General features: G+C 32.0%; 3 protein-coding genes and 1 long non-coding RNA gene across 4 annotated transcripts; 3 read left to right on the forward strand and 1 right to left on the reverse strand.

Annotated features, from left to right (window-relative positions):
• The first annotated feature begins 42356 nt into the window (after nt 1-42356).
• On the forward strand, nt 42357-223381 carry LOC134706114 (uncharacterized). The gene is made up of 84 exons (XM_063564822.1): nt 42357-49824; nt 50443-50564; nt 53320-53625; nt 54876-55083; nt 56634-56884; nt 57722-57935; nt 58730-58981; nt 59103-59234; nt 62077-62280; nt 62583-62840; nt 66274-66484; nt 66708-66877; nt 78056-78220; nt 79013-79135; nt 79532-79654; nt 80005-80136; nt 80761-80877; nt 81485-81751; nt 82044-82175; nt 83077-83202; nt 83596-83721; nt 84451-84582; nt 85053-85316; nt 87833-87946; nt 89761-89886; nt 90458-90592; nt 91442-91564; nt 91875-92129; nt 92588-92854; nt 93405-93668; nt 96802-96927; nt 109846-109881; nt 110359-110468; nt 111229-111299; nt 113033-113205; nt 113798-113897; nt 114417-114433; nt 118229-118350; nt 129840-130145; nt 134332-134539; nt 134827-135077; nt 135789-136002; nt 136779-137030; nt 137400-137531; nt 138073-138276; nt 138553-138810; nt 141116-141326; nt 141551-141720; nt 142295-142459; nt 143190-143312; nt 143764-143886; nt 144233-144364; nt 145254-145370; nt 145972-146238; nt 146531-146662; nt 147189-147314; nt 147635-147760; nt 148213-148344; nt 148565-148828; nt 149230-149343; nt 150039-150164; nt 150697-150834; nt 151768-151890; nt 152192-152446; nt 153045-153311; nt 153849-154112; nt 155301-155429; nt 199379-199414; nt 200031-200140; nt 204087-204157; nt 204766-204956; nt 205749-205854; nt 206354-206370; nt 210130-210165; nt 210613-210722; nt 211751-211821; nt 214003-214175; nt 214763-214868; nt 215387-215403; nt 219245-219380; nt 219965-220131; nt 221433-221512; nt 222398-222448; nt 223008-223381. Exons 1-84 carry the CDS (start codon nt 42357-42359, stop codon nt 223038-223040), a joined length of 20382 nt encoding a protein of 6793 aa, XP_063420892.1. The 3' UTR covers nt 223041-223381.
• Nucleotides 223382-244665: 21284 nt separating this feature from the next.
• On the forward strand, nt 244666-250232 carry LOC134708417 (hemicentin-1-like). Its single transcript, XM_063568922.1, has 7 exons — nt 244666-244779; nt 245303-245345; nt 246046-246216; nt 248042-248196; nt 248556-248778; nt 249182-249442; nt 249918-250232. Exons 2-7 carry the CDS (start codon nt 245315-245317, stop codon nt 249929-249931), a joined length of 855 nt encoding a protein of 284 aa, XP_063424992.1. The 5' UTR covers nt 244666-244779; nt 245303-245314; the 3' UTR covers nt 249932-250232.
• Nucleotides 250233-258100: 7868 nt separating this feature from the next.
• On the forward strand, nt 258101-259694 carry LOC134708419 (uncharacterized). Its single transcript, XR_010105837.1, has 3 exons — nt 258101-258192; nt 258946-259046; nt 259510-259694. It is a non-coding gene; the product is annotated as an uncharacterized LOC134708419 (long non-coding RNA).
• A 7789-nt stretch (nt 259695-267483) lies between these two features.
• Nucleotides 267484-270738, reverse strand: LOC134706115 (early activation antigen CD69-like). Its single transcript, XM_063564823.1, has 3 exons — nt 270554-270738; nt 268165-268265; nt 267484-267573 (listed from the first exon to the last, which is right to left on the reverse strand). The coding sequence occupies exons 1-3, from the start codon at nt 270717-270719 to the stop codon at nt 267484-267486; spliced, it is 357 nt and encodes a 118-aa protein (XP_063420893.1). The 5' UTR covers nt 270720-270738.
• Nucleotides 270739-281834: the final 11096 nt, after the last annotated feature.

Below are 281834 nucleotides of genomic sequence, written 5' to 3' on the forward strand. Positions count from 1 at the left end.
TTGCGACTGTCATTTTAGTATAAAAAGCTATTATTCGACTAGGCAATAATTAACTAAGTCATGTTACCCCTGTTTTTGACAATTTTACCTCTAATGTCTGTTTTGAATCGTTATTTATATAATTGAAATCGATGCAACTGTCATAGAAGTAAGAGGTTTAGCGCTATCAAACCAGGTTCAATCACCATTTTCTACTTTTCTACGATTGCAAATGCCTATACCAAGTCAGCAATATGCAGTTGTTGTTGTTTGTAGTGTTATGCCATCTTATTTTTGCCATTTGATTAGGGACTTTCTGTTTTGAATTTTCTTCGGAGTTCAGTATGTTTGTGATTTCACTTTTTACATAATCATGTAACTGCTACGGTGAATTCAGTGTTATGGTTTCGGTTGGATAATGTGTTATGTCTTATTGTTTGTAGTCAAAATAGTTATAAAACGGCTTTTCGATACCATCATTGTCATTTATATTTCTTTGACTGTTAATGTGATAAAAATTGTATAAATATATATAAAGTTCGAAATCGCATGTTCGTTACGTTAAACCGTCCTTGGGCGTTGTGGCTGACGATGATTGAAGATGCTCTTTGGTGTTATGCGGTTAGCATGTTTTTCCTAATATTATATTATTTGTTTGTGCGTTTCTGTGTGATTAGTGTTTGTGCTGTATTCATGTCACATATTGTTGTAATTTCAGCGACATGTTTTAACTTTGTCATATAGGCAAGATGTTTTGGTATCATTGAATTAAGGTTCGACCCATATTTTTTTGGAAATGTCCTGTACAAAGTCAGGAATATGGCAGTTATTATCTTAAGGTTCGTTTTATGTATATTGACGTTTGTTATTGTTGCACTTTCGTGTTCCTATTGTCATTATTTAATATGAATATCAACAATGTTTATTATTGAACTATGAAATGAATGTAAGGATCTTATGTCAGCTTTCTGTCGTGTTATCCATTACATACAGTATGCAAGTAATAAGTCGGGGACACCCATTCCAAATATAAACAATTGACAATAATTGGGTCATTTACGAAGGACTGATATCAACTCACGGTCCTAGACGACTTTACGGCCTTCTTGCAAGCTTGATTAATAACATTGAAGGCAGTTAGTAGAAACCTCTGAAATGAAAAACACAATTCATTCGTGGAAACATTACTATATTATATCCTTCTTTTAGAATTGTTTCGAATGCGGCTTGGATCGGAGTTAAACTTGAGTTTGTTGCATCCACCACCAGCCAGTGTTTAGGTAACTATTTGAACTCAAGAATGTTACACATAAGTAAAGATACCTATGTTTTGATAATTAAATGGTGTTGGTTTATAATAATTTGTAATCTTCAGTTTTTTTTTTATTAAAAAGAAATTATTTACTATGAATTGTATTGAGCGTGCTTTCTCAAAATTATTCAACATTGTAGCCTTGAATTAATAACCATAAAATTGAAAATGTAACCAAATCTGTTTGTCAGATCAGTAGTTTAGATATGAGCATAAAATAATTGAATCAAAATAATTGTTTTCAATATTTTCAAATGAACTCATCAGATATACGAATAAAGTAAAAAAAAAGAACTTGATAACAAACTTTTTCTGTTATATAAAAGACTATAATAGCTAGTTAAAAGTTCATTTTGTAATTCGATATAAAATGCTAACAGCACAGCGAATGCAAAACATACTGTGATCAAGTGGAGTCGTTGGCAGCAACCAGTGCGAAGATGTGGGTTAATCTAGTTTTACTTTTGTCAGTAGTAACTGTGTACGCAGGTAAGATTTATTTCGTACATAGTTCTACAAAGTTGTATAAGGAAAGTTACTTATTGATGAACGATTATTTTACAGATAATTTAGCTTGTGTCCAACATAGGTCTAAGACTTTGTTTATGAAATTCATTAGGATAACCAAAATTTCATAATTGTAAAGTTGTGTTTACATTCATTAAAAAACAAGGTCTATTTAAATTTCTTACTATTTGATGACTAATGGCACTAACGTTTTCACATATATATAATGATGTTTCAAAGACAGCACAAAGACATGTATTTATCCTACAGTACTGCAGCAGTTTTTAATTATCTTAGTATACTTGGGGCATGCGAGTCTACTCATCTAAATACTTCTAGGTAGACGTGGTATGAGTGCCAATGAGACAACACTCCATCAAAATAACAATTTATAAAAGTAAACCATTTTATGTCAAGGTATGTCTAGATGAACAATGTTTCGAAATAAAGAAGATTTATCTGTATTGAAATATTTCTAAAACTTTACAATCAATAGGAGAAACTCTTTGAACCAAAAAACGTTTTCGGGCGTATTTTTTTATGACTTTTTCGAGAGTAGAAAATTTAATAGATACAAATCGACGTGTATGGAAAATCTTCTTTCTTTCAACATTTAACTACATTAAGGAAATATGAAAATCGCAATATTATTGACAAAAGTCTTGCCTGGATTGTGACACGAAATGACAGGATGAGATTTTGATGTTTTGTAGATTTTTTTTATATTTACAGACCTTTAAGATACTAAACTATAATTTACGAAAATCTTAAAAGAAAGTTAAAAGAAATATTTGCGAGAAAAAAAAGTTGTCAGGACCATTTATATATGATTTTATAGTATTTCTCAATGAAATAAAGAAATCTATGAGTTTAATAAATATATTATACGAATATATAATTTTAAAGTAAAAAGTTATATTTGAATTTGAACATGAGTACAATGTATTTGATCAACATCGTGAAAGTTATATGTTTTGTGAATTATTGGAAATAAATGATATAAGAAGTCGCTTAATTACAATTACCAACAAGAAATATCAAATTCTAAGCCGAAGAATGCCATTTTCTTATTATTTTTTTCTCGTAACAAAACCTGATCATGTATACGTTAATCTTGAAAAACACAGACAAGGTAAACCACTGCAGTTTCAATGAACTACAATGAAATTGTGCAAAACACGTATAGTATTCAGAATAAGGTGAACAATATGACTGAAACTATTTTACTTGCGAAATAACATAAAATTGTTCTGATCGAATGTAAGATAACTCGATGAAAACCTTTGTATTCAATCGAAAGAAATGGACACACTATTTTTGACACTTTTACTTATTGAGTCTGTTTGTTTTGTTCACGCATCGTTGACAATGTAATGGAATTTGATGCAACTGTCATACAGGTGAAAGGATTAGCTAGCTATAAAACCAGGTTCAATTCACCATTTTCTACATAAGAAAATGCCTGTACCAAGTCAGGGATTTGACAGTTGTTATCTATTCGTTTCATGTGTTTGGACTTTTGATTTTGCCATTTGATTTTTGACTTTCCTTTTTTAATTTTCCTCGAGTTTAGCATTTTTGTGTTTTAACTTTCTACATATTATGGTTATGCTGAACAGTAGCCTTTGTTGTTTTAATAATGATAAGCTTCATACAAACAGACTTTGATAACATTAACCTGCCTTTTTTTTTTGTAATGGTATGTTGATAGACATGTAGAAAGCAAATATATAATATAAAAGGAAGTAAGTATTTTCTTTTAATGCCTGATGTTTTCCAAACATATTAACATTTGTAAGGTGATAAAATGTTTGTAATAAGTTAGACTATTAGTTTTCTCGTTTAAATTGTTTCACATCTTTCATAATTGGCCATTTGTAGCCGACTGTACGGTATTGGAATTTTGGCATTGTCGAAAACCGTACTATTGCCTTTAATTGCACAATTTCACTTCATTTGAAATCTAGAATTTAAAAGTCGAATTCGCAACCATACCATATCGCCTTATTATTATAAAACACTATAACAGTTAATTTTTTGTTTTAAACTTGAGATTTCTTAAATGTTTTGTTTGTAGAAGCAGAGCCTAAATTTGATATGAATTACGAATTTGTTGATGAAAGGTGCTTTGTAGCATGTGGCGCATCACTAAATATGCCATCAAATGCTGAGGTAAATGGTTTTAATAAAATAATAGTTTAATGCTCTCTAACGTCTATAAATCCTATGCGATTTTGCCTTTCGTTACGTTTAATTAAAACGCAACTAATAATGAGTCTTAGGTAGCCAAAATACGCGTCTTCCGTTCCACATTAATAGCCTGGTATCTCTGTTGTTTTCTATAACTATTGTAATTCAGCCCCAACGCAATCATATCAACCAGGATATTACATCATGTACTACTTTAATTACATCCCCTGAAATTTGACTTGAAAAAAGCGGCAGCAACATCAAAACATACTACTAATTATGCTAAAATACATCACACGTATATAGTTTTTTTCAATGTTAATATGTTTGGAAACATTGGGCTTTAAAAGAAAATACTTACTTCCTTGTATATTATATTATGTATTTGCTTGCTACATGTCTATTGAACAGAACAGCTTAAATAAACTTATCACAGATACCAGGACTAAAATAAGTTTATACGTCAAACGCGCGTTTTGTCTACACAAGACTCATCAGTGACGCTCGAATAAAAAAAAAGTAAAAAAAGCAAAATAAAGTACGTAGTTGAAGAGCATTGAGGACCAAAATTCCTAAACGTTTTGTCAAATTTAGCTAAGGTCATCTATGCCTGAAGTAGAAAAGCCTTAATATTTCAAAAATTCAATATTTTGTAAACAGTTAATTTATAAATGTAACTATATTAATGATTATTCATGTCAGCACAAAAAGTGCTGACAACTTGGCTGGTGATACCCCCGGGGAAATAAATTTTACCAGCAGTGGCATCGACTCAGTGTTGTAAATAAACTCATCATAGATACCAGGTCCTTACAATGTTTTTTTCACAAATATTCATTGCTTTTAATTGTTTTTATCCTGATTAAGCTTTCTTTATTTTAAAGAAACAGTTTCTTTTTGTCTGCTAGTTTCATGTTTACATCATGTTTGTACAGGGCCAAGTTTTTCAAAACAATTTTCATTTTCTTATTAATCTTTTATGTGCTTTCTTGGAACAGTAATCAAAATGATAGTGCTCAGTGTGTTTTAACGTAAAAACATATTAATAATGCTTGGAAGTTTAACAGTCTGTTTTGATCTATAAATATAACAGAGATTTTGTGCATTTCTCTTGTTTCTGTAAATCTGCAAACATCAACTATAATGTGAAATTTGATAAATATGTATAGCTAATAAGATTGAGAATGGAAATGGGGAATGTGTCAAAGAGACAACAACTCTACCAAAGAGCGGAAAACAGCCCAAGGCCAGTTGTGGATCTTCAATGCAGTGAGGAAATATCACATCCCAAGACAGGCTGCTGCTTGCCCTACACTATATTGTGTACTACTTAAATCAGTGAAGATGGACTTCACACTTAACTCTTAAACATATAAATTCATATAATAAGTATTTTTTTTATTTTTTCAGAAAAAAACATACAAGACTAACAGAGGCCACAGGCTCCTAAAACATTTTAATAGTACACTAATAAAAGCTATACACTGACTGAAACCTAGAACAACTATATGTTTATCAATGATTATTTAAGTGTTTAATCTCTTTAATTAAGCTAAATGATTTACTTCTTTGCTGTATTAAGGATAGTAATATAGTAATTTATATTTAAAAGTAATGGTAAACACTTTTGTTTAAATTTCTATTTCAAAACATATAGAAACTCAGTAGTTTGTGGAAACAGCATTTGAAAACACAATGTTGATGTCAAAGGTATAAATTGCACTAACTACAGTAATTCATACGTAATGGTTTACGTTTTACATATTGTGACGTGGATGGAGAGTTGTCTCATTAGCACTCATACCACGTTTTCTTATATCTATAACTGAAATTCTACTAACTTCCAGAATATTTGAATGTAAACCGATTAGGAATTAGTTGCCAAAAGGGGCCCAAAACAAGCATTTTTCTAGTTTCAGGATAATAACTTGTGTAAAAGTATTTCAATTGCTCTGAAATCATACAGCAATGTTTAAAATCTCAAGTAGAAGGTTTGGATTTATTTAAGGGGTTAAGAGGCCAAAGTTTAAGAACTAAGGGCCAAAAAGGGGTCAAAACAAGCATTTTTCTAGTTTCAAGACAATAACTTATGTGTTATTGTATGGATCTCTCTGAAATTGTACCACAATGTACCATATAACAAAGGGAAGGCTGGGATTAAGTTTTGGGGTAATTGTCCAAAATATGTAGGAATAATTAGGGGCCTAAAAAGGGCCAATAAGAAGCATGTTTCTAGTTTCCAAACAATTATGACAATAACTTGTGTTTAAGTGTAAGGATCTCTCTGAAATTGTACTGCAAGGTTCAATACTGCATGGAATTGAGTTCAAGGGTTTTTTCTCAAAGGGGGTTTCAAAAATTTGGGGGGGATTTTTTGTTTACCATTTTTTGAAGGGGTTCTTTTTTTTCTAAATTTACCCAAATTTCGACTTTTGAAAAGTTTTAAGGAGAAATATTCAATGCGAAGTATTGTGCAATATATTTGTAAGTTCTTTGACCACATTAATATTGTGACAAAAAACTATATTATGTCATAAATTTGATCACAATCCAAATTCAGACAGAATCAAGCTTGAATATTGTGACAAAATTTGCCCAACTGTTCAGGGTTCAACCACTGGGGTCGTATAAAGCTACGCCCTGCGGAGCACCTGGTTCTGATGTAAAATACTGAAAATGTGCGCCAGTCCTTTGCAAATTGTGGTGGTGAAAACCTTAGGACCACCACTTTTCGAGAACTTTGAGCTCAAAGTTAAACATGTACAGTCAAACTTAACTTGTTTTGATAGACATAATTATGGATAATATGTTAATTTCTGAAATGGCAGAGAATTCTATGGTTAGTATAATATCTTTTGTTCCAATTTTTAGATGATACAGAGACAAAATCATCATCGCTAGGTTTGTTGCTATTTATAGCATGTTAATTTGTTAATTTGTATTAGCTGTTGTCTTGTTTATAAGAAAGAAAAAGGACATGTTCGTCTTAATATGTAATGTATGCATGCTATAAAAGAGTTTATTGTATAAATTTATATCAGTTATTTAAAGGTTGTGGATAATTATTCAGTTAATATGTTTATACACTTTAATAGCTGAAATTTGATAAATCTGTGAATCCTTTAAAATGATATACTGTACATAACATGAATGCATATAGAGTGGATAAAGATTGTAGCTCAAAAGCAAATAAAAGAATTGTTTGTGTATCACATCTTTTTTCCGTCGTTCCTGTGTAATAACCAGTGATTTGATCACTACAAACCAGTAACAGTCTAAAATGGCCTATATCTGTACTCGACTGTACTGATTTTTAATCGACCATTATGAGCTAGTCTGAATTTTACTAGACATTACTCGACCCAAGTCTTCACCGTACTAGACTGTACTGATTTGTACTTGACACTTATCTTTGACATTGAAAATAGTCTGAACTATTTCTTGACCAGTCTGAAAAAGTCTTAATCCGTTCTCGACCTGTACTCGACATTTTTTCTTCAGTCTGAACCATACTTGACCAAATAACCTCTATTTTTTTTTAATTTTAGCTGTTAAAATAGATTTCTTTTTAACTGACATGACAACAGCCACAATGAAATAAAGATATTATATAAAACACAGATATTTACATTCTTACATGATTCTCAGATTTATCAAATAGAGATGGTTAAATCAAATTATCTTATATAATAATTGAATTTTATCAATTTTAAAGTTTGAGAGTTTTGTTATAAAAAGATTTTCGTTTACCTCAAAGCCCCACCTATATTGAGGGTAATAAAACCTTATTAAGGCGCTTCTTGTGTGGCATGTTTGTTTTTAAATCTTAATCTTCCTAAATTCCTAAATAAAAACTACATAGGTTTCATGCATGGTTACATACGATAGTAATATAATTATCTTTTAAAGAGGCATCAACAGCCAACAAACTCACTCAAGTTATTTAACCTTATATTAGAAATATATCTTTTTATTATAATTTGGGATATATTATCTATAATATCTGTACATCTTAAATCGCAAGTCCTTTTGAATTCACTAGATAAGTAATACACGAGTTTAAGAAAAATAGGGCTTTCTTTTTACCTGTAGAACACACATGTACTGAGGTAATTAAACTTTATTAAAGTGCTTCTTGTATACCATGTCTTTAATTTTGACAAAAAATATTTTAATTTAATTGAAATATTTATTTTTTTAACTGCATATTTGGAAGAAATTTCCTTTTTTAAAAAGTCATCAAGGATTGCTATGGAAGTTCTATTATAATGATTATATAAATTCATGGTTTTACAATAACTTGTCGTTCAAAGTAAAGTATGATGTTTTACATAACCACAGAGTCACTTCAAAAGAATGTATGCTACAATGAATACACTTTAATTTCTAATTGTTGTTCAAGTTTCTAGCCAGGGGAAAAATCTGTTGTTATAAATTGATAAAACACAACTGATAGATACAAAAAAAGGTCTAGGCTGGTTAAGACTTGGTCGAGTATGGTTCAGACTAGGTCAAGCATGGTTCAGACTATTAAGTATGGTTCAGACTATTAAGTATGGTTCAGACTACAGTCAAGTATTATCAAGTAAATTTCAGACCAATTCAGACTGGTCGAGTAAAAATCAGTACGTCGAGTACAGATATAGGCCATTAAATACTTTTACTGGTTTGTAGTGGATAAGACAGCAATGGTTCTATTGCCATGGAAACTTTAAATAACATTATGTAATTATAATGAATAAGCTGGCAATCACGGCAATTTGAAATCACTTGCCACCTCTTGACATATTTTTGCTAGTGAGGTTGACAGAATCTAGAATTCAAATCTGTTTTTGCTATGAGCAGTTATAGAGGCATTATATGTTCATGTTCAATCTAAATTATAGCAAAATTTTATTTATGGTTTTAGATGTAACGCAAAACTCGATGAAGATGGATTATTTTAATTTAGTTATCTACATAATGTAGCACTATTATTTCTTTTTGGAAAATGTAAGATCTACATGCCTCATGTAAAGCTGTTAGAATGGATGCATGGGTTGCTGAATACCATGTTACTAATGGTTCAGCTTCTAAGATATTGTGTACATATTGTAGATAGTTGTTTTAGATTTTAATAAGGGGCTTTTCATGTCATTATTTTGTAATAGATCCATCTTATGTAATAATGCTGTATTTTGATTGGATGCAAGAAATGTTTTTTTTCACAAATTTTCTATAAATTGAGATATTTTTGTAAAGTTTTTGTCTCACTTGGCAGAGTCCAAAAGCGAGACATAGGTATGCTGTTTCAAGTGTTGACGGCGGTGGCAGGCATTAACAATGTAGTAGTTTGTGATTAGGTCTAGTTTATGGTGAACCACTAGTGGTAAGTCAAAGATATTTGCTATGCCATGGTATAAGTATTGGCACATCTCATTACCATGGAGATTATTTGGCCATGCCCCATCAGTTATGGTTTATTGATTTTGAAACTTTTGCTTAGTGTTCATGTATTAGTTTGTGATTATGTCAGTTTATGGGGAATCACTAGTGGTAGGTCAATGCAGTTGTATTAGCATTGGCATATCTCATTACCATGGAGATTATTTGATGCGACTCCCTCAGTTATGGTTTATTGACTTCTTCTTTTTGCTAAGTTTACATGTATTAGTTTGTGTTTAGGTTTGTTTAAAGGGAACTACTCATGATAAGTCAAGGGTATTTGGTATGCAGTTGTATTAGCATTGGCACTTATCAAAATTATAAAAAGCGAGACATATCTCTGTGATTACAGTTTATTTTTATCGTATACTTTAGATTCTTTTAATTTTGTAGATATCAATTTTTGTGGTTGTAATGATTTGTTTGTGGATTTAGGAAATGTTCCGGTTTTTGCGCCACTTTATATATGATAGCACTACAAAAAAGCAACATTATCTCAATTCATAACAGATGATACCTACAAAGTTAGCTCTAACATTATATCTGTCAAAATTGAAAATTGCACTAAAGTAAGTGGCCCCTTTTGTGGATAATTAGTTTTAATTGTTCAATAATTTCTCCATATAAACTTTAAAAAATAGTACTTCGTAGCATAATTCATTAAACAATAACCTACAAACGAAAAAAAAAGCACTCCTTGAAAACATATCAATCCACTGGATCTGTTTTGTAATACACACAGCATTGAAAGGGTTTACATGCTTTTTCATTGAATTTAATTAAAGAGGATAAACATTTTTTAAATGAAGCGGTTGAAGGTGCATGTAATTGAGGATTAGGAACATTAAGTACTAGGTCATAATTTTAGCCTTTGTAGAATAACATCTTTAATAATAATTTTTTGTTTAATTTCAGATGAGGAAGAATTACCTGTGAATGATACTAGTGACCAAGGAAGAAAGCCGTCAACAGGGACATCATGGGGAAGTAGTAGACTTCCTCCATCAGTGACTTGACCTCCATCACAGAAAAGACCAAATAAATCACCTGCATCATCAAAATCTAATACACCTGACACATCACCAATTAAGGTAGGCCTTTTGTCTTCAGAATGTGGCAAAATTTAACAAAAAATACAATGGCCGAAAAGTCTTGAAAAATTGGTTTATTGATACAATTATATAAAAAAAATATATCTTAATTTAATTTGTATTTTAGTGTTTTCAATTTAGTAGAAGAAAGGGAGAGCTGGATGACTTTAGCACAATTCCTTTTCTAATTGTAGAAACAATTTACATGCATAGATCTCCTTTGTCACCTTGGTTAATTCTTATTCTACAATCATCTTCTAAGCTACTATTTTGAAAGAAACAAACTTTCAGTGCCTTGAATGTTTAACCTACTGTTTATCTGGCTATGCTGTCTGTACCTTGTGACATGTTTACAAATAGAATCAACACAATTGAGAAATATTATAAAGGGTATCTTTTTTTTCTCTTTTTTTTTAATTAAAGTTTTTGTAACAATTTAAATTAAATGGACCACATGCTTTACAATTTGTTAAAACATATATATGACATATATATGATCTATGTTTTAATTTGTTATGAATAGGGAATAAATTCCATGTGTATTGATTTTCACTTGAATAATTTGAGGTTACAGCATTATGTGTTAAAGCTTAATTTCCCCAAAAAACGTTGCCATCTTTATGTTGTTGGTCATATGTTTAGTAACACATATTATTTATTTTTATTCAGGATACATAACTCATGAGGAGACGGGCATTAGAAAGAAGACTTGAATCAGATGAGGCAAAGAAGCATGAGAAAACAAAGAAGAAAAAGAAAATGGCTTTTTAAGAACTTTTTATCATTTTCTTGTCATCTCATTTAAGCCTTCATGATTTTTTCATCACTTGACGTCTTGTGTAATTCAGTTCCTGATATGTCATGCATCTTTATATTTAATGACTGGATCAGGGACATGATAAGATACCTTGTTGTTGGACCTAAATTTCAATATTCATGACATTTATCTGAAAAAGTAAACATTATAGAAAACAACATTTCTTTTATCTGTATTTTTTCAAAGAAGTCAAAATTTACAGGTCAACTACTTCACACAGATTAATAGTTTTAAAGATATTTTCATGATAACTATTAGTTCCTGGATCATCAATTTAGTTGTTCAATATTATTGTGTTGGATAAATTTAATATGAACATGAGCCTATATTTGAAATGTGATACTCAATTATTTGTATATTTTAATGTTTTTGATATTGTAGATGTATTTTTAAAGAAATAAAAAGGCAGCTCAATTGTTTTGTGTTCAATGATATTAAAGATGACACAGTTTTCTATGAACAAAACGAAAAACAGCAGAAGGAAGATCCCTTCCATCACCTAAATTCAATGATACATTAATAGTTACTGGATTGAGGTCTTCAAGACATTAACACAAAAATAGTAATACTGCATGGCTAAAAATACTTTTTGACACCAATGGTCTGGGCGGGAGGAAATCTTTGGTTTTACAAAATAGCATACAGTTAGACCAATCAAAACGTGTGAAATTAGACATATTACAAAAATGCCAATGTCAGTTGTTTGTAAATTTTGCTTCCAAAATGTTGTATGAAAACTTGAAAATCATTGTAGAATGGCTTTGGGAAAAAATAATTGTACATTTCTTTATTTCTGTGAAAATAGTTTAAGTTCTTGGATAATCCAGAAATGTCAAAGCTTTTATTTCACTGCTATTTACAAAAATGTTCAGGTTCACATACGAAATTTTGGAAGCATGCATTTTGCAAAAATTTTCAAAGCCTGTTTGTGAGATATTTTTTATTAAAACATTTGTAATTTACAACATTTTAGAAGCCCAGCGACGATATGCATGTTAATATTTGCAATAAAACTATATTCATCCAGCAAACAACTATATATAGACTAAGCTAGCAGTTATCATACATCATATAATATAATACATACAAATCTTGAATATTTCACATTTATGTCAGTTTTATAGTAGATTTGTAAAGGGAACTAGTTCCTACATTAATCAAGTTTTTTTTTTACTTCAGATTTGTAAAGGGTATTAGTTTCTACATTAATTGAGTTCATAACTACCAATTCAGATTTTGATAAAACATTTTCAGATGGAATTTTCAATACTGTTTTGTTATAGAATTGTAGCAAATGTTTTTATAAGATATTGTGTGTAGTGTAAATATGTAAGGAAGAAGGAACAACATGTTTTAAAATGATTCACTAGTTATACTAGGATGATGTAACCTTAGCAAAAAGAATTACATACATTATAGATAAATTTAATTCAAGATATATCTGTATTATGTTTCTGAGTGGGGCAGATTGTTTGAAAGTTGAAGTATTCCATTCTAATATTTTAGGGACATTGTCGTTTTTCGGTTGACAGTTATATGGCGTATCCATATGTTTCACAGATGAGCAAATTGCCAGAGCCAAAACTCTGTCCTCCTGCTAAATAATGATATACATGAATCTTATAATCTCATAGTTTTATTCGAGCCATTGTCTTTTGTTGAAAAAGCGAGACAAAGTGTTCCTACATTCCGTCATCATCAGCGATGTCCACAAATATTTACTCTGTGGTTAAAGTTTTTGAAATTTTTATAACTTTCTTAAACTATCTTGTATTTCTACCGAATTTAGACTGAAGCTTGTTTATGATCATAAGATAGTATCAAGAAATAAATTTTGTAAAAAGAAAATCCTGTTTATTCGTATTTGATTATAAATAGACTTAGTTTTTCTGCCAGTTAACATTACATTCACTCTGTGGTTAAAGTTTTTTTTAAATTTTAATTACTTTCTTAAACTTTCCTGGATTTCTACCAAACTTGGACATAGAATTGTTTATGATCATAAGATAGTATCCAGAAGTAAATTTGGTAAAAAAAAAATCAGGTTTATCCGTATTTTTCTTATAAATTGACTTAGTTTTTTTGCCAGTTAACATTACATTTACTCTAAGTTTAAGTTTTTAAAATTTTTATAACTTTCTTAAACTATCCTGAATTTCTACCAAACCTAGATAGAAGCTTGTTTATGATCAAAAGGTAGTATGCAGAAGGAAATTTTATAAAAATATATTTCCAGTTTTTATACGACCTCAAAAATTGAAAAATTTTAGTCGTATATTGGTATCACGTTGGCGTCGTCGTCGTCCGTAGTCGTCGTCTGAAGACAGTTGTTTTTCGCACTCTAACTTTAGTAAAAGTAAATAGAAATCTATGAAATTTAAACACAATGTTTATGACCATGGCTCAAACCGTTCAGGAATAAGGTGCAAAAAAGGGAGGGAAAGGGTTTCCAGGTTAATGGACAATAACTTAAGTACAAAACATAATTTAAAAGTAGTGTAAGGTTAGTAATTGAAACTCATTTAAATAGCTCACCTAAACTGCTCTTAAATTATGTATATTGGACATTTGCCAAAAACTTTGTTATTAATAAATTCCATTGGAAATTTGCCAAAACTTTAGTTTAATGAACTTCATTGGAAATTTGCCAATATAAAATGTTGCATTGGAGTTATCTTTCTTTGTCCAGAATAGTAGTCAAATCAACTTAAATCATGACTGTATGACATTTTATATTTTATGATGTATGTAAATCATGACTGACATTTTATATTTTATGATGTATTTAAATGAGTAATTATTGTTGAAAATCCATTAGACATTTGAATTGAGATCTTTTTTTGGAATAATGGAAAGGGGGAGGTGAAAAGAATTGATGGGGTTCAATTTTTCTTATTTCAGATTTCAGAAATGAAAAAGAAAATCTCTTCAAATATCAAAGGATTAATATTCAACAGCATAGTGAATTGCTCAAAAGTAAAACAAAACATTTTAAGTTTATTAGACCAAATTCATTCTATGTCAGAAACCTATGCTGTGTCAACTTTTTAATCACAATCCAAATTCAGAGCTGTATCCAGTTTGAATGTTGTGTCCATACTAGCCCCAACCGTTCAGGGTTCGACCTCTGCTGTCGTATAAAGCTGCGCCCTGCGGAGCATCTGGTTCCATATGTTACTTATATATGGACTTAGTTTTCCTCCAGTAAACATCACATATCTGCAGTTAAAGTTCTTAAAAAATTAATAACATTCATAAAAGTTATCAAAGGTACCAGGATTATAATTTAGTACGCCAGGCGCGCGCTTCGTCTACACAAGACTCGTCAGTGACGCTCATATCAAAATATTTATAAAGCCAAACAAGTAAAAAGTTGAAGAGGATTGAGAATCCAAAATTCCAAAACGTTGTGCCAAATACGACTAAGGTAATCTATGCCTGGGATAAGAAAAGTTTTGTAAACAGGAAATTTAGAAAAATAACCACATTCAATTTATTGATATTCATGTCAATACCGGAGTGTTGACTACTGGGCTGGTGATACCCTGGGGGACAAAACGTCCACCAGCAGTGGCATCGACCCAGTGGTGTAAAAGTTATCAAAGGTACCAGGATTATAATTTAGTACGCCAGACGCGCGTTTCGTCTACACAAGACTCGTCAGTGACGCTCATATCAAAATATTTATAAAGCCTGGAGAGGCACTGTGTTCTGCGGAACCCTTACAATGTTTTTTGTCTTGTAAGCTACGAAGGTCACAGAATCCAAGATAAAGATATTAAAATCCTGCTGCAACCGAAACGTAAGCTTTATATTTCTGAAGTTGGAATACCTTGACTTGATGCTTCATACCTTGTATGATGTTATCTTATGTTACTCAGTTTCTGTCTGTCATATGTTCATTGTCCTTGGCCTAATTTTCATGGTGGGTGGAGGGGGGCTTGGTGGCCGAGTGGTCTAAGTAGTTAATTCTGTAATTACAGCCAGTCAACACTCGTGCGGGTGTACTCTACTTCAATTTGAATTGATTAGAATTGACAGTTTTCCTAGCGAGGGTCTGTGGTTTCATCCACTAATAGAAACTGGCCACCACGAAAAAGCCCCAAAGTGGTGCTTTAACGTCGCCCTAAATCACATAAAAATCAAAAATCAAAATGCTTTTTATGGTTAACTTGCTTTTTACTACATACTTTGTACAAAGATGTCCTATGATCAGAAATTTCAGTCTGTCATATGTTCATTGTCCTTAACCTCTTTTTCATTATGACAGCAGAACAGATAACAGATTTTTTTGTAATGATAATTTCTGTCTTATATGTAATAGGATAACTACAAAATGTATACTTGGCATGTGGGTACCTTGCAAGGTCAGTCAGAAGTTTTTACTGGACAAGGTTTAGTTTTAGTGGCCAAGATCATTTTTCATGTACTATTATAAGCAATAGGTCTTTTATATTTAGTGTATGAAAGGATTGTAAGGTGTAATGTCCAACTAGCAGGTGTCAAGTGACCTTAACCTAATTTTAATGGTTCACTGGTAAAAGTCTATGTTTGTGTTTTGGCCTGTTTTTCTAATACTTCTTTTATTAACAATAGGTCAACTATACTTGTTGTTTGGAATGATTGTAGGTATATATGCCTGCCTGGCAGGGTTCATCTGTCCTTAACATCATTTTCATAGTTCAATATAAATTTGGCATAGTTTGGTCTGTTTCTTGTATACTTTTAAAAAAAAAAGTCAACTATATTCTTTGTATAGGTTGATTTTAAGGTGTACATGCATTTCCGGCTGGTTTTATCTGACCTTGATCTCATTTTCTTTGATCTTGCTTTATATGTTAATGGTTATACTTCATAACTAGGATTATCCAAATAAAATAAATGGTCAGTAAAGTTAAAGCAGGTGGGACAATTCAGTGTGTGCACTCTTGTTTTGTCATTTGAAATACTCAAATATTATAAGAACATCTAAAAGGATAACTAATTTTGGGTAAAGATTTCATGAAATTCAATCAAACCTTATGTTACTGGCTTGATATCTAACTCTTCCAAGGGTTATCGATACTTTTTTGATACACAAAATATAGTGCATTGATCAAAGCCTTCTATACATTTTATCCATGACCATTTATAGAATTTTTTCAATGTAATCTATGCTCAGATATTCAAGTTACAAAACGATGTTACACCCTTCAAGAAAATTACATAACTTTTGCACGGTGCAGAAGTATAATATCTGTTCTTAAAATACAAATGATGTCATTGTTAAAGTCATCTTAAAAAATTGGAGTTATCTCCCATTGTTCAGAATTGCAGTTGAATCAACTTCAACCAATGGTTTATTGACAATTTTTGCAATATTTAATTTCACTTTCGACTGATAAATTAAATTTACCCTTCTGTGCTTACAAGCAAATTGATTTGTATAGAATTTCATTAATTGATCCATTCTGGTCTTTTCCGTATCTCACATACTAAAACCGATTGGTCAACTATATTTGATGTATGAAATTATCGTAAGGTGTACATGTCAGACTTTGAAGATCATTCATGGTTCGTTTGTCAATGTTTAGTTATTGTGGTTTGATCTTTTTCAATTAAGATACTTGACGCAATAGGGCCACTATGTTTGATGTATGGAATGTTCGGAGGGTGTAAATGTCTGTCTGATATGTTTTATTTGACCGTCGCTGGTGGATCTAGCCCCTGCCCCCCCTAAATCCGCCTCTGACCGTGCTCTCATTTTCATTTTACATTGTTAAATTTGAAAACTAGTATAGAAAGTCCCTGATTTCAAAACTAGTATAGAAAGTCCGTGATGAAATCAAACAAATTAAAATTTTGGGCCTTTTGGAACTTAACGTGGATAAATTTAAAACGGGGCTCAAAATCCAAAATTAAAATACACGGCTAGATTCATAAACCCTGAAAATCATCAAAACTTTGAATTAATCGACATTGAAAATGGTCAAGAATTTTACAATTTATACAAATTATTAGAAAAGTATTGTGCTCCCTAAACAGTTCGGGCCATAACCCTAATAATTTCAAATACCTCCATAGACTTTTACTCAGGTAAATGTCAGAACTGAACCAGAAAATCCTTGCATTTGGCTCCCATTTCATGAACGATTTGGCCCTTAACCCCCTTAAATCAATCCCAACCTTCCTTTTGAGTATACAACCTTGTCCGTTACAATTTCATTGAGATCTATGATACACAGTTTAAAGTCCTGAAACAATAAAAAAATGTGTTTGTTGCTCCATCTTTGTATCTCTTATTTCTAAGCAATTAGGACAATTATCCCAAAAAATATCCCAACCTTTTTTTTGTGATATGGAACCTTAGCGTGTGGTACAATTTCATAAAGATTCATACACTTATTCTCAAGATATTGTCTTGAAACCAATTGCTTCAGACCGTCGATGAAGACGCCAACGCCGACAACGTCCTGTAATGTTTATTTGTTGTTATTGTTACCAATAAGACGAATCTGATCGTGGCAATGCATGATACAGTGGCGGATTCAGAAATGTTCATTAGGGGAAGGGGGGACTGACTGCCTAAGAGGAGGCCCGCTACAGTCATGCTTCAGCAATTCCCCATAATCTACCACTTTGTTCTGTCCCCTAAATCCGCCTCTGCTTTGGTAATCTCGGTATAGACATTGAACGATGTTAATTAGGCATGTATAAAACATACAAACATAAGCCTTGAGCTTTCACATGTTTCATGACTGACTGAATATAAACTGAAACGCATATACAAAACAAAATAAATGGCAAAAAGCAACTTGCACATATAAAAACTTACCTACAACCGAATATAACCTAGCTCAACCAAAATTTAAGATTTCTAGCAATCTTATGTGTACTCAAAAATATATTATGAACTTCGCATTATACATTAATTTATAAAACAACAGTACTATCTCAATTTTCCCTCTTTTGACACTTTGGCGTTTAAAATAAGTATGGAAATCAGGAAAATGATAAACAAATAAAAAAAGTACCAACATTTATTTTCGAATTAAGTCTGTGATGTATCCCAATCAGTGGCTTTTAAATATGAGAGGTTTTTTTTATATGACTCAACTTGATTTTTTTTTTAAATCACATAACACTAGAATGATGTTTCCATTGTCTAAGATTGATATTTCCCCCCTGAGACTACTTTAACACTTGTTTTTCTAGAAGTCTCAGGTTTCACATGCTCAGTTGCAACGGCTTGACAGCCGAACTAAAACTATGCGTATTATAACCGTAGTTATACGAACTTGGTTTCAAATTTATATTATTTTTCACCGGAAGTTAAAATGTCAAAATTTTCGATCTTCTTATTTATCTGTTAATGCTGAGACTACTATAACACAGAGATTGGTCACTAGGTTAAAATGAAGTAATTATTTGAATTGCCGACAATGTTAACATTTCCCCCTCTCACTCACTTATCCTAGCATTAAGGAGGAATTTGTCTTTTGAATCACAGAGTATCATACCTTTGGGTGTTGTTCAGTACCAAAAAAACACATGGTGCCGCAGCTTTTTTTACTTTAAATTTTGGTTCTTAACAACTACCGTCTGGCCTTAAACTAATTTTTGTGTCAAAAATTGGGACGTTCACCTCTACAACAGATAGGTTAAGAAAATTATTGCTGATTCAATAAAATTATTTAAATGCAAACATAATGTTGCATCAATACATACCTTTCTTCCACCAGAGTCATTTCTTTAAATATCATACATATTCATAAACAAAAATTATATTTACTTCTTGGCTTTATGTTGGATGTAAAAACCAGGTGACGCACAGAACTGTATTTACTTCCTTGTAACCTATACCGATTCCAATTCTGTTCGAATAATATAAGTCGTGTATTTTTTTAGTACGGATACATGAATGTAACAAAATAAAGACAATCTGAATTTAGTGTTTGTCTTATTTCCTGAGAATTTACATGAAAAGGGGAGTAACCCCAATTTGACAGAACATGCAAAATTTACTGAGATTTTTCCACTCATCAACTTTAAGAACTATTCTGACAACTTCACTCTGACTTTCAACCCATACTTCAATATATCTTAAGATACATACATGTCAGTGCTTATATAAAATACATATAAAGAAATAATTGCATAAAGCACACAGCAAAAATTAAAAAAAGTTATGCTTCATACTGAAAATAGCATTGTTTCAGCTATTTTTGACAGTTTTCATGTCATAAAAGGTGTATTAAAGTTAAAAAAGACAACTTCATTAAAAATAAAATGTGTACTGAGATAACCTGCATTATATGACAGTGTTTGTTTACATCAGTCCTGACTTTACATTACACATACTGTACTTAAAGGTGATGCTGGTTCTGGATGAAAGTTTAGGCTAATAATATATTGGGTGCCTATATCTCTGAGTCAGCCTCCCAGTGATGACATAATTCATATTTAGATATTTTTTGATGTTTCACAATAAAATCACTATTTCAATTTTCTTAGAAAGTCAAGTTAAATTATTTTGCAAGTGTATATTTTTTTGCTATGCCTGTAACAAAATTCAAAAAAGGAAATAAACATTCCTTCAATATAGGACACAATCCATATAATAAAGACCAGAAAAGTTCTGAGGAAACATTGACTGGAAAAGTTTTAAGAAATGGAACCAATACTTACTATAAAAATGCAAACTCAAAGAAATCTGGAGCTGGCCGCCTGAAAACTGTTGGCAAAGATGATAGGTCTTCCTCGGACTATTCTCTCCGCAAAAGGTAACAAAAAAAAAAATCAGGAAAAATCTGTCCAGACTCCTTTTAAAACAACAAAATAAGAATAAATTATTATTTAAAATGTTTCTTGAAATTATAAATTAACAAGTTATAAATAAATGTCAATTAAATATACTTTCTTTATGTAAGTTAAGAGATATAAACTTCTGACTGTCTATTAAAACATTAATTTCTGTTTGAATACAAGATATCAATTGAAAGAAAATATATATCAGGTGACAAATACATTAAAAATATAAAATCATCATTAGATTTACACAAAAGTAGGCAAAAATCGTTTTTCAAGATAGTAAAATAATACAAGAGCACAATTAAAAATATGATATAAGGAAGGTAATTCACATTTATATGGAAACTATTCTCACAATACATTTTGGCAATGCTGATAAGTACAACGGCGACCTATTCTCACTTTCAGGGAACAAGAGAAAAAAGAACAAGTGCCAGCTGGGAAAGAGAAAGCAGATCAAACCGGTATGTCCATATAAACCAAAATGCAGTAATCTGGAATACAGCTTTCAAGGAACAAGCCAGTATATCCCCAGTGTGTAATGGATTTCTCCACTGGGATATGAAAAAATAAAAAAATAAGAGGATTAGGCTGTAGAGAACAAATAAAATGTTCTTTCAAAGGTTTAAGAAATAACAACTGGTGAGGAAAGAGAGCTTTACTGGGGAAAAAATTTCGAAATCAAGCTATATAAAAATCATCAGAGATTCTGCGTGAATGTGTTAACACAGAATGTGCCCAGCAATGATGGAAAAAACTAAACTAAATTCCAACACGCAGAAAGTTGAAGCCTTCAATCGCGCTTTACGAACATTTATACATAAAAATGTCACCTTTTCAAGGAACACCTCTGGATGGGCACATTCTGCAGCACACTCTGTCAATGTAGGGACGGCTAACTCAATATTTACCCTATGTGACAAACTTGGCTGTTCCATAACTGCAAACAGTAAAGTTCAACAAGCTGTAAAACAAGTTCAGAAAACAACAAATATGTTAAAAAATTATAAGAAAACAATCGATGCCTGTGTTTCACGTTCTGAAAGGCGGGCAATATTATTCGACCTATATGAAAGACACCAGGAGGAAATAGCGTACCAAAAAATATGCTTTTGCCGCCCCCAAAAGAGAAGGCCAAATATTAGGATCACCCCTTATAGCAAGTCAGCAAAAAAAAAAGAATTTCAAATAAAACTATAATAAACTTTATACAGTGCAAAAGGGTTGATGTGACTTACAACAAATTCCCTGATTCTGACAGTGTATGCGCTCTTGATTAACATCATGTTTTTCAAATACGAGATGATGTACATTAATACAACATTTATTGCCGCATAAATGACTGCATTCCAACTCCTCAGGACCTTTAAATTTTGGAATTTCATCTCTTGATTTCTGAAATTGAACCATGTATGCAAATCTATGGATTCTCTCTCTACTTTCCTCACTAGATGGCCATTTAACATTAGTATAACCATAGCCAGATGCATAAGTTGCACCAGTCCATCCTATACAACCCTTTTTCATTGTGTGATTTATCAGATTTATAAAACAATTTCAATTTCTGCTTTTGCCAAAATTCGCCCATTATGTTTCTCTTTCAGATTCATCAACAAAAAGGTTAATTTAGAAATGATTTTTAGAAAAAAGGAACTTAACTTAAAAATTTGGAAATCCACCTTTAGGTTAAAATGAAGTAATTAATTGCATTGCCGACAATGTTAACATTCCCTCTCTCACTCACTTACCCTAGCATTAAGGAGGAATTTGTCTTTTGAATCACAGAGTATCATACCTTTGGGTGTTGTTCAGTACCAAAAAGCATATGGTTCCGCAGCTTTTTTTACTTTAAATTTTGGTTCTTAACAACTACCGTCTGGCTTGAACCTAATTTTTGTGTCAAAAATTGGGACCACTACCGATTTATCGTGTAATGTGAGTCTCCACATATTTAGTTACGTTATTGAAACGTAGTTTTATATTGAACCGTAGTTTCGTATTTAACAGTAGCAGACAACATATATAACCACCAAATCACTGAGACTACTATAACAGTATCGGTTATAATTAAAAATGAATCAAAAACAAAATTGAATAAGTAGAAAAAGGAAAATAAATTGTTTATATTTTTGTTATCACTATTTATATCTAGATTTTATTTTCAATCAGTTTATAGTTTGTTAATAAATTGTATGCGGCGACTCTTGAAAATGCAATGTGACTTATCTTATCCCTCTTACAGTTTTTGCAGTACATTGTTTTGCTACGAGTCCGTTAATTGTATCTAATATACAAATATATCAATTGAAAGAAAATATATATCAGGTGACAAATACATTAAAAATATAAAATCATCATTAGATTTACACAAAAGTAGGCAAAAATCGTTTTTCAAGATAGTAAAATAATACAAGAGCACAATTAAAAATATGATATAAGGAAGGTAATTCACATTTATATGGAAACTATTCTCACAATACATTTTGGCAATGCTGATAAGTACAACGGCGACCTATTCTCACTTTCAGGGAACAAGAGAAAAAAGAACAAGTGCCAGCTGGGAAAGAGAAAGCAGATCAAACCGGTATGTCCATATAAACCAAAATGCAGTAATCTGGAATACAGCTTTCAAGGAACAAGCCAGTATATCCCCAGTGTGTAATGGATTTCTCCACTGGGATATGAAAAAATAAAAAAATAAGAGGATTAGGCTGTAGAGAACAAATAAAATGTTCTTTCAAAGGTTTAAGAAATAACAACTGGTGAGGAAAGAGAGCTTTACTGGGGAAAAAATTTCGAAATCAAGCTATATAAAAATCATCAGAGATTCTGCGTGAATGTGTTAACACAGAATGTGCCCAGCAATGATGGAAAAAACTAAACTAAATTCCAACACGCAGAAAGTTGAAGCCTTCAATCGCGCTTTACGAACATTTATACATAAAAATGTCACCTTTTCAAGGAACACCTCTGGATGGGCACATTCTGCAGCACACTCTGTCAATGTAGGGACGGCTAACTCAATATTTACCCTATGTGACAAACTTGGCTGTTCCATAACTGCAAACAGTAAAGTTCAACAAGCTGTAAAACAAGTTCAGAAAACAACAAATATGTTAAAAAATTATAAGAAAACAATCGATGCCTGTGTTTCACGTTCTGAAAGGCGGGCAATATTATTCGACCTATATGAAAGACACCAGGAGGAAATAGCGTACCAAAAAATATGCTTTTGCCGCCCCCAAAAGAGAAGGCCAAATATTAGGATCACCCCTTATAGCAAGTCAGCAAAAAAAAAAGAATTTCAAATAAAACTATAATAAACTTTATACAGTGCAAAAGGGTTGATGTGACTTACAACAAATTCCCTGATTCTGACAGTGTATGCGCTCTTGATTAACATCATGTTTTTCAAATACGAGATGATGTACATTAATACAACATTTATTGCCGCATAAATGACTGCATTCCAACTCCTCAGGACCTTTAAATTTTGGAATTTCATCTCTTGATTTCTGAAATTGAACCATGTATGCAAATCTATGGATTCTCTCTCTACTTTCCTCACTAGATGGCCATTTAACATTAGTATAACCATAGCCAGATGCATAAGTTGCACCAGTCCATCTTATACAACCCTTTTCATTGTGTGATTTATCAGATTTATAAAACAATTTCAATTTCTGCTTTTGCCAAAATTCGCCCATTATGTTTCTCTTTCAGATTCATCAACAAAAAGGTTAATTTAGAAATGATTTTTAGAAAAAAGGAACTTAACTTAAAAATTTGGAAATCCACCTTTAGGTTAAAATGAAGTAATTAATTGAATTGCCGACAATGTTAACATTCCCTCTCTCACTCACTTACCCTAGCATTAAGGAGGAATTTGTCTTTTGAATCACAGAGTATCATACCTTTGGGTGTTGTTCAGTACCAAAAAGCATATGGTTCCGCAGCTTTTTTTACTTTAAATTTTGGTTCTTAACAACTACCGTCTGGCTTGAACCTAATTTTTGTGTCAAAAATTGGGACCACTACCGATTTATCGTGTAATGTGAGTCTCCACATATTTAGTTACGTTATTGAAACGTAGTTTCATATTGAACCGTAGTTTCGTATTTAACAGTAGCAGACAACATATATAACCACCAAATCACTGAGACTACTATAACAGTATCGGATATAATTAAAAATGAATCAAAAACAAAATTGAATAAGTAGAAAAAGGAAAATAAATTGTTTATATTTTTGTTATCACTATTTATATCTAGATTTTATTTTCAATCAGTTTATAGTTTGTTAATAAATTGTATGCGGCGACTCTTGAAAATGCAATGTGACTTATCTTATCCATCTTACAGTTTTTGCAGTACATTGTTTTGCTACGAGTCCGTTAATTGTATCTAATATACAAATATTTTAACTGTAAAGACAGGTAGTCTCAATAGCATGGGAGAAGGATTTGTTTCACAGCTGGGTGCCGACAAGATACACGAGGCTCCATTTATTGCAATAAACTTGTATACTTGTAAGGTATTTTTACTGAGTACCCAAGTTACATGTTTGTTGCAGTAAACCTTGTCAATTACCGTCGTTGCACTTGAAGTAGGATTCAGGAGGGTATATAAATTAGGTTTTACAAGGGCAATAAAATGTAGAGATTGGAAAAAAATGAACCGACAAATAAAGAATAGAGAATAGAAACTAATACGGTGTTAAAATTTAAATAATAGAGAATAATAACACAGAAATAATCAAATAAAATATTTTATTATAGTAAATAAAGATTCCCCACCTAGAACCTCATGCAGATTATCAAGCGTAAATTTTATTTTTGAACCCATATTTTTTTCGGTTTCAATAATAAGGTGTGCGGTTTATTCCTGATCACATAGTCATTGCTTTCTAAAGATTCAGCTAATAAGGATGCCTTTCATAGTCAGTAATAAATGATAATTAAAAGATTTCCTTTTTCAATCAATTTAGTTCAAGATTTTGCAAACAATGTAATTAGCGGCAATTACAGTAGAGACTCAAAATTTCATTATAAAAGTCAAATGAATAATTACCTTAGGTAATAGATCAGAAAAGAGGTTATAACTTTACATAAGCTAAACTAGACCCCTGCTTTTGTTTCAATTTTCAATCATATCGACGTATCAATCAGCTAGTTGACACATAAGCCATACAAATTGAAATTATGAATAAATGTTCCCCAAAAATCGCCGTCATTTTTAAATTCACAATGTTTTGTTTTTTTTAATTTGGGATGATAGTGATCTCAATTCTTGATCTTTAACTGGGTGATTATACTGCATCAGATATTTAATCCGACGATGACTACGTTTCTGCTGCAAAGACTGCAAAAAAACTACAAAAGAAGCAGCAACCACTAGTGCTTGTCAATCGAAACGGCAAGCTATGTATCAGTGCCCCGAGTGTGACAATACATATTCATCCGTCACTAGTTTCCTTGGCCATTTAGGAAAAAAGCACAGTCTTATCAAGATAAAAGGTAGGTAATAAGTCTCTCCTCAGAGACCAAACAACACAGAAGTAAAATTAAGGAATTCCGAAATCGAACTGCCTAGAACAATGACCAAAACCCATACCATAGTGAGCTATATAAATAAGATGAAGATAGTATATTGTTGTTTCCAAATCTAGTGTTTAATGGCAACATTTCCAACGAAATGCGTTATATAAACAGGAATTGTCTAGAACAAAAACAACAATTTTACATTAATCAAAGTGATGGAAATCACTCATGGAAAGATTAGAAGAGTAGTTTGAATAATTTCATATTAAGGTATGGTGGGGGGAAATGAACATTAATAAAGCATTTTAAAAATTATTTTTCTAACAAGTAAAGACTGCTTTTATTTTATCAACAGAACCAAATATAAGTCTGAATTTCTCAACAGATGGTGGGATTTATGAAAGCTATTTAATTAAATTTATTTTTTAATATGGTTATAGTATAATGCATTCCAAAGTATTCTTAATACGTATCATATACTGAGTATTCACACCACTAACTTGTAAATTTTACTATGTCTTATTTGCATAATGTCAATAGTATAAAAATCCATACATGTCATGTCATTCACTTATGTCTTGTAAAAATGTATGTATGCACTGTAGTTTAAACACCAAAAAGATCAATAAAAAAAAGTCTGAATTTCTTAAACTAACAAATTATATAAATGAACCTATCATTCGAAATCAGACCTCATGTTGTTTATTCACCTTGTCACTCGAGCTTGTCACGTGTGATTCTCAATTATGCATCGGAACTGTCACGATACAGACATTTTATAATTAATTCTACTTAGGTAAGTTTATTTTCAAGTTTTAATTACACATGGACCGTCTATGCATCTGTCAAAAAAAATTTGAAAAGCCAGTCTGATATCCTCAAAATTGAAATCTTAGAATTAAAATTTAAAAAAAAATTACATAAATATATGATAAATATTTGAAATGAAAATTACTGCACTTGTTTAAGCCGATATTTGGAAACTAAATAGCGAATTATTACAAACGCTTTGTTATTTATTTTTTAATTTTAACTTGAAAAGGCGCTTGTATGATTTAAAAACTTAATTTTAAAATAAAGATGACTATCTGAGAATTGTATTAATTTCTACAATTTTCTAATGATTTCGCACAATGAATGACACGTTTTTGAAAGCAGGATGGTAAGTGACCGCATAAGTACCCTGATCGCTTCTTGATTTTTACCTCTCTACTCCAGCAGTTCTTTGTGGTTAATTCTGTTTGCTTTTTATGGATAACTGTTTCTATACTATATTGTCATTGTATCCTCAAGCAACAAAGTCTTTTGATTACCCGGCCGGTATTTGAACCTATGACCCCCGCACCCGAGACAAACACGCTACAACGAAACCACAGTGAGAGGCGGTCTACAGAGAGCAATTGTTGTATGTCTTCTTCGTATGGGATCTGTTATAATGGTTCCGTTTCGGATGTTACTCGAAGCATCAAGGAAGTTAATTTTTTCCACTGATGTTTCGTGTGTAAATGGTGTGTGCCCTATATACATCAAAGAACCCCTGCACAAAGATTAAGACTGAATTTTTTTTTTAACAATTATTATTTTACATTTTGCTGGTTGGTTGTTTTCTAATTAAGTAAATATACTGATGAATAAAAGTAATAATATACAGACAAGATGAAATAATAAATAATATCGATTAATAATTCAGTAATTTATGAAAATAAATCCCCCCCCCCCCCAATAATACAACTGTAAAATAGATAAAACATTCTTAAGAAAGCAACCCTCTTTCAAACCTAATAGGTATCAGGTCGTCTGAGGCGATATTATACAGACAGGAAAACTTTACAAACCTAAAGATTTATGCAACCGTACTGAGAAAAGATATATATAAATACGAAACAATATGACATAATATCGGATGATCATTTATAAGGGAATACAAAAGATACTTCATATGTATCATTTCCTCTTGAGCAAAGATCGACCATGACGAAGGCTGTGTATTGTGCCGAAATATTTGTAAACGTCTTTGATTACGATATTATTAGTACTGACTGTATATAATTATCAGTACAATAGCACAAGGTTTATTGTTTAATGCAGCATACCAAGGACACTTAAGCAAGGTCATTTTCAATTTCAAAAAGTTTACAAAAGTAAATAAAAATGTTTTAAAGATAGTGTTTAGCCTTGTATATTTTTTGCCAGAGTTCTTTTACGTACATAGAACACGACAGTCTCCCACATGGAGCATTGAATTCATCATACCATGTTAAATTATCAAACTTCCACTGAAAAGTATATGTGTATATGGAAATGGAACACTTTAAATCACTCCTAGTCAAGGAAACTTCAAGTAACATTAGACACAGGATTGTATTAAAATGAAATCGTATTTAAAGTTCACATTGAAAATTGTAACCGTTTAAACAATCATTATGTAACTAAATCCCTTATCAATCTTTCGAATCTTTTAAAAATTTTAGCAACATTTAGAACATATGTAAAATGATTTGTTTTATTTTAAATTCATCCCTATATATATACGTATTAATAACACAGTATTCCGCGAAAGGATCGTATTATTACAAAATTTTGCAGAGAAACGTCACAATCATAATTAGTTATTTCATTATTATCTAATCTGCAATTGGATACTTTAAAATGTCAAAGGAGATAATAACATTCAAATACTCAAATGATTTTGAGATTAAATATGAAATAACTCCTTTTTTGTTGATTATACGGAAACAAATAACATATTTGTAAAGACTCGATAATCTTATGCAAAACCAAGTCATATATATGCACCGTTTTATTTGATTTAAAAAAAGTATTCCACATAAAATCGGAAGTCACATATTTAAGTGGATTAAATCACCTTCAAACACAGATGAAAAGAGCTTGAATCAACACTTTCAATTGGATTAAAGAACTTAAATCGACAAAAGATATACAACAAATCTAAGCGACCGTAAAGTCCACTTTGAAGAAGCCAACCTACGGAAAGCTGTTTCTAGGTGTTTTTTTGTATTCTTAGCTTCAAATCTTAATTTTCAAGTTTCTATGGTTGCATTTGTCACCTGTAGGGACGACATCGAAATTAAGTAGACGGTAAATGACTTTAAAGTAAAAAAAAAAAGGCCGATTCCCTAGACTTGAGCCAATACACTTTGATTTAGCTATAGCTTCTCTTATAGGAGCGCAATGAAGTCATCAACGCATAGCTTATTGCATGCATATATACAAAGGGAAAGTTGAAGTCAAGAATAAGAATGGAATTAATGAAAAAATAAACGAGATAATTAAAATGTGTTTTAAATACTTTTAACAAATCCTTCAATTTTCATATAAAACTATATAAGTTATAATGGCAAGACACAGTAAGTATGTATACAATCGGATGAAGGATAAAGATAAAGATATTTTAGTTCCTAATCATAGGGCTCAATACAAACATGTAATCTCATAAAGTAAAAATAAAAAGCCTCTCTCTCCCACTCGCATACACTTACACATACAACTTTAGTTCGGATATACTTTAATGAGAAAGAAACCAACGACAAACAAAAAAACCAAATGCTATTTAGACAACAGAGACAGATTTAGGTTTGGGGCTATTATTATTATTCGTCGAGAAGTCAATAAAAATAACTTCTTGACTTTTGCATATCCGAAGCGCTATCTGGATTTAATATCTCCATGAATTTCATAGCCACAATTTTGAAAGTCTAGGATGTATAAATACTTGAGGCGCTGGCTTTATAACCAATAGGGACAAAAGCATGTACCCAAATATACCTTTGTATTGCCAGAGGGAGACTGTTCCCTAAAGATGGAAAGAGTATACACAATTTAAGTGTTTTATCAAAATTTTGTCTTGAAAATTAAAACTGCACCATTGAGCTATAATGATTCATTTTTAAAATTTGTGACTTGGATGGAGAGTTGTCTCATTTGCAGTCATCCATACCTCATCTTCTTATATCTATTTATAATAACAAATGTATTTGCCCATAATTTTAATACACAATATGCCTTGATTTATTAGACTATCATTATATATTTTTGAATCCGGTGAGGTTATTGAAAATAACAGAAAATGATTTAATTAAATTTCTCCAGATGAATGGGAGGAATAATAACTAATCAAACAAAATTCCTATATTTCCTCAATACAAATATTTGTGTCGAAGGATTTCCATATCTTTGTTAAATATCTTATTCCAAAAAACGGTAAGTTTATACTAAATGAAAACATCTCTGTAGAAATTGTAAGAATGGAATGACCTAGACATTTAAATCATGAATGCACAATTATCAATAGTCACTTGAATGCCAAGTTCTAACCTGTAAAATTTTATCAAAATTAGTTTAATTACATGCGTTGGTATGTACTTGAGCGCCTTGATCTGATATAGAAAAAAGTATTCAAAATTTTAATTGCCGATTTTTCAATAAGAAATACGTAAGGACATGATAACTATTATTTATAAACGTAGGTTTTAAATAGAATGGACACGTTGAAAAATATTAAATTGATTTACAAGAAAAACTTTAGCTATTAGATCATTTTCAAATACCTGACAATTTATTACACATACAATCTATATATATATTTATATATATATACAACTCGTCTAAACATCAACCAATTATATATATATATAATGACTGAATAAATAGTCAACGATTAATCTTACAGGGCGATGGATCATGTAATATGATTCTGTACACTACAAATTATAATATATAACAAGTCAAAAAGGGTACAACATCACCATTAAATAACTATAAAATGAACAAATACTAGATATTTCGGATAACAGATATCCTTCTTCAATAATAGCACGATGTCAAATGAATCATGTCAATATATTCAAACTGAAAAACTTTTTCCAAATCTTATAATTTATACAATTTAAGCGAACACCACAGAAGCTAGTACAATTTTAAAATTTCCGAAAACGGCACAAAGATAACAAAGATATGCCAAATGAAAGTAGTTACTTGCGATGTGAACTGACGCAACTCTAAATTTTCAAAGGTTGTGACAGTTAAGATGTTATAACTGCATGGAGGGCAGTCCTCATACAAAAAAATCAAAAATGTCCTTACCGATTCAAGTTGGTGTAATATTTCAAATTTGACAACGGTAGGTCAAATGCAACAGAGACTACATATTTAAGCCTCCCAAACGAATAGCAGTTTAAAAAAATGATTAGAAAAATAAGTTTTATCTGATGAGGTAAAATAATTGAACGTGGCTACGTACTTATACATCCATCCGGAATGAATGAAGCCCTGTAATTTAAACTGGTATTTTAAAAATAAATTCAAACTGTAAAGCCAGTACTGAAGCCGTAGTTACTGGAAACAAGTGATGACATTCTATGTTTTTTTCATTTATGCCCTCTGGGGAAACTGTCCGTAACTTTCTTATCCAAAATCTTTCCCAAGCTACTCTATCGACCTTCGACCAACCCTCGTTGTGGTCTATGATTGTGATGGTAAGGTTTTAGAGATCAGCATGTGTGTGCCCAGGTGATCTCAAATAACGACTTACGGGTAGGTCGGGCTTGCAAGTGTAGTCACTTTGATGACCATTCATGCGTTTGTTGAATGGTTGCTCTGTCTCGCCAACATACTGCATGCCACATCGACACTGAAGGAGGTATACAACATTCTGGGTTTTGCAAGTTACATTGCAAAATATAGTGTACACAGACCCAGTCGAGTGGCAAGTAATTGTTTGAGTTTTGAGTATTTGTTGACAAGTCAGACATTGTCTGTTACCACATGACTTGCACCATCCTGCAATTGAACAGATTTTATTTGAGGAGACGTAAGCTCTAACAAATAAGTCTTTTAGACTTGCTGGTCTCCGAAAAGCCAAGACAGGAGGATTGGGAAAGATCTTGGATAATTTAGGGTGTTTGGCAATAGTTTGCCAATTGGCACGGATCAAACGTGAAAGGTTAATAAAGGCTGGATTGTATGTTAGAACAAACGGGACTATTTTGCTGCGCCTCTTCTGTTTGTACTGTAAGAGGTCATTGCGGCTGTTATTGTTAGCGCGCGCAAACCCCTTATCTATGTCCAATTTTTATAACCTCGTTTTGTCAAAAATATGTGAAGTTCTTGTAACCGTTTCGTGACAGCCTCCTCAGAGGATTAAATCCGCTTTACTCTGAGAGCTTGACTGTACGGGATACTTTTTGTACAGTGTTTGGGTGACAGCTTTGGGGAGAAAGGTACTGATGTTTATCTGTGGGTTAACAATAGAGGTCTGTTGATATGACACCGTCCTTTATAGATGTGGTTGTATAAATCACAAGATTTGGAAAAAGTTTTTCAGTTTGAATATATTGACATGATTCATTTGACATCGTGCTATTTTGTACCCTTTTTGACTTGTTATGTATATTCATATATATATATATACAACTCGTCTAAACATCAACCCAACAATGTTAGATCTGTAAATTTGCTTTCGCAAATTTTGGTTCTTACTTCGCCGGGATTCGAACCGATGCTACTGTGATATCGTGACACCAAATCTCCTGCACTGCAGCCGTCCCGCTAGACCACACGACCACCTGGGCTCTCAAAAAAAGAGCTTTCGCTGGCCATGTGTTACCTTTCCACGTCAGTTTTAATCTAGCGGTGTACTACAATACATGATATATGAGGCATGAAGATGTTATTGTTACAGATCAGCTAAATTATCTATAGTAAAGGATCCTACAAATTAATGTAATATACAGTCACAGAAAAAAGTTATATTCATAAGTACGTCTGATTCAGTGACAACTCTACAACAGATGTATCCATCGGATCGCCATCAATGATGGTGATACATGGCTAAGTACATAATGTATATACAACTCGTCTAAACATCAACCCAACAATATTAGATCTGTAAATTTGCTTTCGCAAATTTTTGGTTCTTCCCTCGCCGGGATTCGAACCCATGCTACTGTGATATCGTGACACTATATATATATATATACTAAAAAATGAATTCTGTGTCCACACTAGTCTAAATATAAATAAAATGAAATTTCGAAATGCTCTTAAAGTCCTTGAATTCTCTACATTTTTCTCCAACCGGTTTCACATCTTTGTGATAATCATGGATGAATTTAACTAACGGTAACGTAGCGTCAGGATAATAAGTCTGTAACAATGCATTAAAGGGACGTAATCCTTACAAAAGTAACGTATTATATGTTTAAGCTTGGTTTGTACTTTTGTATAAACATATTTTCTTTGTTGATTCTCATTTCTTCGGTGAATTGGTCGTCACATTGGTAAAATGGGAAACAAAGTATTTGGGTGATTTGTTGCTAGCGCATAAATCCAGGTGTTCACTTACGTTAATCATCCTAATTTCTTGATGTCGGATTTTTTGTCGATGAACAGTAAATCTTTTCCGTAAAGTGTTTCCTGTTTATCCAATATATTTTTTTTTACACCCATTACATTTGATGACATAAATTAAATTGCTTGATGCACACGTGAAAGAGCTTTTGATAGTGAAAATCTCTCCTGATTTAAAATCATATGATTGTCCTTCCATAATATTTTGACAAATACCGCAATTTAAACGTCCGCATTTTTTACAGTAGGATTTCTATCATCTTTGCTTAATTTCGCGCTGGTGAGTAATTTCTTCAAGGATTTTGACTGTCTTTTACTCTTAATAATTTTCTGTGTAGCAAGGGCTCTTTTCATTCTTTGATTTTTCATCAAAATTGGTACATTTTGATAGATTACGGTATACGCCTCTGTATTTCTAGGGTTATATGATGAGACGTATGGTTATATTTGATTCGTATCAAGTACTGTGTTTTTCGGTCTTCTTAGTTCTTGAATATTTATAGCCTTTGCACGTTTTATTCCATTATTAATCAAAGTGTTTGGATATTTTCTCTCTAATAGTATTTCGTTAAGTTCTTCGAGTCTTTTATTTATCAATTCAATACTGGAGACAATAATACAAATTCTTCTCGCCAAATTGAACGGTATGTTTGTTCTTGTGTGTTTTGGGTGACAAGAATTGAAAAGTTAGTATTGTTTAGAATCTGTCGGTTTAAAGTGAATATCGGTTTCAATTTCTGTATCTTTTTTAATTATCAAGATATCTAGAAATGGTAATGGTTTATCGCTAAATTCCATAGTGAACTGAATACTTTTGTTGATATCATTGATTAAATTTTTAAATTCATTTAATTTTAAACTTGAAGTCCACAATATAAAACAGTCATCTAAGTAACGTTTCCAATTATCTAAAATATATTTGTGGAAATGGGAACCGAACTGTAATTTGGATCGTTCGTACATTTGAGTTTCCAAATACGCCATTACTAAATTGGCATATGTTGGGGCAACTCTTGTTCCCATGGCTGTACCAGATATCTGTCTGTAAGATTCTCCATTGAAATTGAAGTAGTTATTTTGAAGAATAAATTTAATTCCTTCAATAATGAATTTCTTCTCTATCCGATCAGGTACTTCGGATGGAACTTTTTCAAGCCAAAATTCAATAGCTGTTAATCCATAGTCATGTGGTATGGTGGTATACAGGTTAACTACATCAAAAGTAACCATAATGCTGTCTTTGCAAACTGTTCTGGGAAGATGGTTCAACATATCTAAGTCATCTCGAACAAAGCTTGGTATATGTTTAAGTATTGGTTTCAAAAGAATATCTAGAACATTACTTAGTCTATGTGTTTCACAAGAAGGACCTGCTACAATTGGTCTCAATTTCAGATCGTAATGATGTGGTATATTCACACATTCTGACTTTGAATGTTTACAAGATTCCCTAATAACATTACTTTTGTGAATTTTGGGAAGTCCGTAAAAATTACTGCTTTTACATTTAAAATTTGTTAGGTAAGTAATCGCATTCTTTGTCGGTTAATCCTTTTCTAAGTAAGTGAATAAAGGCTATTAATATGTTTTTTTACTTTTTACTGATTGTAGTTCTTTACTTTTTCATAATAAGTATTGTCCTGTAATACGCTTTTGGCAATATTTATATAGTAGTTAAGATCCAGTACTACAACGGCACTTCCTTTGTCTGCTTCTTTAATTATTATATCTTTGTTGTTTTTTAATTTGTATATTGTTTCCCATTCCTGACGACTTGTATTTGGTCGGCATTTCGGACTTTGTATTTAGTTAAACGGAAAATTTGTTATATGCTCACAAAATGTATCTAAAACTTTGTTTTTACCCTTTGACGATCTATAAGTACTTTTATTCCGGACAATAGATTCGTCTGGGTTCTCTTTATCAAATAATTCTTCTGTTAAACGTAATTTTCGACAGAAATTTGAAATGTCATCTTTAACCTCATTATAATTTGATGTTTGTGGAGTCGGGGTAAATTTTAGTCCCTTTGAAAGTATTTGAATCTCTGGTGTTGATAATGTTAAGTTAGAGAGATTAATTATTCTTGGTATCTCACATTTTGACGGTTTCACCGGGTGTCTCGGTTTCTCCCGCCTGGTTCTACAAAACGTTCTCTTGAATTTTGGTTTCTTTGATATGGATTCCTGTTATTATTTTGACTCTCTGTACTTTCGTCATTTCTTTTATAATTATTATTACTTTGTTCATATCTTTGTGAACGTTGTTGGTGGTTCTTTCTAAGATTGTTAGTTGGGCTCTGGTTTCTATTTACCATTTCTAGATATCTTGATAATAAAAAAGATACAGAAATTGAAACCGATATTAACTTTAGACCGACAGACTCTAAACAATACTTACTTTTCAATTCTTGTCACCCAAAACACAAGAACAAACACACCGTTCAATTTTGCGAGAAGAATTTGTACTATTGTCCCCAGTATTGAATTGAGAAATAAAAGACTCGAAGAACCTAACGAAATACTATTAGAGAGAAAATATCCAAAAACTTTGATTAATAATGGAATAAAACGTGCAAAGGCTATAAATATTCAAGAACTAAGAAGACCGAAAAACACAGTACTTGATACGAATCAAATTTTACCATACGTCTCATCATATAACCCTAGAAATACAGAGGCGTATACCGTAATATATCAAAATGTACCAACTTTGATGAAAGATCAAAGAATGAAAAAAGCCCTTGCTACACAGAAAATTATTAAGAGTAAAAGACAGTCAAAATCCTTGAAGAAATTACTCACCAGCGCGAAATTAAGCAAAGATGATACAATTCCTACTGTAAAAAATGCGCATTTTCGAATTGCGGTATTTGACAAAATATTATGGAAGGACAATCATATGATTTTAAATAAGGAGAGATTTTCACTATCAAAAACTCTGTCACGTGTGCATCAAGCAATTTAATTTATGTCATCAAATGTAATGGGTGTAAAAAAGATTATATTGGACAAACAGGACACACTTTACGGAAAAGATTTACTGTTCATCGACAACAAGTCCGACATAAAGAAATTAGGATCATTAACGTAAGTGAACACCTGGATTTATGCGCTAGCAACAAATCACCCAAATACTATGTTTTCCCATTTTACCAATGTGACGACCAATTCATCGAAGAAATGAAAATCAACAAAGAAAATATGTTTATACAAAAGTACAAACCAAGCTTAAACAGATAAGACATTACTTTTGTAAGGGTTACGTCCCTTTAATGCATTGTTACAGACTTATTATCGTGACGCTACGCTACCGTTAGTTACATTCATCCCTGATTATCACAAAGATGTGAAAACCGGTTGGAGAAAAATGTGGAGAATTAAAGGACTTTAAGAGCATTTCGAAATTTCATTTTATTTATATATATATATATATATATATATTGTTGTGCCGTGCAAACAGGGAAGTTAAATCTATGATTTTACTGTAACTTTCTCGGGTTGTTTTGATCGCTATTTTTGACATGCAGATTACTTATTTCATGATGTGAATCGATAAATCAACTGTGGTGCTATTACCTGTAGTCTATTTAACTTGTGTATGTTTGTTTAACAGTTGTAATTCATTTCTAATAGGTGCATTTCCCCATATTATTCTCCTGACATCGTATTATTTCTTTACTTGCCGCAATATTCCTCGTGCTAAATATAGGGGGCGTTGTAGTCGTTGCTATATAAACAAAATCTGGTGCAGAATCCGGGCTTTTTACGCCATAACATTGTAGTGGAGCCTACGTCTCCTAAGATTGTTCAGAGCACCAAATGACACAGAGACAAGTGATGAACCAGACAGAGATGGTACGGAACTTGTAATTTAGTTAGGAATATATTTCACCCAAAATTCGGGGGTTATACATTTAATTTAAGATAAATCTCCGTTTGCAAGTGCAAGCGGTCTGTCGCCAGATTTCTCCAAATCTCGGAAGTAGCACCAAAAATAGATGGTGCCATAATTTATCGGTAGTTGTAAGTTAAGTGGAGTCCTTTTTAAATCGTATTTTATGAAGTAATGGAATTTTAATATTGGAATTACATCTGCTTTGGAAGCTTTTAAAGGGACCAAATACTTGCATATTTGGGAGAATTCACCAAATTCTCCAAATCACCAAATCTCCAAATTACCAAATTAGGATATGCACCAAAATAATATTTATGTTTATTGTTATATTTATAATGTGATATTCATTTCATTGGAATAATTTATTCTATTGTTGATATTTATTGCCTGACTATATTTATTAAAGTTATCTATTTGAGAATCATCTCCATTGTGTTTTAGCCTTAACCCACATTCTAAATTGTATCGAGCGCCCTACCAGGTTCGTTACAATATATATATATACAACTCGTCTAAACATCAACCCAACAATGTTAGATCTGTAAATTTGCTTTCGCAAATTTTGGCATGTGTTACCTTTCCACGTCAGTTTTAATCTGGCGGCGTACTACAGTACATGATATATAAGACATGAAGATGTTATTGTTACAAATCAGCTAAATTATCTATAGTAAAGGATCCTACAAATTAATGTAAGATACAGTCACAGAAAATAATTATATTATATATATATATATAAATCGTCTAAACATCAACCCAACAATATATCACGGGTGTCATTCGGTTTATCGAGAGAAATGAGCGTGAAAGAATATCTAACGGCGGTCAAGTATTGAGCGACGATCGTGAAAGCTCTGGTAACGGATCGTGAAAGACATTTAATGATAATTCTAGGTCGGAATCTTTGAAATAATCTCTTAATTTTCAAAACGCGGAACAAATCCGAACAAAAAAATATGTCTGTCAAAATGGTTTAACTTCCTCAACATAACTGTGAAATAAGAAAGACAAAATATGCAGTACTTTATGAAAAAACACAAAAGGCGCAATGCATGTCTATGAAATTAATTACAAATAACACGCTTTTTGTTACTATAATGGTCATGTTTCAGTTCATCGTGACATATTTGATATTTAATCTTTGGTGTATCTGATAGTACAATAAAATAAAGGTATGTTCTTCTCTTGAAAGCATTAGTTTGTATATGAAAACCTTGAATTTGTTGAATATCCATCAAACTTGATCGTGAGAGATCAGACAACGCATTATTTTGATCGTGAAAGATAATGCGTGACCAGACATTACTAGTAATCAGAAATCAGTATATCTTTTACCATTTGATAAACCTGCAACTGGTCGAAGCCTGTACTTATTTTGATAAGGATGAACATGAAAGCTTTTTTTTTATTCAACACTTTGCCTCGAAAGTTAAAAAAACAACAACTAAAACATCTCTAAATAAGTTTGAATGATTCAGCTCTGAGAATCGGTCAAGTGCAATTCAGGCAGACTGACAGTATTTAGCCAACAATATGTATATGCAACGTTTAAACCAAAATAATATCCATCAAACAGAAAATTACAGCAAAACAGCATCTTTCATGAGTAATTTGAGATTGAACGATAACCAACATTTTGTGCAACAGTACTTTCTTAAGTTGTGTATATACAACGCATATGTGGATTGATTTAACTATATACTACAGACTATAGAATACCAGATCACAAATGCTGAAATGTCTCATCCGCTTTACTTAAGATAGTTAATTTTATGGAACGTCTATAGTATTAAGGGTTTTACTAGAAGTGTCAAATGCGGTGAATGCGCTTAATCTATTTTTGTCCATCTGATGAATTTATCCTTTTCAATTGATTTTTATAGTTCGTTCTTATGTTGTACAGTTATACCACTGTCTCAGATTAGGAGGAGGGTTGGGATCCCGCTAACATGTCTAACCCCGCCACATTATTAATGTATGTGCCTGTCCAAAGTCAGGAGCCTGTAATTCAGTGGTTGGTGTTTGTTTATTTGTTACATAATTGGTTTTCGTTCATTTTTATGCCCCACCTACGATAGTAGAGGGACATTTTGTTTTCTGGTCTGTGGGTCTGTGGCTCTGTTCGTTCGTCTGTGCGTCCGTCCGTTCGTTCAGGTTAAAGTTTTTAGTCAAGGTAGTTTTTGATGAAGCTGAAGTCCAATCAACTTTTATAGCTGACTATGCGGTATCGGCTTTGCTCGTTGTTGAAGGCCGTACGGTGACCTATAGTTGTTAATGTCTGTGTTACTTTGGTCTTTTATGGATAGTTGTCTCTTTGGCAATCATACCACATCCTTTTTTTAAATTATGATTGTCAATGGTTCATAAAAAGAGTGCAAGGTCAGATGAACCATGACATACAGATCTCTACAAATATCCCGTAGACCAAATAAATGTGTTCCGATCCTTACAGTGCCTTAGAAACTGACAAATATTAAAGTTATGCTTGGCCAATTAATTCGAAACATAAGGTCAAAAGTATATGAACCCTGACCGACAGCCAAACATAGACATCTTACTATCATTCAATATATCAAATACAATTGACGTCATCATGGTCATATATGAAACATGCAACCAGACATGTACACCATACACGAAATACCATGGCGCTATAGCATACAGGTATATAGCCAAAAGGCTAGACAACATAAAACGAACATTGCCGAATTATGAATGATAATGGGTTCAATGTTAGTTGAAACCTTGCAGAAGTCGAAAATGTACACCTCACAATCATAACAACAAACAGTAATCCTAAAGCTTAACGAATCCGCGATACGGACTTGACCACAAAAATGAATCTTCACCCATGAAATAAGGCAAATTCGGGGTCAGGTGAATCCTGTCTGACGGACATGTAGTTAATCGGATCCAATATACAAAATGTGGGTATCCTATAACTCGTTATAAGTCAGTACTTCACATGACAATAAAAAGCTTCATCCTACAATCATCCAACTATTTTACATTTCATTTTCTGAAAATATTAATACTTTGAAAAGCTTAAACCTATTGAGGATGTTGACCTATAATATATAGCTTTTCTCAATACCAATAACAAATATTAACTATGATATAATTGAAGAATAATTTGAACGTCTTCGTAGCATCAGATCTTTCACGATTCTTTTCACGATCTTCAAAAATACGGTACGTGATCTTTCACGATCCAAAAAATCCTTTTTTATGTAAATAGTGTTTTATTTACCAAGTTTCAGATTAGGTTTATACAAAATAACTATAAGAACCATTTGATTAATTTAAAAAGAATGCCCTTATTCGTATTAAATTAGGTTTTCTAGTCGAATTTGTGAAAAAAAATCATGTTTGTTTACATTTTGTATGTCATTGAAATGTCGAGAAGCAATCTGCCTTTTGTTGTTTTGTAATAACTATGTTCTTTTGAAACTGGATATTCTCACATACTGATCATTATGTTGAACCATTTTGACAGACAGTTTTATTTTGTCGTAAATTTGTCTGTGTAATTAATGAAATTAGAATATGTATTGACCTTTCATATGTCTTCTCGATTGAATGTCTTTCACGATCCGTTACCAGAACTTTCACGATCGTCGCTCAATACTTGACCGCCGTTAGATATTCTTTCACGCTCATTTCTCTCGATAAACCGAATGACACCCGTGTATATATATATATATATATATACTTAAAGCTGATTACAATAATCGGAGATCATATGTACCGTGTAATCGCCTTTCTTCTTTTTTTTTGTCATTGCAATTCTTTTTTTATTTAATGCACCAATTACCCGTTTTCATTCAATATGTTAATATGGGACCACACACGTTATTCTACTAGTATCTATCGTGGTCTGGCACGTTTCTGTCATACACCTTTTCCTCTAGAGGTATCGATGGCCGATTGGTCTACGTAGTTCATTTACAACAATCCTAACCTGCCATTATAAAAGCATTTCAGTTGTGAGTCGAGCCCTGCATGCTCGCGTCAGAAGAGTTCGACTCCAATCTTGAATGACTTGGATTGCTAGTTTTTCTGCCAAAGGTACGAGGTTCTTTGTGGGTACTCAGACTTTCTCTAAAAATAAAACTACCCGCAATGATATACCCATATTTCATCCATTCTTTTCCCCTACGTTTATCTTTTAAAATAATCTAATGTCAATTCATATGGATGAGATATAGAATGTCACTCAGCGAAATTATATACATGCTTAGTATACGTTAGATCTTTTAAAAGGACCTTGAATATTGGTATTCAATTACTCTATGTAGTCTTTGACACTCGTAGTTTTCTTTTTCCCCATGTCATACTAACACTAGTTGTTTTTTGAAAATTTTGACACACAAAAAAAACGGATTTTAGACCGAAAGATATCGTCTCTGTGGTAAACAATTGGAGGCTTCATCGATATCTTTTCGTTCGTCGTTCTGTTTTTTTAAAGTTTTCAAATCATCTTTCTATTTGAATTGCTTAAATATTTGTTTTCACATTGGGATAAATATAATTTATAGTCTGGTTCATTGATCATTTTTTGTTTTATTACACATAGTTAACAATATGAACGTTTGAAGTGTTGTTGATTATCGTGTCTTTTGAAGGTTTCTTCGCTAATTCGATCGTATGATTTAAAATAAAACACCTTTATTTGATAATTGAAAATTAAAAAAAAATACAACATATGGTCTTCGTTATCAACTATAACGATAGTTTAAACATATTTTATTGTTCAAAATAACAAATGGATTAGATACAAGTTTTACAACTTAGTAACGTCTTCTCCAAGCTATAACGATGGAATCAAAAAGCTTCATGTTCTAACTAAGAAACCAATACACTGCTACCTGCAGTGGGGGATCCAGAATTATCTTAAGCAGGGACCCATTGGCAGCCTACGAAGTGCCCGCTCCGTTCATGCATCAGAGATTCCCTATATAATGAACCAAATTTTTCCCAGAAAATAAGGGGCCCGGGCCCCCTGCCCCCTAAATTCCGCCTCTGACCAGCATTTGGACAAGATTTATAAAATAAAAAATAATGCATGAGATTATCAATTAGACAACTATCCACCAAAGGATAATGATGTGAACACCTTCATGTCATACTATAGCCTTCAACAATGAGAAAAATACATATTTAAATCTTGTAATGGCTCTGCTGACCAAGTTTTTATATTTCAAAACTTTAAAACCTGACAAAAGTAAATGCTGTTTTAATTTTACATAGGCATTTTGCTCCTTTGTGATAAAAAACAAACATCGATGGGAACATTAACCGAATATATGACAAAAAAAATGGCGAACACGATACATTACTACTTAGATAAACACAACAGATTAAAACCCATCATATTAAATATTTCTTCTTATTTTTTTCAGTGCCAAAATGTTAATAATAGGACGACGGATAAAAACTTCAATGGCAGTTAGAATTTTAATTGCACTGCTTTTCTTGGGATCTATTGCTTTGTCGACAGCATCGATAACAACAGACTCTACTGCTACATCGACTTTAAATCAAGCAGAAACTACAACGGAAGTCACGGCAGAAACAGTTGGCACAACAGAAACGTCAACTAATGCAACGAGCGAAACAACTGTAGATACTGCAGATACGACATTTGATGGTACAGCAGAAACAGCTACAAATACTGCTGACACAACAACTGATGTTACATCAGAAACAGCTACAAATACTGCAGATACGACAACTGATGTTACAACAGAAACAGCTACCAATACTGCAGATTCTACAACTGATGTTAAAACAGAAACAGCTACCAATACTGCAGATTCTACAACTGATGTTAAAACAGAAACAGCTACCAAAACTGCAGATACGACAGCTGATGTTACAAAAGAAACAGCTTCAATTACTGCAGAATCTACAACTGATGTTACAACAGAAACAGCTACACATATTGCAGATTCTACAACTGATGTTCCAACAGAAACAGCTACAAATACTGCAGATTCTACAACTGGTGTTACAACAGAAACAGCTACAAATACTGCAGATACGACAACTGATGTAACAACAGAAACATCTACAAATACTGCAGATACGACAACTGATGTTACAACAGAAACAGCTACAAATACTGCTGACACAACAACTGATGTTACAACAGAAACAACAATTACCACAGATGCAACATCTATAGAGACAACAACTGATGCATCAAGTTTAGAAACAACCACAGACGCAACTACATTAGACACTGCAACTGAGGCAACTACTTTAGAAAGTACAACTGAAGTAACAACCTTAGTAGATACAACTGAAGAAACTACCATAGAAACAACAACTGAAGGAACTACTTTAGAAACTACAACTAAAGAAACAACTTTAGTAGATACAACTGTAGAAACAACAATAGAAACAACAACTGAAGTAACTACCTTAGTAGATACAACTGAAGAAACTACTTTAGAAACAACAACTGAAGGAACTACATTAGAAACTACTACTGAAGGAACTACATTAGAAACTACAACTGAAGGAACTACCTTAGAAACTACAACTGAAGGAACTACATTAGAAACTACAAATGAGGGAACTACGTCAGAAACTACAACTGAAGGAACTACCTTAGATTCTACAAATGAGGGAACTACCCTAGAAACTACAACTGAAGGAACTACCTTAGAAACTGCAACTGAAGGAACTACATTAGAAACTACAACTGAAGGAACCACCTTAGAAACTACAACTGAGGGAACTACCTTAATAGATACAACTGATGGAACTACCTTAGAAACAACAACTGAGGGAACTTACTTAGAAACTACAACTGAAAGAAGTACCTTAGAAACTTCAACTGAAGGAACTACCTTATATACTTCAACTGAGAGACCTACCTTAGAAACTACAACTGAGGGAACTACTTTAGAAACTACAACTGAAGGAACTACCTTAGAAACTACAACTGAAAGAACTACCTTAGAAACTTCAACTGAAGGAACTACATTAGAAATAACAACTGAGAGAACTACTTCAGAAACTACAACTGAAGGAACTACCTTAGAAACTACAACTGATGGAACTACCTCATATACTACAACTGAAGTAACTACCTTAGAAACAACAACTGAAGGAACTACCTTAGAAACTACAACTGAAGGAACTACCTTAGAAACTACAACTGAGGGAACTACCTTAGAAACTACAACTGAAGGAACTACCTTAGAAACTACAACTGAAGGAACTACCTTGGAAACTTCAACTGAAAGAACTACCTTAGAAACTTCAACTGAAGGTACTACATTAGAAATAACAACTGAGGGAACTACTTCAGAAACAACAACTGAAGGAACTACCTTAGAAACTACAACTGAAGGAACTACCTTAGAAACTACAACTGAGGGAACTATCTTATATACTACAACTGAGGTAACTACTTTAGTAGATACAACTGAAGGAACTACCTTAGAAACTACAACTGAAGGAACTTCCTTAGAAACTACAACTGAGGGAACTACTACAGAAACTACAACTGAAGGAACTACCTTAGAAACTACAACTGAAGGAACTACCTTAGAAACTACAACTGAAGGAACTACCATAGTAACTACAGCTGAAGGAACTACCTTAGAAACTACAACTGAAGGAACTACATTAGAAACTACAACTGAAGGAAATACCTTAGATACTACAACTGAAGGAACTACCTTAGATACTACAACTGAAGGAACTACCTTAGTAGATACAACTGAAGGAACTACCTTAGAAACAACAACTGAAGGAACTACCTTAGATACTACAACTGAAGGAACTACCTTAGATACTACAACTGAAGGAACTACCTTAGTAGATACAACTGAAGGAACTACCTTAGAAACAACAACTGAAGGAACTACCTTAGATACTACAACTGAAGGAACTACCTTAGATACTACAACTGAAGGAACTACCTTAGTAGATACAACTGAAGGAACTACCTTAGAAACTACAACTGAAGGAACTACCTTAGATACTACAAATGAGGGAACTACTCTAGAAACTACAACTTTAGGAACTACCTTAGAAACTGCAACTGAAGGAACTACCTTAGAAACTACAACTGAAGCAACTACCTTAGAAACTACAACTGAAGGAACTACCTTAGAAACAACAACTGAAGGAACTACCATAGAAACTACAACTGAAAAAACTACCTTAGAAACTTCAACTGAAGGTACTACATTAGAAACTACAACTTTAGGAACTACCTTAGAAACTGCAACTGAAGGAACTACCTTAGAAACTACAACTGAGGGAACTACCTTAGTAGATACAACTGAAGGAACTACCTTAGAAACTACAACTGAGGGAACTACCTTAGAAACTACAACTTTAAGAACTACCTTAGAAACTGCAACTGAAGGAACTACCTTACAAACTACAACTGAAGGAACTACATTAGAAACTACAACTGAAGGAACTTCCTTAGAAACTACAACTGAAGGAACTACATTAGAAGCTACAACTGAGGGAACCACCTTAGAAACTACAACTGAGGGAACTACCTTAGTAGATACAACTGAAGGAACTACCTTAAAAACAACAACTGAAGGAACTACATTAGAAACTACAACTGAAGGAAATACCTTAGATACTACAACTGAAGGAACTACCTTAGATACTACAACTGAAGGAACTACCTTAGTAGATACAACTGAAGGAACTACCTTAGAAACAACAACTGAAGGAACTACCTTAGATACTACAACTGAAGGAACTACCTTAGATACTACAACTGAAGGAACTACCTTAGTAGATACAACTGAAGGAACAACCTTAGAAACAACAACTGAAGGAACTACCTTAGATACTACAACTGAAGGAACTACCTTAGATACTCCAACTGAAGGAACTACCTTAGTAGATACAACTGAAGGAACTACCTTAGATACTACAAATGAGGGAACTACCTTAGAAACTACAACTGAAGGAACTACCTTAGATACTACAATTGAAGTAACTACCTTAGAAACAACAACTGAAGGAACTACCTTAGAAACTACAACTAAAGGAACTACCTTAGAAACTACAACTGAGGGAACTACCTTAGAAACTACAACTGAAGGAACTTCCTTAGAAACTACAACTGAGGGAACTACTTCAGAAACTACAACTGAAGGAACTACCTTAGAAACTACAACTGAAGGAACTACCTTAGATACTACAACTGAAGGAACTACCTTAGAAACGACAACTGAAGGAACTACCTTAGAAACTACAACTGAAGGAACTACCTTAGAAACGACAACTGAAGGAACTACCTTAGAAACTACAACTGAAGGAACTACCTTAGAAACTACAACTGAAAGAACTACCTTAGAAACTTCAACTGAAGGAACTACGTTAGAAATAACAACTGAGGGAACTACCTCAGAAACTACAACTGAAGGAACTACCATAGAAACTACAGCTGAAGGAACTACCTTAGAAACTACAACTGAAGGAACTACATTAGAAACTACAACTGAAGGAACTACCTTAGATACTACAACTGAAGGAACTACCTTAGAAACGACAACTGAAGGAACTACCTTAGAAACTACAACTGAAGGAACTACCTTAGATACTACAAATGAGGGAACTACCTTAGAAACTACAACTGAAGGAACTACCTCAGAAACTACAACTGAAGGAACTACCTTAGAAACTACAACTGAAGGAACTACCTTAGAAACTACAACTGAAAGAACTACCTTAGAAACTTCAACTGAAGGTACTACATTAGAAACTACAACTTTAGGAACTACCTTAGAAACTGCAACTGAAGGAACTACCTTAGAAACTACAACTGAAGGAACTACCTTAGAAACTACAACTGAAGGAACTACCTTAGAAACTACAACTGAAGGAACTACCTTAGAAACTACAACTGAAAGAACTACCTTAGAAACTTCAACTGAAGGTACTACATTAGAAACTACAACTTTAGGAACTACCTTAGAAACTGCAACTGAAGGAACTACCTTAGAAACTACAACTGAGGGAACTACCTTAGTAGATACAACTGAGGGAACTACTCCAGAAACTACAACTTTAGGAACTACCTTAGAAACTGCAACTGAAGGAACTACCTTAGAAACTACAACTGAAGGAACTACATTAGAAACTACAACTGAAGGAACTACCTTAGAAACTACAACTGAAGGAACTACATTAGAAACTACAACTGAAGGAACCACCTTAGAAACTACAACTGAGGGAACTACCTTAGTAGATACAACTGAAGGAACTACCTTAGAAACAACAACTGAGGGAACTTCCTTAGAAACTACAACTGAAGGAACAACATTATATACTACAACTGAAGGAACAACCTTATATACTACAACTGAGGGAACTGCCTTAGAAACTACAACTGAGGGAACTACCTTAGAAACTACAACTGAAGGAACTACCTTAGAAACTACAACTGAAAGAACTACCTTAGAAACTTCAACTGAAGGAACTACATTAGAAATAACAACTGAGGGAACTACTTCAGAAACTACAAATGAAGTAACTACCTTAGACACAACAACTGAAGGAACTTCCTTAGAAACTACAACTAAAGGAACTACCTTAGAAACTACAACTGAGGGAACTACCTTAGAAACTTCAACTGAAGGAACTACCTTAGAAACTACAACTGAAGGAACTACTTTAGAAACTACAACTGAAAGAATTAACTTAGAAACTTCAACTGAAGATACTACATTAGAAATAACAACTGAGGGAACTACGTCAGAAACTACAACTGAAGGAACTACCTTAGAAACTACAACTGAAGGAACTACCTTAGAAACTACAACTGAAAGAACTACCTTAGAAACTTCAACTGAAGGTACTACATTAGAAACTACAACTTTAGGAACTACCTTAGAAACTGCAACTGAAGGAACTACCTTAGAAACTACAACTGAGGGAACTACCTCAGTAGATACAACTGAGGGAACTACTCCAGAAACTACAACTTTAGGAACTACCTTAGAAACTGCAACTGAAGGAACTACCTTAGAAACTACAACTGAAGGAACTACATTAGAAACTACAACTGAAGGAACTACCTTAGAAACTACAACTGAAGGAACTACATTAGAAACTACAACTGAAGGAACTACCTTAGAAACTACAACTGACAGAACTACCTTAGAAACTTCAACTGAAGGAACTACATTAGAAATAACAACTAAGGGAACTACTTCAGAAACTACAACTGAAGGAACTACCTTAGAAACTACAACTGAAGGAACTACATTAGAAACTACAACTGAAGGAACCACCTTAGAAACTACAACTGAGGGAACTACCTTAGATACTACAATTGAAGTAACTACCTTAGAAACAACAACTGAAGGAACTACCTTAGAAACTACAACTAAAGGAACTACCTTAGAAACTACAACTGAGGGAACTACCTTAGAAACTACAACTGAAGGAACTTCCTTAGAAACTACAACTGAGGGAACTACTTCAGAAACTACAACTGAAGGAACTACCTTAGAAACTACAACTGAAGGAACTACCTTAGATACTACAACTGAAGGAACTACATTAGAAACTACAACTGAAGGAACTACCTTAGAAACTACAACTGAAGGAACTACATTAGAAACTACAACTGAAGGAACTACCTTAGAAACTACAACTGAAGGAACTACATTAGAAACTACAACTGAAGGAACTACCTTAGAAACGACAACTGAAGGAACTACCTTAGAAACTACAACTGAAGGAACTACCTTAGAAACTACAACTGAAAGAACTACCTTAGAAACTTCAACTGAAGGAACTACGTTAGAAATAACAACTGAGGGAACTACCTCAGAAACTACAACTGAAGGAACTACCATAGAAACTACAGCTGAAGGAACTACCTTAGAAACTACAACTGAAGGAACTACATTAGAAACTACAACTGAAGGAACTACCTTAGATACTACAACTGAAGGAACTACCATAGAAACTACAACTGAAGGAACTACCTTAGAAACTACAACTGAAGGAACTACATTAGAAACTACAACTGAAGGAACTACCTTAGATACTACAACTGAAGGAACTACCTTAGAAACGACAACTGAAGGAACTACCTTAGAAACTACAACTGAAGGAACTACCTTAGATACTACAAATGAGGGAACTACCTTAGAAACTACAACTGAAGGAACTACCTCAGAAACTACAACTGAAGGAACTACCTTAGAAACTACAACTGAAGGAACTACCTTAGAAACTACAACTGAAAGAACTACCTTAGAAACTTCAACTGAAGGTACTACATTAGAAACTACAACTTTAGGAACTACCTTAGAAACTGCAACTGAAGGAACTACCTTAGAAACTACAACTGAAGGAACTACCTTAGAAACTACAACTGAAGGAACTACCTTAGAAACTACAACTGAAGGAACTACCTTAGAAACAACAACTGAGGGAAGTACCTTAGAAACTACAACTGAAGGAACTACTTTAGAAACTACAACTGAAGGAACTACTTTAGAAACTATAACTGAAGTACCTACCTTAGAAACTACAACTGAAGGAACTACCTTAGAAATTACAACTGAAGGAACTACCTTAGAAACTACAACTGAAGGAACTACTTTAGAAACTACAACTGCAGGAAGTACCTTAGAAACTACAACTGCAGGAACTACCTTAGAAACTACCTCTGAGGCTTCAATGTTAGAATCTACAACTGAAGTTTCAACGTTAGAATCTACAACTGAGGCGACTACTACACAGACAACAACATTTGAATATACAACAGCTGCAACGACATTGGAAACCACAAAACCGCCAGATATCCCAACCCAGCCAGGAACAACAACAACAATGTCAACAACAACTTCTACACAAACAACAACCACAGTACAGACAACTTCAGCTGCAGCACGTGCTTCAGGTATGATATTTTCCCCCCTTAAATTTTACCGTAGAAACATATGCCAATTTGTTAGGAAAAACGTAGATAAACCGCGACAGGTTTGCATTTCTTTGGTTTTATCGACATACGAAACTCTCGTATAAATAAACATATCTGTTGAAAGATTTAAAAAAAACTTTTCAACATAAATAAATCTTAACTACGCATTGACTTATTGAGGGGGAGGGGGTAACTTTTAATTCAAAGTTTCATATGTTCAAAACATTGTGATTGGTCATTAATAACATACACAATAGATTTCGGCCAATTTTCATATTTAGTACACGACAAAAAAATAATTAAAGATATTTGAGGCTTATAATTTCACCACGGGTTAATTTTGCCAAAGTCATCAATTAATAAATCTTAAAAGTCATAAATTGCAATCATTTTGCATCTATCATTATGGTTATATATGTGAATCAAACAATTTACATAAGAAACAACAATTATAGACGACAAAACAACAACAAGTAGGCAAAACAAAAAGGCTTCAAAAAGGTTAATACTTATCGCCAGACAGGCATCCGAATTACTCTTATATTGTCAATTATGAATCTGTGATATTAATAAAAAATGTATATATATATTTTCCAGAATTTATGGCATTCGGAGAAACAACTGCTGATTCACGACTATACGGAGATGATGTGTCAACATATAACTTAGGATGTTTCACATCAATTCCTTTCTTGGGTGACAGTTACAGCTACTTGACAGTAAGTTTATACTCTCTACACCTTTTATGTCATTTGCAATTCAGCAAACTCAAATTTGTTTTTCGTTCGTGTATTTGTAAACCGTGTGTGTTTCTTTTTATTCCCTAGTTGTTTGAATGTTTGCTTATTTTAGCTATGCGATACTGTTGATTATTCAACCCAGGGGAGGATAGAAGGATGTCATCTGAAATTCCCAGAAAATTAAACGCAGAATTTAGAATTCATGAAAAAACAAAGCCATCTTTCGAAAAATTAATCACAAATTCCTAAATTCTAAGCAAAACACAATAAAAGTGTAAATCCTAAATACCCGCAAAATTAAAGACCTAATCCGTACGTCACGAAAAAGGTCCTTCCACACCTCGTCTTTTGTAGTTTTGATCAGTTTCCATAATGGCAACAAAAAAATGAGTTGCATTTGATACATATAAAAACTAAAAAAAAAACAATCATGTATTCAAGCAGTTACAAAATGTATTTGCCACAAGCCAACTGTAACTTATGAAGTGAACGCTTCTTTATGGAACTTCATTGGGGTGTAAAAGCGTTGACCGAAGTACATTTTGTATGAAGCGCTTAAAAATAACAACATAATTTAATTATCTGTTCATATTTACAAGGATTTTATATAGTAAGAAGGATTGGAATAGTGTGGACTTTTACATAGACTGTCACTATATTATACAAATTATCCTTGATATTTATAAACATTGTACAATTTAAGGATGTTCGCTTGTCATGTTTTGGAATTTCTTTCACATTTTCGGAATCCTCTGGTTTTATCTAAAAAAATGCCTTAACAAATTTTGCTCATTAATCCCCTTTTTTTCTTTTCATAAATATTTTACATATATAATTATAAGCCACCTGTAAAAGTCTTATAAAATCTTTGTTATTTTTGAATAGTTTTTGAAGACTTAAACTTGTCAATGATAAAGCTATGAGAAATCAAGAGAGAACATTTTCCCGCCAAAATTTAATGGCTAATATCTCGAAAACAAACACACGGACATATATATTTGTTTTTGCTCTCAGTCTGGTGGTTCCTTTATTATCCACTATCAATAGATGATAATTTTATAAAAAGTTTGTTACTGAGTAGCGAACTTCCTGAAAAAGAAAATAATGTAACAATAATATAAACCAATCTCTTCTGAGGAGGTGGTTCATCTGTACTTTTAAACACAAAGTTATTTATTAATGAATAACCATGATAAGTAAATCATTCATTCTACAATTGTACACGTCAATTTCGAATTTAACAGTTATTTTAATTATATCAGTCTCACCGTCACTTACGAATTTAACAGTTATTCTAAATTATATCAGTCACACAGGGACTTTCTATGCTAACGTTAGTATAGAAAGTCCCTGAGTCACACCACACGTATAAAATATTTAAATCTTGTTTCAATAGTCATATTTAAAAAAAGAGGGAACTCTTTCATTAATTTTATGAAATACTGGCTTTCTATTTAACTTTGTGCAGTTTAAAGTGAAATGTAATTCATCTTCCACTTCTTAATTAAATACAATAATGGGGCAAATTCTCTCTTCTAAAGGAGATTTACTGTATGTCGACCTTATTCAATTTTAAGAACACTATTATCAAATACTTTCCTATACTTTCGTTAGATAAAAAGTCCCCGCTATTACCAGAGACCTGTTTCATGTCTCTGCTATTAACACATACGAATTTTGTCCTATATATATTTTTTGTCAATGCTTAAGAATCAAGAACAAGAACAAAGGAAATTTTTATTCGTTTCTCTTTACAAAACAATCTACAAACTGTCTTTGCATTATTTTTATGTGCATAAGTCAAACGTGTACTTTTCCAATAATAATTTAATCAAGTTTAAAAGGGAAAAACGGTAATAATCAGTATTGGACGAGTAATCTTGGGACGAATTTTTATATCACAATTATGTGTTGATTTCTCTCCCCAGACAACAAAATGCCCATGTCGTTCGCTATTAGAATTCATTGTTTTGACAGTCTGTCACTATCTAAGTACTAAGTCTATCTTAGTGCTAATGTAGATGATCTATTAGCATAAGCTTGTACTTGGATTGATGTTCAGATCATATCTTCTTTACAATGTACATTTGAAAAGAAAAAAAAGTACAAACTCTATAAACAGAAGATGTGGTATGATCGCCAATGAGACAGCCTTCATAGTCTGCATTTTATCATACAACAAATTTGCACTTTGAACATTTAAATTGGTGGTTAACATTGTACCCACAAAATCCACGAAAATTGGTATCCAACAAATTATAATGAATCTACCGTAAATAGGATAGTCTGCAACATATATGACATGGGCTGCTTACAGTGCTGTTTGTAGTTGTGTAGTTGTCATCCATAAATGTCACTAAGTTAACAAATACAGTACAGGGTATTCAGAGGACAGAAAAATACTGTGGCAACCTGTACAGGTTGCTTTGATATTACATGTTTAATCATGAATTTGCTTATGTGTATATCTTTTAAAAATACTATGGGGAAATAAGAAATGAATTAGTTTAGCTATGATATAGTTAATACAACGATTGTCTTCATGCTTACCAACATGTCCTACTCTTTCTATAAGCCAACAGAATCTAACTAAAATTTTCCAAAAAATAAGCTTCAGGCTTGTGGACTCGAAAGTTTATTGTGAATGCTGAATCACTGTGAATACCTACATGTATTGCTCTCATGTCGTAACACAATCTGTATATTCATTTAAACTTTTACTTTTCATTCACAGTTTTCTTCAAATGGTCTAGCATGCATGGGTTGCAGATATACTTCTTATGTTCCAAGAGAATTGAATGTGTTTTCAGAAAGAGATATCATAGCTGCATTATGGACAGATTTGGTTGTATCTAGATCAACGGAGAAGATGTTTTATCATCTCTATAGTGATGATGATGAAAATGGAGATAGAACACTGATTGATTCAGTGTTGAATAAAGTTTCTTCTAATGTCAATTATTACGCTCGAACAAGTGATTTTTCAGCATCTTGTGTGTATATAGCTACATGGGAAAATGCAAGGCTATATGGTGATTATGTAAGTTCATGTAGTAAGATTTGGCCAAATAAAAAATGATATATGTTTCCTATAATCCTTTTTTTCAAGCTGAAAAATAGCCTACTCTAAAGTTTCATTTTTTAATAAGCACTGTTAAAGTCAGAGTGTTCCTCCCACAGACTCAATGTTGAAAAAAAAGGTAAAATAAGAATAATAAATCCCTACCTACCTACCCTATTTTTTCAAAGATTTAATCATGGTAATAGGATATTTACACACATATATTTTTTCGGGCCTTTTATATAGAATTGACTTTTAAGGAGATTGATAAAATGATTTATGAACCAAAAAGACGTGATATTCATTGAGGCCAAAAACCAAGGATGAATATCTTATACATCTCTTTGGTTGATATATCATTATACATTATAAATTGCTAATGCTGATATTAAAAGTATTATATTTTGTTTACCCATCTTCAATTTTCTAGTATGTATTCAAGATATTTAATTGCTCCTTGCTTTTCAAAATCCAATGCAATCTTTATCTGCTTTTGCAGTTCCTAATTTTGATACCAGTAAGTTCATTAAAATTCCCTAAACTATTAGCACTGAAAAAAAAAGAAATAGAAAAAAGTTAATTTGCATGAAGTCAGAAACCTACCTTATATACATGATAGACTTTGCCTGAAAAAACTATTTAGGTTCATGTAAGACTTAGCTGTTCCAAGGGGCTAGCATTGGGTCTTAGCGTGACGCGGGAATGCCGATTTTTTGTAAGCGTGACACGTGAAAGTTAAATTATTTTGCTGTGAAAACGGGAAATGAAGTCTAGCGGGACACGGTAAATAACAAAAAAATGAGAAATGCTTACGTACATAGTGTAAGCGGGATACAGGAATCTGACAAAACAGTAAGCGGAATACGGGAATCTGACAAAACAGTAAGCGGGATCTGGGATCAAGACCCCCCAATGAGACCCCTTTCAAATCTTTTATTACCATGATAACCCTCTCATGATTTTTCTCATGGTGTCAATATGATGTTTCATAAAGCAATATGCTTTAAACCATTTAAGAAGAAAATAGATTTTTTAGTCATATTATTACATTAAGTACTAGGTCCTGTTGAAAATTATGGAAAATGTCTTATACCAAGTTAAAGTGATAATTGATACTTTTGTGCATAGACACCCTCAGAATGCTTCTAACAACTATTGTTAGTCAGGGGAAATACTTGTTTAAGTGAAGTTTCACATACATTAATTTATTCTCTCTTTCTCTTTTTTAGAAAACTGTAACATTTCAATTTATTTTGGCAACAAATGGTGAAAAGACCTATGCTTACTCCTTGTTTAAGGATGTCACTATCCTGTCTCCACCTGGTGGCAGACAGTGTGCTATAGGATATTCTGGATTAGGTGGACACAAATCAAGTATATACTCCTTCACAGAAAGTGCCTTTGACGTTAGTAGATTTAGAGGGAACACATTTGATGGTGGGTATATAGTGACATTTTTAAATATTAATTTAATGGATACTTAAACATTCCAAAGATCTTTTAGAGTACATACAATCTAACTCTCTTTCATCTTGTAACAGTATTAAAACATTTGACTTTTCTACTCTTTACACAAGTATTCCACATTCCAAACTAAAAGACAAATTTAAAGAGTTGGTATTACTTTGCTTCATAAAAAAGAATTGCCAACGTAGATACAAGTATCTTGTCTTAGGGAGGGATAAATCCTACTTTGTAAAGAATCATTCTGATTCAAACAAAAAATTCTCTGAAACCGATGTTATCAAGATGCTTGATTTTTTGATTGACAACATATTTGTTACGTTCGGAGGACGTGTTTTTCAACAGACTGTCGGCATCCCAAAGTGAAGAAACTGTGCCCCTCTACTTGCTGACTTGTTTCTTTATTATTATGAGGCTGACTTCATGCAGGAACTTCTTAGGAAAAAAGATAAGAAGTTAGCAATATCCTTTAACTCTACTTTCCGCTGTATAGATGACGTTCTTTCACTAAACAATTCAAAATTTGGTGACTATGTGGATCGCATGTATCCCGTCGAATTGGAGATAAAGGATACTACAGATACGGTTAAGTCGGCTTCATATCTTGACTTACATCTAGAAATTGACAATGAGGGTCGGTTGAAGACAAAACTTTACGACAAAAATGATGATTTCAGCTTTCCGATTGTGAACTTTCCATTTGAAGTAGTAACATTCCAGCAGCACCTGAATACGGGGTATATATCTCCCAATTGATACGATATTCCCGTGCTTGCATTTCCTATCATGATTTTCTTGATAGAGGATTACTGCTCACAAGGAAGCTATTAAACCAAGAGTTCCAAATTGTGAAGTTGAAATCATCCCTTCGTAAATTTTACGGTCGCCATCACGAGTTGGTTGACCGTTATGGAATAACCGTTTCACAAATGACATCGGATATGTTCCTTACGTCGTAACTACAATCCCTTTCCCTTTCATGAATTTGACCTACCGAATTAGACTATTTACCGGATTTGTAATCACATAAGCAACACGACGGGTGCCGCATGTGGAGCAGGATCTGCGTACCCTTCCGGAGCACCTGAGATCACCCCTAGTTTTTGGTGGGGTTCGTGTTGTTTATTCTTTAGTTTTCTATGTTGTGTCATGTGTACTATTGTTTTTCTGTTTGTCTTTCATTTTTAGCCGTGGCGTTGTCAGTTTGTTTTAGATTTACGAGTTTGACTGTCCCTTTGGTATCTTTCGTCCCTCTTTTAATGCCATTTCAACAGGAAAACTGTCACATTCAACACTTGTATTTAAAAACACACAAATAATTTATATTGAATAATTATGCATACCTTTATTAAAGATAATTCTGGATTATCTGAACAAATTCATCTGTTCCAAAGAGTAAATATTTTTTAAATTGTGTTGCGTACATTAATTAGCTACAATGTATGGGGCAATTAACTTTTTTTCAACTGTAAAATGATTCATTGATTGTTTACTTGAATCATGCATTTAAATTTCTATTGTAGGTGCAAATGGTGTATATTTTATGTCACTTAACTTAAACGGTCCAGTACCACAGAATCCAGCTTCTCAGTGTGTGAGATGGTATCGTAAGAATGTTAATTCAGTTCAATGGAGCTTGAGAAATAGGAGATGGTGGTTAGCTAATATTTGTCCTTGCAATCAGAGAATGATGGTTTTTGATGGAAGATTTTATTTCTTTTCATATCAAAATAATGCGGTGTGCTTTGCCAACTACAGATTTGGTATCAGTCGTGTAAGTACACATTTATATCTGCTTTAATGTGCATTAGACCGTTGGTTTTCCCGTTTGAATGGTTTTACACTAGTAATGTTTGGTCCCTTTATAGCTTGTTGTTCGGTGTGAACCAAGGCTCCGTGTTGAAGGCCGTACTTTAACCTATAATGGTTTAATTTTTAAATTGTTATTTGGATGGAGAGTTGTCTCATTGGCACTCACACCACATCTTCCTATATCTATATAAGTGGATCCATATAGATGAAGACATCATGTTTGCCTGTGATGTTTGGAATAGGAGAGCATGCACCTGATGTTTATATGCAGTAAATGTCTCTTTTTCATTATCTATCATCTTTTATCCATGCTAAACACATTAACATAGTATAGTCTTTATTGACCCTCACAACATTTCTATGACTAAAAATGGACCTTGGAAGTGATTTGACTAAGAAGTAAATTATAAATTAAAGAATAAAATGGCATGTTTAAAGAAAACCCTGACATGTGTTACACCTCCCAGAAATCATGATTAAATCATTCATTTAGATAAATAAATTCAGGATTGATAACATTTGAAAAAATATATATTAACAAAATGGTGTAACATATTTTTTATGACTATTTGTACTTGCTACCTTTCTTCTTTGTGTACCTTTTGATACATGCATTACCCTCACAGTATAAATTGGTGATTTCAAATGTATAAACATAAAACACCAACAATCTACATGAGAGCTAGGCCTTGTTCATATTTCGTATAAGAAAAAAACATTTGTATAACATTTATAAGCACTCAGACATGCCAAACAAAAGTGATAATTCATAGATAACAAACTTTATTTAACTTTTTAGATTTGTTGTTATCACCAGTTCTATGGGTTCCTGCTTAGGAATAGTCCAGATGCTGGTACTATGGTTACAGGGAATCCTTTTACTGATATTGTTACATACCAACAAGATAATGTCATACCTAAAGAAAATTGTTGTGAAAAATCAAATAATTGTCATCTGTACTACAGAGTAAGACCAGTGGGGTTTTGTTACAGGCGGTCACCATTTGGTATATGTAAGTACATGTATTCTGATGATTTATAGGTCTGTATGAGTGTACCATATTATAAACCAACTTATTTTCTTGACCTTCCTTAGAAGAAAAACAATGCCAATATAAATCGTCATGAACATGTTAGCGTTGATCTGTCGTTATTCAACTATATTAAGAAAATTTTAAATCATCAACTTTAAACACCACAAAGTGAGCTTGCATTTAGGGGAGATTTTCTTGCGCCATTTTGATTGCCTCTTTGTGACTTTGAGATGAAGAACAGCAATAAAAGCACTGTTCATTTACTTTGTGTGTGTTTATTGCTGTACATGTACTGATTTTGTGGCATGGACGGATATCCCATATCCTTTTGTTTTTTTTCTTAGATTGAACAAAACGCAAATTAAATTATCCGCAAAAATATGTTGGTTTACAGTTACAAATGTATACTCTGTTTTTCTGTAAAGAAATGCTTCTTTAAATGTTTGCTTTTTCATATTGATTTCTCATATACAATTTTATAAGTAACACTATTTAAAACTTGAAAAAAATATGAGCGATGGTTTATCAAGCTCAATGATAAAATACTTTGTCCTGAGAATAAGTAGCTGAAGTTGTCGATCAGCAATCACTGTATGAAATGAGATATAATTATTATACATTATGGAGTCTAAAATAATGTAAAATAATTTGCATAGAGAACTTAGTTTTGAAAATATGCATGCATGTATTGGTTCTATAATTTCCTTCACGTTATGATTAAAAATAACTCGTTTCATATGATTTCAATTGGTAAATTTTGTATATATTTTCAGTCTTTACCTTTGGAGATCCTCATGTTGACACATTGGATGGATTTCAATACACATTTAACGGCTGGGGGGAATACACAATGATGAAGATTACAAATGAAAATGTAACCTTCGAAGTTCAAGCTAGAACAGACTTAGCTACTTCAAAGAATGGAACTGACCTAAAGAAAATAAACGCGACTATATTTAGTGGTTTTGCTGCAAAAGAAGATGGAAATGCAACAATGCAAGTAGAACTAGCCAGTGATTTGGAAAGTAAGTTATAAACCCTGGTGATGTTTAAAATCAACGAAATGAAATTATTGGTTTTGTTTTGTTTTAGTAACCTGAACTATGGCCTGTCTTTTATAGTATTTGAAAACTTTCTTTATTACAGCATTGGTAGTTTATGGTAACGGAAATGACTACACAACACGGTTTAATACTGAAGATAACTTTGCTGTTTTTCTACCTGGGATTGTGTTGAGACGTCAAAACCATACACTTGCTGTTGCTTTCTCCGAGTCAGGTGATTATAACAACATTTTAATATATATACAAACATATATGTTACAGTGAATTTGTATAATCAGGGATTATGTAGAATTCCTGATTTTTCAGGGAAAATGTAGAATTACTAATATCATTAGGGATTATATATAATCCCTGAAAATGATCAGTGATTTTACATAATCACTGATCATTTTAATAATTATTTTTTAAATACCCTAAATCTGATTTCAGGGATTATCAATAATTTAAAGATTCTTTGTTTGATAAAAAAAAATAATGTAGACAAATTATTATTTTTTTTTCTTTCATATTCCTTGCCAGATGGAATAATTTGTTTTTTTAAAAACACAGAGGATGATCTTAAGGTACCGCAATATTTGTTCAATCCCAATCAGTCAACTTTAAACTGATGTAATTCATTTCATCCTTCTTTATATTTTATAAATGAGTTACCAAAATAAAGAAGAAAGATTAATCTTGGAAATTGTGATAATTTCTTTATGACATAATTATTATGTAATTAGTTGCTATATTGTGATGTCCACACTTGAATGAATTTAGCGTCTTTGTTCTTCATAGCATCCCAACATATTTATAGATTCATGTACAACACAGCTTGACCTCCAAAACTGTGTCTAAGATTTCCAAAACACATCAATAGAACAAATTTTATACCCAATTGAATTTAGTGGTCTCTTATGAATTGATGTTGCAAACTTCATTGAAGATTTATGAGAGAATGAAATACAATAGGAACAATCTGAGACAAGGTTTTGAAGGTCAAACTGTGTTCTGCAAGAATCTATAAAATATTATGGGATGCTATGAAAAACAAAGAAGCTAAATTCATTCAAGTATAGACATCACAATATGGCAACTAATTACATAATGAAATTATCACAATTTGAAAGATTACTCCTTCTTTCTTTTGGTACCTCATTTATAAGATTTAAAGAAAGAAGAGTGGAATTACATCAGTTTAAAGATGTCTGATTGGGGATGAAAAATCTTTTTATTGTGCTACCTTAAAGATAATTATAACAAACACAGGGTTCTGAGATAAGGTTTGATACCTCAAAATTGATAATATCAACATTCTGTTTATAGCGATAATTTACATGTATTGTTATTTAAAAAGAGATGTGGTATGATTGCCAATGAGACCACTATCCACAAGAGACCAACATGACACATAAAATATCAAATATAGGTCAACGTATGGCCTTCAACAATGAGCAAAGCCCATACCGCATAGTCAGCTATAAAAGGCCCCGAAATGACAATGTAAAATAATTCAAACGAGAAAACTAACGGCCTTATTTATGTACAACAAATGAATGAAAAACAAATATGTAACACTTAAACAAACGCCATCACTAAATTACAGGCTCCTTGTTTATTAAAAGCCAGCATCAAATGCACATTCATGTTTTAATTGAAAATCCAAAGATCATGTTACTTGTGGTATATGTAAAACAGATGCTGAAGAAGATTATGGAACACCTATTTTGTGATTTTTTTGCGTTCAAATAAACAAGATATTCAAACTGAGACAACTAACGCATCTATAGCTAAATGTATAGAAACACAGGCAGACCTATGTTTTGACAAACTGAACAAACTTTTAGAGGAAGCTGGCATTTGATGTAATATTCTCATAGCAATTCCACAGGGTAAAAAAGGAAAAGGAAACCCCAAAAACATAATGGCAATTGTTCACAAAAAGTTAAAAAAGAATATCGCCTGGCCACAAAACATGGTATCTTACTCAAATCTTTTACAAGAACAAGATCGAGGTTGTCTATTCCCTTTTTTGGGGGTACCTTCAGATGTTTGTACTGAACACTGTATTTCTCATAGGCGTTTTGTAAAATTTGATTCCATATGTGAAGGAAAAGGTTTTTGAAAATGTTGATGTTGTGGTTAAAACATATGTGAAGCAAATAAGAAACGCAGGGCAAATATAGAATGGTAGATGCCATCAAAATTTAATTTGTAAAAATAAATGATTGATTTTGAAACATTGTGTTAAACATTTAAATGTATTGTGTCTAATATTTTAATAAATTGTGTTCAACACTTTGTTTTTTATATATTGTGCCTTACATTTTATTAAATTGGGGTTATTATTTTGGTATATTATTCTTAACATTTTACAATTCATGTTTATAATGACATTGTTATATGATTTTATAGAATAAATTATTTGAATTTTATTTATTTTATTTGTAAATAAAACTAATTCGTCATTTTAGTTATTATGTATAATCCCTGACGTTTTTTCTAGTGATTATACATAATCCCTGATAATTTTAGTTATTATATATAATCCCTACACTGGCCAGTGATTCTACATAATCCTTGAAAATTTCAGGGATTGTACATAATCACTGATTATATAAATTCACTGTAACACTGTAATATATATACATATCTTGTTAATCTTAATTTCATAGCAAGGCACGTTTACAGGTATCATACCAATATTGCATTTGGAAAAAAGGTCCCTCAGATTAAGTTGACTTTACTGTTTTTAGTTTACCCAAGATATTTGGTTTTTACAGCTCAGATCTTTGTCGAATAATTATCATCCTTGTTAAAGAAGAGTACTTGTACAATGCATGAATGATAATGTAAGACAGTGTTACATATGTTTACTTTGGATATCTGTAATTTTACATATATATCTTGAAAAGAATAATTTAATGAATTTAAGAAGTAAATATCTTTGACACATGGTTGATAAACCTAGGTTGAATCTACCAAATTGTCTACCAAAAAAATAAAATGGGAGAAAAAACATTAAATATTGATTTATATTTCTTTATTTATATATATATAATCCTTTACATTTGCAGGGATTCAGTTAAACTTTCAGGTAAAAACTCGGCAGTTGACTTTATCAGCATCAGTTCCTGAGGATTTTAAAGCCCAAGTTCAAGGTCTTATGGGAAACTTTGATGGCGACAAAACCAATGAATTTATATTACCAAATGGAAATGTACTTCAACCTAGTGATATTGATTCTGAAAGAAAAATCTATAACAATTTTGGTCAGCTGTGTAAGTAATAAAATCTCAGGTTAAGTGATGTTTGTTTAAAAAAAATATTATGACATACAAAAAAATCTTTAATTAAAAATGTAAGTAATTTTTTTTTTATCTTATGAAGACTTTTTTAAAATCTTTTCTTTTGAGACTTTATTAAAATCTTTTCTTTTGAAATTTCTTTACTTTTAACATGATAAAAGGATTTTTTTGCATTATACTTTACAATTCAATGGCCAAACTACATAATTTTTAGCACCCTTTAATAAATACTAGGGATCTGTTTTAATTATAATATTACAATTTTTGTATTATAGGGGAGACAACTGCATCCAATTCAATATTTGATTATGCTGATGGGAAATCCTGGGTTGATTTCAGTCACCAAGATTTTGTTCCATTGTTTATTGATGAGTTTGATAATAGTACCCTCCAGTCAGCTTATAGCGTCTGTGGTGGCAGAACTGACCAATATAAAGCTTGTATCTTTGATTACTTAGCAACTGGTGATCAGTCATTTGCTGATGATACCCAATCAACAAATGTGGAAGCTGAGTCTGAAACTGCACAATTGCGTAATTTTTGTTTTTATTTCTACACTTTAAAGACAGTATTACAAATTTTGGAGGTGTAAGCTTTCAATGTAAAATTGTTGAATGACTTAATATTTTTTGGAGTTGAAGGACAGCAATAAGAACCCTATTCATGAGAAATGAGTTCAGTGATTTTGTTTAATATTCAAAAACATTAAATCCCTTCTTTCTACAATTATTGACAGTGACCGAATCTGGTTATTCAGATACTTTTGAATAAATCAAATTAGCACAGTTTAAGTCTTCTAATATTAGAATATGATATCCTTTAGTGGAAAGATATTTTCAGAGTTTTGATCAATTTGGTTCTTTCAAGTTACATTTAACCTTTTCTTGCTGTTTTTTTCTGTAACTGTTCCTAAACATCCTTGAATATCAAATACTCAACTTTTTGAGTTCCTGTTGATGATGCATGTCTACAATTTGGTCACATGGTGATGAAATTTACATAACAGATTCAGCTAACTAGTACTGTATCTCGGAACTGCCGTTTTATGATTGATTGATTATTGGTTGCTTAAGGTGTCCAGTGTCATATCATATATTATGAGTTTTAGAAACGATGATGAGTTTTGTTTTAACAACCTAGACTACTCACAAGGGTCTTGTCCCATATGTAATTCAATAACCAGCTCCTTTGAAAACATTTGGGTTAGTATTCCTCAATCTTTAATTTCTGTATAGGTATAAATTTGAGAATGGAAATTGGGAATGTGTCAAAGAGACAACAACCCGACCAAATAAAAAACAACAACAGAAGGTCACCAACAGGTCTTCAATGTAGCGAGAAATTCCCGCACCCGGAGGCGTCCTTCAGCTGGCCCCTAAACAAATATATACAAGTTCAGTGATAATGAACGCCATACTAATTTCCAAATTGTACACAAGAAACTAATATAAAAATAATACAAGACTAACAAAGGCCAGAGGCTCCTGACTTGGGACAGGCGCAAAAATGCGGCGGGGTTAAACATGTTTGTGAGATCTCAACCCTCCCCCTATACCTCTAACCAATGTAGAAAAATAAACGCATAACAATACGCACATTAAAATTCAGTTCAAGAGAAGTCTGAGTCTGATGTCAGAAGATGTAACTAAAGAAAATAAACAAAATGACAATAATACATAAATAACAACAGACTACTAGCAGTTAACTGACATGCCAGCTCCAGACTTTAATTAAACTGACTGAAAGATTATGATTTCATCATATGAACCTCAGGCGCAATCCTTCCCGTTAGGGGTTTATTATCATACCATCATAACATATATGATAAGAACATAACCCGTGTCATGCCAACAACTGTTTTTAGAATAAATGTCTTTAGTTCCGACGCAAAGGCCTTATCAGTGACTCAATATTAACGCCAAAATATGCAATCTTTAATGACTTGACAACAGTATCGTAATTATATCCCTTCTTAATCAGTCTATTTAAAGGTTTTGTAAGTTTCTGAGGTGAATACTGACACCTTTGTGCTTTATAAAGAATATTTCCATAAAAAATTGGATGTGAAATACCTGAACGTATAAAAAGTCTGCATGTTGAGCTATATTTACGAATGATGTCTTTATATCGATGATAAAATTTAGTAAAAGTTTTGACTAGTTTGTGATATCGAAAACCCTGGTGTAATAATTTTTCAGTAATACATAAATTTCTCTCGTTAAAATCTAAAACATTGTTACAAACACGAGCGAATCGTACAAGTTGAGATATATAAACACCGTAAGATGGTGACAAGGGAACGTCACCATCTAAAAACGGATAATTAACGATAGGAAATGAAAAATCATCCCTTTTATCATAAATTTTAGTATTCAGCTTTCCGTTAGTGATATAGATATCAAGATCGAGGAAAGGGCAGTGGTCATTATTAGTATTAGCTTTATTTAAAGTAAGTTCAGCAGGATAAATTTCATTAATATACATACTGAAGTCGTCATTATTGAGAGCCAAAATATCATCCAAATATCTAAAAGTATTTTTAAATTTGTTTATCAGATGTTGTTTTGATGGGTCTTTGCTTATTTTTGTCATAAATTGTAACTCATAACAATACAAAAAGAGGTCCGCAATAAGTGGTGCACAGTTAGTCCACATTGGAATTCCGATAATCTGACGATATACGGAATCCCCAAAGCGAGCAAAAATGTTATCTAGTAAAAATTCAAGGGCATATATAGTATCAAAGCATGTCCAATTAACATAGTTTTTTTGTTTATTGCTACTAAAAAATGACCTAAAAGAGTTTGAACATATATATTCACATTCTGATTTTTTGAATGCCCATTTAATTAGGTGTGTGAATTTTTTCTTAATGAGAATGTGAGGCAATGTGGTATACAGGGTAGAAAAATCAAAACTTTGAACAGATTCAAAATCACCAATATGAGCATGCAGTTTATCAAGTACTTCCAACGAGTTCTTGACACTCCAAAAGTAATTTATTCCACTATTTTCGAAGGCCTTATTTGAACAATTTATTATAAGGTTTTTAATTGTACCAAGTGTGCTGGTAAGAAGAATAGACAATTTAGTAGTTGAACAATGGCTTGAAGACGAAATAAATCTATATTTGTAAGGGGTTTTGTGTAGCTTTGGAAGCCAATACATAGTTGGGACTTTCATTGTATTTGGCTCTGCTTGTAAAGCGGTGGCTAAAAGTTTATGTTTGTTACAGATTTCGTTTTCTGAAACTGGAGTCAGTTGGAATGTTGGTGAATTGGTGATTTCCTTTTTCAGAACCTCAATGTAAAATTTACATCAAACAATATTAATATAATAAGCAGCTTTATCGGCCGGGACAAAAACAAATTCCTTGGCTAGTTCTTTTAGTTTATGTTTGATACGAGAAATAGGTTTATTGTGGTTATTGTTAAAAGTAAAATGTTCTTTAAAATGTTGAATACGTATATCAACTATCTTCATTACTGAATTAAAAAAAGAGTCCAAAGATTTTTTGTCAGCTTTTTCCCGTTTTATCCATTTCATACAGTAAGTATGGAGTGAGTCGTGGATGATATTTCGACACTCATTCCAATTAATAATTGACGGGGGACGATATTTAGGTCCTTTACTGAGGAATGATTTTAACTCTCGGTCTTGAACGATGTTAAGATCTCCTGTTATAACATGGGAAATGGGTCCATAAATATATGCGGAATTACTGCAATTACATGAAGTAGGTGTATTTTCACTGTCCTTTACTGAGGAATGATTTTAACTCTCGGTCTTGAACGATGTTAAGATCTCCTGTTATAACATGGGAAATGGGTCCATAAATATATGCGGAATTACTGCAATTACATGAAGTAGGTGTATTTTCACTGATATACTGTTTGTCTTGATTTAAGTGATCTTTTTTCTTCTGATGAAACTGTTATATAATTCAATAAATTCATTATCTTTCAGAAAATGAGGCACCAGAAATAGAGGGAGAAGAATCTATCAAAGTTGTAGTAAATCAACCTATAAGTTTCAACTTCCAAGGTCAGGATGATAAACCAGGTTTTAGATACAGTATAATAGATCAGCCAAATGGAGGCACTTTTGCAGCTAATGATTCTACAGGGAATTTGATATTAACATGGACACCTGCAAATCTAGATACAGAAAAAATCAGGTAACTTTTGCATAGGTATTTTGTTTTAAAAAAATCTAGGGTTGAGGAGTGAAACAATGAGAATGTTCTGCGTTTGATATAGCATGTAGTTATTTGGTATTCATTATATATTTTCGATTTTATTTTGTAATGATATTATGTAAATTGAGGAATATTAATTTTCTTTCACACTTTGATTAAATTGTGTATATAAATGTGTAATTATTTTACATTATCTCCACAGGGTAACTACTGTGGACAGTGATGGTGTAACAGCAGACGCTATAGAGGTGATCATTATGGCGTGTAGTGGATGTACAGGTGACCACGGAACATGTGACTATGACAATCTGAGAAATGAATCCAATCCAAACTACGTCATTGCCTCATGTAACTGTACAACTGGTTGGTCTGGTAAGGACATATTTTTTTAATTAAAAATATAGTTGTGATTTGATTTAAGATTGCATCTGCCAGATAACCAAATCTGGAATTCAGCTATTGGAAGTATACACTGTTCTTTTATATAGAATTTAAAAGTATTGGTATCTAAATCAAAGCAGGTACCAGAAATGACATTTTGCAATTATATGTTTATTTTCCTACAATCTTGCAGTTACATCAGGTGTTGTATCAACTGAGGCCGTGTTCACATTGACCTAAATTCGGTTTTGTGTTAGTGTAACTCACACGTAAACTAAACACATTTGCGTTCCCATTGATAAAACTCAATGTTTACATGTAGTTTAAATCATGTTTTATCTACACACAGTCGATAGTCAATGTAGGCCTTGTGTAGGTTAAGTGTACACAAAACTGGGCATTTAAGACATTAGTTTTACCTTGTATATATTTAAGTAGCAGTCCATGTAAAACCAGACAAAAGGTGATATACCAAGGTAGTGGGAATTTTATAAATTTTTCAGAGAATGTTCCTTATATAACCGAAAAGAAAAAAAAATCAAACAAAAAAGCTGGAAAGCAACGGTTGCTAGGGAATTCCGCTTATTGATATTTGCCTAACAACAGTAACATATTGCTCAAAATTTCTTCTGAAAATGCTCCAATTTAAAGAAAAGAATTATAAATCTTGCAGAAGATGCAATTATTAGATATATATTTTTTTACAGACGGTATACTTCCCTTAATTAAATTTGAACATCAAATTTGGATTTGTGTAAACATAATCATATATAACTAGGTCGTTTGAGGTAACACTTTAAAGGAATTTTGATAAAAGATAACAATACCTAAATTTTTCATTTTTTAGATTAAAATTTGAAAAAAAGCCAGATCTGTACATCTGAAACACCTATATATCACAAATAATCAACCTTATCACAGAAATTTTTCATTAATTTTTTTGGGGGATTTTTTAAAGGTCAAAGGTCAAAGGTTAAAATAAAAAATGTCCAAAAAACATAAAAATCACACTGAAAGCAGGTTTTTTTTTTCCTAAAATTGTTTCAATTTATGGTAGATAAATGCATACATGGTTGCATAATATCAGGACCCTAATGTCCTTACTTTTCTTAATATTATGACCTTGACCTTTTACCTGAAGGTCAATTTTTTTTTACTTTTTAGAGTTTTGAAAGCCTTTTTGACAGATTTGTTTACAACTTTTCAACTATTCTCAATATCATGTGTGTTATAATAAATTATTTTTGTGAACATGGCTTGCAGCTATATATCACCTTCACCTTTGACTTAAAGGTCAAATTATTTTGTTTTTTTAATATGACACTCTTCCAGCAGAAATATCTTGACTTTGTGCAGGTTTTTGATATTTGCAATCTAAGGACTTTCTTATAACTTGTTTTGCACCTCTGCCAACATGACCTTACACAAAAGACTGCACACAAAAGAACATAAATGGAGATTATAACGTTATAAACTGGCATAACTGATGACCAATTAAGCTGGCACAACCAAAAGTCAAACATGATCTGTGATTTATGGTAATATTATAAAGCAATGTGTATAAGTTTCATAACAATTGGTTGAGGAAAACTAAGAAGATAACAGTTACCAACTTTTTGATGTACAGACTTATGTTAATATAGATCAACATGGTTAAATTTAATGCCTTGTCACTTAGCGGTACCTACATGGTTGATTTATATGTCTGTGGGAGTTTGTCCCAGCCATCAAATAATATATTCTAAAAGTATTTTTTTCTGTCACCTTTGAGAAACCTTGTTTCTACTGTTAAATCTACACAACACACAGCAGATTAATTCCAATATAACCTTTATTTGGAACACCTTATATTCAGCAAAACAGGTATTGATGACTGTGAATTTTAATTAAAAAGTAAAACATAATAGCAGTCATTCAGTTTCAAAACATTTATTTGTGATAAAATAACTACAAATAGATTTTCCACACAGGGCCTATGTACGACTCATTTGGATTAGTTACATATATAAACACAATTTATATACTGCTTATTTAACCCTAATAATTTACCTTTGTTTTATTAAAACAGAATGCAATTTACATCGTGTGTAAGACGACCATTTTCCCTTCCTGAAACCAGCTTTTTTTTATTCTAGTCACTTGATATATGCCTATTGGCATACATTTTAGGTTTTTTAATTCAAATTTAAAACTTACTTGCTTTAAATAACACAGATAATAAGAAAAAATACACACTATACTTGGATTTGGATTGTGGTTTGACACAGATGAATGTGTAACTTCTATTAATAATAAAAGGAATACACATACATTAAATTTTACATATTGCTATATTAAATTGAAAGTACAGTTAAAATAAAAAATGATTAGAGTTATCTCCCCTTGCATATTTTAAGGAAGTATATGGAAACAAAATAAAGTAACTACATCTATATCAAGTAAGTTAATTATCTCCCTTTAAATATTTCAGATCACGAATATCTTCCTTTATGCACATTCTATGGTCATGTACTTCAACTGTGTAAAGTTTCATTAATATTGCTACAGTCATTTAGGAGGAGTTGTGCTTACAAGACCTAATGCCACATATTGTGATTTTTAAACTTAATAATTTCAATTATCTCCCTTGAAAAAAACATCTGATAAGAAATATCCTCCTTCCTCATCTGTGTAAAGCTTCATCAACATTGATTAATCCATTTAGAAGAAGGTGTGCTTACAAGACTTGTTGCCATTTATTGCTATATTTAACAAAGTCAATTCAATTATCTCCCTTGAAATAATTTTGACGAGAAATATTTTCCTTCATGAACATCCTCAGGTTGTGTACTACAATCGTATCAAGTTTTATCAATATTGGTCCATCCATTAGGAAGATGTTGTGCATGTATACGAGACTTATCAGATGTATACACCCCCCCTAAAAAAAAAACGAATTCTGAACAAGAGTGGACACACTGAAATGTCTCGCCTGTTCTAGTGTTCATAATATAATTTATGTTGAAAGTATATAAAAAGCATTGTATACCACAAGCATTAATTAACTGTACTTGAGATGAAGGCGACACAAAAATCACATCATGAGGAAGATGTGTACTAAGTTTCAAATTGATGTGCCTCTAACTTCATCAAAAACCACCTTGACCAAACACTTAAACTTGATGTGGGATGGAAAATCAAACAAATACACTATTGTAGATAAAAAAATGTTTCATTATAGACTTGTTTTACTTAAAAGCAGGTGTATTTTTTTAAATAAACAAGTTCCTTTTTTTAAAAGGCAGAGTGCCCATATTCATTGTATTTGGCTTGTCTTTTATTCATGAATTTCTTCTGTGAATTAGGTTAGAGTTTTTTTAAATATAAAAAAAGAAGATAAATAGTTTTGCTCCATGGATCAGTATTTCAGAAAAAAAACATTAAACTTTGATTTATCATAGCATGTTATCTAACCAAAAGTGATTAACAGCAAAAATATGGCACAAGCAAATTAGGGGCCTAAACTACATGATTAAAAAAGTTTTTCACAATAATTGTTCAACAGCATCAGCCTTGTTTAAAGCAAGAATAACAGCATCAAGATCTTGGTCAATATCTGCAATTGGTGTTTTACATCTCTGCATAACAGCCAATCTGGAGAAAAAGGATGCAATCTGTCCAAGTTCTAAATATTCTTTAGGGGTGAACCTTTTGTTTCCATTTTCATCCCTTGCCACTCTCATGTTCCTGACAACAGTCAAAGGATTAGCTTTAATTCCACTTCTTTCACCTTCTTCAAAAATGTTGCTCAAGTAAGATTTTACATTGTCTGAAAATCTTACAACCTTTCTTTCCTTCTTTAAGGCCCATCCCATTATTTGTTCATTGGAGCCTTGCTTTAACCCAGTCTCACATCTGAATTTGATTGTGTCTTCAGTTAGGTTAAAGCACGACTCCTTCCATCTCAATTTAATATCATTAAAGGTGCTTCCTTTATGATCTTGGTGTTCATGGTTGCCTAGCAGACAATGGTTGTTCATGTCACTGTACGATTCAAAATACAGTATACAGCCAATTTCTGGACAACTGATGTTAAATGACTCTGAATCTGTCTGTTTTGGCATAGTTGTTTTTTTTATAATACCATCAGGTTGTGTAGGAATTGTAAAGTTTGCATGGACATCAACATTCAATTCTACATCATTTAAAGTACTATTTATAGAAATCTTCTTCCCATTTCCAATTTCAAATGCCTTCCAGGCTGTTATTGTGTCATCGTTGTTGAATCTGACATTTGAAATCTTTGTTATTGCCTTAATAGGACAGGTGATCTTCTTAACGAGAGAATTAGGATCTACAGCTACATATGCTGCTTGGCAGGTTGTTACTCCACCATGTTTGTCAATGGCCATTTTTATATCTGAGGCAGTTAAAACATCACTACCAGATGCAGCTGATCTTCTGATTTTCCCTCTCATATGGGCAATCTTTGCGTCACAATATGATTTACCATTTTGTGGCTCACTATAGTCATACCGTGCAATTGTTATGCCTAAAAAAATAAAAATATACATGTACATTAATTCAACTTAATGACACCAGAGTTGAATTGTGTTGACAAGCCTTCAACATAACAGAGAACTTCCACACAAATTTTCAAAGCATAAATATCTCCATATTATGTGTTTATAGTATAGTATGCAGTAGATGATAGTTCAAATTTTGAGACACTTGTATGTAAACAAATAACACTTTTAAAGTCATCAATGAACTAGCTATATATATATTACGGTTATTTCTGGCAATTTGTATATTTCCCTTTGATCCAACTGGCTTATATTTACAAATATTAATGTACTGACTGTATCACTAAAAATATAGGCAATGCATTGTGTGACATAATAATTTGTGTTACCTGCGATTTCTGTCCCAAAAAGCAAGACTTATGGATATAGTGATCTGGCAGCATATTAGTAATAGGTTAACTTTATTTTGTATGTGCATACCTTGCAAGGTTCTCATACATGCACAGATAGACAATGGTTATTCTTATAGTGTATAATAGATTACCAATGACATTATAAATGGTATTTATACCCTGGGATTTTAAAGTAAATTATATACTTTAAAACCCAGCTTTTTAAAGTAGATGATTATAGTGTTGTGGAGTTTGTCTATCTGAATTTAAGTGCAAAATGACATTATTTCTCTTACCAGTTGTTTCAGTGATCTTAGGTATAGCCAACCAAACTTTGTGACTGTGAGTCTAGGAACTGAAAGTTAATAAAAGAATAATCAAGTTTTAATCTATACACATTTAGAAAGTATTAATCAATTCATATATTGTCATCACCATCTGTTCATTTTAAGGAGTAGCAGAACTTTTGCCACTAGTGGAGCAGTAACTGCTTACTCTTCATGAGCATTCTAGCCCACTACAGTTTTTGGGTGGGTTTGTTTTGCTCATTTTCAGCTTTTATTGTTTGTTCCTGTTTTAAATTATTTTAAAGTATTTTTCCATTCTATATTAAAATTCTTAACATAACTAAACAGAAGATTTGATCCCACTAGCATGTTTAACCCTGCCACATTATATATGTATGTGCCTGTCCCAAGTCAGGAGCCTGTAATTCAGTGGTTGTTGTTTGTTGCTGTGTTATATATTTATTTTTTGTTCATTTATTATAGGATTAAACGCCTTTTTAAAGGAATTTTTTGGTGGAGAATGGGGACCAATTCACTTACTAATAAAGTCCGAAGGACTTTATGATATGTTTGTGAGTGACTTGGTCCAGTTTATACACCAATAAATTCCTTTTTAAAGCCATTTAATCCTTCAAATTCTTTAACAACACGGATAAGTGAAAATAAGTATTTTTTTAACGTCGAGCCTGACAGTGTTATTTTAGCCGCCATTGGTTACAAAAAAAGTTGTTCTGTCAATGTCGTCTATCGAAAAAATAAACAACTTCAAGAGTGACGACCGGAAGTCTTCTCGACCAATCATATGAACTTATTCCCTAATATGCAAATAATATCAGAATTATTTGTACATTAATTTGGCCGTTAGTTTTCTCGTTTGAATTGTTTTACATTTGTCATTTTGAACTAGCTACCAGTAAGTGTGAGTACTCTCACATCTGTACTAATGGTCTTTTTGTTGTTGGGATGTATAAGTGCCAAGCTATGTTCACTCTGTTTTTTGTTAGATGTATATATCTGATGAGTTAAGCCTTTTCAACTGATTTTTATAGTTCAATCCTATGTTGTTCTGTTACACCACTGTCCAAGTTTAGGGGAGGATGGGATCCCGCTAGCATATTTACCCCCCCCCCCCCCCCCCTACCCCAAATTATGTATGTATGTGCCTGTCCCAAGTCAGGAGCCTGTAATTCAGTGGTTGTTGTTTGTTGCTGTGTTACATATTTGTTTTTTGTTCATTTATTTGTACATAATTAGGCTGTTAGTTTTCTTGTTTGAATTGTTAACATTTGTCATTTAGGGGCCTTTTATAGCTGACGTATGTCGTATGGGCTTTGCTGATTGGTGACCTATAGTTGTTATTTCCTGTATCATTTGGTCTTTTCCGAAGAGTTATCTCATTGGCAATTACACCACATCTTCTTTTTTATTTCAGCTAAACATACCGATTCATCATCAGATAGGGATTCGGCTGTCTTGCATGTGTGCGTTTCAATACTCGTGTCTTCCAGTTTTATTCTCTTTCTGTTTTGAATAGTCTAAAACATATAAAAATATCAATCTGATATTATGAGTTAAAATAATGTAACCAATATTACAGCAATAATAACTAAAAAGCTGTTGCACATGTTTTTTGTGTTCAATACCCAATGTGTTGGTGTTGTTAATTTTTTAAATGCAAAAATAAAAACTCTTCTCAATTTTGTCTACCATGTCCACAGTTAAATTTTTCATTTCCTACTTATATAATTGCTAACTTCAGATAATGCCAGTATGTGCATGAAAGAAAACATTTATTTCAGGTATCATTATAACTCACAAACATGTACATGTCACATAATAATTTTTACAAACAAACTTCTGTTGATTCTAACAACTAAAGGAAACAAGTTGGCAGGAAACTTCTCAAATCAAACCAAATATTTACAGAACAGCTGGATCCATTATTCTTAATATGAAAAACTGTTTCCTAATGTTGCAAAACATTTATGGACGTCATACAATATGTTTCAACAATCTATTTGTTTCTAAATATAACTTAGGAAGATAAGCAAACTAAATAAGAGTCAGATCAATTTCGGAAAAAAAATGTCTTAATTTCGGAAAAGATTACGGTACATAAATTATAAATAGTTAGTTATACTACTTACATTTACAGTTTTACTTTGTTCATGGTCAAACTCTTCTTTAGCAGATGATGCACTAGTTGAAACCTGTTCAAAGCCTCCAAATGGTTGTTCTTTGTGCTATAAGATTAAAACATAAAACAGTGTTTATGCAAATACTGTTTGTAAATAGGTACAACAAACAAATTTCTGATAGATAAATATATCACTGTAAATTCAGAAGTTATTGTTTTGGATTTATTATTGTGATTTCATTATTTTACACCAAAATGAGAGAAAAGAAATCATGATCTATTATTCATATATAAAAATCCAATATGTGAGTTTAAATTATTCTGATTACAACTGTATCATATTTCTCGCACTAATAAACATTGCAAGTATTTCCACACTTACAGAAGTTACAGTACTTTGTTCATTCAATAAATTAAACTCTGAACACTAAAAAAAGCAATGCATAGGTGTGCTGGGTGAGACCATTTTTTACCACTTAATTTTTGTACAAATAATTGAAATTTCATAACATATATATATATATTGAAGACCTGTTGGTGACCTTCAGCTGTTGTTTTTTTTATTTGGTCGGGTTGTTGTCTCTTTGACACATTCCCCATTTCCATTCTCAATTTTATATGCTAAATATATACATATATGATTATGCGTACATAAAATTTTCATAAAAGATTAAAGTTCTCATCTTATGCATATATAAAAGTTATTTCTAGTTTTTGGAGACCTTCCAGAAAAACTTACATGTACATCATTATCTTCAAACGACATTGAGTCGAGGTTTGGAATACCTCCTCTACATGTCCGACATATTCCTAAATGAAAAAAAAAATCAAATACAATTGTAAATTTTAGATTAATATTAATGTGTGTAGGTCTTTTCAATATATGTTAAAATCCCAGAGGTAGGGGGCATTTGTGGAAAAATTTGGTTGATTATATTGGGAAGCATTGAAACATGACTGGATCCGGGCCCCCCTCTTTTGTAGTCATTTGGACCCCCTTATAAAAATAATGGTTCAACCACTTATTACCCCTATCAACATCAAGAGGTAATCGTAGCTTTAGGCTGACATTAATGATGATACATGTAACTGACCCACCCACCATTGAAAAGGCATATTGAATATACATGTAGTATAATCTTTCGAAATGGCAATATTTTTGTTATAAATAGGGGGTGCAAATTTCTGAAAAATTTCAATAATAACAAACATAATTCTACATTGAACATCTTTAAACCTGAGAAACACCATCTGAATATCTTTTTATTATCGAAATCCCCAGTATGAATTTTTACATGAATTTTCCCAGAAGTGAAAAAAAGCAAATTCTACTTTTTCTTTTATTTTTTCTTGATTGATTATAAAAATGTGAACAAATTGATTATATAATAATTATAGAAAAAGTTTGAACAGGTACAACAGGGGGTTATATTGTATATAAAGTTCTTACCTGAACCAACTGGCACAAGTTGTCCTGTTGAGATCAACAGATGTCGGCTGACAATTGGGGTGACACCTCTGTCTGGCTTGGTTTTCCCTTTATGGTTGGGATGACTGCATGCAACACTCCTTCTCCATCTTATTCCAAGTGTGGCCCGATGGTGTGGACATATTGTATAATCACAAAACAAAGTGAAAATACCAAGACGGAAAAAAATTAAATGGCCTTCTGATGGAATGCAGGTTTTTGAGAGTTGTAGTGATTGTAAATGGCTGTTAATATTAATGTTGCAGCTGCTTATTGTAATAAGATTATGTTCTGATGGAAAATAGTTGGAAAAACCACATCTACTGTTAGAAAAAATTGAAATGCTGCAGTTTCTTTCTGTCCATGGAGCGTCTGCCATTGTTTACATTTCCCTCCAATGTAGTATACCTATTTTCTTTTGCTGAAGATTTCCGTCAGGGGAGATAATAACATGGCAATTTTAAATTTTTTTTCAAACGGTTTTTTATTATCAATTCAAAAAATCCCAAGATTTTTTTTGTTTTATTTGATTGATATAACAATTGTCTTTCTATCTATATATAACTTATCATATATTTTTTCTAGCCTTAAGAAAAAATTAATGAAAAATATGTGTAATTTTACATAGGACTAATAGGCAAAAATCCTGAAAATGAAACCTCTAGTAAAAAGCAGCAGTTTGAATGATGAATATAAAAATTGTGAATGATGCATTATTTTGACCTTTTTGAAGTATTTATTGCAGTTTTGGGTCATTTGATAAGATAAGGTATATCACATTTTAGTTAATTTGTCAGGTTCTTACATGGACTGCTACTTAAGGAGGAAACTATTTTTGAGTAAAATTGATATTTTTGATAATTATTAGTATAGTTATTTACAGAAATTGTTGTCTAAATTTTAACATTTTTTTTTTGTTAAAAATTTTTTACGTACTTTATTAACTCCTGATCAAGACTCAAAGCAGCATCATTGCCGAACCCATAAGGCAGCAACCAATTGATTTTCGGGGGGGCTATTATAGTTGAGTATAAAACATGGATTTTGTTTTGGAAACAAAAAAAGTTTTTGGCCAAAATTTTTCCTGAAAAAAATCAATAGCCCACGTCCCCTACCTCCGCTCCCTCTCCCCCTCCACAAAAAATGAAGCAAATAGTTGCTGCCTAATTCATTTGAAAAGGTCTTCCCGAATCAACTTGACGTACACAGAAATATTCGCCACTGGTCTTTACTCAAACAACGATTCACGCATAAATTCATGACTAAAAAAGTGCGAGGTAAATGATATGTTTGTCTAGTATCTCTGATTCGTTAAATAACACTTAAAGTAAATAAAAAAACGTAACCCTATTCCTTTACCAAATACTCCTTGAAGAAGAAATACCATTTGAAAAGAACCGAAAAGATAAAAATGCAGTGATCCCTAATATCTCAATCCTTTTTTTCGGCCGTAAGCACGCTGCCGCAGCTAACGTTTTCTAATGCGTAATCGAGACATTTCTAGTATATTCAAACTACTGCAAATTATAAAAATGGCTTTCATAAAGTAGCAACCACTTAACTTAAAAATGGGGAGCGTTATTTTTTTTTATCGGAGTCAGATTTCTTTTTCGCGCGTACGTTTTTTTTATTTTTTTTAGATGCTAGTGAGCAAATACTTTTTTTTCAATATTTAACACTATAATGTATGGGGAAACTCTTGATTCAGAATAATTTTTTTTATCATCTGTATGACCATTTTTTTTATCAAATTGGGGATCGGAATATTTCCGTTCCCGTCCCCAACCCTCCTTTTGAAGTCAAATGGTTGTTCCCTTGCCGCTAGAAAAAATTTCCAAAAATTTTGAATTCAGTTCTACGTAATGAACATTTAAATGACATATAGTTTACAAGTGGGAACAAATCTTATGTACAGGTAGCTAAACAAGGTGTATAGATGTGAACAAATGTAATGTGAAACCAGTGTACACTACACTAAGCTAATTGTAAACATGTTTACTCTACACGGCGTTTGGTGTGAACACGGCCTGAGTCAAATGTGTGATGTTTAAAATTGTTAAATTTAACACTTGTGAAATTATCAGCCTAAAATCACAAAGAAAAGACACCACTTTCTTCCTCAAAAAAATATTTTCTTGTTTTATTTGTCCAATATTGCATCATTTTTTTCCTGAAAATTTTTCAAATATAAAACTGTTAGAAAACCAGCATGAAAAGCAGCTGAGTGACTGTCCACTGTGTAAGTGTGAACCTGAGGTTGAGAGAGAAAAACATTTGTAATTTTTTGCTTTGTATGAAATACCAGTAATTGACACGTCATATGTAGATGGAGGACATATACAATAAATAAATACAAACCTTGATTTCTTCCCTTTTTCAGGTGATGACTGTGAAATTAACACAGATGGTTGTGCTGATAACCCATGTGCTTTGGGACGTACCTGTTTAGATCTATTACCAGCTGATGAAATATCACTTGGTCGTGGTTACAACTGTTCTAATTGTCCACTAGGCTATAGTATTACAGCCGATGAAAAATGTGAAGGTAAACAAAGAGATCAATTAAGAATTAAGAATTATTCTAATTGCAATGAGGGCATAAAAAAAGAACCCTTTTCGTTATAATTCTAAACAGTAAAGGTTAAGCCTGAATATTTTAATATTTAAGAATTGAATGTTTCTTTTTGTAAATTGATTGGCAAGTAAAAGCGTTGACCAAAGTACATTCTTAAAATGAGCACACGGTCAACGCTTTTGACAACCCTATGAAATTACTAAAAGAAGCATTCTTATACAAAATTATACTTTTTCGCTATGATCATGAACACATTATTACTATCAAGTTTTTTTCTTTTATTTACTTGTGCACTTTATTGTAGAAGCACGTGTCAACATTAATTTTAAAATTCATTTTGAAATGAAGTTGATTAAGGAATAACGCGAGATTGCATTTAGCCAATCAGAATAACGTATTATAATGAAACATACATCTAATGTAGTTATTAACCCTTGACAGACACACACACACACACACACACACACACACAAACTCTTATTGAAGGAATTTAGTTCATTTATGTTTCAAATGAATTTTCCAAAAATGATAAATCGATCATTTTTTTTATAATTTATGAACACATGATTTCTTTTTTTTATATTACATCATCGATCCACAATGTTGTTTTCTTCCTGTAATGATTTTCATTACTCTTAGGTATTTTCCTACTTTTTTCTCATAACTCTTATAATATTTTGTGTCAATTGAAGAAAAAAAAATGTCAACTTTGAAAGTGATGGAGTTTGATCATTGCCATTTAAATGATTCTTTTCTTTTCAGATATAAATGAATGTTTAGATGGAACAGATAACTGTCCAGCAAACAGTAATTGTACAAACACCGATGGAAGCTTTACATGCAACTGTCTTGCAGGGTTCCGAAAAGTGGGTTCTGAATGTCAAGGTTTGTACTAACATAAGTTTATTTTAGGCTCAATCAAAATAAATGATGTTTAAAACATTTTTTTGTTAAAGATTAAAATTAACCTCTGTGACTTTCCAAGCAGATGTTTCAGTCTGTAGTTCATGCAAAATGATGCATTAAGCTCCATCTACAAAAACTTGACTTTGGCAATTTTTCTTTTTAAAAAATGTATAGTAAAAAATAACAAACTTTATATAGTCCTATTCCAATAAACTACGTAAAAAAAATTGATAAAATTTCAATGAAATATATGATATTCTATTTGTATGTTTAGCAACACAGAAATTAGAACTGTTAATAATAAACATTAAAAAATCAACTTGCACAATCAAGTTTAACCTGTAATAAATTCAGATCATTTTAATTATTTTTTAGACATTGACGAATGCACCGAAAGGACAAGTGGCTGTGATCAAAATTGTGCTAATAGCGATGGAAGCTTTACATGTAGTTGTGTGTATGGATTTGAGCTGATAGCTGATGGTAAATGTAATCAAAGTAAGTGTAATTTAGAACCTAAGTCACAATGTTAACCATATATAGTAGGAAAGTGTATTGAATGTAGGTAAATGTTTTAGTCTAGTTTTCCATTTTGTTTATTATAATTTGAAAATGAAAAATGTATGTAACTTTCAGCAGATGATTATCAAAAGTTGATTAATCGAAATTTTTGTGAAGGTAGCTATATACTATACGATTTGCGTACATTGTAAGGTAATATATTAACTCTATTGCATCCAATATTTTTTTAATCAAAGATGTTAATATATATATTCTTCATTAAGTCATTATCCTGCTCTTCCAAGTCTTGTAATTAATGATTGTTTCATTTTCTATCTTTTTTACAGCAATATTTAACTTCTGTGCACTGCAGAATTTAATCTGTGAATATGGTTGTGATAATACTACAAATCTAGGAACGTGGGAGTGCATATGTCAAGAAGGGTTTCTACTTGATAGAGCCAGTGGCAATTGTTCTAGTAAGTGTCAATTACATAAAATGTAAGATGTGGTACGATTGCCAATGAGAAAACTATCCACCAGAGACCTAATGACTTAGATATGAGCCACTAGAGGCTACTATACAGTCTTCTGTAATTAACAAGATTCATAATGTTTAGTAAAAATAAATTAATAACAAAATATACAGCATGACAAAGGGAAAAAATCAAGTGCCTTATTTATGCAAAAATAATGAACAAAAAACAATTATCACAGATTATCAACTAATAACAACCACTGAATTACAGATTCCTGACTTGTTTAGTACACTAAAAAAAATCGATTTGCTAAAGCCACAATTAGAATAGCAGGATAAAATTTCAGCTTTTTGATTGTAAAACAACAATATTTATAACCAGATTGGATATTGATATGTTTTACATACCTTATTCGGAAAGAACAACATACGCTGGCATATATACATATATATGTAAATATATTGTTAAATATCATTGCTCCTAGAGTAATATACTTTTACATGATATTAAAATTCCTGTCATAAGACAATACTCTAAAATGAAATTTTCACACAGTAATATGCAGCTTATGTGAATAAATACATGTGGCAATCTTTCTGCAACAATATTTTTTTTACATTTCAGATATAAATGAATGTGATGCTAATGTATGTACACAGAACTGTCAGGATACTGTTGGTAGCTACACCTGTTCCTGTTATACAGGATTCGAATTAAATGCTGATAAAACATCTTGTTCAGGTAAAAATTATTAAAGAGTTGAATGCATGTAATTTAATTGTCATAGTGCACATATTTTATGACTATATCTCTCTTTTGAATAAATATCATTTTGATAATGATATACCATCCTTCATAATGCCTTCAAAGAACTTCAAAGACAAGAAAAGTGAAGAAAAATATCAATATAGATCACTTTCAAGATCTGTCAACAATTTTTATTCTAAATAAGTTGTCCATCACATAATTAAATAAATTAGTTAGTTTAAAAGAAACATTTTTTTTTAACTTAAACTGTTAAAAAAAAATCATTGTATAGAGATATAGACTTGGTAATGTTTATGAAAATTTTTATGTTTTTTCTTGTACAAAAAGATGGGTAATGATTGATATTTTATATCAGAGTTTGGTTTTGGGGAACTTGGTTAAGTACTGAAAATTTACAATTTATTAGCAATTTAAATCAAAAACAAAAATAAAAAACAAACTGATACGTTTGGCTGTCTCTCAAAATGTATTTTTTTTTTATTATGTGTATTAACAAGCATGCTCTATCTCGTAACATCATGTGTGAATCCATTTTATGGTGTTTTATGTGTATTAACAAGCATACTCTATCTTGTGACAGCCTGTGTGAATCCATTTTATGGTGACAACTGTGCAAGTCAATGCAGCTGTGGACCAGGGGCTGACAGGTGTGATCCTAGTCGTGGATGTGTTTGTAACAGCGCCTGGACTGGAGATAATTGTGACGTTGATGTCAATGAATGTGTAGATAATCCAGGCATATGTATAAATGGCGACAAGACTTGTGTAAACGAAGATGGCGGCTATCAATGTAATTGTGGATCTGGTTATGAAAAAGTGTCTGCAGACGACAGCGTTCCTTGTGCAGGTAAATATAAGTTGAAATAGGTAAAGAATAGTTTTTTATAATGTATTTCATTAATACACATTGTAGAATGAGTCCAGTTTTTATTTTCAATAGTTCAAAATCAATTGTCTTGTCAGACTAGGAAACAACTGACTCTTTAAGCAATTTCTAGATTAAATTAAGGAGAAAAAAAGGTTAAAAACTTTATAATTAATGAAATTTAAGGTCCAATACTTTTATTGTTGTTCTATTTCATATAAATAAAGTTCGCTACCGCAATGTTTCAAATTTATATCTTTATGCTAAATTTTAGATGTAAATGAATGTAGTAGTGCAACGACAAACAATTGTTCAGCAACAGTTTCAACGTGTCAAAATACAGATGGCGGATATACGTGTAGATGTAACACTGGCTACCAAACAATAAATCCCTACGAATGTGAAGGTATAATCAATTTAATTCAATTCAGTTCAATATTTTATTTTTGTCTCACCTTAAGTATAAAATTACACAATACATTTAATTGTTACAATTTGTATACATAAGCATAATCTGTACAGATTTATGAGAGACAATAACCAACTAAAACAATATGTATACATTTGTATGTACATAATAAATATTAAACCTGAATGGTAAAATTATACAACAAAGTTAAATTATTATTTACAATATCAAACTTCTCTGCGTCTTTGAAGAATAAAATTATAGGTTTTGGCACATAATCTTATAATATCTTGATTCAAAAATAAAAATTCCATTTTCTTACAATCTGTAAAAACTATCGAAATGTTCATAAATTTTAAGAGACTCAGTAAATTATCAGATTTGTAAAAATATAAAACATTAGAGAAAAATCCAATATATCTATATAATTCTCAGTAAAGATACCTTGAGATCTAGGATTTTTGAAAGATTTCATTTTCGAATGTTACACCATGCAAAAAAATTAGTTTATTGTTCAAATCAATAGGGGCTTTTTTGTAAGTTACACACCTAGTGCCTACCCCCAAAATAATTTTTGTGGCGTTAAAAACAAAACTACTTTTTCATTGCTCTGCTTGTTAAACATACACCAATTAAAACACAACCCAATGACAAAAATAACCCAAAAGACTTCTAGAGAGAAACATAGTTTTCAACAATAGACGGGTGTTTATATTTATACAGTATCTCAGACTCAAATCATCCAAAAATTGTGAATAAAATCAAAAACAATGAAAGATTTCCATTTACACTAAATTTTCTGAATGACCAACATATGACAACCATTAGCAATGTGTTTGCTTTTTAACCTAATTGGTATTAATAGATCTTAATAACATAAAACTTCGATATACAACAGATGTAAATGAGTGTACAACAGAGTCTGATGATTGTGAACAAGACTGTGTCAATAATGTGGGAAGTTATAACTGTCGATGTTTCTTTGGTTATGAACTCAACACGGACAGAAAAACTTGTAAACAAGGTAGGTTGATTAGTTTCTGTATATATAACAAGTTTCTGTATATATAACAAGTTTCTGTATATATAACAAGTTTCTGTATATGAAATAAGTTTCTTTATATTGAAAATGTTTCTTGAATCAAATATGTTTCTGTATATTGAATTAGATTATGTATATAAAATAAGTTTCTGTATATTCAATAGCTTTCTTTAGATTGAATTATAGTGAACATTTAAAAAGAAATACTATAGATTTTAAGAACTCTTCTATCGCAATATCTCTGCTGCTTTTTTACTGATAATAACTTTTAACCTTTGATTTTTTAGTTACATTTCTCTTATTAAAACTATATACTCTTAATGAATTTTGACAGATTACAAATTTGAACATGAGGTATATGATTTCTATTTTTAGTGTCTGATCCATGTGGTACCCTGAGTAACCTGACCTGTAGTTATGCATGCAGACTAAAAGACAACACTGTATTTTGTTATTGTCAATCTGGATATAAACTACTGGCTGATAACCAGACTTGTACAGGTAAATTACTGTTAACTGGCTTTATAGCTATTTTTTTTTAATTTTCCTTGGATCCTACTGACTGATAATTATCTTTCTAAGCGAAGAAGTGTGATATGAAAAATTCTCGATAGAAACTAAGGGCGCATGTGTCGTTGTCAATGAAATTAACAACGTTGTCATTCGTAAAATAGTGTTAAACAGATTATCATTGGTCATCTCATCTCAATTGCATTTCTCACTCACAACAATAATCTACAACTACTGTATATGATCAGTGTCATTCATAACATTGATGATCACAGATATTAAACTATGTGTTCATATAATAAAGGACTTTCTTGTGAGCTAAACAAAATTGTGTTAAAGGATTAAAGAATTGAAAGAAGGAATGTGTCAAAGAGACAACAACCAAACAAAAAGCCAAAAGCCTAAGGCCACCAATAAGTCTTCAACGCAGTAAGAAATTCCTGCAACCAGAGTTTGATTGCAGCTGGCATAAAACAATAATGTATACTAGCTATAGTTCAGGGAAATGGATTCAAAAAAACTTACCTCCAAAAAATACAAATGAACCAAAATTTGATAAAAAAAAATTAAGACTATAAACAAAGGCTAGAGGTTCCTAAATGTATGAAATTATGATAATATTTCATAATGATATGGAACAAAAAAATGAATTAAATGTTCTATTTTTTAAATTTTACCACATCTAAACTTTAAAGTTTATTTTGCGTATTTTGTTGGTAGATATAAATGAATGTGATGATGATAGTAAAAATCTGTGTACAGATAAGTCGACTTGCTCCAATATAGCAGGAAGTTTCAAATGTAGTTGTCCAATTGGTCAGTTTTTGGAGAATGACCAAAGAACTTGTTCAAGTAAGTACAAATTATTAAGTAAAGTGAAATCGTAATTTTTTTTTTTTTTTTTTATTTTTTTTTTTATTTGAATTAGATATGAATAACTGCTGTTGTTACATTATAAATACAATTGATCAATTGGCAGCATATTGAATTAAGTCATCGTAGTTGAACTAAAAATTAACAAATTGAATTAACGAATACATTTCCTGACTTATTGGTTGAATAATGTTGATGTACATTTAAGATTGTGATCAGTTTTTATTCTTTTATGTTTATACTATTTTTATTAATATTATTTTTAACATGTTTTTAATTTTTCTTTATTAAAATGAGACATGACAAACTGCTATTGTTATTATATAACTACAATTGATCCATTGACAGAAAAATAAAATAAGTCATCAAAATTGAACTAAGAATGGACAAATTGAATTTGAGAATATAGTTCATGACATTGGTGACATCAAACTTTATGTACATTTCAGATTGTGATCAGTATCACTGGGGTGATAACTGTAATAATACATGTAACTGTGGTGCTGGGGCAGAGAGGTGTGACAAAATTACTGGGTGTGTGTGTAAATCAGGATGGCAGGGGACTCTGTGTGATGCTGATATCAATGAGTGTAGTGGTGGAGTCAACCCGTGTGATACCTCCCCCAACCAAAGATGTGTCAACACACCTGGCTCATTTGTCTGCCAGTGTGTGGCTGGTTATCAGAATGACACAGTCACAGGAACTTGTACTGGTAAATGAAATAAAAACACCATTTTGATTTCAATATTATTATTAAAATGTTTTTTCCTATACTGTTAGATTTTAACCCCACAAAAATGTTTTTTACCATGATAATAAAGTTAATTAATCTTGAATAGAACCAAATCATATCAAACCATAAAACATCAAGTAATACAATCTGTGTCTATCAAGTCTTTACTTGCAAGCTATACTTTATAGTAGTTTTAACATGGGAAGGCATTATATTCGTGATTATTTTTGCCCGATATTGAGGGCTAAAATAACACGAATATAATGCCTACCCATGTTAAAACTACAATGAAGTATAGCTTGCATCAATTATTTCGATTCTGAATAGGACAATTAAGGTAATTTCTATGTCCGAAAAGTATAAATGTAAAAGCGCTTGTGTAGGCTCTTCCATGAACCTCCTTTTTGTTTGTTTGTAAAGAAGCAAAAGGCTGGCACTGTGATTTTTCAGACGGAGGAGTTTGAACAGCCAGCATGAACGGTTGTCGTATCTAGGTCAAATATGTCTTTTTCGGAATGCAACACAATACAGTCATAATAAATGAATAAGGAACATCATGTGCACCATTTAAAGGGGCACTAGCTACGAGATATATTAAAAATTAAATATACTATTAGTCCTGCTCAATCATGAATGAAATGCAAATAGTGAAATAATAATTCGCTTTTAGCAGCCAGTATGGTTAAATTTTGACAAAATATGCTAAATTGATTATGAATTATTCACTTGCAAGTTAATAATTCAACCTTATTGAATCCATATTCATGTGAACTTCAATTTAATCCCCTTAGCTTGAGATAAATATCACGTGAATTGTATGTGTAAAGTTATTTAAAGGAACAGCATGTCAACATTAAAAGTGAAACAAAGGTAAATCGTTTGATTGACTGATTTGATCCACAAAATATCATTCTTATACAAGTAAAAACGATGATAAACATTTAGTTTTGGTGGAAGAAGACTTCAAGTCTTCTGAAGGCCAAAAGTGCCGACTTTAAATTCATTGAGCCTCCGTATGCCGCATTCGTTTCTGTGTATTACAATTTCATAACAACTTCTGATTCCTGACACCGATTTTTACACATGATTAAGCATCTGAATCATTTAATTTGTAAATTAGAATTGAAAAACAATCACTATCGTAAATATGTACCCTTCTTATGTAAATTATTAGATTTCATCTCGACTACATGACCGTTATTTGTTTACTTGTAACCGGATGTTTTTACTGTAGATATTTATGGTACGCATGCGTGAATTTGGTATCGGGACAATTCGCCCTGTTTACATGTTCGCCCTTGGTCTGTTCGTCCTGAGTTCTTTCGCCCGTTTAGTACGTTCGCCCTGTGTTCATTCTCTTTACTCTATAATAAGTTTGGGAACTTTGAAAAGTTGGCGGGTATGTAACAAGTCTTACTATTTTTATGCCCCATTTATGGGGATTATGTTTTCTGGTCTGTCTGTCCGTCCTGCTTCAGGTTGAAGTTTATGGTCGAGGTAGTTTTTGATGAAGTTGAAATCCAATCAACTTGAAACTTTGTACACATGTGTTCCTTATGATATGATCTTTCTAAATTTACTGCCAAATTAAGATTTTACCTAATTTTCACAGTCCACTGAACATAGAAAATGATTGTACAGATGGGAAATCCATGTACTTATGACACATTCTTGTTTGAAGAAAAAAAACCCGTCATAACGATATTGGAAGAAAGCAGACTGGGTTAGTGGGGCTGCTTTTATGGTAATTCAAGTTACCTTTTATTCACCTTCTTCCACCTAAGAGCTATCAGCTCTTTGATTCATCTATAATATGAAATTAAATAGACCTAGAATAATCCAATAGCACGAGTTTGCTCAATCTATTTATATCTTTATTTATGTTTACATCGCTTATATGGTCATCGGATGATTTTGGAGGTCAACTCCAATAAAAATGTAATTAGATGGCTTCTTGACTAAATTACACACGAAACGAAGCTACGTCTTTTCATTCCCGTACCCTGTTAATTGTTTATATTAGACTTTTGATACTTTGGATAAATGTTAAACATTGTTATGAATAAAATATGAGAATTTGATTAAAATCGGTGAACATGAATTTGACAGCTAGTGCCCCTTTAAAAGTTTGAAAGTGTTATAAAGTTAAGGAAATATATTAAGTGCATGATAATTTGATAAAATTCATTATTCTAAAGAAGTCAATATACGCATGTGCAAACAAATTTTATTGGATTTAGAGCATGGGTTTGTTCACAAAGCAAAAGAAGCACGTCATTTTAGAATAAATTATAAAATACATTAGATGAAAGGTTACTTTAAAAATTTATTTCTGACATGTCATCATGTTCATTTATTTTTTTTTGCACAGAGACTTGGATTTTTTAAACATGCAAAAGTAGAAGAAATTGAATCTAGTTTAAAATTCCAGAATAATTTCTTTTCTTTTTAATGGCTGGAGGGCTTTTAAGTAAAACCTGATTATTTTTTTCCAGATATAAATGAGTGTGATAACAATCCATGTGATCAGTTATGTACTAATACAGATGGAAGCTATACATGTAGTTGTAGAACTGGCTTTACAAAAGATGCTAATGACAAATGTCAAGGTAATATTGATTATTTAGTATTTTGTTGAAAAATTCTAAATAAGTTCCAAGGGGTATCACAATCTTATGCATTCTGTGTAATAATTCTACAAGGATATATTCAGCAAAATGTTGTATGATTTGCTAATATTAAAAAAGAAGATGTGGTATGATTTCTATAGAGTCTCCACAAGAGTCCTAATGACACAGAAATTAACAGCTATAAGTCACCTTATGACCTTCAACAATGAGCATAGTCTGCTGTTGTAGGCCCAAAATTTACAAATGAAAAACAATTCAAATGAGAAAACTAACGGCCTAATAAATCTAAAAAAATGAATGAAAAACAAATATATATATCACAGCAACAAACGACAACCACTGAATTACAGGCTCCTCATACAAAATGTGGCGGGGTTTAGCGTGTTAATGGGATCCCAACTCTCCCCTAACCTGTGACAGTGGTATAACAGTACAACATTAGAACAAACTATAAAAAACATGTTTTGAACCCCAAAAAAATAGTGTTGTCAAATCATACACTTTTACCTTACAGGTTACTCGGATAATCGTTCGACCGATTAAACGGTTAACCGATAGTTTAAGTTGATGTTTGAAGGCCTTATCTATAGTACCATACATATAGATATAAGAAGATGTGGTATGAGTGTCAATATGAAAACCTTCCATCAAAGTCATATATTTACGTTTTTATAATACGATGAATCGAAGTTTGTCCTTTGGTATTATAGGCTTGTATGTGAAGATTCCTGACGAAGTTTGACTTTTGATAATCAAACACATCGTATCAACTGTGGCGTTTTTACTCACTTCAGATTGAAAAAAGTCTTAATATCGTAAAATTCAATATGTCTGAAACCGACGATTCTTTCATTTTCTCTTGTTGTCTTCGAAAATAATGTGGAGTGTTTTAATTTGAAATGATTTAGTCAAAGCTTGTTACTCGTACTATCAAATATGCTTTGATTACATTCACATTGTTTTGCATTGCACACTTTTTGAGTTAGCATTTCGTTGAAAGTATGACAAAGCCTTGCACAACGGAGATTGCACATTCAGATAAAGGTCTTTACAATATAAGAACAAAAATGAAATTATGAAGTAAATCGTAAAATGTAATTGTATTACTGATTTAAAATTACTGTTAAAAAAATATGTTTACTAATTATATTTCCTTAAGATCTTGCCCCGAGCTGAGAGACAAGTTCTTATTAATTCTATGTTTTTGGATTAACAATAGTAATCAATATACTGGACAATTGATCTGTCAAATTAATCACCAAGACGACAATTTTTAAAGAAAACATAATAATTTAATGATTTCAATTTATATTCATATCAAAGCTATCAAAATTGAAAAAAAGTCTGGTTAACCGGTTAGCGTTTTTGGTATTCAGTATTCGGTCTTTCAACTGGTTAATCGGTTAACCGTTGATAACACTACAAAAAAATCAATCAATGACTTGACATTATTTTTACTAAGGGGGAAAACAATTTAATAGCTCATAGTCTTGATATTGTAAATTAAAAAGTTGTATAAATATTTTAGTAACCCTCACCTCTTATTTTTTGAATGAAAAGACAACTTGATATAGAAAAAGTTCAAAATCCAAACGCAGAAATTTTTGAAATTGGTTTTATTGGCTGCTTAAATAGATAAACACAAAACAGTAATTGAGTTAAAGACAGAAATATTATGAGTTGTGACTAAATTTGAAATGGCTGCCAAAATATATTAAAAAGATTTTTTTATATTCAGTCTTGTTTTAATGATCAAATTGTTTAGATTAATAATTAGAAATCTTATTTTGTAGATATCAATGAATGTGACACAACCTTGAACAAGTGTGACCAGAACTGTCTTAATACTCCAGGAAGTTATAAATGTTCTTGTAATAATGGATACATACTCAGCCCAACAGACCAGAGGACATGCAACAGTAAGTTTTTTGCCAGAAATCCTGAATTCCTGCTCAACCTAGTTAACTACAAAGTTGGAAATAAGAATTCACTCCCATTTCATACAATCCTAGTTGGAAATAAGAATTAACTCCCATTTTATATAATCCTTGTTGGAAATTAGAATTATCTCCCATTTCATATAATCCTAGTTAGAAATAAGAATTATCTCCCATTTCATATAATCCTAGTTGGAAATAAGAATTATCTCCCATTTCATATAATCCTAGTTGGAAATTAGAATTAACTCCCATTTCATGTAATTCTTTTTTATTAAGACATTTTCATGTCGGTTGTTAAAAGATAAAACATTGATTTAATTATCAGACTTATGTGTTTGGATATATTTAACTGTTTTCAAATTGTTTACCCTTTTTCTGGATACCAGTAAATGATTATAAGATTTGTTATAATGCAATTTATCAAAAGATAAAAAAGGGCTTTTAAATTTTATCAAGCACCAATCATGTATGAAGAAATCTAGTAAAAGATTACAATAAATTTGTGAATGCATTGCAATATTTATATATGTATTTATTATTTAATTTACAGTAAAGACCGAATGTACCAGTTTCAATTGTACCGCGCCAGGAACGTGTGCAGTCAAATCTGATGGAGCAGAATACTGTACATGTCCTACAGGATACAATCTAACCATGACTGATAATATTACTGGAATCTGTGAAAGTAGGTTTTTATGCCCCATATACGAAAGTATTATGTTTTCTCGTCTGTGCGTCCGTCTGTCCCGCTTCAGGTTAAAATATTTGCTCAATATAGTTTTTGATGAAGTTGAAGTCCAATCGACTTGAAACTTAGTACACATGTTTACTATGATATGATCTTTCTAATTTTAGTGCCAAATTAGAGTTTGACCCCAATTCACGGTCCAATGAACATAGAACAGAGATTTGAGACAGTTAAGATTTGCAAAGTGTGCTCTATGGATATTACTGATAATATTTACATTATTGTTAAAACTTAATCCATCATTATGTTTATAAATTAGAATTACAATTGTTATGGTAAATGAGAATAATCCTTATGAATAAAAGAAATGGGATATATCTTAATAAGACATCAACAAAAATAACCAATATATATCTAAAGGGCATTACACAGTCTTCAACAATAGATTAACCTTATAACATTTCTATATTTTCATTTTTTTTAAATGCTACAGTCATGAAGTTTGCAAGACATGCAGGATCTCTGATAATATTAATGTCAATGAGTCTTTGATTTCAATAAAACACCAAAATGCATAAATCACAATAAATGGTTCTTGTAAATCTAAATAAATCCCTTCACCAATTGAATTTTAATGACTACAGACAAAGATCAAAAGAAAAAGAAAAACTAATAATGATTATTAAAATCTGAAAAAGTGTATTTCACCAAAAATTTCTTTAACAGTATCTTTAATTTATAGATGACATAACTATTAAATATTTTAGACATTTTAGAAGAAATGTATATAATTCTATCTTTATTACTGACATAAATAAAGAAGGGTATATTTATTAAATATTTCAGACATAGACGAGTGTGAGCCAAGCAATCCATGTGCTGATATGTGTACTGATAAAACACCAGGATACAAATGCTCCTGTACCAAAAATGGTACAAAACTGGACAGCGATGAACAAAGTTGTAAAGGTTGGTATTTTATTTGTGTGGATAGAAAATTAATGTTTCGTTTTTTTTGTTAAGACAATTCTAAATTAATACTCTCAATGTAGGAAAAGTGTTAAGAAATGGACAAATAAAAAGTAGTTAAACATTAATATCGTATTAAGTGTACATTAAAATATTTTTTTTTTACATTATAGTAATACATGCAGTTTAAAAAAAACTTAAATATTCATAAACATGATAAATGTGTAGGTCTGTGGGAAATAAAGATATACAAAAAATTTCATGGTGTTGATATACACACTAAACTGAATTCAATATTTTATTTCAAAAGCTTGTGCTGAAGGAGAATGGGGACAGAACTGTGTTGAAAACTGTACATGTGTGACAGAAAACACCAATTCTTGTAACAAAACAGATGGAAATTGTAATTGTAAAACTGGCTGGAAGGGAGATAACTGTGATACAGATATCAATGAATGTGACAACGCAACAATATGCCAGGCTAACTCATTGTGTGAAAACACCAATGGATCCTATGTTTGTATCTGTAATGAGGGTTATTATAACTCTGCAGATGTTTGTCAAGGTTAGTTTTCAGAAATTGTCTTTTTATCTATGAGGTTCCTCATGGGGGTGTCCAAGTAATCACATAATTATTAATTGTTTTTTTTAAACTAGATAATCAAATAATCAAAAATGCAGTTCAAAATTTTTAAATATTGAAATATTTGGTCTGGTAATCCAAAAATTACTGTAAAAACCCCATGAGGAGGCTCATCTATAACTGTTTTGTGTTTCTCAACTTGACTTCAATTGTTTGGTTATATATTTATTTATTTCTGATATTGACTGGAAGACAGTAAATAATCTGCCAGATATAATATTTATAGAATAGAGAGTAACGGTAAAAAAGGGAATAGAGAAAATTGGCCTAAAAATTGAAAAAATACTGAAATGAAAACCTCCCAAACCATACCATCAGATAAGAGGGTAATACCATAGTATTTTTTTTTTATTCCTGACCTTAAATCATTTCCTTTCCAGTATGTGGTTCTAACACATTTGGTAAAGACTGTGCACAGACCTGTAGCTGTGTTGTTACCAATACAGATTCCTGTAATAATGTTGATGGTAGTTGTATATGTAAAACTGGTTGGAAAGGAACCACCTGTTCTGTGGATGTTGATGAGTGTACAGTTACTCCCTATATATGTAACACTACATCTAATTCTGAATGTAACAATTTAAATGGTACCCATAAATGCAATTGTGTTACTGGATACCAGAAAATAGCTGATGGAAGTTGCCAAGGTATGCTGATATTTTTAAGTACTGTAAATTCAACAATTATTGCGGGCATTTATTATTGTGAATTTGTCATTTTAAACTAAAATGCGATTTTAATTTTTAAGATATTGAGTAATAATATTTTATTCATATAAAAAAATGCGAGTTTAACTTATTGAGATTATAACCCTGTATCATTTTTCACAATAATTTCTGAACTTACAGCAGTATTATTGATGACCCTGTTCTTGAACTTCTGAGAAAAACTAATGTATAGTTACAAAATCAAATATCACAATTGGAAGCTTTACAATATTCAGTTCAACTGCACATAAATCTTAATAATGTCCGATAAAATGGTTATTTTCTTCCAAGATGATTGTAATTTTTATTTCATATGTTTTCGTGCTTAAGCTTAATATCAACCGTGTTTCATGCAAATTGCAATTGATTGAAAAGCAGCATATATATTTTTTAATTTTTCGATCATAGCTAACAAGGCATTTTATTTCCTTTCCTGTTTGTTTGTTTACATATCCCAACTTTTCAAGCATCATTTTAATGTCATTTTCAGAATGTGGCAGTTCAAACTATGGAGATAGCTGTTCTCAGGCCTGTACTTGTATTGTTGCCAATACAAGGGACTGTAACAATGTTAATGGTAGTTGTACTTGTAAAAATGAATGGAAGGGAGCCAACTGTGACATGGACATAAACGAATGTGATGATGCAACAACTTGTGACGGCATTCCCTATTCAACTTGTCAAAATTCAGTTGGTTCTTACGACTGTGTCTGTAATGCTGGATATCAGAAAAATTCTTCTAATCTCTGTGATAGTAAGTTTATCAAATTGATGTAAACTGTTATAAGTTAAATTTTTGCCACCTTTATCTGAAAAAAGGAAAGAAATGGATTTAATTTTTTCATCTCAACATCTCACGGATGAAGGTATTCTGAAAATTTAAGAAATAAATTATGGATAGTTATGCATTTTTTATTCCAATTCTATTTAAAACAAATGTATTTTTTATTCAAATTGTATTAGAACAAAATTATCATGTATCAGTGTATAAAACATTTGTTACAACGTCTGCACAGCAAGAGACATCTAATATCATTACTTGTACAGAGTAGTTTTTAGATTTATTTTGTACACAATTTTATTGTACATCAGTTTTTAGGCAGTTAAGCTGCCTTATGCGAGAACCCTAGATTTGTGTTCTACCCAATAAATGCTGAAATACGTGCCATTGTCATTATCTAGCTGGATATAATGTTATTTATAACTAATTGGAAAGTTTTTTCATACTTTTAATTCTGGATTACAAAAAATATGACCAGAAAAACCTTAAATGATCGTCGAATCACCCAAAAGTTTTGAAGTTGCACATAGGAAGTATAACACATTAGGAATCCTTATGTAGTTTATTATCCCCTGAGCTTTTGGCTAAGATGTCAAAGAACAAATGTATGAAATATTTAATCGACGAAAATCTCTAAAGACAAGTAGTTTAGATTTCCCAAATGGCAAAAGTCGTAGGAATATCGTTTGTCGTCAATATGTAGTTTACTACGTCAGTAGTCTATTAAAATAAGTTCAACTGTTCATGCTGTTGGCGGCAATTTTAAATTAGAAGTCAAGATTTTCGTATCTTTTTAATTTGGATAACTTTGCAAACCTTTTTACCAAAGTCTCAAAACGATCTCAAAACTTATTTTCATCATAATTATTCACGACAGCGATATTCATTTTGTCCAACCGCTAGCTTAATACAGAAAATCGCCGACAAATAATGTGCAAATTCGAGTAATGACAAAAACATCATTGAAAACAAAATGGATGCCATAAGAAGGGAAATTACAATATGGGATCAGATTCCGGAAGCGGATAAGAGTAATTCCGTGTTTTGGCGACCAACTAAATTTTTTTTCAGACAGATGACAAAATACATCTATGTATGGTATAAACATTAGAATTGGAAACCAAAAGATATATGTAAAAGAAAGAAAAGCAGAAACTATTTTGTAAAGAAACTCAAAATTACTTTTTAACAAATTTTAATGTCTAATTCCAATACAAGGTGACAGCTGGGAACAGTATCTGATTATCTAAAAAATATATATGTTCCTGGTGACAGTATAAATTTTCTTTATCAGTGATAAATGTTGGTAATGCATGTTAGATGCTTTTAAAGTGTAAAAATATTACTGCAATTTTAATGGGTATTTTTTCTCAGTTTTGATGGGTCAGTTAAAATAGCTTGAAGTTTTTACTTTATTTTCACAAAAAGTGCAACTAGATTATATGATACCTGAATGTAAGCAAATCATATGATATATAGGTGGAGTCTTTTGGTACACTCTACTCCCTCCTGATGAATAACTTTGAAGAGGATGAGATCCCCTCCCCTAAACCATATTTATTCATGTATGGGACAACATAACTAATCAAATGAAATACAGGGGGAGTCCCTGGGGTCACCCCACCCCTACTGTTTATGAAATTTGAAACAGCCGGTCAAGATCCTCACCCCTAAAGCATATATATGCATGTATGGAACAATATGATAAATCAAATGACATACAGGGGGAGTCCCTGGGGGTCATCCAACCCTCCTGTTTGAGAACTTGGAAACGGTCGAGATCCCAACCCCTAAACCATATATACTCATGTTTGGGACTATATAACAAATCAAATGAAATATAGGGGGAGTCCCGTGGGGTCACCCCACCCCTCCTGTTTGAGAACTTGGAAACGGTCGAGATCCCCACCCCTAAACCATATATACTCATGTATGGGACTACATGTATATAAAGAATCAAATGAAATATAGGGGGAGTCCCTGGGGGTCACCTCGCCCTCCTGTATGAGAACCTGGAAACGGTCGAGATTCCCAATCCTAAACAATATATATTCATGTATGGGACAATATAACAAATCATATGAAATATAGGTGGAGTTTTTGGGGCCACTATACCCCTTCCTGTTTGAGAATTTGAAAACAGTCGAGATCCCCACCCTTAAACCATATATATATTCATGTATGGGACAATATAATAAATCAAATGAATTATAGTGGGAGTCCCTTGGGTCACTGTACATCCTCCTGTTTGAGAACTTGACAACAGTTGAGATCCTCACCCCTTAACCATATATACTCATGTATGGGAATATATGACAAATCAAATGAAATATAGAGGGAGTCCTTGCGGTCACCCCATCCCTCTTGTTTTGAGAATTGGAAACAGGCGAGAAAAAATTGAAGCAATATTGCCAGTTTTCATAATTATGGTTGCCTTAATTTTTGGTTAACTGCCTACAGCGCTTACAGTGCTTTGATTATTTATTTTTTCACTAATATTTATAGAAAATTTTGAATAAATTGTCCAAGTGGTTCATTTTTTTAAATTGGCTATGCAGGCCTTGTCTCCAGTTTGTACTGTTTTTAAAATATTTTTGTGTTGTTTTATTGCATGGCATTGATGCAACCATGTGCAATTCTGCTATTTGTTTTTCTATTTTTTTTTATTCTGCTGATAATTAAACTTTCAAACCTTATTAGTTATTAGTAATCTCGTTTGTAAAATGAATAATATTTGTACAAATACTATCAATATGTGTATGGGATGTCATGCTTTGTTGGACTACATTTAAATATGTGATTGTAGAAAGTTTCATCTTAATCATCTATTTGGAATATTATGAATGTAAAAACTCTAGCCTCTTTCTACTTCATCAATGGACAGAATGTAGGATCTCAAATAAACAGGAGTACTAATTGAAGCAAGTTGTTATATAGAATAAACTATGTAAATATTTATAATAAGAATAAAAAGATAATTATAAGAATAATTATTTTCACAGGCAATGAAGAAAACGTACAGAATGTGTCATTTTTTTTTTAACTTATTCGTTTACACATTATGACTTGCTAATAGTTCATGGCATCATTTAACTTTTTCTTGTAGACATTAATGAATGTGGTAGTAGTTTGAACAACTGTACAGAAAATGCTTCCTGTTTTGATACGGATGGCAGTTTTGATTGTGTCTGTGACTCAGGGTATACTGGTCAAGGAGATGTAAATTGCACAGGTTAGTTTATTTTATGATATTTATTTCATTTGCTACCATTATAATTTTCTTGTCAAGCTTGTCGATCTTAAGATATCCCTAGTTTCCTTTAATCTTTTCTAAAATTCGTTTTGATTTTCACTTCCTTAAAGAATTTGATTAGTTTATTATGTAGATTGCAGCAGAGTGCACAGTTAGTTTTGCTTCGCCCAAAAAATACATGAATTTCATATATATTGCACATCATATTTCTATAATTCGCTTTTGTAAATTTCCGTTTCAAAGGAAGTTGTAAATAGTGGGACTATACATGTATGTATAGTCATTTCAAATTAGTCAGTGTTGTTCATTATTTGTGTTATTATGTCATCTATAATAAACATAATTTTTACTGCTTTTATAACATTGTTGTAAGTGAGGTATTTTAAACATTTTATAAGAAAAGTTACATTATCATTTGAATGAAATAGTTGTAAACACACAAATTGTAACAGTTGACAATATTTAGATTAAGCATAACATTGTATTATACATGTATACTCAGTCAAGTTTTTTTAAACATAGTTAGTATAGTTATTTATGTTTACCAGTTATTATATTAATAAATGAGAACATATTTAACTATTATAACTGAAGCTGTTACAACAGTTGAGCCTGATACTACACAAACAACAGAAACTATTGATTCAACAGCAACAGAAAAAGATGTGTGGTTTTGTGGTTAATACTTCTTTTATAACATTTTGAGAGGAAATCGAAATCTAAAGCAGCGAAAATATGATAATTATTAGTTGTTGGTGAAAACAAGACAATTCGAATGATTGAAAAAAAAAAGAAAGAATATGTACATCAGGAAATAAAAGTTTGTCTAATAAATTATCATTAATTTATAGGATATTTTGATAATAAAAAATACAAATAATAAAAGCACGGCAGTCATTATTGTGCTGGATGGATTTGTATCAAAATATGATTTGATTTTCATTTCCTCAATAATGTTGGGGACTGGTTTAGTGTGTAAATTGCAGGTCTTTCCACAATAATTTTTCGATTAAAAAATGACATATATTTTACATCATATTTCTTTACTTTGATTTGTAAATTGAACACTTTCAATGAAATACATTAGAAGATAGTAAAAGATTATTTATAGACATATTGCTAATTAATGTTTAGTCAGCTACAATAAGTAGGATTTTTACAAACAGTAAACTACAATTAATGTAACTAATGTATTCTAACTATTTTTATAAGAAATTAGCATTTGCATTTAAATTAAATAATTGTAAAAAAGTCGAGAATATTGAGATTTATACATATAATTGTAATCTACTGAAACCAATCTTCATATGTAGTAGATGTAATTTTTACTTGTAATTATATTGATATTTAACAACCTTTCATTACTTTTATAAATGAAGCTGTCACAACAGTTGAGACAACATCTGAAACTTCACAAACAACAGAAACTTCGGAGTCAACAACAGCTGAAAAGGGTACTGGATCTACCACAGAGAGATTTACAAAACAGACAACTGAAACCTCTTTACAAAGAATGACAGCACAAACTACTGCAGCTTCAACTGACATTTTTTCTACCAACAATTATTCCAGAACCACAGCAGAAAGTGCATCCCCAAAAAGCACTGCAACTCAAACCTCTGGAACCACGACAGAAGGCACTGCAACTCAAACCGCTGGAACACCATAGAAGACACTGCAACTGAAACCTCTTGAACCACCACAGAAAGCATGCTAGCCACTAGTCAAAGTGAAACTTCAACAGTCATTGGTACTACCATACAAAACCCTGCAACACAAAGGTGTCACAACCATACAAACCACTGAAATCTCAACAAACAATGGTTTATCTACACATAGTATAGAGATCACATCAGACAGTGTCACTGCAACTCAGAGATCTGAAGCCACTACAGACAGTGTCACAGTCATTACTAATACTGATGCCACGACAGACAGTGCCACAAGTTCTATAAACACTGTACCTCAAGGTACCGGAACCGGTTCAGAAAGTAGTGTGACCACACAAGACACTCAAACCACAATATCTATGCCATCTGGTACACAGACAACTGAGGATTCTGAAGTGACAACACAAGAAATATCCACAGTTGATTTCTCCAGTAGTGAAGGTACTTGAGCATTCTATCCATGCTCTCCTCTTTTTATTGATTATTGGTGATTTGCTGATTTCAAATTTCTAATGTTAATTTCTCTATAAATTCTACTTTAGAGGCGTTTTGAATTTGGGTTTTACTGGTACTTCTTCTTTTTCAAAGTTTTTATGTTTAAATTCTTCTCAAGAGCTCAATGGCTATCACATATCAAAATACTATTTAAGTTTCTTTCATGGACTACTTTAAAAGGATACTTTTCCACATTTATTCAACTTTTACTTTAAGGGAAGAAATGTTCTCATCAACTGTCAACACCAGCTGTTTCTAATTCCATTCAACATTGTTACAGATATCATTTTATGGGAGATTCTGTTATGTTTTCGGTTTCTTTTTTCTTTTTTCTTTATTCTTAATTTGTACTGAATTAAAAATGGTTTGTTTATAATGGTTTATAAAACTTTTTTATGTCAATTTGCATTATTTATGTTGATTATGATATCACTTAAAGTTAATTTTGCATTGTATGCTTTAAGTTCCTTTAAAAAAATTCGAAATTATGTAACTGGTATTAGATGTATTTATAATGTACCTTTTGTTCAGAAAGATTTTGTCATAACTTGTGTATAAATGTTAATTGTAGCAACATCATTCAAAGTTTATTCTACAGGTAAAACAACTTCCCTCCTCAACCTACCCTTTATCTGAGTTTGCACAACATCTTATCTTAATACTTTTAAAACAATCATACCTAGTGTAGCTGACTCTACATCTACTACTTTTATTTTTATTTTTCATATTTTGCATAAAAAATCATCAATACAAACAGGTGTAGTTGATTTGAATCATAACTAAACATAAGATGGTGCCTGCTGAACTTTTATTTCATACTGAAACCATCATTTCAACGTTTCCTTTCACCTATCGTCATTGTCTTGGAATGGTTTAAACTGGTGTGTGTGTGTGTATATACAGTACTATTACTGTACAATTTCCAAACTTTTAATTGTTTGTTTTCCCCTCCTTCTGAATTCAAATTTGTGTTTTGATTGCTTGTATTTTATTGTGTTAATATAATATTGTTTGTTATAGTCAGTCAGATGTTATATGACTTTCAGTAATTTGAGTTTAAGTCCTTCTGGAAAATGATGTTGACAATGGGAATAGTTTAAACAAACACAATCATTTAAGCTTTCTCATTATGTACCATTAGTAATTGTGAGACAATTTTTATATTAATCATTTTTATTCATTTGGATGTACTTACATTTCAAAATCATGTTTTATAATTGCATTTATATATTGTATGTAATAAGCTTAATTAAATGGTCTTTGATATTTATGATATGATTTTTGTATTACTTATAGCCACTACTGCAGTCCAAACTACAGGTAAAAGTCCCTATTATGCACTCCCCACATCCTCTTATTAGCAATGTATTCTGTATCTTTGTATAACTGCATTTGCACTTAATTATATGGATTTACTTGGTACACACTTTTGTTCTGAATTTCTTTCTATCTTTGTGTCCTATTTACATACTATTTACATATTTCTTTAGGAAGTTCTTCTTGAATTGTAAAAACAAATATGTTAGTCCTAATAATATCCACGTTATGGTTCTTATAGAATTCATACTGTGACAAAATCGAACAACCTGTTCAATTTTATCATTTATGAAAATAAAAATTTAGAATTCTCAAATCATGCAAATGGTGGAAGACTTTTTATATGTTGTTAAGTACTTTTATGTCTTTTTCAGTTATTATTTTAGAAAAAAATCTTTTATAGCTCATTTTTTTCAGACATTCTTGTGAGTTTTTTGTATATTTGATTCTACAAGATATAAATGAAACCCTAAATTTTTTGTTGCATTTAAGAAATAATTTAATTTTGATTTTTTTTAACCAAAACATTTAGATTCAGGAATATTATAATTAAATGTGATTGAAAAATAGTATTGAAGTAAAATATTTATGAAAGAGTGTTTATACAGTATGAATAATTTGCATTGCATGTACTCCTATATCTTGAAAGTTGATTAATAGAAAAGTTCAATAAGTTAAATTAAATGTATATATCTCAATTTCTCATTTACATATAATATCAATTGAATGACTCAAACTGGCTAGAATTATTGTAATTCAACTTGACCATTCTTAATTCCAATATTCAATTTTTGATATAGCTTTAATAAGTATCAAACAGATTTACAGCAACCAAAGACTTGGTTAAAATAAAAATGTTCAATATTGTTAATAGCTGTAAAAAGTAAAATCATAAAAATACTGAACTCAGAAGAAAATTCAAAACAGAAAGTCCTTAATCAAACGGCAAAATCAAAAGCTCAAACACATCAGACAGGAATTATATTTTATGATATAACAAATTGCTATATTCAGGGAAGAGGATTTTCACGGTGGATATGGTTGTCCTGCGAGAGAACGTACTGTGCTGGTGATTTGGTCCTGACGGGTGCTGGTGGGTCCTGATTCTGTGCTGGTGGGTTTGTTTACATTGTATCAGAACGGCAATAAAACGACTGTTTTGTTGCTTAATTTTTCTCTGTTGTGTCATAAGTACCATGCAAAGTATATTACAACAATATTATATTGTAAAAGTCGTGCAAGTTCGTTAAAGACAAATCCTTCTATTCAGATCTACCAATAATATCTTCTTTATATTTTATATTGACTTTCGGTTAGGTAAAAGCTTCTTAAAAAGCAAATAAAAAAATGGGGTCACCGACCTCGTTTTCGATTTAAAACGCTGTCTTTTTCATGGAATTTGGAAATCGGGACTTCTAGTCAATAGCAGTGTAATATTTTTTTTTTTAAGTTGGTTTCCCATAAAACTTGTTTGTTCTGTTAACCAAGTTGTTAATACAAACTATTTTAATAATTTTACCAATTTCTGAGTTGAAAATAAAAGCGATAAGTTGCGAAAATAATTTCCCGCCTTTTTTTATTGTGAAATAATTACAAAAGAATGATATTTAATAAAAATTGACCAATAATTTCTCGATGAGTATTCAACAGAATATGCCTTGTGTATATCTAAATAAAATCATGAAATAAAAAGTTGGGGTCACCGGAATGGAAAAAGAGATGTTTCTACTAAATGGGTTAACAATTTGAAATGGCGGGAATACATTGCGCCAATTCTAAAACAACGTCGAAAGCCGTTCTGCCGGTTTTGAGCGATATTCCTATACAAATTACGGACAACACCGTTCTCATTATTTGCTGTTATGTTGTTTTTGTTTGTTTTCAACAACAATAAATGAATATTAATTTACACGTGATAGTACTTAGTTTTCAGTCAGTTTCATAGTCACGATATACAAATGCGGTGGTTGGAAAACAATGCGTTGAATAAATGTACACGCGAATGGATTATGCTTCTATGAACAAAATTTCTATTCAGGTTATTTATAGTGCTTATGTGTTGAACAGAATTTCTTATTAAAATAGTAAAATTGAGAGTGGAAATGGGGAATGTGTCAAAGAGACAACAACCCGACCATAGAAAAAAAACAACAGCAGAAGGTCACCAACAGGTCTTCAATGTAGCGAAAAATTCCCGCACCCGGAGGCGTCCTTGTGAATACATTTGTTATCATCATTTCAAAGTTCAGACAAAGTATATCTGAAAGACAAGACAGACTTGGACCTTTGCTTTCGATATCATGAATTCTAATTTCGGTTTTGATTGTTGTTCCTTTTTTTTTTTATGATAATAACTTAAAATCAGTAGAAGTCTAAGACCCCTAACAATAAAGATCGCCGATCTTTAGTATTGCAAATATGAAAAAGATCGATCTTCATCGGACTTAAAAATACCACTTCCAAATGTAGATCGATTTTTTATGGTTCTGTTCAATATCGTAGCGGCTACGTAGTGCTAAATAGATTTTGATCTTATGAACGAGTAGCTAGGCTAGCTGCAATCAATATCTATGTAGCAGCTAGGCTAGCTACATGTTCAATAGTCATAAATCTATGCAGCCGCTACGATATTAAACGCAGCCCTGATCTTTGTTTGAATATAAACGCTTAGAGAAATCGCGATCGACTTTTTATGCAATCGATCGACCGATCTTCAATTTAAAGTGTTTTATGTAGATCACCGTAGGCCTTCAACAATGAGCAAATCTCATAATGCATATAGAGGTATAAAAGGTGCAGAAATGACAAATGGAAAACAATTCAAACGAGAAATTAACCTCTTAATTTATGAACAAAAAATAAATAAATGAAAAACAAATATGTAATACTTTAACAAACGGCAACTACTTTTATTTGCACGCTCCTGACCTTGGACAGGACCCGTTTCAGTGCTCAATTGATACCGTTACTTATTCGTTCCGTATCTGCTTAATATACATGTGTTAATCGGTGCACATTTTAAAAACTATCTTTTCAATTGTATTTATTCATTATTATTTTTTTTTTTATTATTTTCTGTAAATTCCTAGTCTTCAAACAAAATGACCGTTAAAAGTAAAATTATTCTGACATTTCTTTGTTTTTAAAAGAACTTATGACATATTAATCAAAAAGATAATTAATAAATGGAGATGCACATTTAATGAACCAAATATTTTCTTATTGTATTTACTTCGAGTTTTTTTTTTTAACGAAATGACCGATTTTTTTAGAATTGCAATGTATACTTAATGTAAACGCTCAAGTTCTAAAAAGATCGTAAACGCGAGATGCTCTTAAAAGATCGACTCAATTTCGTGTAAGTGGTTAATAACGGGTCTATTTAACATACTACTGTTTTGATCATTCATTCTTAGGCATCTGTAATTATTGAAATATTCCATCATGTTGCTAGAAACTCAGTCTACGCATACAGTTGTCATACCGCGTGATTATGCCTTACACATTCAAAATACGTATGTGCAATTTGCCGAATCCATACAGGTACGTAAGGTTTTCTATTTATATAGATACATTGAATGTTGATGACATCATTGATGGTTTTCGTACTTTCTTAATGATTTGTGGAAATATAAATACAATTTAAAACCTACCTACCTGATCCCGAAATCACTTTAAAAAAACTTAAGACTTAAAAAAACGAAATACCGAGAGCTTAAAAACACCCGAGCCCGGAGTCCCGATAAAGGTCCTATCCCCCTCCATCTTGTTGTCGAGTATCCAGATTTTGTTTCTTGATAGTTGTTAGATTGATGCATAGTTGAATCTCTTTTTATTCATATATTTTATCATTTGCTGTTTTGTTGTTTGTTTCAGATACACTTAATTCACATAATTGATGCATATATCCAATTCTGGAACATGTCTATTATATAAAAACAATTTTCATTTTCCTCTCAGCAAATCTACCTATCAAAACGTTTTACACTCTCTCCATCGGCTCAAAGAGGAATAACTCTCATTAACGTTTCGAGTTCGCGGAAACCACGACGTCATAAATCGCTGACGGCATAGTACTGTTGCGCTTGTATATGCGCATGAACAATAGAGGGATTTGTCTTTAAACGGAATTGTCCTGACGCTGTGCTGGTGATAAGAAAAACGGTCCTGGTTCTGTGCTCCTATGTCCTGGTGCTGTGCTTTTATATTTTAGTTAAAAGTGGCATATATTCAAGATCATTGATGCTGTACTATTATTGACTAATTAGCTGTTGTCTGCTTTCTTGAAATTAAAATTGTTGTGAATCTGTTTACTGTTATTATGAGAGAAAAATACCCCTATTTTTTTTATTTTTTTTTTATTAATTAACTGTAATCTTATTTATTGGCCTGTTAATGGAACCCTTATTGCCCCCTTTTAAGATAAGAAAATATGTTTACGATTTTCGGGATTATGATCATTTTGCAAGATCACCAAAATACGTTGTAGTTTATACAATACTTATTTAAAGTAGATGATGTGGTATGTTTGTTGTCAATGGACAAATTTCCATAAGAAACAAAAGGAAGTATGTGTTAACAACCATACATCATCGTACGACCTTCAACAATAACCCATAAAATAAAAATGTAAAAGGTTTTGTATAAAAATGGAGAGCAAAAATATAGAACAAAGGACTTTTTGAGCGTTTGAATCATGTCTTTAGCAGCTTAAAACACATTTGTTTGTGAACAATTGAGTGCTGACTATAAGAATGACAATAGAATTGCAGGTTTGTTTGTTTGGTGTTTTTTTGGGGGGTGGGGTGGGGTGGGGGGATGGGGATAAGTTAGAGCGAGGTTACAGTGAAAGCTTGGAATAGTTTCCCGTAAGATTTAAAAGTTGTATTGTAAAAGAAAAGTGTATCTTATAGCTGTTAAGAATCACTTGCTGTTAGATTTTTCCAACATATTTTTTTTTGTCTTAACGGTTATCAGGTATTTTTTTTAATAAAAAATACTATTTTCTGAAAGGGCTGGCTTGAATATGTCAGAGAATGAAGACGAGATAACCTAGAGAACACTAACAAAATTAAGATTTCTTAGCTTTTTCATTTCAAAATAAATATTTTTGATAAAGAATTACAGGGGAGGAAGTGAACAATGTGTCCTTCTTTTCTATATTTAAATATTTTTCATGAATAAAAATAAAATGTGCCTTGATTATAATTGAAAATGAGTAAATGGAAAAACTACCCAACTAAAATACACTTTTATTTTAATATTGGAAATATCACTAAGCTTTTAAGTTTTGTGTGTCAAACACACCATCTCTGTAGTAATGACTCCTTACCAAGATATTTCACTTCGTTCATTTTTTTTTCCTGCTTTTTTTTGTTTCCATCCATCTGTTTTCAGGACTTTAACAATCAACAATAACACGCCTGGAAAATGCGTACTCGGCTGTCTGTAATCGACCATTTTTAGACACAACAGGCTCCTAAAAAAACAAGCCGGGGTGGGGGTTCAAAGATGCAAATTAAGTACTTATATCAATATTTTATCTTTTCGTGTACGGTTTATGACCCCTCCTGTGGCCTGTCAATTCCGAAATGTGCAAACTGCAATAGTATCAAAACAGCACAGACAATGAATAATAGAGATTTAATTTTGTACATATATCGAGGGGAAACTTCTTGCAAAGCATTATTATTTATGGTTCATTATTGTATTTAGTAGAAAAAGAGACCTAGTGAAAATAAAATCACTATTTTTGTAGAGAATTCACAGACCTTTGTACAGAGATTTTTGTTATGTTTAGCATGGGATCAACACATACTAATTACCGAGTGAAAAAAATCAAAATGTCTATCTACCTTGCACATTTTAGAAAATTCAGATCAGATAACGAAACTGGTTCCAGCAACATGTATAAGCAATTTAAGATTGTGACCCTCACAGTTTCCATTCACCACAAATATTCTCGTTACAACGAATCATTTTAAATACAAAAATACGTGTTGCAGCCTTATGTTTATCTATTAATATATGTATACGGATAACGTTATGAAAGGCAGCAGGGTCATCAGGGTGAGGAGTCCATGTCATCTGAAATAAATGCTAAGCATAGATCTAGAAAGCGACAGATTATCATGACATTAAAAAAAAGTCTCTTCTTTTCGACTGTTTTCGAACAAATCGACACATAAAATGAATTATATAGTATTGTGGAATTTTTAACTTATTTTAGATACTATATATTGTTATCTGATATTGGACGAAAGATGCTGCCCTTTTATGTTATTATGTAATACAAGTTCAGATCATTTGAAAACACATATTAAACAGCCAAATGGATGCACAAGACTTACAATAGGAGTTATAGATCCTGTTAGCAACAATTATCTGGCTAACTTTATTGATTTTGTAACATTTGTTTCAAATGTGACCAACTTCTTATCCAAAATCACCAGCACCGTATCAGGACCCACCAGCACAATGACAGGACCCACCAACACAGTATCAGGACATGAATAAATTGAGAAAATGCTAAATTTTAATAAATTGCAATGTTTTTTCACAAAATTGTTTTGTCGTGTGAATTGCGGTATAACAAGCTGACTCAATGAGCATTTTTGTTTTATTTTTTCAGTTCGAGATTTTCTGAAAATGAGCATTTTTGTTTTATTTTTTCAGTTCGAGATTTTCTGAAAATGAGCATTTTTGTGTTACGCTTACTGAAACAGTTTAGAGGGTCAATTTTTTAATGGTTTATATATGAACCCATAATAAACGAAATTGAAAAATCTAAACTGTTTTCTTTCATTTTTTATGAGTGAAAACGTCAAAAATCATCATTTTCGTCTTTGTTTACATTTTTTCATTGATCACCAGCACCCGTCAGGACCGAATCACCAGCACAGTACGTTCTCTCGCAGGACAACCATACCCACCGTGATTTTGTCAAAATCACTTTTATTAAAATGTTGTTTATATGTAAATGTAGCTTATGTTATATATATTACATTATTACATTCTGCTCTTATATTGTGTGCACAATACCTACCTATGTAATTCACCACCAATCATTTTTCTACCATTATATATACTGATCTTTATTTCATACTCTGTGCACAATACACATGTATGTAATTCACCACCAATCATTTCCTTCCATTATAATGTATACTATTCTTTATTTCATACTCTATGCACAATACACGTGTTTGTAATTCACCACAAATCATTTTTCTTCCATTATGATATAAACTGATCTTTATTTCATATTCTGTGCACAATGCAGGTGTTTCACCACCAATTATTTTACTACTATAATAATGTATACTGATCATTATTTTATACTCTCTGCACAATTATACATACATTTATAATTTACCATCAATCATTTACTACATCAATAAAGAAAAACAATCAGAAATAATAATGAAAAATGAAACAAATTGGCTTTTCTTCATTTTCAGTTTTTAATCTTTTATTCTGTACACTTCTTTTATCATACCAACTATTTATAAGATCATTCCATACCAAAATGATATTTGCAGCTTTTCTACTGCATTCATAAGGATTATAGCAACACTGCTTTAAATGGTAAGCATTATGATACATGGTCAAGCTAGATAATATATCAGATTTGAGCTTTACTATGAAGCTATTTACCTGTTGAAATCCTCATGTAAGTCACTGCACAGGCTTGTTACTCTGATAGTGCTTGAGATGCATATAAAGATAACTGAAAAAAATCGTTGATCATAATTGCATTGCTACTATGTTTTGCTTGCAGGAATTTTATAACTGCCTATGATATCTGATTCTTGTCTCATTTTGAATAATGAAACAGAACATGAGACAAAGATGGCTAACTTCGTTCACCTAAAAGAAAACTGACTATAATACAGTAGTCAAAGAATTTGATAATTTTTCCTTAATTGCAGATGCATAATATTATTATGTTCTCATTTGACATTTGTCTGTTGTCCTTGACCTCATTTTTATGGTTCATGGACCGCTTAAAAAACTAGTTTTCTAATTAAGTGATTTAAAGCAGTTGTGAGTAGAAGGACACATGAATTTGGTATATGGAATCATTGCAAGTTATAGATGTATGCCAGGAGGGGGTAATCTGACATCATTTTCAAAATTTATTGGTCAGCATTAAGTTTTTATAATTAAGTATCACTGTAAAGACACAGCTAGCAAGAGGTCAGCCTGGTCAGATATATTTGAACATTGAACATTCCGTCAGTCACATGTCCAATGTCCTTGACCTAAATTTTATGGTTCAGTGACTTGAGAAAAAAAGTTTTTTTGATTTTTTGTAATGTTAAATTATCTCTTGTCAGACAGTTTTCACTTGACCTCGACCTTATTTCATGGATCAGTGAACAAGGTTAAGTTATGGTGGTCAAGTCCATATATCAGATACTATAAGCAATAGGTCTAGTATATTTGGTGTATGGAATGATTGTTAGGTGTACATGCCCAGCTGACAGGTGTCATCTGACCTTGGCCTCATTTTCATGGTTCAGTGGTCAAAGTTACGTTTTTTAGTTTTGGTCTATTTTTCGAATACTATATATGTTTGGTGTTTGGAAATATTTTATGATCTATATGTCAGTCACGCAGGTTTTATTTGACCTTGACATCATTTTCACGGTTCAATGCTAAGTGTTAAGTATTTGTGTTTTAGTATTATTTTTTGAAAAATTTATAACAATAGGTCGACTATATTTGTTGTATGGAAGAATTGTCAGCTGTACATGTCTGCCTGGCATGATTCATCTGACCGTGACCTCATTTTCATGGTTTATTGATCAATGTTTAGTGTTCTTGGTTAATGTTGAGTTTATGTGACAGTTGTAATAAAACTTTATATTTAGGACTATCAACATTATATCAATGATTAGGAAAGAAGGCGAATCATTTTAGCGTGTGCACTCTTGTGGTAATTAGGTGTGTATACTATTCATAACAGCTAATCTGTATTTGGTGTATATAATGACAGTAACAGTGGCAGATCCAGAAATTTTCATAAGGGGGATGGGGTGGGTTGGGGCAGCTCCAGTCATGCTTCAATGATTCTGTTATATATTCAACTAAATGTTTGCCACAAAAGGGGGAGGCCAGGCTCCCAGGTCCCCCTGATCCTCCTTTGAGTCAACTCTACATTACTTTTGTCTTTCTTACATAGTTTATTCACCCATGACCTCAGTTACATGGGTCATTGTTTATATTGAGTTTTTGTTTTACTATAAAAATACCTGTATAAAAATATAAAATTCGTTCATAGTTAAGACATTACACAGCCAAGACATTCCAGTGTGTAACCTTATGTTAAAATTATGCTTAAGAATCATCAAAATGAGACGATTGTCATTAATGTTTAAAAATATAACAAATTTTATAAATTCTATTTCAGTGAGTGTTCCAACAACAACATATACACCTGTATCTGGTAAGGTTTTTTTCTTTTCTTTATAAACATCTTAACAAAGGATTTATGTTTAACTCAAATCCTGATGGCTCCTTTGTTATATTGAAATTTAATTTGCAGAACACAAGTCGATATCAAGTAATAATCCAGTTCTCACCTGTTATGAACTTATAAGTAGTAGCACTAATCTCATTAAATAATTTTTAGTTTTTAAAAAATATTTGAAATTGTAAGATGGAACATGAGTTTTGTTTGATGTAAGTAATCACTTGTTCTCATCTAAAAAAAAGCTTGATTGATCTGGGGAATAGCATTCCTTATGTGATGTTAATTTATATCCTTTGTCAAAGTAAGACGTAAGCTTTCTTATTGTTTTCTAATGCCTGTACATCTTTGTCTCGCGCAGTCTTTTGAATTAAAAGTATTTCTATAATATCATATTATGTCAGAACAAACCAGATACTAATATTTTGATATTTATAAATCTTTTTTTTATAGGTGAATTAAAAGTAGAAGTAATCCTGACTATAAATGTAACACCCAATGATGAAATAAACAATGAAAATTCTGTGTACTATCAAGAATTATTCAATGAGACTTTTATAGTGGTAAGATCATAAACAAGTGCCCATGAATGTTGCACTTGGTCCAACAGAACCTGATATCAAAATTATGCGCATATTACTTATTATGATTTATTGTAGTATCCATGGCTTTTTGCTTTAGAAACTGACTTGGAAAAGGCATTTTTGTTTAAATGGGAAAATGGGATTGTTTACATCGGTATAATCTTAAGTTATGTCTAAACAGACCAATCCACAACGGTAAAGGGAAATTAGAAAAATCAGAACTCAAAGACGACTACACCAATTAAGCGTAAAATGAATGATGGAACAATCAGAATTCAACAAACAAGATCTGTGTATTTACATTCAACAACAAGAATCACACTTCCAATAATCAGTGGTTTGAAAAGACATAGCAACATTAAATGCATAAATCTGATTTTCAGTTTAATTTTTAACATATGCAGTTTCTACATTTCCCTTTTAAAATAAACATGTTTCAAATAAATACTCCATTATTATGTGAAAATAATTTGAAATCATCTTCACACCATTCAGAATCAAACTCACAAACAATTTTAATGTAAAAATAACATTACCCACATAAACATAAATTATGGTGAACATTTTGACGACCTTGGAATTACTGTCTAGACACATATGATACCAAATCATCTTGAAATAGAAATAACAAGGATCTCAACAATTTCTATGAATTAAAATTGTAATATTGTAATTAATAAGCATAATTGAACTTTTTTTTCAGTGTGTAAAAACATTTTTATTTTTGTTTATTTTTCAGTTGACAAATTACTACTCTAATTCAGCTGCAACAAAAGACAATTTCATTAAAATTGTCGTGTATAGAATAAGGTAGGAAAACTACACATATACATATGAACTTTATATTCCCTTTCCCATTAATTTGCAATTATGAGAAAGATACCATAAACAAATGTCTTTATCAATCACAATATATGAAAAAAATAAATGACAATAGGAATCCTCAAGGAATCACGTTCGTGAAAGGTCCCAGGGTCTTCTTTCATTGCATAGCATTAGTTCAGAAATGAAACGGACCCTCTATGAAGACATACTTCCTGTCTTTGTATATTTTGAATTTTGTTTTTATCTTGTTTGATTAAAGTCTGTTCAGATGGGTGAATAAACAATGTAAATACATCTTTACCAAGAATTCAACAAATTTGTTGTTTCAATTCAAAGGTGTTTGCTAAATTTATATATAAAAAAAATATGTTCTTGTTCTTGGGATCGGTGTGGTTCTTAGATGGTAGTTATTTCATCAACCATGTCATTCCCCTTAGCAGATGCTAAATAAATTATAAATTGTATATAGTTTTGTAAATTGACATGGTGAGAATATACCCACACCACTACAGCAGAGACTAAGAATCATTTTTTTTCTGAATTCTATCTTTGAAACAGGGTTTCTCCCTTTATTTTAATTGGAGCATAAAATAGTCTTACATTTTATTTCAGTTGATTCATATCTTGAATTGATAAGGAATTTTATAAAAATGGCGGAAACCATTGGAATAACCCTTTGAGCTTCTATGGTCAAATTCATATTATTTCCTTGTAAAGTACCGCACACAATTAGAAATAGTTGGTTAATTCTCAGAACTCTTTGTATAAAGAATAGGTTTGCTAGTAATGAGAGGACCAAGAATTTGACCATAGTCTTCAAAAGATTTGCTAATAAAGGCAAAGTAGTAAACTGGTGTTCAAAAGTCATGAATTGATGAAAAAAAACTAAATCTGTGTAACAAACTAAAACACAGGGAAACACATCAACTATAAGAGGAAAACAAAGGAACAACAAGATAACTAGAGTGCAACAAAAACAAACACCAACATGCATAGAAACAAACTAATTGATAACAACTGCCATATTACTGACTTGGTACAAGACATTTTAAGAAAAAATGGTGGGATGAACCTGTTTTAATGGCTACCCAATCTCCCCCTTTATGTATCACTAAAATGATAACACACGTAAGAACATTCATAACAGAGAAACCCACAAACCAATAATATATTAGTGGACACATAATGCAAATAACAGAAAGGATTTTTTTTTGCAGCTGTTCCTAACATTAATGTCTTGCAGTTAAAAGTAATTTATGGTTTCATGATTTATATTTTCTGGAACTACCCTTTGAAATAAACTATAAGTTTATGGTCGTATCCTGGATACACTCTGGAATTATTTTGCTACTAAAAGATTTGGAGCTCTGTAAGTAAAGAAGATGGATAACAAACTGTCTAGGTCTTCATGATCTAAATGTTTGACTGAATATAAAAAAAAAAAAATTTAAAAAAAAAAAAAATCTTGTACAGACAATTTAAGAAATGTTTATAGGATATAATTTATGATTAATTTAGAATAATGTCATAGTTGTCCTCTCATTGAGTTGATCATACAATTGTGAACAGGGTTATCATATCATTTTATTTGTACGTCCTTGCTAGTAGATTAACCTCTTTATACCTCATAAATGCTACACCATGTTTCCTAATTTTCTGTATAAGTATGGAAGTTCTTGAGATTAGATCTTTAAGAATTATATTTAAAAAAATTTCAGCAAAGGAAGTTTAGTTGTGAATCATGCAGTCATAATGAATTCAACATCTACGACTGGCCAAAATCAGGTTGCTGCTGCCACCAATAATCTTGTAAATGGTGGTGCTACACTTACAATTGGTTTTGTTACAGCAGGTGCAACTAACGCTGCCATTTATGCACCAGGAGGAAATGGTACTTCATTACTCATACTACTTTTATTTTCTTTATTCCAAGTCTAAGTTATTCTTTTAGATAAGATGATTAGATCAATTCTTCCTTTAATTTCCTTTTATCAATTTAATTATAGAAATCAAGTGAATAAAGCAAATTGACACAATATGACTTGAAATTCCTTATTTCTTTGTTTAGGTATAAATTATATCTGCGTGATAGCTATCTTTATATCAATATAAAATAGAACTGAATGACCTTAGATCAAAGAATTATTTAAATCTATGATAATTTTGAATTTAGGAAAATTGATACAAAAAAATGTGATGAAATGTTAGCCAACCATTAGAGTTATATTATAGCCATTTGAGCATGCCCAAGGTAAATTTGACTATCTCTGATATTTCAGTATGAGCTAAATAATCCCCTTAGCAATGTGCGTGTGAGCATGCCTCACCCTGTTAAGTTTTGTTAGTTATCATCATATATTTCTTGTCATTTTCCTGAATTCAAAATTATTCCAGATTTAACTAATTCCTTGTTTTAGTATGATTTTTTTTATTTGTTTTGATGAATACATATTAATATTTTGGAATTGATCTTACATCCACAGTTACAACATCTACAACTATTTGTGGCACATTCAATACATTGAACACATGTCCAACAGGTCAGGAATGTTCTATCGATGGTAACGGCGTACCCTATTGTGCGTAAGTAAACTTATAATTTATTTATAATCTTTATTTCTGTTAAATAAAAGATTTTTTTTCTTTTATTCTTTATGGTTCTTAAATAAAAAGTATTTACTAAATATGCATGAGGAAAAAATCTAAAGTTAATTATGTTTTTTAACATCTCTGAAATTCAAAATTTTGAATAAGGCCTCACTGGTGATCCGACTAATAAAAGAAATATTCCAAATGACAGTACAGAGTTCCATTGTAGATATTTAACAGATACACTAGTTAAGAGGAAATCATTCTACTCTTTATAATGATAAATATTTCCTAAACCTATGCTTTACACAACCCTACTGAAATGACTTATTTTATCAATTTGTAATTTCTTTTTTCTTATTCATGAAGAACTCTTGAAATAAATGTATTCTGAGGTTCGATTTTTTTTTATTGCATGTTTGATCCAGTAATTAACAGTTATAATGTAGTTTTTGAGTTTTACAAATATGTACTATGAAGAAGTATTAAACACATCTTTATTTTTGTTTTTAGGCCAATTGAGAGTACAGGTAAGTTTTGATAACGGTGAATCATGCTAAAAAATATACCTTAATAATAGGATATAAAGTAGCTGCCAATAAACATATGATAGAAGTACTTAAATTGCTAAAAACTGGAAAATTTTCTCTTTATTATTTTGATACTGAAAAGTAGAATCACCAAAAAAAATGCATCACTCGCAGCAAGCTTATGCATGTGTAAAATAAGAGTGAGAAGATTATCAAGGTGACATTCAAAAATCTTTAGGGATATTGATACCAAACAGACATATACAGAAAGTGAAACAAGTTATAACAACAATTCATGTTATAGTCTGGGTCTTGACAGTAACATACATTTTAGAAAAGTTCTCAGAAAATTAATTTTGCAATTCAAATAATTGTGACGAAAAAGTTTAAGTATGGGGACTTAAACTAACGTGTGTATTCTTTTGGTTGTGTTGTGTTGTTGGGTGTCAAGGTTTCACTCGTACACGGAACGACAAATGCCAAGTATACTCTTTAAGAGGGTTACCCTTGAAATCTTCTGGTAGCGTGATTAAGGGAATCCTGGTCACATAAATAAATAAATGGGTCCTGGTATAGTCTGAACGAAGTCTTGTGAGTGAACATAAACATGAAGTCGAATAAAAGTTCAATACTGTATTATTTAAATCACACGACTATAACAAAGTTACAAGTATAACACAATGTACATCTAACTTCAGGCTTAACAATACGGCTCTCCTCTCTACTTAATAAACGCAACTGTCCTCTCCTCACTATAAATTCTCTCTTCCCCTCTCCCGCGCTCTTTCTCTCTTTTATATGACCCCTACAGGCCCGTATACAAATATAGACTACTAGGTCAACCTGGCTCCGTGTATTCCGTGCTCCGGAAGTCCGGGTGCTCCGGTGCTTCGGGTACTCCGTTGATCCGGGCAACTAATGCTCCGTGCTCCTCACAAAAATTTACTAGGGCACCATATGCAAATCATTAGGGCTCACTAGTCAAACAAAGAAATATAATTATATCTCTTAATTAATATAATCTCTGATGATCTCGATCTAACTGTATTGAATGGCTATGTGTGAAAATACAGATGTATGTAAACCTGATACAATCAGATAACAAGCTTGACCTAACATATTAAAATGTTACACAGCCCCCCTCTTAACTATGAACTTCCACTGTTCACTATGCAGCATTATATGAACAAAATCAATAAGATACTGTTCTTCCACCTTATAACAAATACACCTGTAGCCAAGAAGTATATTAACAAATGATATTATCAAAACATGCAATACATGTTTCACCGTTATTTATTTCTTTGGTACACATAATTATATAAAACTAAGAAACCCTACGACGCATCACGTTTCATTATATAATTAAAGCTCACACTAAGTCTTGCACATAAAAATAAACTTCGACTGACTAGACTTTATGTATGTATATTGCATCTCTTAATAACAAAACTATACAATAACGCATCTTATATATTCTTTGAACACCAATGATACATTTTGAGTCTTCAATTTTTTTTAGATTTAAAACCTTTGAAACAACAGAATTTACTGTTCTTAAAAAAAAATGAAGTCAGTCATTGTTTTAAGGGCTTCGAGACACCATAACAATATGTTTAGGGTCTCGAGCACCAATTTGTACTTTAAAAGGGCTCAATGACACCATAACAATATGTTTAGGGTCTCGTGCACCGATTTGTACTGTTAAAGGGCTCCGTGACACCATAGCAATCTGTTAAGGGTCTTGAGCAACAAATAAAGTTTAAATTTCGACTATACTAACATAGTTTACACAATAAATAAACAACTGTTCATAAAGTCACTTGGTTTATTCACTATTTTCTTCAGTCGTTTCATTGGTTTTTTTTTTCTTTTCATTAGGTCGTCCATACCGGGTGACTGACGCCTGGCCTCTGGTGTCGATCTCCTCTGCGTAAATCTGTCTCTCGAGAATCTCTACGGTACCCTTCTCGGTTCGGGAAATTCTGGTGGACGATTTTTAAACATCGGGGATCTGTCTCTTCCACGCCCATCTATCATGGTTATAAAATCGCCCATGGGATCCTATACCGTTATTCCGTGTGGGTAGTAATCAGGAACTGTATTTGTGTCGACATTTTCTCTTCGTGTTCCTTCTGCTTCTGAAGTAACATCTTCATCACTATCCTCGTCTTCAACTTCAAATATCGGCCACTGAACTGATTTGAAATGCTTGGCGAGGTCCTTCTCTCCAACTCGTAAGCATCCTTCCCGCATTGAATTATTTACCGCCGCTTGCAGGGTATTAGGTCTGGTTCGCTTTACAGCAAGGCGAAAATCTTTTGATTGTCCGCACTTGTCAATGAACGCTATAATAGAGTTCTCCTCTACAATCTCAGGATTGCCCGGATACGCTCTACGGTACAAATCCTCTATGGTTTGACCAAAATCTCTCAAAGATTCTTCCGGTTTTCTCTTTCTCAGTTTTGCTCTGTCACATATCTTTCTTTCATCGCCGTATGTCCAAATCTCTCTTCCATCTTTCGTTTCAGGCGATTATAATCTCTCTGTATTATTACTGGCATCCCGTATACATACGTCTCCGCTTGTCCCTCAAGAGTGCTAAGTAGGACCCTTCGTGGCTTTTCATTGTTCCATACATTCAACTCGGATATATTCTCGAAGTATTGAATAAACTCATTCCAAACATCATTCTTTGCTCCGGAAAAAATCCTCCGTACAGGATATTTATTAAAGATATATAGGGCTTATAATTTCACCACAAGTCACCATGCAACTATTTTCCAACTCGAAGCGGAGTTTGAGTTTATCCGTTTTAATGGACTTTCTCTTTTAGACTTTACAATGAGGTATGATTTTGTTATACTTTTTACTGCTATGTAAGACGTATATATAAGCACGTTTTGCCTTCTGCTTTTAAACAGCAAGTAAATTTCAAAATGGTATCAATGATATTTCATGTAAACACATAACTGGTGTCTCGCAGAGGAAACGTGTGGTTGCAAACACCCGGTTCATAGTTTAGTGTGTTAAATGCGGTCGCGGAAGGGCGTTTTTTTCTACATAAGAGGCTTCAGTGGTGCTAGATTCAAATAATTTCAAGATCAAATCAGATACGAAGTTGAAGGGCGTAAACAATAAACTTCAAAAAGTTATCCCAAATCCGACTGAGCCAATAAATATCTGCAATCAGATAAAACCTTAATTTTCGAATAATTCAACATAAAACAATAAACAGAAAACCATTATAAGTTTTAACCTGGCATGTCTTATTGTCCCTAAATGCAGGACTATGTGGGTTCAATTGGTCATTACAAACCAAAGAATTTTTAATCATGCAGCAATGGAAAGTTATATGAATCGAAATCAAACTATTGCGTCCGTATTATTTGATATGTCCTCATGTTGACTATTTACTTGCTTGCTAAAACCTAAATGTTTTTTTTTCAAGTACAAAGAACCGTATGATATTAACATATTGCATTAACATGTAACTCGTCACCATCTTGAATACTTAGTCTAGTATTCATGCCCCTGTTATTTTTGCCAAAGTCATCAATCAATAAATCTTAAAAGTCATAAATTGCAATCTTTTTGCATCTATCATTATGGTTATATATGTGAATCAAATAATATACATAAGAAACAACAATTATAGACGACAACACAACAACAAGTAGGCAAAACAAAAAGGCTTCAACGAGGTTTATACTTATCGCCGGACAGGCAAGCGAACTCTTATATGGCCATTCATATTTCTGTGATGTTAATAAAACATGTATTATAATCTTCCAGAATTTATGGCATTCGGAGAAACAACTGCTGATTCACGACTTTACGGAGATGATGTGTCAACATATAACTTAGGATGTTTCACATCAATTCCTTTCTTGGGTGACAGTTACAGCTACCTGACAGTAAGTTTATACTCTTCTACACATTTCATGTCATTTGCAGTTCAGCAAACTCAAATTTGTTTTTCGTTCATGTATTTTAAAACCGTGTTTGTTCCTTTTTATTTACTAGTTGTTTCAAGGTTTGCTTACCTTAGCTATGCGATACTGTTGATTATTCAATCTAGGAGAGGATAGAAGGATGTCTTCTGAAATTCCCAGAAAACTAAACGTTGAATTTAGAATTCCTGAAAAAAAAAACCAATCTTTCGAAAAATTAATCACAAATTCCTGAATTTTAAGCACAACACAATATAAGTGTAAATCATCAATACCCGCAAAATCAAAGACCTAATCCCCTAAGGGTCCTTTCACACCTCACCTATTGTAGTTTTGATCAATTCCATAATGCCAAAAAAAATAAAAGTGAGTTTCATTTGAAACATATAAAAATTACAACTGTAATTAATAAATGAATGCTTCTTTTTGTAACTTCATTGGGGTCTAAAAGCGTTGACCGAAGTACATTTTGTATGAAGCGCTAAAACATACAAACATAATATAATTATCTGTTCATATTTACAAGGATTTTATTTTAGAGTAAGGAGGATTGGAATCATGTGGACTTTTACATAGACTGTCACTGTATTATACAAATTATCCTTGATATTTATAACATTGTACAATTTAAGGATGTCCGCTAGTCATGTTTTGGAATTTCTTTCACATTTTCGGAATCCTCTGGTTTTATCCCCAAAAATGCCTTAAAAAATTTTGCTCATTATCCCCATTTTCTTTTCATAAATATTTAACATATATAATTATAAGCCACCTGTAAAAGTCTTATAAAATCTGTTATTTTTAATAGTTTTTGAGAACTGTAGCATGTCAATGATTTTAAAGCGATGAGAGAACATTTTCCCGCCCAAACTTTAATGGCTAATATCTCGAAAACAAACAAACGGACCCATATATTTTTTTTCGCTCTCAATCTGTTGGTTCCTTTATTAATTCCCTATCAATATATAATAATTTTATGAAAAATTTGTTACTGAGTACAGAACTACCTTAAAAAGAAAATAATGTACCAATTTCTGCTGATGAGGTGCATGGTTCATCTGTACTAAACACAAAGTTATTTATTACTCAATAAACATGATAAGTAAAGCATTCCATTTGCCAATTACCGATTTGATTCTATTATTACACGCTTTTTAAACAAATAACGTCCCTTTGTCAATCGTAGACTGCTTCCGTACCAGACAAAATTGGCTTTTGCCAATGCAAACTATGATGAATTGAATGTGATGTATCGGCGGTTTAACAAATTTTTCGTAAAAAATAATTTCTGATGTCAAAAGTATTTAGATTAACAACAAATTAATGTAATTTGAAGATTTGAAAGCCTTAAATATTACTCATATTACGCACAGGTAAATTTGCTCGTATTGCTAGCTCTCCATTATAAATGAAAATTAATGTCCCTCATAAGGGAGACAACTAAAAGAGGGATTTCTAATATTACAGGGTCAATTACGGGAATTGGCAAATAGCCTATTGTACACGTCACTTGCGAATTTAACAGTAATTCTAATTATATCAGTCTCACCGTCACTTAGGAACTTTAATAACAGTATTTCTAATTATATCAGTCTCACCATACGTTTAAAATATGTAAAAATCTTGATTCAATGGTCATATTTAAAAAAAAAAAAGGGAACTCTTTCATTAATTTTACAAAACAATTGCTCTCTATTTGTATTTTTAAAACTTTGTGCTATTTAAAGTGAAATGCAATTCATCTTTTACTTCTAAATTAAAGATACTATAGGGGCAAATTCTTTCTTCTAAAGGATATTTACTGTATGTCAAACTTTTTATACGACCGCAAAAATAGAAAATTTTTGGTCGTATATTGGTATCACATTGACGCCGTGGTCAGCGTCGTCGTCGTCGTCGTCCGAATACATTTTGTTTTCGCACTATTACTTTAGTATAAGTAAATAGAAATCTTACACAAGGTTTATGACCACAAAAGGAAGGTTGGGATTGATTTTGGGAGTTTTGGTCCCAACAGTTTAGGAATTAGGGTCCAAAAATGGTCCAAATAAGCATTTTCTTAGTTTTCACACTATAACTTTTGTTTAAGTAAATAGAAATCTATGAAATTTTGACACAAGGTTCATGACCACAAAAGAAAGCTCGGGATTGATTTTAGGAGTTTTGGTTTCAACAGTTTAGGATTAAGGGGCCAAAAAAGGGCCAAATAAGCATTATTCTTAGTTTTTGCACAATAACTTTAGTATAAGTAAATAGAAATCAATGAAATTTGAACACAAGGTTTATGACCACAAAAGGAAGGTTGGGATTGATTTTGGGAGTTGAGGTCCCAACAGTTAAGGAATTACCAACAGTTAAGGAATTAGGGGCCAAAAAGGGGCCCAAATAAGCATTTTTCTTGGTTTTCGCACCATAACTTAAGTATAAGTAAATAGAAATCTATAAAATGTAAACACACGGTTTATGACCATAAAAGGAAGGTTGGGATTGATTTTGGGAGTTTTGGTCCCAACAGTTTAGAAATAAGGGGCCCAAATGGTCCAAAACTAAACTTCGTTTGATTTCATCAAAAATTGAACAATTGGAGTTCTTTGATATGCTGAATCTAAAAATGTACTTAGAATTTTGAATATTGGCCCAGTTTTCAAGTTGGTCTAAATCAGGGTCCAAAATTAAACTTTGTTTGATTTCATAAAAAATTGAATAATTGGGGTTCTTTGATATGCCAAATCTAACTGTGTATGTAGATTCTTAATTTTTGGTCCCGTTTTCAAATTGGTCTACTACATTAAGGTCCATAGGGTCCAAAATTAAGTTTGATTTTAACAAAAATTGAATTCTTGGAGTTCTTTGATATGCTGAATCTAAAAATGTACTTAGAATTTTGAATATTGGCCCAGTTTTCAAGTTGGTCTAAATCAGGGTCCAAAATTAAACTTTGTTTGATTTCATAAAAAATTGAATAATTGGGGTTCTTTGATATGCCAAATCTAACTGTGTATGTAGATTCTTAATGTTTGGTCCCGTTTTCAAATTGGTCTACTACATTAAGGTCCATAGGGTCCAAAATTAAGTTTGATTTTAACAAAAATTGAATTCTTGGGCTTCTTCGTTATGCTGAATCTTAACATGTACTTAGATTTTTGATTATGGGCCCAGTTTTCAAGTTGGTCCAAATTAAGATCCAAAATTATTATATTAAGTATTGTGCAATAGCAAGAAATTTTCAATTGCACAGTATTCAGCAATAGCAAGAAATCATCAATTGCACAGTATTTTGCAATAGCAAGAAATTTTCAATTGCACAGTATTGTGCAATAGCATGAAATCTTCAATTGCATAGTATTGTGCAATAGCAAGTATTTTCAATTGCACAGTATTGTGCAATAGCAAGAAATATCTTATTGCACAATATTGCGCAATAGCAAGACATTTTCAATTGGAGTTATCTTTCTTTGTCCAGAATAGTAGTTGAATCAACTTAAATCATTGTTTTATACAATATACAATGTATATTCACTTTTACTACCAACTGATAAATTATAACAATCTTTACCATTCATTGATAACAAGCACTTTTTTTACATTCTTATATTTTATGATGTATTTAAATGAATAGTCATTGTTGCAAACTCCATTAGAAATTTGAATTGAGATCTGCGTGACCTCGTTTTACAGGTCAAGAGAGCCACATATGGACGCAATTCCGAACAGCACTATATTGATATATCTTGCATAAGAAATCACTGACAACAGTCTAGATTGATTAAGCCACGGGGGGGGGGGGGGGGGGGGGCTCAAAGAAAAAAATTACAAAAGCCTTTCAAGACGTCTCAAAGAAAAAAAATATAATAGCCTTTCAAGGCGTCATAATTATTTGGACTAGGTGGGGATGTGCCATTTTTGCCTCAAAAACGTACCAATTTTAATATAACATTCACTGTAATTCAGTACCTATAGTTATATAAATATTTAAGAAAGAATGACCTATACTTATATACAATATTTAAAATTTCAATTTACAGTGAGAAAAATTTGGTGCACAAACCTGTATAATTTCGCCAATAATTCAATTGTTCAAGATACTAGTATAAAGGATAGCAACACTGCCTGGCGTACCCACCACCAAGTTAAAATCGCAACGGCAGATTGTCACATACAATTATAAGCTAGGGAGTCTATCCCAGCAGGGTGCTCAATTTAAAACAAGAAGTACAAGTAGCATCATAGTAATTAACTATGTAATATATTCAAATATTTAATTTTCATGCGAGGAGATTTTATTTGAATATTTATCAAATATTTAAAATATTCATAATAAGATAGCATATTGAAATATACTATTTTTAATGTAAAATATTTATATTCAAATCAATTTATCACCCTAAATGAGTATGGATGATTATGCAGTATAAAGCATTTATGTTGATTAGAAGTTATCAAGACTATAGTTGTGTATGCATAATTATACGAAAAACATATACTAATATTCAAGAAGTTAGTACCATCAACATTAATCAACAGTAATCAGCAATTTTTCAAATGACTTTGATCTTATTGCGAAGCCTATCATAGTTTTCCACAGATTCACCTGCAAGTTACCTGTCCATTTAAACTTTTGTGAGTTCTATTGTCCCATCTAACAAATACAACACCTTTTGTTCTCTGTTTAGTTTATTCAATGGGACCTTTAAATTTCTTGCAAGAGAAATCTATCACTCACTGATTAATTTACCTGAACAAAAAATTGAACTGTCAATGATGGAAATACATGTACAAATAAGTAATTATTAAACTGCATGTGATGTTGTATTTATTCAATCATTAACACATTTTCAATTTGTTTGATATAAACACTGATTTAAAAATTAAAAGTTGATTTCTGATCAAATTTCAACATTTTACCTATTAAAATTTGCTGTTTTTTAGTCTGTTCACAAATAAAAACTTAAAATGATAAATGTATTCTTTATAACTGAAGAACCATGAAAAACGTGCAGATTCTCTGAAACTTAAAATGCATGAAGTTTTTAAAAAAAATCAGAAATAAATTTTTTAAATTAAATCAGTGCTTATATTGAACAGATTGAATATATATTATTGATATTGAATAAATACTGTATCACATGCAGTTTATGTGAGTTAATACATGTATTTCAATCAACAAAGAAGATATTTTTTTGGTCAGGCAAATTAATCAATGAGTGATAGATTTCTCCTAGAAGAAATTTAAATGTCCATGTGAATAAACTACACAGAGAACAATAGCTATTGTATTGATTCAATGGGACAGGTAAACTTGCAAAAGATTAAATACCTTGGTAAAGAGCAGACGACTCTGTGGAAAACTTTCATTTGGTTCGCTATAACAAGTCTTTCAATTGGTGTAATAACAAATAGTAACCTACACAACTGTACAAGCCTATCACCAAGCTTATGCATATACACTTTGTTTTTGTATAAAATTATAAAAACTACTCAAATTATAACAATTATAATGCTGTTAGCACAGGCACTTGTCTCTGTCAATGGGGGGGTTTACTGGATAGTAAACCCCCCATTGACAGAAACAAGTGCCTGTGGCTGTTAGTGTGTGTGTTCTTTATATAGTATGTATTGCGGATGATACCTAGTGTGTTTGTTCCTTATATATATATTTATGTAATTGATAGTGTGTATGATATAAGATACAAGGAATCACATATGTCACAAATCCCTCCGATTTGTATAGTATTTATTCATTATTTACTATGGGGCCGGATCGACTTTGGGCCGGAACGACCTGATACCGTTGGATTTCACTTGAAAATCATGTACATGATTGAATTCACACATCGCAGGATAAAAACATTTTAAAAAGTGACAATAAACATATCTGATGATGCTCAAGTACGAAACATGAAAAAGCAATTCCATATTCGTGTTGCTAAAGCTCGCTGCCGCACAAATAAATATTGTTTTTTTTCTGCCAATATGACGTACGTGTGTTACAGTGTAAAACAGGTGTACCACTGTTTGATGTGAACATTGACTTAATACCTCAGTAGAATTGCTTAGTTCATCACCTCTGCAGTGATAGTCTAAAGTTGACACAACTTTTATTTCACTGTCACTGACAGACGTGACCTTTAAGCGTTTTTCTTGCTTTCTTGAAATAATTCACCCTTGCTTTGATACAAAATTGAAAAAAAATCCGGCACTTTTAATCCATCTTCAACAATGATTTGTCTTAATTCATATAAACAGCAATCCTCCTCAATGAATACTGCTTGGATGGGTTCACCAAACTGAATTCCGAACTCCATATTGATCTTTGTTTGTGTACTTGAACATTGACGTCATAGATTAAATGACTTCAAAACGTTATTGAAGATCAAATCATGAGACAAATTTCCTGGTTCATTTGGGAAATTATTTGAAAGGTGAACTTTCAAATGAATTGATTTAATTTGATATAATAATTGACCATTAATAATGTAAGATTCTCAATAGCATATTTATATATGATATTTACACTCGAAAATCGGTGATTAGAGTTCGTGATTACAAACTCAGTCAGGATTCTACTTCGTCAAAATTATCTCCCCATTACGCCAGTTCATTTTCACAATCGTAGAAGTGGAAGCCATTGTAGGGATGACTTGCTACCAATTTTGCTCTTGGAAAGCGATAAATTTATCCACATTGCACCATTACGATCCTTAAATGTCAATTGTATTTTAAAAAACAAATGTATCAACTAGCTAATGAGCATCAGTTAATGATCTTGTCTGCATTGATTCAACTTAAAACTATTGTCTGATCGGTTGTCAGGTGGAATTTTCGAAAATTCATAAACATTTAAAAAAATTGTAATTAAATATTTCGTGGAAGGGCAGACTAGATTTTTTTTAGTGCTTGAAGTTGTTATAAACCCTAGTTATCACACACAAAAAATTATAATTTTTCGAAGATATGCATTTTTATCATCCAACTTGAAAGACTGTCGTCAAGTACTTTTAGTAAAAAAAAAAACTATTCGAACACACCTACTCTGTTTTTGTGATTCATTAGAGAGGTATTTCACTTGACCCATATATTTCATCTTTTAGTACTGTGATTTTTTTATGTTATAAAGTCAAAATGTAGCTTTGATATAAAAAAATTATAGAATCTGAAGCGAGACGATGTATGAAATATTCTTGTTTTGTACGATATCAAGACAAAATATTCAACTCAAACACGCCCTTACATAAAAAGGTGCACTAGATTTTCTCTTTTCGATACAATTGTTACCCATTTTTTGGAATTTTTTCTTTAGTCACATAATGGAAGGGCAGACACGAAAATTACTGAACTATAGATTGATATGTTTTCCATCCGTGGTAAAAAAAAATTAAAATCGAAGGTTATGCATTTTCTACATCCAACTTGAAAGATACCAATGTCGTCGACTTGATATCTAATTGTTCTGCTTAGCTATGTACTAGATAAATTGAAAACTAATGCAAATAGTGTTTTTAAAATAAAACACTACGTAATTTAGAAGAAAATTGTAATTTTTTTGGTTTCTATTAACTTTTTTTTTTTCACTATAGTAAACATTACAGTTCACATTTATCGCCTTCTCTAACAAACAGCTTCAATTCTTTTGTTCTATTTCAACCGGGTTTCCGACTGAACTCTCTGGGCGTACTGACAGATAATACCCCAAATCAATATACAGTTATCAAACGTAAATGCATTTTAATATAGGATGTCATTAAAAAGGAGGGTCATTAATATATAAAATATCGCAAAATTATGACCCATACAAACGCGTATACCAAATAATAGGAAGTTCCCCCCCCCCCCCCCCCCCCCCGTGGATAAAACATACATTAATCTTAATCTCAAACACATTTTCATAGGCAAATAAGATGCACAATTTGTATTTAACTTCAACTACTTCAGCAGTGATTGCAGACGAAATGTCTGTCATGTGTAGTAAAGTAAAGATTTCTGAATTTTTTTTTGTTAGTTCCTCCTTTTAAGGAGCACTAAATTCAAGTTTATCCATTTTGATGGTGAACTAATCATTCATCAAAGAACTTTTTTTATATAGGTCAACATTTCTTTCGAAGTTCTCTGGACTTTTCAATAAAATTTACATATTTTCTTTTGACCATAAATAGGGTCACAAGAGTCTAAAAAACGTCAATTGTGGGGTTATTTGGGCAAGATAAAAGGCATCACGCATATGAACAGAATCAAGAGACATTTTTCTTTCTATATATTAACAAAAGAAGCCAATATGCACTTACCTTTATTTTTTTTTCATATAACTTGCAGGCCAGATTGTCGTTCTTATAATATTTTCAGAATGATTTTGTCATCGTCATCAACATTCCCCAAGTGCACATTAATTGTATCATCATGAAAACAAGGGAATTTAAATAGTGTTTTTATTCATAAAAACATTTATTTATTGATAAAAATAAATATGATCTCAGAGGGCAAACATTGGAAATCGTTCGTAATTGTGTCCAGTCGTAATTGTATCCTGTGGGGCTAAGTACTATCTTAGTGCTAATGTAAATGATCTGTAAGCATAAGCTTGTAATAGGATTGATGTTAAGATCATATCTTCTTAACAATGTATATTTGAAAAAAACAAAGTACAAACTCTATAAATACTTAAATAGTCCCAGGTATCTTAGACTTAGCACTACAAGTTTAAACCATATAACTTCATTATTTTAAATGGTGATCAAGCAATTATGTTTACATTTTGCTGTGAGAATGATGCAAACTTGCATATTCGTGGACATTTGATTTCGTGGTTTTCCAAAATAGATATAGAGGAAGATGTGGTATGAGCGCTAATGAGACAACTCTTCATCCAAGTAACAATTTATAAAGGTAAACCATTATAGGTCAAGGTACTGCCATCATAGTCTGCATGAAATCATACAACAAATTTGCAATTGGTTGAACATTTGAATTGGTGGTTAACATTGTACCCACAAAATCCAAGAAAATTGGTATCCAAAAAATTATAATGAATCCACAGGATATACATAATATAGGGTAGTCTGCCACATACGTACATGGCATGGGCTGCTGTGTGTAGTTGTGTAGTTGTCAAACAGTTCCAAAAACAGTTTCATCTAAATTTTGTGTATAACCCTTTCGCGGCGAGTGTATCCTTCAGGATACACAATGCGCAGGGCGGATGTATCCTTGAGGATACATGATGCGCAGGGCGAGTGTATCTTTCAGGATACATAAATATTGTCCCAACAAAAGCCGCAATTTTACCATATTTGCCGTTCTTAACAGTTGAAATCAATGTTTCAATCAAAATCTACGATATCTGAGGGGGTTATTTCAGTTCTTCAAGCAGGAATAACATCGTGAAAGGTAAATAAATCAAATCAGAAAATTTCATTTTCTAAAATTAGAACCGGAAACACGTTTTGAGGTCATGTGGGGTTTCAAAATGGCTCCTCTCGATAACAAGCAGTGGAAGTACGACTGTTTTTTTGGCGTTTTGATGAAGCCCTTCACATTTCATAGGTAGTGTTAGATATATTATAATAATAAATAGTTCAATATATATTTATAAATTATGAAAGCGATCATTGTTAAGCCCTTTTCCCCACAAGTAGGCACAAGACAGGTGAGATGTAGTTAAAAAAAATTGTCACCGGTTTCGAGGGGAAAAGATATTTGGGTTTGGAATGTACGGGAAAAAGCACGAAATTAATTTTTAGGAAGTAAAAATTCGTCTGCTACTATTACAGTCTAAAAATGTTGTCAGACGAATCTGACGGCGACTTTAAGGTTTTAGCGAAACAGATGTAATTAATACCTAACAAGAGGTCTTGGCCGCTGAGGAAAGGTTGAGAATGATTTTGAATGATCAGGGGATATGAGATGACAGTGTTGTGGATTTAAATGAGTCTGGTAATGAGGATGATGGGGAGCAGGAGGTGAATATTGATGAGAGAGGAGATGGTGGTGATGGATGGCACACTGGGTTTGATATTTTTGAAAGGGGTCTTCCGCATTTATTTACCCCTCGTGGCAATACTGGGTCAAGTCGCGTCATGGGTGCTGAAACGGAGGTCTTAGGTTTTTGGCAACTCTACATGGATGATCATTTTCTTGAGTTTATTATAAACAAAACAGACAGTTATGCCAACTATAACATTCAGCATAGGCCAAAGGATAACAAAATGCCTTGGAGCATCCCAACTTTACCTCCATTTCTCCGACATTGCAAATGAACCTAGACAAGGTGAACCAAATTATGATCCTCTGTACAAAATTAAACCTGTAGTAACCATTTAAATAACAAATTTGGTTTAGAATATATACCAAAAAGAAATGTCACCATTGAGGAGTGTTCAAAGAACACTACTGAAACAATACATACCAAGTAAACCACATAAATGGGGCGTAAAAATTTGGATGCTGGCACAATCTGCCAACAGCTACATACAATATATAGATGTGTATCCAGGCAGAACAGTTCGAACAGAGGGCAGCCTTGGTTCTTCAGTAGTAAAAAATTGTTTAGAAGGTACAAATATTGCTGGTCAGGGGTATCATGTTTATACCGATAATTTTTTTTACTTCGCCTAACCTTTATTTAGAGTTGTGGGAGAATTATGACACAGCTGCATGTGGTACAGTCCGTAACAGTAGGGCAGGTCTGTCAAAAGATAGCATGTGCTATAGCCTCGGTCACACCTTACCAGATAGCACGAATGGACGCCTAACGGATGAAAATAAAAGTTGTCCGTTGACAAAATTGTAATCCGTTGGGAGTCCGTTGATGTACTGACCGAATAAAACGGACGTGTAACGGATGCATAACGGACACACACCGGATATGCAACGTACGCGAAACGGACACGTACCAGACAGAACGGACGTCGAACGTACATCCAATGGACGAGTAACGCATAAAACGGATACTTAACGGAGGCGTACCGGATAAATCGAATGAACAAGATATAAGGAAAAATCAAAGGCGACAATAATAATAAATGTTAATCGTATAATTATTAAAAATGTTTCTGTGTAACTGGTTTTGGTTTGTTCTTCAAAATTCCACCAAAGGGCAGTGTCTGGCCTGATTAAGAACTGCTCGATTGTGAAGACGTGCTTTTATTCTAAGATCGATTATGAATAATAAGAATTCATCAACCTTAAGAAATCTGACATACCAATAATTGGCATTTCTGACGCGAAATTTCAATTGGCATTTATCCGTTTCAGATCCGTTCATCATCCGTTTTATCCGTTACACGTCCGGTAGAAGTCCGTTTCTCATCCGTTCAACATCCGTTTTATCCGTTTAACGTCCGGTAGAAGTCCGTTGGTGAATTTATCTTCCAGACCTCCAACAGATGTATAACGGACACTTAACGGATACAAAACGGAAACGAAACGGATTCATTTTAACTTTTACTTTTCATTCACAGTTTTCTTCAAATGGTCTGGCATGCATGGGATGCAGATATACTTCCTATGTTCCAAGAGAATTGAACGTGTTCACAGAAAGAGATGTTATAGCTGCATTATGGACAGATTTGGTTGTATCTAGCTCAACGGAGAAGATGTTCTATCATCTTTATAGTGATGATGATGAAAATGGAGATAGAACACTGATTGATTCAGTGTTGAATAAAGTTTCTTCTAATGTCAATTATTACGCTAGAACAAGTGACTTTTCAGCATCTTGTGTGTATATTGCTACATGGGAAAATGCAAGGCTATATGGTGATTTTGTAAGTACATGTAGTAAGATTTGGCCAAATAAAAAATGCTGGGTGTTTCCTATTTCCCTATTTTCAAGCGAAAAAAAGCCTACCCTAAAGTTTTTCTTGTCATTTTTTAACATGCACTGTTAAAGTCAGAATGTCCCTCCCATAGACTCAATGTTAAAAAAAGGTAAAATAAAAAAAATCCCTACCGACCTACCCTATTTTTTTCAAAGATGCAATCATGGTTATAGGAAATTTCCACATATATATATATTTTTTTGCCTTTTATATACAATTGACTTTTAATGATATTGATAAAATGATTTATGAACCACAAAAACATGATATTTTTTCTGATATTCATTGAGGCCAATAACCAAGGATGAATATCATATATATCTCTTTGGTTGATATATCATTGTACATATTAATTGATAATGCTGATATTAAAAGTATTATATTTTGTTTACCAATCTTGTGTTCAAGATATTTAATTGCTCCTTGCTTTTCGAAATCCAATGCAATCTTTATCTGCTTTTTGCATTTCTAATTTTGATAGCCTGATAGCAGTAAGTTCATTAAAATTCCCTAAAAAGAGAGCACTGCAAAAAAAGAAATAGAAAAAGGTGAAATTGCATAAAGTCATAAACCTACCTTATAGAAATGACAGACTTTGCCTGAAACAACTATTTTGGTTCATGTTAGGATTAGCTGTACCAAATCTTATATTACCATGATTACCCTCTCATGTGTTTTCTCATGGTGTCAATATAATGTTTCATAAAGCAATATGCTTTAAACCGTAAGAAGAAAGGGGTTTTTTATGCAGTGAAGCTGCATTATGCAAGCACCCTTGATTTGTGTTCTAACCAATAAATGCTGAAATAGCTTGCCATTGTTATTTTCAAGCTGGCTACTATGTTATATATAACTAATTGAACACGTGTTTAATACTTTTTTTTCTGGATTACAAAAGATATGACCAGAAAAACCTTAACTGATCGTCGAATCAGCCAAAAGTTTTATAGTTACACATAGGAAGAAGTGCTCATTAGGAATCATTGTGTAGTTTAGTATGACCTGTGCTTTTTGCTAAGATGTCAAAGTACAATTGTATGAAATATTTAATCACCGAAAATCTCTAAAGACTAATAGTTTAGATTTCCCAAATGGCAAAAGTCGTAGAAATTTTGTTTGCATCAATACGTAGTACAACTACGTCAGTAGTCTATTTACAAGTTCAACTGTTCCTTCTGTTGGTGGCAATTTAAAATTAGACGAAAAATTCTCGTATCTTTTCAATTTTGATGCAGGTCCGAAATTACCGGTGGTCCGAGGTCCGCGACCTTCCACTTTTGCACGCGGAAATTCGACTTGGTTTCTAGCTACGCCCGACGGAGTCAACCTTTCACCTGAAATAAAATAAGAAATAAATTTGCAAACCTTTTCACCAAAGTCTCCAAATAAACGATCTAAAAACTAATTTTCATCATAATAATTCATGACAGCGATGTTCATTTTGTTCAACCGCTAGCTTTATACGGAAAATCGCCAACAAATAATGTGTTAAGTTGAGTTAAATTGTATCTGATTGACAAAAACAACATTGTAAACACAATAACAATGGCTGTCGTGAAGATAAAATTTACAATATCGGATCCGATTCCAGAAGCGGATAAGGGTAATTCCGGGTTCTGTCGATCAACCACAAAAAAATCCAGGCAGGTGACAAAATACATCTATGCATGGTAAATGAATATAAACACTAGAATTGAAAACCAAAATATATGTAAAAGAAAGAAAAAGCAGAGAATATTTTATACAGACACTCAAAATTACTTTTTGAAAAATTTTAATGTCAAAATCCAATACAATGTGATAGCTGGGAACAGTATATCTAACAATATATATGTTCAAGGTCACAGTATAAATTTTCTTTATCAGTGATAAATGGTGATAATGCATGTGAGATGCTTTTAAAGTGTAAACATTTTACTGCAATTTTGAAGGGGTATTTTTTCTCAATTTTGAAGGGTCAATTAAAGAAGCTGGAAGTTTCTTACTTTACTTTCACAAATAATGCAACTATATTATATAATACCTGAATGTAAGCAAATCATATGATATATAGGTGACGTCCTTTAGGCCATTCTACCCCCTCCTGTTTGAGAACTTGGAAACGGTCGAGATCCCCACCCCTTAACCATATAAATTCATGTTTGTGACAATATGAAAGATCAAATGGAATATAAGGAGAGTCGCTGGGGGTCAATTCAACCCTCCTGTTTTAGAATTTAAAAACGGTCAGGTCCCCACCCCTTCACCATATATATTCATGTATAGGACAATATAACAAATCAGATGAAATACAGGGGGAGTCCCTTGGGTCACCCCACCCCCTCCTGTTTGACAACCGTTGAGATCCCCACCCCTCAACTATATATATTCATGTATGGGACAATATAACAATTCAAATGAAATATAGGGGGAGTCCCTTGGGTCACTGTACACCCTCCTGTTTGAGAACTTGGAAATGGTCAAGATCCTCACCCCTAAACCTTTAATACTTATGTATGGGACAATATAACAAATCAAATGTCCCTGTGGTCACCCCAACTCTTCTGTTTGAAAACTTGGAAACGGTTGAGATCCCCACACCGAAAACATATATATTCATGTATGGGTTAATATAAATAATTGAATGAAATATAGGGGAGTCCCTGGGGTCACCCTACCCCCTCCTGTTTGAAAACTTGGAAACCGATGAGATCCCAACCCCTAAACCATATATATTAATGTATTGGACACTATAACAAATCAAATATAATGTAGGGGAAGTCCCTAAGGTAACCCTACCCCTTCCTATTTGAGAACTTGAAAACCATCAAGATCCTTAATCATATATATTCATGTATGGTACAAAATAACAAATCATTTACATTTACTTTCGGCAGGTCAGTCAGACCTCACCTTTGATCCCTGTAGTAGTGAACATTTGTCTGATTCGTGTCTCATAACTTTTGTACTATAGAACACAAACTCAGCTTTCTTTCCATGGAAACCAGTCCATTCACACTATTTCATGTTCGTACTAGGTTGTACAACTAGCAGTCAACTAAAACCAACGTTAACTACCAAGTAGAACAACTGCAATCATTGCAAACTTGTACCATAAAAGATATGCATTGATATATGCATTGCTTTTGAAACCTTGATAACATATAAATTATATATCTCTTGCACGTTAAAGACACCCTTGTAGATTTCGAAAAAGAGTAGGCTAATGCCGCTACAAGGCAGCACTCGCACCCGCAAAGTGGAAAGGGATTTATATAAGTTGCAAAACTTGTTTCCCAATCCACTCTAAATAAATATGTTTAAACTAGATATAAATTATTTGCTTTTGTAATTAATTCATAAGATAAACATAAATGTACTAAATATGAGTGTTTAATGTTGAAGCAACATTGCCACAGTTTTCATAATTACGTTTGCCTTGGTTTTGGGTTTTTGGTTAACTGCCTTCAGTGCTTACAACGCTTTGTTTTAATCATATTATTACATTAAGAACTAGGTCATGTTGTAGATTAAGGAAATTGTCTGATACCAAGTTAAAAGTGATAACTGATAATTTTGTGCATGGCACCCTCAGAATACTTCTAACATCTATTGTCAGTCAGGGGAAATACTTGTTTAAGTGAAGTTTCATATACATTAATTATACCCCCGCTTTAAAAAAAAAAGGGGGGGTATACTTTTTACCTCTGTCTGTCCTTCCGTCAGTCAGTCCGTCCGTCCCATGAATATTTTTGTCGCATTTTACTCAGGAACTACAATACACGGATATCTGAAATTTGGTTTCAGGGTTTAACTAAGTCAGCTATACCGTGTGATGCGTTTTCAGATTGATCACTTGACAACTTATTGTTTACCGAACACTTGTATGATTTTACACATGAAAGCCAAGTTGAAAATTTTCGTCACATTTTTCTCAGGAACTACAATATAAGGATTTCTGAAATTTGGTTTCAGGATTTATATAAGTCAGCTATACTGTGTGATGCGTTTTCAGATTCATCACTTGACAACTTCCTGTCTACCGAACACTTGCATATTTTTACACTATTAATATTATCCACTTGCGGCGGGGGTAACATCAGTGAGCAGTAGATCGCAGTTTCACTTGTTCATTCTCTTTTTCTCGTTTCAGAAAACTGTAACATTTCAATTTATTTTGGCAACAAATGGTGAAAAGACCTATGCTTACTCCTTGTTTAAGGATGTCAATATCCTGTCTCCACCTGGTGGCAGACAATGTGCTATAGGATATTCTGGATTAGGTGGATCCAAATCAAGTATATACTCCTTCACAGAAAGTGCTTTTGACGTTAGTGAATTTAGAGGAAACACATTTGATGGTTGGTAGATAGTGACATTTTTAAATATTAATTTAATGCCATTACAACAGGAAAACTGTCACATTAAACACTTGTATTTAAAAACACACAAATAATTTATATTGATTAATTATGCATACCTTTATTAAAGATAATTCTGAATTATCTTTACAAATGCATCTGTACCAAAGAGTTAAAATTTTAAAATTGTGTTACAAGCTATAATATTAATGTCTAGGGCAGTTAACTTTTTTTTCAACTGTCAAATGATTGTTTACTGGAATCATATATTTATAACTCTATTTCAGGTGCAAATGGTGTATATTTTATGTCGCTTAACTTAAACGGTCCAGTACCACATAACCCAGCATCTCAGTGTGTGAGGTGGTATCGTGAGAATGTTATTTCAGTTCAAAGGAGCTTGAGAAATATGAGATGGTGGTCAGCTAATATTTGTCCTTGCAATCAGAGAATGATGGTTTTTGATGGAAGATTTTATTTCTTTTCATATCAAAATAATGCAGTGTGCTTTGCCAACTACAGATTTGGTATCAGTCGTGTAAGTACACATTTATATCTGCTTTAATGTGCATAAGTGAATCCATATAGATGAAGACATCATGTTTGCCTGTTTGGAATAGGAGAGCATGCACCTGATGTTTAAATGCTTTAAATTTCTCTCTTTCATTCTCTATCATCTTTTATCCTTATCCATGGTAAACACATTAACATGTTATAGCCATTATTGACCCTCACAACATTTCGTTGACTAAAAATGGACCTTGGAAGTGATTTGACTAATATATGAATTTATGCAGATTTAGATTACAAATTAAAGAATAAAATTCCATGTTTAAAGAAAACCCTGACATGTGTTACACCTCCCAGAAATTATGATTAAACAATTCCTTTAAATTTAGATAAATAAATTCAGGATTGATAACATTTGCAAAAAATATATATTAACAAAATGGTGTAACATATTTTTTATGACTATTTGTACTTGATACCTTTCTTCTTCTGTGTACCTTTTGATACATGTATTTATTTTGAAAATCCATTAAATTGATACCCACGAATAAAATTACCCTCGCAGTATAAATTGATGAGTATAAACATAAAACACAATCAGTCTACATGACAGCTAGGCCTTGTTCATATTTCGTATAAGAAAAAAACATTTGTATAACATTTATAAGAACACAGACATGACAGACATGCCAAACAAAAGTGATAATTCATAGATAACAAACTTTATTTAACTTTCTAGATTTGTTGTTATCACCAGTTCTATGGGTTCCTGCTTAGGAATAGTCCAGATGCTGGTACTATGGTTACAGGGAATCCTTTTACTGATATTGTTACATACCAACAAGATAATGTCATACCTAAAGAAAATTGTTGTGAAAAATCAAATAATTGTCATCTGTACTATAGCGTAAGACCAGTGGGATTTTGTTACAGGCGGTCACCATTTGGTATATGTAAGTACATGTATTCTGCTGATTTATAGGTCTAGATGAGTGTAACATATTATAAACCAACTTATTTTCTTGACCTTAGAAGAAAAAGAATGCAAATATAAATCATCATGAATATGTTAGCGTTGATCTGTCGTTATTCAACTACATTAAGAAAATTTTAAATCATCATCTTTAAACACCACAAAGTGAGCTTGCATTTAGGGGAGATTTTCTTGCGCCATTTTGATTGCCTCTTTGTGACTTTGAGATGAAGCACTATTCTTTTGCTTTTTGTGTGTTTATTTCTGTACATGTACTGATTTGTGTCATGGATGGATATCCCAAGTCCTTTGTTTTTCTCTTAGACAGAACAAAACGCAAATTAAATTATCCGCAAAAATATGTTGGTTTACAGTTACAAATGTATACTCTGTTTTGCTGTAAAGAAATGCTTCTTTAAATGTTTGCTTTTTCATATTGATCTCTCTTATACAATTTTATAAGTACCACTAAACTTGAAAAAATTATGAGCGATGGTTTATCAAGCTCACTGATGGAAATATTTGTCCTGAGAATAAGTAGCTGAAGTTGACGATCAGCAATCACTGTATGAAAAAAGATATGCTTATTATACATTATGAAGTCTTAAATAATGTAAAATAAATTGTCTCGAGGACTTGGGTTTCAACTTTGAATATATATGCTTGCATGTATTGGTTCTATAATTTTCTTCACGTTATGATTAAAAATACTCGTTTCATATGACTTCAATTAATAGATTTTGTTTATATTTTCAGTCTTTACCTTTGGAGATCCTCATGTTGACACATTGGATGGATTTCAATACACATTCAACGGCTGGGGTGAATACACAATGATGAAGATAACAAATGAAAATGTAACCTTTGAAATTCAAGCTAGAACAGACTTAGCTACTTCAAAGAATGGAACTGACCTAAAGAAAATAAATGCGACTATATTTAGTGGTTTTGCTGCAAAAGAAGACGAAAATGCCACTATGCAAGTAGAACTAGCCAGTGATTTGGAAAGTAAGTTATAAACCCTGGTTATGTTTAAAAACAATGAAATGACATTTTTGTTTTAGTTACCTGAACTATTTAAAAATTGTTATTCTAATTTCTCTTAGAAGTATTATTAAAATTTTGAAAGAAGCACAGTTTAACATGTGTCAAAAGTAAAAGATTTTTTATCATTTTGAAGTAATTATATAAAATGGATGTTGCATTCTATATGGAAATGAAAGATAATTCCAGAATGCCCTAGCTAATCAATATTAAGGAATAATATGAGACTTCTAAGAAATTTAATTGTATATGAAATATTATATGTTTTTATAATTCAGATTTATGTTGTTATGGCCTGTCTTTTATAATATTTGAAATCTTTCTTTATTACAGCATTGGTAGTTTATGGTAACGGAAATGACTACACAACACGGTTTAATACTGAAGATAACTTTGAAGTTTTTCTAACTGGGATTGTGTTGAGACGTCAAAATCATACACTTGCTGTTGCTTTCACAGAGTCAGGTGATTCTAACAATATTTTTAATATATATCGTGTTGATCTGAATTTCATAGCAATGCATGCTTCAGGTATTATACCAATATTGCATTTGGAAAAAAGACCCCGTAGATTAAGTTGTCTTTACCCTTTTTGTTAACCCAAGATATTTGGTTTTGACAGCTCAGATCATTGTCAAAAAATTATCATCCTTGTTAAGGTGATTGATTGTTTTTGCTTTATGCCGCATTATCACAAAATCCTTGTTAAGGAAGACTTCTTGTACCATGCATACATGATAATGTATGACTGTGTTACATATGTTTACTTTGGATATCTGGAATTTTACATATATCTCTGGCATGTCTTGGAAAGAATAATTTAATGATATAAAGAAGTAAATATCTTTGATACATGGTTGATAAACCTAGGTTGAATCTACCAAATTGTCTACGGTCAATACCATTTTTGACAATTATTTAAACGTATATAAGATTGTGAAAAAAGCAGTTAGATATTGATTTATGTTCCTTCGATAAATATATATATGATCTTTTACATTTGCAGGGATTCAGTTAAACTTTCAGGTAAAAACTCGGCAGTTGACTTTGTCAGCATCAGTTCCTGAGGATTTTAAAGGTCAAGTTAAAGGTCTTATGGGAAACTTTGATGGCGACAAAACCAATGAATTTATATTACCAAATGGAAATGTACTTACACCTGGTGATGTGGATACTGAAAGAAAAATCTATAACAATTTTGGTCAGCTGTGTAAGTAATTAAATCTCATATTTAGTGATGTTAGTTTAAAAAAGTAAAATGACATAAAAAAAAACTCTAGTTATTAATTAAAAATGTAAACTTGTTATTTATCTTTTGTTACTTTTTTTTTAAATCTTTTCTTTTGAAATTTCTTAACTTTTAACATGAGAAGAGTTTTAAGTGCATTATATTATATTTTACAATTCAATGGCTCAACTAGTGAAGGTGAGTATTTAATTTACAAAACTAAATTTTAATTCTAAAAATTTGATTTTTGTATTATAGGGGAGACAACTGCAGCCAATTCAATATTTGATTATACTGATGGGAAATCCTGGGTTGATTACAGTCACCAAGATTTTGTTCCATTGTTTATTGATGAGTTTGATAATAGTACCCTCCAGTCAGCTTATAGCATATGTGGTGGCAGTACTGACCAATATAAAGCTTGTATCTTTGATTACTTAGCAACTGGTGATCAATCATTTGCTGATGATACTCAATCAACAAATGTGGAAGCTGAGTCTGAAACTGCACAATTACGTAATTTTTTATTTCTACACTTTAAAGACAGTTTTACAAGTTTTGAAGGTGTAAAAGAGGGACGAAAGATACCTAAGGGACAGTCAAACTCGTAAATCTAAAACAAACTGACAACGCCATGGCTAAAAATGAAAAAGACAAACAGAAAAACAATAGGACACATGACACAACATAGAAAACTAAAGAATAAACAACACGAATCCCACCAAAAACTAGGGGTGATCTCAGGTGCTCCGGACGGGTAGGCAGATCCTGCTCCACATGCGGCACCCGTCGTGTTGCTTATGTGATTACAAATCCGGTAAATAGTCTAATTCGGTAGGTCAAATTCATGAAAGGGAAGGGGATTGTAGTTACGACGTAAGGAACATATCCGATATCATTTGTGAAACGGTTATTCCATAACGGTCAACCAACTCGTGATGGCGTCCGTAAAATTTACGAAGGGATGATTTCAACTTCACCATTTGGAACTCTTGGTTTAATAACTTCCTTGTGAGCAGTAACCCTCTATCAAGAAAATCATGATAGGAAATGCAAGCACGGGAATATCGTATCAATTGGGAGATATATACCCCGTATGCAGGTGCTGCTGGAATGTTGCTACTTAGAAATGGAAAGTTCACAATTGGAAAGCTGAAATCATCTCTTTTGTCGTAAAGTTTTGTAAGCTTTCAATGTAAAATTGTTGAATGTCTTAATTTTTCTTTGAGTTGAAGTACAGCAATAAGAACCCTATTCATGAGAATTGAGTTAAGTGATTTTGTGTAATATTCAAAAACATCATATCCCCAGTTTCTACAATGATTGACAGTGACAGAATCTGTTTATTCAGATACTTTTGAATAAATTAAATAAGCTTTAAGTTTTATAATATTAGAATATGATATCCTTAAGTGAAAAGATATTTTCAGAGATTTGTGTCTTTCAAGTTACATTTTTTTTCTGTTACTGCCCTTAAACATCCTTAAATATCAAATATTCAACTTTTTGAGTTCCTGTTGATGATGAATCTGGACAATGCCTACAATTTGGTCACATGGTGATAAAATTCACATAACAGATTCGACCGGTGCATTACGTTTGCCGCATTACCAATACATTTGTCTCCAGCTTTTGATTGCATTTGCACGCATTTTTTGACAGGTAAACTCAGGTAAACTCAGGTGAAAAACAGATAATTATACTTTTATACATTTTATTATGCACAAGCACAAAATTCTAGAGAAATATACATATAAAATTGTTAAAATGTTAAAACATAGCTGATTTAAAAGGTAAAAGACTGATAATACATGATTTTACATGTTGGTACGTGCCAAAAACGTGAAGCCAATTGCTTTTATAAACGACAGTCTTTTAACTTCTCCATCCTGGTATTTTCTGAATTGCTCCATCAAATAATTTGTTTACTCTTTTTCACTTCTGCACTCTGCTGCTGCTGTATCAAGCCCTCTTAGTTTGATGTATGTGGTGGTATGTTATTTAAGAAGTGTCACAAAACACCAACATACATGGATGTGCAGAGTAGAATGGCTCCTTATAGTGAGCATGAAATGATTCCGGGCCATTTGTAGTATGCTTAGATTCTGATTATGGTAGTGATGCCCAAAAAATATAGGAAAATAGAGATTCAAGAAATGCCCCACCAAAGAATTTTGTCAACCACAATTCAACTTCACATTAATTTATTTGTTTTTATACTCAACACTTAGCTCCAGTTTCTGAATTTTGCGCCACCAACTTTGGTCTCAATGAAAACGGCAGCATTCTTTTTAGAATCTGGAAACACAGATCAAAATGCATTATGCATTGCGATTTCAAAGTCAATAATTGATAGTCATATTTATTATTAAAATAAAAATAGTATTTAGTCAGTTATGATTTAATTTAATTTTCAATTGTATTTTTCCCTGAGTTTACTTGTAAAATGAATGCGTGTAAATGTAACCAAAACATTTAAATTCCCAAATGTGCGCAAACGTAGCGCGCCTGATTCAACTAACTAGTGCTGTACCTCAGAACTCTCGTTTTATGATTGATTGATTATTGGTTTCCTAATGTCCAGTGTCATATATTATGAGTTTTAGAAAAGATGCTGAGTTTTGTTTTAACAACCTAGTCTACTCACAAGAGTCTTGTCCCGTCTGTAATTCAATAACCAGCTCCTTTGAAAACATTGGGGTTAGTATTCCTCAATCTTTGTTTTCTGTATAGGTATGTATAGATTGTTTGTCTTGATTTCAGTGATCTTTTTTCTTTTGATGAAACTATTATATAATTCAATAAATTCATTATCTTCCAGAAAATGAGGCCCCAGAAATAGAAGGAGAACCCTCTATAAAAGTTGTAGTAAATCAACCTATAAGTCTCAACTTCCAAGGTCAGGATGATAAACCAGGTTTTATATACAGTATAATAGATCAGCCAAGTGGAGGCACTTTTGCATCTAATGATTCTACAGGAAATTTGACATTAACATGGACACCTGCAAATCTAGATACAGAAAAAATCAGGTAACTTTTGCATAGGTATTTTGTTTTAAAAAAAATCTAGGGTTGAGGAGTGAAACAATGAGAATGTTCTGCGTTTGATATATCATGTAGTTATTTGGTATTCATTATATTGTTTCTATTTTATTTTGTAATGATATTATGTAAATTTAGGAATATCAATTTTCTTTCAGACTTTGATTAAATTGTGTATATAAATGTGTAATTATTTTACATATACTCCACAGGGTAACAACTGTGGACAGTGATGGTGTAACAGCAGATGCTATAGAGGTGATCATTATGGCGTGTAGTGGATGTACAGGTGACCACGGAACATGTGACTATGACAATCTGAGAAATGAATCCAATCCAAACTATGTGATAGCCTCATGTAACTGTACAACTGGTTGGTCTGGTAAGGACATATTTTATTGTTTTAAATATAGTTGACATTTGATTTAAGATTGCATCTGTCAAGTATCAAAATCTGGAATTAGGCTATGATAAGTATACAATGATCTGTTATGTAGAATTTAGAAGTATTGGTATCTAAATCAAAGCAGGTACCAGAAATGACATTTCGCAATTATATATTCATTTTTCTATAATCTTGCAGTTACATCAGGTGTTGTATCAACTCAGTCAAATGTGTGATGTTTAAAACTGTTAAATATTTAACACTTGTGAAAATCACATAGAAAAGACACCAGTTTTGGGACCTTTCTTCCTCAAACTTTTTTTCTTGTTTTATTTGTCCAATTTTGCATCATTTTTTTCTGAATATTTTTCAAATACAAAACTGTTAGAAAACCAGCATGAAAAGCAGCTGAGTGACTGACCACTGTGTAAGTGTGAACCTCAGGTTGAGAGAGAAAAAACATTTGTATCTTTTTGCTTTGTATGAAATACCAGTAAGATTGACAAGTCATATGTAGATGGAGGACATATACAATAAATAAATACAAACCTTTATTTCTTCCCTTTTTCAGGTGATGACTGTGAGATTGATACAGATGGTTGTGCTGATAACCCGTGTGCTTTAGGACGTACCTGTTTAGATTTATTACCAGCTGATGAAGTATCTCTTGGTCGTGGTTACAACTGTTCTAATTGTCCACTAGGCTATAGTATTACAGTCGATGAAAAATGTGAAGGTAGGCAAAGAGATAGATTAAGAATTAAGAATTATTCCAATTGCAATTGCAATAAATAAAGAACTCTTTTCATTATAATTTTAAACAGTAAAGGTTTTAGCCTGAATATTTTAATATTTAAGAATTGAATGCTTCTTTTTGTAAATTCATTGGCATGTAAAAGCGTTGACCAAAGTACATTCTTAATTTTACAACCCCATGAAATTACTAAATGAAGCATTCAATACTATCAATAATAATTTCGCTATGATCATGACAACATGATTTCTATCCAGTTTTTTCTTATATTTACCTGTGAACTATATTGTAGACGCACGTGTAAACATGAATGTTACAATTCATTTTGAAGTTGATTTAGGAATAATGCGAGATTGTAGTTAGCTAATCAGAATAACATATTATAATGAAACATACATCTAATGTAATTTTTAACCCTTGATACATACACACACACAAACTCGTATTGAATGAATTTGGTTCATTGATGTTTCAAATAAATTTTCCAATCATTCTTTATAATTGATCAACACATGATTTCTTTTTCTTATATTACATCACCGATCCACAATGTTGTTTTCTTTCTGTAATGATTTTCATTACTCTTCGGTATTTTCCTTCTTTTTTTCTCATAACTCTTATAATATTTTGCATTACTTGAAGAAGAAAAAAATGCCAACATTGAAAGTGATGAGTTTGATAATTGCAATTAAAATGACTCTTTTATTTTCAGATATAAATGAATGTTTAGATGGAACAGATAACTGTCCAGCAAACAGTATTTGTACAAACACAGATGGAAGCTTTACATGTAACTGTCTTGCAGGGTTCCGAAAAGTGGGTTCTCTATGTCAAGGTTTGTACTAACATAACATTAGTTTATTTTAGGCTCAATCAAAATAAATGATGTTTAAAACATTTTTATGTTAAAGATTAAAATTAACCTCTGTGACTTTCCAAGCAGCTGTTTCAGTCTGTAGTTCATGCAAAATGATGCATTAAGCTCCTATCTACGGAAACTTGACTTTGGCAATTTTTCTTTTTAAAAAATGGATAGTAAAAAATAACAAACTTTATAAAGTCCTATTCTAATAAAGTACGTAAAAAAAAGTATTATGGTAAACACATTGACACAATTTGTCTTGACATGAGTATAAATTGATAAAATTTCAATGAATTATATGATATCCTATTTGAATGTTTAGCAATACAGAAATGAGAACTGTTAATAATAAACATTAAAAAATCTACTTGCACAATCAAGTTTAACCTGTGATAAATTCAGATCATTTTAATCATATTTTTAGACATTGACGAATGCACCGAAAGGACAAGTGGCTGTGATCAAAATTGTGCTAATAGTGATGGAAGCTTTACATGTAGTTGTGTGTATGGATTTGAGCTGATAGCTGATGGTAAATGTAATCAAAGTAAGTGTAATTTAGAACCTAAGTCACAACTTTAACCATATATAGAAGGAAGGTGTATTGAATGTAGTTAATTGTGTTAGTCTAGTTTCCCATTTTGTTAATTATAATTTGAAAATGAAAATTGAATGTAACTTTCAGCAGATGATTATCAAAAGTTGATTTATCAAAATTTTTGTGAAGGTAGATATATACGTTAAGATTTGAATACATTGTAAGGTAATATATTAACTCTATTGCATCCAATAACTTTTAATCAAAGATGTTAATATATACTTCATTAAGTCATTATCCTGCTCTTCCAAGTCTTGTAATTACTGATTGTTTAATTTTCTAATTTTTTTTACAGCAATATTTAATTTCTGTGCACTGCAGAATTTAACCTGTGAATATGGTTGTGATAATACTACAAATCCAGGAACATGGAAGTGCATATGTCAAGAAGGGTTTCTACTTGATAGAGTCAGTGGCAATTGTTCTAGTAAGTGTCAATTATATAAAAATGTAAGATGTGGTACGATTGCCAATGAGAAAACTATCCACCAGAGACCTAATGACTTAGATATGAGCCACTAGAATTCACTATACAGTCTTCTGCAATTAACAAGATTCATAATGTTTAGTAAAAAAAATTAATAACAAAATAAACAGCATGACAAAGAGAGAAAATCAAGTGCCTTATTTATGCAAAAATAATGAACAAAAAACAATTATCACAGATTATCAACTAATAACAACCACTGAATTACAGAATCCTGACTTGTTTGTATATACCAGATTGGATATTGATACGGAAAGAACAACATACGCTGGCATATATATATATGTATATTTAAGAATTGAATGCTTCTTTTTGTAACTTCATTGGGGTGTAAAAGCGTTGACCGAAGTACATTTTGTATGAAGCGTTCCGCGCTTTATTCTAAAAATGTGTGCACGGTCAACGCTTTTACAACCCTATGAAGTTACAAAAAGAAGCATTCAATACTTATAATTACATTTTTTAGCTAGGATCATGAAAACAAGAATTTTTATCATTTTTTTAAATTTTATTTACCTGAGTGTGCACTTTATTGTGGGACAACGTGTAATCATGAATGATACGTTTTATTGTGTAATGCAATTGCTTAAGGAATAACATGTGATGTGCAGTTAGCCAATCAGAATAACGTATTATAATGAAACATACATCTAATGTAATTATATATTGTTAAATATCATTGCACCTAATGTAATATACTTTTACATGATATTAAAATTCATGTCATAAGACAATACTCTAAACTAAATGTTCACACAGTAATATGCAGCTTATGTGAATAAATACATGTGGCAATCTTTCTGCAACAATAAAAAAAAATACATTTCAGATATAAATGAATGTGATGCTAATGTATGTACACAGAACTGTCAGGATACTGTTGGTAGCTATACCTGTTCCTGTTATACAGGATTCAAATTAAATGCTGATAAAACCTCTTGTTCAGGTAAACATTATAGACAAGTATTACCTGTAGTTGAATATTTGATTGGCATGATGCACATATTTTGAAACAATCTGTCTGTATTGAATATATATGAGTTTGATATTAATATGCTAGCTTTCCTTCATGACATAAAGCCTTCAAAGACAAGAAAACCAAAAAAATCATTAAAATCCCTTTTCAACATTTTTGTTCGAAATATTATTGACCATCAAATAATTAAACAAAACAGTTAGTTTCAAAGAAATAGCTCTATTGGCATATTTTAAGCCATTAAAAACAATCAGAGATATAGACTTGTCAAAAGACTAATAGAATGTTAATGATAATTCTTGTGTTTTTTCTTGTACAAAAAGATGAGTAATGATTGATATTTCATATCAGATTTTGATTTTTGGGGAAATTTGGATATAGGTATTGAAAATAAACAATTTATCAACAATTCATTTCAAATTTTAAAAAAAAATACCTGATACTTTGGAAGTCTAGCAAAATAAAAGGTAATGAGAATGAACAGTTTAAAAAGCAATACATTTGATATAATTTGTAAGCATATATTGTTTTTGATTATGTGTATTAACAAGCTTGCTCTATCTTATGACAGCCTGTGTGAATCCATTTTATGGTGACAACTGTGCAAGTCAATGTAGCTGTGGACCTGGAGCTGACAGGTGTGATCCAAGTCGTGGATGTGTTTGTAATAGTGCCTGGTTTGGAAATAATTGTGAAGTTGATGTCAATGAATGTGTAGATAATCCGGGCATATGTATAAATGGCGACAAGACTTGTGTAAACGAAGATGGCGGCTATCAATGTAATTGTGGATCTGGGTACGAAAAAGTGTCTGCAGTTGACAGTGTTCCTTGTGCAGGTAAATATAAGTTGAAATAGGTACAGAAAAGTTTTTTATAATGTATTTCATTAACACATATTGTAGAATGAGACCAGTTTTTTATTTTCATAGTTCAAAATCCATTTTCTTGTCAGACTAGGGAATAACTGATTTTTTAAGCAACTTCAAGATTAAATTAAGGAGAAAAAAAGGTGACAAACTTTATGATTAATGAAATTTGAGGTTCAATACTTTTATTGTTGGTCTATTTCATATAAATAAAGTTTGCCACCACAATGTTTCAAATTTATATCTTTATGTTTAATTTTAGATATAAATGAATGTAGTAGTGCAACAACAAACAATTGTTCAGCCACAGTTTCAACGTGTCAGAATACAGATGGTGGATATACCTGTAGATGTAACACTGGCTACCAAACAATTAATGCATACCAATGTGAAGGTATGATCAAATTTTTAAAAATATAAAACATTAGAGAATAAATTTAATATATCTATATAGTTCATAGTGGATATCCCTTGAGATCTAAGTTTTTGAAAGATTCCATGTTTAAATGCTATCATGCAAACTTTTGAGTTTATGGTTCAAATAAACAGGTGCTTATTTGTAAGTTGCACACCTAGTGGCTACCCCGAAAATATTTTTTGTGGTGCTAAAAACAAAACTACTTTTTCATTGCTCTGCTTGTTAAACATGATACACCAATAAGAAACCAACCCAATGACAAAAATAACACAAAAGACTTCTAGAGAGAAACATAGTTTTCCAAAATAGACAGGTGTTTATTTTTATACAGTATTTCAGACTCAAATCATCCAAAATCTATAAAATGCAGAAACAATGAAAGATTGTCCATTTCACTTAATTTTCTGAATGACAAAAATATGACAACCACTGGAAATGCTATTGCTTTTTAACCTAGTTGATAGTAATAGATCTTAATTTAAAAAACTTTGACATACTTCAGATGTAAACGAGTGTACAACAGAGTCTGATGATTGTGAACAAGATTGTGTCAACAATGTGGGAAGTTATAACTGTCGATGTTTCTTTGGTTATGAACTCAACACGGACAGAAAAACTTGTAAACAAGGTAGGTTAATTAGTTTCTGTATGTATATAATAAGTTTCTGTATATTGAAAAATCTTCTTGTATTGAAAATGTTTCTGCATATTGAATAAGTTTCTTTATATTAAATTAGATTCTGTATATAAAATACGTTTCTTTATATTGAATTATAGTGAACATTTAAAAAGAAATACTATAGATTTAAAAAACTCTTCTATCGAAATATCTCTGATGCTTTATTGCTGATAATAACTTTTAACCTTATTTTTTTGTTACGTTTCTCTTATTAAAACTATACAATACTGATTGATAAAAGCATGAGGTATATGATTTCCATATTTTAGTGTCTGATCCATGTCGTACCCTGAGTAATCTGACCTGTAGTTATGCATGCAGACTAAAAGACAACACTGCATTTTGTTATTGTCAATCAGGATATGTACTACTGGCTGATAACCAAACTTGTACAGGTAAATCACTGTTAATTGGTTTTACTGTATATGATCAGTGTCATTTGATGGTCACAGATATTAAACTATGTGTTCATATAACATGTATAATAAAGGACTTTGTTGTGAACTAAAATCCAACCAAAGAGCAAGACAGCCTAAGGCCACCAATGGGTCTTCAACCCACTAAGAAAAACATGCACCCAGAAGCTAACTTCAGCTGGCTCTTAAACAAAAATGTAAACTGGTTCAGCAAAAATGGACGCCACAATGAACTCCGAACAAATGCAAATGAACCAAAATTTAATAAAAAGATTTAAGACTATAATAAAAGGCTAGATGTTCCTAAATGTATGGAAATATGATCATATCCCATTATAATAATATGGAACAAAAATTGAATTGAATGTTCTATTTTTAAAATTTTACCACATCTTAACTTTAAGTGTTTATTTTGCATATTTTGTTTGTAGATATAAATGAATGTGCTGATGACAGTAAAAATCTGTGTACAGATAAGTCAACTTGCTCCAATATAGCAGGAAGTTTCAAATGTAGTTGTCCAATTGGTCAGTTTTTGGAGAATGACCAAAGAACTTGTTCAAGTAAGTACAAAATATTTAGTAAAGTTAAATCATAATTTATTTATTTTTTTATTTTTTTCTATTTTTTTTTATTTGAATTAGATATGACTAACTACTGTTGTTACAGTATAAATACAATTGATCAATTGGCAGAACATTGAATTAAGTCATCAAAGTTGAACTAAAAATGGACAAATTGAATTAACGAATTCATTTCGAATAATGTTTATGTACATTTCAGATTGTGATCAGTTTCACTGGGGTGACAACTGTAATTATACCTGTAACTGTGGGGCCGGGGAAGAGAGGTGTGACAGCATTACTGGGTGTGTGTGTAAATCAGGATGGCAGGGGACACTGTGTGATGCTGATATCAATGAGTGTAGTGGTGCAGTCAACCCATGTGATACCTCTAACAAACAAAGATGTGTCAACACACCTGGCTCATTTGTCTGCCAGTGTATGACTGGTTATCAGAATGACACAGTCACAGGAACTTGTACTGGTAAATGACAAAAAAACCATGATTTTGATTTCAGTACTATTATTAAAATGTTTTTTCCTATACTGTTAGATTTGAACCCCACAAAATGTCTTTTACAATAATAATAAAGTTAATTAATCTTGAATAGAGCCAAATAATATCAAACCATAAAACATCAATTAATACAATCTTTGTCAATCAAGTTTTTACTACATTATAAAATACATTATATGAAAGGTTACTTTAAAAATTTATTTGTGACATGTCATCATGTTCATTTATTTTTTTTGGCACAGAGACTTGGATTTTTTAAACATGCAAAAGTAGAAGAAATTGAATCTAGTTTAAAATTCCAAAATAATTTCTTTTCTTATTAATGGCTGGAGGGCTTTTTTATTTAAAACCTGATAATTTTTTTCCAGATATAAATGAGTGTGATAACAATCCATGTGATCACTTATGTACTAATACAGAAGGAAGCTATACATGTAGTTGTAGACCTGGCTTTACAAAAGATGATAATGACAAATGTCAAGGTAATATTGATTATTTAGTATTTTGTTGGAAAATTCTACATCAGTTCCCGCTATCACAATCTTTAATATATGCATTATGTGTCATAATAAATGTATTTAAAATTTTGGTATTTAGCTGTATTTTGTCTCCGAATAACCTTAAAAGTAGATCTGCTTCGAATAAACTTTTAATGTCGAGCAACAACCACTTTTTAATTGTGAAGTGAAAGTTTACAGGAACCTGTGTAATTTTACCAAATGACGGACAAATTTGCATACAAGTGTAAAAACGTCTATTCTACTAGGATATATTCAGCAAAATGTTGTGTGATTTGTTATCAAAAGAAAAAATCAACCAATGACTCGACATTATTTTTCTTATGAGGGAAGACTATTTAATAGCTCATAGTCTTTTTGATTCTGAAATTGTACATTAAAAAGTTGTATATATATTTTAATTATTGTCACCTCTATTTGAATCAAATGACAACTTGATGTACTAGCAGATAAAGTTAAAAAAAATGAAATAGATAAAATATTAAACTTGTTTATATTGGATGCTTAAATAGATCAACACAAAAGAGTAATTGAGTTAAAGAAAGAAATATAATAAGTTGCCACTTTGACATGGCTGCCAAAATATATAAAAAGAACTTAAATTCAGTTATGTTTAATAAACTTTCTTTAGATGAATAATGAGAAATCTTATTTTGTAGATATCAATGAATGTGACACAACTTTGAACAAGTGTGACCAGAACTGTCTTAATACTCCAGGAAGTTATAAATGTTCTTGTAATGATGGATACATACTCAGCCCAAAAGACCAGAGGACATGTGACAGTAAGTTTTTGCCAGAAATCCTGAATTCCTGCTCCACCTAGTTAACTACAAAGTTGGAAATAAGAATTAACTCCCATTTCATATAATCCTAGTTGGAAATAAGAATTAACTCCCATTTCATATAATCCTTGTTGGAAATAAGAAGTATCTCCAATTTCATATAATCCTAGTTGGAAATAAGAATTATCTCCCATTTCATATAATCCTAGTTGGAAATTAGAATTAACTCCCATTTCATGTAATTCTTTATTATTAAAAAAAATTTCATGTCGGTTGTTAAAAGGTAAAACATTGATTTAGTTAGCAGACTTATGTGTTTGGATAAATTTTACTGTTTTGAAATTTTTTACCCTTATTCTGGATACCAGTAAAGGATTATAAGATTTGTTATAATGCAATTTATCAAAAGATCAAAAAGGGCTTTTAAATTTTATCAAACACCAATCAAGTATGGATAAATCTAGTAAAAGATTACAATAAATTTGTGTATGCATTGCAATATTTATATATGTATTTATTATTTAATTTACAGTAAAAACCGAATGTACCAATTTCAATTGTACCGCACCAGGAACGTGTGCAGTCAAATCTGATGAAGCAGAATACTGTACTTGTCCAACAGGATACAATCTAACAATGATGGCTGATAATATTACTGGAATCTGTGAAAGTAGGTCTTTATGCCCCATATACGAAAGTATTATGTTTTCTGGTCTGTGCGTCTGTTTGTTCGTGTGTACGTCTGTCCCGCTTCAGGTTAAAATATTTGGTCAATGTAGTTTTTGATGAAGTTGTAGTCCAATCGACTTGAAACTTAGTACACATGTTTTCTATGATATGATCTTTCTAATTTTAATGCCAAATTAGAGTTTGACCCCAATTCACTCTCCAATGAACATAGAAAATGAAAATACCAGTGGGGCATCCATATACTATGGACACATTCTTGTTTTATATTTCCCATGATTAGTGATTTGAGACAGTTAAGATTTGCAAAATGTGCTCTTTGGATATAACTGATAATATTTACATTATTGTTAAAACTTAATCCATCATTATGTTTATAAATTAGAATTACAATTGTTATGGTAAATAAGAATAATCCTTATGAATAAAAGAAATTGGATATATCTTAATAAGACATCAACAAAAATAACCAATATACCGGTATATCTAAAGGGCATTACACAGTCTTCAACAATAGATGCACCTTAAAACATTTCTATATTTTCATTTTTTTTTTAAATGCTACAGTCATGAAGTTTGCAAGACATGCAGTAACTCCGATAATATTAATGTCAATGAGTCTTTGATTTCAATAAAACACAGAAATGCATAAATCACAATAAATGGTTCTTGTAATTTTAAATAAATCCCCAATTGAATTTTAATGACTACAGACAAAGATCAAAAGAAAAAGAAAAAGACATAATGATTCATTAAAATCTGAAAAAGTCTATTTCACCAGAAATTTCTATAACAGTATCTTTAATTTATAGATGACATAACTATTAAATATTTTAGACATTTTACAAGAAATGTCTATAATTCTATCTTTATTACTGACATAAATAAAGAAGGGTATATTTATTAAATATTGCAGACATAGACGAGTGTGAGCCAAGCAAACCATGTGCTGATATGTGTACTGATGAAACACCAGGGTACGAATGCTCCTGTACCAAATTTGGTACAAAACTGGACAGCGATGAACAAAGTTGTACAGGTTGGTATATCATTGTGTGGAGAGAAAATTAATGTTTCATTTTTTTTGGTTAAACAATTCTAAATAAAAAATAAAAATGTAGGAAGAATGTTTAGATATAATCAAATAAAAAGAGGTAAAACTTTGTATTGAAGAAATATGTTTTAATTTATATACTTTATCTTTAAGTTGATACATGTAGTTCAAACTTATTAAACAAATCTTGATATTCAGATATGGGTATATCTCTGTGAAATTAAAATACAACAAAATCTATGGTGTTGATCTATACTTAACTAAATTCAATATTTTATTTTAAAAGCTTGTGCTGAAGGAGAATGGGGACAGAACTGTGTTGAAAACTGTACATGTGTGACAGAAAACACCAATTCTTGTAACAAAACAGATGGAAGTTGTAATTGTAAAACTGGCTGGAAGGAAGATAACTGTGAAACAGATATTAATGAATGTGAAAACACAACACTATGTCAGACTAATTCAAAGTGTGAAAACACCAATGGATCCTATGTTTGTGTCTGTGATGAGGGGTATTTTAACTCAGCAGATGTTTGTCAAGGTTAGTTTTCAATTTTTTTCTTTTTATCTATGAGGCCCCTCATGGGGATATCCAAGTAATCATATAATCACATATTCATTAATTGGTTATTTAAACAAGATAATCAAATAATTAAAAAATGTAGTTCTAGATTATCAAATAATCAAATAATCGTGAAATATTTGGTCTGATTATCAAATAATCACTATAAAAACAGCCAAGTAATCACATAATCAAAAGCCTCATGAGGTGACTCATCTATAACTGTTTTGTACTTTTTATCTTTACAATTAAATATAAATGTTTGTTATATATATTTATTTATTTCTGATATTGACAGGAAGACAGTATATAATCATTGTTCGTCCGTCGTTCGTTCCTCCGTCCGTCTGTCACGCTTCAAGTTAAAGTTTTTGGTCGAGGTAGTTTTTTGATGAAGTTGAGGTCCAATCAACTTGAAACTTAGTACACATGTATTTTATGATATGATCTTTCTAATTTAGAGATTTTATCCCATTTTCACGGTCCACTGAACATAGAAAATGATAATGCAGATGGGGTATCTGTGTATTATGGACACATCCTTGTTATTCCTGAATTTAAATAATTTCTTTTCCAGTCTGTGGTTCTAACACATTTGGTAAAGACTGTGCTCAGACCTGTAGCTGTGTTGCAACCAATACAGATTCCTGTAACACTGTTGTTGGTAGTTGTACATGTAAAAGTGGTTGGAATGGAGCTACTTGTTCTGAGGATGTTAATGAGTGTACAATAACTCCCTATATATGTAACATTACATCTAATTCTGAATGTAACAATTCAAATGGTACCCATGAGTGCAATTGTGTTACTGGATACCAGAAAATAGCTGATGAAAGTTGCCAAGGTAAGCTTATATTTTCAAGTACTGTAATTCAGAAATTATTGTGTGCATTTATTATTGAAATTTTGTCATTCTGAACTAAAATGCAACCTTAAATTTTGCGATATTGAAAAAAATCATGTTTTATTCATATTAAAAAAATTCAAAATGCGAGTTCAAATTATTGCGATTATAACCCTGTAGCATACAGTATCTATTATTGATGACCCTGTTATTGAATTTCTGAGAAAAACTAAGTTATAGTTTTAAAAATGTAATAACACAGTTGGAAGCTTTACAATATTTTTCAGTTGAACTATGTTCCTTAAAATGGTTATTTTCAGCCAAGATGATTACAATTTTTATTTCATGTTTTTGTGCTTCAGCTCAATATTTACTGTGTTTTATACAAATTGGTTTAAAAGCAGCATGTAAGCTATTATTTAATTTTCTCGATCGTAGAGAACTGGCCATTTTATTTCCTGTCCTGTTTGTCTGTTCATATACCCCCCTCCCCCCCCCCCACTTTACGACCTTCATTATAATGGGGTTTTTTTTCAGAATGTGACAGTGCAAACTATGGAGATAGCTGTTCTCAGGCCTGTACTTGTATTATGGCCAATACAATGGACTGTAACAATGTTAATGGTAGTTGTACTTGTAAAAATGAATGGAAGGGAGCCAACTGTGACATGGACATAAACGAATGTGATGATGCAACAACTTGTGACGGCATTCCCTATTCAACTTGTCAAAATTCAGTTGGTTCTTACGATTGTGTATGTAATGCTGGATATCAGAAAAATTCTTCTAATCTCTGTGATAGTAAGTTTATCAAATTGATGTAAACTGATTTAAGTTGAGTTCTTGCCACCTTTATCTAAAAAAAAATGAAATGTAATATGGATTTCATATTTAAATCTCAATATCTCAGTCATCTATATATATGATATAAATGTGGATTTCATTTTCATCATCTCATTAATGCAGATATTCTGAAAATTAAAAAATAAGTTATGGATAGTTTTGCATTTTTATACCCCATTTGTGGACATAATGTTTTCTGTTCTGTGCGTTCTTCGGTTAGTTCGTTTGTCTGTTCATTTGTCCGTTCATCCTTCTGTCTGTCCCGCTTCAGGTTAAAGTTTTTGGTCGAGGTTGTTTTTGATGAAGTTGAAGTCAGTTCAACATGAAACTTAGTACACAAGTTTCCTATTATATGATCTTTCTAATTTAAATGCCAAATTAGAGATTTTCCCCCATTTTTACGGTCCACTGAACATTGAAAATGATAGCGCGGATGGGACATCCGTGTACTTGGGACACATTCTTGTTAATTCAAATTATATTTAAAACAAAATTATGATTTATAATATATTTGTTTAAACACAGCAAATGACATCTTATAACATTTCTTGAGAGTATGTCTGTACAACAGAGCAGTTTTTAGATTTTTTTTTGTACACAGTTTTATTGTACATCAGGTTTTTTTTTCACTAAGATTAATAGAAAATATTGAATGAAATTGTCCAAGTGGTTCAATTTTTTAAATTAGGTATGCAGGCCTTGTCTCTAGTTTGTACTCTTATATATTTTTGTGTTGTTTTATTGCATGACATTGATGCAACACTTTGCAATTCTGCTATTGTTGGTTTTTTTCATTTTTTGTTTTATTCTGCTTTTAATTTAACTATCAAACCTTAACAGTAATTATTTATCTCATTTGTGAAATGAACAATATGTGTACAAATGCTATCAATGTGTGTATGGGATATCATGCTATGTTGTCCTAAATATGTGATTGTAGAAAGTTTCATCTTAATCATCTATTTGGAATATTATGAATAAACTATGTAAATAATTATAAGAATAAAAAGATAATTACAAACTTAATTATTTTCACAGGCAATGAAGAAAACATACAGAATGTGCCAGCTTTTTTTATTAAACTTATTCTTTGACACATTATAACTTGTTAACAGTTAATGGCATTATTTAATTTTTTTCTTATAGACATTAATGAATGTGGAAGTAGTAGTTTGAACAACTGTACAGAGAACGCTTCCTGTTTTGACACAGATGGCAGTTTTGATTGTGTTTGTGACTCAGGCTATACTGGTCAAGGAGATGTAAATTGCACAGGTTAGTTTATTTTATGATCTTTTATTATTTGCTACCATTTCAATTTTCTGGTCAAGCTTATCAATCTTAAGATATGCCTAGTTTCTTTAAATCTTCTAAATTGTTTTGATTTTCACTTCCTTAAAGCATTTGATTAGCTTATAATGTAGAATGCAACAGAGTGCACAGATAGTTTTGCTTCGCCAAAAAATACATGAATTTCATATATATTTCACATCAAATTTCTTTAATTTGCTTTTGTAAATTTCAGTTTCAAAGGAAGTTGTAAATAGTGAGACTATATGTATAGTCATATTTCATAGTCAGTGTTGTTCATTATTTGTGTTATTATATCATCTATAATAAACATATTTTGTACTGCTTTTATACTATTGTTGTAAATGAGGTATTTTAAACATTTATATTAGAAAATTTACATTACCATTGAATGAAATAGTTGTAAACACACAAACAGTTGACAATAAATAGATTAAGCACAAAATTGTATTATACTCAGTCAAGTTTTTTGATACATAGGTAGTAAAGTAATTTATGTTTTCCAGTTATTATGTTAATAATTAAAAACATATTTAACTATTATAACTGAAGCTGTTACAACAGTTGCACCTGATACTACACTAACAACAGAAACGATTGAGTCAACAACAACAGAAAAAGGTATCTTTTCCTACCATTTCAATTTTTTGTTGACGCATATCAATTTAAAAAAATATGCCTAATTGTGTTTTATACTTCTTTCATAACATTTTGAGAGGAAATCGAGATCTAAAGCAGCAAAAATATGATATTTTTTTGTTGTTGGTGACAATGAGACAATTTGGATGATTAAAAAATAAAAATAAAGAATATTACAACAGGGAATAAAAGTTTGTCAAATAAATCATAATTTATTTTTAGGATGTTTTTGTTTAAAAAAAAATTTTTAAAAGCAACAACCATCATAATATTTTTTTTTTGACAGAGTATAGAGAAAATATTTGTATAAAAAAATGTTTGATTTTCATTTCCTCCATAATGTTGGGACTGGTTAAGTGTGTAAAATGCAGGTCTTTGCACATTTTTTTTCTATTCAGAAATGACATTAAGTTCATATATATTTTACATCATATTTCTTTAGTTTGATTTTGTAAATTTAACACTTTCAATAAGATACAGTAAAAGATAATAAATTATTATTTAGAGACATATTGCTAGTTAATCTTTGAGTTATAACGTCAGCTACAATAAGTACAAACAGTTAACTTACAACAATTAATGTAACTAATGTATTTTAACTATTTTTAATAGATACAACAGCTGCAACGACTTTGGAAACCACAAAATCACCAGATATCACAACCCAGCCAGTAACAACAATAACAGCAACTTCTACACAAACAACAACCACAGTACAGACAACATCAGCTGCAGCACGTGCCTCAGGTATTTCTATGTTTTTTTTTTCTTAAGCTAGCACAATACAAAGATTTTATACCTTCAATTCCCCAGTTTCAAAATGCTGTAACTTTCTTTATAATGCTAGAAAAGTTACAAATGTGGTATTGATGGATAGCTAACAGATTACTCTTTCAAATTAATGCAAGTTAAGTATTACAATTATGTAATCAATTAAAATGTTAACTGTGTCTACAAAATTTTACAAGAAATTTCCACTTTCAGTTGAAATTAGCAACTTCATTGATATCCCGAAGGGGTTGATTTTAGCATATGTTGTTCCTGGAGCCATTGTCTACAAAAGAGTGTCTCAGATTTTGGATAGAATGTATAGATCAAATTTTACACCGAATCAAATATTATCTACTTTTATGTGGTAAGGATGTTAACACTAATTAGAGATTCATGAGAGAATGGAACACGAAAGGGATAATTTGAGACACCCTTTTGTAGCTCCTGCTGTGTTGATTAAGATTTTGTTGAAATTTCCTGTATAGAAATAGAGATGAAAGAGCTAAATTCATTCAAGTGAACTGACCAAGATTTTGCCAATAATTGCATAATAATTGATTACATAATGATTGCATAACAAAAATATTGCATTCATTTAAAAGATTAATCTTTTATCTATCTATGTATACCTCTTTTATTAATTTATATGCAGTCTGAAGAAAGTAGCAGCATTTTAAAGGTTGGAGATTGGAAGTAAAAAAATCTTTGTAATGTGTTACCTTAAATTTAGAAACATTTACTGAAATTTCTCTAAATTGTAATAATTTTCAATCTTTAGACAATTTTTCAAAGTTTTAATGGCTATTTACACAAGAAAATTTAAATGTGTATAAATGTTTAGGAAAGTATTTATCTAAAAATCTAGAGATAAGGAGAAGTTCAATAATAATAAATGCAAATAAGCCACAAAAAATATACATATTTTGAGTGGTATATGATTTTAAATTGTATATTTTAAAGATGTAAATTGTATTATCTGGTTCTGTCCTGGCCTTTTTATAGCATTTTTAATAGTATTAAACAATGTTGTTTTCTTATATTATATGTCTCTAATTTATGTCTAATCTTACATACTTGTATGTAATGTCATGAGAGCTCTTTATAGGGCCCTTTAATTGGAAATAAAATATTCTTATTCTTATTCTTATATGCCAATTTCTTAGGAAAAAGGTAGACAAATCGTGAAAGTTTTGCATTTCTTTGGTTTTATCGACATACGAAACTCGATTATAAATAAACATATATGTTGTAAAATTAAAAGAAAAATTCAACATACATACATCTTAACTACGCATTTTCTTCAGTATTGAGGGGGGAGGTAACTTTTATTTCAAAGTTTCAGAAACAAATATGCATGCATTGTACTTAACTAAAACAAAAACGAGTTCAAAACATTATGATTGGTCATCAGTAACATACACAATGGATTTTTGGCTAATTTTCGTATTTAGTGTAGGACCAAAAAAAAATTAAAGATATATAAGGCTTATAATTTCACCAAGAGACACCATGCAACTATTTTCCAACTCGAAACGGAGTTTGAGTTTGTCCGTTTTAATGGACTTTCTCTTTTAGACTTTACAATGAGGCATGATTTTGTTATACTTTTTACTGCTATGTCAGACGTATATATAAGCGCGTTTTGCCTACTGCTTTTGAACAGCAAGTAAATTTCAAAATGGTCGTATCAATGATATTTCATGTAAACACATGACAACGTGTGGTTGCAAATACCCGGTGCATAGTTAAGTGTGTTAAATTCGGTCGCGGACGGGCGTATTTTTCCACATAAGAGGCTTCAGTGGTGCTAGATTCAAATAATTTCAAGATCAAATCAGATACGAAGTTGAAGGGCGTAAACAATAAACTTCAAAAAGTTATCCCAAATCCGACTGAGCCAATCAATATCTGCAATCAGATAAAACCTTAATTTTCGAATAATTCAACATAAAACAATAAACCGAAAACCATTATAAGTTTTAACCTGGCATGTCTTAATGTCCCCAAATGCAGGACTATGTGGGTTCAATAGGTCATTACAAACCAAAGACTTTTTAATCATGCAGCAATGGAAAAATATATGAATCGAAATCAAACTATTGCGTCCGTATTATTTGATATGTCCTCATGTTGACTATTTACTTGCTTGCTAAAACCTAAATGGTTTTTTTTCAAGTACAAAGAACCGTATGATATTAACATATTGCATTAACATGTAACTCATCACCATCTTGAATACTTAGTCTAGTATTCATGCCCCTGTTATTTTTGCCAAAGTCATCAATCAATAAATCTTAAAAGTCATAAATTGCAATCTTTTTGCATCTATCATTATGGTTATATATGTGAATCAAATAATATACATAAGAAACAACAATTATATACGACAACACAACAACAAGTAGGCAAAACAAAAAGGCTTCAACGAGGTTTATACTTATCGCCGGACAGGCAAGCGAACTCTTATATGGCCATTCATATTTCTGTGATGTTAATAAAACATGTATTATAATCTTCCAGAATTTATGGCATTCGGAGAAACAACTGCTGATTCACGACTTTACGGAGATGATGTGTCAACATATAACTTAGGGTGTTTCACATCAATTCCTTTCTTGGGTGACAGTTACAGCTACCTGACAGTAAGTTTATACTCTTCTACACATTTCATGTCATTTGCAGTTCAGCAAACTCAAATTTGTTTTTCGTTCATGTATTTTAAAACCGTGTTTGTTCCTTTTTATTCACTTGTTGTTTCAAGGTTTGCTTACCTTAGCTATGCGATACTGTTGATTATTCAATCTAGGAGAGGATAGAAGGATGTCTTCTGAAATTCCCAGAAAATTAAACGTTGAATTTAGAATTCCTGAAAAAAAAACAATCTTTCGAAAAATTAATCACAAATTCCTGAATTTTAAGCACAACACAATATAAGTGTAAATCCTCAATACCCGCAAAATCAAAGACCTAATCCCCTAAGGGTCCTTTCACACCTCACCTATTGTAGTTTTGATCAATTCCATAATGCCAAAAAAAATAAAAGTGAGTTTCATTTGAAACATATAAAAATTACAACTGTAATTAATAAATGAATGCTTCTTTTTGTAACTTCATTGGGGTCTAAAAGCGTTGACCGAAGTACATTTTGTATGATGCACTAAAACATACAAACATAACATAATTATCTGTTCATATTTACAAGGATTTTATTTTAGAGTAAGGAGGATTGGAATCATGTGGACTTTTACATAGACTGTCACTGTATTATACAAATTATCCTTGATATTTATAACATTGTACAATTTAAGGATGTCCGCTAGTCATGTTTTGGAATTTCTTTCACATTTTCGGAATCCTCTGGTTTTATCTCAAAAAATGCCTTAAAAAATTTTGCTCATTATCCCATTTTCTTTTCATAAATATTTTACATATATAATTATAAGCCACCTGTAAAAGTCTTATAAAATCTGTTATTTTTAATATTTTTTGAGAACTGTAGCATGTAAATGATTTTAAAGCGATGAGAGAACATTTTCCCGCCCAAACTTTAATGGCTAATATCTCGAAAACAAACAAACGGACCCATATATTTTTTTTCGCTCTCAATCTGTTGGTTCCTTTATTAATTCCCTATCAATATATAATAATTTTATAAAAAGTTTGTTACTGAGTACAGAACTACATTAAAAAGAAAATAATGTACCAATTTCTGCTGAAGAGGTGCACGGTTCATCTGTACTAAACACAAAGTTATTTATTACTCAATAAACATGATAAGTAAAGCATTCCATTTGCCAATTACCGATTTGATTCTATTATTACACGCTTTTTAAACAAATAACGTCCCTTTGTCAATCGTAGACTGCTTCCGAACCAGACAAAATTGGCTTTTGCCAATGCAAACTATGATGAATTGAATGTGATGTATCGGCGGTTTAACAAATTTTTCGTAAAAAATAATTTCTGATGTCAAAAGTATTTAGATTAACAACAAATAAATGTAATTTGAAGATTTGAAAGCCTTAAATATTACTCACATTACGCACAGGTAAATTTGCTCGTATTACTAGCTCTCCATTATAAATGAAAATTAATGTCCCTCATAAGGGAGACAACTAAAAGAGGGATTTCTAATATTACAGGGTCAATTACGGGAATTGGCAAATAGCCTATTGTACACGTCACTTGCGAATTTAACAGTAATTCTAATTATATCAGTCTCACCGTCACTTAGGAACTTTAATAACAGTATTTCTAATTATATCAGTCTCATCATACGTTTAAAATATGTAAAAATCTTGATTCAATGGTCATATTTAAAAAAAAAAAGGGAACTCTTTCATTAATTTTACAAAACAATTGCTCTCTATTTGTATTTTTAAAACTTTGTGCTGTTTAAAGTGAAATGCAATTCATCTTTTACTTCTAAATTAAAGATACTATAGGGGCAAATTCTTTCTTCTAAAGCATATTTACTGTATGTCAAACTTTTTATACGACCGCAAAAATATAAAATTTTTGGTCGTATATTGGTATCACATTGACGCCGTCGTCTGCGTCGTCGTCGTCGTCGTCCGAATACATTTTGTTTTCGCACTATTACTTTAGTATAAGTAAATAGAAATCTTACACAAGGTTTATGACCACAAAAGGAAGGTTGGGATTGATTTTGGGAGTTTTGGTCCCAACAGTTTAGGAATTAGGGTCCAAAAAGAGTCCAAATAAGCATTTTCTTAGTTTTCACACTATAACTTTAGTTTAAGTAAATAGAAATCTATGAAATTTTGACACAAGGTTCATGACCACAAAAGAAAGCTCGGGATTGATTTTAGGAGTTTTGGTTTCAACAGTTTAGGATTAAGGGGCCACAAAAGGGCCAAATAAGCATTATTCTTAGTTTTTGCACAATAACTTTAGTATAAGTAAATAGAAATCAATGAAATTTAAACACAAGGTTTATGACCACAAAAGGAAGGTTGGGATTGATTTTGGGAGTTGAGGTCCCAACAGTTAAGGAATTACCAACAGTTAAGGAATTAGGGGCCAAAAAGGGGCCCAAATAAGCATTTTTCTTGGTTTTCGCACCATAACTTAAGAATAAGTAAATAGAAATCTATAAAATGTAAACACACGGTTTATGACCATAAAAGGAAGGTTGGGATTGATTTTGGGAGTTTTGGTCCCAACAGTTTAGGAATAAGGGGCCCAAATGGTCCAAAACTAAACTTCGTTTGATTTCATCAAAAATTGAACAATTGGAGTTCTTTGATATGCTGAATCTAAAAATGTACTTAGAATTTTGAATATTGGCCCAGTTTTCAAGTTGGTCTAAATCAGGGTCCAAAATTAAACTTTGTTTGATTTCATAAAAAATTGAATAATTGGGGTTCTTTGATATGCCAAATCTAACTGTGTATGTAGATTCTTAATTTTTGGTCCCGTTTTCAAATTGGTCTACTACATTAAGGTCCATAGGGTCCAAAATTAAGTTTGATTTTAACAAAAATTGAATTCTTGGGCTTCTTCGTTATGCTGAATCTTAACATGTACTTAGATTTTTTATTATGGGCCCAGTTTTCAAGTTGGTCCAAATTAGGATCCAAAATTATTATATTAAGTATTGTGCAATAGCAAGAAATTTTCAATTGCACAGTATTCAGCAATAGCAAGAAATCATCAATTGCACAGTATTTTGCAATAGCAAGAAATTTTCAATTGCACAGTATTGCGCAATAGCAAGAAATCTTCAATTGCACAGTATTGTGAAATAGCAAGTATTTTCAATTGCACAGTATTGTGCAATAGCAAGAAATATCTTATTGCACAATATTGCGCAATAGCAAGACATTTTCAATTGGAGTTATCTTTCTTTGTCCAGAATAGTAGTTGAATCAACTTAAATCATTGTTTTATACAATATACAATGTATATTCACTTTTACTACCAACTGATAAATTATAACAATCTTTACCATTCAGTGATAACAAGCACTTTTTTTACATTCTTATATTTTATGATGTATTTAAATGAATAGTCATTGTTGCAAACTCCATTAGAAATTTGAATTGAGATCTGCGTGACCTCGTTTTACAGGTCAAGAGAGCCACATATGGACGCAATTCCGAACAGCACTATATTGATATATCTTGCATAAGAAATCACTGACAACAGTCTAGATTGATTAAGCCACGGGGGGGGGGGAGGGGGGGGGGGCTCAAAGAAAAAAATTACAAAAGCCTTTCAGGACGTCTCAAAGAAAAAAAATATAATAGCCTTTCAAGGCGTCATAATTATTTGGACTAGGTGGGGATGTGCCATTTTTGCCTCAAAAACGTACCCATTTTAATATAACATTCACTGTAATTCAGTACCTATAGTTATATAAATATTTAAGAAAGAATGACCTATACTTATATACATTATTTAAAATTTAAATTTACAGTGAGAAAAATTTGGTGCACAAACCAGTATAATTTCGCCAATAATTTAATTGTTCAAGATACTGGTGTAAAGGATAGCAACACTGCCTGGCGTACCCACCACCAAGTTAAAATCGCAACGGCAGATTGTCACATACAATTATAAGCTAGGGTGTCTATCCCAGCAGGGTGCTCAATTTAAAACAAGAAGTACAAGTAGCATTAAAGTAATTAACTATGTAATATATTCAAATATTTAATTTTCATGCGAGGAGATTTTATTTGAATATTTATCAAATATTTAAAATATTTATTATAAGATAGCATATTGAAATATACTATTTTTTAATGTAAATTAAATATTTATATTCAAATCAATTTATCAACCTTAATGAGTATGGATGATTATGCAGTATAAAGCATTTATGTTGATTAGAAGTTATCAAGACGATAGTTGTGTATGCATAATTATACTAAAAACATATACTAATATTCAAGACGTTAGTACCATCAACAGTAATCAACAGTAATCAGCAATTTTTCAAATGACTTTGATCTTAACAAATAGTAACCTACACAATTGTACGAGCCTATCACCAAGCTGATGCATAAAATTATAAAAACTACTCAAATCATAACAATTATAATGCTGTTAGCACAGGCACTTGTCTCTGTCAATGGGGGGTTTACTGGATAGTAAACCCCTCATTGACAGAAACAAGTGCCTGTGGTTGTTAGTGTGTTTGTTCTTTATATAGTATGAAGTGCGGATGATACCTAGTGTGTTTGTTCCTTATATATATATTTATGTAATTGATAGTGTGTATGATATAAGTTACCAGGAATCACATATGTCACAAATCCCTCCGATTTTTATAGTATTTATTCATTATTTACTATGGGGCCGGATCGACTTGGGGCCGGAACGACCTGATACTGTTGGATTTCACTTGAAAATCATGTAGATGATTGAATTTATACATCGCAGGATAAAAACATTTTAAAAAGTGACAATTAACATATCTGATGATGCTCAAGTACGAAATATGAAAAAGCGATTCCATATTCGTGTTTCTAAAGCTCGCTGCCGCACAAATAAATATTGTATTTTCTGCCAATATGACGTACGTGTGTTACAGTGTAAAACAGGTGTACCACTGTTTGATGTGAACATTGACTTTTAAAATACCTCAGTAGAATTGCTTAGTTCATCACCTCTGCAGTGATAATCTAAAGTTGCCACAACTTTTATTTTTTCACTGTCACTGACAGACGTGACCTTTAAGCGTGTTTCTTGCTTTCTTAAAATAATTAATCCTTGCTTTGACACAAAATTGAAAAAAAACCTACACTATTAATCCATCTTCAACAATGATTTGTCTTAATTCATATAAACACCAATCCTCCTCAATGAATACTGCTTGGATGGGTTCACCAAACTGAATTCCGAACTCCATATTGATCTTTGTTTGTGTACTTGAACATTGACGTAATAGATTAAATGACGTCAAAACGTTATTGAAGATCATATCATGAGACAAATTTCCGGGGTTCATTTGGGAAATTATTTGAAAGGTGAACTTTCAAAATGAATTAATTTAATTTGATATAATAATTGACCATTAATAATGTAAGATTCTCAATAGCATATTTATATATGATATTTACACTCGGAAATCGGTGATTAGAGTTCGTGATTACAAACTCAGTCAGGATTCTACTTCGTCAAAATTATCTCCCCATTACGCCAGTTCATTTTCACAATCGTAGAAGTGGAAGCCATTGTAGGGATGACGTGCTGCCAATTTTGCTTTTGGAAAGCGATACATTTATCCACATTGCACCATTACGATCCTTAAATGTCAATTGTATTTAAAAGAAAAACAAATGTATCAACTAGCTAATGAGTATCAGTTAATGATCTTGTCTGCATTGATTCAACTTAAAACTATTGTCTGATCGGTTGTCAGGTGGAATTTTCGAAAATTCATAAACATTTAAAAAAATTCTAATTAAATATTTCGTGGAAGGGCAGACTAGATTTTTTTAGTGGTTGAAGACTATAAACCCTAGTTATCACACACAAAAAAATATAATTTTTCGAAGATATGCATTTTTATCATCCAAATTGAAAGACTGTCGTCAAGTACTTTTAGTATAAAAAAAAAAAAGCTATTCGAACACACCTTCTCTGTTTTTGTGATTTATTAGAGAGGTATTTCACTTGACCCATATATTTCATCTTTAAGTACTGTGATTTTTTTATGTTATAAAGTCAACATGTAGCTTTGATATATAAAAATGATAGAATCTGAAGCGAGACGATGTATGAAATATTCTTGTTTTGTACGATATCAAGACAAAATATTCAACTCAAACACGCCCTAACATAAAAAGGTGCACTAGATTTTCTCTTTTCGATACTATTGTTACCCATTTTTTTGATTTTTTTCTTGAGTCACATAATGGAAGGGCAGACACGAAAATTACTGAACTATAGATTGATATGTTTTCCGTCCGTGGTAAAAAAAATCAAAATCGGAGGTTATGCATTTTCTACATCCAACTTGAAAGATACCCATGTCGTCGACTTGATATCTAATTGTTCTGCTTAACTATGTACTAGATAAATTGAAAACTTATGCAAATGGTGTTTTAAGAATAAAACACTACGTAATTTAGAAGAAAATTGTAATTTGTTTTGTTTCTATTAACTTTTATTTTTTTTTCACTATATTAAACATTACAGTTCACATTTATCGCCTTCTCTAACAAACAGCTTCAATTCTTTTGTTCTATTTCAACCGGGTTTACGACTGAACTCTCTGGGCGTACTGACAGATCATACCCCAAATCAATATACAGTTATCAAACGTAAATGCATTTTAATATAGGATGTCATTAAAAAGAAGGGTCGTTTATATAAAAAAATCTCGCAAAATTATAACCCATAGTTTTGGCACAAACGCGTATACCCAATAATAGGAAGTTAACCCCCCCCCCCCCCCGTGGATAAAACATACATTAATCTTAATGTCAAACACATTTTCATAGACAAATAAGATGCACAAGTTTGTATTTAACTTTAACTACTTCAGCAGTGGTTGCAGACGAAATGTCTGTCATGTGTAGTAAAGGAATGATTTCTGATTTTTTTTCCTCCTTTTAAAGAGCACTTAATTCAAGTTTATCCATTTTGATGGTGAACTTATCATTCATCAAAGAACTTTTTTTTATGTAGGTCAACATTTCTTTCTTTCTTTCGGACTTTTCAATAAAATTTACATATTTTCTTTTGACCATAAATAGGGTAACAAGAGTCTAAAAAACGTCAATTGTGGGTTCATTTGGGCAAGATAAAAGGCAACACGCATATGAACAGAATCAAGAGACATTTTTCTTTCTATATATTAACAAAAGAAGCCAATATGCACTTACCTTTATTGGTTTTTTTTATATAACTTGCAGGCCAGATTGTCGTTCTTATAATATTTTCAGAATGATTTTGTCATCGTCATCAACATTCTCCAAGTGCACATTAATTGTATTATCATGAAAACAATGGAATTTAAATAGTGTTTTTATTGATAATTAAAATAAATATGATCTCAGACGTCAAACATTGGAAATCGTTCGTAATTGTGTCCAGTCGTAATTGTGTCCAGTCGTAATTGTGTCCTGTGGGGCTAAGTACTATCTTAGTGCTAATGTAGATGATCTGTTAGCATAAGCTTGTAATAGGATTGATGTTTAGATCATATCTTCTTAACAATGTACATTTGAAAAAAACAAAGTACAAACTCTATAAATACTAAAATAGTCCCAGGTATCTTAGACTTAGCACTACAAGTTAAAACCATATAACTTCATTATTTTTAATGGTGATCAAGCATTTATGTTTACATTTTGCTGTCAGAATGATGCAAATTTGCATATTCGTGGACATTTGATTTCATGGTTTTCCAAAATAGATATAGAGGAAGATGTGGTATTAGCGCTAATGAGACAACTCTTCATCCAAGTAACAATTTATAAAAGTAAACCATTATAGGTCAAGGTACGGCCATCATAGTCTGCATTAAACCACACTACAAATTTGCAATTGGTTGAACATTTGAATTGGTGGTTAACATTGTACCCACAAAATCCAAGAAAATTGGTATCCAACAAATTATAATGAATCCACAGGATATACATAATATAGGGTAGTCTGCCACATACGTACATGGCATGGGCTGCTGTGTGTAGTTGTGTAGTTGTCAAACAGTTCCATCTAAATTTTGTGTGTAACCCTTTCGCGGCGAGTGTATCCTTCAGGATACACAATGCGCAGGGCGGATGTATCCTTGAAGATACATGATGCGCAGGGCGAGTGTATCTTTCAGGATACATAAATATTGTCCCAATAAAAGCCGCAATTTTACGCTATTTGCCGTTAACAGTTGAAATCAATGTTTCAATCAAAATCTACGAGATCTGAGGGGGTTATTTCAGTTCTTCAACAGCAGGAATAACATCGTGAAAGGTAAATAAATCAAATCAGAAAATTTCATTTTCAATATTTGAACGGGAAACACGTTTTGAAGTCATGTGGGGTTTCAAAATGGCTCTTCTCGATAACAAGAAGTGGAAGTACGGCTGTTTTTTTTGGCGTTTTGATGAAGCCCTTCACATTCCATAGGTAGTGTTAGATATATAATTATAATAAATAGTTCAATATATATTTATAAATTATGAAAGCGATCATTGTTAAGCCCTTTCCCCACAAGTAGGCACAAGACAGGTAAGACTTGCATGTAGTTAAAAAAAATTGTCACCGGTTTCGAGGGGAAAAGATAATTGGGTTTGGAATGTACGGGAAAAAGCACGAAATTAATTAAGGAAGTAAAAATTTGTCTGCTACTATTACAGTCTAAAAATGTTGTCAGACGAATCTGACGGCGACTTTAAGGTTTTAGCGAAACAGATGTAATAAATGCCGAACAAGAGGTCTTGGCCGCTGAGGAAAGGTTGAGAATGATTTTGAATGATCAGGGGATATGAGATGACAGTGATGTGGATTTAAATGAGTCTGGTAATAAGGATGAAGGGGAGCAGGAGGTGAATATTGATGAGAGAGGAGATGGTGTTGATGGATGGCACACTTGGTTTGATATTTTTGAAAGGGGTCTTCCGCATTTATTTACCCCTCGTGGCAATACTGGGCCAAGTCGCGTCATGGGTGCTGAAAAGGAGGTCTTAGGTTTTTGGCAACTCTACATGGATGATAATTTTCTTGAGTTTATTATAAACAAAACAGACAGTTATGTCAACTATAACATTCAGCATAGGCCAAATGATAACAAAATGGCTTGGAGCATCCCAACTTTACCAGAAATAAAAGCATTTCTTGGTTTTACCTTCCAAATGGGAATAACTCGCAAACCTTCCACAAAGTTATATTGGTCAACAGATCCAATTATGGTCACCCCAATATTTTCATCTACAAGGACCAGAGACAGGTACACCCAAATATTGCGGTACCTCCATTTCTCCGACATTACAAATGAACCTAGACAAGGTGAACCAAATTATGATCCTCTGTACAAAATTAAACCTGTAGTAAACCATTTAAATAACAAATTTGGTTTAGAATATATACCAAAAAGAAATGTCACCATTGAGGAGTGTATGGTACCTTTCAAAGGGAGAACATTACTGAAACAATACATACCAAGTAATTGGGGCGTAAAGATTTGGATGCTGGCAGAATCTGCCAACAGCTACATTAAATATATAGATGTGTATCCAGGCAGAACAGTTCGAACAGAGGGCAGCCTGGGTTCTTCAGTAGTAAAAACATGTTTAGAAGGTACAAATATTGCTGGTCAGGGGTATCATGTTTATACCGATAATTTTTTTACTTCGCCTAACCTTTATTTAGAGTTGTGGGAGAATTATGACACAGCTGCATGTGGTACAGTCCGTAACAGTAGGGCAGGTATGCCAAAAGATATCATGTGCTATAGCCTCGGTCACACCTTACCGGATAGCACGAATGGACGCCTAACGGATGAAAATAAAAGTTGTCCGTTGACAAAATTGTAATACTGTGGATTCATTTATTTTCGTGGGTACCAATTTTCGTGGATTATGAAAAACTTGTAAGTTCGTGGATATTTAATTTCGTGGTTTTGCCAAAGTCTTCATACAAGCCTATAGAAAATTTGTTTTTCGTTGAACATTTAATTTCGTGGTTCACCAGTACCCACGAAAGCCACGAAAATTGGTATCCCACGAATAATAATGAATCCACAGTACGTTGGGAGTCCGTTGATGTACTGACCGAATAAAACGGCCGTGTAACGGATGCATAACGGACACACATCGGATATGCAACGTACGCGAAACGGACACGTACCGGACAGAACGGACGTCGAACGTACATCCAATGGACGAGTAACGCATAAAACGGACACCTAATTGAGGCGTACCGGATAAAGCGAATGGACAAGAATCAAAGGCGACAATAATAATAAATGAAAATCGCATAAATATTTAGAATGATTCTGTGTAACTGGTTTTGGTTTGTTCTTCAAAATTCCGCCAAAGGGCAGTGTCTGGCCTGATTAAGAACTGCTCTATTGTGAAGACGTGCCTTTACTCTAAGATCGATTATGAATAATAAGAATTCATAAACCTTAAAAAATCTGACATACCAATAATTGGCATTTCTGACGCGAAATTTTCAATTGGCATTTATCCGTTTCAGATCCGTTCATCATCCGTTTTATCCGTTATACGTCCGGTAGAAGTCCGTTTCTCATCCGTTCAACATCCGTTTTATCCGTTTAACGTCCGGTAGAAGTCCGTTGGTGAATTTATCTTCCAGACCTCCAACGGATGTATAACGGACACTTAACGGATACAAAATGGAAACGAAATGGACGAGTACCGTACAAAACGGACGGCTAACGGACGCCTAACGGACGTTCAACGGACATTTTTCCGTTGGACGTCCGTTCAAAGTTTTGAACATGCTCAAAATTTTCCACCGGACAGAACGGACGTCGACGGATAAAACGTACGCTTAACGGACATGCAACGGAAATGGACGAACGTCTAACGGATGCGAACGGACGTCTAACGGACATGAACGGATTGAAAAAAAGTTATCCGTTGGTCGTCCGTCCGAGCCATCCGGTAAAGTGTGACCGAGGCTTAAGACATAGTTAATAATACACAGTCTTCATGCTTAACAACAAGTCCTACGGCCCTGGTTTGTTAAATTCCTCTCTATAAGCCAACAGAATTTAACTAAAATTTTCCAAAAAATGAGCTTCAGGCTTGTGGACTCAACAGTTTATTGTGAATACTGAATATCTACATGTATTGCTCTCATGTCATAACACAATCTGCATATTCATTTTAACTTTTACTTTTCATTCACAGTTTTCTTCAAATGGTCTAGCATGCATGGGTTGCAGATATACTTCCTATGTTCCAAGAGAATTGAACGTGTTTTCAGAAAGAGATATAATAGCTGCATTATGGACAGATTTGGTTGTATCTAGATCAACGGAGAAGATGTTTTATCATCTCTATAGTGATGATGATGAAAATGGAGATAGAACACTGATTGATTCAGTGTTGAATAAAGTTTCTTCTAATGTCAATTATTACGCTAGAACAAGTGATTTTTCAGCATCGTGTGTGTATATAGCTACATGGGAAAATGCAAGGCTATATGGTGATTTTGTAAGTACATGTAGTAAGATTTGGCCAAACAAAAAATGCTGGGTGTTTCCTATTTCCCTGTTTTTCAAGCGAAAAAAAGCCTACCCTAAAGTTTTTCTTGTCATTTTTTAATATGCACTGTAAAAGTCAGGATGTCCCTCCCATAGACTCAATGTTAAAAAAAAGGTAAAATAAAAAAAAAACCTACCTACCTACCCTATTTTTTTCAAAGATGCAATCATGGTAATAGGAAATTTACACACATATATATTTTATTTTTTAGCCTTTTATATACAATTGACTTTTAATGAGATTGATAAAATGATTTATGAACCACAAAGACATGTTATGTTTTCTGATATTCATTGAGGCCAATTTACCAAGGATGAATATCATATACATCTCTTTGGTTGATATATCATTATACATATTACTTGATAATGCTGATATTAAAAGTATTGTATTTTGTTTACCAATCTTGTGTTCAAGATATTTAATTGCTCCTTGCTTTTCGAAATCCAATGCAATCTTTATCTGCTTTTTGCATTTCTAATTTTGATAGCCTGATAGCAGTAAGTTCATTAAAATTCCCTAAAAAAGAGAGCACTGAAAAAAAAGAAATAGAAAAAGGTGAATTTGCATGAAGTCATAAACCTACCTTATAGAAATGACAGACTTTGCCTGAAACAACTATTTTGTTTCATGTTAGGCTTAGCTGTTCCAAATCTTATATTACCATGATTACCCTCTCATGTGTTTTCTCATTGTGTCAATATAATGTTTCATAAAGCAATATGCTTTAAACCGTAAGAAGAAAAGGGTTTTTTATGCAGTTAAGCTGCATTATGCGAGCACCCTAGATTTGTGTTCTACCCAATAAATGCTGAAATAGCTTGCCATTGTTATTTTCAAGCTGGCTACTATGTTATATATAACTAATTGAACACGTTTTTAATACTTTTTATTCTGGATTACAAAAGATATGACCAGAAAAACCTTAAATGATCGTCGAATAAGCCAAAAGTTTTATAGTTACACATAGGAAGAAGTGCTCATTAGGAATCATTGTGTAGTTTAGTATGATCTGTGCTTTTTGCTAAGATGTCAAAGAACAATTGTATGAAATATTCAATCACCGAAAATCTCTAAAGACTAATAGTTTAGATTTCTCAAATGGCAAAAGTCGTAGGAATTTTGTTTGCATCAATACGTAGTACAACTACGTCAGTAGTCTATTTACAAGTTCAACTGTTCCTTCTGTTGGCGGCAATTTCAAATTAGAAGAAAAATTATCGTATCTTTTCAATTTTGATGCAGGTCCGAAATTACCGGTGGTTCGAGGTCCGCGACCTTCCACTTTTGCACGCGGAAATTCGACTTGGTTTCTAGCTACGCCCGACGGAATCAACTTCCACCTGAAATAAAATAAAATTACTTTGCAAACCTTTTCACCAAAGTCTTCAAATAAACGATCTAAAAAATTATTTTCATCATAATTATTCATGACACCGATGTTCATTTTGTTCAACCGCTAGCTTTATACGGAAAATCGCCAATAAATAATGTGTTAAGTTGAGTTAAATTGTATCTGATTGACAAAAACAGCATTGTAAACACAATAACAATGGCTGTCGTGAAGATAAATTTACAATATCGGATCCGATTCCAGAAGCGGATAAGGGTAATTCCGGGTTCTAGGGATCAACCACAAAAAAATCCAGGCAGGTGACAAAATACATCTATGCATGGTAAATGAATATAAACACTAGAATTGAAAACCAAAATATATGTAAAAGAAAGAAATAGCAGAGAATATTTTATACAGACACTCAAAATTACTTTTTGAAAAATTTTAATGTCAAAATTCAATACAATGTGACAGCTGGGAACAGTATATCTAACAATATATATGTTCATGGTCACAGTATAAATTTTCTTTATCAGTGATAAATAGTGATAATGCATGTGAGATGCTTTTGAAGTGTTAACATTTTACTGCAATTTTGAAGGGGTATTTTTACTCAATTTTGAAGGGTCAATTAAAGTAGCTGGAAGTTTCTTACTTTACTTTCACAAATAATGCAACTATATTATATAATACCTGAATGTAAGCAAATCATATGCTATATAGATGACGTCCTTGAGGTCATTCTACCCCCTCCTGTTTGATAACTTGACAACGGTCAAGATCCCCACCCCTGAACCATATATTCAAGTATAGGACAAAATAATAAATCAAATCAAATATAAGGGGAGTCCCTAGAGTCACACACCCCCTCCTGTTTGAGAACTTGGAAACGGTCGAGATCCCCACCCCTTAACCATATTAATTCATGTTTGTGACAATATGAAAAATCAAATGGAATATAAGGAGAGTCGCTGGGGGTCAATTCGACCCTCCTGTTTTAGAATTTAAAAACGGTCAAGTCCCCACCCCTTCACCATATATATTCATGTATAGGACAATATAACAAATCAGATGAAATACAGGGGGAGTCCCTTGGGTCACCTCACCCCTTCCTGTTTGAAAACCGTTGAGATCCCCACCCCTCAACTATATATATTCATGTATGGGACAATATAACAATTCAAATGAAATATAGGGGGAGTCCCTGGGGTCACCGTACACTCTCCTGTTTGAGAACTTGGAAATGGTCAAGATCCTCACCCCTAAACCTTTAATACTTATGTATGGGACAATATAACAAATCAAATGTCCCTGTGGTCATCCCAACTCTCCTGTTTGAAAACTTGGAAACGGTCGCATTTTTCTCAGGAACTACAATACAAGGATTTCTGAAATATGGTTTCAGGGTTTATCTAAGTCAGCTATACCGTGTAATGCGTTTTCAGATTGATCACTTGACAACTTCCTGTTTACCGACCACTTGTATGATTTTACACATGAAAGCCAAATTGAAAATTTTCGTCACATTTTTCTCAGGAACTACAATACAAGGATTTCTGAAATTTGGTTTCAGGATTTATATAAGTCAGCTATACCGTGTGATGCGTTTTCAGATTCATCACTTGACAACTTCCTGTTTACCGAACACTTGCATATTTTTACACTATGAATATTATCCACTTGCGGCGGGGGTATCATCAATAAGCAGTAGCTCGCAGTTTCACTTGTTCATTCTCTTTTTTCCTTTTCAGAAAACTGTAACTTTTCAATTCATTTTGGCAACAAATGGTGAAAAGACCTATGCTTACTCCTTGTTTAAGGATGTCAATATCCTGTCTCCACCTGGTGGCAGACAATGTGCCATAGGATATTCTGGATTAGGTGGATCCAAATCAAGTATATACTCCTTCACAGAAAGTGCTTTTGACGTTAGTGAATTTAGAGGAAACACATTTGATGGTTGGTAGATAGTGACATTTTTAAATATTAATTTAATGCCATTACAACAGGAAAACTGTCACATTGAACACTTGTATTTAAAAACACACAAACAATTTATATTGATTAATTATGCATACCTTTATTAAAGATAATTCTGAATTTTTTTTCAACTGTCAAATGATTGTTTACTGGAATCATATATTTATAATTCTATTTCAGGTGCAAATGGTGTATATTTTATGTCGCTTAACTTAAACGGTCCAGTACCACAGAACCCAGCATCTCAGTGTGTGAGGTGGTATCGTAAGAATGTTATTTCAGTTCAAAGGAGCTTGAGAAATATGAGATGGTGGTCAGCTAATATTTGTCCTTGCAATCAGAGAATGATGGTTTTTGATGGAAGATTTTATTTCTTTTCATATCAAAATAATGCAGTGTGCTTTGCCAACTACAGATTTGGTATCAGTCGTGTAAGTACACATTTATATCTGCTTTAATGTGCATAAGTGAATCCATATAGATGAAGACATCATGTTTGCCTGTTTGGAAAAGGAGAGCATGCACCTGATGTTTAAATGCTTTAGATTTCTCTCTTTCATTCTCTATCATCTTTTATCCTTATCCATGGTAAACACATTAACATGTTATAGCCATTATTGACCCTCACAACATTTCTTTGACTAAAAATGGACCTTGGAAGTGATTTGACTAAGATTTAGATTACAAATTAAAGAATAAAATGGTATGTTTAAAGAAAACCCTGACATGTGTTACACCTCCCAGAAATCATGATTAAACAATTCCTTTAAATTTAGATAATTAAATTCAGGATTGATAACATTTGCAAAATAAAAATTAACAGAATGGTGTAACATATTTTTTATGACTATTTGTACTTGCTACCTTTCTTCTTTGTGTACCTTTTGATACATGCATTTATTTTGTTAATCCATTAAATTGATATCCACGAATACAATTACCCTCGCAGTATAAATTGATGAGTATAAACATAAAACACAATCAATCTACATGACAGCTAGGCCTTGTTCATATTTCGTATAAGAAAAAAACATTTGTATAACATTTATAAGAACACAGACATGACAGACATGCCAAACAAAAGTGATAATTCATAGATAACAAACTTAATTTAACTTTTTAGATTTGTTGTTATCACCAGTTCTATGGGTTCCTGCTTAGGAATAGTCCAGATGCTGGTACTATGGTTACAGGGAATCCTTTTACTGATATTGTTACATACCAACAAGATAATGTCATACCTAAAGAAAATTGTTGTGAAAAATCAAATAATTGTCATCTGTACTACAGCGTAAGACCAGTGGGATTTTGTTACAGGCGGTCACCATTTGGTATATGTAAGTACATGTATTCTGCTGATTTAAAGGTCTAGATGAGTGTACCATATTATAAACCAACTTATTTCTTGACCTTCCTTAGAAGAAAAAGAATGCAAATATAAATCGTCATGAATATGTTAGCGTTGATCTGTCGTTATTCAACTACATTAAGAAAATTTGAAATCATCAACTTTAAACACCACAAAGTGAGCTTGCATTTAGGGGAGATTTCTTGTGCCATTTTGATTGCCTCTTTGTGACTTTGGGATGAAGAACAGCAATAAAAGCACTGTTCATTTACTTTGTGTATGTTTATTGCTGTATATGTACTGATTTTGTGTCATGGATGGATATCCCATATCCTTTTGTTTTTCTCTTAGAAAGAACAAAACGCAAATTAAATTATCCGCGAAAATATGTTGGTTTACAGTTACAAATGTATTTCCTGTTTTGCTGTAAATAATTGCTTCTTTAAATGTTTGCTTTTTCATATTGATTTCTCATATACAATTTTATAGGTACCACTATTTAAAACTTGAAAAAATTATGAGCGATGGTTTATCAAGCTCACGAATGGAAATATTTGTCCTGAGAATAAATAGCTGAAGTTGTCGATCAGCAATCACTGTATGAAATAAGATATGCTTATTATACATTATGGAGTCTTAAATAATGTAAAATAAATTGTCTCGAGGACTTTGGTTTCACTTTGAATATATAAAGGCAACAGTAGTATACCGCTGTTCAAAACTCATAAATCCATGGACAAAAAACAAAATCGTGGTATCAAACTAAAACAGAGGGAAACGCATTAAATATAAGAGGAGAACAACGACACAACACCGAAACGCAACACACACAGAAACGGACCAAGCAACAGACAAAACACCACGAGAATAACAAATATAACATCAAAGCCAAATACATTACTATATGCTTGCATGTATTGGTTCTATAATTTCCTTCACGTTATGATAAAAAATAACTCGTTTCATATGACTTCAATTAATAGATTTTGTTTATATTTTCAGTCTTTACCTTTGGGGATCCTCATGTTGACACATTGGATGGATTTCAATACACATTTAACGGCTGGGGGGAATACACAATGATGAAGATTACAAATGAAAATGTAACCTTCGAAGTTCAAGCTAGAACAGACTTAGCTACTTCAAAGAATGGAACTGACCTAAAGAAAATAAACGCGACTATATTTAGTGGTTTTGCTGCAAAAGAAGACGAAAATGCTACTATGCAAGTAGAACTAGCCAGTGATTTGGAAAGTAAGTTATAAAACCTGGTTATGTTTAAAAACAACGAAATGAAATTTTTGTTTTAGTTACCTGAACTATTTAAAAATTGTTATCCTAATTTCTCTTAGAAGTATTATTGAAATTTTGAAAGAAGCACAGTTTAACATGTGTCAAAAGTAAAAGTTTTTTTATCATTTTGAAAGAATTATGTAAAATGGATGTTGCGTTATTTACGGAAATGAAAGATAATTCCAGAATGCCCTAGCTAATCAATATTAAGGAATAATATGAGACTTCTAAGAAATTTAATTGTATATGAAATATTATATGTTCTATAATTCAGATTTATGTTGTTATGGCCTGTCTTTTATAATATTCGAAATCTTTATTTTTATTACAGCAATGGTAGTTTATGGTAACGGAAATGACTACACAACCCGGTTTAATACTGAAGAAAACTTTGTTGCTATTCTACCTACCATCGTGTTGAGACGTCAAAATCATACACTTTCTGTTGCTTTCACAGAGTCAGGTGATTCTAACAATATTTTTAATATATAATATATCGTGTTGATTTGAATTTCATAGCAATGCATGCTTCAGGCATTATACCAATATTGCATTTGGAAAAAAAGACCCCTTAGATTAAGTTGTCTTTACCATTTTTGTTTACCCAAGATATTTGGTTTTGACAGCTCAGATCATTGTCAAAAGAATATCATCCTTGTTAAGGTGATTGATTGTTTTTTGCTTTATGCCGCATTATCACAAAATCCTTGTTAAGGAAGACTTCTTGTACCATGCATGCATGATAATGTATGACTGTGTTACATATGTTTACTTTGGATATCTTGAATTTTACATATATCTCTGGCATGTCTTGGAAAGAATAATTTAATGAAATAAACAAGTAAATATCTTTGATACATGGTTGATAAACCTAGGTTGAATCTACCAAATTGTCTACGGTCAATACCATTTTTGACAATTATTTAAACGTATATAAGATTGTGAAAAAAGCAGTTAGATATTGATTTATGTTTCTTCGATAAATATATATATGATCTTTTACATTTGCAGGGATTCAGTTAAACTTTCAGGTAAAAACTCGGCAGTTGACTTTGTCAGCATCAGTTCCTGAGGATTTTAAAGGTCAAGTTAAAGGTCTTATGGGAAACTTTGATGGCGACAAAACCAATGAATTTATATTACCAAATGGAAATGTACTTACATCTGGTGATGTGGATTCTGAAAGAAAAATCTATAACAATTTTGGTCAGCTGTGTAAGTAATTAAATCTCATATTTAGTGATGTTAGTTTAAAAAAGTAAAATGACATAAAAAAAAAACTCTAGTTATTAATTAAAAATGTAAACTTGTTATTTATCTTTTGTTACTTTTTTTTTTAAATATTTTCTTTTGAAATTTCTTTACTTTTAACATGAGAAGAGTTTTAAGTGCATTATATTATATTTTACAATTCAATGGCTCAACTATTGAAGGTGAGTATTTAATTTACAAAACTAAATTTTAATTCTAAAAATTTGATTTTTGTATTATAGGGGAGACAACTGCAGCCAATTCAATATTTGATTATACTGATGGGAAATCCTGGACTGATTACAGTCACCAAGATTTTGTTCCATTGTTTATTGATGAGTTTGATAATAGTACGCTCCAGAAAGCTTATAGCATATGTGGTGGCAGTACTGACCAATATAAAGCTTGTATCTTTGATTACTTAGCAACTGGTGATCAATCGTTTGCTGATGATACTCAATCAACAAATGTGGAAGCTGAGTCTGAAACTGCACAATTACGTAAGTTTTTATTTCAAGCACAAGCACTAAATTCAAGAGAAATATACATTGTTAAAATGTTAAAACATAGCTGATTTAAAAGGTAAAATACTGATAATACATGATTTTACATGTTAGTACGTGCCAAAAACGTGAAGCCATTTGCTTTTATAAACGACAGTCTTTTAACTTCTCCATCCTGGTATTTTCTGAATTGCTTCATCAAATAATTTGTTTACTCTTTTTCACTTCTGCACACTGCTGCTGCTGTATCAAGCCCTCTTAGTTTGATGTATGTGGTGGTATGTTATTTACAAAGTGTTGCGAAACACAAAATACATGGATGTGCAGAGTAGAATGGCTCCTTATAGTGAGCATGAAATGATTCCGGGCCATTTGTAGTATGCTTAGATTCTGATTATGGTAGTGATGCCCAAAAAATATAGGAAAATAGGGATTCAAGAAATGCCCCACCAAAGAATTTTGTCAACCACAATCCAACTTCACATTAATTTATTTGTTTTTATACTCAACACTTAGCTCCAGTTTCTGAATTTTGCGCCACCAACTTTGGCCTCAATGAAAACGGCAGCATTCTTTTTAGAATCTGGAAACACAGATCAAAATGCATTATGCATTGCGATTTCAAAGTCAATAATTGATAGTCATATTTATTATTAAAATAAAAATAGTATTTAGTCAGTTATGATTTAATTTAATTTTCAATTGTATTTTTCCCTGAGTTTACTTGTAAAATGAATGCGTGTAAATGTAATCAAAACATTTAAATTCCCAAATGTGCGCAAACGTAGCGCGCCTGATTCAACTAACTAGTGCTGTACCTCAGAACTCTCGTTTTATGATTGATTGATTATTGGTTTCCTAATGTCCAGTGTCATATATTATGAGTTTTAGAAAAGATGCTGAGTTTTGTTTTAACAACCTAGTCTACTCACAAGAGTCTTGTCCCGTCTGTAATTCAATAACCAGCTCCTTTGAAAACATTGGGGTTAGTATTCCTCAATCTTTGTTTTCTGTATAGGTATGTATAGATTGTTTGTCTTGATTTCAGTGATCTTTTTTCTTTTGATGAAACTATTATATAATTCAATAAATTCATTATCTTCCAGAAAATGAGGCCCCAGAAATAGAAGGAGAACCCTCTATAAAAGTTGTAGTAAATCAACCTATAAGTCTCAACTTCCAAGGTCAGGATGATAAACCAGGTTTTAGATACAGTATAATAGATCAGCCAAGTGGAGGCACTTTTGCATCTAATGATTCTACAGGAAATTTGACATTAACATGGACACCTGCAAATCTAGATACAGAAAAAATCAGGTAACTTTTGCATAGGTATTTTGTTTAAAAAAAATCTAGGGTTGAGGAGTGAAACAATGAGAATGTTCTGCGTTTGATATATCATGTAGTTATTTGGTATTCATTATATTGTTTCTATTTTATTTTGTAATGATATTATGTAAATTTAGGAATATCAATTTTCTTTCAGACTTTGATTAAATTGTGTATATAAATGTGTAATTATTTTACATATACTCCACAGGGTAACTACTGTGGACAGTGATGGTGTAACAGCAGATGCTATAGAGGTGATCATTATGGCGTGTAGTGGATGTACAGGTGACCACGGAACATGTGACTATGCCAATCTAAGAAATGAATCCAATCCAAACTATGTGATAGCCTCATGTAACTGTACAACTGGTTGGTCTGGTAAGGACATATTTTATTGTTTTAAATATAGTTGACATTTGATTTAAGATTGCATCTGTCAAGTATCAAAATCTGGAATTAGGCTATGATAAGTATACAATGATCTGTTATGTAGAATTTAGAAGTATTGGTATCTAAATCAAAGCAGGTACCAGAAATGACATTTCGCAATTATATATTAATTTTTCTATAATCTTGCAGTTACATCAGGTGTTGTATCAACTCAGTCAAATGTGTGATGTTTAAAACTGTTAAATATTTAACACTTGTGAAATTATCAGCCTAAAATCACATAGAAAAGACACCAGTTTTGGGACCTTTCTTCCTCAAACTTTTTTTCTTGTTTTATTTGTCCAATATTGCATCATTTTTTTTCTGAATATTTTTCAAATACAAAACTGTTAGAAAACCAGCATGAAAAGCAGCTGAGTGACTGACCACTGTGTAAGTGTGAACCTCAGGTTGAGAGAGAAAAAACATTTGTATCTTTTTGCTTTGTATGAAATACCAGTAAGATTGGCAAGTCATATGTAGATGGAGGACATATACAATAAATAAATACAAACCTTTATTTCTTCCCTTTTTCAGGTGATGACTGTGAGATTGATACAGATGGTTGTGCTGATAACCCATGTGCTTTAGGACGTACCTGTTTAGATTTATTACCAGCTGATGAAGTATCTCTTGGTCGTGGTTACAACTGTTCTAATTGTCCACTAGGCTATAGTATTACAGTCGATGAAAAATGTGAAGGTAGGCAAAGAGATAGATTAAGAATTAAGAATTATTCCAATTGCAATTGCAATAAATAAAGAACTCTTTTCATTATAATTTTAAACAGTAAAGGTTTTAGCCTGAATATTTTAATATTTAAGAATTGAATGCTTCTTTTTGTAAATTCATTGGCATGTAAAAGCGTTGACCAAAGTACATTCTTAAAATGTGCACACGGTCAACGCTTTTTACAACCCTATGAAATTACTAAAAGAAGCATTCAATACTATTAATAATAATTTCGCTATGATCATGACAACATTGATTTCTATCCAGTTTTTTCTTATATTTGCCTGTGAACTCTATTGTAGACGCACGTGTAAACATGAATGTTACAATTCATTTTGAAGTTGATTTAGGAATAATGCGAGATTGTAGTTAGCCAATCAGAATAACATATTATAATGAAACATACATCTAATGTAATTTTTATATGGTCATTTTTATATGGTCATTTTTATATGGTAATTTTTATAAATTTTCTGTTTACAAAACTTTGAATTTTTCGAAAAACTAAGGATTTTCTTACCCCAGGAGTAGATTACCTTAGCCGCATTTGGCACAACTTTTTGGAATTTTGGATCCTCAATGCTCTTCATCTTTGTATTTATTTGGCTTTTTAACTATTTTGATCTGAGCGTCACTGATGAGTCTTATGTAGACGAAACGCGCGTCTGGCGTGTACAATTATAATCCTGGTACTTTTGATAACTATTTACACCACTGGGTCGATGCCACTGCTGGTGGACGTTTCGTCCCCGAGGGTATCACCAGCCCAGTAGTCAGCACTTCGGTGTTGACATGAATATCAATTATATGGTCATTTTTATAAATTTTCTGTTTACAAAACTTTGAATTTTTCGAAAAACTAAGGATTTTCTTACCCCAGGAGTAGATTACCTTAGCCGTATTTGGCACAACTTTTTGGAATTTTGGATCCTCAATGCTCTTCATCTTTGTATTTATTTGGCTTTTTAACTATTTTGATCTAAGCGTCACTGATGAGTCTTATGTAGACGAAACGCGCGTCTGGCGTGTACAATTATAATCCTGGTACTTTTGATAACTATTAACCCTTGATACATACACACACACAAACTCGTATTGAATGAATTTGGTTCATTGATGTTTCAAATAAATTTTCCAATCATTCTTTATAATTGATCAACACATGATTTCTTTTTCTTATATTACATCACCGATCCACAATGTTGTTTTCTTTCTGTAATGATTTTCATTACTCTTCGGTATTTTCCTTCTTTTTTTCTCATAACTCTTATAATATTTTGCATTACTTGAAGAAGAAAAAAATGCCAACATTGAAAGTGATGAGTTTGATAATTGCAATTAAAATGACTCTTTTATTTTCAGATATAAATGAATGTTTAGATGGAACAGATAACTGTCCAGCAAACAGTAATTGTACAAACACAGATGGAAGCTTTACATGCCACTGTCTGGCAGGGTTCCGAAAAGTGGGTTCTCTGTGTCAAGGTTTGTACTAACATAACATTAGTTTATTTTAGACTCAATCAAAATAAATGATTAAATTAAAGATTAAAATTAACCTCTGTGACTTTCCAAGCAGATGTTTCAGTCTGTAGTTCATGCAAAATGATGCATTAAGCTCCTATCTACGGAAACTTGACTTTGGCAAATTTTTTTTTTTTTAAATGGATTATAAAAAATAACAAACTTTATAAAGTCCTATTCCAATAAACTACGTAAAAAAGTATTATGGTAAACACATTGACACAATTTGTCTTGACATGAGTATAAATAATACTACTTTTTCTGTTTAGTCTGTTTTTCATGATATACATTTGACGTGAAACTGTACTTATGTATCCCGTCATACTTTGAACCACACCATTATTTTATTTATTATTATTACTTTTACTGTTAAGTCTGGTTTTTGTTATATCTACTTTACGTGAGTCTGTATTTATGTATGCCGACATACGACAAAATTATTTTTTATGTCTACCTGTGCGAATTTCAAACGCGCTATTTTACACCAGTAATGAAAACCTTCTATCATTTATGGGTAGACTTTACATAGATAAATTCAGCCGTATTTGACGTGAAACTGTTCTTATGTATCCCGTCATACTTTGAACCACACCATTATTTTATTTATTATTATTACTTTTACTGTTAAGTCTGTTTTTGTTATATCAACTTTACGTAAGTCTTCATTTATGTATGCCGTCATACGACAAAATTATTTTTATGTCTACCTGTGCGAATTTCAAACGCGCATTTTTAAACCAGTAATGAAACCTTCTATCATTATGGGTAGACTTTACATAGATAAATTCAGCCGTATAAGAAAAGCAAAATGAGAATGTTAAATTAATGTATGCCTTTTTGTGCTTCTTTGTTACATTTGTTGTTTATGTAGAGATATTAAGATGATAACACAATATTGACTGTTGTACCCCTATTTTTGACATTTTTACTCTTTGAGTATGTTTGTTTTGTTCATGCTTCGTTGACAATTTAATGGAATTTGATGCGACTGTCATATAAGTGAGAGGTTTAGCTAGCTATAAAACCAGGTTCAATCCACCATTTTCTACATTAGAAAATGCCTGTACCAAGTCAGGAATATGACAGTTGTTACCCATTCGTTTGATGTGTTTGGACTTTTGATTTTGCCTTTTGATTTTTGATTTTCCTTTTTGAATTTTCCTCGGAGTTCGGTATTTGTGTGTTTTTACTTTTTGATAAAATTTCAATGAATTATATGATATCCTATTTGTATGTTTAGTAACACAGAAATTAGAACTGTTAATAATAAACATTAAAAAATCAACTTGCACAATCAAGTTTAACCTGTAATAAATTCGGATCATTTTAATTATTTTTCAGACATTGACGAATGCACCGAAAGGACAAGTGGCTGTGATCAAAATTGTGCTAATAGCGATGGAAGCTTTACATGTAGTTGTGTGTATGGATTTGAGTTGATAGCTGGTGGTAAATGTAATCAAAGTAAGTGTAATTTAGAACCTAAGTCACAACGTTAACCATATATAGTAGGAAGGTGTATTGAATGTAGGTAATTGTGTTAGTCTAGTTTCCAATTTTGTTTATTATAATTTGAAAATGAAAATTGTATGTAACTTTCAGCAGATGATTATCAAAAGTTGATTTATCGAAATTTTTGTGAAGGTAGATATATACTTTAAGATTTGAATACATTGTAAGGTAATATATTAACTCTATTGCATCCAATAATTTTTAATCAAAGATGTTAATATATACTTCAGTAAGTCATTATTCTGCTCTTCCAAGTCTTGTAATTACTGATTGTTTAATTTCTATCTTTTTTACAGCAATATTTAATTTCTGTGCACTGCAGAATTTAACCTGTGAATATGGTTGTGATAATACTACAAATCCAGGAACATGGAAGTGCATATGTCAAGAAGGGTTTCTACTTGATAGAGACAGTGGCAATTGTTCTAGTAAGTGTCAATTATATAAAAATGTTAGATGTGGTACGATTGCCAATGAAAAAACTATCCACCAGAGACCTAATGACTTAGATATGAGCCACTAGAGGTCACTATACAGTCTTCTGCAATTAACAAGATTCATAATGTTTAGTAAAAATAAATTAATAACAAAGTATACAGCATGACAAAGGGAGAAAATCAAGTGCCTTATTTATGCAAAAATAATGACAAAAAACAATTATCACAGATTATCAACTAATAACAACCACTGAATTACAGATTCCTGACTTCTTTGTATATACCAGATTGGATATTGATACGGAAAGAACAACATACGCTGGCATATATATATATATGTATATTTAAGAATTGAATGCTTCTTTTTGTAACTTCATTGGGGTGTAAAAGCGTTGACCGAAGTACATTTTGTATGAAGCGCGGAAGCGTTCTAAAAATGTGTGCACGGTCAACGCTTTTACAACCCTATGAAGTTACAAAAAGAAGCATTTAATACTTATAATTACATTTTTTAGCTAGGATCATGAAAAAAAGAATTTTATCATTTTTTAAATTTTATTTACCTGAGTGTGCACTTTATTGTGGGACAATGTGTACTCATGAATGATAAGTTTTATTGTGTATGCAATTGCTTAAGGAATAACATGTGATGTGCAGTTAGCACATACATCTAATGTAATTATATATTGTTAAATATCATTGCACCTAATGTAATATACTTTTACATGATATTAAAATTCCTGTCATAAGACAATACTCTAAAATTAAATGTTCACACAGTAATATGCAGCTTATGTGAATAAATACATGTCGCAATCTTCTGCAGCAATAAAAAAATTTACATTTTAGATATAAATGAATGTGATGCTAATGTATGTACACATAACTGTCAGGATACTGTTGGTAGCTATACCTGTTCCTGTTATACAGGATTCAAATTAAATGCTGATAAAACCTCTTGTTCAGGTAAACATTATAGACAAGTATTACCTGTAGTTGAATATTTGATTGGCATGATGTACATATTTTGCAACAATCTGTCTGTATTGAATATATATATGAGTTTGATATTAATATGCTAGCTATCCTTCATGACATAAAGCCTTCAAAGACAAGAAAAGCAAAAATCATTAAAATCCCTCTTCAACATTTTTGTTCGAAATATTATTGACCATCACATAATTAAACAAAATAGTTAGTTTAAAAGAAATAGCTGTATTGGCACATTTTAAGCCATTAAAACAATCAGAGATATAGACTTGTCAAAAGACTAATTGAATGTTAATGATAATTCTTGTGAATTTTCTTGTACAAAAAGATGAGTAATTATTAATATTTCCTACCAGATTTTGATTTTTGGGGAAATTTGGATATAAGTACTGAAAATATACAATTTATCAGCAATTCATTTCAAATGAACAAAAAAATACCTGATACTTTGGAAGTCCAGCAAAATAAAAGGTAATGAGAATGAACAGTTTAAAAAGCAATACATTGATATAATATATAAGCATATATTGTTTTTGATTATGTGTATTAACAAGCTTGCTCTATCTTATGACAGCCTGTGTGAATCCATTTTATGGTGACAACTGTGCAAGTCAATGTAGCTGTGGACCTGGAGCTGACAGGTGTGATCCAAGTCGTGGATGTGTTTGTAATAGTGCCTGGTTTGGAAATAATTGTGAAGTTGATGTCAATGAATGTGTAGATAATCCAGGCATATGTATAAATGGCGACAAGACTTGTGTAAACGAAGATGGCGGCTATCAATGTAATTGTGGATCCGGGTACGAAAAAGTGTCTGCAGTTGACAGTGTTCCTTGCGCAGGTAAATATAAGTTGAAATAGGTACAGAAAAGTTTTTTATAATGTATTTCATTAACACATATTGTAGAATGAGACCAGTTTTTTATTTTCATAGTTCAAAATCCATTTTCTTGTCAGACTAGGGAATAACTGATTTTTGAAGCAATTTCTAGATTAAATTAAGGAGAAAAAAAGGTGACAAACTTTATGATTAATGAAATTTGTGGTTCAATACTTTTATTGTTGTTCTATTTCATATAAATACAGTTCGCCACCACAATGTTTCAAATTGATATCTTTATGCTTAATTTTAGATATAAATGAATGTAGTAGTGCAACAACAAACAATTGTTCAGCCACAGTTTCAAGGTGTCAAAATACAGATGGTGGATATACCTGTAGATGTAACTCTGGGTACCAAACAATAAATCCATACCAATGTGAAGGTATGATCAAATTTGTAAAAATATAAAACATTAGAGAATAAATTTAATATATCTATATAGTTCATAGTGGATATCCCTTGAGATCTAAGTTTTTGAAAGATTCCATGTTTAAATGCTATCATGCAAACTTTTGAGTTTATGGTTCAAATAAACAGGTGCTTATTTGTAAGTTGCACACCTAGTGGCTACCCCGAAAATATTTTTTGTGGTGCTAAAAACAAAACTACTTTTTCATTGCTTTGCTTGTTAAACATGATACACCAACAAGAAACCAACCCAATGACAAAAACAACCCAAAAGACTTCTAGAGAGAAACATAGTTTTCAACAATAGACAAGTGTTTATTTTTATACAGTATTTCAGACTCAAATCATCCAAAATCTATAAAATGCAGAAACAATGAAAGATTTTCCATTTCAATTTATTTTCTGAATGACAAAAATATGACAACCACTGGAAATTCTATTGCTTTTTAACCTAGTTGATAGTAATAGATCTTAATTTAAAAAACTTTGACATACTTCAGATGTAAACGAGTGTACAACAGAGTCTGATGATTGTGAACAAGACTGTGTCAACAATGTGGGAAGTTATAACTGTCGATGTTTCTTTGGTTATGAACTCAACACGGACAGAAAAACTTGTAAACAAGGTAGGTTAATTAGTTTCTGTATGTATATAATAAGTTTCTGTATATTGAAAATTTTTCTTGTATTGAAAATGTTTCTGCATATTGAATAAGTTTCTTTATATTAAATTAGTTTCTGTATATAAAATAAGTTTCTTTATATTGAATTATAGTGAACATTTAAAAAGAAATACTATAGATTTTAAAAACTCTTCTATCGCAATATCTCTGATGCTTTATTGCTGATAATAACTTTTAACCTTATTTTTTTGTTACGTTTCTCTTATTAAAACTATACAATACTAATTGATAAAAGCATGAGGTATATGATTTCCATATTTTAGTGTCTGATCCATGTCGTACCCTGAGTTATCTGACCTGTAGTTATGCATGCAGACTAAAAGACAACACTGCATTTTGTTATTGTCAATCAGGATATGTACTACTGGCTGATAACCAAACGTGTACAGGTAAATCACTGTTAATTGGTTTTACTGTATATGATCAGTGTCATTTGATGGTCACAGATATTAAATTATGTGTTCATATAACATGTATAATACAGGACTTTGTTGTGAACTAAAATCCAACCAAAGAGCAAGACAGCCTAAGGCCACCAATGGGTCTTCAACCCACTAAGAAAAACATGCACCCAGAAGCTAACTTCAGCTGGCTCTTAAACAAAAATGTAAACTGGTTCAGCAAAAATGGACGCCACAATGAACTCCGAACAAATACAAATGAACCCAAATTTACTAAAAAGATTTAAGACTATAATAAAAGGCTAGATGTTCCTAAATGTATGGAAATATGATAATATCCCATAATAATAATATGGAACAAAAATTGATTGAATGTTCTATTTTTAAAATTTTACCACATCTTAACTTTAAATGTGTTTATTTTGCATATTTTGTTTGTAGATATAAATGAATGTGCTGATGACAGTAAAAATCTGTGTACAGATAAGTCAACTTGCTCCAATATAGCAGGAAGTTTCAAATGTAGTTGTCCAATTGGTCAGTTTTTGGAGAATGACCAAAGAACTTGTTCAAGTAAGTACAAAATATTTAGTAAAGTTAAATCATAATTTATTTATTTTTTTATTTTTTTCTAATTTTTTTTATTTGAATTAGATATGACTAACTACTGTTGTTACAGTATAAATACAATTGATCAATTGGCAGAACATTGAATTAAGTCATCAAAGTTGAACTAAAAATGGACAAATTGAATTAACGAATTCATTTCGAATAATGTTTACGTACATTTCAGATTGTGATCAGTATCACTGGGGTGGCAACTGTAATAATACCTGTAACTGTGGGGCCGGAGCAGAGAGGTGTGACAGAACTACTGGGTGTGTGTGTAAATCAGGATGGCAGGGGACACTGTGTGATGCTGATATCAATGAGTGTAGTGGTGGAGTCAACCCATGTGATACCTCTAACAAACAAAGATGTGTCAACACACCTGGCTCATTTGTCTGCCAGTGTGTGACTGGTTATCAGAATGACACAGTCACAGGAACTTGTACTGGTAAATGACAAAAAAACCATGATTTTGATTTCAGTACTATTATTAAAATGTTTTTTCCTATACTGTTAGATTTGAACCCCACACAAATGTCTTTTACAATAATAATAAAGTTAATTAATCTTGAATAGAACCAAATAATATCAAACCATAAAACATCAAGTATTACAATCTTTGTCAATCAAGTTTTTACTACATAATAAAATACATTATATGAAAGGTTACTTTAAAAATTTATTTGTGACATGTCATCATGTTCATTTATTTTTTCTTGGCACAGAGACTTGGATTTTTTAAACATGCAAAAGTAGAAGAAATTGAATCTAGTTTAAAATTCCAAAATAATTTCTTTTCTTTTTAATGGCTGGAGGGCTTTTAAGTAAAACCTGATTATTTTTTTCCAGATATAAATGAGTGTGATAACAATCCATGTGATCAGTTATGTTCTAATACAGATGGAAGCTATACATGTAGTTGTAGAATTGGCTTTACAAAAGATGATAATGACAAATGTCAAGGTAATATTGATTATTTAGTATTTTGTTGGAAAATTCTACATCAGTTCCCGCTATCACAATCTTTAATTATATGCATTCTGTGTAATAATAAATGTATTTAAAATTTTGGTATTTAGCTGTATTTTGTCTCCAAATAACCTTAGTAGATCTGCTTCGAATAAACTTTTAATGTCAAGCAACAACCACTTTTTAATTGTGAAGTCAAAGTTTACAGGAACCTGTGTAATTTTACCAAATGACGGACACATTCGCATACAAGTGTAAGAACGTCTATTCTACTAGAATATATTCAGCAAACTGTTGTGTGATTTGCTATCAATGCTTTGAACCAAAAGAAAAAAATCAACCAATGACTCGACATTATTTTCCTTATGGGGGAAAAACTATTTAATAGCTCATAGTCTTTTTGATTTTGAAATTGTAAATTAAAAAGTTGTATATATATTTTAGTTGCTTGTCACATCTATTTGAATCAAATGACAACATGATATCCTAGCAGATAAAGTTAAAAAAAAATTGAAACAGATAAAATATTAAAATTGTTTATATTGGATGCTTAAATAGATCAACACAAAAGAGTAATTGAGTTAAAGAAAGAAATATAATAAGTTGCCACCTTGAAATGGCTGCCAAAATATATAAAAAGAACTTAAATTCAGTTATGTTTTAATGAACTTTCTTTAGATGAATAATGAGAAATCTTATTTTGTAGATATCAATGAATGTGACACAACTTTGAACAAGTGTGATCAGAACTGTCTTAATACTCCAGGAAGTTATAAATGTTCTTGTAATGATGGATACATACTCAGCCCAAAAGACCAGAGGACATGTGACAGTAAGTTTTTTGCCAGAAATCCTGAATTCCTGCTCCACCTAGTTAACTACAAAGTTGGAAATAAGAATTAACTCCCATTTCATATAATCCTTGTTGGAAATAAGAATTATCTCCCATTTCATATAATCCTAGTTGGAAATAAGAATTATCTCCCATTTCATATAATCCTAGTTGGAAATAAGAAGTATCTCCCATTTCATATAATCCTAGTTGGAAATTAGAATTAACTCCCATTTCATGTAATTCTTTTTTATTAAAAAAAAAACATGTTGGTTGTTAAAAGGTAAACCATTGATTTAGTTAGCAGACTTATGTGTTTGGATAAATTTTACTGTTTTGAAATGTTTTACCCTTATTCTGGATAACGGTAAAGGATTATAAGATTTGTTATAATGCAATTTATCAAAAGATAAAAAAGGGCTTTTAAATTTTATCAAGCACCAATCATGTATGAATAAATCTAGTAAAAGATTACAATAAATTTGTGTATGCATTGCAATATTTATATATGTATTTATTATTTAATTTACAGTAAAAACCAAATGTACCAATTTCAATTGTACCGCACCAGGAACGTGTGCAGTCAAATCTAATGAAGCAGAATACTGTACTTGTCCAACAGGATACAATCTAACAATGATGGCTGATAATATTACTGGAATCTGTAAAAGTAGGTTTTTATGACACATATACGAAAGTATTATGTTTCTGGTATGTGCGTCCGTTCATTCGTTTGTCCGTCTTTCCCTCTTCAGGTTAAAATGTTTGGTCAATGTAGTTTTTGATGAAGTATAAGTCCAATCGACTAGAAACTTAGTACACATATTTTCTATGATATGATCTTTCTAATGTTAATGCCAAATTAGAGTTTGACCCCAATTCACTCTCCAATGAACATAGAAAATGAAAATACCAGTGGGGCATCCATGTACTATGGACACATTCTTGTTTTATATTTCCCATGATTAGTGATTTGAGACAGTTAAGATTTGCAAAATGTGCTCTTTGGATATTACTGATAATATTTATATTATTGTTAAAACCTAATCCATCATTAGGTTTATAAATTAGAATTACAATTGTTATGGTAAATAAGAATAATCCTTCTGAATAAAAGAAATTGGGTATATCTTAATAAGACATCAACAAAAATAACCAATATACCGGTATATCTAAAGGGCATTACACAGTCTTCAACAATAGATGCACCTTATAACATTTCTTTATTTCCATTTTTTTTAAATGCTACAGTCATGAAGTTTGCAAGACATGCAGTAACTCTGATAATATTAATGTCAATGAGTCTTTGATTTCAATAAAACACAGAAATGCATAAATCACAATAAATGGTTCTTGTAATTTAAATAAATCCCCAATTGAATTTTAATGACTACAGACAAAGATCAAAAGAAAAAGAAAAAGACATAATGATTCATTAAAATCTGAAAAAGTATATTTCAGCAGAAATTTCTATAACAGTATCTTTAATTTATAAATGACAAAACTATTGAATATTTTAGACATTTTACAAGAAATGTCTATAATTCTATCTTTATTACTGACATAAATAAAGAAGGGTATATTTATTAAATATTGCAGACATAGACGAGTGTGAGCCAAGCAATCCATGTGGTGATACGTGTACTGATGAAACACCAGGGTACGAATGCTCCTGTACCAAAATTGGTACAAAACTGGACAGCGATGAACAAAGTTGTACAGGTTGGTATATCATTGTGTGGAGAGAAAATTAATGTTTCATTTTTTTTGGTTAAACAATTCTAAATAAAAAATAAAAATGTAGGAAGATTGTTTAGATATAATCAAATAAAAAGAGGTAAAACTTTGTATTGAAGAAATATGTTTTAATTTATATACTTTATCTTTAAGTTGATACATGTAGTTCAAACTTATTAAAAAAATCTTGATATTCAGATATGGGTATATCTCTGTGTGAAATTAAAATACAACAAATTCTATGGTGTTGATCTATACTTAACTAAATTCAATATTTTATTTCTTTAGCTTGTGCTGAAGGTGAATGGGGACAGAACTGTTTTGAAAACTGTACATGTGTGACAGAAAACACCAATTCTTGTAACAAAACAGATGGAAGTTGTAATTGTAAAACTGGCTGGAAGGGAGATAACTGTGAAACAGATATTAATGAATGTGAAAACACAACTATATGCCAGACTAATTCAGTGTGTGAAAACACTAATGGATCCTATGTTTGTGTCTGTGATGAGGGGTATTTTAACTCAGCAGATGTTTGTCAAGGTTAGTTTTCAATTTTTTTCTTTTTATCTATGAGGCCCCTCATGGGGATATCAAAGTAATCATATAATCACAAATGTTTTGCCAATATAATCACATATTCATTAATTGGTTATTTAATTAGTTATCAAAAGTACCAGGATTATAATTTCATACGCCAGACGCGCGTTTCGTCTACATAAGACTCATCAGTGACGCTCAGATCAAAATAGTGAAAAAGCCAAAACATATACAAAGTTGAAGAGCCTTGAGGACCAAAAATTCCAAAAAGTTGTGCCAAATACGGCTAAGTTAATCTACTCCTGGGGTAAGAAAATCCTTAGTTTTTCGAAAAGTTCAAAGTTTTGTAAACAGAAAATGTATAAAAATGACCATATAATTGATATTCATGTCAACACCGAAGTGCTGACTACTGGGCTGGTGATACCCTCGGGGACGAAACGTCCACCAGCAGTGGCATCGACCCAGTGGTGTAAATAGTTATCAAAAGTACCAGGATTATAATTTCATACGCCAGATGCGCGTTTCGTCTACATAAGACTCATCAGTGACGCTCAGATCAAAATAGTGAAAAAGCCAAAACATATACAAAGTTGAAGAGCATTGAGGACCAAAAATTCCAAAAAGTTGTGCCAAATACGGCTAAGGTAATCTACTCCTGGGGTAAGAAAATCCTTAGTTTTTCGAAAAGTTCAAAGTTTTGTAAACAGAAAATTTATAAAAATGACCATATAATTGATATTCATGTCAACACCGAAGTGCTGACTACTGGGCTGGTGATACCCTCGGGGACGAAACGTCCACCAGCAGTGGCATCGACCCAGTGGTGTAAATAGTTATCAAAAATAACCAGGATTATAATTTCATACGCCAGACGCGCGTTTCGTCTACATAAGACTCATCAGTGACGCTCAGATCAAAATAGTGAAAAAGCCAAAACATATACAAAGTTGAAGAGCATTGAGGACCAAAAATTCCAAAAAGTTGTGCCAAATACGGCTAAGGTAATCTACTCCTGGGGTAAGAAAATCCTTAGTTTTTCGAAAAGTTAAAAGTTTTGTAAACAGAAAATGTATAAAAATGACCATATAATTGATATTCATGTCAACACCGAAGTGCTGACTACTGGGCTGGTGATACCCTCGGGGACGAAACGTCCACCAGCAGTGGCATCGACCCAGTGGTGTAAATAGTTATCAAAAGTACCAGGATTATAATTTCATACGCCAGATGCGCGTTTCGTCTACAAAAGACTCATCAGTGACGCTCAGATCAAAATAGTGAAAAAGCCAAAACATATACAAAGTTGAAGAGCATTGAGGACCAAAAATTCCAAAAAGTTGTGCCAAATACGGCTAAGGTAATCTACTCCTGGGGTAAGAAAATCCTTAGTTTTTCGAAAAGTTCAAAGTTTTGTAAACAGAAAATTTATAAAAATGACCATATAATTGATATTCATGTCAACACCGAAGTGCTGACTACTGGGCTGGTGATACCCTCGGGGACGAAACGTCCACCAGCAGTGGCATCGACCCAGTGGTGTAAATAGTTATCAAAAATAACCAGGATTATAATTTCATACGCCAGACGCGCGTTTCGTCTACATAAGACTCATCAGTGACGCTCAGATCAAAATAGTGAAAAAGCCAAAACATATACAAAGTTGAAGAGCATTGAGGACCAAAAATTCCAAAAAGTTGTGCCAAATACGGCTAAGGTAACAAGATAATCAAATAATTAAAAAATGTAGTTCTAGATTATAAAATAATCAAATAATCGTGAAATATTTGGTCTGGTAATCAAATAATCACTATAAACAGCCAAGTAATCACATAATCAAAAGCCTCATGAGGTGGCTCATCTATAACTGTTTTGTACTTTTAATCTTTACAATTAAATATAAATGTTTGGTTATATATATTTATTTATTTCTGATATTGACAGGAAGACAGTATATAATCATTGTTCGTCCGTCGTTCGTTCCTCCGTCCGTCTGTCATGCTTCAAGTTAAAGTTTTTGGTCGAGGTAGTTTTTTGATGAAGTTGAGGTCCAATCAACTTGAAACTTAGTACACATGTATTTTATGATATGATCTTTCTAATTTAGAGATTTTATCCCATTTTCACGGTCCACTGAACATAGAAAATGATAATGAAGATGGGGTATCTGTGTATTATGGACACATCCTTGTTATTCCTGAATTAAAATCATTTCTTTTCCAGTCTGTGGTTCTAACACATTTGGTAAAGACTGTGCTCAGACCTGTAGCTGTGTTGCAACCAATACAGATTCCTGTAACAATGTTGATGGTAGTTGTACATGTAAGAGTGGTTGGCAAGGAACCACCTGCTCTGAGGATGTTGATGAGTGTACAGTTACTTCCTACATATGTAATACTACATCTAATTCTGAATGTAACAATTTAAATGGTACCCATGAGTGCAATTGTGTGACTGGATACCAGAAAATAGCTGATGAAAGTTGCCAAGGTACGCTTATATTTTCAAGTACTGTAATTCAGAAATTATTGTGTGCATTTATTATTGAAATTTTGTCATTCTGAACTAAAATGCAACCTTAAATTTTGCGATATTAAAAAAAATCAAAATGCGAGTTCAAATTATTGCGATTATAACCCTGTAGCATACAGTATCTATTATTGATGACCCTGTTATTGAATTTCTGAGAAAAACTAACTTATAGTTTTAAAAATGTAATAACACAGTTGGAAGCTTTACAATATTTCTCAGTTGAACTATGTTCCTTAAAATGATTATTTTCAGCCAAGATGATTACAATTTTTATTTCATGTTTTTGTGCTTCAGCTCAATATTTACTGTGTTTTATGCAAATCGGTTTAAAAGCAGCATGTAAGCTATTATTTAATTTTCTCGATCGTAGAGAACTGGCCATTTTATTTCCTGTCCTGTTTGTCTGTTCATATACCCCCCCCCCCCCCTCCCCCCCCCCCACTTTACGACCTTCATTATAATAGGGTTTTTTTTCAGAATGTGACAGTGCAAACTATGGAGATAGCTGTTCTCAGGCCTGTACTTGTATTATGGCCAATACAATGGACTGTAACAATGTTAATGGTAGTTGTACTTGTAAAAATGAATGGAAGGGAGCCAACTGTGACATGGACATAAACGAATGTGATGATGCAACAACTTGTGACGGCATTCCCTATTCAACTTGTCAAAATTCAGTTGGTTCTTACGAGTGTGTATGTAATGCTGGATATCAGAAAAATTCTTCTAATCTCTGTGATAGTAAGTTTATCAAATTGATGTAAACTGATTTAAGTTGAGTTCTTGCCACCTTTATCTAAAAAAAAATGAAATGTAATATAGATTTCATATTTAAATCTCAATATCTCAGTCATCTATATATATGATATAAATGTGGATTTCATTTTCATCATCTCATTAATGCAGATATTCTGAAAATTTAAAAAAATAAGTTATGGATAGTTTTGCATTTTTATACCCCATTTGTGGACATAATGTTTTCTGTTCTGTGCGTTCTTCAGTTAGTTCGTTTGTCTGATCATTTGTCCGTTCATCCTTCTGTCTGTCCCGCTTCAGGTTAAAGTTTTTGGTCGAGGTTGTTTTTGATGAAGTTGAAGTCAGTTCAACTTGAAACTTAGTACACAAGTTTCCTATTATATGATCTTTCTAATTTAAATGCCAAATTAGAGATTTTCCCCCATTTTTACGGTCCACTGAACATTGAAAATGATAGCGCGGATGGGACATCCGTGTACTGGGGACACATTCTTGTTAACTCAAATTATATTTAAAACAAAATTATGATTTATAATATATTTGTTTAAACTTCTGCACAGCAAATGACATCTTATAACATTTCTTGAGAGTATGTCTGTACAACAGAGTAGTTTTTAGATTTTTTTTGTACACAGTTTTATTGTACATCAGGTTTTTTTTTTCACTAAGATTAATAGAAAATATTGAATGAAATTGTCCAAGTGGTTCAATTTTTTAAATTGGGTATGCAGGCCTTGTCTCTAGTTTGTACTCTTTTATATTTTTGTGTTGTTTTATTGCATGACATTGATGCAACAATGTGCAATTCTGCTATTGTTGTTTTTTTTTCATTTTTTGTTTTATTCTGCTTTTAATTTAACTATCAAACCTTAACAGTAATTATTTATCTCATTTGTGAAATGAACAATATTTGTACAAATGCTATCAATGTGTGTATGGGATATCATGCTATGTTGTCCTAAATATGTGATTGTAGAAAGTTTCATCTTAATCATCTGTTTGGAATATTATGAATAAACTATGTAAATAATTATAAGATTAAAAAGATAATTATAAACTTAATTATTTTCACAGGCAATGAAGAAAACATACAGAATGTGCCAGCTTTATTTTTAAACTTATTCTTTTACACATTATAACTTGTTAACAGTTAATGGCATTATTTAATTTTTTTCTTATAGACATTAATGAATGTGGAAGTAGTAGTTTGAACAACTGTACAGAGAACGCTTCCTGTTTTGACACAGATGGCAGTTTTGATTGTGTTTGTGACTCTAGCTATACTGGTCAAGGAGATGTAAATTGCACAGGTTAGTTTATTTTATGATCTTTTATTATTTGCTACCATTTCAATTTTCTGGTCAAGCTTATCAATCTTAAGATATACCTAGTTTCTTTAAATCTTCTAAATTGTTTTGATTTTCACTTCCTTAAAGCATTTGATTAGTTTATTATGTAGAATGCAACAGAGTGCACAGATAGTTTTGCTTCGCCAAAAAAATACATGAATTTTATATATATTTCACATCATATTTCTTTAATTTGCTTTTGTAAATTTCAGTTTCAAAGGAAGTTGTAAATAGTGGGTAGACTATATGTATAGTCATATTTCAAATTAGTCAGTTTTGTTCATTATTTGTTTTTTATGTCATCTATAATAAACATAATTTTAACTACTCTTATGCTATTGTTGTAAGTGAGGTATTTTAAACATTTATATTAGAAAAAATTACATTATCATTGAATGAAATGGTTGTAAACATAAAAATGGAAACACATTTATATTATACTCTGTCAAGTCTTAATATAGATAGTATAATAATTGAGCTGTGTCAGATATAACTCAACCTTATGCAAATGTATATCAATACATTGAAATAATTCGAGTTAAAAAAATCTCTATTAAAAGTCTTTAACTCTTTAAAAAAAACTGTGTTGTTATAAGAACCCTACAAAACAAACTAAAATTCAACATCTGTTTCATTTTGAATATTCCAAAATCAACCAAAGTCTTTTACATGTACATGTGCACTTTCATAAGTTTGATTTCTATACGACACAGCTTAATTTATGTTTCCAGTTATTATATTTATAACAACATATTTAACTATTATAAATGAACCTGGTACTACACGAACAACAGAAACTATTGAGTCTACAACAACAAAAAAAAGGTATCTTTTCCGACCATTGGAATTTTGTTGACACATGTCAATTTCAAAAATATGCATAATTGTGTGGTTTGTGGTTAATACTTCTTGCATATCTTTTTGAGAGGAAATAGAAATCTAAAACCCAAAATATGACAATGTTTTTGGTGTTGGTGAAAATAAGACATAAGACATGAGCTTTACTATGAAGCTATTTAGCTGTTGAATTCCTCATATAAGGCACTACACAGGCTTGTTACTCTGATAGTGCTTGAGATGCATATAAAAGTTTTTAAAAAAATCACTGCATTGCTTCTATGTTTCGCGTGCAGGAATTTTATAGTTGACCCTGATATTTGATTTTTGTCTCACTTTTGAATATTGAAACAGAATATGAAACAATGATGGCTAATTTTCACAATTATGATAACGAAAAACTATATACAGTATGATCTCATTTTTATGGTTCAAGGACTGCTTAAAAAACTAGTGTTTTTATTATGTGATTTGAAGTACATTTGTTGTTATGAGTAAAAGGACAGGTGAATTTAGTATATGGAATCATTGCAAGTTATACGTGTATGTCAGATAGGGTTAATCTGAAATCATTTTCAAAATTCATTTGACAATCAACATTAAGTTTTTACAATTGGGTTCACTTTAAGAAACTGTCAGCAAAAGTTCAGTTATACTTGATTATTGATGTATGAAATGATTGCATGGTGTTCATGTTCATCCTGCAATATTATTTTGACCTCAACTTCATTTTTCCACTAAAGATTGGTCAACCATTAGTTTTGGTGATTAGTTCTGTATACATTTCATAACAGATAAACTATATTTGGTGTATATATAATGACAGTAGATCTATATGTCTTTCTTTCATTGCTTAATCAACATGAACCTCAGTTTCATGAATCAATTTAATGTTGAATTTTTGTTTTACTATATAGATACCTGTATATTAAGAATTTACAATTTGCAATTCATTCATAGACAAGTATGCAGACAAGACATTCCAGTGTGTGAACTCATGTTAAAGTTTATATATGATTACAAATCTCCAAAATGAGATTTTTGTCTTAGAAGATGATTAATGAGTAACTAAATTTGTTAAATTCTATTTCAGTGAGTGTTCCAACAACAACATATACACCTGTATCTGGTAAGTTTTTTTTAATTTTATTTATTTCACATTTAAGAAAAAAGTATTTTCATTTAATTCAAATGATGATGGCTCTTTTATTATTATATTGAACTTGGAGAACACAAGTTGGATATCAAACAATATCCAATCCTCGCTCTCATTATGTAACTCTTAAGTAGAGGTACTATATCACTACTAAATAATTTTCAGCTTAAAAAAAAAGAAATTGTAAGATGAAATGCATAAGTTTTGTGTGATGTCTGTAATCGCTAGTTCTCATCTACAAAAAGCTTAAATTAGTTCATCTTTGTCTCTCACGGTCTGTTGCATTTTAAGTATTTCTATGGTATCATACCGTATAGCGGGTTATTTTCGCGGGGTGCAAATTTTCGCTTATTTTCGCGGATAGAACAAAATCGCCAAAATAAGTTCCGCCAAATTAAAGGTGTACATACAAAGGTATGAATACAAGTTTTTAATACGCCAAAATAATAACCGCCAAAATAATAACCGCCAAAATAATAACCGCCAAAATATTTCGTATACCTTGTTCAATGAAAATCGCGAAATTTTACACCCGCGAAAATAACCCGCTATACGATATTATGATGATATTTATTAACTTTCTGTATAGGTGAATTAAAAGTAGAAGTAATCCTTACCATAGATGTAACGCCAAGTGGAGATTTATCCAATGAAAATACTGTGTACTATCAAGATTTAATTGCTGAGACTTTAACAGTTGTAAGTTCATATACAACGCCCATGAATGTCTTATTTGGTCCAACAGAACCTCATTGAATGTTATTATAATTATATGAAAGATTGCATATAAATCTATATTATAAATTACAAATGTGTCGAGGTTTGTGATTTGATAACAACACAGAGATGTCAGTATATATTCATGAAACTGCCGGGTATATACTACGTTTTTATCCCCAATTGTAACCTAAAAAATGTCATCATAACAACGGTTACTATGTGACGTAGTCAAAAGCAATACAGAACACTAAGGAATGTCAGAGGCTCACAGAGGGAAAATAATGACGAGCTTCAGTCAATAATACATTTTTAATTCAAAATCACACAATTTACACTTCAAATACTAAAATTTAATTTTAAAAGTGTTTTTGGAAAATGACGCTTTCAGCGTCTTGTTCCAATACTGCTGACCTGAACTTCCATTACATTTCTCTGCCTTCCGCGCTATGTTTCGTATATTTTCTTCCCCATTACATTTCTCCGCCTACCGCGCTTGGTTTGGTATTAACTATTTTACATACAAACTGGAATCTGCTTTTATTATCATGTGTAGTAATCAACCGGGAACCAGTTTACATACCTCCGGTCCTTCTTATTACCAAAAAGATCGAAGTGTACCAACCAATGTAGTTAAGATACTCATTAATCTATTTTTATAACTTTATTGATTATGTGAATTAAAACTAAAACATTGTTAAAACATTAAAGATATATAATTAATCGGGGAATACTTGATAGTCTATTCGTTTAACAAACAACTGCCTTTTTTTATAAGAAAATATAATATGTCCGTGTTGGTCCACTTTCTACTGGTTATAAGACAGATCGAAGTACCGGAAATCAGTCTTTGTTTACAAAGTTACACCTGTAGAGTCTGTAACAGACTGTATTTGTATGACATTTAAATAAATTGTCGATATAGATGCTGGCTTTAATACAACGGTTTGAGAGAGCGCCGCCGATTTATTGGCGGGGGGAGGGGGAGAGAGAGAACATATTTGAAACTCTCTACGTTTGATGCGTCATAGCTGATTCGGTGCGATCACTGTCTTACAAAGGATGAGTTTGCATAATGTACGGTGTTTTACTTAGTGGAATGTCAATAAACTCACAGGAAGAGTTATTCTTTACTTGCTTTTCCATTGTTTTCCACAATAATTGTTGCATGGTAGTCTTTGAATTTCTCTGCAGTTATGGTTCTCTTTAGACATGCTTTTTTGAGGAATTCGTCTGGTTCAATAGCGTAAATCAGCCCCTCAACTACTCTTTACATAAATACTATCTTTGGCTTCAACTCCTTGTTTGTCCTTGTCTGGAGATCTTGTTGAAGTTCAAGTTTGGCAAGCATTTTGGAGACTTATCCATCATCTCTTGACTTGTAATCTCTGGTGATAAATTTTGCCGCTTGACATGTTTTATTTTTTTACCGGGTAGGGTTCCCATACTATGGTTCCATATTAAATAATGAGATCAATTCCTAAAGGTCTAGTTCATTATCCAATCTGACACAAATTTCAATAACTGGAATGCAACCCAAATTGAATATATGGTGACCGAATATAACAGCATAATTACTTGGAATTGTGTTTAATACCATGATGGTTCAAAAGCATAAACTTAAATGGAAGTCATATGTTATAGGACTATTGGGGTATAAGGCCTTGTTACAACAGGCTCTTCATAATCATTTAGTTTGAAAGGATACTAGTCCACTTGTATTCTTGTCCGTCTGATGAGTTAAGCCTTTTTCAACTGATTTTTTTAGTTCGTTCATTTGTTGTACTGTTATACCACTGTCCCAGGTTAGGGGGAGGGTTGGGATCCCGCTAATATGTTTAAACCCACCACATTATTTATGTAAGTGCCTGTCCCAAGTCAGGAGCCTGTATTTCAGTGGTTGTCGTTTATTAATGTGTTACATATTTGTTTTTCGTTCATTTTTTTTTACATAAATAAGTCTGTTAGTTTTCTTGTTTGAATTGTTTTACATTGTCTCATCGGGGCCTTTTATAACTGACTATGCGGTATAGGCTTTGCTCATAGTTGAGGGCCGTACGGTGACCTACAGTTGTTAATTTCTGTGGCATTTTTGTTTTTTGTGGATAGTTGTCTCATTATAGCAATCATACCACATCTTCTTTTTTATAGTAGTCTGTATTCTTGATTTAGAAAAATGTAAGTGCAAGAAAAATATTACACATTACTTAGAGTACTTTAGATCATTCAGGAAGTCTTTATTTAGTATGTACAAAAGAATAGCCAGTAGCCATTGGATATTGTAGATCATTTAAATAGTCTTGACCTTTTTATTAGTACAAAAGAACAGCTAGTAATCATTGGATATTGTAGATCATTCCAGTGTTCTTGATCACCTATTTATTTGTACCAAAAAAACAGCCAGTAGTCATTGGATACTGTAGATCATTCAGGTAGTCTTGACCTATTTATTTGTACAAAAAACCAGCCAGTAGTCATTGGATACTGTAGATCATTCAGGTAGTCTTGACCTATTTATTTGTACACAAAAAACCAGCCAGTAGTCATTGGATACTGTAAATCATTCAGGTAGTCTTGACTCTTGATCTGTTCATTTGTATTATAAAAAAACAGTCAGTTATCATCTTCATTTCACACACGCATATACGAATATCAATTATATCCTAAGAAACATGTTGCAATGTTAAACTTATTACGGTATGTGAAAATTAAGACTTGCATAAAAAATATCCCAATATTAGAGGCAGTGGCGTCATTTTTCCTCGGAGCTTTCAGCTTTTTGATTATAAATTATTACATACACATAAAATTATGTTCACGGCAAATTAGAAAATCCATCACGTATGCCAAACATATCAGGTTGGTTTTTTTCTATGTGTTGCGGTAAAAAACAAAGCCACACACACATACATACATACACTAAATATGATATCTAATAACTTTTTTTAAACTATTTTTTATGGAAAACAAATTGTCAAGATAAAAAAGGTGCATTTAAAGGAATTACTCAAAATATCAAAGAAACAATACACATGTAATGAATATACATGCTGCCTTGTGAACGTTCAATAAATACCTGCACTATAAAATAACATTAAGTCAGGGGTAATCCGTAATATATGAGTAATTCAGGTCTCAGACAGGGTATATACTGTGACATTCCCGGCTTAGGGCTTATATCCCCTTCGACTTCGGCTCAGGGTATATTAACTCTAAGCCGGGAATGTTACAGTATATACCCTGTCTGAGACCTGAATAACATATTATATTATAGTATAGATTTAAGAACTGACATGGAAAAGGCATTTTTTTTCATGAGAAAATGGAGTAATTTACACCTTTGTATCAATAAAGAACAATACAAATGGTAATGGGAAAGCAGAAAAATCAGAACTCAAAGAACACTACACCCTAACCAAGAATTAGAATTATAATCGAACAAACAAAAGACAACAAACCATATCTCTGTCTTTACATTGAACAACAAGAATCGAACTTTCAAAAACCTGTGGTCTTCCAACTAATAGCACCAATAAATTCATAAATCTGATTACACTTAAATCTTCTGTCCCAGTCAGTTACATTTTTATGTTTCAATTACATATGCAGTGTCTATATTTCACAATAAAAATATACATTTTTTACATATATAGATATTCTATAGATAATGGAAAACAATTAAAATCTTAACATCATTCAGAATCAAACTCATAAGCAAGTTTAGTTTGAAACTATCATTGGGTCACATTAATCAGATGACATTTTGAAGACCTTCGATTTACTGTATAAACACATGATACCAAAACAATTGTAAATAGTAAATACAAATTTCTAAGGATATATACAACAATTTTTATGATTTTAAATTATAATATGATAATTAAACCTTTTTCAGTGTTTGAAACATTTTATTTTTTATATTTTTCAGTTGACAACTTACTACTCTTCTTCAGCTGCAACAAAAGACAATTTCATTAAAGTAGTTGTGTATACAATAAGGTAGGAGAAGCTACACATATACTTTATATTTCCTTGTCTAATGAGAATGGTACCAATACAAATGTCCTTATCAATTACAAAGGAGTTTTGTTAACAGCTGTTCCTAACATTAATATCTCGCAGATTTAAGAGTAAATTATGGTTTAATGACTTACATTTTCTGATACCACCCTAATAAGGCTTATAAAAATATTAATTTTATGGTCGAATCCAGAATACACTGGGAAATTGTTTGCTTCTCTAAGTGTGGGAACTCTGTAGTTAAAGAAGATTGATAACAAGTTCTGTTCAGATTTTCATGACCTAAATGTTATATTCCATGTTTGACTGAATATAAAAAGTTTTAAAAACATTTTAAAAGTTTCTTGTTTTTAACTAGTTTTATTTTAAGAAATGTTAATAGAATAGAAATTCAAAATTAATTTAGATTAATACAATAGTAGTTGTAGGTCCTAGCTTGTAAAAAAGAATTTTTAAAGTTCATATAATACATGAAATTAATCATATATAGCCTCTTTATGTCTCATTAATGCTACGCTATGTAAGCTTTTCTGTAGAAAGTATTGGAAGTTTTTGAAATTTTAGCAATATTTTTTATTTTTTCTCAGCCGAGGAAGTTTAGTTGTGAATCATGCAGTCATATTGAATTCAACATCTACGACTGGCCCAAATCAAGTTGCTGCTGCCACAAACAATCTTGTAAATGGTGGTGATAAACTGACATTTAGTGCAGGTCAAACCGCTCCAGTTACTGCTGGTGCCACTAAGTCTGCCATTTATGCACCAGGAGGAAATAATGGTACTTCATTTATTATACTCATACTAATTTCCTTTTTTATTCCTAGGCTAAGTAATTGCTTTGGATAAGATGATATAATATACTACTGTTGCCTTTATTTATTTCCTAATATCAACTTAATTATAGAAATTAAGGCAAGAAAGCAAATTGACACAATATGATTTGAAATTCTATATTTTTTTACTTAAGTATTAGAGAAAATAATTTGTTCTAAATTCTGAGTTCTACTAAAATGTAGGTTAGAGGTTGGATTATTTCCAATGCCTAAAAATGTTTAATCACTTATAAACTTTATTGCAAGATTTTTTAATATATTTTGTACTGCTATTTGAATGTATTTTATAGGTTTGAATATTATATTTGCTACATTCATAGTTTTTGATAAAACCTAATTTTTATCTACCTGATAACAAACTTTTTATCAATATGAACTCAAAGCAAAAGACCTAAGATCAAAGAATTATTTGAATCTGTAATAAATTTGAATTCAGGAAAATTGATACAAAAAAAAGTATGATCAAAAATAAGTCATCCAATAGGGTTATAGCCATGTGAGCATGGCCAAGGCAAATTTGACTTTCTCTGATATTTCAGTATAAGCTAAATAATCCCCTTTGCCATGTGCGTGTTAGCATGCCTAACCCTTTGAAGTTGGGATAGTAATCATCATACATTTCTTGTCATTTTCCTGAATTTAAAATTATTCCAGATTTAACTAATTCCTATGTTTTAGTATGATTGTTTTATTTGCTTTGATGAATATATATTAATATTTTGGAATTGATCTTACAGCTACAGTTACGGAATCTACAACTCTTTGTGACACATTCAATACATTGAACACATGTCCAACAAGTCAGGAATGTTCTATCAATGGTAATGGCGTACCATATTGTGGGTAAGTAAACTTATAATTTATTTATAATCTTTATTTTGTAAATAAAAGACTTTTTTTCCTTTTATTCTTTATGGTTTTCAAGTAAAAAGTATTTACTAAATATGCATGAGGAAAAAAATCTAAAGTGAATTATGTTTTTTAACATCTCTGAAATTCAAAATTTTGAATAAGGCCTCACTGGAGATCAGACTAATAGAAGAAATATTCCAAATGACGGTAGAGAGTTCCATTGTACACTAGTTATAGGGAAATCATTCTACTCATTATAATGATAAATATTTCCTAAAGCTATGCTTTACACAACCTACTAAAACGACTTATTTTATCAATTTGTAATTTCTTTCTTCTGTTTCATGAAGAATACTTGAAATAAATGTATTCTGAGGTTCGAATTTTTTTATTGCATTTTTGATCAGTAACAGTTATAATGTAGTTTTTGAGTTTTACAAACATGTATACTATGAAGAAGTATTAAACATATCTTTATTTTTGTTTTTAGGCCAATAGAGAGTACTGGTAAGTTTTGATAACGATGAATCTTGCTAAAAAGTATATACCATAATAAAAGAATATAATAATAGAATAAGTACCTGCCAATATACAAATGATAGAAGTACAGAAATTGCTAAAAACTGGAAAAATTTCCATTTATTATTTTGATACTGAAAAGTAGAATCACCAAAAAAAAATGCGTCACTCACAACAAGCTTATGCATGTGTAAAATAAGAGTGAGAAGATTATCAAGGTGGCTTTCAAAAATCTTTAGTGAAATTGATACCTAACAGGCATATAAAGAAAGAGAAAAATGTTATAACAACAATTCACCTTATAGTCTGGGTCTTGACAGCAACATACATTTTAGAAAAGTTCTCAGAAAATTAATTTTGCAATTCAAATAATTTTGACGAAAAAGTTTAAGTATGGGGACTTAAACTAAAGTGTGAATTCTTTTGGTTGTGTTGTGTTGTGTTGTTGGGTGTCTAGGTTTCACTCGTACACGGAACGACAAATGCCAAGTATACTCTTTTACAGGGTACCCTTGAAATCTTATGGTAGCGTGATTAAGGGAATCCTGGTCACATAAATAAATAAATGGGTCCTAGTGTAGTCTGTACGAAGTCTTGTAAGTGAATATAAACACGAAGTCGAATAAAAGTTCAATTCTGTATTATTTAAATCACACGACTATAACAAAGTAACAAGTATAACACAATGTACATATAACTTCAGGATCAACAATACGGCTCTCCTCTCTACTTAATAAACGCAACTGTCCTCTCCTCACTATAAATTCTCTTTCCCCCTCTCTCACGTTCTTTCTCTCTTTTATATGACCACTACAAACCCGTATACAAATATAGACTACTAGGTCAATCGGGCTCCGTGTAGTCCGTGTTCCGGAAGTCCGGGTGCTCCGGAGCTCCGGGTACTCCGGTGATCCGGGCAACTAATGATCCGTGCTTCTCACTTAAATTCACTAGGGCACCATATGCAAATCATTAGGGCTCACTTATCAAACAAAGAAATATAAATAAAACTCTTAAATAATATAATCTCTGATGATCTCGATCTAACTGTATTGAATGGCTATGTGTGAAAATACAGATGTATGTAAACATGATACAATCAGATAACACGCCTTACCTAACATATAAAATTTTTATACATCCCCCCTCTTTACTATGAACTTCCACTGTTCACTATACAGCATTATATGAACAAAATCAATAAGATACTGTTCTTCCACCTTATAACAAATACACCTGTAGCCAAGAAGTATACAAACAAATAGTATTATCAAAACATGCAATGCACGTTTCACCGTTATTTATTTCTTTGGTACACATAATTATATAAAACTAAGAAACCCTACGACGTATCATGTTTCATTATATAATTAAAACTCACACTAAGGCTTGCACATAAAAATAAACTTCGACTGACTAGACTTTATGTATATTGCATCTTTTTATAACAAAACTATAAAATAACTCATCTTATATATTGTTGGAACACCAACATTTTAGGGATTTAAGACCAATAGTTACTAATAAAAGACTAAACAAAAATTTGGGCCTAGTGACACCAAACAAATAACAAGGGTCACAGGGCTACATATAAACAAAATAACTTTAAACTAATTTTGGGAACAAAAATTAAGTCTATTTAAAATAAGCACCACTTATTAAAAATAAGAAAGATAACAAAATATATGTGCTAACTGGTGCTGACAATGATACATTTTGAGTCTTCAAATTTTTTTTTCAGATTTAAAACCTTTGAAACAACAGAATTCACTGTTCTTTTAAAAAAAAATGTAGTCAGTCATTGTTTTAAGGGCTTCGAGACACCATAACAATATGTTTAGGGTCTCGAGCACCAATTTGTACTTTAAAAAGGCTCCATGACACCATAACAATATGTTTAGGGTCTCGTGAACCAATTTGTACTGTTAAAGGGCTCCGTGACCCCATAGCAATCTGTTAAGGGTCTTGAGCAACAAATAAAGTTTAAATTTTGACTATACTTACATAGTTTACACAATAAATAAACAACTGTTCATAAAGTCACTTGGTTTATTCACTATTTTCTTCCGTCGTTTCATTGGGTTTTTTCCTTTTCATTAGGCCGTCCATACCGGGTGACCGATACCTGGCCTCTGGTGTCGATCTCCTCTGCGTAAATCTGTCTCTCGAGAATCTCTACGGTTCCCTTCTCGGTTCGGGAAATTCTGGTGGACGATTTTTAAACATCGGGGATCTGTCTCTTCCACGCCCATCTATCATGGTTATAAAATCGCCCTTGAGATCCTATACCGTTATTCCGTGAGGGTAGTTATCAGGAACTTTACTTCTGTCGACATTTTCTCTTCGTGTTCCTTCTGCTTCTGAAGTTACATCTTCATTACTATTCTCGTTTTCAACTTCAAATATCGGCCACTGAACTGATGTGATATGCTTGGCGAGGTCCTTCTCTCCAACTCGTAAGCATTCTTCCTGCATTGAATTATTTACCTCCTCTTGCATTAGGTCCGGTTCGCTTTACAGCAAGGCAAAAATCTTCTGATTGTCCGCACTTGTCAAGGAAAGCTTTAATAGAGTTATCCTTTACAATCTCAGGATTGCCCGGATACGCTCTATGGTACAAATCCTCTGGCTTGACCTCAATCTCTCAAAGATTCTTCCGGTTTTCTCTTTCTCAGTTTTGCCTCTCTCACGTATAAAAAAAAAGTAAAATCACAAAAATACAGAACTCAGAGGAAAATCAATTTAGAAAGTCCATAATCACATGGCAAAATCAAAAAACAAAACGCATCAAAAACGAATGGACAAGAACTGTCATATTCCTGACTTGGTACAGGCATTTTCAAATGTAGAAAATGGTGGATTAAACCTGGTTCTATAGCGCTAACCCTCTCACTTTAATAACAGTCTCATCAGATTCCGCTACATTTACATGATGCGTTAAATAAACAGTCACAATTAATAAAATAGTCAAAATAGTATCTTTCTTTCATCGCCGTATGTCCAAATCTCTCTACCATCTTTCGTTTCAGGCGATTATAATATCTCTGTATTATTACTGGCATCCCGTATTCATACGTCTCCGCGTGTCCCTCAAGAGTGCTAAGTAGGACCCTTCATGAATTTTCATTGTTCCATACATTCAACTCGGATATATTCTCGAAGTATTGAATAAACTCATTCCAAACATGTCTCGGAAAAAGTCCTCCGTACAGGATATTAATTAGATGAAGGAACGTTACGTTTGTCTTTCTTACATATAAAAAAGAAGATGTGGTATGATTGCCAATGAGACAGCTATCCACAAAATACCAAAATGACATAAACATTAACAACTATAGGTCACCGTACGGTCTTCAACAATGAGCAAAGCCCATACCGCATAGTCAGCTATAAAAGGCCCCTCTAAGACAATGTAAAACAATTCAAACGAGAAAACTAACGGCCTTGTTTATGTAAAAAAATGAACGAAAAACAAATATGTAACACATAAACAAACGACAACCACTGAATACCATAGTTTATTCACCCTTGACCTCAGTTACATGGGTCATTGTTTATGTTGAGTTTTTGTTTTACTATACAAATACCTGTACAAAAATGTAAAAAAATCATTCATAGTTAAGACATTACGCAGCCAAGTCATTCCAGTGTGTAACCTCATGTTAAAATTATGCTTAAAAATCTTCAAAATGAGACGATTGTCATTAATGTTTATAGATGTAAAATATTTGATAAATTCTATTTCAGTGAGTGTTCCAACAACAACATATACACCTGTATCTGGTAAGGTTTTTTTTCTTTTCTTTGTATACATCTTAACAAAGTATTTATGTTTAACTCAAATGCTGATGGCTCCTTTGTTATATTGAAATTCAATTTGCAGAACACAAGTCGATTTTAAGTAATAATCCAGTTCTCACTTGTTATGAACTTATAAGTAGTAGCACTTATCTCATTAAATTATTTTTAGTTTTTAAAATATATTTGAAATTGTAAGATGGAACATGAGTTTTGTTTGATGTAAGTAATCACTTGTTCTCGTCTAAAAAAAAATGTGATGCTAATTAATATCCTTTGTAAAAGTAAGATGTAAGCTTTCTTATGGTTTTCTAATGCCTGTACATATTTGTCTCGCGCAGTCTTTTGAATAAAAAGTATTTCTATAATATCATATAACGTCGGAACAAACCAGATACTAATATTTTGATATTTATAAATCTTTTTTTATAGGTGAAATAAAAGTAGAAGTAATCCTGACTATAAATGTAACACCCAATGATGAAATAAACAATGAAAATTCTGCGAACTATCAAAAATTATTCAATGAGACTTTTATAGTGGTAAGTTCATAAACAAGTGCCCATGAATGTTGCACTTAGTCCAACAGAAGCTGATTGAATGATATTAAAATTATGTAAAGATTACTTATTATGATTTATTGTAGTATCCATGGCATTTTGCTGAAGAAACTGACTTGGAACAGGCATTTTTGTTTAAATGGGAAAATGGGATTGTTTACATTGGTATAATCTTAGGTTATGTCTAAAAAGACCAATCCAAAACGGTAAAGGGAAATAAGAAAAATCAGAACTCAAAGACGACTACACCAATTAAGCGTAAAATGAATGATGGAACAATCAGAATTCAACAAACAAGATCTTCGTATTTTTCATTGAACAACAATAATCACACCTCCAATAATCAGTGGTTTGAAAAGACATTGCAACATTAAATTCATAAATCTGATTTTCAGTTTAATTTTTAACAAATGCAGTTTCTACATTTCCCTTTTAAAATAAACATGTTTCAAATAAATACTCTATATACGTGTTTCTCGTTTCTCGTTTTGTTTATATAGATTAGACCGTTGGTTTTCCCGTTTGAATGGTTTTACGCTAGTAATTTTGGGGCCCTTTATAGCTTGTTGTTCGGTGTGAGCCAAGGCTCCGTGTTGAAGGCCGTACTTTAACCTTTAATGGTTTAATTTTTAAATTGTTATTTGGATGGAGAGTTGTCTCATTGGCACTCACACCACATCTTCCTATATCTATCTATTATCATTTGAAAATAATTTGAAATTATCTTCACACCATTCAGAATCAAACTCACAAACAATTCTAATGTAAAAATAACATTAGCCACATAAACATACATTATGGTGAACATTATGACGACCTTGGAATTACTGTCTAGACACATATGATACCAAATCATCTTGTAAAAGTCAGTACAAATATTTTAGGAGAAATAGAACAAACATGGATCTGAACAATTTTTATGAATTAAAATTGTAATATTGTAATTAATAAGCATAATTGAACTTTTTTTCAGTGTGTAAAAACATTTTTATTTTTTTTTTATTTTTCAGTTGACAAATTACTACTCTTATTCAGCTGCAACAAAAAACAATTTCGTTAAAATTGTCGTGTATAGAATAAGGTAGGAAAACTACACATATACATATGAACTTTATATTCCCTTTCCCATTAATTTGCAATTATGAGAAAGATACCAAAAACAAATGTCTTTATCAATCACAATATATGAAAAAAAATGACAATAGGAATCCTCAAGTAATTACGTTCGTGAAAGGTCCCGGGTTCTTCTTTTATTACATATCATTAGTTCAGAAATGAAAAAGACCCTCTATGAAGACATACATACTTCCTGTCTTTGTATATTTAGAATTTTCTTTTTATCTTGTTTGAATAAAGTCTGTTCAGATGGGTGAATAAACAATGTAAATACATCTTTACCAAGAATTCAACAATTTTTTTGTTTCAATTCAAAGGTGTTTGCTAAATTTATAAAAAAAAAATATGTACTTGATCTTGGGATCGGTGTGGTTCTCGGATGGTAGTTATCTCATCAACCATGTCATTCCCTTTAGCAGATGCTAAATAAATTATAAATTATACATAGTTGTGTAAATTGACATGGGTGAGAACATAACCACACCACTACAGCAGAGACTAAGAATAAAATTCTTTCTGCATTCTATCTTTGAAACAGGGTTTTTTGATTGAGTTAAGTCTGCCAATTGATATTTTATCGTATGTTTTTCTATGTTGTGATGTTATGCTATTGTTTAGAAAAAGGGAGAAGGTTTGGATCCATTAAAACGTTTAATCCCGCTGCAAATGTTTGCACCTGTCCTAAGTCAGGAATCTGATGTACAGTAGTTGTCGTTTGTTTATGTAATATATACGTGTTTCTCGTTTCTCGTTTTGTTTATATAGATTAGACCGTTGGTTTTCCCGTTTGAATGGTTTTACACAAGTAATTTTGGGGGCCCTTTATAGCTTGTTGTTCGGTGTGAGCCAAGGCTCCGTGTTGAAGGCCGTACTTTAACCTATAATGGTTTACTTTTTAAATTGTTATTTGGATGGAGAGTTGTCTCATTGGCACTCAGACTACATCTTCTTATATCTATTTCTTCTTTTATTTTAATTGGATCATAAAATAGTCTTGCATTTTATTTCAGTTCATTCATATCTTGAATTGATAAGGAATTTCATAAATATGGCGGAAATTTATTGGAATAACCCTTTGCGTTTCTATTGTCAAATTCATATTCTTTCCTTGTAAAGTACAGCACACAATTAGAAATTATTGGTTAATTCTCAGAACTCTCTGTATATGGAATAAGTTTGCTAGTAATGAGAGGACCAAGAATATGACCATAGTCTTCAAAAGATTTGCAAATAAAGGCAAAGTAGTAAACTGGTGTTCAAAAGTCATGAATTGATGAAAAAAAACAAATCTGTGTAACAAACTAAAACCCAAGGAAACACATCAACTATACGAGGAAAACAAAGGAACAACAAGAAAACTAGAGTGCAACAAAAACAACACAAACATGCATAGAAACAAAGAAATTGATAACAACTGCCATATTACTGACTTGGTACAAGACATTTTAAGAAAAAATGGTGGGATGAACCTGTTTTAATGGCTACCCAAATCTCCCCCTTTATGACAATGTAAATAGATATTACTAAAATGATAACACACGCAAGAACATTTATAACAGAGAAACCCACAAACCAATAATATATTAGTGGACACATTATGCAAATAACAGAAAGGAATTTTGTTTGCAGCGGTTCCAAACATTAATGTCTTGCAGTCAAATGTAATTTATGGTTTCATGATTTATATTTTCTGAACCACCCTTTAAAATAAACTATAAGTTTAAGGTCGTATCCTGGATACACTCTGGAATTATTTTGCTACTAAAAGATTTGGAGCTCTGTAAGTAAAGAAGATGGATAACAAACTGTCTAGGTCTTCATGATCTAAATGTTTGACTGAATATAAAAAGTTTTTGATACATTTTTAAACAAACAAATCTTGTTTTAAGCAAGTTTTCCCTTTACAGACACTTTAAGAAATGTTTATAGGATATAATTTATAATTAATTTAGAATAATGTCATAGTTGTCCTCTCATTGAGTTGATCATACAATTGTAAACAGGGTTATCATATCATTCTATTTGTACGTCCTTGCTAGTAGATTAACTTCTTTATACTTCATAAATGCTACACCATGTTTCCTAATTTTCTGTATGGAAGTTCTTGAAATTTGATCTTTAAGAATTATATTTAAAAAAATTTCAGCAAAGGAAGTTTAGTTGTGAATCATGCAGTAATAATGAATTCAACATCTACGACTGGCCAAAATCAGGTTGCTGCTGCCACCCATAATCTTGTAAATGGGGGTGCTACAGTGAAAATTGGTCGTGATACAGCAGGTGCAACTACTGCTGCCATTTATGCATCAGGAGGAAATGGTACTTCCTTACTCATACTACTTTTATTTTTTTTATTCCAAGTCTAAGTTATTCTTTTAGATAAGATGATTAGATCAATTCTTCCTTTAATTTCCTTTTATCAATTTAATTATAGAAATTAGGTGAATACAGCAAATTGACACAAAATGACTTGAAATTCTTTATTTATTTGTTTAGGTATAAACTATATATGCGTGATAGCTATCTTTATATCAATATAAAATAGAACTGAAAGACATTAGATCAAAGAATTATTTAAATCTATAATAACTTTGAATTCAGGAAAATTGATACAAAAAAAAAATGTGATGAAATCTTAGCCAACCAATAAAGTAACATTATAGCCATGTGAGCATGACCAAGGTAAATTTGACTATCTCTGATATTTCAGTATAAGCTAAATAATCCCCTTAGCAATGTGCGTGTGAGCATGCCTCACCCTGTTAAGTTTGGTTAGTTATCATCATACATTTCTTGTCATTTTCCTGAATTAAAAATTATTCCAGATTTAACTAATTCCTTGTTTTAGTATAATTTTTTTTTTTTTTTTATGAATATACTCTAATATTTTGGAATTGACCTTACAGCTACAGTTACAACATCTACAACTATTTGTGGCCTATTCAATACATTGAACATATGTCCAACAGGTCAGGAATGTTCTATCGATGGTAATGGCGTACCCTATTGTGCGTAAGTAAACTAATAATTTATTTATAATCTTTATTTCTGTTAAATAAAAGACTTTTTTTCTTTTATTCTTTATGGTTCTTAAATAAAAAGTATTTACTAAATTTGCATGAGGAAAAAAATCTAAAGTAAATTATGTTTTTTAGCATCTCTGAAATTCAAAATTTTGAATAAGGCCTCACTGGTGATCCGACTAATAGAAGAAATATTCCAAATGACAGTAGAGAGTTCCATTGTAGATATTTAACAGATACACTAGTTATGAGGAAATCATTCTACTCTTTATAATGATAAATATTTCCTAAACCTCTGGTTTACACAACCCGACTGAAATGACTTATTTTATCAATTTGTAATTTCTTTTTTCTGTTACATGAAGAATTCTTGAAATAAATGTTTTCTGAGGTTCGATTTTTTTTTATTGCATGTTAGATCAGTAATTATCAGTTATAATGTAGTTTTTGAGTTTTACAAATATGTACTATGAAGAAGTATTAAACACACATTTATTTTTGTTTTAGGCCAATTGAGAGTACAGGTAAGTTTTGATAACGATGAATCTTGCTAAAAAATTATACTTAATAATAGCTAGGATATGAAGTAGCTGCCAATATACAAATGATAGAAGTACAGAAATTGCTAAAAACTGGAAAAATTACCTCCAAATTATTTTGATACTGAAAAGTAGAATCACCAAAAAAATTGCATCACTCGCAGCAAGCTTATGCATGTGTAAAATAAGTGTGAGAAGATTATCAAGGTCGCTTTCAAAAATCTTTAGTGATATTGATACCAAACAGACATATAAAGAAAGAGAAACAGGTTATAACAACAATTCATTTTATAGTCTGGGTCTTGACAGTAACATACATTTTAGAAAAGTTCTCAGAAAATTAATTTTGCAATTCAATTAATTGTGACGAAAAATTTTAAGTATGGGGACTTAAACTAAAGTGTGTATTCTTTTGGTTGTGTTGTGTTGTTGGGTTTCACTCGTACACGGAACAACAAATGCCAAGTATACTCTTTAACAGGGTTACCCTTGAAATAGTATGGTAGCGTGATTAAGGGACTCCTAGTCACATAAATAAATAAATGGGTCCTGGTGTAGTCTGAACGAAGTCTTGTAAGTGAACATAAACACGAAGTTGAATAAAAGTTCAATACTGTATTATTTAAATCACACGACTATAACAAAGTTACAAGTATAACACAATGTACATCTAACTTCAGGCTCAACAATACGGCTCTCCTCTCTACTTCATAAACGCAACTGTCCTCTCCTCACTATAAATTCTCTCTCCCCCTCTCTCACGCTCTTTCTCTCTTTTATATGACCCCTACAAGACCGTATACAAATATAGACTACTAGGTCAACCGGACTCCGTGTAGTCCGTGCTCCGGAAGTCCGGGTGCTCCGGAGCTCCGGGTACTCCTGTGATCCGGGCAACTAATGATCCGTGCTCCTCACTAAAATTCACTAGGGCACCATATGCAAATCATTAGGGCTCACTAGTCAAACAAAGAAATCTAAATATAACTCTTAATTAATATAATCTCTGATGATCTCCATTTAACTGTATTGAATGGCTATGTGTGAAAATACAGATGTATGTAAACCTGATACAATCAGATAACACGCTTGACCTAACATATAAAAAATTGACACATCCCCCTCTTTACTATAAACTTCCACTGTTCACTATACAGCATTATATAACAAAATCAATAAGATACTGTTCTTCCACCTTATAACAAATACACCTGTAGCCGAGAAGTATACAAACAAATAGTATTATCAAAACATGCATTGCATGTTTAACCGTTATTTATTTCTTTGGTACACTATTCTCGTCTTCAACTTCAAATATCGGCCACTGAACTGATTTGAAATGCTTTGCGAGGTCCTTCTCTCCAACTCGTAAGCATTCTTCCTGCATTGAATTATTTACCTCCTCTTGCATTAGGTCTGGTTCGCTTTACAGCAAGGCAAAAATCTTCTGATTGTCCGCACTTGTCAAGGAAAGCTTTAATAGAGTTATCCTTTACAATCTCAGGATTGCCCGGATACGCTCTATGGTACAAATCCTCTGGCTTGACCTCAATCTCTCAAAGATTCTTCCGGTTTTCTCTTTCTCAGTTTTGCCTCCGTCACATATCTTTCTTTCATCGCCATATGTCCAAATCTCTCTTCCATCTTTTGTTTTAGGCGATTATTATATATCTGTATTATTACTGGTATTCCATATACATACGTCTCCGCTTGTCCCTCAAGAGTGCTAAGTAGGACCCTTCGTGAATTATCATTGTTCCATACATTCAACTCGGATATATTCGCGAAGTATTGAATAAACTCATTCCAAACATCATCCCTTGCTCCGGAAAAAGTCCTCCGTACAGGATATTTATTAGATGGAGGATAACGTTACGTCCACGGATACACCAAGTATTTGGGTCTTCCTTAGTCGTTCCGTTTATTTCAGTACATTCATTTTCCCGACTATCAGTCTCTGGCAATTGAACCGGTCCTGGTGATAAACCCATGTTTTCCAATGTTTGCCCGGGTAATTCAAGCTCCATTTGGCTTTGCCCATTTAGAACAGGGCGATTAGGCCTAGGACTCGAGTACGAGGGCATTTCATCTAAGTTATAGGGCGTACCAGTTTCAGTAATAATATTATCTGGAGTACAACTAAGCCCTTTATACATATGATTAGGGCTTCGCCTGTTCCTGAACCATGCGTATGCAGTGTTTTCTGTCTTATAACTAGAAATGATGGAATTCCATATTAGTTCCAAAACAATTGTACAAGTTAATACTAGTAGTACTATTATCACTAGTAGTCCAGTCATAACGTATTCCCAAAACTTCTGTACAACCCGGTTGTTAGGAAAATAAATCCATGCTGATGCGACGAAGCCGCTACTGAGAGTAAGCAAACTAAACCAAATTTGCCAAAATTTCTTCCAACCATTTCCTTTTCCACTTTGTGTATTGCTCATCTCCTGGACAGCTCTATCCTGATTGTTCCTCGGTGAACAAGGCCGGATTCTGCGGGAATAACGGATATCTGGCATAGTCTCCGTGTGAACATCCTGGATAGTACCAGTGGCAGGCGAACTACTTAACCCAGATTCTGCTGGGGAAAATGTCTGATTTCTTAAGCAATTCTGCCTTACCTGAGAGAACGTTGGAGCCTGAGTTGATAACCTTATTCAAGTTGTTCTTCTTGGTGTTTCCATTGTATGATGATTAAACAAATACAATAATCGCTAACAAGTTCGTTGAAGTCACACACAGTAAATCCCACCGCTGCCACCAATGTGACGAAAAAGTATGGGGACTTAAACTAAAGTGTGTATTCTTTTGGTTGTGTTGTGTTGTTGGGTGTCTAGGTTTCACTCGTTCATGGAACGACAAATGCCAACTATACTCTTTAACAGGGTTACCCTTGAGGGTTACCCTTGAAATCTTATGATAGCGTGATTAAGGGAACCCTGGTCACATAGATAAATAAATGGGTCCTGGTGTAGTTTGAACGAAGTCTTGTAATTGAACATAAACACGAAGTCGAAAAAAAGTTCAATACTTTATTATTTAAATCACACGACTATAACAATGTTACTAGTATAACACAATGTACATCTAACTTCAGGCTCAACAATACGGCTCTCCTCTTTACTTATTTAACGCAACTGTCCTCTCCTCACTATAAATTCTCTCTCCCCCTCTCTCACGCTCTTTCTCTCTTTTATATGACCCCTACAAGCCCGTATACAAATATAGACTACTAGGTCAACCAGGCTCCGTGTAGTCCGTGCTCCCGAAGTCCGGTGCTCCAGTGATCCGGGCTCCTTATGTTCAGTGCTCCTCACAAAAATTTACTAGGGCTCCATATGCAAATCATTAGCGCCCACTTATCAAACAAAGAAATCTAAATATAACTCTTAATTAATATAATCTCTGATGATCTCGATCTAACTGTATTGAATGGCTATGTGTGAAAATACAGATGTATGTAAACCTGATACAATCAGATAACATGCTTGACCTAACATATAAAAATGTTACATAATCTTTAATAACTATTTCGAGATGCAATTTCAAATCAATCATGAGAAACTGATCTGTTTAATTTTTCTGTTTTGTCATGACCACATTTGATGTCATTGCTCACTTTTATAGTATTTGTTGCTTATAAGACAGCTGATGAACAGCAGATAAAAGTTGAAAGTGTGTGCTGCAAATGTAGTTGTTCATACATTGGTTTCTTTTTTACTGAGATATTATGCCTTATCATTTCATTTTACTACTTAAATTTGTTTTCCTAACATTTTCTAGCTATTAATGGATGTTTCATCTTATTATTTGATTTCAGATAATTTTCCACTGATAGTAGGCCTTGGCGTTGGAATTCCTTTGTTTTTCATAGTTCTAGCATTAATCATAGTCCTATGTGTATATAACAGTAAACGTCATAAAAGTAACTCGTTAGACGATGATGATTTAGACAGGTAAGAATATAATAGAACTATCATGTTTAATTACTGTATATGCAGTAGTTATAGATTGTAAATACTTAAACAGAAAACCATTTACTGTTTTGACAAATCCTCGTATTGGGTGAAAAGGTTACAATTTTAATCACATGCAGCCAAGAATACATAGTAAAAATCAGTTAAATCAATCAAAGATAACCCCTTTTATTGGTTGTCAGTCTGAACCATTTGAAGTATATTTGTAATAGCAATTTTTATATTCTGTTGATATAAAAAATGAGTTGGAAATTCTGCTAACTTGAATAATAAGTAAATGATGTATCACATATTAATAAATACACTAAAATCAGTTACTTGCAAATTGTGCTACATTCAAATAACTTCTCTAAAATATCTTATTGCATAGGGTTTTTTCTAAAAAAAAAAATAATCCAGTATTTTGATGAAAGTATTGAATTAAACTAAGATATCTCAAGATAAAAACACAATTTTATTGTGCGCCTTCATATGTTTGACTTCCAAATTGTACATCAATATATATAGTCTTTTGAACAAATAACTAAAACAATTGCATTTATATTTCATTTTTTTTCCTACAGAACAATGCATGCTCATGAAGGATTTTTTACTGGTGCTATGCCTGGTCGATTCAATAGCTGGAATCGCCCTGGTGATAGTGCATTCCATGGTCGTTGGGATGATGAGTCTGTCGATTCAGAAATAGAAGCGTATGATAATGAGATGTTTCGTGGAAAAGAGATCTATGGTAAATAAGACAATGCAAGAGTTGAACATAAGAGGTTGTTTCCAATTAAAGCAAATAATGATATAAAAAAAATCAAAAAAAAATGTTTACAAGTGTAATAAGAAAATAGGATTTGGAAAAGTTTAAAGAATGTGTCATATTTCAGCATTCAGCAATTGTGAAAAAGGTATTATGTTAAAAGTTAAATGAGTTTTTTTATAAGTATAATAACAAATTATAACGTGAATTTTGGCAATCATGTTATAAAAAATATCAGCAAAACATTAGTTACTCTGTATCATACATAAAAAAAACACCAGTAGCCAACAATTTATATTAATCACTGATTTCTGATCACATTCTTGATTTTAGTCCATTTAATGAAAGTTATTCCAAATTGAAGTATGTGCACAGATATCTTATAATGTTACTGTGTACATTTACAAACGAAACACAAGTTTAAACCCAAGATACAGGAGTGGATCAAATAAAAAAAATGATTAACATAAAAGCAAAAGTTATGTCCAACATTAAGCCTGTGTGACAGAGTTGCAATCTTAGTTTAAGAAGAATTGCAAAAGTTCATGAACTAAACATTTACTGACAAAATATATTATTTAAATCATGCCAGTATAGAAGTACTAATGGAATTGTATTCTTAAAGAGTGACCATGATAGTTGTAAACCTGTATGATAAAACCAGGCGTTCTGTGCAAATAACACATATTTTTTATAAACCTTCATCAGATGCAAAATTTGAGATGTCACAGAATAAATACAAGATGATGTATAATAGAAAAACAAGGGATATGGAGTATTCATCCATGAAACAAAATCAGTTCATGTCCAACAATAAAAGAACAAAAGAAACATGCATACAAAAAGTAACAGAACAGCCCTTTTATTGCATGTACATCTTAAACACAGTGTCAAGATACAATGATTTCATGAAGAAATCTTGATTTTAAGACAAGGTCATATCTCATATATACTTGACGTTATGGAAGTTCTTTTAAAACAACATGTAAAAACCATTTAACAGCATTAAAACCAACTTGTAGCACAGTCCTCTTTGTTCCTGCTAAGCAGAAAAGATAACTATTATTTTTAGAACAAACATAGAAAGTATATTTAATGAATTTATCCAGTACTTATTAGTAACATGTACAAATACATTTTCCGATAAAGATGAACTTCTTGAATGAAGGAAAATAATAACTATCAGGGTGAGGCACATATGAACTTTATGCTCTGTAAATAACTGTTATTGACAAGCTTGAGAAATTTAAACTGTTTAATATATTTACTTTTTCTTTTAAAAGTGTATGATGACAATAAAGGAGGAAAACCTGCTTCATTTTCATGGGATTTTATTTTCCGAAGTTTACCTGGTAATGGTCAGGTAAGCATATCAGAAAATGTGATGGTTATTGGATTGAATCGTTAACAAAAATGTTTTTGAAAAGTTTCATGGAGGATTCATTTCTTTAAGAATTAATGAAGTCCTTTTGAATACTGGGTAGTAAATTGAACACTGTAAAGTCTGTAAAGCAAAAAATTAGACAGTGCTATAATGTTGTTATTAGAATGTTGGAAAGATAATTTTGATTTCAATAGACAGAGGGTGCATTAGCTACAAGTCTATTTGCAAATATTTAGCCATCACGACAAGTCATTATACAATCGTAAAAAGGAGTTTTTAAAATCTTTATCAGCAGTCAGTACATTTACAAAAAACAAAATGGCAGGCAAACAATACTCCTAAAACAGGTTTAGATACATTAAGATTGAGCAAAATACACCATCAAAGAAAGGGAGGACATAATATACTCCGGCAGGGTTAGCAATTCCTGCTTCATCAGGAACAGTTGTCACTTACATTATTAGTAGTACATCTGAATAATTGTCACTTGAAATCTTATTTTAAATTTTTGATTTTATTGTCAGGTGTTGCTTATGTCAACAATTTTAGTAATGTTAAAATCTTGCAAAGTTACATTATACGTAGTACATGTGAAAGGAGACACAAGTGCTTCATCAGTATATTGAAGGCAAAATGTCTGAGAATTACTAAATAACACACAGTTTAAACATATTGTAATCTTTTAGCATTTCAAATGTCAAAGTGTTCGTTAAAATATAAATATTTGTTCTGGTACTTGTGATCCCATAAGGTTACATGTGCTATTGTGATATGGAATCGCACTTAGTTTGAATGCTTAGTCTCAAAATTAAAAGTGAGACTTTTCATATTGCATTCGTCATGAATAAACCTTTATTTTTACAGTATCGTATAAAGAGACCAGAAACAAATCCAAAACCTAACCCAGTTTTTTCGGTAAGTTTATTTTTTATATAGACTTAAGTCATTGGTAATCCAATCATTTTTTAATGACAAGTTATTTTAGTTTTGTAAAACTATGAACATGAATACACATATGTTTTGTGTAAGGAGCACACCCCTTTAAATAAAATCTGTATAGTGATCATGCATAAATGGAGTGTATTAATTAAGATATCAAAACACAAAATGAGGCATATAGTATGTTACTGCTTACAGATGGAAAGTTAATTTGACAATTTGAAAACTAAAATAATAATAATTAAAATCCAGAATTTTTTTACTCGTGTAATTCCATACATAGAAGAATAAAAACTGAATGATGTATGGAACTAATGAGGATAATTTTGTAATGTCAAGAAAAAAGGTTCTCATTGTTAATACATTTTTTTGTGAGATGCTTTAACAAGTTTGATTTACTAAATGAATAATTTTTCACAGAAGATGTGTTATTCTTTGTTTTTATGTATAATAATTTGACAATAATGTTATACAATAAAATAATTTAATGTTGCTTTAAAGTTTTTTTGCTTTATTTTGTATATTTTTATTTCAGAAGACAGGTGGAGGTCCGTCAACTAATGCATAGATGACTTAGAATAGTTCAATACATTTTATCAAGTGTTCCTCTAAGAGGGCTTCCATATACTCATGTGCCAATATTAGACATGTTAGAGATATTCTTCATCTAATGAAATAGAGACATGAAAACATTGACATTGAATAATGTGCTTTGTGAATTATGTAATCATTATATTCTATGTCCCAATTTCAAAATCATGTGTTTTAAAAGTGAGGCATATAGCATGTATATGCAGCTGATTTGTGAAGTCAGCTGTAAGTAAAAATTTCATATATTTTAGAATAATGATCTTTATATGCTGCTCAATTGTTATTACTTTATAGGTAAAATATTATAATATAATAAATGATTTATTTTTAAAAAAAAAAATAGAAAAGAACGTAAAATGTGTTTCAAACTGAAAAACACTTAAGAAGAGAACAACACAACACAATACAGGTGTTTTCTGATGAACAGAAAAAACGCAGGGATGTTGGTGTAAATTTATTTGTGGATATTTATACAGGGTTTTATAATGTAAAACTGTAAATATGATATATAGAATAATTATATCAGTACGGATTCATTTTAATAGCAATTCATGTATAAAGGAATAAATGTGAGTATGTGAAATAGGGAACTTTTTCACTGTCTTTATTTTTTCATCTCAATTTTATCATCATATTTAGTGCAACATTACATATTGATCATCATTTTAGCAGATTTTTGTTTTTGAACTTTTCTAATTTTGTTAGATCTATCAATATTTTCCATTGAACATTTAGTGTGAACACTTTAGAAGACAACTCTTTCCTTTATTGGAAACAAGCAACTTTTGCACTTATGTCCTAAGATTGTTTATGTACAGAAATAGATGTTCTTATACTTATTTATTGAAAATTGCATTTGAAATTATCTCAAATTTGATTTTTGGGAAAGGCCAGTTTGGGATTGTAAATCCAGATTTACATTATGAGTTGTAATATTGTCATTGCGGAATCCTAATTGTTATTGATACAATGTTTTTTCTTCAAATATTGCAATTTCCAAAATATATTTCATATTTTTAAGATTATTTTTTTTTATATAAATTTATGAATTTAACTGGTGCTATCTAGATATCTAATCCATCAAATTTCTTCCCAGATACCAGTTCTCAAAAAATAATTCTCTATATTTGCTGTTTAACAGTGATTCAAATTTTGTCAATTATCTATAGGCATACTCATTCCATAATGCATGTTCTTCCATTTAAAAATTTTAACTAATAGTTATTATTGTTTTATAAATCATGCCTTACAATCATTTTCTATTTAACTTTTAATTAGAGCCAACTTGTTTTAAGGGTAAATGTGAGTTGTTAGTTTACATGAAGGAAAATGACTTTTTAGAATTAGTGCAATCGTCTTATTATGTACCACTTTCTTTATTCAATCAAATTGTATAAACATTATATGAATTTTATTTTGCTTTTTGTAATGATATATAAAAATATAGTCCCCTTATGTTATGACTTCTATCAGATACATATCAATTTACATGTTCATCTTCATATATTGTAACAAAACTGTGTGATGAATATATTGTTTTTCATTCAAATCTCTTTTCTACTTGTTCTCAAAATCAGAAACATTGTTAAATGCATGTTTTAGGTGTTCTTTGATTTTATTGAGGTTTATTTTATTATTTAAAACAAGTTATATGATTAGGGCAGTACGTTTGATTATAGAAAAAGTGATACTCCGCGTTTTAAGATGTGATTATCATTTACTTAAAATGAAATTGTAATTTTTGAATAAAACATGATTTTATATCATATTTGTTTAAATATGGTAGAATGATAACTAGCTGATAATTTTAATTAAATGTCAGCAGTTAATCAAGCTATAGTTGTTAATAGATTTGGAATTTTAACATACATGTATATATATATATATATATATATATGAAGTAAGTTATGTTCCATAATTACTTGTTTTGTCTTTGAAATATTGTTATATTAAGCATATATATTTTAAGAAAAAAAATCAAAATTTATTTATACATATATATTCAATTATAAAAATAAAAATATTTTTATAATGGAGTGTTTTATTATCTAAATACTAACCTGTCTACTCAGTTAATGTAATATTCTTGTTTATGACTTTTGATGAAAATGATAACTCTGTCTTTAAAATCCTTCACATAGAAAAAAACAAGAAATATGTGACCATTTGTAATCATTGTAAAACAAATATTATCTTGTCAAAAGGATGAAGGCTGATATCTAACAAACTTGTAAACTGGTACTTTCAAGAAAATGTTAAATGGTAAAAATACTTTCCAAACAAACTATGATTGTTATCTATGGTTAAAATGTTCTTACATAAATTATTATATGCTTGATCAGGGCTTAAAATGGGGAAAATAACCAGCTTTTGGTTGGATGTCTGAACTCTTTTTCAAAGATATTAACATTCTCAAAATTGCAGACCGGTTTTATCCCTAGGAACAAACTCTATATATCATTCAATTCTTTATTTTAAAAAATCGAGCAAAACTTTCCACAAATGCAATGATTCTCATCACCAACATACATAATAAAACCTCAAGACTTGACCATGTTGACACTTGGTAAACAAGAAAGATATCTAATTCAGGGGCAGCGATTTCAACACATTTTAACACACGGACAGGGGTGCAACAACACAACATAAGAAAAAACTATATTGCAAAAGCACAACATAAGAACAAACTTAGTATATTGCAGCATCACAACATAAGAACAAACTATATTACAATAGTAAACATAAGAACAAACTATATTAATTAGTTTATAAAGGGGGGGAACTAAATATTACACTAAGTACAGATCTAAGAGTACTCACAGTTACTTACAGCAAGTTCAAAATCAATAACAACTAATAAAAAAATCAGGTGTCTATGATTAAAATATTAATCAGTACGCATCCAACAAACATTTTATTTGGTGATTAAAAGATGCCATTAACGGTCAGATTAAAATATGCCATTAACATTCAAATTAAATGATGCCATTAACAGTCAGATTAAAAGATGCCATTAACAGTCAGATTAAAACATGATCTCAAAATATAAGTATCGTCAGATTGTATTACAATTGAAAAAAAGGTGTATGAGAATGATATTTATTATGGTTTTAATTTACTTATAACACAATCAATATTTATACCAATAAGGGTGGAATTGGTTACCTTTCAGAATAAGTTTATTTAAATGATTGATAAGTTTACCTGGATCGTACTGAAATTTCTGTTAACACATCACTGTGAAATCTAGGATATGCTATTCCGTTTGAGAGAAGTTTTCTATAAGAACAGCCAAACTTACAAACTAAAGAACTTTGTATCCCTGAAGAAATAAAGTACAGGTTTAAGTAATTTGTGAAAATAAAATTCCTGACATAATTAGTTACTGGTTATACATCGATTACGCCCATTGAAATCCTAAACATCACTACAGACACGGGCATAACAATTAAGTAAGGATATGTAAAAACACATTAAAATGGTGCCATTGGAACATTGCCGTCCGTAACAGGAAAATTAACAACAGGGAAAGAAAAATCCTCCTGTTGTCGTAAATGTTTGTGAAGAGTACCTGGTGTAACACTGAAATTTCTAAATTAAAGAAAGGACAGCTTTTGCTGTTAATAAATAATTTAAATAAAGTTACTTCCTCTGGGTAAATTTCAGCAGTACATTTAGAGAATTCTTGATTATCTAACGAAAAATGTCACCAAGATAACGGTAAGTGTTCATAAGTATCAATTAACTAAATGTAATTAAGACGGTTCTTTATTGAGGTTGGCCATTAAATGTGATTTATAACAGTAAATAAACAAGTCTAAGATTAATGGAGCACAATTGGTGCACATTTGAATACCTACAAAGAAGGGGTGAAAGATATCAGAGGGATATTCAAACTGATACATAGAAAATAAACTAACAAAGCAATGTCTCAAAAAGAAAAAGACAAACAGACAAACAATGGTACACAAGACACAACATTAAAAACTAAAGACTAAGTAACTCGAACCCCACCAAAACATGAGGATGATCTCGGGTGTTGATAACCTTTATATTGCTTAAACGAACATACATGTTGCAAAGGAGAAAATGTACCGCTTTAATCATCTCATAACAACTCCTGTAAGTATATCTAGCATATTTACATTTTTCATTTGAGAAAAATGTGTAATATAAGTTGCAGCAAATACATTTGTAATCAAATTTATCATACGATGATTTAATTGAATATGAAAACGTTTGTTTGATAGGATTGTGTGGAAGTGTAGTTCAAAGAGTGGAAAAGTCAAAACTGTCAACAGAACCAAGAGGACCATCAAAAGCACGTATTTCTCTAATTAAGAATAACAATCTTTGTTTAACACTCCAACGATGGTTATTTCCACTGTTTTCATATGATTTTAAACAAGTCTAACACATCATTTTGATCTGAAAATGTCCTGTACCAATCAAGGAATATGGCTGTTGTTATCCAGAGTCTCTTTCTATGTATTTTGGCGTTTGCTTTTTGTTGCAGTTCAGTACTTCCGTTGTTTCATTGTTTTCCTCATAGTTAGTTTGTTACCTGTATTTGGTTTTGCTTAATCATGTTAATCGAATTATGACTATATTGAACGGCGGTATAATACTGTTGCCTTTATTTATTACAAACAATAATGATTAGTTCTTTGATATTGGCCGAGATGAAACAATATTTTATGGGTTTTTGTGTAATTTAAATAACCAATACATATAGTGGGACCTACAAATGTTCAGAGGATGCTGAATTGAGCTGAAAGGTGGTAGTGACATGATTATTTACAACATGACTCTCTGTGGAGCGTACAGCATTGAATGCAGATGAATGTTTAATTGCATTCTTAATGAAAATTGAAAATCGAAATTAAAGCATTATCCGTAAGTGAATTTTTAAGAGTTATAAAATTCTCCCTGAACATTTGCTTTCACACATCCTTATATTTTAGACGTATACAATTAAACACAAAACCTGAAATATACCAGTCTGCCAACGTATGTATTATTTGTGATGTCGGTATTTTAAATCTTTAAAACTTTTGTTTGGGCTACCAGCAGAGCAACAAAGCTTTGCTTGCCTACATCATGTGCAGATTTATCACAAAAAAACGAATAACTGCAAAAACTTTAAAAGTTTTATAGATACCACCAACAGCCAATGCCGTACCAACAATTTTATTCACCGCAACGTGTGTTACATACAAACGGGATAACTGGAGGCGACTTATTGAAATCTATTTTACTCAATATAGTGTGAAGAATTTAAAAAAAAATGATAGCCGGCATCCACGTTGTTTTGATTATAATTGGGACAATGATAATTTCCTATCTTTCTTTAAATGTCGTTTACTATCTTTGAAAGTTAACCACTGAATTTGAATTTGAATTAACTTCGTTCGCCCCTCTTTTAATCTTCGTGTTTTATTTATCCACTTTAATGGTAAACTACAATTACTTGTCGATCGAGGTTTTATTACTCTGTGGCCACTGCAACCATATATAATGCACAACTTTTAAAAGGATTGTTTTCTTGAACTCATGATGCTATTCATCAGTTATCTATAACTTTGATACACAATAATTCGTTACATCTTCATTTAATATTGTAAATATGAAAAACATGCGCATTTAAATTTGCATTTATATAGCAAAATATTTAGGTAACAATATTTTACAGCTGTTCAGATCTTGCAAATCTATAAATAACGGCAAATCAAGGCAACATACAAATAGTCGACAGGGAAAGCGTATCATACTGATAGTAACATGAGTAAGTTGAAACACCGACACGTCGTATAAAACTATAAAAATAATGTAGTGTCGATTTCAGGCGTTCTTGTCAATACCTCTGTAAGAACAGTTTTAATGTTTGAAGTATACACACCTTGTTAATGACGTCCATATAGTGTGACCATGTACGAGCGTAACATGGGAAGTTGACAATTAGGAAGTTGAAAACATCATGTTATAGCTAGCGCTTTTTTAATGCTATTACATTACTACATTAGCAGGAGTATGGTCTTCACACAAAACTTCTCAGACAGAGTTTTGATAAAACACCACTTGTTTCGTCACAAATGTGTTTACAAATACAATATGTACATGCACTAGCGACATATTTTATTACTCTTAGATCTTCCGATAACAGATGAGTTATTTTACCAATAGTGTCATTCTCCCGACTGTGACATTTTCACTGAATGTGAACTCACATGGCTGGTGATGCATGCATAGCAGAGACGATTATCCTTAAAGGCACCTTGGTGTGGCTTCTTTTGGAGTTCCTTCAGTGTTTGTTTGTTACTTCGATTGTCTTCTTAATTGATTTTTTTAGTTTGTACATCGATGAACTACTGTTGCCTATATTTATCGAATAAAAATAGCTAATTGTATAAATATTGTATGCATAATTGCTGAAGCGAAAAATTTATTTTCAAGGATCACACCTATTTACACAAAAAGTAATCAGAGGAAGATATCGTGGAATCTAGTTTTCATGTGTGTTCTTTTTCTAGAAGAACAGTCCATACGTTTAATTTTAGATTCTGTTATAAGCATGGTGAAATATTCTTAGTTATGCCAAATAGTGTGTCTACCTTGGCGATTTCGAAGTTATAAACACCCTTTCAACAAAAGTTATGTTCCACTCAAGGCTCAACATCTATCAATTATTATAGACATGACAAAAAGTAAACAGATATTATTTCAAAATATCTTCATATGTTTTTAAATTTTCACAATTGTTCTGCCTCGCAAGATTCATATATGTACTCTGTGGTGCTAGTATGGAAAAAATAATCACTGTTACGTTGAAAAAATTACAGAGGGAGCATGATGGTTGTGATCAGACAATCTTTTATTCCTATTAAATTGTAAAATTTACAATGCCAAATTTGTTCATTGTAACGAAGAAAGTGCGTCAAATTCAAAATAAAAGATATTAAATAATCAAAAATTAGAAGAGTATGATCGTAGTTTTGTTTGCTATTTTTCAGTTAGCGGAAAGTTCAACTACTTTTTTCCTAAAAGTATTGATGTTTTGGTCTGTTTTAAACTGCCAACATTTAAAGGGCCACTAGCTGTCAAATTCATGTTCACCAATTTGACTCAAATTCTCATACAAGTTGTTTTGTAACAATGTAAAACATTTATCCACATTATAAAAAGTCTAAAACAAACAGTTTACATGGCATGGTCATGATAATATGTAGCTTCGTTTCGTGTGTATTTTAGACTAGACGCCATATAATTAACTGTCGAGTTGACCTCTCGAATACCACTGATGCCCATATAAACGATATAGACATAGATATAGATATAAATAGAAAGCGGAACTAGTGAAATTGGATTCTTCTAGGTCTATTTAATTTCATATGTTAATCATCATTTTTTACCTGTAAAACAGTGATTTTTTTAGGATCAAATCAGTCAATCAAATGATTTACCTTTGTTTCACTTGCAATGTTGACATTTTTTTCCTTTTAATAATCAAACACGCACACAATTCATGCGTTATCCGTCTCTAGCTAAGGGTTAAATTGAAGTTAACATGAATACGAATTCAATGAGGTCAATAGACCACTTTCGAGTTCATCCGTCACCGGCAAAAACTCGTCAATTATACACGCCTTTATGACGTCATTTACCAGATAGAGGGGCTCGCCTGTATCCCTGCACTATTTACGTTCATCAAGCGTCTTAGTGATCGTCTTTGTGGAGGATAAACTAGAAATAATGGTTGCTCTGTAGGTACTTACTGACATTTCCCTAATGACAGCAGTGTTGATTGTCAATTTTGAGAATTCAATTTGCCGAATAATTCGTACAATATAGAATTATAGTTTTCCAACCACTCGCTTAACATTGGAAGGAAGTGACGACGCCCCTAAACGCACAAATGACGATGATAAAGGCGCGTATAATTGACGAGTTTTTTCCGGTGACGGATGAACTCGAAAGTGGTCTATTAGCAGTCACTTGCGAGCAAATAATCCATCATAATTTAAACCAAGGATTTCTTAGCTTAGTTTGACAAAGTTTGACCATACTGGCTGCTGAAAGTTAATTATTATTCCACTTTCACTTTCATTAATATTTGAACAAAAGACTTACTTTGCAAGCTAGTCAAATCTGTACCATGTGAACCGTAAACCCCTGAGTCTGCTAATGATATTTGAAAAAAGTTTCAATGCGTGCAAATTCGATAAATATGCATAGTACAGTTCTCCGTTCAAATTATTGGTGTTTAATTTAATTAGTTTTAATTTAATTAGTTTTAATACCCTTAAGTTGTTTGTGTTTGTTCCAATCTGTTCGTCTTTTGTGGTTGCGTTCTTAAAATTTGTATCGGTATTTTGTAACATTTGAAATGTTTCTATGCAGCAACTATTTTGATAGAACGCTGAGCTCTTCTTGATCGGCAGGTGGCAGTTAGGTCCGCTGCTGTATGCCCTGAGGTAATCGGTGCCCTGAGGTAATCGGTGCCCTGAGGTAATCGGTGCCCTGAGGTAATCGTGGTAATGCGTCATTGATTAAATACGCACGAAAATATAGTTCTTATTTAGATAGATCTTAATACCAAATTTTAATGTGACCAAATACCAAAGATGTCAAAAACTTCCCAAATGATTTTATTATTTGTATTCGCCGATCATTCATTTCGTATGTACGTGTATGGTGGGGATGGCTGGTAAAATTATAAACTTTTTGTTTTGTTTTATAAAAAATCAATTAATTATCTGAAGTATTCATTCTAACAGGATTACCTGAGGTAACCCCAATTAAAACAACACATACAACCATTACACTCAAGTCAACTGAGGTAACTTTATATATACATCACATAAACAATACAAATCTATGAAGTCCTACATTCTAAATTAAGAAGTTGTGTAATTAAAATATAAATGTATACACTAGTAAAGTATGTACTAAAAATTCTTTCATAACAGGGTAACATGCGGTAACCCAAACAATAACAGCAAATACAACCTATTTAACTCAAGTTAATTCAGATCACCTTTACATATACATCACATAAACAATATAATTTCAATGAATTCCTACATAACGAAAGAAGAAAGTGGTTTATTACAGCATAAATGCATATACTAGCAAAGTATCTACTAAGTATTTTGTTATGACAGGGTTACCTCAGGTAACCCATAAAATAGCAACAAGTATTATCCATTGATATCAAGTTAACTAAAGTCGATATATCACATAAACAATACACATCTATGAGGCCTACATGTAAAATAAAGAAATTGTCCGATTACAACATAACTGTTTTCACTAGCAAACCATCTAATAAGCATTCTTTATTACATGGGTACCTGAGGTAACCCCAGACATAATTACAAATATAACCCACTTAACTTAAATGAAGTAAACTGAGATCACCTTTACATGTACATCAAATAAACAATACAACTTTCATGAAGTCCTACATTTAAAATAAAGAAGTTTGTTTATTACAATAAATGTAAACACTACCAAAGTATCTACGAAGTATTCATTCATGACAGGGTTGCATGAGGTAACCCAAATAATTATAATAAATACAACCCATTCAACTCAAGTTAACTCAGGTTAGATTTATATATATCTCGCATACACAATACAAATCTATGAAGTCCTACATTTTAGATTAAGAAATTGTGTCATTATAGCATAAATGCATATATATATATATATATACCAACAAATTATGTACGAAGTATTCTTTCATAACAGAGATACCTCATGTTATTTCAAAAATAATAACAAATATAATCCATTCAATTAAGTTTACTAAAGTAGCCTTTCCTGAATAGCATATAAACAATACTTATCTATGAAGTCCAAAATGAAAAAGTAAAAGGTTTATTAGAAGTTAAATGTATTCTCTGGAAAACTATCTACGACGTATTCTTACGTGACAGGGTTACCTCAGATAACCGAAACAATCACAACAAAGATAACCCATCTAACTCAAGTTCACTCAGGTCACCTTTAAATATATATACATCACATAAACAATACAAATCTATGAAGTCCTACATTTCAAATTAAAAAATTGCGGAATAACAATATGAATGTATACACTAGCAAAGTATCAACGAAGAATTCTTTCATAGCAGGGTTACCTGAGGTAACCAAAACAATAACAGCAAATACAACCTATTTAACTCAAGTTAATTCAGATAACCTTAACATATACATCACATAAAAAATATAACTTCAAAGAATTCCTACATTAAAAATTAAAAGGTTGATTTATTAAACCATAAATGCATATACTAGCAAAGTATCTACTAAATATTCTGTCATGCACGCGGTTACCTCAGGTAACTCATAAAATAGAAACAAGTATTATCCATTCATATCAAGTTAACTTAAGTCGCCTTTCCAATATATCACATAAACAATACCAATCTATGAAGTCCTACATTTAAAATAAAGAAGTTGTTTGATTATAACATAAATGTTTACATACACTAGCAAACTATCTAAAAAGCATTATTCATAACATGGGTACCTCAGGTAACCCCAGATATAATTACAAATATAACCCACATAACTGAAGTTAACTGAGGTCACCTTTACATGTGCATCCACAAACAATACAACTTTCATGAAGTCCTATATTTAGAATAAAGAAGTTTGTTTATTACAATTAATGTAAACACTAGCAAAGTGTCTACGAAGGATTAATTCATTACAGGGTTACCTCAGGTAACCATAACAATAATAACAAAGATAACCCATCTAACTCAAGTTAACTGAGGTCACCTTTATATATATACATCACATAAACAATACAACTTTCATGAAGTCCTACATTTGAAATTAAGAAGTTTGTTCATTACAATTAATGTAAACAATAGCAAAGTACCTACAAAAAATTAATTCATTACAGGGTTACCTCAGGTAACCATAACAATAACAACAAATACAACCAATATAACTCAAGAAAACTCAGGTATCACCTTCAAATATATATGCATCACATAAACCATACGAATGCATGAAGTCCTAAATTTTTAGATTAAAAAATTGTGTAATTAAAATATAAATATATACACTTACAAAGTATATACTAAGAATTCTTTCATAGCAGGTTTACCTGAGGTAACCAATACAAAAACAACAAAAACAACCTATTTAACTCAAGTTAATTCAGATCACCTTTACATATACATCACATAAACAATATAACTTTAATGAATTCCTACATTAAAAATGAAGAAGTTGATTTATTACACCATAAATGGATATACTAGCAAAGTATCTACTAAGTATTCTGTCATGACAGGTTATCTCAGGTAACCCATGAAATAGAAACAAGTATTATCCATTCATTTCAAGTTAACTTAAGTCGCCTTTTAGAAATATCACATAAACAGTACACATCTATGAAGACCTATATTTAAAATAAAGAAATTGTCCGATTACAACCTAAATGTTTACACTAGCAAACTATCTCAAAAGCATTCTTCATAACATGGGTACCTGAGGTAACCCCAGACATAATTACAAATATAACCCACTTAACTGAAGTAAACTGAGGTCACCTTTACATGTGCATCACATAAACAATACAACTTTCATGAAGTCCTACATTTAAAATAAAGAAGTTTGTTTATTACAATTAATGTAAACACTAGCAAGGTTTCTACGAAGGATTCATTCATTACAGGGTTACCTCAGGTAACCATAACAATAACAACAAAGATAACCCATCTAACTCAAGTTCACTGAGATCACCTTTTAATATATAAACATCACATAAACAATACAAATCTATGAAGTCCTACATTTCAAATAAAAAATTGTGGAGTTACAATACAAAGGTATACACTAGCAAAGTATCTACTAAGAATTCATTCATAGCAGGGTTACCTGAGGTAATTAATACAATAACAACAATACAACCTATTTAACTCAAGTTAATTCAAATCACTTTTACATATACATCACATAAACAATATAACTTTAATGAATTCCTACATTTAAAAAGAAGAAGTTGGTTTATTACACCATAAATGGATATACTAGCAAAGTATCTACTAAATATTCTGTCATGAGAGGGTTACCTGAGGTAACCCATGAAATAGAAACAATTATTATTTATTCATATCAAGTTAACGTAAGACGCCTTTCAGAAATATCACATACTGTAAACAATACACATCTATGAAGTCCTACATTTAAAATAAAGAAATTGTCCGATTACAACCTAAATGTTTACACTAGCAAACTATCTCAAAAGCATTCTTCATAACATGGGTACCTGAGGTAACCCCAGACATAATTACAAATATAACCCACTTAACTGAAGTTAACTGAGGTCACCTTAACATGTGCATCACATAACAATACAAGTTTCATGAAGTCCTACATTTTAAATAAAGAAGTTTGTTTATTACAATTAATGTAAACAATAGCAAAGTATCTACAAATAATTCATTCATTACAGGTTTACCTCAGGCAACCCAATAATAACAACAAATACAACCCATATAACTCGAGTTAACACAGGTATCACCTTTAAATATATACGCATCACATAAACAATACACATTTATGAAGTCCTACATTTTTAAATTAAGAAATTGTGTAATTAAAAATATAAATGTATACACTTACAAAGTATATACTAAGAATTCTTTCATAGCAGGGTTACCTGAGGTAACCAATACAAAAACAACAAAAAACAAACTATTTAACTCATGTTTATTCAGATCACCTTTACATATACATCACATAAACATTATAACTTAATGAATTTCTACATTAAAAACGAAGAAGATGATTTATTACACAATAAATGGATAAACTAGCAAAGTATCTACTAAGTATTCTGTCAGGACAGGGTTACCTCAGGTAACCCATTCATATCAAGTTACCTTTAGTTGCCTGTCAGATATTTCACATAAACAAAAAACATCTATGAAGTCCTACATTTAAGATAAAGAAATTGTCTGATTACAACATGTTTACACTAGCAAACTATCTAAAAAGCATTATTCATAACATGGGTACCTGAGGTAACCCCAGATATAATTACAAATATAACCCACTTAACTAAAATTAACTGAGGTCACCTTTACATGTGCATCACATAAAAAATAGAACATTCATGAAGTCCTACATTTGAAATAAAGAAGTTTGTTTATTAGAATTAATGTAAACAAAAGTAAAGTATCTACGAAGAATTTATTCATTACAGGGTTACCATAGGTAACCCAATAATAACAACAAATACAACCCATTTAACTCAAGTTGAATCAGGTATCACCTCTAAATATATATGCATCAAATGAACAATACAAATCTATGAAGTCCTACATTTTTTAAATTAAGAAATTGTGTAATTAAAAAATAAATGTTCACACTTACAAAGAATATACTAAGAATTCTTTCATAGCAGGGTTACCTGAGGTAACCAATACAATAACAACAAATAAAACTTATTAAACTCAAGTTAATTTAAGATCACCTTACATATACATCACATAAACATTAAAACTGCAATGAATTTCTACATTAAAAACAAGGAAGTTGGTTTATTACACCATAAATGCATCAACTAGCAAAGTATCTACTAAGTATTCTTTCGTGACAGGGTTACCTCAGGTAACCCATAAAATAGCAACAAGTATTATCAATTCATATCAAGTTAACTTAAGTCGCCTCTCCGGTATATCACATAAACAATACACATCTATGAAGTCATACATCTAAAACAAAGAAATATAAATGTTTACAATAGCAAACTTTCTAAAAAGCATTCTTCATGTCATGGGTACCTGAGGTAACCCCAGACATAATTACAAATATAACCCACTTAACTGCAGTTAACTGAGTTCACCTTTACATGTACATCACATAAGCAATACAAATTTCATGAAGTCCTACATTTGAAATAAAGAAGTTTGTTTATTACAATTAATGTAAACACTAGCAAAGTATCTACGAAGAATTCATTCATTAAAGGTTACCTGAGAGACAGGGTTACCTCAGGTAACCTAATAATAACAACAAATACAACCCTTTAACTCAAGTTTACTCAGGTAACATATATCTATACATCGCATACACAATACAAATCTATGAAGTCCTACATTTTAAATAAAGAAATTGTGTAATTAAAACATCAATGCATATACCAGCAAAGTATCTACGAAATATTCTTTCATAACAGGGTTACCTCAGGTAACCCCAAAAATAACAGTAGATATAATCAATTCAAATAAAGTTAACTTAAGTTGCCTTTCCTAAATATCATATAAACAATACACATCTATGAAGTTGAAATTTATAAAAAAAAAGTAAATCGTTTATTACAACTTAAATGTATATTCTGGAAAACTATCTACAAAGTATTCTTACATGACAGAATAACCTCGGGTAACCATAACAATAACATCAAATAAAACATGCAAATCTATGAAGTCCTACATTTTAAATTAAGAAATTGTGTGATTAAAATACAAATGTATACACTAGCATAGTATCTACTAATATTTTTTTCATAGCAGGGTTACCTGAGGTAACCCAAGCCATAACAGCAATTACAACCAATTTAACTCAAGTTAATTCAGATCACCTTTACATTTACATCACATAAACAATATAACTTCAATGAATTCCTACATTGAAAATGAAGAAGTTGGTTTATTACACCATAAATACATATACTAACAAAGTATTTACTTAGTATTCTGTCATGACAGGGTTACCTCAGGTAACCCATAAAATAGCTACAAGTATAATCCATTTAAATCAAGTTAAGACAGATCGCATTTTCTAAATATCGCGTAAGCAATTTACATCTGTGAAGTCCTACATGTAAAATAAAGAAATTGTTTGATTACAACATAAATGTTTACACTAGCAAACTATCTAATAAGCATTCTTTCATAACAGGGGTACCTGAGGTAACCCCAAATAAAATTGCAAATATAACCCACTTAACTGAAGTTATTTGAAATCACCTTTACATATATATCCCATAAAGAATTTAACTTCAATGAAGTCCTACATTCAAAATGAATAAGTTGGTTTATTACAATTAATGTAAAGACTAGCAAAGTATCTACGAAGTATTCATTCATGACAGGGTTACCTCAGGTAACCCCAATTATAACATCAACTACAACCCATTTAACTCAAGTGAACTCGTGTAACATTTACATATAATCGCATAAACAATACAAATATATGAAGTCCTACATTTTAAATAAAGAAATTGTGTAATTACAGCATAAATGCATATACCAGCAAAGTATCTACGAAGTATTCTTTCATAACAGGATTACCTCAGGTAACCAAAAAAATAACAACAAATAATATCGATTCAAATCAAATTAACATAAGGTTGCAGTCTTGTTATTGACTGCTCCATAGGCTTACATGCAAAACAGCTGATCTTAGAAAAAAAATTCATGTTCATGTCATGGATGTACCAAAGTGAAATTGTGATTTAATTGAAAAAAGGGGGTCTTGCCACGAAGAATAAAACGTTACGCAATCCTGAAGTCAACTCATTTTTTTTCTACTTTCTGTTTGCTATTTTTATTAGACCTCACCACTTCAAGTAAACATGATATCCTTCCACTTTCCTGGAATGATATCCCCAAAAGATGCAAGATTTTTTAAAAAGTCTATATTTATGTTTCCATTCACCATAAACCTATAAACAAACAGACAAAAATGAGTTCAAAAAAAAATTCAGTCTACAAAATTATCTGTAAATCTCATTCTTGTCTATCTTTATGAATAACCTGACCATGCACAGTTGTACAGTGGTTCCCTGAGGTAACCTGACCATGCACATTAGTACAATGGTTCCTGAAGTAATCTAACAAAGCACAGTAGTGCAATTGTTCCCTAAGGTAACCTGACAATGCACATTAGTACAATGGTTCCCTGAGTTAACATGACCATGCACAGTAGTTCAATGGTTCCCTGAGGTAACCTAAAAAAATCTGACCATGCCCAGTTGTGCAGTGGTTCCCTGAGGTAACATGATCATGCACAGTAGTACAGTGGTTCCTTGTAGTAACATAACCATGCACAGTAGTACAATGATTTCATGAGGTTATCTGACCATGCCCAGTTGTACAGTGGTTCCCAGAGGTAACCTGACCATGCACAATAGTACAAAAGTTACATGAGGTAACCTGGCCATGCACAGTAGTGCAATGTATTCCTGAGGTTACCTGACCATGCATAGTTGAACAGTGGTTCCCTGAGTAACCTGACAATGCATAGTATTACAATGGTTTCCTGAGGTAACCTGACCATGCACAGTAGTACAGTGGTTCCTTGCAGTAACATGACCATGCACAGTAGTACAATGATTTCCTAAGGTAACATGGCTATACACAGAAGTACAATGGTTCCCTGATGTTACCTGACCATGCCCAGTTGTACAGTGGTTCCCTGAGGTAACCTAACCATGCACAGTAGTACAATGGTTCCCTGAGGTAACCTGACCATGCACAGAAGTACAAAAGTTACCTGAGGTAACCTGGCCATGCACAGTAGTACAAGGTATTCCTGGGGTTACCTGACCATGCATAGTTGAACAGTGGTTTCCTGAGTAACCTGACAATGCATAGTATTACAATGGTTTCCTGAGGTAACCTGACCATGCACAGTAGTAGAATGGTTCCCTGAGGTAACATGACCATGCACAGTAGTTCAATGGTTCCCTGAGGTAACCTTAAAATACACAGCAGTACACTGATTCCCTGAAGGACCATGACCATGCATAGTAGAACAATGATTCCCTGAGGAGACTTGACCATGCACAATAGTACAAAGGTACCCTGCACAGTAGTACAATGCTTTCCTGAGGTTATCTGACCATGCCCAGTTGTACAGTGGTTCCCAGAGGTAACATGACCATGCACAGTAGTACAGTGGTTCCTTGTAGTAACATGACCATGCACAGTAGTACAACAATTTCCTAAGGTAACATGGCCATACCCAGAAGTACAATGGTTCCCTGAAGTTACCTGAACATGCCCAGTTGTACAGTGGTTCCCTGAGGTAACCTGACCATGCACAGTAGTACAAAAGTTACCTGAGGTAACCTGGCCATGCACAGTAGTACAATGTATTCCTGAGGTTACCTGACCATGCATAGTTGAACAGTGGTTCCCTGAGTAACCTGACAACGCATAGTATTACAATGGTTTCCTGAGGTAACCTGACCATGCACAGTAGTACAGTGGTTCCTTGCAGTAACATGACCATGCACAGTAGTACAATGATTTCCTAAGGTAACATGGCTATACACAGAAGTACAATGGTTCCCTGATGTTACCTGACCATGCCCAGTTGTACAGTGGTTCCCTGAGGTAACCTGACCATGCACAGTAGTACAATGGTTCCCTGAGGTAACCTGACCATGCACAGTAGTACAATGGTTCCCTGAGGTAACCTGACCATGCACAGTAGTACAAAAGTTACCTGAGGTAACCTGGCCATGCACAGTAGTACAAGGTATTCCTGAGGTTACCTGACCATGCATAGTTGAACAGTGGTTCCCTAAGTAACCTGACAATGCATAGTATTACAATGGTTTCCTGAGGTGATCATGCACAGTAGTAGAATGGTTCCCTGAGGTTACATGACCATGCACAGTAGTTCAATGGTTCCCTGAGGTAACCTTAAAATACACAGCAGTACACTGATTCCCTGAAGGACCATGACCATGCATAGTAGAACAATGATTCCCTGAGGAGACTTGACCATGCACAATAGTACAAAGGTACCCTGCACAGTAGTACAATGCTTTCCTGAGGTTATCTGACCATGCCCAGTTGTACAGTGGTTCCCAGAGGTAACATGACCATGCACAGTAGTACAGTGGTTCCTTGTAGTAACATGACCATGCACAGTAGTACAATAATTTCCTAAGGTAACATGGCCATACCCAGAAGTACAATGGTTCCCTGAAGTTACCTGACCATGCCCAGTTGTACAGTGGTTTCCTGAGGTAACCTGACCATGCACAGTAGTACAATGGTTCCCTGAGGTATCCTGACCATGCACAGTAGTACAATGGTTCCCTGAGGTAACCTGGCCATGCACAGTAGTACAATGTATTCCTGAGGTTACCTGACCATGCATAGTTGAACAGTGGTTCCCGGACTAACCTGACAATGCATAGTTCAGCAGTGGTTCCCTGAGTAACCTGACAATGCATAGTATAACAATGGTTTCCTGAGGTAACCTTACCATGCACAGTAGTACAATGGTTTCCTGATGTTACATGACAATGCACAGTAGTACAATAGTTCCCTGAGGTTAAATAACCATGCATGCACAGTAGAACAATGGTTTCCTGAGGAAACCTGACAATGCAGAGTTGTACAATGATTCCCTGAGGTACCTTACCATGCACAGTAGTAGAATGGTTCCCTGAGATAACCTGACCATGCACAGTAGTAGATTGGTTCCCTGAGGAGAAATGCCAATGCACAGAAGTACAATGGTTCCCTGAGGTAACCTGGCAATGCACAGTAGTACAATGTATCACTGAAGTAACCTGACCATGTCAATAGTACAATGGTTCCCTGGGGAAACCTGACCATGCACAGTAGTACAAAGGTTCCTTGAGGTAACATGACAATGCACAGTAGTACAATAGTTCCCTGAGGTAACCTGACCATACACAGTAGTACAGTGGTTCCCTGAGGTAACCTGACCATGCACAGTAGTTCAATGGTTCCCTCGGTAACATGACCATGCACAGTAGTACAATGGATCCCTGAGGTAACCAGACCATGCAAAGTAGAACAATGGTTCCTTGAAGTAACCCGATCATGCAGAGAAGTACCATGTTCCCTGAGGTAACCTTACCATGCACAGTAGTACAGTGGTTCCCTGAGGTAACCTGGTTATGTATAGTAATTTACATATGACCTGAGGTAACCTTGTCATGTACAGTAATTTACAGATGACCTGAGGTAACCTGGTCATGTACAGTAATTTACAGATGACCTGAGGTAGCCTGTCCGTGAAAAAAAGGACATAGGTGTAATCTGGACTGACTAAGCTGACGAAGGGAGTTATGAACATTCAATTGTGGTAACCTGAGGTTTGTAGAAAATTAGCGTGGTAACATGCAGCTGGTACAATGACCATGAAGTTGTGACCTTAGGTTACCTCACCATATTCTAACATACAGATGTATTCTGAGGTTACATATTTATATACAGTAGTTTTAAGAAGTGACATTAGTTAACATGTGCACTTGGCCATGTATAGAAATGCAAAAGTGCACCGCGGAAAACTAAAAAAAACAGTGTTTTGTAAAGTTTATACAAAGTTTGGTAATACGAGTATGTGCAGTAATACAGAGTAACCTTACCATGTACAGCAATACAGAGGTAATATTAGGTAACCTCACAATGTTAAATCATACAGAGGTGACCTGAGGTAACCTCACCATGTGAGCAATCATATATATGATCTGAGATACAGGAAATACACAGTAATTTAGAGATGACCTAAGGTTATCTGACCATGTACAAAAGTTCACTGGAGATGTGAGGTTTTTCCTTGAAAATATCCAACATCTCTCAAATAAGATTGATTAAGACAATTAACATTTTAAAAAAGCAGTTACATACTATATAACCTGTGCTTGTAACTACGTTACTTTCAAAGTAATGTCAAATGAAAAAAAAAATAGATTACTGTTCGTACTGCAATGTTTCTCTTTTTTAATACTGCTGAATAAAATCCTTACAGTGTGTACTGGCTGGTCATCATCGCGTATGATACGATTTTGATACTCATACACAGCTAATGAATATTATGCATGAATTTAGATAAGATCAGCACGTGTAGCCATAGACTGAGAGTTGTAGATTTGTAGTGTAAATATATAGATGCCGTTTATAGAATACAAAATTAGATCAGAAACATAGTTATTAAATTTGAGAAAGGAAATGGTGAATATGTCAAAGCGACAACCACCCGACCATAGAGCAGACAACAGCCGAAGGCAACCAATGGGTCTCTAATGTAGCGAGAATTCCCGCAGCTGTAGGCGTCCTTCAGCTGGCCCCTAAAAATATGCATAATAGTTCAGTGATAATGGACGTCATACTAAACTCCGAATTATACACAAGAAACTAAAATTTAAAATCATACAAGCCTAACAAAGGCCAGAGGCTCCTGACTTGGGACATACGCAAAATTGCGGCGGGGTTAAAGATGTTTATGAGATCTCAACCCTTCCCCTATACATCTAGCCAGTGTAGAAAAGTAAAAGCATAACGATACACACATTATAATTCAGTTCAAGAGAAGTCCGAGTCCGATGTCAAAAGATTTAACAAAAGAAAAAAAGAAAAATGACAATAGTACATAAATAACAACAGACTACTAGCAGTTAACTTACATGCCAGCTCCAGACCTCAATTAAACTGATTGAAAGATTATGTGTTCATCATATGAATATCAGGCACAATCCCTCCCGTTAGGGGTTTAGTATCATACTATCATAAAATATATAAGAAGAACATAACCCGTGTCATGCCAACAACTGTTTTTTAGAAATAGATGTGTTTAGTTCCGATTCAAAGACTCTATCAGTGAATCAATATTAAAGCCAAAATATTCAATCTTTAATGACCTGACAACAGTATCGTAACTATATCCCTTTTTAATAAGTCTATTTAAAGGTTTTGTTAGTTTCTGAGGAGAATACTGATATTTTTGTTCTTTATATAGAATACTTCCATAAAAAAATGGATGTGAAATACCTGAACGTATACGATGTCTGCATGTTGAGTTATATTTACGAATTATTTCCTTATACCGATGATAAAATTTAGTAAATGTTTTGATCAGTTTGTGATATCGAAAACCCTGGTGTAAATTTTTTTTAGTAATACATAAATTTCTCTCTTGTTTCTAATTGTTCTGCCACTATATGTAATCCTAAAATTGAAATGAAAGAAAAAAATGTTTTCGACCTGTCTCCAAAAAAAATTGTCTTTCGCCGAAGGAAAAAAATCTATAGCCCCCCTCCCCCCGAAAATCAAATGTTTGCTGCCTTAGGCATGTGTGGATAACTTTTATTCTTTAATAGTTAGTTTAAATAATTGTATATACATTTATTTACATAAATCTCTATGAAACCAGTTTTTGACAACTATTATTAAAAAAGTTTAAATCGCCATTCAAAAAGTGTTTTCTTTTTAATTATTTTAAGTCATTTACGTTTCACTAAATAAATATCTGTTCACGTTGCAATGGTCACAAATAAACCAAATATTTGGATTTTTTTCATGAATTATTTGTCTTAACTTATTGTAAAAAATTGTATGTGTTCCTGTTTTCTCCTATTTTTCGCACATATACTGTCAGTCGAAATAGAAAGTACAATGATGTATTTTTAGTTTATTCTATTTTTAGATCATGTTATTACTACGCATATGGGCACCTGAGGGCACCGATTACCTCAGGGCATACAGCAGCGGACCTAACTGCCATCTGCGACCCAAACAGGAAGTTGTATAAATGACTGGTTTTTTTTCCGGAATAGACTAAATAGCGATAAGATGTATTGTAAATATGGTGGAAAGTCAGTCTCACTGAAAATTGAAAACATCATTTAACAACAGAAAAGTCATGTTAGATACTGTAAACCAACTAAATTTGGCGAGCGATTTATTTTCGCGACTTTCGTGAGTAGAAAAATAACGCGAAATTAAATCGTCGCGGAGAGGTATAACTTTGATTTTCCCCTATCAAACTACATTAAGTAAATAAGAATATTGCGAAATAAAATCGCCGCAAAGTTGACTAGCTGGGTAGAAACGTGAAATAAAGTATCCGCGAAAATAAGTTGGTTAACAGTATACCCAGGTGATAATCAAAATAACGAACTGAAAATCAAATGCCTAAATAAAACGATTAAAGACAAGCAACAGTAACATAACACTGTATATAATACAAAACTAGACTGAGTGACACCAACAACATCCAAAAACCGGGGACGATCTCATGTGCTCCGGGAGGATAAACAGTGCCTGGGTCACGTGTTTCACGCTTCGTGTTGGTTATTAAAGATAAACAATGATTAATGTAAACAGGAAATCTTGAATCGCCGATATTTTAAAGAATAAACTCTCCTTTTGCAATAAATAAATTAGTTGTTTCCGAAAGTTATCTGAATTTTATCATTTCTAGATTTGTCTTTATTTGTAGCTACTTTTATCGATGATTTCAGCAGAAGACAACTCTGTTCATTGTAAGACATATTACTTTGATTATTATGTTACAAAAGCACACACATGTTGTAATCTATATATCTGCTAATGTCAAAGGATAAAGATACATTGATAAGCAACCTATTCATTAAAAAGGAACTTACACTATTTACTATGTAAATTGTTTGGAAACTGAGGACAAAACAGAGCTTAAGTTGTTTTAAAGTTTGGTATTGTCAGTATTATACAAGTTTTGGTAATTGAGCTCACATTGTGGGTTATTGTGACAATGACGCAAGCGGCAAATATTTTGATTTGAATAAATGGAAAGTTGTTGCGATTCTCGTTAGTCTTGTATTACATCTTCATTGTTATATATTATATGTTTATTGGGCCGAATCATCCTACTTTCAATCAAATAATCCTATTTACTTTAGGATGTTGGGATTGTTAACAAAGATCAATATTGCTTTTAACGTTATATGTACATATACATGTCAATTTACTCAGTATTATTGTATTATATAATATGAAAACTTAAAATGAACAAATTGCAACAACGCCCGTTTCCATCAACAGTTTGTTATATGATAATTCTTTGCCAAACGCTTAACTGGAACATTTTAAAAATGTTTATATCGGTTTAAAAGATTGTGTCACTTAGTTTGGTTCTATATTTTAATGAAAATTTGTCTTTGAATATGATTCCATCAAGTTTACATCGCTTTTTGTTTTTTTTAGATTTTTCGGAAGGAAATCCTCAGTATACATATAAAAACAGACGATTTTATCTTATTGTTACTATAAAGTCTAATTGTTCGCAATGGTACGGTGAATACACGTGCTCAGTAAGACTGAAGACTCCTAATCCTACAACATGGACATCGAAACCTGTATACATAACGAATAAAAGTACGTAAAATGAAATGATAATAAATCAGATACTTACAATGATAAAATTGAAAATTGAAATTAGGAATATTACAAAGAGACAACATCCCAACCAAAGAGCAGACAACATTTAAAGGCCATCAACGCAGCGAGATAATCTCGAACCCGGAGGTGGTCCTCAGATTACCCCATTTACAAAAATGTGTACTAGTTCAGTAAAAATTGACGTTACATTACACCTTAAAGCATATGAATGGACTGAAATTATAAAAAACCATACAAGACTATAAGCAAAGGTCAGAGGCTTATGACATTGGGAGGCGCACAAATGTGGCCGGGTTAAATATGTTTTGTTTTCCCGTTTGAATGGTTTCAAAGTAAGACTTTTCAAACCAGTTCGCAATAGAAATAATGAAAAAGAGCAAAGATTTTTTTTTAAACATTCTTTTGCCTACAAAGGTCTTGACGGCGTCAACTTAGGCAATAGTCTACTTCATAGATAAGTTATGCGAAAATACTTCCTTATATTAAAGATCAGTATCGACACATAATGTCTTATAACTATACAGTATATACCAAACCAATTGCAACTAAAACTTTCAATTACAAACATGTTTTGCAGGATTTCAATATTGACAACTTAAAGTATAAACCCCCTGATTGCACATGTGCTAGTTCCCAGTTCACATATAATCCGGCTGACCACGTTAGTACCAGTGACCTTAACATTGTCAACACTTTCCTGCGAAAGTTGATATCCAAAAGTCCGAAATATTGCGACCCTAAATCCATTTTTTGGAAAACAAAAGGTCCTGGAATGGAGTATTTTTTAATCAACAACATTGTCCTATATTAGTTATAAATAAAGTTGAATTCTTTGATTCGCTGTTTTACGTCATGCCCACTTACAAATTGAAAAGTGTACGTTTACGCCTTATTTTTTGTCCATATTTTTATTATTCGTATTGTTATCTTAGAAAATCTTACTGAGTATACAATACTACAATAGGTAACAATTTGACAGTGATTGATCGAATTTAGTAGTGTCAACCCTGTAATTAGTATTCGTACTGTTATTTTAGAAAGTCTTACTGATTAAAATACTACAATAGGTACAATGATTGATGAAATTTAGTAGTGTCTAACCTGTGATCATTACCCGTGTAAATAGCATAATCCTAAATACACCGTTTAGTGGTGCGCCTGTCAAATGTGGAACGTACAGATAGGGTAAAGGTAACAGCTAGGTGAATATACTATTGGTATCGGTATCTGACTCGACACGGAACTTTTTAATTATTGGCAATATTAATTACTTGGATAACAAAAGGGCCTGGCGAAGTGTAATTTTTAATCTACATCTTTGTACTATATTATTTATATATAAAGTTGAATTCTTTGATTCGTCGTTTTTACGTGATGACGGCTGACAAATTGGACCTCGTTATTTTAGTATTATAGATAAGCAACACAAAGGCTGCCACATGTGGGGCAGGATTTGCTTACCCTTTCGGAGCACCTACGATTATCACCCGTTTTGGTAGGATTCGTGTTGCTAAGTCTTTAGTTTTTCTATGTTATGCTTCTGTACTATTCTTTGTCTGTTTGTCCTTTTATCTTTAGAAATGTCGTTGTCAGTTTATTTTCAATCTATGCGTTTGACTGTACCTCTGGTATCTTTCGTCCCTCTTTTAATTGGATTTTTTTAAACAAGAGGCGTGGTACGTCAAAAGAACATCTATTATCCTGATATTAAATATCGTGGAAGTAAGCAAATATATGTCTCTGTATATCAGACTCCTGAAAACAATATTTGTTGTATTGCGTCTTCTTTTTTATATTGCAGCTTCTCCAAAACTCATAGAGCTTAAGTATGATAGAAACCTAAATTTGCAAGCCTTAGTTAATGGTTCTGATTTTCAATACGAATGCATAGCTACAGGAATCCCAAAACCGAATATAACATGGACAAAGTATGGAGACAAAAGTTTTGTATCAGTGGTATGTTTCAATAGCCAGAACACGTAACTTAGCGAAACTTAATTTGTTAAAGATAATATTATGTCGATTTAACTGATTTTGAAGTTTTGTATTTATATTGTTCCTATAATTCGAACATACAATTTTCAAGGGCAAATATTACAGTTTTCACAATATGCGGTTATTCTATAATAATGAAACTTAAGATAAATAGTTTTGTAATTCCTTAGCAAAGTTCCATATCAAGGGATTTAACTGCACTTTTCCTTTCAAAAAGTACGAATCGCTTTTTGCCAAATACACGACTGTCGAAAAACTAATGCAATTGTTTTGTTCATTCTTTATTAATTATTTTCTCCTAATCTTGTCTATTCTGATAGGGTCCGATGTTACATTTTCCATCAATAACCAAAGCTGACGATGGACAATATTTTTGTACAGCTGATAATGGCGTAGGCTGGGCACCACGTGATGGCGGAACATATATAAGAGTTAGAAGATACAAACCGACGATGAAATATATATCTAATCCCATTGAGACAGCGACAGAAAATGATTTAATCAGTTTTTATTATACTTGCATTTTGGAAGTCGAAGTACATGGTAAGTTTACGATGAGATATAATTAAGACTTTACCTTCATATCAGTCCTATACTCACTTTGTTTCCTGCGGTTTTTGTATCAGTAAATTTGTTTTGTGCATCCAACAAGCTTTCCCACATTTTGAAGAGCATCGAACGTGATTTTGGAGATTTCGTCACTTTCCGAATAACTAATTGAATTGTGTTTCAGTCGAAATTCGACTGTTAATAATGATTATCAAGGAAACTCCTGACATATATTCCTGTTGTACCCTGATTAACTTCTTGCCAGTCATATTGTGTTCAGATTGATATCATATCAATCTTGGCTTATCACACTAAAAAATGTATTCCCTGATTATATGTATATGCAAATTACATGTACATGTGTATGTCATATTTGTGTGAAACATATTTAATTCAGGTTGTCCTCATCCAACTGTTTCTTGGTGGAAGGAAAACGAGGATGGAAGAAAGAAAATAATCAAAGATGGTATTATGATGGGACACGACTTTAGGATATATGATGGAGTTGAACAAGATTGTTATTCGGGTAATATAGACGATACTGGAAAAACATACCACAGTTTAATATGGAATTATTTTAACAAAACTGATCTTGGAACCTATGTCGCAAAAGCTGAGAGCATAACTGGAATAGCTGAACTGAAATTCATTTTCAGAGGTAACAATGATTATAATTTATATTGAGTTTTACATTGGAAGTATATATATGATTGAGAGGAGTTCACATTTTAAATCTATGGCTGGGTGAAATCGTAAAAAATAATAAAACACTTAATTCTTCATATATATATAACTAATAAATCATCTAGGTGGGAAACTTATTTGTTAATATTTTTTATAACCAATGCTGTTATCTTGTGCTAGCATGGTTTTTGGTTGGCTTGTTTGCATTGGTTGTTTTTCAAGCATTGTTTTCAAGATTGACATCTGCAATTAGTTGATCGGTGGGTCTCTAACTTACATAATCCTAGTAACCATTCTTGAGCAAGTATTTATACAAACAAAGCAAGCCAGTCATTTAAACCTTTAACTTGCTAGCAATAGGATTACAGCCTTAAAAGCATTTTTTTCCATGTAATATCTTTATGCAGTTTAATGTCATATTCATATGCATATATCATTAAATTTTTCAGTTGAGGCTGACTAAAATATCACATTGGAAAAATTGAAGACAATACTGATGACTCTACAGAAACACGCCTGACAGCTCACACCTGCATTAATCTTTCCTTGTCTTTACAATTTATTAAATCTATATCTACATAAAACAGTATCGATACGCAAATAACAGACTAAGACAAATTTCTGTATAAAGTATAAAATATAAGTTTGTCTTAATGTTTTGATGTTCTTTTATGTAGCAATCTTTTGACTGGTATCTATGATGAGCTCTGGTTTCTACGGTGAGTTTAGTGGGCTCAAGTCATATAATTTTAGGTAATTTTTTGAGGGGGGAGGCAAACATTTTTTAGAAAAAAAGTATTTTGAGCATTGATTACGAATTAAATTGCCTTTTTCATTTTTTTTTAATATCATTGTTTTCCTATTTGATTCATTTCAATATAAAATGAGAAAATGTAGTATCTTTGTAAAATAGACAACTACAGTGTGTGCATGTATTTTTGTCGCTCTCAATTTATTTTTCGTAAAGGAAGAATTCTTGAACATGTATTTTTTTATGTTTGATTTTCTTGATTCACCGAAGTCTCTATATAAAGAATGAGAAAACTTAAACTTCATTACCCAAAATAAAGGCAACAGTACTATACCGCTGTTTAAAACTCATAAATCCATGGACAAAAAACAAAATCGGGGTTACAAACTAAAACTGAATGAAATGCATTAAATATAAGAGGAGAACAACGACATAACACTTAGATGTACACACACAGAAACGGACTGAGCATTAGACAAAATCCCACGTGAATAACAATTATAAACATAAATCCGCCATTTTCAGAGACAATATCATATGGTGAATATTGCCGAAAGATTGTAGTAGTTTATTAGTATTGCATCGCAACAGACAACCCAACCAATCCTTACATTGCCTAATGAATTCTGTGGTATTATCAGCAGATATATTAGGATCAAGAAGGGCATATGTGGAAAAAAATAAAAGTCGAAAGATGTGAAATTTCATCAGCAAAAGTAAATATCAATTTTTCCAAAGTCAACTAATCAGATGGTAATCAAAATAAAATAACAAAGATTTTTCTTTATCTTAGCTGCCAATAAAAGTTGAATTAAAGGAAACTATATGCAGAAAACAACTGTAAATATAACATTTTACCATAATAGGATAAAGGTATACACTGTGAAAGCAAATGGTGTTTAGCAGATAAATATCAATGTTATACTTTTCTTTAGATTGACTTTTCCATTCTTGGCGTTAAACGCAATTAATTTCAATCGTTAATAGGCGTTGTCAAGGTGTCAATCACGTCGGACCAGAACAAGAACAAATTTTTACAGCGTAGAAAAATATATTACATTTTCCAATGTAATTAAAAGAATCCAAGAATGTAAATCACCTGACCTCACCTATCCTCTTTATGTCGGTCGGCATTTAAGGCCCTACAAGAATGTAAATATCGAACAATATTAACTCGTGATCGAACAACACTGATAATTAACTCATGCCCTCCGCGCTTTCATAATTCAATGCGTTTTTCAGTCATTCGTTGAATATTTTTCCTAATTTGAATTCTTCGATTAGTTATTCTATAAATATTAATACATACGAGACAGCAAATGAAAAAAGAACCGTTTCAATAAGCAATGTTCTTATATGCTGCCTATGAAAGCGTCAATATTTGTTCCACCTAACAGAAGTTCCAGTGGAAACTTTATCATAAACAATGTCATAATACCTGTACGTGATGGAACAAATATTTTATACTATTCATTCCGTTAGGAACATCTACTGTAATATTTTTAACTGTGGAACTATTATTCCAGAATAATTTTTTTTCCATTTGGAACTTATATTATGAAGGAACTTCTATTCCGTGACAAATGAACAGATTGTTTGCAGAAAAATTCATGCCAAAGACTGTCGACATTTGCGGAAATTTTCCATCAATTGCATGCATTTCATGAGATACAATATTTCTCAATACTCTTGATAGAAGATTTAGATACGTTTTGATGATCTGATGGAATATTATGAAATTTTCCTAACAATTAAAGTGTACAATGAATATCGAAAATAGTCAAATGCGTTTTGTTAAAATATACTCTTCACTTCTATTGGTTGATTGGAAAATGTTGTTCGTGCTGTGTTAAGATTCATGTACCAAGAGATTTGTTTTACATGCTGACGTATAAAAATTGCGGTTTTATCCCACGCAATCATCGGTTTGAAAGTTGTTTTCAATCTAGACTTGTTTAAATTTTTTTGTGCTAAATTTATTTGGCAATCGCCAATGGCAGTCAGGAAGTTTTAAGAACATCAGTTGTTCGACCTGTCAGTCTAATGCGTTTTGTTTGAATATTTTTTTACTTTATTGTTCTTTTGGAAAATGTTGTCGCTGCTGTATTTAGAATTTCTACCAAGAAATTTGTTTTACATGCACACGTATAAAAATTGCGGTTTTCAATTTTGACTTGTATCTATAGATATATATATACAAATTTGAAAATTACACCCAACAGTGTTAGAATTAGATTTTATACACAGTGTAACCTGCTTAATCGGACAACTGAGTATTCCAACATCCTGCTTTAAACCGAGACATTCTCATGGTCCAAAAATATGCATATCCTTGCAGAAAAAAACTGAGTATTCTGACCCCCTGCTTAATCCAACATTCTTTTCTGTTCCTGCAGTGTAGTTCGGATAACACAGGTAACACTGCATATACATTGTTGGGTTGATATTTAGACGAGTAGACGAAATGTGTTTTATATGCACGCGTATAAAAATTGCGGGTTTTATCCAACGCAATCATAGGTTTGAACGTAGTTTTCAATTTAGACTCGTTTATAATTTTTCGTTTGGGCTTGTATCATATTTTCCCTCCGGTTTATATGATCCGGTCATCCTATATTGACTCTTAAAATTCAAGAGTCTCTACAAATGAGGGTACTTTTTTTAAATGAGGGTACTTTTTATATGGCCTTCTAAATACCGTTTCGATCCCTAACATCACTGAAGAGACATTTATTGTTGAAATCCAGATCTGGTGTACTAAAACAATATCGGCACCTTATGTGTATGGCAGAACATCGTGACCACAAGTAAATAAATTCTTTTTAGTATAAAATTTATATCAAAAAGTAAAAACACAAAAATACTGAACTCCGAGGAAAATTCAAAAGGCAAAATCAAAAGTCCAAACACATCAAACGAATGGATAACAACTGTCAAATTCCTGACTTGGTACAGGCATGTAGAAAATGGTGGATTGAACCTAGTTTTATAGCTAGCTAAACCTCTCACTTGTATGACAGTCGCATCAAATTCCATTACATTGTCAACGATATATGAACAAGATTCATCCTGTTACATCTTGTGATCAATTTTATTTGGCAATCGCCAATGGCAGTCAGCAGGCTTAAAGAACAATATGTTCGACCTGTTAGTCAAATGCGTTTTGTTTAAATATACTTTTCCCTTTTTTGGTCTTTTTGCAAATGTTGTTTGTGCTGTTTTTAGACCCTTTCTGCAACGAAATTTGTATTACATGCACACGTATAAAAATTGCGGTTTTCATTCAACGCAATCATAGGTTTGAACGTAGTTTTCAATTAAGACTCGATTATAATTTTTCGTTTGGGCTTGTATCATATTTTCCCTCCGGTTTATATGATCCGTTCATCCTATACTGACTCTTACAATTCACGAGTCTATCTACAAATGAGGGTACTTTTTATATGGCCTTCCAAATACCGTTTCGATCCCTAACATCACTGAAGAGACATTTATTATCGAAATCCGGATCTAATGTACTAAAACAATATTGACACCTTATGTTTATGGCATAACATCCTGACCACAAGTAAATAAATTATGTTTAGTATTAAATTTATATCAAGATTCATCCTGTTACATCTTGTGATCAATTTTATTTGGCAATCGCCAATGGCAGTCAGCAGGGTTAAAGAACAATATGTTCGCCCTGTTAGTCAAATGCGTTTTGTTTAAATATACTTTTTCACTTTTTTGGTCTTTTGGAAAATGTTGTTTGTGCTGTTTTCAGACCCTTCTACAACGAAATTTGTATTGCATCCACACGTATAAAAATTGCGGCTTTTATCCAACGCAATCATAGGTTTGAACGAAGTTTTCAATATAGACTCGTTTATATGTTTTCGTTTGGGCTTGTATCATATTTTCCCTCCGGTTTATATGATCCGGTCATCCTATATTGACTCTTAAAATTCAAGAGTCTCTAAAAAATGAGAGTACTTTTTCTATGGCCTTTTAAATACCGTTTCGATCCCTAACATCACTGAAGAGACATTTATTGTCGAAATCCGGATCTGTATTGTATTAAAACAATATTGACACCTTATGTTTGTGGCATAACATCTTGGCCACAAGTTTATTGTTTTCTGTTTAGTATTAAATTTCTATTAAGATTCATTATGTTACATCCTGTGATCAATTTTATTCGGCAATCGCCTTGGCAGTCAGCAGGGTTAAAGAACATCAGTTGTTCGACCTGTTAATCAAATGCGTTTGATTTAAATATACTTTCTCACGTTCTTGGTATTTTGGAAAATGTTGTTTGTGCTGTTTTTATATCCTTCTACAACGAAATTTGTATTACATGCACACGTATAAATATTGCGGTTTTTATCCAACGCAATCATAGGTTTGAACGTAGTTTTCAATTTAGACTCGTTTATAGTTTTTCGTTTGGGCTTGTATCATATTTTCCCTCCGGTTTATATGATCCGGTCATCCTATATCGACTCTTAAAATTCAAGAGTCTCTACAAATGAGGGTACTTTTTTTAAATGAGGGTACTTTTTATATGGCCTTCTAAATACCGTTTCGATCCCTAACATCACTGAAGAGACATTTATTGTTGAAATCCAGATCTGGTGTACTAAAACAATATCGGCACCTTATGTGTATGGCAGAACATCGTGACCACAAGTAAATAAATTCTTTTTAGTATAAAATTTATATCAAAAAGTAAAAACACAAAAATACTGAACTCCGAGGAAAATTCAAAAGGCAAAATCAAAAGTCCAAACACATCAAACGAATGGATAACAACTGTCAAATTCCTGACTTGGTACAGGCATGTAGAAAATGGTGGATTGAACCTAGTTTTATAGCTAGCTAAACCTCTCACTTGTATGACAGTCGCATCAAATTCTATTACATTGTCAACGATGTATGAACAAGATTCATCCTGTTACATCTTGTGATCAATTTTATTTGGCAATCGCCAATGGCAGTCAGCAGGCTTAAAGAACAATATGTTCGACCTGTTAGTCAAATGCGTTTTGTTTAAATATACTTTTCCCTTTTTTGGTCTTTTTGCAAATGTTGTTTGTGCTGTTTTTAGACCCTTTCTGCAACGAAATTTGTATTACATGCACACGTATAAAAATTGCGGTTTTCATTCAACGCAATCATAGGTTTGAACGTAGTTTTCAATTAAGACTCGATTATAATTTTTCGTTTGGGCTTGTATCATATTTTCCCTCCGGTTTATATGATCCGTTCATCCTATACTGACTCTTACAATTCACGAGTCTATCTACAAATGAGGGTACTTTTTATATGGCCTTCCAAATACCGTTTCGATCCCTAACATCACTGAAGAGACATTTATTATCGAAATCCGGATCTGGTGTACTAAAACAATATTGACACCTTATGTTTATGGCATAACATCCTGACCACAAGTAAATAAATTATGTTTAGTATTAAATTTATATCAAGATTCATCCTGTTACATCTTGTGATCAATTTTATTTGGCAATCGCCAATGGCAGTCAGCAGGGTTAAAGAACAATATGTTCGCCCTGTTAGTCAAATGCGTTTTGTTTAAATATACTTTTTCACTTTTTTGGTCTTTTGGAAAATGTTGTTTGTGCTGTTTTTAGACCCTTTCTGCAACGAAATTTGTATTACATGCACACGTATAAAAATTGCGGCTTTTATCCAACGCAATCATAGGTTTGAACGTAGTTTTCAATATAGACTCGTTTATATGTTTTCGTTTGGGCTTGTATCATATTTTCCCTCCGGTTTATATGATCCGGTCATCCTATATTGACTCTTAAAATTCAAGAGTCTCTAAAAAATGAGAGTACTTTTTCTATGGCCTTCTAAATACCGTTTCGATCCCTAACATCACTGAAGAGACATTTATTGTCGAAATCCGGATCTGTATTGTATTAAAACAATATTGACACCTTATGTTTGTGGCATAACATCTTGGCCACAAGTTTATTGTTTTCTGTTTAGTATTAAATTTCTATTAAGATTCATTATGTTACATCCTGTGATCAATTTTATTCGGCAATCGCCTTGGCAGTCAGCAGGGTTAAAGAACATCAGTTGTTCGACCTGTTAATCAAATGCGTTTGATTTAAATATACTTTCTCACGTTCTTGGTATTTTGGAAAATGTTGTTTGTGCTGTTTTTATATCCTTCTACAACGAAATTTGTATTACATGCACACGTATAAATATTGCGGTTTTTATCCAACGCAATCATAGGTTTGAACGTAGTTTTCAATTTAGACTCGTTTATAGTTTTTCGTTTGGGCTTGTATCATATTTTCCCTCCGGTTTATATGATCCGGTCATCCTATATTGACTCTTAAAATTCAAGAGTCTGTAAAAAATGAGAGTACTTTTTATATAGCCTTCTAAATATCGTTTCAATCCCTAACATCACTAAAGAGACATTTATTGTCGAAATCCGGATCTGGTGTATTAAAACAATATTGACACATTATGCTTGTGGCATAACATCTTGGCCACAAGTTTATTGTTTTCTGTTTAGTATTAAATTTATATTAAGATTCATTATGCTTCATCCTATGATCAATTTTATTTGGCAATCGCCTTGGCAGTCAGCAGGGTTAAAGAACATCAGTTGTTCGACCTGTTAGTCAAATGCGTTTGATTTATATATACTTTCTCACGTTCTTGGTCTTTTGGAAAATGTTGTTTGTGCTGTTTTTATACCCTTCTACAACGAAATTGTATTACATGCACACGTATAAAAATTGTTGTTTTTTTTAACGCAATCATAGGTTTGAACGTAATTTTCAATTTAGACTCGTTTATATATTTTCGTTTGGGTTTGTATCATATTTTCCCTCCGATTTATACGATCCGTTCATTCTATACTGACTCCTAAAATTCATGAGTCTATCTAAAAATGAGGGTACTTTTTATATGGCCTTCCAAATACCGTTTCGATCCCTAACATCACCGAAGAGACATTTATTGTCGAAATCCAGATTTGGTGTACTAAAACAATATTGACACCTTATGTTTGTGGCATAACAACGTGGCCACAAGTTATTTTTTTTTTTTTTTTAGTATTAAATAAATATTAAGATCCATTTTGTTACATCTTGTGATCAATTTTATTTGGCAATCGCCAATGGCAGTCAGCAGTGTTAAAGAACATCAGTTGTTCGACCTGTTAGTCAAATGCGTATTGTTTAACTATACTTTTTTTCACTTTTTTGGTCTTTTTGAAAATGTTGTTTGTGCTGTTTTTAGACCCTTCCCCAGCAGGCACTCAACGTTGAACAAACGTTGAAATGAGGTTGAAATGTGATCAACGTATATTCAACGTTGAAACAACGTAACATTTTCAACGTTGAGAAATAACCAAATATTCAACGTTGAATTAACGTTGACAATTTCAACGTTGAAATTCGAAAGTTGATTCAACATTGAATCAACGTTAACTTATTTACTCATCGGGTAGGCCTATATAAAAAAAAAAAAGCATTATCAAATGACCCCCCCCCCCCTCAAATGGTTATACATGCACAACCGTAGTAGTATACAATTATAAAGAAAAGAATGAAATAGAATTTTCGTTTTCACATTGATAAAATAGTATAGTACCAACTATTGATCACTATTTCAACTTGAGTTGTGTCACGTTATGAGAAAAAAAGGGGGTAAGTCGTTTGATACTGAATTTCTAGGGAATAAGGATTATGAGTTATTTATTTTATTTCACATAATGTTAATTGGAACATAAGGATAATATGTATTGTAAAGAAATTTGAAATAGCAAGTTGATTATCTACAATGATCGCGATTTCTTTCATTCATATTTTCGCGGGATTTGAACAGGAAGTTGGATTGCCCATGCGCATTATTTAAACCCGCCTTACCTGTATTTCAAAAAGAATAACAAAGGACGAGGTTGCAGAGAAACTTTCCGTTTATCACGTATATTTATGGTATGTAGATGTTTGTATGTGGCTATCACGGTTTTTCATATTTAAGAATTGTGTTTAGAAACTCTGAATTAGTATCCATATTGCACAATCAGAGAAAAATATAACGTCAACATGCATTGAAAACAGATCAGAACACATGGAAGAGCCATCATATATATAATTTCCTCCAGTTATGCTATTTTTAAGAGCATTTAATGTGAAAAGCATATTTAGTTTCATATTGAAGTTAAGGTTAAAATTGATACATTTATCATGATGCTTCAAGATTAAAAAAAGAAAAAAAGGGGGGATAAGCAAGTGTTTACATTATTGTGCTCAGGTAAATTCCCAAACATGTTTACTATATACTATATATATGCGATTCGTCTAGTTTAACATTAAGGGTTGGTAAACCACATACTTTTTGAGATTATAAATGTTAATTGGACAACAAAGTATTGAATTTGAACGATCATGTGATGAAAATTGATACTTATTTTTACAAAAACATTAAATAATTTAAAAAAATAGTATTATTTCACGCTATGTCTATGAGAGGACAACTATAGAACATGTTCATTGATAACTTTTCACCTAATTTAATCTTTCTACAAAAGTCATTCTATTTTAATTATTTTTTAAAACGAGTTAGTCTGACACTTATGATATCTGATCTTCAGGTGATCTCTGACGCCTGTTTACATTAATGTGTATGTAACCTTGCGCTGAATGTTAGCAGTCCATTATCATGAACATGCATTATTTATTTTACAGTTTCTTGTCAAACAATCACTGGCTGAATTGCATCAAGTGGAGCAAAATCAAAAATCAGTTTTGGGAATACATACATGTACCAGTCTTTAAAATCATCAAAGGTAGGTTTTTTGTCCGTATAACTTTATACCATTTGTGTTCAAAGATTAATCTGATGTTTATTCTAATTTTGTTAACCTTACATACAAAAAAAATGTACCATATATTATATTACATGTATATTTATCTTTATATCTGAACTATTCGTCTAAAGCTATTTTTTTCATGTTAATGGACTTGGGCAGTCATCAATAAAAAAAAACATCATTGGTAAAGTGTTTTCATTGTTATAGTTAAACCCAAAGTCTTACAAAACTCAGGTTGGAGCTTCTTCATTAACAAAAAACTAACAAAAGTAAACATTAATGTATATATTTTTTATTAATGAAACCTTATTACAATATGTGCTTTTTATGGTTTTGTTTATTTTCAATGCTTCTAGGAACAAATTGAAAGAGGCTCAAATTTAAGATATCTTTTCATGACATACAATTTATATTTATTATAATCTGGGTTTTTTTCCAGAGGTTAAATATACTGCAAAAGTATAAAGATGTCATTGGGAAATACACATCTGATAAAGACCCCTCCTGCTTAAAGTCTACCGCAGAAAGATCTCGAAGTGGTGGAAGAATGATGACATGCAATAAGGACAAACAGAGACAAAGATACCAAATGAATTTATAAAATAAATATTGTATCAAAAGAAATATGATTGTATTACTTAATTTGATATTGTTCCTGAGTATGTATTCATTTAATGGTTAATACCAATTATTGGTGTGAGGGTATATTTATATTTATATAAAACATATTTGTATATATATAATCAAGGACCTTTGGTTTTTGTGATGATTTGTCTGCCCGTGAGTGGTTAGCAGTCATGCAGCAACTTCTTGTTGTAATAAGTATTGCTATCATCCTGAACACAAGTTGGATTTTATTATGTCTTCATGATTCTTGGGATATACTTCTTTTAAGAAGGGCTTAACATTTGTTGGTCGTTAAAAAAAACCTACTTTCAACTTGTGAGAATTATTTAGAACTATATATATTCAACATCTTTTTTCCTTTCTGTGGTGTCGGGGATGTTGTTTCAGTAACAGTTGATGTATTTATTTAGATGTTTCCCATTTAGCTTATCTATTTGGTTTATATGTATCTTGGTGAGAGAAAAACACATTAAAAAAAAATGTACACTCAGGCTGCCTACCATCTAACAACAGCAAAAATTTGAAGAGCAGGTAAAAATGTGTATGCAGCTTAATAATACATTTTCATTAATATACTTTCAACTACTATTCAACCTTGAATCAACGTTGAATGGATGTTGAAATTCAACGTTGAAATGTCAACGTTAATTCCAATTTTCAAAATCAAACATAAATTTGACATTGTTTCAACGTTGAGAAACAACCTTGTTTCAACGTTGAAACAACGTTGAGTGCCTGCTGGGTCTACAACGAAATTTGTATTACATGCACACGTATAAAAATTGCGGTTTTTATCCAATGCAATCATAGGTTTGAACGTAGTTTTCAATTTAGACTCGTTTATATGTTTTCGTTTGGGCTTGTATCAAATTTTCACTCCGGTTTATATGATCCGGTCATCCTATACTGACTATTAAAATTCAAGAGTCTATCTTAAAAAGAGGGTACATTTTATATGGCCTTCCAAATACCGTTTCGATCCCTAACATCACTGAAGAGACATTTATTTTCGAAATCCGGATCTGGTGTACTAAAATAATATTGACACCGTATGTTTGTGGCATAACATCGTGCCACAAGTTATTTTTTTTCTGTTTAGTATTAAATATATATTAAGATCCATTTTGTTACATCTTGTGATCAATTTTATTTGGCTATCGCCAATGGCAGTCAGCAGTGTTAAAGAACATCAGTTGTTCGACCTGTTAGTCAAATGCGTTTTGTTTAAATATACTTTTTCACTTTTCTGGGCTTTTGGTAAATTTTGTTTGTGCTGCTTTTAGGCCCTTCTACAACGAAATTTGAATTACATGCACACGTTTAAAAATGCAGTTTTATCCAACGCAATCATAGGTTTGAACGTAGTTTTCAATTTAGACTCGTTTACAACTACTCTAAACATCAACCCATCAATGTTAGATCTGTAAATTTGCTTTCGTATTTTTTTTGTTTTTCCTATCGGGATTCGAACGCATGCTACTGTCGTCCCGTTAGACCACACGACCACCCGGGCTCCACATAATAAAGCTTTCGGTTTCCGTGTGTTACCTTTCCTCGTCAGTTTTAATCTAGCGTCGTACTACAGTACACGATACATAACGCATGGAGATGTTATTGTTACAGAATAGCTCAATTATCTATACTAAAAGATCCTACAAATTAATGTAACATATAGTCACAGAAAAAAAAATATATTTATAAGTACGTCTGAGTCAGTGACAACTATATCACCATCATTGAAGGCGATCCGATGGATAAATCTGTTGTAAGGTTGTCACTGACTCAGACGTACTTATGAATATAATTATTTTCTGTGACTGTATCTTACATTAATTTGCAGGATCCTTTACTATAGATAATTTAGCTGATCTGTAACAATAACATCTTCATGTCTTATATATCATGTACTGTAGTACGCCGCTAGATTAAAACTGACGTGGAAAGGTAACACATGCCCACCGAAAGCTCACCGAAAGCTCTTTTTTTGAGAGCCCAGGTGGTCGTGTGGTCTAGCGGGACGGCTGCAGTGCAGGCGATTTGGTGTCACGATATCACAGTAGCATGGGTTCGAATCCCGGCGAGGGAAGAACCAAAAATTTGCGAAAGCAAATTTACAGATCTAACATTGTTGGGTTGATGTTTAGACGAGTTGTATATATATATATAATACTTTTTAGAGATATAGTCTAGATATCCGGGACGTTGTAGTATAAATTTAAGTTCCACTGCAAATTCAATTTTGTTGATTTAAACTCAATGAGATATTTTAGAACATTAAAATATGAGAATCTAGAAATGATTCGTTATGAATTAACTATAGTAAAATATATCTGTACATTTTTTTCTCTGTCTTTTTTTTATAAATAAAAAAAGATGAAGATGATTATTTACAAACTTAGAACCGATCATATGTACAAATCGATATTGTTATAACGCCTGGAAGTTGTAAAAAACCTTGTTACAGAAAGTGCCTCGGTATCACTCTCGGAAAATGTTCTTTATTTACTAGCAACTAGTAAGAAAGGATTTACGTAAACCTGAAAGTCTCCTCCTCAAAAACAAAGGCCGACTATGAGTTTCTATACTTTTTAAATATTTTGTAACATATTAACCAAGGAGATATGGAGACAATCAACAAATGGCAATCGACATATAATGGACAATCAACAGTTTCAAAAATATACACATTTATAAACAACACCTTTGTATTTCACATGTGAAATTATCATTTTTCATTTAACTTGAATATCAGGTTATTTCAGCCAATGGAATGAATATATTTCAGTAATTCGATGCGTATTTATTTCACTTAAGACATTACTTTGAACAAAATGCCAGGAACCTGAAACCCAAATTTGGATATATGTAATTTTCATCAATAAAAATGGATTCCACAGAATGTGGACAAAACGAGGACAAGAATAAGTAAATACTCCTTCCGAATGTTACAATACTTTAAAACAGTTGACAATGACAAAATTAACATCTATTTTTAATTACATGACAGATAAGTTGCTTCTGTGGAAGATATCAAGTCCTTCAAATCACATTAAAAAATTGCTCGATAAAGAAATAAGGTATGCAATGTGAGATTAGTCCGAACATTTACCTTTATGTGATATATCACATAGAGGTCACAAGTGTGTTTTATGTTTCAATCCAAGAGAAAGATTTTAATCTTCATTTACTCAACCCTCCCAAATTACCTTAGAGTCCTACTAAACAATCAGATTCAAAATTCAAAACAAAAAATCTACGACTTAGAGTCAGTGTAAATCAGATGTGTTCATTGATTGTTTTATAATTCCAAATATTTGTAAGTGTTTACATGAAAAATAAAATCACAAAAATACTGAACTCCGAGGGAAATTTAACACGGAAAATCTCTAATCAAATAGCAAAATCAAAAGACAAAACACATCAAACGAATGTACAACAACTGTCATATTCCTGACTTGGTACAGCAAAGTGTATAGATACAACAAATACTCATCTCCTTATAAAAATCTATAAATAATATGATCATTAAATCATTTGGAGGGATTCTTACTATGTTTAAAGACGGATTCAACAAACAAGTTTCACTTTTTTTAATAAAATAAAATTGTTTCGACAATTGGAACATGATTTGTGGGGAAACAATTTATAATATACTATAACCGTCATGCTTCTAACAAGTTCATCGAACCCGACATTATAAGTCGAGGCTTACTTACTTTTTTTAACATGTTTGGTTGATCGACAACCCCATGGATAACATTTATGCACATTTCCATGCAAAATTGTTCTTTATTTTTTTATGCAGAGCTTATGCACAAGTTTCCAAGAAAACAGAAAAGAAACTTCGCGTTCTGTTTTATTCCTGGATTACTCAAAATGAATATTATTTGTTTGTTTGTGATTTTGTTAATCATTTTTTACCATTGACATGAAATTAAAGAAACACGCCATAGATACAAGCAAATCTGCTATATACGTATAGCTAACAATTGAGAGTGACAATCAACAGAAAATTGACAGTTATAAAAAAAAAAGTAAATCACAAAAATACTGAACTCCGACGAATATTCAAAAAGGAAAGTCCCTAATTAAATGGCACAATCAAAAGCTCGATCAATTTTGACTCCATATGTTATATTTTTATCATCTCGGCGAAATTGGTTGACAGTCTTTGGCTTTCTGTGTGCATGACATTTTGTGGATGTTGTTGGTCGTTTCTCTTTTTGTCCACGTCACTGTCCTCTTTTAAACATCGATGCCTATTTTTACTTCTCCACTACGAATATCTTCTGTATATTTTTGACATTTAATACACTCTCTTTCATTGATATTGTAAGGACATATTTTTCTATAATTTTAAGGAGTGCTAGCTATATGTATATATGCCTGACGAACGCAAAACTGCTTCTTATATCACTAAAAGGACTGTGGGGAGTCTTTAGAAATCTTTGAGATCTTGACGCATATCATTTAATGCTGTTGGGATAATGTGTATGTCTTTAAGTGTGATGATTATAACAATTTTCAATTAATTCACATGAAATACCTCTTTCAATTGAAACCTTACTTCTCTTATGGTTGGGGCCTGTTATCTATTTCTCGCATGAATAGATAATTCTCGTATCACACTGTCCGGAGTGTGATACGAAAAAGTGATACGAAAAATGCGTTAATTTGATTGGCCAACGAAACCTCCTGAAACGATATTGCGGCATTTTCATTGGCTATTCTTTAGGTCATTGTTGACAGTTAAAGGTCACAATGATGTACATTTCCTCCATTGCAACGGAGATAAGCGATTTCTTCAATAATATAGAAAATACGCACACTTTTCATCTTTTTATATATTCTTATTCAAATATTATTACATTCTGAAGCGTACAAAATGTTTAAAAAAGTCTTATGTTGAAGATTGACGACGAACAGGACATATGACGTCACAATGCAGTTATGTTCAAGCGACTGGGTCGACGTTTCGCGGATTTTTTTTATTAAGCACAAAAAGCATGTTTACCATAAGAGAAATAGGTTTCACAACTCGGGAGAATTAGATATCGTTTGATATCAACTCTCTTTATTTAATTTAAATAGTAATAACAAACTCGCCACAGGCTCGTTTATTATTATATTGAAATTAAATAACTCGAGTTGATATCAAGCGATATCTAATTCTCACTCGTTATGAAACCTATAAATATCAGTGGCATTTACACTGAATACGACCACATAGTAAGCCTTCGCACCAACATTGAAAGAATTTTGTCAATAATTTCAAGACTGAACGTTCTTTAATTTATTTTATTTTTTTAATTTAGTTTGATGTCATTTTTCAATTGCAGTCACATCTCTGAAATAAAAAAAATTTGATTAATACATCTGTTCACGAAGGAATGAATTTGATTGCTCGTACTGTGTTTGGTTTGTGTTATTTTTAAATATTTCTTTCAAATGCGAATATTCTGTTATTTTCTTCATACGTAAATACTTTAAAAAAACATAGAGTAAACTTTCAACCTAAGAAATGCTTAAATCAAATCTTAAATTACCAAATTCTTTTTGCACAGGTAAACCTTCTTGTTGTCGCATAGAGAATCATTCCAGGTTCCCTTATACGTTTGGTAATTTAACATATTGAGACAATTTTCCGATGTTCCGCCATTAGGTTCTCCAGTCCCTTTATTCCAGTTGACATAAGTGAAGGGAGAAAAATCTGCCATCCATATCCACTGTCCTTCTTTAGGATCACTACCACCAAGCCATAGAAGATGTACGTCATGCAGTTTTAATTCTGGAAATATAGTGTATGCAGCTTTCATTCACTATCAAAAGACAGCAGTGGACGATGTATCGAAAAAAATGACTTTTAACTTTTAAGGATATGAGCACCGATTATCAGGTTTTCTGCATATTGATATAGTCAAATATTAGCTGTGAGTCTCAATATGTAGCTTTTGATCAAGTGAGCGCAGCGAAACAGTTCAAAAAGCCTTCATATTGTGTCGAGCAGCTATTATTTCGCAATCACAATATGTGGACAATCTGATTATCGATTTATCGGGCTGTATTTGCGTATTTGGGAAGTTGTTTCTTTGTTTTGTGCGTAATAAAGTATATTTTACTACAAATCATAAGCATTTATATTACAGTCTATTTCCGGTAACTGTTAAATATACAATTCTACAGATACTGATAACACCTTGTGTCAACGATCATTGATTCTAATTCTAGGGCTGGCATGTCAGTTAACTGCAAGTAGTCTGTTGTCATTTATGTATTATTGTTATTTTGTTTATATTCTTTTGTTACATCTTCTGACATCGGACTTGGACTTCTCTTGAACTGAATTTTGATGTGCGTATTGTTATGCGTTTATTTTTCTACATTGGCTGGATGTATAGGGGGAATGTAAAGATCTCTTCAACATGTTTAACACCGCCGCAATTTTACGCCTGTCCGAAGTCAGGAACCTCTGGCCTTTGTTAGTCTTGTGATTTTTTATTTTAGTTTCTTGTGTATAATAAGGAGTTTAGTAAGACGTCCATTATCACTGAATTAGTATACATATTTTTTAAGGGGCCAGTTTAAGGACGCCTCCGGGTGCGGGAGTTTCTCGCTTCATTGAAGACTCATTGGTGACCTTCGTTTGTTGTCTGCTCTATGGTCGGGTTGTTGTCGCTTTGACACATTCGCCATTTCCGTTCTCAATTTTATACATTAGTATTTCTATCTTATGTATAATTACAATATCTGTCACATTATATTATCATGTATAATGTGTATTATTTTGGCTTGCTTATATTATATTTGCGTTAAATTAAAACTGTTGATTGTAAATAACCCTTATAAGACCATGATCGGACCATTATTATTCGAAATTATAATTTCAACAAACATTGTAATCACAAATATACTGAACCACTCCTATCGTCGCCGTCAGATGAAATTCGTAGCGGTTATCGGTAAAAATAATCTAAACTATCAATCGCGAAAAGAAAAACCACTACTGACCTACCTCTTAAATGATTGCACTGTGATAATCCTGATCTTTACATTTTCCAAGACGATTTTGAATGGTGGAATCCGCCATTGTTTTTGTCCGGAAGTGTTTCCGTGGAGTTCATTTCCATAACATTAGCATAAAGCGCGGAAAACCGTATCACATCAATCAAAAGAACATTTCAGCAAACTGAGTAAGTGACGAATGTCACATGTAAACAAATGATCGTCATAGAAACGAAGATGGCGGAATTACAATGGAAAACATTCTGGAAAATGAGAAGGTCAGGATTATTACAGTGCGATCACTTAAAAGGTATGTCAGGAGAGGTTTTTCTTTTCGCGATTTATGAATGGAATGAAAAAAACTATATCTCGAGTGAACGCGATTGATAGTTTATATTATTTTTACCGATAGTTGCTACGAATTTCAGCTGACGGCGACTATAGGAAATTTCAAAACTGAAAATAATTTTAAAATGCCAAAATCGAGAGCTCAATCACTTATCGTATTGATATAGAAAAATGTTCAAACTAGACGATCGGTGAAATAGCATTAAACCATGTGTTTTCAATATAGTTTTCAAAGGTATTCAACAAAACTAATAGCTTTTAATTTTTTTTCAAATATAGTCAAACCGTGCGCTATTGTTCGAAGACTAGAGTAGAAAGTACTTGTACTAAATAACTATAAATAACATACCAGATAGTTGCACACACACATACGTAATTACATTGTATTAATATATTTTTTTATATTCCAAGTGTAGCGGTGCTAGCTGAAACAAAGTTATATACCGTTTGTTTTTGCAGATATCCATGCATTCTCAGTAGCGTCATCAATCTTCGCCAATGTACTTCCGTGTTTATAACAATATCGCTTGAGAATAAAAATTAAAATCAAATTAATTTGCAATTATTGACAAGATTAATAATTTATTGGTTTTAATTAAAAACAAAATGTATTTGTATAATATTCCAAATCTTGTGTTATATCTAGTTATATGATGATAAAATATTTTGACAATGGCAACTTTTACTCAAATCATTATGTATACAAGAGAGCTATTGAACCAAGAGTTTCAAATTGTGAAGTTGAAATTACCACTTTGGAAATATTACGGACGATATCGCAAGTCGCTTGATCGTTATGGAATATCTGTTTCCCAGATGTCGTAACTGCAAACTCGTCTCATTTTCCACGAGACTTTTTGAATAAGACCTAATGATTCATACGGCGAATGATCTGCGCACCTCTCTGACGCACCTTGGATCACCCCCTTTTTTGTGGGATTCGTGTTGCTCATTCAGAAGTTACGTTTTCGGTACTGTTTGTCTCTTCGTCGTATGTTGTTATTTGACATGCATGCATTGTCAATTAGTTTTCAACTTAAGAGTTTGAATATTCCTTTGCTATCTATCGCCTGAAGGTTTTTGTGATAAATATTCTACTTTACAATATCATAATTACCTGTGCCTCAAACCAGTCAAGTTTATTTAAGCCGAAGTAATAGCAGTGATTTCTATATCTCGTCCATCCTTTCTGACATCCACTCGTTTCTATGACTGTGACTGTGAGGTAAAAATAAAGTAAAAACTGATGCTTCTGCTAAGTTAACAAAATTCTGATAAGACGAACATGCATTACCTTATCTCAAAAATGGAAAGGCATTAGAAATCAAAACATTTGAAGAAGTGTTACTGTCGTGAACCCTCTCTGCATATTCTTATATGGCAAATTATTCTTGTAACAATTTTTGTCGAATCGGCAAATTCTTTAGCAAGTTTAATATTTCTACACGAGATCGAATACTTTCGAAAACTTGCAGATTAACATTGTTTCCTCAATCTTAGATTTTAAAAAGGTTAGTAGCTTGTTATTGCAAAGCCATAGTATAGTATTATTTATTTTCTACCAAGTAAGATTTTTTTAAGTTTCTCTCATCAGTATAATGGCTATCGACAAACAAAATTTTTTGTAGTTATACAGATACAAACAATTTTTTTTGTAGTTATACAGATACAAACAAATAATCCGTTGTAAAGATATAACCACTTTTAAGGGGTATCAACATTTTCAAATAAGTGTGTATAACATATCACGAACACTCCCTCTAATATGTCTTGTGTGTTAAAAGTTTGCAGTAATAACCCATTCCCTCTAGGCAACAATCGCACTAAGATCTCTAGAAAAAATGCAAATTTTGATGAACGTAGTACGATTGTGTAGATCGCAGTAAGGTCGTATCATGGTAGTGGTGAGGTCTTCAATATCGTGATGAGTGTTACCAACTTTGAACATCTTTAAAACAATCTGAGTGCTGTCCTGGCTGTACCATCGGAGCGAGAGCGTAGCGATAGCGTGTTTCTATTCGGAGAAACTGCGCTACGATCTCACAGCGACGTTATTACGACCTCACTACGACCGTCACGTTCTCACCGCGACCCAACTACGCTTCCACTACGACTATGCCACGTTTCCACAACGCTGTTCAAGATTATACTACAATTCTAGCACGCCTTTGCCGTCCTCATAGTGACCTGACTACGTTCATACTACGACCATCATTCTCTTTGTCATTTTCACATAAAATATATTAAATTTCTTCAGATTTTAATTGTCTGTATGTAGTTAAACTTCTTGGTCATTTTCTCTAACTGCTCAACCATGTAGCTTGTTTTTATATAGATTAGACCGTTGGTTTTCCCGTTTGAATTGTTTTATACTAGTAATTTTAGGCCTCTTTATAGCTTGCTGTTCGGTGTGAGCTAAGGCTCCGTGTTGATTTTGGCCTTTAATGGATGGAGAGTTGTCTCCTTGGCACTCATACCAAATCTATATATTTTTAACACATTTGTGTCATCTTTGATATCGTTCATTATAATATCGTCATTTAAGCTTAATGGACCAGCAATAGGTTGTAATTTAGGTCGGAGTAGTCTGTCCGACATCTCTGCTTGACCAGGATTCGTTACTATCAGAGCTCCCCCTGCCTCTACATCAACCCCTACCACCATGCGCACATGTTCTAATATATGTTGGTGGCACCACTGTATTGGTTCTGCGAAATCTACGTTTAGAAGGAATGAAACAGTATTGATATGGAACATTTTTGTTGAGGACATAGTAAGATCGCGATATGAACGTAGTAAGATCGCGATATGAACATAGTAAAACAGTGGTAAAAAAGTCCTATAATCGCTGTAGAAGCTTGGTAAGATCGTGTTGCAATCGGATAACTCGTGGTATGATCGTAGTGAGAACATGACGAGCGTAGTAAGATCATGACAATCGTAGAAAGAGCGCGGTGAGAACGTGATATAATCTTAGCGGGATCCTTGTAGAAGTATAATGAGGACGTAGTGTCATCATGAAAACAACGAAAATAAAAATGTTCATGCCGCTTATACTGCGACCTCACCACGATCTAATAAATTAATTGAAGATTGCGTTGAGCGTGGTGCGATCGTGGTCTAGTGGGACTGGGGCTCAAAAAGTTATTGTATTTAAACACACGTTTTTGCTATAACGTTAAAACTCAATCTAATTCAATTCAAATATTGATAAACTTCTCCATATATCTATACATAAAATTGCGAGCAATCAAGATATAATTTTAATTATGATTAGATTTAAACGTTGACGTTAATTAAATTACAATACTTTACAACGTTTAGATGATCGGTCAATCGTTTCATATGTTAATCGTTCACCATGTCTTTCAATAACTGTGGCATTAGATAAATGATCATGAGTGTCTATTCCATGATTTATAAATTTAACTGAGACAACCGGAAACGTTCCCCAACATCGTCTGCGGACCCATATACGTTACTATAACAGTTACAACAATACATACGTTTTAGGCTGTCTTCTAATCCAGTGATCTGAGAATTAAGTTGTTGCATACTGTTTCTAATGGTTTTAATAATTGTTTTCTCTTTGGGTGCAAGACATGTATGTTTTCCTTTTACATTGACGAAGATCGTGCACAAGGCCAGTACTGGGCACAAAATTGTCAGCATCGTAACTATTGAAAACAAGTTATCGCTGAAATGACAAATAAAAGTTCGTTTAAAATAATTTTCTCTGTTTTTCCTCTATAAATTTTTATGTCATGAAAAAACCATCAAAGCATCCTTTTTCATTACATAAGTTGATACAATAAGTTACTGACAAAGTGACTTATATTTTTATACACTGCAAGAATTAATATGTGCCTTGCTTCGTAATTTTTTATATAAGCTGCATAATGATCAATGAGTCGTAGTGCGTATTAAAGCCTGAAAGCATCAGGAAAGAATATCCCATTTTGAGTTTAATTGGTAAAATGAGAAGCAAATCCTAAAAATATTGCAGAAAATAACACTTTTTGACGGTTTTTTTCCAACGAATATTTGGTTAATTTCTGAAATGTATCCGTTAAATTTAAATCGACATTTGTATGTAATGCTTACGTACCCAGGAAATTAGATGACCAGCACAGATTTCAACATGACAATTCAATGCAGATTTTGGTCAAATACAACACGGTCTGTAAGTTTGGTATAAGGTTTAATAACAAAAATACCGAACCCAGAGGAAAATTTGTTACGGAAAGTCCCCTAAGCACAGGGCAAAATGAAATTTCAAACACATCAAACTAATGGATAACAACTGTCCTATTCATGATAGGTAGGCATTTTTTAGGTTGAAAATTGTGAATTAATCCTGGTTTCATGGCTAGCTGAATATCTCACTTGCATGACAGTCGCATAAAATCAATTATAATAACAACGATGTGTGAACAAAATAAATAGAAAAATGGGTAGAACTGTCAAAAAAGGGTTACGACAGTCAACATTGTGTTATAATCCCAATCACTATAAAAACAAAGAGATATGTCAACAAAGAAAAACAAAAGGTAATCTATACAAACACATTAGCAAAATCGAGAGACAAGAATACAAAAATTTACCAATGCACAATAAAACAATAACGGGTTAGTCAAGAGTACATTGCCACGTGACATGAACAATACCAAAAAAGACTAAAACGTAAAATAAAAGTTTACAAAGACAAATAAAAAAATACAATGACACGTTATTATTCTAAATGTATAAACTTGTCATGCAATAAATGAAATATATAAATATATAGGACCAGATTTGCCCATTTGACCGTAATTTAAGAAAAATGCCCAACTCATTACGCAGAAGGTGATATAGTTAATGTTGAGTAGGCTGGTTTTTTGCGCATTTCTTTTTACTTTCTTTGCGTATATTTTCATATGTGGTTTGTATGAACATTTGAATATGAAATTCTCCAAACAGTTGGAAAATTCTTTAAAAGGATAGGTAGGGTCAGATTTATCTGAGACAATTTCTGAAAGGCTAATTTTTGGCAATAAGAAAAAATCAGAAAAAAATATTTAGACCCGGTATTTAAAAACCACAAATCGAAGAACACACATTAAGGATCTAGGAACTGTTATCTGTAATTCAAACAGTTGTAGAATGTGGTAACAATTGCAATTTCAAAAATGGTACAAACAATTCCAGTTCTTTCCTGTTACCAAAATGAATCAATTTAAAAAAGTTTCTTATGGGAATAAGGAATAAGTTTAAGACACTATGTGTTGTCTACTAGTATATCCTGAATAGTTTAGTAAATACAAATTATTGATTTTAGCATTTGTAATACAAAAGGTTTAGAAATATAATAACATATAGTCAGAGATGACGGTAACATGATAGAAACTTGAGTTAAAGTACAACGGTAACAGGACAGAGTTGGTAACAGAAAGGATTTTTTCTCAAAAAAATGCTTTATTTGATAGTTTAAGAAAAATAAGTCAGTTAAGATTGGTCACAATTGGAAGATTACAGCAAACAATCTCATTTATCCTTTGAAACTGTATTTGCCAGATGAAAAATCTCCCTAGGTAATGAAAAATTCTAAAATAAATTCCTTTTTGTTAATATCTACTATACTAGAATTGCACAATGTTCTCTAGCTGTTGTTATCAAAAGTAAAAAAACTATTTTATATTCAATATACTGTATATTACTTTGAAATCTATTTGATATGGTGATGATAACTTATATTAAATGAAATGGTTTACATATAGTAGATTAACTTTTTGATTCATCAGTGAAATTCCGTCAAAAACTTTGGTTTAAGTGAACATCATTCGTTCGTTTAGGGGCGTCGTCACTTCCGTACCAATATTGTGCAAGTATTTAGAAAAATATGATGCTATGTTGCACGAATATTTCGACAAATTGAATTATCATTATTGACAATCAGAACTGTTGTCATTATGGAATTGTGATTAAGTACATACGGAATAAACATTATTTTTAGTTAATATTCTGCACAAAGACGATCACTAAGACGCTTAATGAACGTTAACAGTACAGGGATACAGTCGATCCCCTCTATCTGGTAAATGACGTCATAAAGGCGCGCATAATTGACGAGTTTTCTAGGTATGGGCAAACTCGAAAGTGGTCTATTCTATTATACGTTGTATCTAATAACCGATTAAAAGTGCAATTAAAAGATGGCTATTATAACGAGGTTTTGAAAGAACTGGAAAAATGAATTTTTATTGCAATGTATTTACATAGGATTCCTTTTATTCTCAACACATATTTCTATAATGACACGATATCATTTTTGCTATATGAAACAATAGCAAACAGGGTCTTTAAGTTCTAATTACCGGTACTTCCTATAAAATCTTGTTTGCAAAGTTATAAATTATTCAAAATACTTTGGATTTTTTATCCCAGATATAGATTACCTAGCCATATTTGCATCTTAATGCGCTTCAACTTTATGGCTTTTAACCATTTTTATCTGAGCCATGTGAGCGTCACTGACGAGTCTTATAAGGACGGAACGTGCGTCTGGCGTTTCAAATTATAAGTCTGGTACCTTCAATAACTATTGAATATTCACTACAGTTTCAAAAGCAAGATAACTATCAAATCTGAGCTTTCTTTCAAATATGTGTTCGAAATTTGTGTCCTTTGGTCATTTCTATTATAGAATGGCAGGCAAATGCAAACATTCGAGAAATCCATCTATTGGTAAAAATAATTGATGATTTTTTCAAACTGTTTGATCTCTCGAGATTTACAGATAGGCGAAAAAAACATAAACAATGAAGACGAATAATGCAGAAATAATTATCATGAGAAACATGACGCAATTAACTTGAAACTACGAAATGGTTTTAAATTATTTATCAAAATCATTCATACTGAGTTTGATCGTTGTATGCACTTATCTAGATCTTAAGAAAAACAGATTGGTACAAATAGAAATTTCATGAAAACATATTTTCAAGCTTATGTCAGTGACAGATGAAAAATATTACAATTAGTTTTCCCTCTGACTTAGCGGTAATAGTGTACTTACAATTGCAACCTTTCTGTTAAATGCCCAGTTGCGTCAGAAGTTTCCTTCTAATTTTTTGTGTACAATAACATAAAAAATATCTGTTCCAAAAATCTATATATGATATTGTCACAGCTTTGATATGCAACTTTTAATAGCACGCAATACATTTTTTTTTCCGAGTTACTTGGAATATACAATTTTCAATTTTTATAGATTAGTGTTAACTATTAGATTTGAATTATATATGATCTAAGTTTCTGTCTTGGTTAAACATTTATGGTTTGACGAATTGTCATATTGTGTAAAAAAAATTACCATTTTTATCATATACAAATACGAACACATAATAAACTATAGTTTAATCCATCAGAGCTAACCACTTTCAATCGGTTATCCATCATCCCCAATCATTTTAGACTTGCAGTACCTATTATATAGCTGTTAGTATATGAATTGAGTTAAACATTCTGCAAATCTAAACGATAACAAAGTAAAAACGTAATGAATCACATAATTAAAAAATCGGCTTTACCAAATTTCTGCAAAATGTGCTACATGCACTCCTCTAAGTTAATACTTTGAAATATGTTAATAACTAAGATTTGATTTAAATTATAATGACTAGTAATCTGTTAAAGTACTAAACTAAACTAAGATATAGCTGGATCAACAACCATGTCATATCAAACAACTGACTGTTGGTTAACGTACAATACAGTTTATAGAACAATTTGACATGTTACTGATATAAGGCAATGCTTTCTTCTTTTAAACGTATCACTAAAATAATGGCATAAGTATTGCATAAGTATCGCATTAATTTTCCCCAAAACAAAAATCTGCTCGTGTATGATATTTTACTGGTGCTATGCCTGGTCGTTTCAATAGCGTCTGAACAGAAATGCAAAAAAAGGCCAATTGCGGAGCCGCAACTTTATGTTAAGAACAATAACAAAAGTTCATGAACTGAATATTTATCGATTTTTTTTATTAATTACATCATGTCAGTACCTATAGAAGCACTAATGGTATTATACCATAACCGAGTGACCTCGATATCAGAAAAAAGTAAAATCACAAAAATACAGAACTCAGAGGAAAATCAAATCGGCAAGTCCCTAATCACATGGCAAAATCAAATGACAAAACACATCAAAAACCAATGAACAACAACTGTCATATTCCTGACTTGGACAGGCATTTTCAAATGTAGAAAATGGTGGTTTAAACCTGGTTTAATAGCGCTAAACCTCTCACTTTGAACGATAGTCTCGTCAAATTCCATTATATTTACAATGATGCGTGAACTAAACAGAAATAAGAAATAAAACAGTCCGAATATGGGTACAGTAGTCATCATCATGTTACAATTTTAAAAGAAACAATTTCGCGTGTCTGACGTCAGAAAATGTATATGTCACATATTTTTGTCGTTCAATGTTTATATAAACAATTTTAAAATTTCATATAGGCAAGGAGTGTGTGTCCGAGCGAGAACTGCTCTAGTTCATTACTTTAGAAATATTTATTTGATCGGGTTGTTGTCTCTTTGACACATTCCCCTTTTCCATTCTCAATTTTATTTTTACAGAGTTTGTCTTTAGTGCCGTGAGGAGGCAGTAGAGTGCCTCCCCGTGCTTCAGGTTTATGCTCTTACAATATACTAGATTATGGAGTGTGTGTCCGAGCGAGAACTGCTCTAGTTCATTACTTAGAAATATTTATTTGGTCGGGTTGTTGTCTCTTTGACACATTCCCCATTTCCATTCTCAATTTTATTTTTTACAGAGTTTGTCTTTAGTGCCGTGTGGAGGCAGTAGAGTGCCTCCCCGTGCTTCAGGTTTATGCTCTTATAATATACTAGATTATGGTGTGTGTGTCCGAGCGAGAACTGCTCTCTAGTTCATTACTTTAGAAATATTTATTTGGTCGGGTTGTTGTCTCTTTGGCACATTCCCCATTTCCATTCTCAATTTTATTTTTTACAGAGTTTGTCTTTAGTGCCGTGTGGAGGCAGTATAGTGCCTCCCCGTGCTTCAGGTTTATGCTCTTATAATATACTAGATTATGGAGTGTGTGTCCGAGCGAGAACAGCTCTAGTTCATTACTTTAGAAATATTTATTTGGTCGGGTTGTTGTCTCTTTAACACATTCCCCATTTCCATTCTCAATTTTAATGTTAGCATACAGGGTTAAAAAATCAAAAGTATGTAAATATCAATTTCAGAAATAGTAATAAACCTGAAAGATTGGTTTTCTATGCAAATAGCACATATTCCTTAATAAACCTTCATCAGGTGCACAAAGGGCTAATAGTTTCAGAGCCAAATGATTAATTGAAGATAATGTGTCGATATGTAAACACAAGACAGTACTAGTCCAATATATACTTGACATAATTACAACATGTAAAACCCCCATGTAACATCGAAAACCAAATTGTAGCACAATTGTTTATGTTCCTGTACAGACACATTTCAATTGTATAAGAACAATTTCTTAACAGAAAGCAAAAAACAACGTATGTTAAAGTGGGGAAAAAAGGAAAGTTCGTCTTATAATTTTTCTACCGAAATCTAGGCAACAAGATACCAGTATGTAGGAAATTCTTGAAGCACAATAAAAACAGTAAATCTATTGCACATAGAAAACTTATGCTCGGTAAATTAATGGAATTGACAAGCGAAAGAAATTTGAACTGTTAGAAAATATATACTGTATCTTTTAATAGTGTATCATAACAATAAGAAGGTAAACTTGCTTCATTTTCATGGGATTTTATTTTCCAAAGCTTCCCTAGAAATGTGGAAGCAGAGTTAGTGTGAATGCTTCGTCTCAAAATTACAAAGTAACTGGTTTGTTACAGTATTGCACAAACAGGTCCAAGGAGAAACAATTATAAGTTGTTTTCTTCAGTAAGTGTTATTTATATCGACTTTAAGTCAGTTGTGATCAAACATTTTGAAGACAAAAAGGATAACATTTGTTTAAAATAAGAACATGTTAGCACATTTTTATTTCTGAATATGAGGTAAGTTTCAAAATTATTACCATTGTCTAAAATCCGACATAATGTTAAAATAAAAACTAAGCTCATCATAGACACCAGGATGGAATTTTTTGTTGGTGCCCCAAACGCGAGTTTCGTCTACAAAAGACTCACAAGTGATACTAGATTAAACTAGAGGCTCTAAAGAGCCTGTGTCGCTCACCTTGGTCTATGTGCATATTAAACAAAGGACACAAATGGATTCATGACAAAATTGTATTTTGGTGATGGTGATGTGTTTGAAGTTCTTACTTTACTGAACGATTTTGCTTCTTACAATTATATCTATCATGAACTTTGCCCATTAGTAACAGAGAATTATATTTGGTAAAAATTTACATAAATTTACCAAATTAATGAAAATTGTTAAAAATTGACTATAAAGGGCAATAACTCCTTAAGGGGTCAATTGACCATTTAGGTCATGTTGACTTATTTGTAGATCTTACTTTGCTGAACATTATTGCTGTTTACAGTTTATCGCTATCTATAATAGTATTCAAGATAACCAAAAACGGCAAAATTTCTTTAAAAATTACCAATTGGAGGGCAGCAACCCAACAACCAGTTGTCCAATTCATCTGAAAAATTCAGGGCAGATAGATATTGACTTGATTAACAATTTAACTTCTTGTCAGATTTGCTCTAGATGCTTTGGTTTCATAGTTATAAGCAAAAAACTGCATTTTACCCCTATGTTCTATTTTTAGCCGTGGCGGCCATCTTGGTTGAATGGCCAGGTCATCGGACACATTTTTCAAACTAGATACCCCAAAGATGATTGTGGCCTAGTAGTTTCAGTGGAGATTTTGTAAAAGATTACTTAGATTTATGAAAAATGGTTAAAGATTGACTATAAAGGGCAATAACTCCTAAAGGGGTCAACTGACCATTTTGGTCATGTTGACTTATTTGTAGATCTTATTTTGCTGAACATTATTGCTGTTTACAATTTATCTCTATCTATAATAATATTCAAGATAATAACCAAAAACAGCAAAATTTCCTCAAAATTACCAATTCAGGGGCAGCAACCCAACAACCGATTGACCGATTAATCTGAAAATTTCAGGGCAGATAGTTCTTGACCTGATAAACATTTTTATCCCATGTCAGATTTCCTCAAAATGCTTTGGTTTTTGAGTAATAAGCCAAAAACTACATTTTACCCCTATGTTCTATTTTTAGCGGTGGCGGCCATCTTGGTTGGTTGACCAGGTCACGTCACACATTTTTTAAACTAGATACCCCAAAGATGATTGTGGCCAAGTTTGGATTAATTTGGCCAAGTAGTTTCAGAGGAGAAGATTTTTGTAAAAGATCACTTTAATTTACGAAAAATGGTTAAAAATTGACTATAAAGGGCAATAACTCCTAAACGGGTCAACTGACCATTTTGGTCATGTTGACCTATTTGTAGATCTTATTTTGCTGAACATTATTGCTGTTTACAGTTTATCTCTAACTATAATAATATTCAAGATAATAACCAAAAACAGCAAAATTTCTTCAAAATTACCAATTCAGGGGCAGCAACCCAACAACCGATTGACCGATTCATCTGAAAATTTCAGGGCAGATAGATCTTGACCTGATAAACATTTTTACCCCATGTCAGATTTGCTCTAAATGCTTTGGTTTTTGAGTTATAAGCCAAAAACTGCATTTTACCCCTATGTTCTATTTTTAGCCGTGGCGGCCATCTTGGTTGGTTGACCGGGTCACGCCACACATTTTTTAAACTAGATACCCCAATGATGATTGTGGCCAAGTTTGGTTTGATTTGGCCCAGTAGTTTCAGAGGAGAAGATTTTTGTAAAAGTTAACGACGACGGACGACGACGACGACGGACGACGACGGACGACGACGGACGACGACGGACGCCGGACGCCAAGTGATGAGAAAAGCTCACTTGGCCCTTCGGGCCAGGTGAGCTAAAAACCAATAGTTTAATGATATTCAAATCTCATAAATTGATGAAGAATTTCAAATTAAGTTACAAACAACAGCTGGAAGAATCGCTTTGCCGGCAATGTAACCACCAACCAACATGACAATCCAAATTCAGACTTGATGTAAAAATAAGGAATATGACAAAATAAGCACAATAAGTAAAATACTGATCTACCACCTTTTCTTGTATCAAACAATCTACGAAGGCACAAACACATTGTATCGTTCAACCATGCAATTCATGATGGTGATTATAAACATGTTGTAGTGTTAGTTGTTTGAGCAGTTTTTATGAAAGTAGCATATCGCTTTTAATAAAATATTTTAGTGTGGTAATGTTGAATGTTGAATAATATATATAAACGCCAAATAATCGGCATATAATATGATATTGCTGACAAATAAGAAGTTCACAATTTGAAAGTTAAAATTACAACAAATAAAAATCCTGAAATTAATGCAGGTGAAATTCCTACAATGAAAGAATAAAAAATAATTTACTTATCTTTGTAATTACAAAGAAAATGTTAATGATTGCTGCGAGATGCTTTAATATGTTTTGTTGATAAAATATAGTTTAATTGTATTTAAACATTTTAGTATTTTGTTACTGTGTTTAATCTTTTGGCAAATATTGTTATACTTCAAAAAAAAAATCTTGAAAAAAGATGCAAAACATGTGATGTTACGTATAGTTTGCTTTATTTTGTAAAGATGACTTATAGGATCACAGATAGAGAGTTGTCTGGAATTTTCAAGTAGCAACCCACTATCAAGAAAACCATGATAGGAAATACAACCCAAGGAATATCCTATCAATTGGGAGATATATACTCCATATGCAGGCGATGCTGAAACTTTGCTAGACAGATATGGAAAGTTCACAATTGGTAAAACCCATCGTTACAGGAAGCATATTCAAAGAATTCAACATGCTGCTTTAAAACCATGCCTTCCTTTGCTTTTATATTTGAAGATGATTGGAAAAAGAGGGATGAAAGATACCAAAGGGACAGTCAAACTCATAAATCGAAAATAAACTGACAACACCTGGCTAAAATCGAAAAGACAGGAAGACTTGATCTTGTGCATTGCCCTGAACAATCATGAATTTCAATATAAAAAAAACAACATTAAACTTGATAAGTATTCAATGTCTTTCCAAGTTTTTTATTCTTTCGGACAGCTGTCTAATTAATATATACTACTAAATACGTACATCTTATTCATATTATTACTTTAACCTAATATCCCCCTATATATCCAACCTAATAAATTTTATAGTTGAATAAAATTTGATGAAAAAAAAACCAGCCAATATCCTTACCATCATACATTTAGATATTAAACTATGTATGGTTATGTTATAACAACTTATTAATAGTTATCAAAGGTACCAGGATTATAATTTAGTACGCCAGACGCGCATTTCGTCTACATAAGACTCATCAGTGACGCTCATATCAAAATAGTTGTAAAGCCAAACAATACAAAGTTGAAGACCATTGGGGACACAAAATTCCAAAAAGTTGTGCCAAATATGGCTAAGGTAATCCATTCCTTGGGTAAGAAAATCCTTAGTTTTTCAAAAAATTCAAAGTTTTGTTAACAGGAAGTTTATGGGAACAAACTGTGCCCCTCTACTTGCTGACTTGTTTCTTTATTATTATGAGGCTGACTTCATGCAGGAACTTCTTAGGAAGAAAGATAAGAAGTTAGCAATATCCTTTAACTCTACTTTCCGCTATATAGATGACGTTCTTTCACTAAACAATTCAAAATTTGGTGACTATGTGGAACGCATCTATCCCATCGAATTGGAGATAAAGGATACTACAGATACAGTTAAGTCAGCTTCATATCTTGACTTAAATCTAGAAATTGACAATGAGGGTCGGTTGAAGACAAAACTTTACGACAAAAGGGATGATTTCAGCTTTCCAATTGTGAACTTTCCGTTTCTAAGTAGCAACATTCCAGCAGCACCTGCATACGGGGTATATATCTCCCAATTGATACGATATTCCCGTGCTTGCATTTCCTATCATGATTTTCTTGATAGAGGGTTTCTGCTCACAAGGAAGCTATTAAACCAAGAGTTCCAAATGGTGAAGTTGAAATCATCCCTTCGTAAATTTTACGGACGCCATCACGAGTTGGTTGACCGTTATGGAATAAGCATTTCACAAATGATATCGGATATGTTCCTCACGTCATAACTACAATCCCCTTCCCTTTCATGAATTTGACCTACCGAATTAGACTATTTACCGGATGTGTAATCACATAAGCAACACGACGGGTGCCGCATGTGGATCAGGATCTGCTTACCCTTCCGGAGCACCTGAGATCACCCCTAGTTTTTGGTGGGGTTCGTGTTGTTTATTCTTTAGTTTTCTATGTTGTGTCATGTGTACTATTGTTTTTCTGTTTGTCTTTTTCATTTTTAGCCATGGTGTTGTCAGTTTGTTTTAGATTTATGAGTTTGACTGTTCCTTTGGTATCTTTCGTCCCTCTTTTATACAAATGACCACATAATTGATATTCATGTCAACACCGAAGTGCTGACTACTGGGCTGGTGATACCCTCTTGGACGAAACGTCAGCCAGCAGTGGCATTGACCCAGTGGTGTAAATAGTTATCAAAGGTACCAGGATTATAATTTAGTACGCCAGACGCGCGTTTTGTCTACATAAGACTCATCAGTGACGCTCATATCAAAATAGTTGTAAAGCCAAACAAATACA

The sequence above is a fragment of the Mytilus trossulus genome, chromosome 2 (assembly GCF_036588685.1).
Source record: "Mytilus trossulus isolate FHL-02 chromosome 2, PNRI_Mtr1.1.1.hap1, whole genome shotgun sequence".
Classification (NCBI taxonomy): Eukaryota; Metazoa; Mollusca; class Bivalvia; order Mytilida; family Mytilidae; genus Mytilus; species Mytilus trossulus.

Excerpts from the sequence above, each read along its gene's own strand:
- LOC134706114 (XM_063564822.1), top strand. The coding sequence starts at position 42,357 with ATGGCAGTTAGAATTTTAATTGCACTGCTTTTCTTGGGATCTATTGCT. Across the intron at positions 66,878-78,055 it reads CTGTACAACTGGTTGGTCTG|GTGATGACTGTGAAATTAAC; the intron begins GTAAGGACATAT and ends TCCCTTTTTCAG. Across the intron at positions 211,822-214,002 it reads ATTGTCGTGTATAGAATAAG|CAAAGGAAGTTTAGTTGTGA; the intron begins GTAGGAAAACTA and ends AAAAAATTTCAG.
- LOC134708417 (XM_063568922.1), top strand. The coding sequence starts at position 245,315 with ATGATTTCAGCAGAAGACAACTCTGTTCATT. Across the intron at positions 245,346-246,045 it reads AGAAGACAACTCTGTTCATT|ATTTTTCGGAAGGAAATCCT; the intron begins GTAAGACATATT and ends TGTTTTTTTTAG. Across the intron at positions 248,197-248,555 it reads ACAAAAGTTTTGTATCAGTG|GGTCCGATGTTACATTTTCC; the intron begins GTATGTTTCAAT and ends CTATTCTGATAG.
- LOC134706115 (XM_063564823.1), bottom strand. The coding sequence starts at position 270,719 with ATGCTGACAATTTTGTGCCCAGTACTGGCCTTGTGCACGATCTTCGTC. Across the intron at positions 268,266-270,553 it reads ATTAGAAGACAGCCTAAAAC|TCACAGTCATAGAAACGAGT; the intron begins GTATGTATTGTT and ends TTTACCTCACAG. Across the intron at positions 267,574-268,164 it reads TTGACTGGTTTGAGGCACAG|CGATATTGTTATAAACACGG; the intron begins GTAATTATGATA and ends TTTATTCTCAAG.